The 212,108-nt window shown below is 38.6% G+C and overlaps 2 protein-coding genes across 5 annotated transcripts; both read left to right on the top strand.

Annotated features, from left to right (window-relative positions):
- The first annotated feature begins 7,327 nt into the window (after positions 1 to 7,327).
- TLCD5 (TLC domain containing 5) lies at positions 7,328 to 16,656 on the top strand. Of its 3 annotated transcripts, XM_065945366.1 has the most exons (3): positions 7,328 to 7,542; positions 9,595 to 9,794; positions 11,508 to 16,656. In XM_065945366.1, exons 2-3 carry the CDS (start codon positions 9,596 to 9,598, stop codon positions 12,044 to 12,046), a joined length of 738 nt encoding a protein of 245 aa, XP_065801438.1. In that variant the 5' UTR covers positions 7,328 to 7,542; position 9,595; the 3' UTR covers positions 12,047 to 16,656. The 3 variants fall into 3 exon arrangements, with proteins under 3 accessions (XP_065801438.1, XP_065801439.1, XP_065801437.1); XM_065945367.1 differs by lacking the exon at positions 9,595 to 9,794; XM_065945365.1 differs by lacking the exon at positions 7,328 to 7,542 and having other exon boundaries at positions 9,530 to 9,794.
- Positions 16,657 to 18,951: 2,295 nt separating this feature from the next.
- Positions 18,952 to 184,219, top strand: ARHGEF12 (Rho guanine nucleotide exchange factor 12). 2 transcript variants are annotated; one of them, XM_065945619.1, is made up of 41 exons: positions 18,952 to 19,118; positions 88,468 to 88,491; positions 90,115 to 90,200; positions 91,799 to 91,855; positions 115,074 to 115,172; positions 115,872 to 115,921; positions 118,289 to 118,346; positions 120,875 to 121,053; positions 122,343 to 122,420; positions 122,612 to 122,731; positions 124,239 to 124,379; positions 137,600 to 137,674; positions 139,779 to 139,871; positions 141,458 to 141,568; positions 141,849 to 141,947; positions 144,588 to 144,630; positions 144,921 to 145,026; positions 145,457 to 145,594; positions 146,245 to 146,277; positions 146,594 to 146,708; positions 147,349 to 147,454; positions 148,822 to 149,034; positions 155,100 to 155,232; positions 155,520 to 155,555; positions 155,883 to 156,037; positions 157,294 to 157,440; positions 158,716 to 158,801; positions 163,718 to 163,843; positions 165,454 to 165,568; positions 167,024 to 167,124; positions 168,976 to 169,053; positions 170,155 to 170,230; positions 170,733 to 170,900; positions 172,365 to 172,452; positions 173,079 to 173,165; positions 173,285 to 173,364; positions 173,661 to 173,894; positions 176,068 to 176,565; positions 177,743 to 178,059; positions 179,188 to 179,257; positions 180,151 to 184,219. In XM_065945619.1, the coding sequence occupies exons 1-41, from the start codon at positions 19,087 to 19,089 to the stop codon at positions 180,159 to 180,161; spliced, it is 4,662 nt and encodes a 1,553-aa protein (XP_065801691.1). In that variant the 5' UTR covers positions 18,952 to 19,086; the 3' UTR covers positions 180,162 to 184,219. The 2 variants fall into 2 exon arrangements, with proteins under 2 accessions (XP_065801691.1, XP_065801692.1); XM_065945620.1 differs by lacking the exon at positions 91,799 to 91,855.
- Positions 184,220 to 212,108: the final 27,889 nt, after the last annotated feature.

The raw sequence follows: 212,108 nt of genomic DNA, 5'->3' as shown, positions 1-212,108 counted from the left end.
TCGTGTTCTCCAAATTCCCTCCTCTTTCCTCAGTCCCCTGGGCACATTTCTCTGCCCGCAGGTGCTCTTCTCTCTGCTTTGTCTGCCCCAGAGTTCAGGAACACTTGTCTCTTCTCTCCTTTCCTGTGTTTCTCCTTCTCTCCTCCTCTCCCCTGTCTCCTGTTGCAGAAGGAGGAACACAAAAGCAAACACACAACAATTATGCTGGCAACATACCTGTATATAGCCCTTTCCTTTTTTTGAATTATGTTAATCTCTCCTTAATGTGGAATTTTCCAGCAAAATGTTTAACTCAGGTGTGAATTTTGAAGATGTCTCTGTAATATATTATCTTCTTTAACAAAAAAGAAAGAAAAAAAAATACCAAAGTGTGAACTACTGTGCTAGCTTCCACAGGAGTTCTCATGCGGGCTGGGAATCATTGCTGATTTTTGCAGGAACATTCTTTCTCCAGTCTCTTTCTTTGTGGGCCAGTGTGTAGACCTGTAACATGAAGCCACTGTAGAAATGGTTGTTTTTTTTTTTTTTTTTTAAGACTTCGTATCCAAGAAAATGTTGAGATTCAAAGGAATCTCTCTGTTCCTAAATAAATTTGTATAGTGATATATACAGTATTCCACTATTAGTAAGAAGCTACTACTACTAAGTCGCTTCAGTCGTGTCCGACTCTGTGCAACCCCATAGATGGCAGCCCACCAGGGTCCTCTGTCCCTGGGATTCTCCAGGCAAGAACACTGGAGTGGGTTGCCATTTCCTTCCGCGATGCATGCTAAGTCACTTCAGTCATGTTCGACTCTGTGCGACCCTATGGACAACAGCCCACCAGGCTCCTCTGTCCAGGGGATTCTCTAGGCAAGAATACTGGAGTGTGTTGCCATTTCCTTCTCCAATTGGTAAGAAGTTTAGATTATTCTGTGTCTTTTGTTGTGGGGGAATGTGAATGCAAATAATGAAACAGGATGGATAAAGTGTTTCAAATTGGTGGATTAAGTTTATTACTTCCCCAACTGATGCTGAAGATGACATACATTAATACAGGGCTCTGGATAGTTCAGAGATTCTACTCTTTTTGACTGAACAACCTTGAGGAAAGTGTAGGTAAGAGATTGGCTTCCTCATTTTGTAAGTGGGAGAATGGTAAACGTGTAAGGTCAAGTTGTTTGGAGACTTATGAGGTGAAGTCTGGGGTTTATAGCTCATATCTCAGAAATTCAAAAGGTCATGAAAGTGATAGATATTTGAGACAAGGGATGATTCAAAAGTCAAGTATATTTGGCTTTTGAATGCACTGTGACTTTCGATGAAGCAGTTGAGAGGCAAGGAAGCTATGCTTGTGGTCTTTCGTGGGTTAATAAAAATTTAAATAGTTACCATTTTTGAGGCAAACATTGACCTGTAAGAAAAGGAGACCCTTCAAAAATGTAATGACTGAAGGGAAGAAACGAAAATTAGCATTAAACATTTGTTGCAAGTAATAATATCCAAAGGGGAAATCTATATGCAAATAACCACAAATTAACTGGGTTTTTTTGGAAACTGAGGTTTTTTTGGATGGGGTTTATATTAAAAGTAATATTTCATATGGTGAAGTGGGAGAAAGCCTATTGGTAGTGGTTACTTTGTCAAGAAAAGATCTAGTTGAAAGGAGCTAGGTATGCACCAAGGAGACAAGAGGAACCTGCAGCAATAATTTAATTGGATAAACTACTCTGCCACTCATAGGCCCATCTGTGCATACACACGTGTGTGTGCACTGTTCTTTGTATACTTGTGGGTGCCAGAGTAGACACTTTCCTACAGCAGTACTGGCTACTTTGATACCTTGTTCAGGTGAGTGCTGAAAGTTGATGACCTGCACTGTCCATGAGCCTGGTGTTCACTCATTTGACCCTTTAAAAAATATTTTATTTTTTCAGAGCAGTTTTAGGTTTACAGCAAAATTAAGAGGAAGCTACAGAGATTTCTTGTACACCTCTTGCCCCCATATATTCATAGCTTTCCCCATTATCAATGTCATTCACGAGAAAGTAATTTTTTTTTTTTTTTTTTTTACCAAGAATGAATCTACACTGACGCATCACAATCACCCAAAGTCCAGCATTAAACAGTTGTTAGCTTACCTTGGAGTTCTCTCTAGATGTCATACCTGCTCTAGGTTTGGAAAAAAGTACAATGATCCGTATCCATCATTATAATATCATACAGAGTATTTTTCACTACCCTAACAACCCTCTGTGCTCTACCTATTCATCTCTCCCTGACACACCCTTACAGTCTTTTTACTGTCGCAATAATTTTGCCTTTTTCAGAATGTCACATGGTTGGAATCAAAGTATATAGCCTTTCCAGATAGGCTTATTTCAATTAGTAATATGCATTTAAGTTTCTTTGATGTCTTTTCATGAGCTTGCTAGCTCATTTCTTTTTAATGCTGAATAATATCCTAATGTCTGGATGTACCACAGTTTATTTATTCATTTACCTACCGAAGGACATCTTGGTTGCTTCCAAATTTTGGCAATTATGAATAAAGCTGCTATAAATATCTGTGAACGGGTTTTTGTGTAGTCATAAATTTTCAGTTCATTTAGGCAAATACCAAGGAGTGTGACTGCCAGATTGTGAGTACATTTAGTTTTGTAAGAAACCACCAAACTGTCTTCCCAAGTGGCTATACCACTTTGCATCCTCACCAGCAATGTTATTAGAGTTCTTGTTGCTCTGCATCCTTGCTAGTCTTTGTTGTCAGTGTTTGGGATTTTGGTCATTTTAATAGGAATACAGTGGTATCTGATTGTTGTTTTAATTTGCATATCCCTGATGATATGATGTGGAACAACTTTTCATCTGTGTATCTTCTCTGGGGAGATGTCTATTAAGATCTTTTGCCCATTTTTAAATCAAGTTGTCTGATTTTTTACTGTTGAGTTTTAACAGTTCTTTGTATATTTTGGATAACAGTCCTTTATCAGATGTGTCTTTTGCAAATATTTTCCCCAAGTCTGTGATTTCTCTTCTCATTCTCTTGATATTGTCTTTTGCAGAACAGAAATCTTTCATTTTAGTGAAGTCCAGCTTGTTAATTATTTCTTTCATGGTCTGTCTCTGGTGGTGTGTCTAAAAAGGCAACACCATACCCAGTATCATTTAGGTTTCCTCCCTATGCTATCTTCTAAAAGTGGTTCCCAACCTTTTCAGAACCAGGAACCAGTTTCATGGAAGACAATTTTTCCATGGACCAAGGGGGAGCAAATGGTATGATTACCATCATGGTACATCAGGATGATTTAAGCACATTATGTTTATTGCGCAGTTTACTTCTGTTATTATTATCACATCAGCTCCACCTCAGATCATCAGGCATTAGATCCTGGAGGCTGGGGACCTCTGTTCCAGGAGTTTTATAGCTTTGTGTTTTACATTTAGGCCTGTGATCATTTTGAGTTAAGTTTTGTGATGGTGTAAGGTCTGAGTCTAGGTTCATTTTTTCACATGTGGGTGTCCAGTTGTCCCAGCTCCATCTGTTGAAGACACTATCTTTATCCTATTGTATTGCTTTTGCATCTTTGTCAAAAATCAGTTGACTATATTTATGGGGGTCTATTTCTGGGCTATTTGTCCAGAAATTGTTGCTGCTGCTTTTTGAACTATCAAACTTTGACCATGGTTTTTATAAAAGAAATAAACAGAATTGTAGTCTACCCGCTCAGCCTCCAGTAGCTTCCATTAACTGTTGCCTTGGAATGTTGCTGAACAGACTCAAGCCTAAAAGGGGGTACCAATTCACTTTTCATGTCTGCAAGATCCTGTAAAACTCATCATTCCAGTCAAGTTTAACTGAAGCCTGGTTAGCTTCGTCAGCATCTAATTAGGCACAAGAGAATCAAAGGACAACAACCAGTCATTGTCTAGGAGGAAAGAAAGGGAAAAAGAATTGTTGCTGCTGCTTTTTGAACTATCAAACTTTGATCTTTTAGTCAACTCAAGACTGATGGGCTCAGCTGTGGGCTCCTAATACTAAGAGCTTTTGGTCCAACTGTGAGGATGAGTTTAGCTGCAAACTCAAATTAAGAATCCTGTCCTGGAGTTCAACCCAGTGTTCTGTGACAACCTAGAGTGGAGGGGAGGGGAGAGAGATGGGAGACGGTTCAGGAGGGAGGGGATATATGTAGCTGAGTACTGTTGATGTGTGGCAGAGGCTAACACAATATTGAAGAGCAATTGTCCTCCAACAGTTGTATTTTGTCCTATACCTCTCAATTTTGTACAATTATAATCTTTTATAATTAAAAAAATAATAATAATAGATAAACTAAAAAAAAAAAGAGTCCTGTTCTGAGCCCGCAGATTGCCGGTTCAGTGCCCCTCCCCCCTGTGCACTCTGCTTCCCCTGGCTACGTTCATGGTCTGTGTTTGCTGACTCTTCTGTTTTCCTGATAGACTGTGGGGAGCTCCTTGTAGCTGTCTGTCTTTTTCTCTGTATCCTCATGACTAGTACTGTGACAAGGACACAATAGGCAATTCAGGTTTTCAAAACTTGAATTCTTTCTTTTAACCTCTAAACAACTTCTAATAGGAGCTGTGAATGAAGAATACATTGTACCAACTTGTAGGAGACTCTAGAGAAGCAGCCTACCTTTGTGGTTAAGAGTATGACCTCCAATGCCATATTCCTGGGTTTATTACCCAAATCTGCCTCCTACTAATCATGTTACTTTGGGCAATTTCCTTTAGTGCTCTGTGACTCAGTTTATCACCTGTAAGATGGGGATAACAACAATATCCATCTCCAAGAGTTGTTGTGAGAATTAATGACTTAATATGTATATATATGTAAAGTGCCTGGAACAATGCTTGATACATTAATAAGTGTTATCTGTTATTATAGTGATTATTATGATTATGATTGTTATTGTTAGTAAAATAAATTGATGGAGAGCTTCCTATTCCCTGAACAGGCTAGAACTTTCCTGGGGAACACCATGGTTGACAAGCCTGTGATTTGGTGGAACAAGGATTGTGGCCAAGATACATGAATTAATAAAATTTAATCCCAGGCAATGGAGTTTGAACCTGGAATCCCAGTCACCCCAGGATAAAGGTCCAATATAGGCTCAAGTGGAAGAACTAGCACTTTCCCTTAGGCCCTCAGCCATTAGACTCCTGAAGTCTTTAATTCATATTCTGTTCTTTCCTGGGAAATGGTGGCAGCAAGAAGATAATTCCAGATTCAGATACTGGAAGAACTGTAAGAAAAACAAGTGGGGAAAAGTTGAGATATGCATACAATCTATTCATTTAGTGAAATGGATCTCTCCTTGTTTTCTTTCTTCAACCTATTATTATTACTTATCTGGTCTATTCCAATTTACTTGTGACAGGTTGTCTTCTCCAATTCATTTTATACTGATTTTCATTGAGTATCTGTATAGTAGTGATCCTCAACTTTGCTTACACAATTTAATTATCCAGGAAACTTAAAAAAAAAATTGACACACACAGATTCTGATTTACTTTGCCTGGGATGTGGCCCAGGGAAATGGGACTTTCAAAAACTCCTCAAGTGAGTCTGTTGTACTGTCATGGTTGAGATCTGCTGCCTGAATGTGCTACAGATTGCTGGGGACTTTGTTAAAAATGCAGATTTGATTCAGTAGATCCAGGGTTAGGGTCTGAGAATTTGTGTTTTTAACAAACTCTCAGGTAATACAGATTGGAGTAGCAAGGACTTGAGAACATGATAAAATTATTCACTTGCCCAAAATCATCATAGGTTTCCTGTTATCTGCATAATATAATGCCTCAGCCTGGCATCCTAGGCTAGTATCGGTAATGAAAGGTCGTTGGGGGAGGAGCCAAGAGGGCGGAGGAATAGGATGGGGAGACCCCTTTCTCCCCTACAAATTCATCAAAAGAACATTTGAACGCTGAGCAAACTTTACAAAACAACTTCTGACCGCTAGCAGTAATGAAAGGTCCTCTAACATCAGTGCCTCCCAAATATGACTAATCATCTGAATGATCTATGAGCAGGTTTTAATAAATATAGATTCCTGAACCTCATGCTAAGCCTATTAAAAGCACTGCCTTCAAGCAGCCTGAACAAAGGGTATTTTGAAAACACTTCCCAAGTGATCTAGAGGGGCATTCAGATTTAGGAGCTCCAGTATGCTTCCAATATACATTTGCAGGCTCACTTCCCATTCATTCAAGCAGCAAGCATTTATTGCACCTGCCTTTGTACCAGGTAGGGGTATCAGGGAAACAAAGATGAAAAGAGTGTGATCCTGATTCTTAAGGGGCTGGCAAAACAAATGACCCAAACTATTTACTATTCCCCAAACATGGCCTAAAGACTCACACTTCTGCTCAAGGTCTTCTCTTCTTAAGAATACCTGGGCCCCTCAGCATCCAATCATTGCCTGTCTTGATCAACCAAACCAGATGCCCTTTTTAAAAAATTAATTAATGAATTTGGCTGCACTGGGTCTTAGTTGCAACAGTCGGGATCCTTAGTTGTGGCATGTGGGATCTAGTTCCCTGACCAAGGATTGAACCAAGGCCCCCTGCATTGAGAGCATGGAGTCTTAACCACTGGAGTCTTCACCACTGGACCAATAGGGAAGCCCCTTAGATGTCCTGTTTATCCCATTTGCATCGCCACACTTTCATTTAACTATCTCTTCAAATTCACTTTCCTTAGTATCAAAACAGATTCAGAGAGGAGAGAGGATTAACCCAAAGTGAGGTAACAACAACAATAATTAACATTTATATAACAACTTCCATGTGCCAGGCATTCTGTAAGCACTTGACACATGTCAAGTGTGTAAAATTCTTGCAATAACCCAATGAGACATCTATTATTATTACTACCCCCATTCTGTGGATGAGAAAACAGAGGCACAGAAAAGTTAAGTAACTTGTTCAAAGATACAGTCAGTAACCAAGCCGGATTTACTCTTAAAGCCTTATTCTCTACTGCCAAGGTGAGAGGGCTGACCCGAGAAGGAATAGATAACTTCTGAGTTTCAGGCCTGAGCACTTTCCTGGAAATCAGTTATTTGTGTGCCTGTTTAACTTAAACACAAAAGTGAAATCTCCCACAAATCCTAGTAGGGGTGTAAGCACTTAGAAGGCGCTTTCCAACTGGTTATGGGATGAACCGTCACGTCGCGGGGGCAGGGGATGGGTGAGTGTGCTAACAAACACGACAAACCAACAAGTAAGCAAGGACAACAGTCTGCAGGTCTCACGTCACTATTAGGTCATTATCACCCCTCACACCCCCGCCCCTCGCCTCCCCAGGCCTGCGTGACGAAGAGGGGATCCTCCCGGCCGCTTTCTGCACAGTCCCGGGTCCAGCTCTGGCTGTGCGCTCCGTCCTCCCAGCCAGCAGGTGCCCCCAGACCCCCGGCTCCTCTTCTGCCGCTATCAGAGCCTCGTCCTCCCTTCCCTCTTTCTGCTGCTTCCTGCTCCCGGGGATCCCGGTCCTGAGCTCTGGGGCCGAGGCGCCCGAGGCTTTCCGGGGCGCTGGACCAGGTAACTGCGCGGCGCGAACCGCCCGGCTCCCGCGGCCGGCTTGGGCTCCGGACGTGGGGGGCCTGGCTTCTCCGGCCCGCTTAGGCGGGGCGAGGGTGGGAGAAGGAAGCCGGCAGATGGCCTGGCCTGGCCTCTGAGGGGAGAGGGCCTCCTTCTGCCTTTGGGCGCCGATGGGATACCGGCGTAACGGTCCGGCTGGCTCAGGTGCGCCGCAGCCGGGCGTGGCCGCCGCCTAGGTAGGCACATCCCGCGGAGATGCGCTCGCAGTGCCTGCCAGGCGCCGAGGTTGCCGCTGGCCCCAGCCACGCCTGCTCCGAGGCCCAGAGCCAGGTGGGCCCGCCCAGCGCTCCTCCTCCCGAATCTGGCCCTGGACAGGGAGGAGCGAGGACTGGAGCCTTGGGATCCTGAGCTGAAACGGCCATCGGCCATCTAAATACCCTGCCATCCTTTACCCCAAGAGTGAAAAGCCCAAACGCGGAGATGGAGTGACATTCCCAAGGTCACAGCGTTGAATCTGCCATTTCCGGGTGTCTGTTCTTTTATTTGTTTGTAAATGGGCTACTGTTCCCTCTGTTCTGCCAGGGAATTAGGATTCAGGGAAGAAGACTCTAAAAATACTAATCGGCATAACCAAAAGAGCTGATCCGTATTACTCTGGCTGGTGACCTGGCCTTTAAAAGGAAGTGAGAGAGGACGGTTCTTTTCACTCTGGGTCCTTTGTACTTCTGGCTCTTGCTCAGAAAATTGGCCTGGAAGTTTTACGAAATTCTCAAAACTCCTTGTCAGAACTGGGCTGGATTATAGAGTTTTATCGGTCATTTCCCCCTCTACTTTCTCTTTAACTGAAGCTCGAGAGGTGAAAGTAATTGGTCCACACACTGATAGCTATTTAGGGGCAGAAATAGAATTGGAACTCAGGTCAATAGTTGACACCTGCTGTTTTCTTGAGTGAAAATCTGGTTTCAGATGAAAGCTGTACTGCACTTGACCTTCATAAAGCCCTCTTGGGATAGCATTCTCGGGAGTGGCTTGTGTACTGATGTCTGTTGGTCCACAGATACTATTTCACTTGTCAGAATAGGGTTAAGCAGTGAGTGTAGCCATGCAGAAAATTCCTGCTGAGATGAGACCGATATCTGAAATGTTTTTTTTTTTTTAACTTTTTTATTTGTACTTTCAGTAGAGGGATTAATGAATATTAATAAGGACATCTTGGTTATTTTCAGATTTTCGTCCTGTCTGACTCTGTTGACTCCATTATTCTCATTTCTGTCCTGGTATATTTATCACCAGTAAAAATGTCAAAGTGTAGCTTTCTAACTTTGTTTCATTTTTAACTAAATAATTTCCTTAAAGATATTTTTATATATTAACAAAAACTCCCCACTTGTACCTCAAAATCCTGCTTCCCTCTTGGTCAGTTATTGAGTTGAATTATAAAACAGAATAGAACTAGCTTCTTTTTTTTCCCTTCCAAAATATCTCGGTCTTTGTTTAGTTCCATCTTCAGGTTTACCTCATTTTGATTTTGATTGGTAAACCCATAATTCAAACCCAAACTTCAGTTGAGTTTAGTATCAGTTTAAAACCACATTAAACTCTCATGTGTCATATGACTTCTAGCAGAGACCACAAGTGGTGGAGGTGTTTTTTCATGAGAGCTTCTTAGTGGGATTTTTGAAATATGAACACATCTGATACATGTATTATATTACTTGTGTCTTGTAGTCCAAGGTCACTTATCACTGGGAGGTTATTAACATTTATTCATCATTACAACACGTTATATTAGACTGTCTGCTAACTCAGAATGCAGTTCCTGCTTTTCAGTTTACAGTTTTGACCAGTTATCTCTAAGGAACACACAATCAGAATTACAGCCACACTTCGGTGGAAGATTCTTGGCAATGTAGATAAGGAAAAAGTATTTCTGTGAAGGCAATATTTTTGCACTGTCTTACAGCAGAAATGAAGACAGATACTCACTATGACCCAATGCTGTTTTCTCAGGGTGCGTTCTTTGTTTTTCCGGTTTTGGTCTCTTCATTGTAGGATGGCCTTAGCTCTGTGTCTGCAGGCCCTGTGCAGCCTGGGGGGCTGGCTCTCGCTCTACGGTTCTTTCTGTCGCCTGAATAAGCACCGAAGCTATGAGTGGAACTGCCGGCTGGTTACGTTCACCCATGGAATCCTCTCGATAGGTCTTTCAGCTTATATTGGCTTCATTGATGGCCCTTGGCCTTTTACCCACCCAGGTATGTGGGAGACGTTAGAGAATTTTCCCTTAGGAATTTATGATTTGGAGGTAGTCTTAGAAGGATGGGAGTTTTCCACAGAATTTGGATAATACTGAAGAATATTGAAGAATAATTACTATTATAATGTGGTGTGGGAGTCTTCATTCATCTTCATTGTTAGTTCTGCTATTGTATGCATCACCTTTTCTTTCTGCTTTTCATACCTCTATTTTTAAAACAATTTTAATTGCTTTTTACAATTTAATTGATCAAAATGTATAAATTATAAAAGCAATATTAACATTTTCTACTACCACCCCCAGACAGACAATAATGGACTGTATAATACATACTTTTTGGTAACCTGCAACTTTTACTTGATTGTATATTCAAAGGACATCATCTTTCCATGTCTGTGTGTATAGATCTTTCTTATCCTTTTCAGTTGTTATATAATATTGTATTGTATGCATTTGCTATCCTTTATTTAACCAATGCCTCATTATTAGGGGTAGCTGTATTAATTTTTAAGCTGCCAGATGTGTTCCTAAGTGTTCCTTAGAATACAAAACCTGTATCCCCTTGAATTAGTTTGCTGGGGTTTATTACAGACTGGGTAGCTTAAATGACAAAGATTGATTTTCTCACAATTCTGGAGGCTAGAAGTCCAAGATCAAGTTGGTGCGTTTGATTTCTTCTAAGGCTTCCCCTCCTTTGCGTGCAGATAGCTGCCTGCTTGCTGTCTTCACGTGGTCTTTTGTGTCAAGTGTCCTCGTTTTATAAGAACACCACCCTAATGACTCTATTTTAATTTAATTACCTCTTCAAAGGTCCTATCTCCAAATATAGTCATATTTTGAGGTTCTGAGGTTCAGCCCTTCAACATATGAATTTTGTGGGGACATAGTTCAATCTGTAAGTTCCCTGGAATGTGTTTTTTTTAAAAATTCCTTAGATTCTTTTTCTAATTTCTTTATATTCCCATATTGAGTTTCTGAATTTCCTCCCCAAACTATCAAACTGATCGGAAGCAATGCTTAAGCTTTATGTTTTACATGAAGGTTCTTAATAGATTCAAACATGTCATGTCCTTGCACCCTATGTTCTTGCATATGGGAACATACTAACTTTGGGGGTTCTCTCCAGAGTCCACTTTCAAAACAAGTTAGGGCCACCAGTGTCCAATAATCTAACCCATTAAGCTAAGAAATTAATCTGACACTTGAGACAGAGTAACATTTCCATTATGGTTTATTATAGGATATTGAATATTGTCCCTTTGCTATATAGTAGGATCTTGTTTTTTGTCCATTCCATATATGATAGTTAGCATTTGCTAGTGGGATAGAATAACTGAGTCTGGAAGCAGACTTTTAGCTGGTTAAAAAAAAAAGAAAGAGACTGTGTAGGATTTTAATTGAAAGAACAAAATAACTCGATTTTATGCTGCTACACAGAGAAGATGCTGGATCATTGCTGGTGTTCGAGTCACTCACTGAGATCTGATGCATCAGAATAGCATGTCCTGGGGCCTATAACATTGATTTGATAGAGACCAAAGTTTTAGATTTTAGTCTTTTTTATTTTTTGGTTGTCTCTAAAAAGCATGTGCCTGCCATTGCTTTTGTTTTCAGTGATTCCAAAAGGTTTGAGAAAGAGCAACACAGGATCCCTGTGGAAGTCAGCACAATTCCTAGCCACTCAATTTGCTTCTGTCTTGATTTATTTCAGGCTCACCCAATACACCTCTCCAAGTGCACGTTCTGTGTCTCACCTTGGGCTACTTCATCTTCGACTTGGGCTGGTGCATCTACTTCCGGTCTGAGGGGCCTCTGATGCTGGCTCACCACACACTGAGTATCTTGGGCATCGTCGGGGCCCTGGTGCTTGGAGAGTCAGGCACAGAGGTCAATGCAGTCCTCTTCGGAAGCGAGATTACCAACCCCCTGCTACAGATGCGCTGGTTTCTTCGTGAAACAGGCCATTACCATAGTTTCACTGGAGACGTGGTGGATTTCCTCTTTGTGGCCCTGTTCACTGGAGTGAGGATTGGCGTAGGAGCTTGCCTCCTCTTCTGTGAAATGGTGTCACCCACGCCCAAGTGGTTTGTGAAGGTCGGGGGAGTAGCGATGTATGTGGTGTCTTGGTGTTTCATGTTTAGCATCTGGCGCTTTGCATGGAGGAAAAGCATCAAGAAGTACCACACCTGGAGAAGCAGGTGGAGTGAGGAGTGGCAGCTCAGACTTAATGGACATCTCAAGACACACTAGCCAAGGCTTGCTCTGGACAATGGATTAGGTTTAGTCAGCCACGCGAACCAGGTTGGATATATGGCTGTTACAGAATCATGCTTGTTACAAACTTAGATCACAAAAAAAGGGCTAAATTTATTGATTGGTTTGAAAGTCAGTCTTGGAGCAGAACACATTCCAGTATTAAAACGCTAACTTCTGCAGCAGCAGAGCTGTGGAAAGTGAGACTACCAGCAGTAGTTGCGAGTAAGTCAGAGCTGTGAGATGAGTGTGCTGCATTCCTTGTAGGTTGTGGTGACCCTGGTTCTTCTGTCCCTGGGAGGCTTGATGACCAGACAGCTTAGAAAGGAACTCAAAAAACATTAGTGCAATTTCTTCCTATTCCTTTGAATAAACAAATGTTATTCCTGGTTTCTGTGTAGCAGCTTAAAGAAATGCACCCCATTTACTATAAAGTGAGGGACTTTCAGGAAGTAACTTGGATCAGGAAATTGAGAGCAGGATGGGGGGTGAAGCCATGACGGTGGTGGGGGGCTACTTCCTGAGCCTCCCTATGCCATATACTTGGTATATACCATAGAGGACTCCCTGTACTTGGGGGTCCCCAAGTACATACCTTTAGGCATGGCGCTTCACTAGGAAGACTCACAGGACACAGCACTTTGTTGTCCTTAGAGCTTTGATTTATTACAGCAAAAGGATACAATGAAAAATCAGCCAAAGGAAAAGGCACCTGGAGCAGAGGACAGGGGAAACCAGCCCCAAGCTTCCAGAGCCCTCTCCTCAGTGGGATCATGCAGGATGTGCTAGTTCCTCTAGCAATGATCTGTTTAAAGTATGTATGAAATGTCTAGAAGAAAGCTTGTTGGAGACTCGGTATCTGAGGTTTCAACTGGGGGCTGGTGCCACAGGCAGTCTTTCCATGGTGTGCAAAAGTCAGCCTTTTCCTGACTCCCAGAAGGAAAGGAGGTTTTTGCCATGAACCACATTGTTTGTGCAGTTCAGAGTCAGTGAGCCAGTCTCATCAGTTCACGTGGGAACCTTCCTGACGAAATCTAAGTCCCCGGATGCTGGCCAAGGGCCAACCTTGCAGACAGCCCTTTCCAGACCTGCTCTATTAACTCTTTTCTGCACAAAAGCCATAGAGCTAGAGCTTCGGATGAGAGATGAATGAGGTGAGGGCAGATTTACCGAGTCCTGTTGTACGGGTTCTGCCCCACCAGGAAAACTATGCCAGTTCTCAGGGCTTTTGTGCATTAATCTCCTAGGCATGAGAGGCTGTGACTGAATTCCGTAGGGATTTACCATGTAGATTCCACTGGGCTTGAGATGCCAGTTCAGGTTTCAGCTCTGCTATACATACTGCAAACCAGAACCAAAGACCACATGTCCTGGCCTCAGGGTGATGAGGCTGGTTTTTTTTTTTTCCATTTCAGATACATTCCCTGTTCATCTTGTTACTACTTTTTCTTTGGAAAAGGTGCCACTCTCTCTGGACAGTATATTATGAAAAAGCCAATGTTAGAAGGAAAAAAATATTTCTTAGTCAATAGTCTCTCATCTTACCTAGGAAAAGCAAGAATACAAGTGTAGTAAAAGGGCTTAGGAAGTGAGAATTCTTAGGTTTTTTGAAGTAATTTGTCTACTCACCTGCCAGATCCTTTGGGGCAAGTCACTTGTTTACTCTTTGCCTCTGTTTGAACCCTACTGTCAGTAAACGAAATACCCCATTGCATATTTCATAGAGACATTAGGTGGCTCTTCATTAATGAAGGTCTTTAATGCAGGGCTTTTATGAGAAAAAATGAAAGTTTTATTTGTTTGTTTGTTTTTTATTTATTCAGCCAGTTGTGTTGTTGAGACCATGTAGTGGTGACCACGTAGCTTAGCTGATGAGCAAGGGTCTGGGGCTGTTGAAGTCAGGGCTGGAGGTCAGTAGGAAGTGTCAGCCCATTCGATGGTCACTGGTAATCCTAGCCTAATGAGTGGTTCTTGAAAATGGACATCATTGTCCAGGCATGAGTGGTTGGAACCGAATGAGGTCATCATTGCTCTGGGAAAAAACAGCTTTAAAGGCATGTTAACTATGGGTCTTTTAAAATGACTGTCATTTGGTTAAGGAGATTTGCTGGACATGAGACTAATCTGACAGTAGCATCCCCAACTCCTTTTTTTCTATGACCCATATCCCTGAAATGCTGGTTAGCTTCTTTCCAATAAGATTGTGGTCAAAGTAGGATGTTAGGGAATGCTGATTTTAGCAAAAGCCTAGTTTAAAAAGTGTGGCTTGGCACCAAAAAAAAAAAAAAAAAAAAAAGGAAGAAAAAAGTCGTCTCTTGAATTTTGGCATAGTTCAACCTGTCCCATACCAGACGAATGAATAGACTTAATCTGGTACCAATTCTTTTCTCCATATGCATCAGAAGCGAAAGCGAAGGGATTGCAGACCTTGCTCTTTTAGGGGAATGTACTTAGATTTCTTGAATTTCAAGAAGCCTAACTAATGATAAGGGAAGGAGAATCCCTCATTTCAGCTTTTTCTTTTTGTTGTAGCTGATAACTCCAAAGGTGACTTGCTGAGACAAAACTGTGAAATGAAGGTGACTCAGCAGTTAAGATGCTGAGTTTGTCCATGACAGGTACCGAAGGGCTAATTAACATGTGGTGTGGTCAGACACATGAAGTACTCATTTGCATTCAGATTACTATGTAATAATTATTAACACTGCTCAAGAAGAATTTATATTTCAATAAGATTTATACTAAATTTTATAAAAATAAACAACTTTTTATCAACAGGGTCTGGCTTTATGTCTTTCTTGTGGTTCTGCCAAGAAGCTTAAAAAAAAGAAAGCTTCAGCCTGCAGAAAGGTTGAACCATATTTATACTTACCGGTAAAATACTTCTTAGCTGCTCTTATCCACCATTCTTAATATTGTTTATTTTTGAGGCAACAATCTACATACAGAAAGCAGTTTGCCGAAAGGAGGAGGAATAACTTAATTTCTTACTTTGCCACCTGTTTTAGTTGTTGTTCAATCACTCAGTCGTGTCTGACTCTTTGCAACCCCATGAACTGCAGTTATGCCAGGCTTCCCTGTTCTTCACCATCTCCCGGAGCTCGCTCAAACTCATGTCCATTGAGTCGGTGATACCATCCAACCATCTTGTCCTCTATTGACCCCTTCTCCTCCTGCCTTCAATCTTCAAAAGCATCAGTGTCTTTTCCAATGAGTCAGTTCTTCAAAGCAGGGGACCAAAGGATTGGAGCTTCAGCTTCAGCATCAATCCTTCCAATGAACATTCAGGGTTGATTTCCTTTATGATTGACTGGTTTGATCTCCTTGCAGTCCAAGGGACTCTCAAGAGTCTTCTCCAATACCACAGTTCAAAAGCATCAAATCTTTGGTGCTTAGCCTTCTTTATGTTCAGTCTATTTGAGTAGTTGCCTTGAAAATGATGATGTCCAGTTGGGTCCATGAAGACAGGGCCTTCTGCTCTCTTCAGACTCTGCTTCCAAAGACTGGAGCAGTGTTAGACACATAGTAGGTGCTCCTTCTGTGCTCAGTCATGTCTGAGTCTTTGCAGCCCCAGGGATTGTAGGCCACCACACTCCTCTGTCCACTGGATCACCCAGGTAAGAACACTGGAGTGGAGTGCCATTTCCTCCTCTAGGGGGATCTTCCCAACCCAGGGATCAAACCCAAGTTTCTTACATCTCCTGCATTGGCAGGCGGTACTTTACCACTAGAGCCACTTGGGAAGCCAGGTGCTCAATAAGCAGCTTGAAAGAATGGATGAGGGCCTGGATAACCCCCCATTGGAAAACCTCAAAGAGCATGCATAGTGGATAGGTGTCATCAATGTCATTTTTCTAGGTAAAGGACTAATGTCCCTGGGGAGTGTGTTCTGCCTAAATTGGTGTGACTATTGTGAAGGTATTCTATACACAGACTCTAGAACAGTCTAGAGCTACCAACATCTGTAAAGAGACTTTCGGGGACTTTTTCTTTCTTTCTTTCTTTTTTACCATGAGAGCTTTGTGCGTGAGTATAGAGATTTTCATTATTAAAAAAAAAAATAGCTCTGGAGTGAATAACAACTGGCTTAATTAAATCCTTTGCTTACCATCTTCTGAAGCTTTCCCACAGCAAATGGCCTCTTTGCTCACAGCTAGAACTTTGGTCTGTTTAAGTTTGGAAAGATCTTGAAAGCAGCCTGCCAAGAGGTTTTGTATGCAAGGAAGAGAAGGTGAATTAGGAAACTTTCCCAGTTTGTTTTATTCCTGAAGCTTGTGGAGTGAGGCATTCTTGAAGGGAAGAAGGAAACTCATTTTTAAAATGCATGATTTGATGAGTCATTGGGTCCAATTAATTTGATACCCATGCGGTGAAATTGTTGGAATAGGGCAAAAAAGATATTGTAGTACGTCTGAAAGTTTGTGGATAAGGTTTGAATTTTGGTCGTTGTATACAGACTGATGAAGCTCTTTCCAGTTATCTATGGAAAATTCGCAATTTAATTGAGTTTTCAGGACGGAATGATCATGCTAGGGTACACCAGCAGGTGGCAATGTGTCCTGGTCTGATCAATAGGAAAGTGGCTTGGAACCCTATTCTGCTTCCATTCTTTCCCAAAATAAACATTACAAAATTAGTTGGCTGTGCCCTGGACTTTAAAAAAAAAAAAAAAATCGAGCAATAAAGAGTCATCTTTGGCCTCTGTTTATCTTTATCTTTTTTTTTTTTTTTTTTAACCCAGTTCTAACGTCAGCCTTAGCTCATGCATCTATTCAGGGATAATGATCCTTTCATGCACTGTTGCGGACTGACTTTGAGAAACAGCATTGTTAATAGGTAATTGTTTCCTTTCTCCACATTCACTGTTTTTAGATTTGCTTTGCCACTTGATTTCCACAAAAAGGTTAAAGACCCGTATCCACCAATACAGGTTTGAACCCGAAAGTCTGAAAATGGTTGTATGAAGAGACAGCCACTTCAGATGTTTGCAGGCGGAATGGAAGAAATATATTGTACATGGTACTTGAATCGCTACAATCCTGAGTTACGCAACCATAAAACTGGATGGGTGTCTAAACCTACTACCCAGTAGGAAAAAAAAAACATATATATATTTGGGAACTCTTCAAAGAGAACTGTAATGTAACAGGATAAATAAACTGCCACCCCCCGGCCCCCGCTCCCATTTCTTTCCATAGCAAGCTTGTTAAGCCGCTGTGGAAAGCACCATGCTTGCTCAATTTGGCAAATAACACATTTCACTTTGCCAAGGCAGAAGCAGCCTAAAAGCAACATTATACGAAGAAATCCTGGCTCCAATTCCCAAACTCTGTCTCCCCATTCCTATACACTTCCATCCTCCAACCCTCCGCTGGCAGCCAAGACTTTTTTGCGTGGCAGCCCCTGCCCTGGGCCGAGGCCAGCAGGTGCCCCAGGTGAGCGGCCAAGGCCAAAACCTCTCTCTGCTGGGATCTGATTCACGAGAGAGCAGCGGGGTCCGGGCAGCCAGACCTGAGTTTGCTTCCATTCGCCAAAAACAGTCTGTGTGTGTTATCAGAAAAGGAGAACAAGTATGCTCCCTTAAGGAATACAAGTTTCTAGGACAAGGTGGTGAGTAATTCCCAAAGAGCCTCTCTCATCCTCAACTCCTCGGGACTGGGGGCGTGCTCTCTGGGGGAAAGCCGAGTTAGTGCGAGCTAGACCCCAAAGTAGCAACCTCCGGCATTCGTGGGTTCTCTGGGACAACCTTAGGTTGGCGCGTGGGACTCTCAGGGTCGCACGGTGCCCACCTCTTTATGCCCCCACAGAACTACTTTTCCGCTCCCCCCCCCCCCCGCCCCAGACGACTCAGGCGGAGGCGTCCGCGCGGGGGCGGCGCGCACCCGCGGTGGGTGAGCGGAGGGGGCGAGTGAGCCGAGGCGGCGCGCGGGGTGGCGAGCGCTGGGGGCGGGGGCCGCCCCGTGCGCCGCGGAAGGATCCCGGGTGAGGCGGCTTCCCGAAGTCAGAAGGGAGGAGGCCAAAAAAAGTCGGCGGGGGAGGGGAAGGGCGAGCGCTCGCGCTGGATGCGGCTGGGGCCGGGAAGGCAGAACCGGAACCGGAACCCGAGCGCGCGCCTGCGGTTGTCGCGCGGCGCCCCCCCCCACACCGCCGGCGGCCTCCTCCGCCCGCCGCGCGCGCTCCCGCGGAGAGCCTCAGGACCGGGCGACCCGGCCCTGCGTTCCGAGTCGCCGCGGTCGCCCCCGGCCTGCCGGGCCGGTGCTTCCAGGCCGGGTCGGACGGCAACCTCCCGCCCCTCGCGGGAACCACCGCCTACCGGCGCGTCGGGGAGGAGCCACCGCCGCCGCCGCCTTCGCCGACCGCGGAAGAGCCCGGGCCTCCGAGGGATGGGGAGCAGCCCGCGGGGCTGAGAGACCAGGTTCCTGTCACCTCCGGCTGCGGGACCTCCTCCCCCGGCGCTCGTGCTCGTCCCGGCGCCCGGAGCTTGGTGGGGGGCGGCGAGGACGACGAGAGGGGTCCCCCGGCCCGGGGCCATGGAGCCGCGCGCGGCTGACGCGGGGCGGCCCGAGACGCGGCCGAGACCGCGGCTACGAGCGGCCGGCTGCCCCAGATAGAAAGCAGAAGCCAGCGGCCCCTGGCTCGGCGGCGGGGATTTGCAGGCCCCCGAGACCCCGACGAGGAGCCCATCCTGCCCCAGACCCGGAGGGACTCCTGAGGTCCCTTCCCTGCGCGGCTCGCCGACTTCTCTCCGTGACGAAGTTTTCTCCGGCGCTTTCCCAAGGATCGCTTCCTAGCTTTAGAGCTCGCTTTCTGGCGGACTTGCTCGGTTTGTTTTGGGAGATAACTTGCTTCGCTCCTACCCACATCCCCTTTCCTTGACCCCTGCCAGTCGGACCTTCTAGATGACTGAATGGAGTTTTGAGTTGGACTCTGGTGTCCCCTACGGAGTCGGGCCTGATCCCGGAGCGCTGGGGGTGGGGTGGAGGTGTTACAGTAAAATGCAAGTTGGATAAAAGGAGGACCTCTCGCCAAGGGCCCCAATGAGTGGCACACAGTCTACTATCACCGACAGGTTGGTATGAAGGCCCCCCCCCCGCGCGCTTAGCCTCCCTGGATGGCGCCCCACCTAGCTGGAGAGTCAGGATTGCCTATTGCCTTTGCCCGGTGAAGTTGACAGGCATCCGACGGAGGGTTGTTTCCGAGCTCTGCAGTTAGTCTGGGGTGGCTGCCAAGTTACTCGGTTGATTGAATTTGGAAATGTATTTTTTTTTTTTTTTTCTGGAAAGGAACTTTTCCAGAGTGTTGGAGGAGGAGTAGGTAAAGCCACGATTGTGTTTTTCTGTCCGTAGTGGGCATTAGGATTCAGTACTGATCTTGGAAGCAGAGGAAGGTCATTTTGGGTGAAGGTCAGCGCCGGAGGTCTGCTGGGGTATTGGTCCCTCATAAGTTTAACTCCTGTCCTCTAGTTCCCTAGACTCTGTTGGATTTTAGGACTTTCTGTTTGTGAACTTCATTCTGAGACTACCGCATGATGATTTATGAAATTGAAATCCTTGAAACATTGACGTGAACAGTGTTTATTGCCTAATAGTTTTCCAGAATGTTGGAATTACCAGTAAGTCCCAGTCTGCTGGTGGGGACAATATCAAGGAACTAAGCGAACAAACAAAAAACGGCAGGGGAACATCATGGGGCTTGATTTTAATTATTGCACTTTTAGGATTTCATTTTCCAGAAACGTTTGCATTTAAGGGGTGTAGTGCCTAAGCGAATTATGTAGTAGAATCTGGCAGGTGGATTTGTTGAGTTGGGTCAGTCTTTTCCTGTACTTACCTATGTTTCTTGATGAATTGAGCTAGACCATTTGTGTTTTAAGTGAGCCTCCTTACTCTTTAGAGTTATTCTTTGCAATATTTAAGTGATAAAAGCATATTCGTTACTACATGGTATTTTTCAGTGTAACTAACTTTGTATTCAAGTCCCAAGTTTCAGTTGTGGTTTTTTTTTTTTTTTTTTTTTGGTCAGCCTTCAAACCATTACATCATTAAAAAGAAAAAAAAAAAGAAAGATTAACTGAAGCTAGGGAGCAAAGAAAGCATTTTGAGAAGTGCTTCTGCAAAAAGTAGTTGACTTCCCTAATAAGAGTTTCACCCAATTGTAAGACTCATTTGTTGATTTTAAAAGGGCCAAATTCCATTATCTTACCCTAACAGCTACTCCAGAAACAGAATTTCCTGTTCCTGTTGATGCTTCCCAGTATCACGTGAATGTTCACCTAAAAGATTCTATTAAATATTTAAACTACTTATTATTTGTTTGTGTATTTTTTTTAATACATTTAATTTTCAACTTCTCCGAGAATACACTTAACATTACTAACAATGCTTATTTTGATTTTTTCTGGTTATTCCCATTCCTTTTCCTTTCAGGGTGTTTTGCCTCTGAGAAGCCACTTTCATGGGTGTGTGGGTAATTGTTTTCCTGGTTCTCTCAATTCTTGCCTTCTCTGTTGACCCTGGAGACAAGTCTTATTAGGAACTAATAGGTTGGTAGTTTTCATTGCAATAATAAGGGTGTTTAATTCTGTAGAAACAGAACCTTGGATCACCAGCTCATTCCACATGAAAATCACCTAAAGGCCCCTAAGTAATGATATTTCCTTCTTTGCTTCTCAGAGATTTCCATCATGTTGAAAAGAAAACCTTGGAATTTGTGTTGCTTTTTATAACTTAGATGAGATATGTAAGCATGCGGTTAATGCCTGTTTTTTTGCCAGGCACTGTGCTGGGCACGAAGGATTAAAAGATGAATATTCTAAGATGAATCTACAAATTGGTTTGGGTTTAGTATCTACTTGAATTAGTTCAGCTACTGCCTAATTTCACGTACCTTTTAAAAGACGAAAGACTTTAAAAGCCACTTAATGTGCCTTGGTGAGACAATCATGGATTCATATTTCTTAGGAATTTACTACATTTCTTTTTTTCACCACAAGATTTATTCTTATGTGACCATTACTTTTTCTTTGAACATATCTTGCCCCATAAATCTCAAGCATCCATTGACTCTTAGAGTTGTCTCTGACTTGAATATATGTCGGGGTGAAATCTGGAAGTACTGGTTGAGTGTTACTTCTGTGCCAGGCTGCCTTAATGAAGTTATGAGTATAGAACAGTTCCCATCTTCTCAGCCTACCTACCTCAGCCTCTTTTCTCATGGTCTAACTGCAGTGCACTCTAGGTACATTTTGCTGATTCTAGAGCTGTTGGCAAATTAACAGTGCCTTTTTAAAGATCCTTTCAAGTTTGAAGTACTGTATGTGGTGTGGCTTTGTTTTGTAGAGTGTGCAGCCCCACCAGGCCAGCTGTGTGAGTTAAGAGTTCTTTCATTGTGGTGTTTCTGACTACAGAGTCTGTCTGTCCTCAGTTGAAATCAGACTAGCTGGTTTTGGGCGTTGTTCTGTTTTGCAGTTTGTGGCAGGCGACACATGGCTGAACAAGATAAGAAGGGTTTTATTCTTGTGTTAGGGACGTGCTGGGGCTGGGATGGAATTCAGCTATGTTTGGGCTCTGAATGGTCACTTTGGAGACTCAGAATTCTGTTTTATCCTGTTATTATTTTGCAGTTAAATTAACACATTCGTTTACTCCCCTTTTCCCCTTTTCATTCTCTACTCTTCAGGCACTCCAGCCCCCTTTTTAAAAGTGTAGTTATCAACTTAAAACTCAAACTATATGTTCATGGTAGCTATTGTTTTTATGTAGTATATTTGAATTGTTAAAAAAATCTAAACAACTTATGAATACCATTCAGTGTCTTGCTTTGTAACTTCTATGAGACCTGAAGATTATATTTTTCAGCTTTCAGAACCAGCACTTGAAAAGTGGTAGAAATATCTGATTGCTGTTCTCCAGTTTACATTGATTACTGCCCTTAGTCCCAAAATAATCCTAATTGTTTCTAATCCTCCTGGATGCTTGTCCTCTCTCTAAGAGTTTAGGGGTCCCGTGGCAATTGGAATTTCTTTTGAGAGATAAGAGAAGAGAATGCTTTTTCAGTGGACTGAGTAAATTGTTTCAGGCTGTATTCTAGAAGAGTGAATTTTCAGGGACAATACAGGTAGGATTTTGCTATAAAGGTCTTTGTTGAAAAGAACCTGTGTCCTGTCTAGGACTCGTAGATTTTGTTGGTTTTGATTTATAGATAAAAGGTTTTTAATCTATTGATTTTTTTTTTAAAGCACTGTAAGTTCAACTTTAAGCTTGTTTAACTGTTGCAAGTCTTTTTATTCTTTTTATTTTTATTTTTTTAAAGAAGCAGCTTTTTAAAGTGAGTCTGGAAACCAGAGGCATTTTATGCATTTATCCAGTAATTAATGTTTTCATTCATGATACTTTTTCTGCCAACAGTGCCATATAATAATGCTTTTGATTAAAATACAAAACAAATTCTGTATGTGCGCCGTTTTCAAGGCTGCCTGAGTCATCTGCAAGGTGAAATTATTTGTAGCATTCATTTGTAAAATCAGTCATTTGATAAATACTGAATTGAAAGTGGGGCCAGGATCACAGTGCTAGCTTTGTATTCACTTTAATGTTGTCTTTTCTTCTAGTTTTTCAGTTTAAAATCCTGATTCAGACAGGTATGCAGTAGTACATTCACTTGTACAGTTTTACATGAGTCAACATGTACAGTCCAAAGTAAATTTTTTTTTAAAGTACAGAGCTATAGTCTTCTAGATTAACAGCACATTTATAAGATGTTCACGTATATTTAGTGAGATGATGAGAGAAGCTTTATTTGAATCATAATAAAAATATGTTAACCTGGTAAATACCACTTAATACACTGGTGATTTCATGAATTGAGTATGAATTGCCTGCCTAACTGATACGGATTGTAGAAGCAGCAGGATATTTTAATGGTTTTCCAGTGGTAATTGGAGAAGTGCTTTTACATCATGGTTGTCTAACAAAGTTACTAGAAATGCCGCTTATCATTTAATTGCTTATCTCCTAGGGATTGACCATGCCACGTTTTCAGAAACAGGGAGCATAATTAACTTCGTTAAGTTTCATCCATTAAAACATGGTATTGAAGATGTTTTAAACTTCATTGGAGGGCATGGTCTTTTTCCTTTCAGTAGTTAAGAATCTTCAAAATAATGGCATTTGAACTGAAAATTTAAAATCAGCAAAATTATAAATGTTGTTTCTTCTTGAAGAAAATACCCTGATATATGTAATGATATCCTGTAGCAATGTACCTCTTTAACATTTACAGTGTCTTCAATTCAATGTGAGGCAGATCGTCATTTACACTTAAGGCAACTCATAGCATTTAAGATTATAAAACTGGAAAGGATAGAGTCAAGATATGACCTAGATTTTCTGGCTTTCAAGTCCTTCAGATTTCACTCTAAATTATTGTCTTTCCGTGTATATTTTTTCTGTCCTGCTTCCCTTGTAACTTTCCAAGCTAAGTCAGGGTTGAATTTTTCTCTCACCGGATGCTTTCTAGTACCTTATCCATTCTAATTTTAAGTATCTCTAGAGGATAAAGCTCTCGTCACTTCCTCAGGAGACTGAACAACAATCTGATAGATCTTCTAGTCAGGAAGTTTTTCCTGATCTTTAGCACAGACTTTTCTTTTAAGTTGTCCTGTTACTTGTATACACTTGCTGTACTAGGCTAAATAATAATCTCCTCCCATTTTATGTTTATGTGACTGTAAATGGTTCAGACAGTTGTCCACCACCCTTTCCTTCCCCCCACCCTTATTCTTTGCTGAGCCAAGTTGTATATTCTGTTGATTTGTGTCTAAAAGTCAGTCTGTTCCTCTTAATATTTTATTAGCTTTTCCTCAGTTGCTCATCTATAGTGCAAAATGGTTTTTTTCTTTCAGTGCTGTCCTACTACAAAATGATATTCTATATTTTATCTTTATCCATATTCTAGAACAAGTTCCAGTTTGGTTTTACCATAATACAGGGGTCTTCTGTTTTCTCTAGGCATAGCCCAAAATTATGAGTAAAGGAATTCTTAAGACCATTTTGACTCAGTTTTATTTTAGATAGTTTTTAGAATGGATATGGGAGATGTCATCATCAAAAAAACAAACATATATACAAACAACATAATTAGCAAATCAGCTAATTAAACAATTGCTCATGTTATAAAAGCCTTGTTTACAAAGTGATTGTTTCAAATAGGAGCGGGCCCTAATGTAAGTTACAAGTATTATCAATTATGTGACAAAAATGTAGCAAACAAATGATAAGCCATCCCTGGTTGAAAGTTAATCAAAAATGAGGATGAAACATCTCTGAATTTAATAAAGAGATGTGGTTGTAGCTTTAAAGTAAGATATCACTATGTGGTGAGATATATCTGTAAGTAGTTATTCTTTTTTCTTCTCCTTGTTTTTTACAGTGGTTTTTCAGTCTAACCTTAAAATTGTGTGTCATTTTTCCGTTTTGGTTTTGTGTGTGTGTGTGCTTGTGTTATTTAACTTTATTTTTTCCTGTTATTTCCACTTATTAGTGAAAAGAAATAGATTTGCAATGATAAGCATGTTTTTCCAATAAGACATACTGTTATTAATATTGAAATATTGTTTTACTTTCTTACCAGTGTATTTACAAGAATTATTACTAATGATAAGAAACAGAAGGAAAAAGTGGATATTTAAATTATTATATATAAGATAGAGCTCTTGAATGTTGTATTAGTAGACCTTTATTGTTGATACTTAAAGTTATTTTAAATAGATGTCTTTACTCTTTTGTGTTTAGGTAGGGATTTTGTTACCTCAAATGTCAGAATTTTGGAAACAGATGAGATTTAGGGTATTTTACTTTCTCTACTTGGAATATCTAGAGTACCAAGATAGCCACAAAAGAAAGAAGTTTGTAAGAGTTTCTAACTCCAAGACAAACCTGTGAAGCTAGTACCTAGAATAATTCTCAGCTTTTTTATTTTGCAGAGATAATATGTGATGGTGTCACAGGTCAGAGACTTTGCCTACGTCTTGTAAACATACGATACTTTCAGTAAAAGGAGAAATATACTGTTTTCCTTACTAAATTAACATGCACCAGTGCAGCTGACAGTTTAGATTCATAGCAAAACAGGATCTCTTACTAATTGAAATGCTGAATCCTAGTTTTTTAGGTCATAGTCACATGATAGACCTGGGTGGCTTCCCAGTGTTGAGAGATAAGCAAATCTAAAGGCCAGTAAAAAATTAGATTTCCTGTCGTGGGACTGTGAAAGACAATTCATGAAGAAATTGGGAATATATGAGAAAATCTGGTTTAGTTAATATTTACTCTTATCCACTTGTCACACTGTTTTTTCTTTTGATGCCTATTATAGGCATTTAAAGATAACTGTTCTGAGACTCAGTTTTGGTTAAATATTACATTTAAATGCTGATGTTAGGTTGATACACTCGAGCTTAAGGAGGATTTCATGTCTTCTGTGGATTCAGAAAAATCTAGATATTTGTGGTGTTGAAAAAATCAGCATCTGAATAAATTATATGTGAAGTTGATTATGTAATGTAGAAGGTGACTGTATCTCGTCCAGAAGAGTAACAAGTCCCCCAAGTACACTTATACACTGAAATACATATAAGATACCTTGTGAAGGTGCTTGGACATAGCCTTCCCTAGATTTTAGATGGGTTATCTGCCCGTGTTCCGACACAAGCTGATATGTTGTGGTTGCCCTGTACAGTCTTTGTGGTTTACTCAGAGGAAGTGGTTCTTGTGGGTGAAGGTCTGATCTTTTTAGAGATTGTTGGTGGCATATGCACTGTCAGCTTATTTCCTGTCTTACGGCTGTTTTGGCAATACCTCCTCAGGGCAAGTACTGCTAAAGGAACATTTAAATGTTTTGTAGTGGCAGAATAGATGGTTATAATGTTGTATGATACCTACCTCCCAAGGTGATATGAGGGTTAAATTAATGTTTGTAAAGTGCTTTGAGATCCTGAGATGAAGAGTGCAGACATATCCCTAATCATATTTGCAGGTATTGCTCAAGTTTAAGTAAAAATATATTCACATAGTGAAGTGTTACTTTATTGGCCTTGAGATTTCTGTAACCATTCAGGTGTATCTCAAGAGTTGTGGTTGGAATGTTTTTCTCCTAACGCTTAAAAATATATTTACTCTGTATGGGTTAACTTAGAGGAGTAGATAGATACCTTGTCTATAGTTAAGGCTTGTCTATGGTTAAGGCTTATTCACCAAGTTTAATGCCTAGAGTGCACTTCTTCACCAGTTTAATTGGCATACTGAAATAATGTAATTGAGAGAATTTCCTTTGCGATGGGTAGGTGTGCTACCCATGTACAAAACCCTGTGTTTGCTTTACTGAAATATTAAGATGAGCAAACTGAGAGAATTGCATGTACTTACACTCCTAATTTTTTTTAAATTTTGTTTTCACATATCATCTTTGCCACTTTAAAGAATTAACACTGTCTTATTGAAAGAGGCTTTCTTTAAAGCTAAATTGCAACCAGTTTTCAGATTCCTTAAGGATAGGAGGGTAGTTCCTACTCATTTTTAATTAGTTACTATCTGCTTCATTATATTTTTATTCACTTCTAATACTAAAAAGCAGAGGGAAGAAAAAAATAGCCCAAATTTTCCAGTTACCCAAATGATGTTGTTAAACACACTCACGAAAATTCAAATGATAGATACTATGATATAATAGTATATAAAGTCTCCCTCTGCTCCTAACTGAATCCCTGCACGTGCTCTGGTTCTCAGACTCTCTCCTCAGAGGTGACTGTAGTTAAGTTTGTGTGTGCCTACCTTCCTTTGCAGTCTCATAAATACACCACTCATCATTTTAATATTCTTGGTACCTAACTTGTAGTAAATGAATCTGTCAGCTTTTGCTGGGTTGTATTGCCATAGCAACACCAGCAAATATCTGTGGCTTACAACACTAGTTAATTTCTTGCTTACACTGCATCTTGTCAGCTGCAGATTGATTTCAGCATTTTTGGAACACTGTCTGAAGGAGCATCCCCCCAGCAGCCCCCGTAATATGCCATTACTGTGGCAGAGGGAAAGAACAGGAAAACTGATGGAAATGTACAGTGACTTCAAAAACTTCTGCTCCGTCGAGGTGTACATCATATCACTCACATCACATCACTCACATGTCATTGGTCAAAGCAGTAATTTGGTCACACTCATTGTCATTGGGCCAGAGATGTGTACTACTCCCACAGGTGGCATCACACGTCAGGTGATAATAGGTAGGTCTGTATAATCTTAAGGAAAGAAAGGGCAAAGCAGTAAGACAGTCTGTCATCAGAGGTGATCGATAAATTCTTGTTAAGTGGGTTGTTTGGAATCTGTTAAAGTTTTTATTTTTATGGACTGTTTCAAACATATACAGAAGTACAGAGAATAATATCATAAACTTCCGTATTCCCTTTGTTAGCATCAAAAACTTTCTGTGCATGGACAGTCTTGGTTCATCTCTTTCCTTTCCCTGCTTCTCCACTGGATTATTTTGAAGTAGTTGCTAGATATCATAATTTCAACCATAAATATTTCACTGAGTATCTCTGAAAGATAATCTGAAGGTGTTAACTTCTTTTAGTAAATTCTTACTGTCTGTTAGTAGTTGGAGATAATGATGCTGTGGACTGACAGGTGTCAAGTAGGAGAGGATGTTCATGGAGTTGTGTCTAGAATTTGACAGCCAGAAAGTTGTTTTGATTTCATTTTGAGTATTTCTGGAGGAGGCTTACAGCAGAATGTCATCTGTTTTTCCAGTACCTCCTTTCCTCCTCTGTGTGTGTGTGTGTGTGTGTGTGTGTGTGTAAGTGTGAAGCAGGTAATTAACCTCTGGAAAAAAATAACATTGCAACAGATTTGATTTGCAGGAGGTTTCATTTCACACTGAGCCTCTGTTGGAATGACGCCAACTGAAAGGAATCCCAGCCCTTAATGGCTCTAAGTCTTCTGGGAGTTCCCAGTTGCTGATGTTATATACTCTGGAGAAGAACATCAGAATCATTTCTAAAAATTCTGTATTCACCTATACTCTGTGCTGTGCAGAAAAAGGTTCTGTCACATCTCTAAGGAAATAGTCCTAAAACGATATAAAAAGAAGAAAGTGAATCTGTCTAATTTTAGTTTAGAAATAATTTAACTCACTCTCAGCTGCTCAGGTTAGTTCATCTGAGGGCCTTTTTAAAGCCTACATTTTGACTCATAACTTCACAGATTTTACTAGCATATACTGTGAGACAGTGAGTTTACTTATCATTTCTATGGTTATGGGAGTAATAGACATTATATTACGGATCTAGAATAGTCAGTTTCACAGGACATACTTGGGAGAGAGGGGTTTTATGTAATAGTGGGAAGCAAGCTAAACAGATATAATCCCTTCAGTTTGTAAGTTGGCAGATGACAATGAGTTGATCAAAGAGGATTTATACAGGCTAGTGAATAAATTATTGTATATAACATGATGAAAATAGTTTATTTTAGGATAGGACTATCTATGTTTTCTTATCTGATGTTTTTCACTGTTCATGGAAACTTAGTTAAAATGGTCTTTCTAGGTGTCCAAGTAGTTTTAGTTTTCTTTTATTAAGTTATATTGTTAATCTCATTTCAGAATCCATGTAGTGACTGAAGCAGAAACTTGATTATCATCGATTTGTACATAAAATTTTTATTTAATTTTGAATTTTTCTTGGCATTGGATTGATTCTGGCTTTGGTTGCTTGGGGCAGTACAGTCTGTTTTTAATAAATAAACAGTTTTTTCCCCATGGAGAATTAACTCTTTGACCTGCCTTTTGTTCATGTTATATTTCTATTGTATCATGTTAGAAAAGTATTCATTTTTAAAGATAATAATTTGTTGGTCCCTTTGTCAGAATAATGTACTTCCACTTTGGTTGCATTTTAGTTGCATTTGTTTTTTGTGCAATTTGGGGGAAGGTTTGCGGTTTCTTGTTACTTAAGTATTTGTGTTTCTAGTGTATTTATCCAGAAGTCCTACATGGTCAGAATTGTTGAGACAGCGTTTGAAGGTAAACTGGGTGTATTAGTAAATAGATGTGAATAGTTTAAAAAAAAAAAGAGAGAGAAGGTTCTTACCATGCAGTTATTACATAACAGGATACAAGGTATAATTTGTTTCCAAAAAAGGAATTAAGTAAAATATGGATAAATATTAGTAATTATATTAATTTTGACTGCCCTGGCAGAATTTTTTTGAGACTGTTCTCTTTTTAGAGGTTAAAAGTAGCTTTTAAAGGAAAGATATTTTAGCTCTTAATTATATATGTATATATATATTCTAATTTTAATTTTGTGCAGCCTTTGTAAGAAAGGAGTAGTAAAAGGGAGCTAAATGAAGATAATGTAGAGAAAAGAGCCTGGGTTTTGGTGTCAAGACTTGTTCTGCTTACATGCTGGGAAACTAGGCAAATCTACATCTCTGAGGAACAGTTTAGTTTTCTCATCTATAAAAATTGGAGTAATATCACTTACCTTTAATGTTGGCATGAAGATTAAATGAAAATGTATTTAAGTACATAAAGGAGGTCAGAAGTTTTTAATAGGAACTTATTGTTTAACCTTAAGAAATTGAGTTTTCTTACAACTTTGATCTACACATTTTAAATAATTTCGAATTCATATGTATTTGCTGCTTCTACTGCTTTGACAGTGTTTTTTCCTTGCTGTGATAATATTCCCTTTCCATTAATTTCAAATTATAGGATGTTTTTAGATTTAAGGTGCATTTAGAGGTGAGGAACAGCCCAAAGAGATAGTTATTTCAACTCAGACTGTGAAACAGTAACATCTCTAGCTATAGAGTCAATAAGATTTTTTTAGGATTGACTGTCAACTTTTAAATCTGCCTTTGATCACTTAGATTTGTCCAGTTCTGTCTTGACAGCATCAGTTAATTTGTTTCTTCTTTGTGTTCAATAAATATTGAATGCCAGCTCTATGTTGTCATTATGTTGTCAAGTTATTTTGCACTCTTGCTGTCTGCTGATTTGTATTTAAAGAATTAAGAAATTTCCCTGTGATATTCACTGATTAGTGCTAAGGATTGAGATGAGAAGTCATATGTACTTTAGGGGTGGTTCTAGTGGTAAAGAACCCCCCTGCCAATGCAGGAGATGTAAGAGATGCATGTTTGATCCCAGGATCAGGAAGATCCCCTGGAGGAGGGCATAGCAACCTACTCCAGTATTCTTGCCTGGAGAATCCCAGGCAGTTTACAGTCCATCTAATACAAGTTTTATGGGATTTGGTTTGTTGTGTGTGTGTGTTACAGGCGCACAAAACAGTAAGATATTACTCAAAAAATTGTTATACTGAGTATGTAAGAGGAGGAAAAGTTAACAAATGAATGACTTTAATAGTGATTGGGACTTTGTGAAACATAAATGATGTAAACAAATTGAGTTTAAGTTTATTCTTAGCAAGAATCTATCTTTGGTTAAGTGGTAATGGAGATTATATTTTCTTTTTAGAGATTTCTTCTTGTAGTAGTAATCTCTTCTATATTATTTAGTTTATAGTTTCTACCACTTAAAGAAATATCATCCCTTTTATCCTAGCTGTAGATTCATATTCTGTGCCATAAAACATTGTTACTATTTAGTCTTCATTTCCTCTCTGTGAATGATTTTTTTGTCACTAAAATTCTGTGGCATGAATCCTTTTAGTCTTAACCTCCCTTTGTGCCAAAACATTGGAAAAGAAAACTTGCCTAAGAGATGGTTCAGTGTGTTATTTTTTAACCTCTTTTAAGCTATGAATTGTTTTCCTGCGTTTTCTTAGTAACCCTGGAGAATCGAGACCAGATAGGCAGATAGCTGGTTTAAAAAGGAAGCCCACAAACCAAATCTTTATTGAATACTGTTTCTTTGTAGAGAAAGGATGGAGAATTCTAATTTGAGAGTTTTACTAGGTTTAAAGCTTACAGAGAGGCTGCCTGCAAAAAAGCAATGCCCTTTGAAGCGTTCGTATGGACATGGAGACTGTATAGCCCTTAGGGAGATCTAGACATCCGCTCTGCCAAGTGCTGGGAAGCGGCTTTTTCCCATGCTTGCAGCATCCCTGTGGGGTAAAGTTCTGTTAATTTTGCATAAATATTTACCATGTCTCATTTTAGCTAGCATTGCTTCCTTACACTGGTAGTAATAAGGAAATCTTTGCTTACCCAGCTTGAAAAGTTTGTTATAGATATGACTTGTCTGGAGAATGTTGTTGTTATCTTTGAGGGCTGATGAAGTTAAAAGTCAGGTTGGAAAAAATAATGGGGTAAATTACAAATTCACAATCCATAAATAATCTATTTATTATAGAAATATTTGCCCATGTTTATTGTCCTATATTTAAAAATGAGAAGGTTATTATCATACAAACAGCATGATTAACTTCAGCTTTGTCCCATCTAACAAGTCAAGATCATTGTCGCATTCATATATTTTGTCAGTGTGATACTTGAATAATTTAGTCTCATTTACTACACTTTTACAGTTATTTCCTCATTTAGTTGTAAAAGCTTCAATTTGTTAAGTAGGTTCTTTGTAGGCATTGTATTTAATACATAAAACAGCACTATCAGGCAGATGTTGTTCCTGTTTTACAGATGAGAGAAAGCTTAGATTCAGAGACATTTGTTGACTAGCCTATTATTTTCCAGCTTATACATTCTTGGGACCAGGTTTAAAATCCAGGTCTTCTGACTCCTGGTTCATTGTATTTGCTACTGCACATAATTATGGGTAACTATCTTTTCTGTGAAGGTAGAGTCCAAACACAACTACAAAGTATGAAATTCAAATGAGAAGGTTCAGTCAAAGAAGGTTATTTATTTATTCTCTTTATCTTTTAACGTGGACTTCCCTGGTGGAGGGGTAAAGAATCTGCCTGCCAATGCAGGAGACACAGGAGACTTGGATTTGATTCCTGGGTTGGGAAGATCCTCTGGAGAAGGAAATGGGAACCCATTTAAGTATTCTTGCCTAGGAAATCCCATGAACAGAGAATCCTGGTGGTCTATAGTCCATGGGGTCACAAAGAGTTGGCCACGACTTGAGCGGCTAAACACTGCCATCTTTTAATGTAAACTATAGTAGCAATTTTTAAATTGTGTTCCAGGGAACATCCAGAACACTTTAACAAGAATGTAATTTTTTGTTTTGCATGATTTTTTTAGGAGCCCCACATTGTCTCAGGTACTCAAGGCAAAAAAGGTAGAATGTAAAATGGAATTAATGTGTAATCCCCCCAAATTTTATTATCTGAAAGAGGTCCAACTTACTAGTTTAAAAATGGTCTAATCTGTTTTATTTTTTAAGTCAAAAATAGTTCAGTATTTGCAGTTTCATGTGATTTACCCTAGAAATTATCTATATGACTGCATCTTAGTTCTTGTCACTGCTCGGAAGGATTCCGCTGCCAAATTTTTGTGCTTTTCTCCTTCTTACCTTCTACCTCTCAGTCTCTCCCATTCCTTTCTGTATGCATTCTTTGCCTTCATTGTCATTACCAGGCTTTTGATCTCTCCCATCTGCTCCCATCTACAACTTCTGCTCTCCTTCAACGTTTTAGCTTCCTCAGCCTTTTATTTATTTCTGGTTGAGTCCTTTTGCCATTCTCTGTCATTTTCTGACCACATAGTAGATACCTAAGAGACTTCCTGGATTACTTAACGTATTTTCTTTAGAGTAGCCTAGCAGAAGTGATTTCAAAGGTGGTAGCTTTTATTTTGATCTGTCTCACCTTTCCTTTACCCACCCTGGAGGTGGTAACTCATTAGTCTCTCCATCCAAAATACACTTATTGATGAAAAATCATATAGTAGGAACTGTAACATTTTATACATAATAGTTTACTTATTCTTTACTGTGAAGTATAATGGGTTTTATTAAATAATCTTCATTTTGTAGGTGAAGAAACAGAAACTCAGAAAGTTTTCAGTAGCATACCTACTAAGTGGCACAACTGGAATTTTGGTCTTGAGTTTGTCTAACTTCCCAACCTACAGTGTTAACACTATGCTGCCCTGCCAGATAGAATCAGCATTGAATCGGGTACTTATTCTGCCCTTTAGAAGGTTCTAGTCTGGTAGAAGGAGATAGACATGTAGGCAGTGAGATTCAAGAAAAATCAGTACTTTCTGGATAGATCAGAAACAGAAGGTAAATACTTCCATTGAATCCTTAAAGATGGGTTGTAGTTATCAGAGAGGTGAGAAATAGAAGATCATTTCAGGTAGAAGCGGTGATTAGGAACAAAGGTTAAATAGCTCATCTTTTCTAGGAACTACATGTGTGTAGTTCATTGTGACAAGAGCATGAAGGTTGACTGTGGGCACAACATTTGGTAAAGTTGCAGTGATAGGAGGCGTCAAATTATTTTTATACCATTCTGAGTTTGGATTTGTCTGTTGGGTTGTAGGAAGCCACTGGAGGTCTTTAATTGCATGAGTAATATGATCAGTAGTTATGGTATAGAAAGATCATTTGGGTTGCATTGTAAAGGTTTGATTAGTCTTGAGAAATTTTAGGGGCAGAGATAACCAAGAAGGATACATTTTTTCAATAATGAAGAATGAAGTACTAAACTTGTAACAATACATTTAAAAGTGAAGAGACAAATAGAACTATTAAGAAGATGTTAAGTGTAAGAAAGGTGGTTGGTGAAAGTGAGGGCCTTTCTGGCTTGGGTTTTAGTGGATGTTGGGTATTCCATTCACCAAGATACAGAATATAAAAGGGAGAAGGCATGGTTTTTTTGGTTTGTTTTTTTGTGTGTGTGTGTGGTTGACTGATAAGATGAGAGATGGAGAGAGAACAGAGATAGTAAGGGACAGATTTAATTTACGGTTAGATTCATCTAATGCTGCATAATATATTATCCCCAAACAATAAATAAACTTGCACTATGACATGGTAGTCACAAGGCCCTTGTGGCTATTTAAATTAGTTGAAATTAGATTAAAATTGATAATTTAGGTCTTCAGTCACACTAACCACTTTCAAGTATACACTAGCCATGTGTAGCCAATAGCTGCTGTTTTGGACATTGGACATAGACCGTTTTAATCATTGCAAAAAGTTCCCTTGGATACTGCTGCTGAACGTTTGTTATCTCACCGTTTCCTATGATAAGGAACATGGGGGCAGCCTAGCTGGGTGGTTCTGGTTCAGGGTCTCTAATGAAGTTGAAGTTCAGATGTCTGTTATGGAAGCAGAGGCTTGCTTGGCTCGTCTGAGGGCTTGGTTGGAGCTGGTGGATGGACTTCCAAGGTGATTCACTCACATGCTGGCTGAGTGCTGGTTGTTGGTAGGAGGCCTCAGTTGCTCACCAGGAAGACCTCTCATGGGAACATTTGAGGCAACTGACTTTATCTAGATCAAGTGATCATAGAGAACAAGATGGAAGCCATAATGAGTTTTATGAGCTAAGCTCAGTAGTCACAATCTGTCTTTTTTGAAATGTTCTCTCAGATCAGCTGAGAGATCAGCTGTATTCAGTGTGGGAGGGAACTATACAGGGCACAAATTCCAGGAGACAAAATTCACTGGGGGTTATTTTAGATGCTGCCCAGCATAGGTACCTATGAAGCCTACAGGTGCAGACATCTAATAGGCGACTAAATGCGAAGGCGTGAGAGCATAGCTACTGCTATTGTGTTTGTGATGGTGGTTGAAGCACTTGAGTAGGTGAGTTCAATATGAATGAGATTGTGCCAAAAGGATGGCCTAAATAGCTTCTTGGGTCACATGTCTGGGGTAGTTGAGAAGGGCTCTGAAAGGCTACTGAGAATCAAAACTGCAGAGAATCAAAGGAATGGTTACAGAGGAGTAGGAGTATCAGGAGGGTATTTTATAAAGGAGCTGTCATGAAGGGATGAAAGTTGAAAGTAAAGTGTAATTAACATTGCTAAATGATACAAACTAGTCAAGTAGTAGTCATTCTTTCAAAAATTATTTATTAAATATTCTGGGAACCAGAGAAAGATATAGATGAATAAGATAAAATCTGTAATGATGCAGTCTGAGGAGATATGGTTATGGAGAATATTTTGGAGGAAGATAAAACCTTAGTGTAGAACCTCTTTAAAAGGTAAGGAGTTGAGTTGGGTGTTAGATGTGTGTGCGGGTGCATGTGGTATGGTCTGTGAAGGTGGCAGTGGTGATAATATGGATAGTAGAATAGACATTTTAGGCAAAAAGGATGGCTTATGTGCAGGATATTCCTAGAATATGAAGTTCGTAATGAGGAAAAGTGGTGAGAAAAGAGACTATAAGGATAATTAGAATGGTCTTGAATGCGTGGGAAGGAACTTGCCTTTATCTTGTAGGCTGTGGCTTCCCATACTTTAAATTATGGCTTAGATAGTATCCAAATAATTTAATTCCTCATGTATCAGTTACTTAATCTTCAGTAATATTGCCTTTTAAATTGAAAATCCATTTCCAAAGGAAGCTTTACTTCATTATTATAAATAGAAAATCAGTATTTCTTGCCACATAGAGAAGACACAACTGTAGACCAATTGCAAGCTATTATTAGATTTAAAAAAATAAAAAATGAAATACAGCAGTGTATCCTTTATTTACAGAAATGTCTGCCTGAAAAATCAGTTCTTCAGTGAGAGACTGTTTTTAGTCAGCAGGAAAGGGAGACTTCTTTGGAAATCACCTGGTATAATGCAGATGATATTTAAGGTTATTGGGATGTTTTCATTTTTAAGTTTTGATATTGACAAGCACCAAGAATCCTAACTCTCAAGTGTCCGTGGTTAAAAAGATCAGAAAATAGTTAATGATCAACTTTGTTTTACATTTAAATACTATTAAAAATTAGGCCCTTTATTCAAAGAAACTATCTAATCTTCAGAATCTGTTCTTCCAAATGTGTCAAGCTATTAGTTGATGTTGATGAAGTAGAAAAGGAGTTCTTTTTCGTCTACTCTTTGCTGTCATCCAGTTTGGGAAAATTATTGTGAAAAATTATCAGATCTTCCATGCATCTTTTATAATATTCAGAGTACTTTCAGTGGTTTTTCAGAGGAAACCTTAAGTGGTCTTTTCAGAGAGGAACAAGAATCCAACTCACTTATGTATCTCATAGTTCTAGTTTTTTACTTAATGTTGTTCACTTTGTTTTGCACGTGGAATGCTTACATTGTCAGGATAAATATAAGTTGCTCACATGAGCAGATATGTTTATCAAGATGTGCCTATTTGTAAAACTTGTTGCATTCATACATGGTATCTCAAAAACTGAAGATTTCTTCCAGAAATATTTGAAATTCTTCCTACAACTCAAATGGATATGCAAAGACTTTTCCATTATTTCTGCCAAACTCTGTAGTGTAGTTCCAGTTTTGAGGTTAAGTTGGGGATACTTTTAGAAGATTTTTAATGAATATTTTTGAGCTGTAATGGCTGACAAAAAGCATGAAAATAATAGTGTTAGAGATGCTGCAAAAGTGCTGAGAAAGAGTAACATTCTTGATGTTACGATAAAATTTGGAATGTCTCAAGGTGGCTGATTACATTGAAGGAACTGTTGGAGGGAACATGTGGTAAAGATGAGTGGTCATTTAGGAATTCACAAAGTCCTATAATCAAGGGAAGCTAACATTATCCAATTTTGAACGATGTGACCAATATATTTAAGAAGAGAGGGTAGAAGCAGCAGTTGAAATCTCTTAGTTAACCTCAATTTAATGGACGTACTCCATTTCCCCCATGGAGCATGACTTCTACCCACAGTCGGATAAAATGCTTACATCTACAGGCTACTCTGTAGTATGTCTGAATACTTGTAGGTGAGCTGTGTAATCCCAGCCTGTTGTACTAGTATTGGAATTAGATAGTTAAATATTATGAAAACCGATGAAATATGAGCATAAGAGGAAAGTTATTTCTATGAAAACTGAGTTGTATGTACTTTGGAAATACAAGTAGAGACTTGTCACTAAGGAAATTTCTGTCAAATTAGAGATGAAAAAGCCACTATTAGTTATTTGGGGGAAAAAGAGTCCAGGGATTATCCTTAGTTTGTTTGTCCACTGTAAAGAAACTGAAACAGGAAATGAACATAGCAGATCTGTTATAGCATAATTTATAAAAGGATAATAAGGCAGCCCAACACACCCTTACTCAAAGAAAAAGTCTTGAGCCTATATTTAAAAATTGGCAAATAAGTATACACCTAAATATTTTAAATTGAAGTTTAAGGTGTGTATGATTGGTTTTTTTTAAACAGTTCTTTGCTCTTTCCCATTAAATGACCAATCACTGGTACCAGTTAACTTGAGTAGGACAGTTTTTTCTGGCTAAAGGCATGTCATAACTTGAGATTTGAAATGCTTTTTTTCCCAAGGCTTATATAACGATTGTGTTGGTGGTGGTGGTTTAGTTGCTAAGTTGTGTCTGGTTCTTAAGACCCCGTGGACTATAGCCCGCCAGGCTCCTCTGTCATGAGACTTCCCAGGTAGGAATACTGGAGTGAGTTGCCATTGCCTCCTCCAGTAATGATCATGTTACTGGTATACTAATGGTTAGTGTTTCTATTTCCAAGAGTGCTTTACTTGCATTTAAAAAATAGCAGTTTGTATATTTTATCTACTCTTGCTTTCTATTTTTGTCAAATAATTGCTGTTGTTTAGTCATTAAGTCCTGTCCAACTCCTTGCAACCCCATGTACTATAGCCTAGCAGGCTCCTCTGTCCAGGAGATTTCCCAGACAAGAAATCTTATTTCCTTCTCCAGGGGATCTTCTCCACCCAGGGATTGAACCTGCGTCTCCTGCATTGGCAGGTGGACTCTTGACCACCGAGCCACCTGTGAAGCCCTGTCAAATGATACTGGTTTTTAAATTTATAGCAGTGAAATAGTTTTGTTTTTAAATGAAAATCATATTACTTAAAGAAAAACACTAATAATACTGAATTCAGGAGTTCTGTGACTATGGCAGGTCCTTAAGGCAGAATTTAAGTATGGAAAACAGTAGCCCCCAGGTTAAAGGCAAGTTCCTCAACATTCATTTAAGACCACTCACTGCTTGGCATTTGTCTGACTTCTCCATCCTCTTGTCTTTGCACTCTCTGTTGCCACAGATGTCATGTTGATCAGCATAGAGACTGCCTCTTCTCAAGGACTAAGCCCAAACTGGGCCCAGAAGGTAGTTAGAAGAGAGGGAATTTGATAGCTCTGAGGGCTGTGCTTTGGAAGAAGGAATCATGGAATTGATTTTTGCAGCTTTACTGAACTTGTCTGTCTAACTCACTTTTGTGTTCCCAGTACCTGCAAGATAGTGAAGTAAATATTTTAATTGATAAATAAATGAACAGATAAACCCAAATAAGAGTTATAGTGTTATAGCATAAGGCATAATCTTGGATACAGAGCAGAAACCTTCTGAGACTGTGCCTTGCTGTGTTGGGTACTTCATCTTTATTTAAAAATTTTTTCTTTTCCCTTTTAAAATTGTAATTTAAAAGAATACTGAATGCAAGGGAGGATTGTGATAAGGCAGTGTTTTTTGTACTCTTCAGTTGAGGCTATAAGTTGGTTTAAACTTTATAGAAAATAATTTTACAGTATAACTCAAAAGCCTAAGAAATATCTAAACCTTTTGATCTGGTAGTGCCAGTTTTGGCATATATCTCAAGACATAAAGAAAGTAAAAATGTAGTTATCAGTTTTTATACAAAGATGTCAACCACACCATTATTTGTAGTAGGGGCAGAGAGGAACCAGTCTTAAGTTTGGTGCCTCTGACGAGTGATGGCAAGGAGCTCCCAGGAGACTGGTGTTAATAAATCACCTTAGGACATTTGTAAAGATTTATGTAAGCACTGAAGACATTTTCAGGTAAAACTTAATAGAGTGTCCATGGTGTTATGTGAAAAATAGGAGATAAAACTGTAAATATAATGCCAGTTATTTTTTTTTAAACGTGCTTAAAAAAAAAAAGCTTCAAGGTCATGTGCTAATTTTTTAAAATTTTCTGAGTTGTGAGATTGTGCATGGTGGTTTTACTTTTTGTGCATGGTGGTTTTACTTTTTACCTGTATTTTCCTGGCTTTCAACCGTGAATATATATTGCTTTTGTAATGAGAGATACTTTGTTTTTAAGTGAAAACTTTACTTAGTTTCATTTACTTGATTGATTTTTATTTCAGTGAAAAACTTTGGTAGTAATTTGATAGACAATCAGAGGTAATTCTTGAGACCAGGAGTGCAGGTGGGAGGCTATAATGGAAGATAAGAGAAGTTCCTGCCCCAGGGGCGGGGTGATGGAACTGAAGAGGACAGTAGTGACAGTGAATGAGATAGAGGAACAAAGAAAAATGAGTCCAGGATGACTCCCAAATTGCTGGATGTTTAAATGAATTGCAAGTTTGGCTCTTTAAAAAAAAAGGTATTCTTATTTAGGGAATGTTTAAATTTAATGAGGTTATTAACAGCTTCAGTTTCCTTTCTCCATATGCTTCAATTCTTTAGATTTTATATGTTGTTGAAGATCTTATTTCTGACTTGTTACAGTTAAGAAGAACAAATAGATGACATGACTATGAAGATAATGTGTTTCTGACATCTGTCACCCGGTAGATTGCCAGTTAGTGAACCTGGTTATCTTGAGAAGTATTAGCTGACTTGCTCACCAGTTTATGTGCACCACCCTGGAAGTTATAATCTTAGTGGAAAATGGCATGTTCTAAGTAGAGAAGGATAATTTTTAGGTAAAATTGTAGATGGAAATTGCATGTACCCTGGGTAGCGCCCCCAACAGCAAAAAAAAAAAAAAAAAAAAAAAAAACCACGCAGGAAAAAAAATCCTGCCAACTATTTCTCCATTGCAAGACTCTGGAGAAAGGTCATAAACACTACCATATGTCCATATGTCACATAGCTAACCAATAGGAGTTTGCTGCGTGGTGACTCAGGGAACTCAGACCAGGGGTCTGTGTCAGCCTGCAGGGGTGGGAGGCGGAGGGAGGTTAAACGCGAGGGAGCGCAGGTCCGCCTGTGGCTGACTCGTGTTGGTGTATGGCAGAGGCCAGCCCAATATTGTGGAGCAGTTTTCCTTCAATTAAAAATAACTAAGTTTGGAGGAAAAAAAACCAAAATGATACCAAAGGTAGCTTTTTTTGGTGAACTGAAGTTAAATTTAAATGTATTCACTTGGGGGGTCTTACATTAAAATTTTAAAAAATTTTTTTATGATGCCCTGGGTGATAATACAGTGAGTGCTCTGTTCTTGCATTTCAAATATAAGGTTCCTTATTTTTCCACAAAAGGATTGACTGATCTCTTTCTTTTTTCTGGTTGTGAGCAGCAGGTAAATTAATGTGACCATAGTGTGACCCCAACTTCCTGTCTCCAGTTTCCTAATTCTGAACTTAGCCATCTTTCCTTCTTCAAGGTCACTTGATATTGTGTATGCTATAGATGAATAGAAATAAGTCAGAAAGAAAAAATTTTCGTCTAGACAACCCTGTGGCAAAGGAGAGTTGGAACGCTTAATTGCTGTCCAGCAGTTTTACTGGATCTGATTCTTTTGGTGATTACACAAATAGAGATCACACAGTATGGGAAGGAAAAAGTAGCTGACTGATCTCTAATTCTGCTACTCACATCTCAGAACTGTTGTGATACGTGAATAATTTGGAAACATTTCCTGTACTTTTGAGGAAAAACATGTTAATGGGATTTCTCCCAAGGGTTATAGAATAGCACACACACAAAAAATCATTAGTTTCTGTTACTTAGATGCTTCTAATAACTTTTTTAAATCTTGGAGTTTTTAAAATTTGGGGTTTTTAAATTAATAAGGTTTTTAATTTAAAAAGTTGGAGTACCTTTTTAATGATAAAATGATAAGACCCAAAGATTTCTTTGTGGAATAGAGAAGAAAACTTATGTAGAATTTGAGGTAGTGTTCTTATATTTGAATAGCATTTAAAAATTTTTTAGATTTTTTTGGCCACGCCATGTGGCTTGTAGGATCTTAGTTCCCCAACAAGGAATTGAACCCATGATCCCTGAAGTGGAAGCTGGGAGTCCTAACCACTGGACCACAAGGGAATTCCCCTTGAATAGCATTTTTTTTTTTTTTTAAATTAAAGGGAATCAGCTTTTGTTTATTAGTTGGGCTATACACTTACCCCATTTAATCCTCACAACATTCCTGTAAAGCTAGTACTTAGTTTAATCATTTGTGAGGAAATTGAGGGTCAGTGAAATTTAGTAAGCTTCTCAGGGTCACACAAAGCATGGAGTAGTTGTGCCAGGTTATGACTTCATTCTGAATAATCCTCAAACCCATGTTTTTTCATGTATTTCCCCCTTTTGAATATTTTAAATAAACTTACTTAGATATTTTAAATAAATATCTCCTCCTTAAGTTATTTTTATTTGCCAACATGTATGATACAGATCATTGTTTCTTAGCTGCTGAAAAAGCAGAATTGTTTTATCCTTGGTGTCTAGCTATCTTCATGATAGCAGCATGATCTTATATAGTGACTAGTGACTATTGTAGTGTACACACAAACCTTTTGTTTTTAATTAAAAACTGATAATAAATTTCAGAGATAAAGGAGAACTAATTCAAAATGAGTGCTTACTGATAAGTTTGAGAGTTGTAAGTCTGTAAACTGGTGGTAAAAGCTATTTAAGCATTACAGTTATCATCTTATGGAGATTAATTGGAATTACTCAGTTTTAACAAAAGCATTGTTCTGGAGATAATAAGAGAATGTTTCATTCTTTAAACAAATTCTAAATTTAAAAAATTAAAAAAAAAAAGCTGTGGTTTCTCTGTTAATAAGTAGAAGTCTCAATTAGCCATAACATCTAATTTTAAACATTTTCTTTTCCCTTCATTGTAAAATACTGCAAACATAAGACAAAATAAAGAAGATAATATAGTGAACATCCAGGTACCTACTATGTAGCATCATCATTTTGGGAGGAAGAGGAAGAAATAAAAAATCACATAAAGTTAAAACTCTCCTGCATACTTTTCCCTGATCTGCTCTTTCTCTCCACTAACACTCTGATATATTTAGTGTTTATTGCTCTCATGCATGTTTTTATACTATTGCTACATATTTCCTCAAACATTACAGAGAGTTTTCAGGGAGGCAGATTTTTTAACTTTATAAAAAATTGAATTCATGTTGTATATATTTTGCAGCTGTGTTTTTTTTTTATGAAGTCCAATTTAATTTTTTCTTGTGTTGCATATACTTCTGGTGTTATATCTAAGAAGGCTTTGCCTAACCCAAATACCAAAAATTTATTCATACTTAATTTCTTTAATGATATTTTCACTATTTTAAAATTATTTTTTAGTTTTTTTTCCCTTAACTTTTTAACTGAAGGATAATTGCTTTACAGAATTTTATGGTTTTCTGTCATACATCAACAAGAGTCAGCCACAGGGGACAGCCATGACCCCTCCCTCCCATCTCCCTCCCCATCCCACCCTCAGCCTGTCACAGAGCTCCTGTTTGAGTTGCCTGAGTCATGCAGCAAATTCCCATTGGCTATCTACTTTACATATGGTATTGTAAATTTCTATGCAACTGGTTTTTAATAACATATGAATATAGTATGAGGTAAAGAGTGAGTTTTATTTTCCTTGGAGATTGCCTGCAATCTTGCCATTTGTTGTATAGTTTATTTTTTCACCATTGATTTTTGTGCCATCCTTGCTGTAGATCATGTTTCCATCTTTTGTGATTTTTGCTTCTGATCTTTATGTTCCGTTTTGTCAGTTTAACTTTTTCTGTGCCAATACCAAACTGTTAAAATTAAGTTGTATAAGCAGAGTAAGTCTCCTTACTCAGTTTTTCTTTTCCAGAATTTTCTCTTTTTTTTGGTCTTTATTTTTAAAATTTATTTATTTATTTTACTTTACAACATTGTATTGGTTTTGCCATACATTGACTTGAATCTGCCATTTCATTGTTAGTCTCATCCTTTTCTTTTCTGTATGAATTTTGGGGTCAGCTTATTAGATTCTATAAAAGCCCTTTTGGGTTTTTTATTGTACTTGCATTGAAGGTTTTATTAGTTGGGGGAAAATGGACAGCCTTGTGATACTGTCTTATGCATGAGCATGGTGTTTCTTTAGAAATTTCAGGCCTTCTGTTCCTCAATAATAATTAGTAATTTTATCCATAGAAATCTTAAAGCATTTTCTGTTAATTTTATTTCTATATACTTCATGATTTCACTGCTGTTTTGAATGTTGATCTCTCCTTCCTTCCTCTCTCCTTCCCTTTCCTTCCTTCCCTTTTCTCTCCTCCATTTCTATCTCCGTATCTCTGTAGTAGCCTCCCTACTGTATCATTTAATATTTTAATATTTACGTTGTCTTGGCCAAAAGTTCTGTTAACGGTAGTGCAGTATAGAGGAAAGCATATGGAGGTCAGAATTGCTAGAAATGAATCCTAGCCTTGTACCTCGAGGATAATATGATAATTAAGTCAACTTTTTTGGTTTGTTTTTTGAGACTAACTCTCCTAATCTACGGAGAAGGCAGTGGCACCCCACTCCAGTACTCTTGCCTGGAAAATCCCATGGACGGAGGAGCCTGGTGGGCTGCAGTCCATGGGGTTGCTAAGAGTCAGACACGGCTGAGCGACTTCACTTTCACTTTTCACTTTCATGCATTGGAGAAGGAAATGGCAACCCACTCCAGTGTTCTTGCCTGGAGAATCCCAGGGATGGGGGAGCCTGGTGGGCTGCCGTCTATGGGGTCGCACAGAATCAGATAGGACTGAAGCGACTTAGCAGGAGCAGCTCCTAATCTACATAGGGAGAATAATGCTTTCATGTTATGTATATCACAAGATCAAATTAGATTTGAATTTTTCCAATTAAAAAAATGCACAAAATTGTTATTTTGAGGTAGAGGGAGATATTTATTAGAATCAATAATATTAAAGAAGAACGTTTGAATACATATGCTGTGCTTAGTTGCCATGCCCTCCTCATACATATACTTATATTGACTTAAAAATTATTTGTAATGTTTATACCCCACTTGCTCAAAAGGATGTGAAGTGATTTGTAATAAAGAACACACACATATACATACATCCCAACAATACATTAAAATAGAAATTTAAAATCAAGTTATCACAATGAAGTAAATGCAAATATGATAATTATGGTTGATACAACCATTGTGATTAATGCTGTATGCTTTTGGGATACTGTGGGGAAAAGATAAATATGATTTGATTGTTAGTGGGTGTATTTCCTCTTTTGTAACAAAGAAGGCAGATTTTTATTATTTGCCATTAAATTCATAAAAAATATTAGTCACATGGGTTTTGTGACAGTACTGCTTCTACTATAAGTTAAAAGCAATTTTTAAAATGTCTTCTTTAGTCACCTTAAATAAAAAAAATTAGGAGATCACGTAAAGCTTAATTCACTGAAACTGATTCTTTGAGTTTACTAAGCTACTGTCACTTAGATATTCTGTAATCTAATTTATAAGGCACTAACTTGGATTATAAACTAGAGAAGTGGTTCTCTGTATAAACATTTTTAAGCGTTTCCTTCATACTTTTGAACATTGGAAATTTTGGTAACACCCTTAAAACCATTAAAATTTTCAAGAGAACACTAGATAATTAATGGTAACTACAAGGTAACTCCTACTACAGTAAAAAATACCTTGTAAATTTCAAAAGAATCCACAGCTGTCTCATTATTTAGTCACCATTAACACTGCAATCTAGGTTTCAGTAGAACTACTTATTGTTCTAATAATGTTTTCTATGCTCATGAAGCAAAGTTCTTATATGTTCTAACTGATGCACTGTCTTTAACATTGACTTGATATTATTTAATGCCCCTGAATTACAGTTATTTGTACTTTACTGCACTCCGTGTTATGTGTTGGACTAGTACAGAGTTCTTTCTAGCAAACCTTTCTCCCAGTGAGTTATTAATCAGTTTGCTTTGCAGGGTTGGATCTGCTCTGAAACATACCTTGATCTTCTCTAGGCAAGTGCCGTGGAGTTAACTCCTAGGATTTGAAAGACTTTTTTTTATAGAAAATTGAAGTTTGTTTTTTAGGGATATGACAGGTGCTCATTTTTCTGGGTTTTTCCTATACAGTGTTTTCCAACTTTTTGTAATAATAGAAGTAAGCAGGATTTGCAATCAGGTGTGATTTCAAATTCTGTCTACCATTTGAGTGACCTTGAGAAAATTACTTGGCCTCCCTAACTTAGCTTTTGTTTCTTTATATGTGATATCTACCATAATATCTAATACTTTAAGGGATTTTTGAACAATAAGTTTTTTCAAAATTTTCAACTGTAGTCTGATAATTTGTTGTTTAAGGCCAATTTAGCTTATATACCTACTTCTAGAATTAAAAACAAATGCAGACACACAAAAAAAGCTATCCAGGATGAGTCTACTCTCAAACATAATTTTAGAAGTAGATTTTTAAAAAAGTATATGTGAAATATATGCTTGCATAATTTTACTATGTAAAATTTAAGGCATACATTAAAATTAGAATAGCACAGCGAACCTCCATATACATGCTACCAGCTTCAATTAAGAAAGTATAATAAAGTAACAAGTTCCCTCCCTTCTCTCTTGCTTAATCTGATTTACCAAGGTAGCCACCAAGAAGTTTCCTCACACAATGAAATTATTTTATAACTTGAAATTTTAATTTAGAAATATGCTTAAAATATGTTTTATTACCATGTGATTGCCTATGTCTGTAGCTGTACTATATTCTGTTGTATAGCTGTCTAATAATTTACTTAACTAGTAGAATGATGGTGTGTGGTATGATGTTAGATGACTTTTTTCCTTTGTTTTTTTTCCCCATCCTTTTCTGTGAACAACTAGTTTTTGATAATGATGGGAAAAAACTTATTTTGAAAGCAAAATTAAAATATGAGAAGTGTGTTTTGATGGCTGCCCATAGTTAAATGTCTCCCCTCTGTTGTGCTTCCTTTAAATGCAGTCTGGTGACTCGTGTTAATCAGCCCGTTTCTGCACAGTGCCTCCCGTGTCCTCCTGTGCTCATTTCAGAGTGCACCCGTTGTGCAGTGCTTCTGGATAGGCTTCCTCTCATAAACACGAATTGCATAGTTAAAGCTTTTTTTCTTTTTCCATGGCTCTGTAAGGGTTCAAGTTAGGCATTGCATGGATGTGTTATTTTCTGGAGGAGGAGAAACATTCACTCCTTTTGATTTAATTACTTTTTAAGAGTAGGGAGGTACTTCTGGAGATTAAGTTGGATTATTGTTATAGCTGAGTGAGTGTGTGTATGAAAATTATGATAGTTGATAAAAACAGCTTCACTGAGATATTGAACGTCTCTAGCTGATTTTTCTGCTCAACTCCACCCAGAAGTTTACAAAGCTAAAAATCAATTTCTTCAATTGTTTCTTTTTTATTAGAATTGAAGTTGATTTATAGTTGATTTACAGTGTTATATTAGTTTCTGGTGTACAGAAAAGTGATTCAGTTTTATACACACACACACACACACACACACGTGTGTGTGTGTGTATATTCTTTTTCATGTTCTTTTCCATTATGGCTTATAGGATATTGAATATACTTTCTTGTGTTTTACAGTAAGATCTTGTTGTTTATTATATATTTAAGTTTGTATCTGCTAATCCTAAACTCCTCTGATTTATCCCTCTGTCATCCCCTTTCCCCACTGGTAACTGTGTTTGTTTTCTATGTCTGTGAGTCTGTTTCTGTAAGTAAGTTCATTTGTATCACATTTTAAATTCCACATATAAGTGATACCATGTAGTTTATATCTCTCTCTGTCCAATTTCACTTAGTATGGTAATTTCTGCTACTATCCATGTTGTTGCAAATGGCATTATTTCATTCTTGTTTATGGCTAAGTATTGTTCTGTTGTGTGTGTATACACCACATGTTCTTTGTCCACTGCCTGTTGACAGACTTTTATTTCAGGTGGTCTCCACGTCTCGGCGGTTGTGAGTAGTGCTGCTCTGAACATAAGGGTGCATGTGTCTTTCTGAATTATACTTTCCTTCAAATATATGCCCAGGAGAGGGATTGCTGGGGCATATGGAAACTCCACGTTTATTCTTTTTTGAAGAACCTCCATACTGTTTTCCATAGTGACTACACCAATTTATATTCTTACCAACAGTGTAGGAGAGTTTCCTTTTCTCTACACCCTCTCCAGCATTTGTTATTTGTAGATGTTTTAATGATGGTCATTCTGACTGGTGGGCTTCCCTGTTGGTTCAGTGGTAAAGAATCCACCTCCCAGGGCAGGAGCTGTGAGTTCAACCCCTGGGTTGGGAAGATCCCCTGGAGAAGGAAATGGCAATGCACTCCAGTATTCTTGCCTGGGAAATCCTATGAACACAAGAGCCTGGCAGGCTATAATCCATGGGGTGCAGAAGAATCAGATATGACTTAGTAACTAAACAACGCAACAACATTTCTGCCTCATGTGAGCTGGCACCTCATTGTAGTTTTGATTTACATTTCTCTAATAATTAGCAGGGTTTAAGTATCTTTTCATGTGCCTGTTGACCATCCGGATGTCTTCTTTGAAGAAATGTCTTTTTGAGTCTTCTGCCCATTTTTTGATTGTTTTGTTGTTGTTATTGAGTTGTATGAGCTGTTTATATATTTTGGAAACTAATTCCTTGTTGGTTGTATCATTTGCAGATATTTTCTTCCAGGCCGTAGGTTGTCTTTCCACTTTGTTATGGGTTCCTTTGCTGTACAAAAACTTGTAAGCTTGATTAGGTCCCATTTGTTTGTTTTTGCTTATACTTCTATTGCCTTGTGAAACTGACCTAAATATGTTTTATCTATTTAAATCTCTATTTTATTTATTTCTTTTCTGATCTTTAGTATTCCTTTCTTCTGCTGACTTTAGGTTTTGTTTTGTTCTTCTTTTTCTGATTCTTTTAGGGGATGGGTTAGATTGATTGAGTTTTTTTCTTATTTTTTGAGGAAGGCCTATATTACTATGAACTTCCCTCTATGAATTGCTTTTGGTGCATCCCATAGATTTTGTATAGTTGTATTTTCATTGTCATTTGTCTCAGTATTTTTAAATTTCCTCTTTGATTTCATTGTTGACCTTTTGATTTTTTAGTAGCATATTGTTTAGTCTTCATGTAATCTTTTTCTTTTCCCCTTGTTTCTCTTTCTGTTGTTGATTTCTAGTTTCATGCTGTTGTCATCAGAAAAAAAATGTTTGAAATAATTTCTATCCTCTTAAATTTGTTGAGGCTTATTTTGTGTCCTGTTATGTGGGCAATCCTAGAGAATGTTCCATGTGTACTTGAAAGGAATGTATATTCTGCTTTTTTTCCTTTGATGTAATGCCCTGAAAATAGCAAGTAGTCTAACTTTTGTATTGTTTAGTATCTCTGTTGCTTTATTGACTTTCTGTCTAGAAGGAAGATCTATCTATTGATGTGAATGAGGTGGTAAAATTTCTTACTATAGTATTCACATCAGTTTCTCCCTTTATGTCTATTAGTACTTGTTTTATGTGTTTAGGTCCTCCTAAATAGATATGTGTTTATTGCCATTTTAAACCTTGTTTTCCAGTTGATTTTGCTTTTATTCTTTGTTCCTTTCTCTTTTGTTTTCCCTTTTGTGGTTTGATGATTTTCTTTTGTACTATGCTTTTGTTCTTTTCGATTTTTTTAATCTATTGTGTGTTATTGATTTATGGTTACCCTGTTTTTGAATTAAGTTTCTTAATTCAGTAGTGTAACATTACAACATTGCAGAAATTATCTTTAGATATGCAGAATTAACCTTGTGAATTTTGTTATAACAATCTCAGTCCTCATAGTTACAGACTTAGAAAAAAATTTTTTTAAGCAAATTTCTCTTTGGATAGTGAAGAATTTCTGTGACGGTTTTAGCAAAGAATATGTTTTGATGAATAACTGATTACATTGAATTATGTAGATTAGCAATTTAAATTACCAACATAGCTCTAATAAGTTAAATCTATGATACTGAATACAGATATGTCAGACTTTGAAGTTTCAAAAATGTTGAAATTCACTCTCAATTTTGAGGAGCACACTAAACCCAACCATATCTTTTTCTGACTTGTAAAAGAAATGAAACGCATTGGTATTTCACTCCAGTTTGCAAATGAGGATTAAAAACGAGAAGTTAAATGACTAAGAGAGAAGACTTAATTTAAACTCAAATACGCATGCTCAGAATGACTCTCCATTTCTGCCCTTCTTCCTTCCATAGTTAGCCACTATATTTCTCAGATTTTAAGCAAAATTAGTCTTCTCATCATGGAAACTGTTAACATTCATTAACAAGTAGTTTTACTTTGAAATCTGATCAGCAAACACTGAAGAGTGAGTTGTTGCTATACTCCATGGGAGTCTTGAGGTTGACGTCAAAACACCAGTACAGCTGTATAAGCAGTGGGGAGAGTATTTTTAACATCCTTATTAGATCATCTTTTGACCTTTCTTTTTGTTCTTTCTCTTCTTCCATTAAATAGTTTTTAAAAAGAGGCTTTATAATGTTATTTTCTACCAAAGCTGTAGTGATGTTCTTTAAATTATTAGCACCTGTACCATCCTTCTCTTGATTCCCTTCTACTTTTATCTTTCCCTTCTTTTCATGTAGTGTTCTAAGTTCTTCTGATGAAATGGACATTTTTATTTAGTAATAGAAAAATGGTGAAGGGAGAGTTTTTTTTCAGAGTATTTTTTAGAACAGGGGTTAGATTTATAGAAAAATTGAAAGCTAGTACAGAGAAGACTATATACCCCATACTTGACCTCAGATTCCCATTTTATTAACACATTACATTAGACACATTATGTTAGCATTGTACATTTGTTAAAATTAATCAGTTTTAATACATTGCTTGTGCTCAGTAGCATCTGACTTTTTTCGGCCCTCTGAACCATAGCCCCCAGGCTTGTCTGTCCATCAGATTTTTCAGGCAAGAATACTGGAGTGGGTTGCCCTTTCCTCTTCCAGGGAATCTTCCTGACCCAGGGCTTGAACCTACATCTCCAGTCCTGCATTGCAGGCAGTTTCTTTACCTTCTGAGCCATTTAATATATTGTAGTGTTAGTCACTCAGTCATGTTGGACTCTTTGCAACTACATGGACTGTAGCCTGTCAAGCTCCTCTGTCCATGGGATTTCCCAAGCTAGAATACTGGAGTGGGTTGCCATTTCCTTCTCCAGGGGATCTTCCCAACCCAGAGATTGAACCTGGGTCTCCTGCATTGCAGGCAGATTTTTTACTGCCTGATCCACCTGGGAAGCCACATTTAATACATTATTATTACCTAAAGTTGAAAGTTTATTTTGATTGCCTTGGTTTTTAACATGTTCCCCCTTTTTTGATCCAGGATCACACCCAAGATACCATATTACATTTAGTTTTCCTGTCTCCTTGGGCTCCTCTTGACTGTGACAGTTTCTAAGATTGTGACAGTTTCTTAGGCTTACCTTGTTTTTGATGTTCTTGATAGTTTTGAGGAATACTGGTCAAGTATTTTGTAATATGCCCCTACATAGGAATTTGTCTGTTGTTTTTGACACAGACTGTAGTTATAGGTTGTTTCGAGGAGGGATCACAGAGATATAGTGCCATTTTCAACGCATCATATCAAGGGTATATACCATCAACATAATTTATGACTGTTGACAATGACCTTGATCACCAGACTGAAGTAGCGTGTCAGGTTTCTCCATTATAGAGTGTTGGAGTGTTCTAGTAAGAATATCCTATTTAGGGGAATTGCTCTGGTAATTACTTGGGCTTTAGGTATTAGAGTAAGTCATTATATTGATACAGTGCTCACTGAAATGTTAAATATTTTTACAAATATGTTCTGAGTTCAAAAATTAAATGTTTGAATGTTCAATCTTCCAAGTTTTATTTTTAAAATAATAGATTTTTCTATGACATTCTTAAGATTTATGTTTAAAGTAACAATTAAGGTTTTAATATTTCATGTAGGAATTTAGAGAAGTAATCAGCTATTTAAATTCTGGACTTTTTTTCCTTATAAAAAATGAAATTACTTTGAAATACAATTTAAACATAATAAAGTTCACTCATTTTAAGCATGTATTTAGATGAGCTTTGACAGGTGTGTATAATTTTTAACTAACACTATTACTAAGATACTGAACATTTCTGTCACCGTTAAAAGTTCTCTCTTGCATTTTTTCATTTATTCCTCTGAAACTTGATCTGCTTTCTGTCTCAAGAGTTTTGTCTTTACTAGAATTTCATGTAAATGAAGTCAAACAATGTATAACCTTTTTGTGTCTGTCTTCTGTAATTTTTTTTTAATTCATTCAAGTTGTTACATATAGTAGTAGTTTGCTTCTTTTTCATGCTTATAGTATTCCATGTGTGAATAGTTTTTTTATCCATGTACTTGCTGATGGACATTTGGATCATTCCCAGTTCTGGCTATTTCAGATAATTCTGAACCTTTGCATATGAGTTTTTATGTGGTACACATTTTCATTTCTTTGTGGTGAAATCCCTGAATTAGGATTACTAAGTTGTTTGATAAGTGTATGTTTAACTTTACAAGAAACTGACAAACTCTTTTCCAGACTGACTAGCATTTCACATTCTTGTGAGCAAGGTAGCAGAGTTTCACATTTTCCATATTCTTATCAATATTTGGTATTGTCAGTGTTTTTGGTCATTTTTGTAGGTGTGAAAGTCCATTTCATTGTATTTTTAATTTATATTTCTCTTAAGATTAATGATGTTGAGGACTTTACATGTGCTTTTTGCCATATGTTTTCTTTTGTGATATGTATCTGTTCAAAATCTTTAAAAAGTGGCTTATCTTATTGAGATATGAGATACGAGCCTGTTATCAAGTCTGTTTTAGATAAAATTTTGTCCTGGTTTGTGTCTTGTCATTTTATTTCCTTAACAGTGTCTTTCAAATAACAAAAGTTTTTAATTTTGATGAAATTCAGTTTATCAACTCTTTATGTTTTGCCTTGTGGTTCCTATCTGAAAAATCTTGACTTAACCCAAGATCACAATAATTTTCTCCTGATTTTTTCTTGAAGTTTCATAGTTTAACTCTTATGTTTAGGCTTATGGTACTTAACAAAGTAAACATTTGTATATGGTGTGAAGTAAGGATTGAAGGGTGTGTGTGTGTTTGTGTGTGTTGGCATATATTCCATTGCTATTTGTAGAAAGGACTCTTCTCTCCTTATAGAACTGCCTTGGCATCTTTGTTAAAAACTTAAGCACCATCTTCATCGGATCTGTTTATGCTCTCTGTTATATTCTTTTGTCAGTATGCCTATCCTCATGTCTTGATTGTTTTAACTTGATCTTAAATCTTGAAATAAGATAATATAAGTCTTCCAACTTTGTTGTCTTCCTAAAAATTTGTTTGGCTCTTCTAGGTCCTTTGTATTGTCATATGAAATTTAGAATCTGTAAAGCCAGTTTCTATTTTTAAAAAAGGTGCTGTGATTTGGGATAAGAGTGCTGAACCTAGTTAAGATTGGGGAGAAACAGTATTTTAACAGTACAAGTTTTCTGATTCATGAACATATTCTCACTCTCCATTTATTGAAGTCTTTAATTTCTCTCAAAAGATTCTACAGTTTTCAGTGTACAAGTTTTGCACATAGTTTAGCTTCATCTCTATATATTTCATGTACTTTGAGCTTAAGTGGTATTTAAAAGTTAATTTTTGATTTGTCACTAGTAATTATAAATATAGTTGCTTTTGTATCAATTTAGTTCAGTTGCTCAGTCATGTCTGACTCTTTGCGACCCCATGGACTGCAGCACGCCAGGCTTCCCTGTCCATCACCAGCTCCCTGAGCTTACTCAGACTCATGTGCATCGGGTCAGTGATGCCTTCCAACCATCTCATCCTCTGTCGTCCCCTTCTCCTCCTGCCTTCAATCTTTCCCAGCATCAGGGTCTTTTCCAAGAGTCAGTTGTTCGCATCAAGTGGCCAGAGTGTTGGAGTTTCAGCTTCAGCATCAGTCCTTCCAGTGAATATTCAAGACTGATTTCCTGTAGGATAGACTGGTTGGATCTCCTTACAGTCCAAGAGTCTTCTCCAGCACCACAGTTCAAAAGCATCCATTCTTCAGTGCTCAGCTTTCTTTATAGTTCAACTCTCACATTCATACCTGACTACTGGAAAAACCATAGCTTTGACTAGACAGACCTTTTGTTGGCAAAATAATGTCTCTGCTTTTTAATATGTTGTCTAGGTTGGTCATAACTTTTCTTCCAAGGTGTAAGTGTCTTTTAATTTCATGGCTGCACTTAACCACCTGCAGTGATTTTGGAGCTCAAAAAAATAAAGTCTGTCACTGTTTTCACTGTTCCCCCATCTATTTGCTGTGAAGTGATGGGACCAGATGTCATGATCTTAGTTTTGTGAATGTTGAGTTTTACACCAACTTTTTCACTTTCCTCTTTCAGTTCCATCAACAGGCTTTTTAGTATTTTGATCTGTATACTATTTTCTTGCTAGACTTAGTTGTACTAGTTTTTAAAAATAAATTCCTTTAGAGTTTTATGTCAGTGGTCATCTTTCATTAAAGAAATCGAACTTCTTTCTTTTCAGTCTGTGAGCCTTTTATATATTTATTTTTATTGTGTTACTTCTTTGACTAATCAGAGTAGAAGTTGTGAGAGTAGACATGTAGACATCCTTGCCATGTTTTTTTATCTTAGGGAGAAGGCATTCAGTCTGTCAAGTATGAAATTGTGTATTTGTTTTTTATAGATATCCATTATCAGTTTAGGTATCTTAGTTTGCAAAAAATTTTTTATCATTGATGAGTATTGGATTTTGTAAAGTGTAGTTTCTATGTTTATTGAGATGATCACATGGTTATTTATTTATTTTTTACTCTGGTGAATTACACTGAATTTTGGATGTTGGGTGGACCTTGCATTCCTGTGATAAAACCCATTTCATCATTCTGTATTATTTGTATTTATGTATGGTTTGCTGATATTTTTTTAATTTATTTTTTAATTGAAGGATAATTGCTTTACAGAATTTTGTTGTTTTTTGTCAAACCTCAACATGAATCAGCCATAGGTATACATATCTCCCCTCCCTTTTGAACCTTCCTCCCATCTCCCTCTCCTTCCCACCCCTCTAGGTTGGTACAGAACTCCTGTTTGAGCTTTCTGAGACATAACAACAAATTCCTGTTGGCGGTCTGTTTTACATATGGCAGTGTAAGTTTCCATGTTATTCTCTCCATACATCTCACCTTCTCCTCCCCTCTCCCCATGTCCAAAGTCTGTTCTCTATGTCTGTTTCTCCATGGTACCCTGCAAGTAAATTCTTCAGTACCATTTTTCTAGTTTCTGTATATATGCATTAGTATATGATCTTTCTCATTCTGACTTACTTCAATCTGTATAATAGGCTCTAGGTTCATCCACCTCATTAGAACTGACTCAAATGTGTTCCTTTTTATGGCTGAGTAATATTCCATTATGTATATGTACCATATACATATCCTTTATCCATTCATCTGTCAGTGAACATCTAGATTGTTTCCATGTTTTAGCTATTGTTAATAGTACTGCAGTGAACAATGGGATACATGTGTCTTTTTCAATTTTTGTTTCCTCAGGATATATGCTTGGAGTGGAATTGCTGGGTCATGTGACGGTTTTATTCCTAGTTTTTTAAGGAATCTCCATACCGTCTTCCAAAGTGGCTGTATCAGTTTACATTCCCACCAACAGTGCAAGAGTTCCCTTTTTTCCACACCCTCTCCAGCATTTATTGTTTGTAGACTTTTGGTGATGACCCTTCTGACTGGTATGAGGTGATATCTCATTGTAGTTTTGATTGGCATTTCTCTAATAATGAGCACTGTCGAGCATCTTTTCATGTGTTTGTTAGCCATTTGCTAATATTTTGGTGAAAATTTTTACATCTGTGTTCATAAAGGATATTGATTTTTCATTTTCTTGTAATGTCATTGCCTTGTTTTGATGTCAGGGTAATGTTGGGCTTAGAAAATGAATTGGGAATTATCATCTGTTTTCAGAAAGAGTGGGTGTAGGATTTTACCTCTTTATTTATGTGGGTGTGATAAGTCACCAGTGAGGTCATCTAAGCCTAAAATATTCTTTGTGGGAATATTTTAAACCAACAGTTGAAGTCACTACCTTAGAGTGCTTACTGTTCTGACTTCTAGCATCATAGACTAACTATTCAATAACCTCTTTATTTTGGAATAAATTGAGATTTAAGGAAAAGTTTTGGAAAGTATAGAGAGTTCCCATATACCTCATACCTAGTTTTCCTCATTGTTAACATCTGTGATACATTTGCCAGAACAAAGAAACTGACGTTGATATTAACTAAACTAACTGCAGACTTTATTTGGCTCTCACCAGATTTTCCATTAATGGTCTCAGACTGTTCCAGGATACCACATTGCATTTAGTTTTCTTGTTTCCCCAGTCTCTTCTGGTTTGTGACAGTTCCTCAGGTTTACCTTGTTTTTCATGACCTTAACAGCCTTGAGAAGTGCTGGCTGGGTATGTTTTAGAATACTTTTCAGCCTGGGTGTGCTGCTGCTGTGTCCCATTAGGGTTTTGCATTTGTGGAAAGAATACCCAGAGGCCAAGTCCTCTTTTCACTTCATCTTATAAGGGTATGTGATGTCTACATGACATTCATGTAGCATCACTGATGGGATTGATCTGGACCACTTGGCTAAGATAGTGTTTGCCAGGTTTCTCCACTCTGTAAAGTTACTCTTTTCTCTTTCCATATACTATTTTGAAGCAAGTCATTTGTCTCAGTCCACACTTGAGAGAGAAGTATCTATAGCTTTGATTTGGAATTCTTCTGTAAGGAAAATTGACTTTAATCCAGTACCACAGGGTTCACTCTATTTTTCCTTACTGTCTGACAATGAGAAACCTGGCTCTGACCATCCATTATCCATTTACTTATTTGTTCAACTCCAGTTTACATGAAAAGATATTTCAGAACTGTTAGTCCATATACCCAGGAGAAACAGATGTTCCATTTAGAGTACAGTGTTTCCAGTCAAAACATTGTTTTCCAAAGTTGGTTAGGTCAGCTTTTCCTGCCCCATCCTTTTGGTGCAGGTATGTCATAATTTGTAATGCAGTTAAGACTCATTTGTCACAGTCCACATTTCATCTTGGAATCATCCAACGGTCTGATTGATGGTTTTTGTTGTTGCATGGTCAGCATTAAGTGAAGTTCATTCTCCCTAATGTGCAGTTCTGTGGGTTTTGACAGAAGAGTTGAGTCATGTATCCACCACCCTAGTATTACACAGAACAGATCCTGTATTCTTTAAGTGTTCGCTTGCGTGTCCCCTTTGTAGTCAGCCACTTTCCCCTCCCCTAATCCATAGTAACTGTTACTGTGTTTTTTGTCTTACCTATTTTTAATTTTTGCATTTTCCAAAGTTTCATGTGAATGGAGTGGTATTAAAATCTTTAGATTTTTCATCTAACTTCTTGAATAGTTCTTGATTTCCTCCCTGTAGCTCAGATGATAAAGAATCTGCCTGCAATGTGGGAGACCTGGGTTCGATCCCTGGGTTGGGAAGATCCCCTGGAGAAGGGAATGGCAACCCACTCCAGTTTTCTTGCCTTGAGAATTCCATGGACAGAGGAGCCTGGTGGGCTACAGTCCATGGGATTGCAGAGAGTTGGACACAACTGAACGACTAATACTCATACTTCTTGAACGTAGAACATTAAGATTTAGCCATAGTTTTGTGAATTAATAGTTTATTCTTTTAAAATTATTAAACAGTATTCCATTGTATGGATGAATCATAGTTTATTTAATCTTTCCCCCATGCAGGTTATCCTGATTACTTCTACTTTTCAGCAATTATGAGTAAAGCTGCTATAAAAAATCCATGGACAGGTTTTTTAATGAACATAAATTTTCACATCATCTAGGTAAACACCTATGAGTGTGATCTCTGGATTATATGGTTGTATGGTAAATCATATCACTACTTCACTATTAAGTTCTTAGAAACAATAAATTTAATAAATCTGTCATTTAATATTGTACACAGAGTATTAAGATCGGTCTTTAGAAAGTCTGTAAAATCTACTCATTTATCCAGCCTTTGGTTCTTCTTTATTTTTTAGAAGTTACATTTGCCAAGGTGTGCTTTCTTAGAAGATGATTCTTTATAGATAACTAATTGTGGTTCTGAGGGTCTGTAAATTTGTCCATAAATTCACAGAACTCTGGTCTATAATTTATGTGAATGAACTGATTACTGGGTATTAACTTGTAATTAGATATATCCAAATGTTTTGCAGAATGTGTTTTATGAAACAAAGAGTATGTTTTTTATTCATTACTAATGTATTGATCCCAGAAATTATGTTTGTATAGATTGTCAAATTGGGTTGCTATTTCAGAAAATGAAGTGAAAGTCGCTTAGTCGTGTCCAACTCTTTGCGACCCCATGGACTATACAGTCCATGGAATTCTCCAGGCCAGAATACTGGAGTGGGTAGCTTTTCCCTTCTCCAGGGAATCTTCCCAACTCAGGAATCAGACTCAGGTCTCTTTCATTACAGGCAGATTCTTTACCAGCTGAGCCACAAGGGAAGCTCACAGAAAAGGAAATTAGAGGGTAATAAGTCGTCTTAGTGTGGCAATGTATTTGTTAGGGAGCAGTGTTGGGGAAAAATTAGTTGCAGCAAAATTACACAGGTTCTAGGGATTAGATTGAATGAGTGTGTCTCTTGTCCCTCCCTGCTTCTAGTGTAAGTGACAGGGATGCTAGTTAACAGAGTGCCAGACATTACAGTGCCTGGGGCATATTTAGAGACCAGGGAACGTTTACAATAATCAAACACAAACAGACAAAGTAGCATGAAGAAATTTCGGTCCTTTCAGCCTTGTTCACAAACTTAATTAGGCTTATTGGGTCAGAAAATATTTTTCCTCCCATTTTTATTTGTTCCTCTTTCACCCTGCCACCCCCACCCCCGACCTCCTGTTCCAGATTACCTTTGAAGGGGATCACACTATCAACAAAAAGAGAGGTTTCTTGTTTAATCCTAACTTATTTGGTTTATTTAGTTTTCAGGAAAGGAGCAGTGTCAAAAGAACATTTTAAGATATACGAGGACCTCCATTTTTGATAGAGACTCCATATGTTCTTCTAAAAATCATATGTTATTCAGGAAATTCTGAAGAAAATTAATTTTTTTGTGGCTCTAAAATTGGATCTTTTACAAGTATTTTTATTTTATGGGAGCTGCTTGGCCTACCCCCTTCACATATTGCCAACTATATCTTTGCTTTTTTTTTTTTATCATTTATGTAATTTTACAGTGTAATATTTCAGAGCTGTATGTGGATGCTATTCTTTGCATTTCCATGAGCAGCACAGTATTGGGCTTCAGTTGATGATGGTGGATGATTGGGGGTGGAGAAGAGGTGGAGTTTCTTCATACCATCCCTCTTGTGGTCAGTAAAATCATCCGACAAATGCCTTCCCAAGGATGTCGAGTATATATAAAGGAGAAGCCTAGGAATGCCAAGGGAGTGGTGTTTCACTGAAGATTCTGTTCTCTTCTGCTCCATGGAAACGAGCCTTTTGAGCTTTCGCTTGTCTGCTGATGTGTCTGGTGATCCAGGTAATCTATTGCAGTCTTTGTTTTCTCCGCAGTGTGTGAAATGTAGCAAAATGGTAGAAAACTAGCTTTAGTGAAAGGGATGTACTTATAACAGGAATAAAATTAGAAAGGAAAAGGACATATTACATTGTTCATTACTCTTTAAATAGCCTTGAAGGTTTTTTCATGTTTTAAAAAGACTAATTTGATCTAAAGGAAGAAAATTCCTCATTTTAAAAACCTGTACTTTAATTGCTTAGCTTGAGAACAAAGGTTTTAGCATCCAGCATTGCAGGGATATTTTTATTCAGAAGGAGAGGAAGCAGCATCCTTCTGTTACCTTTTTAGAACTGAATTGACAAAACTCTTCTTGAATCTTAGCTAGGGACTCTGATTTATTATTCTGTAAACTATGATTTAATTATCTGAAGCTTCAGGTTGGTTGTTTCCCTTTGATACCTAAGAGATCTTGGAAGGAGTATGAGGGGAGGCAGGAATTAAATCTATAGTGGGGGAGGGGAGTGTTTTTACAGAGTAATCTTCATGATTGTTTTTCCATTTGAAGCTAAATTGAAATATACAGTCATTTGGAAACGGTGATATCCATGACACCAAACACTCTTATCTGTTTGAATGATTTTATCCTTTGTTCAGTTTTGTGGTATTTTTTGCTTTTGTCAGCTAAAATGTTGGTTATAAATATGAAGCAGCAGCCAGATTACATGTGATGGCATTGGAATTGCAATTCTGATTTTTTTTTTTTGCATTCATTTCTGTGAATACATGAACATGGGCATGCATGTGAAAAGCAAAAGTGCTATAAAATGCTGCAGGCATTTTTGTTTTCTCCTGAAGGTGTTTTTCATGGTGGAAGTTGTTTTGTTGTAAACAGAAAGACCCAATTTATGATACTAAGACGTGTTTAGTACTATAGACATCTCTGTTTAGAAAAGAAAGACCAAAAGCATTTTTAAGCATAGTCTGAAGCTTTCAGTTAATTTGATTATCTTCCTCATAATGGTATGAGTTATCATACTATTTGCCACATTTTGAAAGTTGCTTGATTCCTCAGAATACTGACAAATTAATAAATGCTTATTGAGTGTTTGCATAATTTTCAGTACTTTAAATGTAAACATGATTTATAGTATAGTAGAGGGTATAAAAAACCTATGCATATGATGTAGTATTTTTGTGTGTGTGCCTGTGTGTGCTGGAACACACCTATTGGTTATATACTTATATGGGCTTTCTGGGTGGCGCTAGTGGTAAAGAACCCACCTGCCCATGAAGGAGACACAGAGATGCAGGTTCCATCCCTGGGTCAGGAAGGTCTCCTGGAGGAGGGCATGCAATCTGCTCCAGTATTCTTGCCTGGAAAATCCTGAGGCCAGAGGAGCCTGGCAGACTAGAGTTCATAGGGTCGCAAAGAGTTGGACACAACTGAGGCAACTTAGCACATGTATACATATATACTGACACATGGGTATTTTATATAAGCTATTACATTTAAGGTCTTCCCAGGTGGCTCAGTGGTAAAGAACCCACCTGCCAATGCAGCAGACGCAGGAGACTTGTTTTCCATCCCTGGAGGAGGAAATGGCAACCCACTCCAGTATTCTTGCCTGGAAAATCTTAATGGTCAAAGGAGCCTGACAGGCTACAGTCCATGGAGTCACAAAAGAGTCTAACATCATTGAGCAACTGAGCACTCATGAGCACTCGCTGCATTTAATCCTAAAAAAAGTAGCACTATCCTCCTTCATGGATGAGGGAATTTATATTTTCAGAGGTTAAGTAATTCATCATAAGTAACAAACAATAAAGTGATGAAGCCCAGGTCAAGCTCAAAAACTCTTTCCATGGTTTTCATGTGAGTGGATTAAAACATTATATCACAAATATTTGACATCATGAAGGGTGATGCCAGTAGAGTGAACAGGAGATAGGGATCCTAATCTCTATCAGGAATTGAGTAATTGGATAAAAAATTTAGCATCATATTTGTAAAGAGATAAGGTTGGACTAGGTCATTTAAACTTCAGTTCTAACATTATATGATTGTATTCCATGTAAGAGATTTTCATATGTGGTTTATGGAAACAAATAGCGTTACTTTCAAGTTTTTATTGTAAATATATATGTTTCCATTCCTGGTCCTTTATAACCTGCTTTACTTTTTCTCCAGAGGATAGCTGTAATGCATATCACCTTCTAATATATTACAGTATACTTCTTTTTTTATTAAGTCATTGTTTATTGTTTCCCTCTTCTGTTTCTGCCAAATACAATGCAAGGACCTAGATCACTGCCTGACTATTGTAAATTCATTTATTGAATGAATGAATGAATGGTACACTTTTGTAGTACATAGATAAGATATATAAGTAACTAAATAGTTTTTAATATCAGCAGATTCCCTTGTGGTTAATATTATTCATTTTACTATTATAATGACCCTGTAAGGAACTAATTAGTATGAGAATTTTGAAAAAAAGAAAAACCTGTAGCAATTGAGTTTAGGCAAGTAAACTTACATATGCTGGAATTTCCCCATGCAAAATTATTGATAGTATAGAACTTCATAATCGTAGTTTTACCTAGTATTCTATTTTAAAATGCTCAAGTATTATTAGAAATTTTCATATACACAGAGAAAAACACAGTAGCAAAGTTCCTTTTTGGTTTATTTGTTAATTTATGTATACTTTCAAATGTTACTAATTTTGTAATGGGTAGAAAATATTCAGACCACTGAGTCTTTTACTTCAAAAATGTTTCATGAAGTATGATGTTATATTTACTCCTTGTTTTGGTTCGTTTGAATGTTAGGCTTTCTGAGATTTCAGTAGCTTTATTGAGGTAAAATTGATGTGTAATAAACTGTATATGATTAAAGTATAAAATTGATAGGTTTTGATATATATATATACACAACTGGAAACTGTCCACCACAGTCACAGTAATATACATATCCATCATCTCATGTTTCTTTGCAGCTTTTGTAATTTTTCCCTCCTAGCCCTGCCCACACATCAGGTACCCACTGATGGTATCATTATAGATTAGTTTGTATTTTCTTGCTTTTTGTCATTTAGATTAGCTTGCGTTTTCTTGAATTTTATATAACTGAAATTTTACAGTGTGTGATTTTTTTCTTGTTTTTCTTGCATTCTGCATAATTGCTTTAAAATTTGTCCATGTATATCAATAGTTCATACCATTTTATTCCTGAATAATATTCCAGTGTATGGCTATACCATAGTTTGTTTATCCATTTATCTGTTGATGGACATTTGGGTTATTTTCAAGTTTGGGACCATTAAGAATAGATTTGCTTTGGACATATAAGTCTCTGTATGGACATATATTTTCATTTCACCTATGAGTTATGAGGTAAGAGTGTAGTATTCACCTCTTTCAGAAACTGCTGAACTGTTTTCTAAAGTGATTTCATTGTATTACATTCCTACCAGCAAAGTTCTAGTTGCTCTAAAGCCTCACCAATACCTGGTACTATTAGTCTTTTTAATTTCAGCCATTTTAGTGGTGTGTAATGGTGTCATTGTGGTTTTTATTTGTATTTCATCTCATGATCAGTGATGTTGAGCATCTTTTTATGTTATTTACCATCCATGTGTCTTCTTTCATGGATTATCCAGTCAAATCTTGTTTTTAATTATGTTCTCTTTTAATACTGAGTTGTAAGAGTCCCTTATTATATATGATTTGGGAACATTTTGTCCCAGTCTGTGACTTGTCTTCATTTGCTCAGTTTTCTCTCTCTTTCTAAAAAGCTTAATTGAGATGTAGTTCACATTTCAAAGATCAGAAGTTTTTTATCCTTGAATCTCAGTCTGTCAGTATTTTCTTTTATGGGTTGTGCTTTTGGTATAGCTAAGAAATATTTGTGGCTCAGCTGGTAAAGAATCTGCCTGCAGTGTGGGAAACCTGGATTCTATTGCTGGGTTGGGAAGATCCCTTGGAGAAGTACCCACTCTGGTATTCTGGCCTGGAGAATGCCATGGACTGTATAGTCTATGGGGTCGCAAAGAGTCAGACACGACTAAGTGACTTTCACCTCACTTCAAAGGAGGTAAATCCTTCTGCCAAGAAATATTTCCCTAACCAGTATTTTTCTGGAGTTTGATTTTAGAAGTTTTATAGTTTTTAGTTTTAGGTCTGTGGTACATTTTGAACAATTTTAAAATATGGCTTGAGTATATATTTTGGCATATGAATATCCAAATATTCCAGCACCATTTCTTTAAAAAAAAGTGCTTTTCCTCCACTGAATTCCCTTTGAACCTTTGTTGGAAGTCAGTTGACCACATATATGTGGGCTAAGTCACTTCAGTCATGTCCGACTCCTTGCGATCCCAGCCCGCCCGGCTCCTCTGTCCATGGGATTCTCCAAGCAAGAATATTCGAGTGGGTTGCTATGCCCTCCTCCAGGGGATCTTCCCGACCCAGGGATCAAACCTGAGTCTCTTAACATCTGCTTTAGTTGGCGGGTTCTTTACTGCTAGTGCCACCTGGGAGTCTGTCCTGTTCTGTCAGTGTCTTTGTCTGTCTTGACCCCAGTATCATGCTGTCTTCACTACTATAGCTCTATAGTAAGTCTTGAAACCAAGTAGAGTAATCCTTTAATTATGTTCTTCTTTATCAGAGTTGTTGGCCTGTCTAGAGTCTTTGCATTTCTGTATGAACATGAGAATCAGTTTGTTGATTACTGAAAAAAAAGTGTGTTGGGAATTTAATTGGTATTATGTTGAATCTGTAGATTTTGTTGAATCTGTAGATTTTTGTTGAATCAGTGTTGCTAAAATGACATCTTAACAATATTGAGTTTTCCAGTCCATGAATACAACATATCACTCTATTTCGGTCTTACTTTTTCTCAGCCATATTTTTCTAGTTTTCCATTTGCAGGTCTTATATATCTTTTGTCAGAGAGACAAAGGTGGTGCTAGTGGTAAAGAAAATGCCTGCCAGTGCAGGAGGTGCAAGAGATGCAGGTTCAATCCCTGGGTCATGACGATCCCCTAGAAGAGGAAGTGGCAACCCACTCCAGTATTCTTGCCTGGAAAATCTCATGGACAGGGGAGCCTGCCGGGTTATAGTCCATGGGGTCACAAAGAGTTGGACATGACTAAGCGCACAGCACACATACCCTATGTATTTAATATTTTGATGCTATCATAAATGGTATTGTCTTTTCAATATTAATTTCCGTTGTTAGTACAATTTACAGTTATACAATTAATTATTGATTTTGAATTCTATAGCCTTGCTAAGCTTATTATTTAGTTCTGGTAGCTTTTTTGTTGATTTCACAGTTTTCTGTATTGATCATCATATAGTGTGAATAAAGACAGTTTTACTTCTTGCTTTCCAACCTGGATACTTTTATTTATTCTTGGTGTACTACACTGGCTAGAATAGTACAGTGTTGAGTAAAAGTGATTAGAGGAAACATCCCTGTCCTGTTCCTAATCTTAGGGGGAATGTTTTCCTTTTTTCACCTTAAGCATGATGTTAGCTGTAGGATATTTTATAGATGCCATTTATCAGGTTAGACTTTCAATGAATGTGAGAAATGAAATTGATAACACTTGCACAAATAAAACTTTTTTTTTTAAGTAGCAGAGGTCACATTTTTTAAGAAGAAAGGATTTTGGAGTATTTTTCAATACTATAGGCTTTTAAGCAGGTGAATTCTATCACTGCCAATATTCTGGCATTGCAAGGGACATCATAGCTAGACAGTTTTAGTATTTTTTCTGCTATGTAATTGTGACATAAATTTGAATTTAAAAATATTAGAATGTGTCCTTTAAAATTATTTTTTCACAAGTTTATGGATTTTTTGATTCCATAAAAATCAATAGTCATGACTAAAATCATATTAATGTAACAGTATATTTTGATTTAGATTTCTCTAACCACTTAGGTCCGTCTAGTCAAGGCTGTGGTTTTTCCAGTGGTCATGTATGGATGTGAGAGTTGGACTGTGAAGAAAGCTGAGCATCAAAAAATTGATGCTTTTGAACTGTGGTGTTGGAGAAGACTCTTGAGAGTCCCTTGGACTGCAAGGAGATCCAACCAGTCCATCCTAAAGGAGATCAGTCCTGGGTGTTCATTGGAAGAGCTGATGATGAAGCTGAAACTCCAATACTTTGGCCACCTCATGTGAAGAGTTGACTTATTGGAAAAGACCCTGATGCTGGGAGGGATTGGGGGCAGGAGGAGAAGGGGTCGAAAAAGGATGAGATGGCTGGATGGCATCACCGACTCGATGGACATGAGTTGAGTGAACTCTGGGAGTTGGTGATGGACAGGGCGGCCTGGCGTGCTGCGATTCATGGGGTCGCAGAGTCGGACACGACTGAGCAACTGAACTGAACTGAACCACTTTTACATTTTACAGATGATAAGTTAATTTCTTGGGCAGTCTCATCTACTTCCATGATATCTGCTCTCATGCTGATGTCATCCTGATCTGGAATTGCCAGATCAGTCTCCTGTCTGAACACCAGTCCTGTGTAAGACACGTATCCCCTATGATGTCCTGCAGATACCTTGGCTAACATAAAACTGCTTATTTCCCAAACCTGCTCTTGAATTTCTCTCCATTGTGAGTGCCACAATTAAATGTTTTATCTAAGCCAGACTCCTTGGAGTTCCTTTCCCTCCTTTTTCCCTAAATTTGCTGAAACTTCCATGCTTATTTACATAGTATTATTTTTGGTGTTTAGCCCCTATTCTTCATTGCCTTTGTTATTGCACTCTTCATCATTTTTTAATCTAGAAATACTGTTATTTTCTAATTAGTTTTCCAGCCCCCAGTTTCATATCTTTCCTGCCCATTCATCGTGTTATTTGCAAGGGAGTATTTCTAAAGTACATAATGGATCATGTTACTGCCTGGCTTATAGTCTATTAGTGTACCTGCATTGTCTTCAGCAGTGGTTCTTTGGAGGAAGAATGTTGCAGACCTCTTTTGAAACCCTCTCCAGAGAGTCTCATAGTCTAAAATACTCAATACCTATAGAAGGTGAAACCGAAGTTTAAATTCCTTTGTATGATATATAGACCCCCTTTGATCTGGCTACTGTTTGTCTCTCCGGACATCTTTACTCTCTTCCCACCTAACCCCCATGCTTCAGTCATACTGAGCTACTTGAATTTTCTCCAAACACATCAGCATATGCTTTTTACCTTGCTTAGAATTTCTCTTCTTGATTCTTTGGTTGAATTAATAATTCATTCAGCAAATATTTACTGAACATTTTGGGGACCTAACCAGGTACTGGATTTACTCTGTACTTATGGAGCTGTCTAATTATATAGAATAACATTGAACAGGAAATAAATAATTTTAGAATGTGGTAAACTATTAAAAAAGAGAGAACAAGGTTAATTATGGAGACAGTATAACAGGAGGAGCTTAACTTAAATTGGAAACTGAGGTCAGGAAAGGCCTTTCTGAGGTAGCAACCTTTAAGCAGATGCCTGAAGTATACTCAGGAGTTGGGTGGGTAGGGAGAGTGACTCAGAGCAGAATGCAAGATAGTCCTTTTGGTAGGAAGCATGCATATGAAGCAACAAAGGTAGGCCACTGTGACTGGAGCATAGGGAATGAGCAGGAGAGGGTGGTAAAGTTGAGATTAGAAAGGTAACAAGAGCTATGTTTTATATTTAGGCCTTGCATATCATGTTTGGTGTTTGGATTTTTTTCCCCCCTAGATGCAGTGGGAAAGAGTTTAAGCAAGGGAGGAACATGCTAAGATTTGTGTTTTGAAATTATATGGCTGCTGTTTGGGAAAATGAAGGATGTGCGCAGGAGTAGAAGTGGCAAGGCCACTAGTGCAATAGTCTAGGTTTGAGATGAGATGGCTAAGCAATGGTGAAGGTCAGAAATAGACAAATGGGAGATAATGTATCAAAGGTGAGATCACTGGAATGTGATGATGAATGTTAACTCCTTGAAGATAGTGACGTTTATTTTGTGTCTTCAGTCTCTAGAGCAGTGCCTGATACACGGGTAGTGCTCAATAAATATCATTGGATTAAAAAAATATATATATATCATTGGATGGATAGAGAGTTGGTGTATTGGATGTTGGGCCCTGGGGAAGAAGGTTGTCGTTAACAACTTCTATATCTGACTGAATCAGCTAGGTGGATGGTGGTCTATTTATTGAGATGGAGAAGCAGGTTTTGAGAGGCAGAGTAAGAATTCAGTTTTAGATTTATTGAATTTGAGGTGCCAGAGGGATATCTAAACGGACATGTCCAGATGGCAGTTGGTTAGGGCCCAGAAGGTAGAGGAAGTCCATCTGACAGTGCCTGCTGTCTTTCATTAAACAGTTATTTATTGAGCACCTACTCTGTGCCTAGTACTGTCCCGAGATACAGAGGTGAACCAGAGATCCTTACATCATAGAATTTATATTCTTGCAAGTTAGGGGTGAGGTGGGTGATAGATCAACAAATAAATGCTTTAAAAAAATGAGTACTGTGTTCCAAAGTACATGAGAGTGTGAGATGAAGACATTCCCCATTGAGGAAACTCATCTATTGGATAGCTGTGGGGTGGCCTTTGTTACAGGTATGTACTAATTTCTGCATTTTAATTCATTTGGTGCTTACCCTCAATTCTTCTACGTTGCCATCTGCATTCCTGAGTTCTTTCTTTCTTTATTTTTTATTGGATGGATTTTTGCTTTAATTAGTGTTTCCCCCCTCCTCCCAAGAAGAGCTGATAGGTGCTTTATTGCCTTATTTCTCTAAAGATTTATTTCTATTTCCAGTATGTATAATAACTTTTAAAGGAAGCTTAGACATTGTATACTTTCTCTTCTTACAATGGAGTCATAGCTTCTAGCATAGGGAGTCTTATTGTGGAGAAATCTTGAGGCTAATAACTTGATCTTTCCCATTTATACATAACTTAATTTTTTTTTTTTTTGTCTAGGTGCTTGTGTAGCTCTTTATTTAAAAATCTTAAATTTTCATAACTGCCGCCAGAACATAGCAGAGAACTCTGTGACTTGAAGAACTTGGCTGTGAGCCACATAACCTTCTGAACACTAACAGAAAAAGAAGAGTAGGTAACAGGAAAATGGAATAGTTAATAACAGCTAACATTTACTGTGCATGTAACATATGCCAGTAATTGCTGCAACAAAAGAAGCTAAGTCACAGAAAGATTAAGGAACTTGGTTAAGATTAGATAGTAAGCAGAGAAGCTGAGTTGCAAACCCAGTTGCAGTATATGTGTTAGGGTCCTTTATTTTAATTTATGTCTGTTTTTATAGTGTGCATTGTATCCTTCCATCTTCAGATTAAAATTATTCTGTATTTTTCAGAATTTTAAAATATGTATTTTTGAATATTCTTTTTATACCTGTAAAGCATAGTAGTTAAGAACAAGGCTCTAGAACAGTCAGGTCTGGGTTTGCAACTGTGATCCCTAAGTTTAGGGAGATCTGTTTCCTGTTCAGGTCTACTAAAGACCTTCTTGGTGTGGATCAAGAATTTAATAGATATGGCAAGTATGTTTTGTAGTTAGTGGTTTAAGGTTATACTCATGTACTCTTTCATGGAGAAGATGAATATTTGTCCCCTCTTATTTTTGCTTTTAGTGTTGAGGAAGCCTAGTGCAGTAAAAGTGCTTTTCTTTTCCATCTTTACCTGGAGTTTAATGCATGTTTATTGAAGGAATGAGAGGTTTCTGAGAACATTGCCATGAAGAAACATGTTTAGGTGGAAACAGATTTTTCTTTAGATGAAACTCTGGCAAATTGCCATCTTGGCAAGTAGATATTAACGAATTCTCAACCAGACTTTGAGATTAGGGGACACAGATTCTGTATGATTGGGAATTCTTTTGTAAGCAGTTTATATTAGCTTATCTTTGCCTAAAAGGAATAAATGGTATAAATACCTTTCTAGCTAAATATTTTGTAGTTATACCAGATCTAGTTTTCTGCTCACTAATGTGAAAACTTTTAGTTAACTGTAAAAACAAACAAACAAACAAAACCTGTACAAAAGGAAGATAATGTTTTGTTGGAAGATAGTAATCTAGAGGTTGAGAGCAGGGGCTGTAGTGAGACTATGAGGGTTTTCAGTCAGAAGTCCTCCATCTACTAGTTATATGACTCGTATAAGTTATTTAGCTTCTTTGAGTCTCACATTTTTCTACTATAAAATGAAGCTAAAAATAATATTTATCTTTTGAATCTTTGTTAGAATACAATTCACTAATATATATGTATAAAATGCTTAATGCAGAGATTGGCGCATGGTGAGTACTCAAGTAAAACTACTACTCAAGTAAGTTTTAGCTAATGTTATCATGATTTCAATTGTTAATGATTATTCTTATCATGCATAATGGAGGGCATATATTTGGAGCAGTCTGCCTAGCATAGTTTTCAACTGTCAAGTGAACCTGAAGGTATTGAGTGTTCCTCAACTAATAAATATTTTTTAGGGAATCTGGCCTCAGGAAATACAGACCAGCTTACTTTGTTGTTCTTTACCTCTTTAATTTATGCTTGTTTCCAGCCAGTTTATCTCCTCTTTAACATACAACTTCTGCACAACAATTTTTCTCATTCAGAAATTTTTGTTCTGATGTTGAGCCTGTTTAGATTTGGGTTTGAGCACTGATGTAAAACTAAACTGGATTCCCTCCGTTCACTCTCCTTCACCCCCCCAGGGTAGAATTTTTTTCAGGAACTGAAATAGCTTTATCTAGCAGGGTCTTCCTGCCATTAGCAGTGAAACAGTACAAAGGCCACATTGAGCATAACTGCTGGGGAAACCCTTTTTCCTTCTCTGGCCTGTAAATGCTGTTCTGTCTCTGTGAAAAGCCCTGACATCAGCTCTTGGAAAAATCCAAATACTTGTGTTAGAACAGGGCTGAAACACTTGCCTGAGCAAAGACTAAATGACTGAACTCTGGTTATAAGTTTACCAGATGCCTCTCAGTCATGCTATGCTTTAAAAAAAATTTTTAAATTAAATCTGTGAGTTTCAGATATTATCTAGAGAATTTAGGATAGAAAGGACAATGTAATAGGTATCTCTGTTTCTTTACTAGTTTCTTCATTTTATTCTTTTTCCTAAATAAAATTTAATTTCAAGATAATATAGAATTCATGCTTGGTGGGAGAGACTATATCAACATTATAAGCTTTGTGTAGTATTCTCCATATATTAAGTGCTTCCTAAGTATTGATATTTGGGGCAAAATGCACTGTTATATAAAATAGACTGAACTTAACTTTCTTGTGTGTGTTAGTTGCTCAGTCATGTCTGACTCTTTGTGATCCCATGGTCTGTCCATGGAATTCTCTAGGCAAGAATGCTGGAGTGGGTTGCCATACCTTTCTCCAGGGAATCTTCCCAACCCAGAGACTGAACCCGGGTCTCCTGCATTGCAGGCAGATTCTTTACCATCTGCACTACTAGGCAAGTAACTGTTTTAGTATTCAAATACATGGAATGTGAAAGTTCATTCATCAGAAGACTCCTTTAAAACAAATTAGGTGATGACTCAAAAACGTATAGTGGTTTTCCATTGTACTTTGAGTAAAATCTAAATTTGTTGATATGGCTCGCATTCTTACATTATCTGGTTCCTGTCTACATCCGTTGGTCTCTTGTAAGTACTGCTCTCTTGGCTGTTCTCTATGCTCAAGCAACAGTGAACCTCACATTAAAAACACTGAACTTCTTCTCCCTTGTGACCTTCGTACTGATTGTTCCCTTTTCCCATAACCCTCTGGCTCCAGATTTTCTCATAGTAGCTTCTTTACCTCATTTACATCTCAACTCAACTGCCTTAGATGTCTTCTTTGAGTAAACCAACTTAACCCATTTAGTCCCAGTTACATCTCTTTTATTTTTCTCATAGCACTTAACACTGTCTGAAATTATTTGGTACCGTTATCTGTTTGAACTGTTGTATTCCTGTAGAATGTAAGCTTCTTGAGAGCAGAGGCCTTATCTGTTCACTGATGTAGCCTCCAGTGTCTAGAACAGTGTGTGGCACAGTTTGCTATTCATGTAACTTAGTATGCATTTGGCTGCCCAAAACAGGAAACTAAGTCAAACCGACTTAAGGTGTAAAGACAGTAAAGAGATTTCCTGGCTCACACAAAAAGTCTGTTGGTAGGGTTGAGGGATTTTTGACTTAGTAGCTTAACTCTGTGAGTGGCCTGGGTTCTTTCTGTTTTTCCTCTTTTGCTCTCATTGTCATCTTCATCTTAAACTAGTTGTTAAGATTGGATGCTAACTAGCTGTCAGGGCTGCTTGCTCCCTCATTCACCTCTAGTGGAAGAGGAGAAATTTCATGTGTTTCAAGAGTAAGAGATGCATCCAGCAAACTTTTTTTTCTATTCTTCAGTCTTTTTCTGAATTAATCACATACCCAAGAATGGAATTACCATTAGGCCAAGAAGGCTCATTTCTTTTGCTGTAGATGGAGTCATTTTTCTCTGAGCCAGCTGTGCTCTGGGGAAAGTGATAGATAAAATAGTAGTAAAATAAAATGGTGGTTTCTGGATTGGGAATCACTTATATCCTCTATAATCCTACATAAAAAATTTTAAATGAATAAATGCCTTTAGTAAACATGTATTGTCAAGTATATGCTCAGCACTCTACTAGTTAATTGAAATACAAAGTCAGATAGAACATGTTCTTTACCTTTAGATAATTTAAGGTTTAGTGAGTAAGTCAGACAAGTTAACAGAATATTAAAATTGTTTTAAGAATCAGTCAGCTGCAACACTGACTATAGCTAACACTGCTATATAACATAGGAAGTTGTTAAGAGTGTAAATTCTAAAGAGTTCTCATCACAAAGAGAAAATTCTTTTTCCTTTTTTCTTCTTTCCTTTTTATTGTATCTCTATGAGAAGATGTATGTTAGCTGAACCTGTTGTGATCGTTTCACACTGTGTGCACATTAAGTCATCATACTGTGCACCTTAAACTTACACAGTGATGTGTGTCTTTTATTTTTCCATGAAACTGGAAAAAAAACAATCGATTAATTGATTAAAATACTTTAATCCAAAAGAAAGTGGAAAAAGCGGACACAAAGAACAAATGAGACAAGTGAAAAGCAAATAGCAATGATGATAGACTTAAACTTATCCATGTCAGTAATCACATTAAAGGAAAATGGCCTAGACACCCCAATTAAAAGGCCAAAATTATCAGATTGGATAAAACAGCAAAGCCCAACTATATGCTGCCTATAAGAAAAATACTTTAATAAATACACAAAATTTAAAAGTAAAAGGATGGGGAGGGGAGTTCAGAATGGGGAACACATGTACACCCATGGCCTGATTCATGTCAATGTATGGCAAAAACCACTACAATATTGTAAAGTAATTAGCCTCCAATTGAAATAATTTTTTTTTTACGTAAAAGGATAGGAAAAGATATACTGTGCTAACAGCAATCAAAATAAAGTTAGTGTGAATATGTTAATAGCAGACAAAGTAGATTTCAAGCAAAAATATTGTTAGGAATAAAGAAAGTCACTTCATAATGATAAAGTAGTCAATAAAAAAGAAAACAGCAGCTCTAAACTTCTGTGCATCGAATAACAGAGCTTTAAAATTCATGAAACAAAACTGACATATAAAAATGACAAATAGACAAGTCCACAATCAATAGCAGTGACTTCAGTATCTCTCAATAATTGAGAGCAGTAGACTGAAAGTCAACAAGGATATGAAACACGCAACACTGTTGACCAATTGATCTGATTGCATTTATAGACATTCTAGCCAACAGCATGATATGCTTTTATTCTCTGCAGTTGCACCATGGAACATTCACCAAGATAGACCATATTCTGGACCACAAGATAAGTTTGCATAAATTAAAAAGATTTAGTTACATTAAAGTACGTTCTCTGACCACAGTGAAATTGTTGGACATCAATAAAAGATGTATGGAAAGTCTTCAAATACTTGGAAATTAAACAGAAGAATTCTGAATAACCCATGAGTCAAAGAAGAAATCAGAAGGGAAATGGGAAATTATTTTGTGCTGAATGAAAATGAAAGCACAGCATACCAGAATTTGTGGAATGCCACTAAAGCGTTACTTAAAAAATTACATTATTAGAATTTAAGAACTATCAGAAGGACTTCGTTGGTGGTACAGTGGTTAAGAATCCACCTTCAATGCAGGGGATGCAGGTTCAATCTCTGGTTGGGCAATTAAGATCCCACATGCTGCGGAGCAACTAAGCCCACGTGCCGCAGCTAGAGAGCTCATGTGCCGCAACTGCTGAAGTCCTCTGAGGACCACAACAAAAGACCCCCCTTGACCCAACAAGGACCCTGGGTGTTGCAACGAAGACTCATTGCAGCCAAATAAATTATTTTTTTTAAAAAGCCACCTATTAGGAAAGAGGAAAGGGCTAAAGTCAATGAGCTTTCAACTTCAATTTTAACAAACTAGGAAAATAAGAGGAAATTTAAATCAAGCAGAAGGGAAAAAATAATAAAGATCAAAGTGGGAGTCAATGAAGTAGAAAAAAATAGAGAAAATCAGTGAAAGCAAAAACTGATTCTTAAGTCAGTAAAGTTGTTAAATCACTAATCAGGAATGAAGATGAGAAGACCTGACTTTGGGAATGAGAGAGGAGATATCAGTACAGATCTATTAAATATTAATTACATAATAAGGGAATATTATGAATACCATGCCAGTAAGTTTACAATTTAGGTAAATTGTGGTTTGGAATGTTATAAATCTCAGCAATATAATTATATACATAAACATGTAAGTATATATACCTATGTATTATATAATATATAAATAACATATAAAACACATATGTGAACATATAAAAGACATGTATCTGTGTGTATATACATACATATATGAACTCACACACATACATAGATGGGAGTTGGATTTTTCACTGTCAGGGAAGTTAAGCAAAGGGGAAAGGTGAACCCTTTGGTACCAGATTAGAATCAGAGACATTAGTGTGAACTCATCTTTAGCTTAATAAATATACAGGTGGATAAATACAAAAACCATTATAGATGTGTGTATATGTATACATGAATTTCTTAGCTTTGTCTGCTAATAGGGCCAAGAACTATTGACACCCCAGTAGCAGCAAGCACATTTAGATCCCAGATCTTGGTTTCTAATTACCAGTCCCATAAAAGGCTCCTTAGAGAAATGATTGATTCTGGGGCTGGAGTAGGCAAGATATAAGATGAGCCTAGAGCACTTTGTAGTGCCAGAAAAAAGGAAGTGCTGAAAAAAGGAAAACAGTGGGGAACACAGATGCCAACCTGAAAAAACTCTCAATGGCTTAAGCTGGAATCCTTTTTTTGAGCAATAAAATAATGTTGTGTTGATTAGAACTCAGAAGTATAAAATAAATATGCATGAATTCATGCTGATAGAAATGATTGCATAAATTAAGTATAGGAGAAGATACAAATTTTCCTTATGGGAAGAGTTCCAAATGGTATACATGAATTCTGTCTCCTTCAGGAGATGGAGCTTAATCTTCCCAACCCCCAGTAGGGGATTGGATTTAGTGACTTGCTTCTAAAGAAGAGAATATTGAAAGGGGAAAAAAAGAAACTATAGGGCAAAATCTGACAAATGCTGTCTTATCCCAATGACCAAGTAATGACTAGTAATATTACTAGTGATGTCAAGTTGATATTATCCTCTGATATGGGCTTCCCTGGTGGCTTAGACAGTAAAGAACCCATCTGCAATGCTGGAGATCCAGGTTCAATCCCTGGATCAGAAGATCACCTGGAAAAGGGAATAGCTACCTATTCCAATATTCTTGCTTGGAGAAGCCCATGGACGGAGGAACCTGGCAGGCTACAGTCCATGGGGTTGCAAAGAGTCTGACACGACTGAGCAGCTAGCACTTTGACTTTTCATCCTCTGATACATGACAAGAAAGGCATTTCACCTCTGTGGTACAACTGATTTTCAACAAAAGTATAAAGGCAATTCATTAGAAAAAGGGTGGTCTTTCCAACAAATGGTGCTGGAACATTGGGATATCGCTATGCAAAGAAATAAATTTCTGTCCATACTCCTGCCTTGTTCAAAAATTATTGTAAAATATGTCATAGACCTAAAAGTGAAATTGAACATCATTAAACTTTCAGGAGAAAATGTAGGAGAAGAATGTAGGACTTTGTTATTATGTTAGGGAAAGCTTTCTTAGATATGACACCAAGAATGTGTGATCACATTCACAAGCAGTAGGAGTTAGAACATCAGTGTATCTTTGTGGAGGACACAATTTAACCCACAACAACTGTCATGGTTCCCAGTTTAAGGAATGTTTTCATGTTTAATGCAGGAGAACTGAGAATTTCTGTGTGTACTAAGTACAATTCCCGTACTGTGTATATAATTAAAGCATCTTCCATATCTTTGCTTACTTTTCTTTCAAATGTAATGATGGTATTATAATTAATAAATACAGAATTATTTGAAAATATGAGTTTGGTGTAACTTTTTGGCGTTTATTCACTTTGTGGATAATATACCTCTAACTTCTGTTAGGTCTTCCCTGGTGGCTCAGAGGTTAAAGCATCCGCCTGCAATGCAGGAGACCCGGGTTCAATCCCTGGGTCAGGAAGATCCCCTGGAGAAGGAAATGGCATATGTATATCTCTGCTTCATCCATTTTTACTTTTAACAGTTTTTTTAACGGTCTCTTTCACCTATTTTGAGCCACACTTTGGCACTTGGACTCCAAAGTAATGTTACCTTGGACCTTTGTCTTACAAAGTCTGTTCCTAAAACAGCTCCTTCAGCTTCTTGCTTCTGTGTGTTTCCATAAAGGTTAGAAATTATTTCACAGGATTGAGCTAGGAGACCGCTGTGTCTTCTGTGTTCTATTTACCTTGTACACACCAAAACTCCTCTTGACTTCCAGCCAAACTCCCATGTGGATTCCTTACTATAGATAACTTCATCTTAAGGAAGAAATCAACAGGGAGTGCATACCTTGAGTTACAAGGATATTTTGTTACAACATTGTTTATTATACTGTAAAACTGGAGCTAGCCTAAATATTTACAAAAGGGAATGGTTAAGTTAATTAAATAGCTTAATTAACTATCACAAAGCACATTGCAGTTATCAAGAATGATCTGGAGCCCTGTTTTTCAAATCTTTATCTCACTTGTAAGTTCAGTATATAAAATAAATAGAAGTTAAATAACTCTGATGTATGGGAAACTCAGAGTCTTCATCTACCCATTTTTGTCCCCTGAGAGTCCTAGAATTTTATGCAGCACAGTTTAAAACCATTGCTTTGGTTAAAAAAATAGTAATGATGTAAATTATGTTGATGTTTTATTAAGTTAAAAAAATGACCAAATAATATGTCTGGTATGCTTTAAGTTTTATAAAAAGAATTTTTATACACTGTGTTTATGCTGTGTACAAATACAGTAGTCTATACCTTGAGAAAAGATAGGGGACGTACTCATAAAAATTCTAGGTATTGAGATTATGGGAGAATTTTTGGTTTCTATTTTGTCTTTTTAAATTGTGTACATGTGTTTCTTTGAGAGTAAAAGATATTTTTTTCATATTAAGAAATAGAGAATCATTGCTTAATAGGAAGCTTTACATTTTGGGAAAATAATCTAATTCCTCAACTCTTTGTGAGAGAGGAATTATCTTGAGAATGTTATAAAATACTCTTAGTAGCATAGATTTATTTAGAAATTATTAGCGTCATTAGTCTTAGGTGTTAAGTTTGTTAGAATAAGTCACATTTTTATCATACAGGGCAGAAAACAGAACTGAATGTCAGTGGATTCAAAATGAACTGAACTTTATAAAGCACTGGTTCTCAATTCTGAGATAATGTAAGAAGGTCAAAACAATTGAAATACTCTTTCCCTCCACCTTTTCAGATTAAGCATTATGGAGCCATTGTTAATGCGTATACCTCTGCTCTAGTTCCTTGGTTTTAGGTCAAGAAAAACTTTTGTAGAAGAAAGGGGGAAAGGGCATGCATATATCTAATTTTGTCAACTTTGCTCCACAAAATTGGAGGGTTTTTTTTTTTTTTTGGCAGTAGTTTGAAAGTTTGGAGTATTCAGGTTTGGCAGCAGAAAGTGTGGTTTTATGATAAACTTAAATGGATAGCTAAGAGAAATTGAGTTGTTATTATTTGATTGCAAAACCAAAGCATTTGAAGAGAAATCTCCCTAGTTTTAAAACCAAAATTTTCATCAGAGCATTATTATATGCATATCCAGTAAAAATATTTTCAATGAGAATTAATTTCTTCAGAAGAAAATAAAACATTTTTATGGATGTGGAAGGTATGTTATATAGAAAATTTAATTGTAATGAAACTGGGTGTCCATCAGTTTGTTTTGTAGTCTTATCTTTACCGATATCTTATATTCATATAGCTTCTAAATTTTCATTTAGAAAATTTATGGAATAAATTTATGGAAATATCTCACCAGCTAAGGAATATGACTTAAATATAAGGATAGGTAATCAAAATCCTTACCCATAATGCATTATTTACATAAATTTTAAAAATTGTAAGTGGAAAACAGAATATGCTCAATCCTTACTCCCTTAAAGTTCTTCCGAGAAAGTGTATAAGGTTTTAATTTCCTCAAAAGAAATAGACTTGTGTTGGTTTAGATCAAGGAAATTGTGAACATTTTTATCATATGTGGGAACTAAATATATAATTTTCTTATTCCTTGTATTTTCTTGTCCTGTGATTTTGGGGCATTACTTGGTTAAATATAGCTATGGCAGTGATTAGGCTTCTCGTAGTCAAGGAATGAGTACATACTATGTGCCAACACCTAAAGGTAGGCAGAGATCAAGAATAATATTCTGTGGTTTGGGAGTTAATGTAGCTCTGGTGGTCTTTCCTTCACCAAGATTTTAGAAATAAAAGAAATCCTATTACTGTCCTTGTGTTGATACTTGATAAATATTTAAGAACACTTAAGAGAAATCCATTATAATTTGTTTTCTTGTTTAATTGGTAGTCCTTGCTATATACAATGCTATTTTTAAGTGATATATAATAATTTAATTTTTTTATATAATAGAAAATAATTTAATTTTTTATGTAATAGAAAAAATGTTGACATACTATTTTATATTTTATTATATTGTTAAAGTATCTCAATGGCACCTCAGTGCAAAAGGTAAAAAGCTAACAACTAAGGATTTCTACTTTTCCAGAAGCACAATTGTATCTTTTGCCAAATTTGAAGAAAGAAGCTTCTTCCTACAAATTTTGCATAATTGTCACTGCAGCTTACAAAATTTGAGCATTTAATATTAGTACATGTTGATGTAAATACTTGTTGGGAAACATGCCCATCCCAGGTTAGGAGGCCTTTCTCTCTCTCTCTTTTCTATTGTCACAAACAAATCCTGAAAGAGGGAATTGTGAAACAAGGTTAAGATTTAAATTCCTATCTATAATATAAGGGGGAAAATTGGAAGCAGTGTCAGATTTTATTTTCTTGGGCTTCAAAATCACTGTGGACGGTGACTGCAGCTGTGAAATTAAAAGATGCTTGCTCCTTGGGAGGAAAGCTATGACAAACCTAGACAGCATATTAAAGAACAGAGACATCACTTTGCTGACAAAGGTCCATATAGTCAAAGCTATGGCTTTCCCAGTAGTCATGTGTGAATGTGAGAGTTGGACCATAAAGAAGGCTGAGTGCCAAAGAATTGATGCTTTTGAATTGTGGTGCTGGAGAAGACTTTTGAGAGTCCCTTGGACAGCAAGGAGATCAAACCAGTCAGTCCTAAAGGAAATCAACCCTGAATATTCATTGAAAGAACTGATGCTGAGGCTGAAGCTCCAATACTTTGACCACTTGATATAAAGAGCCAACTCATTGGAAAAGACCTTGATGCTGGGAAAGATTGAAGGCAGGAGAAGGGGCCGACAGAGGATGAGATGATTAGATAGCATCACCAACTCAATCAATGGACATGAGTTTGGGCAAACTCCAGAAGATAGCAAAGGACAGAGTAGCCTGGCATGCTGCAGTCCATGGGGTTGCACAGAGTCAGGCATGACAACTTTGCAATTGACCCACAGCAACCCTGTCTAAAGAAAATCATGCATTGACCCTTTAAGTCCTGAGATTATTCTTTAGAGTTCAGTTTCTTGCTGATTTTTGTTTGATGTGTTTGATGTTTTGATTGGTGTTGAATGGTATGAGAATACTTAAGTAGTTTGAAGGTCTCAGACTTTTTTCAGATGGGTTTTTTTTTTTAACTTTTTTTTTCTTTGAGTAATTTGAAGTCTTAAAAAGACACTGTAAGTTAGTAGTGATACTCATGAACTCAAAGGAAATTTAGTTAGAAGCCTTACAGGAAATACTCACAAAAGTGATAATGTTCCAGATTATCAATAAAGAGATGAAAGTTTAATAAGCTGTTATTTTCTCTTATGACTTACTTTTCCCAGTTCAGAAACAACCAATATGAAATGTATAATATCTCTGACAGAGAATTAAAATAATTTAGAATTTACTATTTGATTTGTCAAAGTATGTCCACAAAAACAAGAGACATTTACTTAGCATCTGTCTTGTGTTTGAAATTCTTCAGTAAAAGTGGCAGTATACTAAGCTATGTTTAAAAAGTTTTTTAACTTTTGAGATCTTGCATTACATTCTAGTGAATCATTTTTGGATCTACACCGAGCTGAGCTCCTTGTTCCTTGTCATTCTGTGGTTTGTATTGCAGGGTCCAGAAGTTTGAAACTAATAACACCATGAAAAATTCTCCATGAGTCATCCTGTCAGCTGTAGCTTCTGCTTTTGAGTCTTTCTGATAGAACTAATTATTGTTTTATTGCCAGCTCTGCTAAACTTTTCATGCTTTGTATGTGTATGCTAACAAAAAAGCACAGTGGTAGATAATGTTCAGACTCTTTTTTTTGTCTAGATCCAAAGTTTTTAGTTCTTTCAGCAACTCTAAGCGTGACCAGTTATAAATTATAGGTGGCAAAAGGATTTATGACTGGTGTTTTGGTTTTTTCTTTTTTTTTGGTGGGAGGGAAGTGGTGGTGGTTGTTCACTGCTTTTGGTTCTGTGTATGTTGCTGTCCAGAGATGTAAAGATTCAGTTAACAGTCAGCTGAAGTCAGTACTGTGTTCTGAGTCGCATACTTTTAGGTACTGTGTATTGTAGGCAAACATCCTTATAGATGTCTTCATTTATTATCTTGTGAAAAATATATAATAACTTGAGCTGACTTGTTCATATTCATGTTAGAGTACTTTTAAAATTAAGTGCTTTGCTTCAGGTTATTTAGTTTTTAGAAATAGATAAATGAAAAACCCAATTTACATCCAGGACACAGACTACTTTAATCATTCTTGATATTTTAAAGGAGATGAGGAAATGTTGGACTTTTTACTAAATGGCAAGTAAAGTCAACATAATTTCACTTTGTTTAAAAAAATCACTGATTTTACTTGCCAGAATTAAAAATTTTGGTTATAATCTGATTTTTTTTCTTACCCTGTAGCAACTTAGGAAATTTGGTAACTTGAGTATTGTCATTAATTTTATATAGTATGACTTGGCAAGTTAAGTTTATAGTTTCATCATAGGCTTTGAACTATGCATTTCTATGGATTTTACTGAGCTAAAAAGCTATCTGAATAATGTTAGTCTTTATTTTTCTTTTCTATTGAATTTGAAGTCATGCCACTAAAATTCAGAATTGATATTTGTTCTTCCTGATTGTTGTTCAGTTGCTCGGTCGTGTCCAACTCTTTGCAACTCCATGGACTGCAGCTCACAAAGCTTCCCTGTCCTTCACCATCTCATGTTCAAGCTCATGTCCATTGAGTCTGTGATGCTAGCCAACCATCTCATCCTCTGTTGTCCCGTTCTCCTCCTGCCTTCAATCATTCCCAGCATCCATTGGGTCCAATCCAAAGAGTCTTTTCCAATGAGTCGGCTCTTTGCACCAGTCGCCAAAGTATTAGAGCTTCAGCTTCCACATCAGTCCTTCCAGTGCATATTCAGGGTTGATTTCCTTTAGAATTGACTGGTTTGATCTCCTTGCTGTCCAAGGGACTCTCAGAAGTCTTCTTCAGCACCAAGTTTGAAGGCATCAGTTTTGCAGTGCTCAGCCTTTTTTATTCTCCAGCTCTCATATCCATACATGACTATTGGAAAAATGATAGCTTCGTCTATGCGGATGTTTGTAGGTAAAGTAATGTCTGCATTTTAATATGCTGCCTAGGTTTGTCATTGCTTTTCTTCCAAGCAGCAAGTGTCTTTTAATTTCACAGCTGCAGTCACCATCCACAGTGATTTTGGAGCCCAAGAAAATAAAGTCTGTCGCTGTTTCCATTATTTCCCCATTTGTTTGCCATGAAATGATGGGACCAGATACTGAGATCTTAGTTTTTTGAATATTGAATTTTAAGCCAACTTTCTCATTCTCATCCTTCACCTTCGTCAAGAGGCTCTTTAGTTCCTTTTCACTTTCTGCCATTAGGGTGGTATCATTTGCATATCTGAGGTTATTGATATTTCTCCCCGCAGTCTTGATTCCAGGTTGTGATTCATCCACCCCAACATTTCGGGTGGTGTACTCTGCATATTTCCCAGTGGCTCAGACGGTAAAGGATCCTCCTGCAATTCAGGAGACCTGAGTTTGATCCCTGGGTCAGGGAGATCCCCTGGAGAAGGAAATGGTAACCCACTCCAGTATTCTTGCCTGGAACAATCCCATGGATGGAGGAGCCTAACGGGCTACAGTCCATGGGGTTTCAAAGAGTTGGACATGACTGAGCGGCTAATATACTTCTGCATATAACTTAAGTATAAGTTAAATAAGGTTGACAATATACAGCCTTGACATACTCCTTGCCCAATTTTGAACCAGTCCATTGTTCCATGTCCAGATCTAACTGCTGCTTCTTGACCTGCATACAGGTTTTGCAGAACACAGGTAAGATGGTCTGGTATTCTTATCTCTTTAAGGATTTTCTATAGTTTGCTGTGATCTACACAGTCACTTTGCCAACAAAGGTCTGTCTAGTCAGGGCTGTGGTTTTTCCAGTAGTCATGTATGGATGTGAGAGTTGAACGGTGAAGAAAGCTGAGTGCCGAAAAATTGATGCTTTTGAACTGTGATGTTGAAGAAGACTTGAGAGTCCATTGGATTTCAAGAATATCCAACCAGTCCATCCTAAAGGAGATCAGTCCTGGGTGTTCATTGGAAGGACTGATGCTAAAGCTGAAACTCAAATACTTTGGCCACCTCATGCAAAGAGTTGACTCATTGGAAAAGACCCTAATGCTGGAATGATTGGAGGCAGGAGGAGAAGGGGACAACAGAGGATGAGATGGTTGGATGGCATCACCAACTCAATGGACATGAGTTTGAGTAAACTCTGGGAGTTGGTGATGGACAGGGAGGCCTGGCGTGCTGCGATTCATGGGGTCGCAAAGAGTCAGACACGACTAAGTGACTGAACTGAATTGAACTGAACTGAACACAGTCAAAGGCTTTAACATAGTCAATGAAGCAGAAGTAGATGTTTTTCTGAAATACTCTAGCTTTTTCTATGATCTAATGGATGTTGACAATTTGATCTCTGGTTCCTCTGCCTTTTCTAAATTCAGCTTTTATTTTTGCAAGTTCTTGATTCACAGACTGTTGAAGTCCAGCTTGAAGGGTTTTGAGCATTACTTTGCTAGCATTTGAAATGAGTGCAATTGTATGGTAGTTTGAACATTCTTTGGCATTGCCCTTCTTGCGATTGGAATGAAAACTGACATTTTTGCAGTCCTGTGGCCACTGCTGAGGTTTTCCTAATTTGCTGGCATATTGAGTGCAGCACTTTCACAGCATCGTCTTTTAGGGTTTGAAATAGCTCAGCTGGAATTCCATCACCTCCGCTAGCTTTGTTCATAGTGATGTTTCCTAAAGCCCACTTGACTCCACACTCCAGAGTAGCTGGTTCTAGGTGAGTGATCATACCATCATGGTTATCCGAGTCATTAAGATCTTTTTTGTATAGTTGTTCTGTGTATTATTGCCACCTCTTCTTAATATCTTCTGCTCTGTCAAGTCCATACCATTTCTGTCCTTTATTGTACCTATCTTTGCATGAAATGTTCCCTTGGTATCTCTAATTTTCTATAAGGGATCCCTAGTCTTTGCCATTCTGTTGTTTTCCTCTATTTTGTTACATTGTTCACTCAAAAAGGCTTTCTTATCTCTCCTTGCTCTTCTCTGGAACTGTGCATTCAGATGGTATATCTTTCCTTTTCTCCTTTACCTTTCTCTTCTCTTCTCTTCTTAGCTATTTGTAAGGCCTCCTCAGACCGCCATGTTGCCTTTTTGCATTTCCTTTTCTTGGTGATGGTTTTGATCACTGCCTCCTGTACAGTGTTACAAACATCTGTCCATATTTCTTCAGGGACTCTGTCTATCAGATCTATTGCATTGAATCTATTTGTTACCACCACTGTATAATCATAAGGGACTTGATTTTGGTCATACCTGAATGACACTTAATAATGTCACTAGTTCTTCCTAATAGCTACTAGTAATTAAATGCTTAGTATGCGCAAGGCAGTGCTTCTTATTTAATGCTTCTCATTTTATGCTTTACTTCTCAAAACAAAGTGGTGAGTTTGGTATTAGTATTATCACTGTTCTACAAATGATTCTTAGCGAGGTTAAGCAACTTGCCCAAGTTCAAATACCTTTTCATTGTAAAACCAAAATGCGAACCTTGTGTTTTTTCTGAGGAGTCCTTGAACCTAAGGCGTTGAGATCACATGTAATTCTCATTGACTGTACTGTAACAACACTTTGGCCACCTGATGCGAAGAGCCGACTCATTGGAAAAGACCCAGATGCTGGGAAAGATTGAGGGCAGGAGGAGAAGGGGGCAACAGAGGATGAGATGGTTAAGAAACATCACTGACTCAATGGACATGAGTCTGAGCAAGCTCCGGGAGATAGTGAAGGACAAGGAAACCTGGCATGCTGCAGTCCATGGGGTTGCCAAGAGTTGGACCTAACTTAGAGACCGAACAACAACAGTACTGTAGCAATGCTGGGATAGTCTGTTTTTTGCACTGATGTTTATTATCATTTTATGAGGAGTTGAGCCTAAGAATTACCTTAATTGTTAACCTGTTTTGCAGAATTCTTTGTCTAGTAACTGTACTCACTGAAGTGATTTTTCTCCTGCATTTTAATATGACTAAAACAGGATGTATGTTACAATGAAATTTTTGAGAATTCTAAATTTAGTAGATAACATTGTTTGAATGCTAATAAAAGCTTGACCACTCTCCAATGTAGGTGAAATTTCCTTAACTTCCTCCCCTTCATTTCGGTCATCCACTATTAAGAACCATCCAGACTCTCAAATTCCTCATCATAACTAAACCCAAGGGATAAAAATCTAATATCTTGGAGGAAACAGAATAGGAATTAAGGTTTGCCTGGGATATCCCCATTTCTTCTTTCAGAATGCTTCTCATTGGAGTGGTATCCAAAGGCTAGCTTTTTTCTCACCAAAATCAATAAAAGGAAAATATGATTTCTAGTAGGCTATTTATTATAAACAAATATGTTGTGACACATCACTTAGGCACTTCTTTGCAGTTTTTTTAATCCAGAAGAAATTCTGTGTAATGGTCTTAAAGCTTTTAGGTTTTAAAATCTCTTTTTAAAAAAATTTATTTATTTTTGTCTGCACTGGGCCTTCGTTGATGCATGGGCTTTTCTCTAGTTGTGGAGAGCAGGGACTACTCTTTGTTGAGGTGCACGGGTTCTCATCACAGTGGCTTCTCCTGTTGCAGATGACGGGCTCAATAGTTGTGGCACATGGGCTGAGTTGCTCCACAGCATGTGGGATCTTCTCAGACCAGGAATTGAACCCATGTCCTCTGTCTGCACTGGCAGGCGGATTCTTTACCACTGAGCCACCAGGGAAGCCCTGAGTTTCTAAATCTTAAAAATAGTTATGATATCATGTATGTGTATATATGTATCATAGAATCATTAAACCTGGCTAAGAAATGAAAGTATTATTCCAATATATATATTAATTGCAGGTTAGGGTTGTTTAATTACCAAATCACATTTCCCTTTACACTATATAACATACTGGGAGAAGTGTGAAAATAAAAAATTGGGGGGCGCCTCTGTATATTGTAACCTAATGATTTAATACTAGAGCTCAGAACTAACAAAGAAAAGGCATCCTGAGTCAAGTGAGTCAATGTGTTGTGACATTTAAGGCCCTTGGTTAGGATTTTTGGCATGCAGCTGTGCTTAGTATGCTTAGACGACAGAGGATGAGATAGTTAGATGGCATCACCAACTCAGTGGACATGAGTTTGAGCAAACTCCAGGAGATGATGAAGGACAGGGAAGCCTGGTGTGCTGCAGTCCATGCGTGCATGCATGCTAAATCACTTCAGTCGTGTCCACCTCTTTGCGACTCCATCAACTGTAGCCCTCCAGATGTCCACGAGATTTTTCAGGCAAGAATACTGGAGCGAATTGCCATGCCCTTCTCCAGGGGATCTTCCCGACCTGGAAATCAAACTCGTGTCTGCCTGTGTCTCCTACATTGCAGGCGGATTCTTTTTCCACTGAGTCACCTGGGAAGTGCAGTCTCTGGGGTTGCAAAACGTCGGACACAACTTAGGGACTGAACAACAACCAAGGCCCCTTTATCCCAGTGGCTCAAACTCCTGGTAACCCTTTTGTTTATCTATTATGGTTCTTCATATTGGCATTTTGACTTTGTCATATATCTAGCAAAATACATATACACATATATAAATACACACAAACATATTCATTGTTGGCTAAATGTCCAAGTCATCAACAGGATATTTTCAAAATCCAGACACATTTGATTAACTAGCCACATCTAATGTTATGTCAGCATTCAGACACAGCTGTTTCTACTTAAATATCTAACCAGAGGGGATTTTCACAATTTTATGATTGGACTACACAATGGACAGGGACTTGGAAATATGGGATTTTTGTACACCAGAACTGTTTTATCAGTCTAGTGTTGGATTACTATGTTGCTTAGAATATGGCCATTTCTCAGCCTTTAGTCTACCTTTCTGTAGCATTTAGTAGTAGTATCTCTTCTTTGTTGGTCCCTAGGACAGCCCTTTCTCTATTGTGATTTATCTTCTTTATCTCCTTCATCAGTTCTCACATCCTTTCTCAGTTGTTCAGAAACGAGGTTTCTTTTCCCCAGGATTTGATCCTTGGTGTTTTCTCTTTATGTGCTGTTTTAAATTCAGTGACCATCAGTAGGTTGGTGACACAAATCTACAACTCTAGCCCCAAGTTTTTCTTTGGGGTTCTAGCTTTCTGCTTCTAGCTGTCTCATTACATCTCCATGTGAATATCCAGGAGGCGGTAGTGATTTTACAAAACTGTGGGATTCTGTTGGTGATGTTCTTAGCTGGAGCTGACGGAAGAAGGCCCTTGACTTTGTTACTTACGTGCATATGCAACATCACATGCATATGTGCATGTATGTTTGTTTGTTTCACCACATATTTTAAAGTGGAATTTGGTGATTAGAGAAAAAGTATTGTGATGTAAAGATTTTTTTTTGAGAAATTTCTTTGTATTTGGGGACTGTGATAAGTCAGTTGCAATAAGGAAGTTATACTGTGAGGTAGCCCTTCTTACTTCATTTTTGTCCTCTTTCCTTTCCTTTCCATTCCCTTGTAAGAGAAAATAGCTCAGGAAACTGGTTTACAATCAGTAGTCTGGGAACTTCCGGTTTCTTTACCAGAATCTCCCTGGATGATGCAGTTTCTGACGCAGGCAGCATTGTTCTGGGATAGGAGTTTTTAATATAATGGTTGTCAGGCCAAGTGGCTAAGGTTGCTAACTGCAGGTATTATCCTTTGCAGAAATTCAGTTGGGAATTCTTTACTGCCAACTTTTATGTTCATCTTTTTTTTTTTAATTAATTTATTTTAATTGGAGGATAATTACTTTACAATATTGTGATGGCTTTTTTGATTCTTTAAATTTAAATCCCATTCCATCCCACCTCCTCCAGCAGGTAAGGATGGACTACTTAGGAACTCTTATTTCTGAAGATTTTATAATCTTTTTTTGTAATCAATATATTCTTTAGAGCAGTGTCCTCTCTCTTAGTCCTGAACCTCTATTTCTTGTCATGCCTACCTGGGTTGTAAGTTAATATTCTGTCACTTATTAGGGAAGTTTTTAGATTCTCTTTTTCTTTGGATCAATTTTAATTTATATGGGAATTAAAGGGAATTATAATTAAAGTTATATTTAGACTAAGTTTTCTTTTTAAGCTAAACTACCTCCATGACAAATAAAATAGTCAAGTATCATTGTTTTATGTTTATTTCTTCCTTCCCTTACTAATGTGCTTCCCTGGTGGCTCAGTGGTAAAGAATCTGCCTGCAATGCAGGAGACACGGGTTCTATCCCTGGGTGGGGAAGATCCCCTGGAGAAGGAAATGGCAACCCGTTCCAGTATTCTTGCCTGGGAAATCCCATTGATAGAGGAGCCTGGTGGGCTACAGCGCATGGAGTCACAAAAAGAGTCGGACACAACTTAGCCACGAAACAACAACCCGTACTAATAGTCTTTTTAAAAAATTACTGGTATTCTTAATAAACCCTGTTCTTATTACCTAGACTAAATATTCTTTACATGAAATATTATTGGTTGAAATAATTATAGAAATGACAGAAATGAGAAGAAGAATGGAAGTTTGAGAACATTCTTTTAGACTTAGGTTAGTGTTTATGTATAGTGTCAAATTCTTATCAGGAAGCCTCCAGAAATATTCTTTTAAAAAGACAACCAGGAGGAAAGGCTGTAGTTCTCTTTGCTTACAGAACTGAAAAAAGTGTTAAAGTACCCTTTGTCTTCTACTTTTGGAACTTGTTTTTAGTAACTGATAGTACTTCAGTGGTAGTTTTTTCTAGATTTCTGTTGTTACAGAAATAATTGAATGGGAAATATTTATGTTAAACATAAATAATTGAAGATCTTGATTTGATCATGATCAAAGGTTAGACACAGACCAATAGAGCAGTAATCAGCACCCAGGTATTTTGGATGGGGAAAGGTGAAGAAGGAACTTTCTTGCTAGGAAAAGTATATATAATATTTATATTATAATATTTATAATGGTGACATTTTTCTAGCTTCCATTTTTTAAGTCTGTAAAATAGAAATAATATCTTCATAGATATTTTTAGATTTAAAAAATAATATATGTGAACAGTTTAGAATAGTACTTAGCGTCTACTAAGCCCTCAATAAATGTAGCTATTGCTATTATTATTTGGATTTTTAAAAAGAGAACCCATACTCAGGGACAGCTGATGGTAAATGCACCTGCAATTTAAGATTTAACAAAGTAGTTAAGACATTAAAAAATGTATCCAGTTCCACTTGTTTCTTGAATCTTGCCTTGGAAAAGTTAGTACAAGATTTAAATCACTTATTGGTTTTATAGAATGAATAAACTTAATCTTAAAAGTGAAATAACTACATCTGTTCTTTTTGTTTTTTTCTTTGTTTCAGGTTTCCCCTCAAAAAACCTATAAGGTAAGTTCAGTTGCACTTCATATGTTTAGGTTCAGTGTTACTTAGAAATGTTCCTTTGAAATTATGGTGCATTTTCGTGGTTTTAGAAAATGTGGATTTAAGTAGTTTAAAATTTCAGAATGTTTTACAAGTTTGAAATATAACAGGTGTTGCATATTTTTTCTGGAAGATGGCATTATTTTGATAACATTTCTAATGTTTTTAATATAAGCATTTTAAAAGTTTGTTCAAATCAATACTTAAGGTCACTCCTTATGAAGAGATTTAATTTCGAAATCTTTTGTGAGTGTTTTAAGTTGTGAGTAGCTTGGGGAGTGTAAATGGATTGCCAGTTTTGATGTGTTTTATAACTTGGTTGACTGTAACTGCCTTTAGTTAATGAACTTTGGCAAACTGAATCAGTTAGTTACCCTAAGAAAGTAAAGGAAAAAATCCAAAATGTCCAAATATTTCTGTGTTTGTATCTATATCTTCATATTTATTCATTTTCTGGGATTAAATGCCTCTTCCTGAGTACTTGTTCTTCAGCATCTATTTTCTCTCTGGTCTTAATTGTCATAAATATTATTTAAAATGTAGGTAGTGTGTCATTCCTAATTATTATGATACTTTTATCATTTTTTAGTGATGGCATAGTCCAAGATACCAGTGCTCATCTTGACATTTCAGTTAATTAGTAATGTGTGTGTTACAGTAGTGGTCTTATTTGCTGCCCAGTCATTATCTGATCAAGTGTAATATGGTAGGGCATAGGAAAAACAATAATTCTAATTTCATTTGGGACTTGCAAAAAATATGTCTGTGGCACCAACTGTAGGCAGGCTTTAAAAGAACCTTGCCTAAGATTTTTTTTTTTTAAACTGTTCTCATCCATGCTGTATTTACACAGATTTTTGAACCTGACCATAGTAAACACAGGGTTGGGACTGTGTTTAATTACTTTTCAGTACTGTTTTATTTTCTGTTACATTTGAATAATAGTGATCAGCCTGTGAAAACCACTAAGAGGTTTTAAGCAGTTATTTCTCAGAATAAAATACACTTGATTACTAAATGCTGTGCTGTGCTTAGTCACACAGTCGTGTCCAGCTCTTTGTGACCCCGTGAACTGTTGCTTGCCAGGCTCCTCTGTCCATGGGGTTCTCCAGGCGAGATTACTAGAGTGGGTTGCCATGCCTTCCTCCAGGGGATCTTCCCAACCCAGGGATCGAACCTAGGTCTCGCACATTGCAGGCAGATTCTTTACTGATTGAGCCACCAGGCAAGCTCAAGAATAGTGGAATGGGTAGCCTGTCCCTTCTCCAGGGAATCTCCCCTACCCAGGAGTCGAACTGGGGTCTCCTGCATTGCAGGCGGATTCTTCACCAGCTGAGCTACCAGGGAAGCCCTTATTGGTAAATACTGCTCAGTATTTTAAAGCACTTTTTGTAACCAGCTAAATAGACTCTGTATTAAACATAGCATTTTAAAACGCCTTGAAAAATATGAATTAGGTTTATGAGACTATGTCAGGTAAACTCATTTATTGGTTTCTCTTTGTAAGACACACTTGGGGTTTTTTAATTGTTTTTGTTACAGTGATTTTTTTTGTAGTAAATATTTAATTGCTTTTATTTAACTTAGGCATGGAAGTATTTTGAACCGAGAGTCGCCAACAGATAAGAAGCAGAAAGTTGAGCGCAGTACATCACATGATTTTGACCCCACAGGTAACACACTTTGTTCTGCCAAAGAATACTGAGACTGGTGAAGTTTCGAATAATACACCTTAAGCTACATAACTGCCTGAGACACCCAGGAATAGCTGTTTGATCTGTTTAAGACTCTCCTTCCTCTTCAACTACATGATGTGAAACCTTTGCACTCAGAAGGAATACAGGCATTTTTAACTTTCAACACTATGGATTCTACTATGAAATCATCATTGCAGACTGTTATATTTTAAAATAATAATGATAATAGAGATAGTTATATCATAATTGGAAATTTTGGTCAGACCAAGGACTTAGTAGCAAGGTATGAACAGTAGTATGTTTATAAAACCAAAACTGTAATCAAGGCTATAACAACTACATATTCTGTAGTCAATTAAAAATTCAGATGTGATCACAGTAAATTGGAGAATTAGATAAAATAATTCAAAGTTAATGATTGTCTCACTTTAGAGTAAATAGATGAATAGAAATCCCTTTTTCTTCAAAAAGTGTTCTAAACTCAGAGCTAGCTGTCTTTCAACTTCAGTAGTATTGATATTTCCTAGAATTTTCATGCTAGTATACTTCTGACTATTTATAGTCTTAATTTTGTATATAGGTTGAACCCCTCTTGTAATATATAGGCTTTGGTTTCCCCTTGTAAACTCACTCAGTATTTAATATATAAAAATTACTTGATAAATATGCTTTTGTCATTTGAAACTTATTCTTTGTGCATATACTGTTTTATTCACTTAGTCGTTCGTATGACAAAAGATGAAGTAAGTAAATACTAAGGTCTCAGATACATAAATATAATGTATCTATTTTTAGGTATTTTCATTTAGAAATAACATTTTTATAGAGTGGTTTTTTTTTTTTGTATCCAAGATGTTACATAGTTTAGTATAAACCACTAGTGCACTTTGAAAAATATAAATATTACCTAGTAAGGAAAGAATGGGAAGTGAACAGCTACTGAACCTTGGGTGGTAGGTTAAAAATGAAATCCCAGTCATCAGTTTAGGAGGCTTTGGTGGTGGGAGTATGTAATATATAACTTCTGGATCTCCATTAAGAAATAATTCTTTGTTTCTGACACCTAATTTTGCTGTCATAGGACTCCAAGGCTTTCATTTATTGATTAGTTTTGTCTTGATAACTAGGGCCACAGAGTTTCCGTCCTATACTCATCGAAGCCGTTAAAGTCTTGTTAGGTTGACTTACTCTGTATTGTTCATCTGTGATGTGCCTCTCTCCAAAGACAGATTGGCAAAGTGGTACCCAGTGTTCCACAATGAGATCACTACAGCTTTTAGTGCTTTTGTCATCTCTACAATTGTCAGATGATATATTTTGTAGAATTCTCATGTGTTGTTTTGTTTGAACATATTTTTATTGCACTGTCTTTTCTTCAACAAATCTAAAATGTCATTACCTGTGCTGTTCGTGACTATTCTAAGGGCTGTCACCTGTGATGTTCATACTTTGTGTTTGCACGATTTAACTTGATCATGATTCATTCTTTTTTTTTTTTCCCCCATGAATTTTCCCCCTTACATTTGGTCTCCATATTTTCTATATCTCTCTCCTTTTCTCCCGCTCTTGTGCAGATAGCTCCTCCAAGAAGACAAAGTCTAGTTCAGAGGAGAGTAGATCCGAGATATATGGTAAGCTAATGTAGCCAATTCAGCCTTGCACCTTTGGAGCTTGCTTCATGCTGTTTCATTTTTTTTTTTTTTTAACTGCAGTCTTCTTGTGTCTGCTCTGCATGGCATGATCTCCTGCAGGGAAAGGGAGCCTGGGGTTTTAATGTGGCTGTGATGTGGAAGCTTAAGATGGCTAGAAACTAACATTATAGAGGAAGAACAGGTACATATTCTCTTTCATCTTATGTTAGGAAGGTGATCTCTTAAGATGTTTGGGTCGAGTTTCTCCAAATAACATGGATGAGCTTTGAATTTTTGACATTTTCTCCCCATGTCCCATTTGCAGAGTTTGAATCGTGTAGAATTTCGTCATTCCTACCAGTCTTTTCCTCTCAGTTTAGTCCCAGTGTAGTTTAGATGTGTTAGCAGCTCTTCAGAATTTTTATTTTATTTTTTATTGTTTCTTTTTAATTGCCTCATCATTTGGAAGTGCTGTTCTTGTATAATTTATCTGCAACAGCAGAAATAACTTAAATGTTTTATTTTTGTAGATGAAGATTTTCTCTGCCTTTCATAAGTTTCCGCAAAACTTATTCTGAATGAGAAAATTTCAAAATGGCACCTCTAAAAAATAATCTCCACAAAGAGCAGGTTAAACCTGAATGGTCAAGTCTTACAGCAGATGATTGAAACACTAATATTTCCAGGCTGTGTTCTGTCTTCCAAAGATAACATAAACCCTGTTTGTGTAGTTCAGACATATTTTTCCTTTTCCTTTGCATAGTTTTACCTGCCCTCTTTTCTTGTTTTGGCATCTAATTAGTGTTTTGAGAAAAGTGAATAAGAGAAGCACTGCCTGGAACGTAGACTTTTAAAATAATCTCTGAAAGACTAATAAGTTTTTCTTTTTTAAGAAGATTCCAAATTTGGCCTCAAAGAAAAACCAGGTCTTCTTCGGTAGAGCCAAAATCTATCAAGTAGAAGTTTCTCCAGGTGCAGCTGTTTCCTAGCTTGATTAATACATGAAAGGAAAAAATATGTAAAAATGCCCCCTTTCTCTTTTAAGACACTTGAACACATACTATCAGATACTGTTTAGTATTATGAGGTCTGTGTTTGGTTATAAATCAGTTAATGCTTCTGTGTTAGATACATACTGTAGTTCTTTGCTTGGGTTTATGTGACCAGTACTTTTTCTGTGACGTTTAAACCTTTTACAGTAGTTCAACAGGAAATGTGTACCATGCCATATGGCATGTTTTTTTCTTCCTTCCAAAGTATTTGGCTCCTCATAATTTCTTGAGACTCTGCCTTTCTGTTCTATATAAAGAGCCGCCTATGGTTTATTCTCTCCTTAGGAATGTGAACACTCTCTTTATAGCACCATTCTTTTCCAGTAACCTTTGCAGTGTTGTAATTTCATCTCCCCCTCATTTTCCTAGATCTGTGGTATGTATGTTGTTTGCTTTGGATGGTACTAACAATTTAGGAATCCATGACTATAAATAGTATACTAATATTTTTCTTACCAGCGATAGGAATACTAACACTAGTTCAGACATGCCATTGACTTGGTAGTGATAGAAACATTTTAAGTGGTAATGGGGAAGTAAGGTGTGGCTTCTTTGTGTTTGTTTCTTGAGAACCCTTGAAATACCTTTTTTGGAAGGAACTAAGCCATGAGTTCTCAAAAAGCATTTTCAAGAGGGATGCCTTGATCAGAACAGAGTTAGCATGCTAACTTAAATCTCGTTGACATTACAAATATTTTATCACCAGTGTGAATAGACTTCTTCAGACTGTGTGCAGTTAGCATGGGTGAAAAGGAGTCTCTGGAGAGTTTTGGAAAGTTTAGAAATACTGGAGTATGACTTGAGTAGAATCATAGCAACTGATGACATTACTTTAGTGTAGGATCTCTTAAGCAAGGAGATCCAACCAGTCCATCCTAAAGGAAATCAGTCCTGAATATTCATTGGAAGGACTAATGCTGAAACTGAATCTTCAATACTTTGGCCACTTGATACAAAGAACTGACTCGTTTGAAAAGGCCCTGATGCTGGGAAAGATTGAAGGTAGAAGGAGAAAGGGACGACAGAGGATGAGATGGTTGGATGGCATCACTGATACAATGGACATGAGTTTGAATAAACTCAGGGAGTTGGTGATGGACAGGGAGCCCTGACGTGCTGCACTCCATGGGGTCGCAAAGAGTCAGACACGACTGAGCGACTGAACTGAACTGAGGATCTCTTAACGAGCCCACTTTTAACTTTTGAGATTATCTTCTCTTGGGTAAAATTTGTTAGCTGGATACTTCACACAGATACTCGTCATTCACTTACAAATTATTTATTTTAAATTTTCCTAGCCATTTTTAGAGCCATTTTGTGAGATGGATTTACTTTGCTCATTTTAAGAGGAAATCAAATGTTTGTTTTGTATTCACTTCTTTGTTAAGCTTCCTCCCAGTACAGTAGGTCAATATTTGTTCCTTTTCCCCTTATTTTCCTCTCAGAACATTTTGGAGTCTTTTGACCATATACAGATATATTTTCTGATCTGCAGTTTTAATGATATTTAATTTTATGTTTTCCTTACTGTAATGGAGAAATTTTGTGTTGTTTGAGGAGTGTGAGAGATTTAGCAAGGGAATTTTGAGTTAGACTACAACTACTCCCTAATTTCTATCTTGGTGTCCTAGAAAGATCCCAGCTGATGGTATTATGTATAAGAAAATAAGCTATGTCTTTTTGAATCTGTGTTAGTCCGCTGGGACTTCTGTAGCAAAATACTAGAGACTTGACTTAAACAAGAGTTTTATTTTCTCAGTTTTGGAGACTAAAAATGTGAGATGCGGCTGCCAGCATTAGTCAGGTCCTGGTGAGAGCTCTTCTGGTTTAAAGATGGTCACCATCTTGCTTCGTGCTTGAGTGGTGTTTTCCTTGGTGCAAGCATGTATAGAAGGGGAAAGAGAGAACAAGCTCTTTGGTATCTCATAAGAATACTAATCCCAGCATGAGAGCCTCACTCTTAATGATCTTACTTAACCCTAATTCCTCATCAAAGGACTCATTCATCTCCAGATACTATCATGTTGAGGGTTAGGACTCAGCATATGAATTTTGTGGGCGTGACACAAACATTTACTTCATAACAGAAGCAAATAGTTACTACTTAAAATATCCTGATTTAGATATTTAGAGTGCATTTTTTTAAATTCATATTTTTTTTCCTGAATTCTCATATCTGTAAAATGAGAAGTTCTTGGTTTGATTTTTACTCCCACCAAGTTATCATTCTCTCTGTTTTTTCTTCAACTTTGCAAAGAGCTTTCTACAACATGAACGTCTGTGTCCTCGTAAGTCACTCACTTCCTAACTTAAGAGCTAACTGCTGAACACATACTCTCTGGGAGGTGAATCAAAATAATCTAACTTGAAAATTTATAAACTTCTTCTCAATTATCACCTTCCCTGTGAGACATTAGGCAGTGATGATACCCTATCTTTGGTGTATATAATATTACATCTACCCTTTTCTTTTCTCTTTATATTGGTTTTGTCTTTTCTGTATTTATTTTTCCTTCTTCTAAATTTAAGCATAACCCAAGTTAGTCACTGATCTTTTTCTGTTTCCAGTCTCATATTTGTAACAGTTCACTGCATACTCCATTCTATCCTTCAAATCCAAATGACCAATCTGGGATTTATCAGTGTTAACTATGACTGAAAATTGATTTCCATTTCTTTTAGTGGCACAGTCATTTTTAAATTTACTTTTGACTTCTTCCTTTCTCTTGCCCTCTATTGTCAACTGTTTGCCACGTTTCATTGGTTCTACCATCACATTATTTTTCACCTCTTACTCCATGGTTTCATCTTTGCAGCTTTGTTCAGTTTTTCATTGTTATTAGACTTTTCTAATAGACTCATAAGTTTCTTTCATGTTGATTTCACATTGATTCACTTCCTTTTTATTTTTCTATATTCAATCAGATTGGTATCACTGAAGTAAGGATTTAGTCATTCGCTTTTTAGGAAAATACAAGTAGTTATTAAGATATGCCATGATTTATTTCCAACTCATCATTCTCCATTAATCTACTACTTTTCACCTAAAGGAACCAGAATGTCCCCCAAATTTTCATTTCTTCATATATGACTTGGTACTTTTTCTTGGCTCATGCCATCCCCATTGTTTTGAATGGTTTATCCCCTATAACTCCTTGTTGGAACCCTCCCCTCCCTTCATGGCCTGTGTTCAAATACTACCTCTTCCATATGGCTTTCCTAAGTTTACTAAGTTTTTAAACAACTGCTTTTGTTGTCTGACATCCTGTTAACTTCCTGCTTTATATCAAGTTGTTCATATTTATATTCATCTTTGCATCTTCCATAATGCTTGACACACTGGAGTCACTCATTGAATGAATGGTTGTTGAGATTGGTATGCATTGTTTTAGTAAAGAGGATTAATGGAATAAAAGTATTGGTTCATTTTAATTGAATTCTTCCTTTCTCTGAAAAATTTTAAGGTAGAAGAAAATGTAACTTTGAAAAGAGACTTACTGTTGGTTATAATTTAAAGGAAAGAAATTGGCATATTTGGAACTTAAGGCCCTTGTTGCTGGCAGCATTGTGCATTTAGAATCAAGAAACTTCTTAATCAAAGGATTATCTAAGGTCTAACTCATAAAACATGTATGTCTGGCAGCAGTTTAAAAATGAGCTGTTTTTATGGGGTTGCACATGGTCTTTCTCCACACCCTTCCCTGAAGCTAATTCTTAAGAGGTGAGACTTAGAGAAGTTTGGTCATGTAAAAAAATCAAAGGTGAAGAAAGACTAATGTGCTTTCCCTGAAGTAAATGCAGTTTGAAAGGTTTAGCATGTTGCTTTGCATATTTAACACTACATCTTCATTAATTTTCTATTTGGCAATATAGTTGCTGCATTTTTCAAGGAATGTATTGTAGTGAAACCTCAGAGTACTTTTTCACCTTTTTTAGAATACCTGAAAAACTTCTTCCCTTCCCCACGATAACACATTATAAAGACAATTTTTTTTCACTTTCGGTCCTTGGTATTTCACTTTTGAGTAAGAAACACGTTTTTTATGTTGGTTTCAAATGTTGCATTGGAAAGGAGGATTAAGGAAGTGGAGTAAAAGGATGTGAAGTTCACCTACCCCTAAAAACACATGAGAAATACATTTACATGTGGAAAAATTCTCACTGAAAACAAACTGGAAACTGGCAGAAAAACTATACAACCAAGGCTGCAAGAAAAATTCTCACATAATTGGGTAGGATGGGAAGAAACACACTGGGCTGAGACCTCTGCCCCTAGAAAGGACCTAAGGAGAAGAGGGAAATAGTGTGGGTGGACACTCACCCTGGGAAGTAAGCAGGTGGAGCCACAGCCTGGGAATCACAGTTCTGGGGTCCTCTGTAGAGGAGACAAGCCCGCTTGGCTGCTTGGTGAACCAGTGGGGCAAAGAGAAAGACTGGAAAAGCCTGGACTCCACTGTGAGGAGTACGTGGGTACTGGCTTGCCAGTAAGAAACACGCGTAAAAAGAAACAGAGGCAGTTCAAGCCTGACTACCAGGGATCCTGCTCCAGCATCCTGGGAGTGGAGCCCGCCCCTGACAAGGCAGCAGTGCCTACCTCTGAGCAGAGAGGATATCCCACCTTAAGTCCTGCGATGGCCAGGACCAACATCAACCACCAGCACCAGTGTGCACACCCCCTGTCAAGGTGATCATGGCTAGCACATCCTGAGGAAAAATGTGTCTGGCATCTACATTAAGTTCACGGTTCACACCAGAGACTGTAGGCATAAACAGTCTACACTGGGATGCTGCTATGTAAAAACATCCCTCAAGACCACAGTGGATAACTTTCACCTAAATTCAGAGACAGAGTTAAGTAAAATGGTAAGGCAAAGGAACTACCCTCAAAAGAGCAAGGAACTACCCTGAAATAATAAATAATGAAACAGAGGTGATCAGTCTACCAGTTAATGAATTAAAAAAATTTGTAATAAAAATGCTAACTGAACTAAGAAAGAGATTGCGCTAAGCACAGATAATTTCTAGAGCCAATAAAGATCCAATAAAAAATAGATAATTCAGATTTCCACTTGGAACTCTGATCTGATGTGTCTACTGTAAGGCCTCCACATGTGATTCCCTATGAGCAAGTGAAACCAGACAAAGCATGAAGGAAAAAAGAACGCAGGCACAAGTCATCCCTAAAAAGAAATCAACACAAACCACTCAACGAGCCTTTCCCTCCAAGGACAAAAACCAAAAGGAAGAAGGAATACAACCCTAAAGCCTGACCTCAAGTGGAGCAAGTTAGAAAAAATGATGAAAAGACAGAAATACAGCACAAATGAAGGAACAAGGTAGAAGCTCAAAGACCAAATAAACGAAGAGGAAATAAGCAGTCTACCTGAAAGAGAATTCAGAATAATGATAGTAAAGATGCTCTGAAGACTTGAAAATAACATGGAGAAAATGCAAGAAACGTTTGACACCGTTAATACAATCACCAAGGACATATGTAACGATAACCCTATATGCAAAACAGAAAAAGACACAGATGTACAGAACAGACTTTGGGACTCTGGGGGAGAAGGCGAGGGTGGAATGTTGGTGGAATAGCATTGAAACAAGTATACTATCAAGGGTGAAACAGATCTCCAGCCCAGGTTGGGTGCATGAGACAAGTGCTCAGGGTTGGTGCACTGGGAAGACCCAGAGGGATGGGATGGGGAGGGAGGTGGGAGGGGGGATCGGGATGGGGAATACATGTAGATCCATGGCTGATTCATGTCAATGTGTGGCAAAAACCGCTACAATATTGTAAAGTAATTAGCCTCCAACTAATAAAAATAAATGAAAAAAAAAAAGAAGCAAACAGAGGTGAGTAACACAATTACTGAAATGAAAAATACTCTAGAAGGAACCAATAGAGTAACTGAGGCAGAGGAATGGATAAGTGAGCTGCAAGATAGAATGGTGGAAATAACTGCTGAAGAGCCAAATAGATGGAAAAGAATGAAAAGAATTGAGGATAGTCTCAGAGACCTTTGGGAAAATATTAAACGCACCAGCATTCAAGTTACGGGGGTCCCAGAGGAAGATGAAAAAAAGAAAGGCACTGAGAAAATTTTTGAAGAATTAGATCAAGTCCAAGAAGCACAGAGAGCCCCTTACAGGAGAAACCCAAAGAGAAACACATTGAGACACATATTAATCAAGCTAACAGAGATTAAGCACAAAGAAAGAATATTAAAAGCAACAAGTAACATACAAGGGAAAACCCATGTATTTAACAGCAGATCTTTTAGCAGAAACCCTGCAGGATAGAAGGGAATGGCAAAAAAAAAAAAAGAAGGGAATGGCAAGATATATTTAAAGTACTGAAAGGGAAAAATCTACAACCAAGATTACTATACTTGGCAAAGATCTCATTCAAAATGGATGGAGAAATCAAAAGTTTTACAGACAAGCAGAGGTTAAGAGAATTTAGCACCACCAAACTAGTCTTGCAACAAATACTGAAGGGACTTATATAGCCAGTAAACACACAAGAACGTAAACACCTACAGAAACAAACCCAAAACAATCAAGAAAATGCCAGTAGGAATATAATCACCTTAATCACTAATCACCTTAAATGTAAACGGATTAATGCACCAACCAAAAGATACAGACTGACTGAATGGATACAAAAATAAGACCCATATATATGCTGCCTACAAGAGACCCACTTCAGACTAGAGACACATACAGACTGAAAGCAAAAGGATGGAAAAAGATATTCCATGTGAATGGAAACCAAAAGAAATGCAAAGTGGCAATCCTTATTTCAGACAAAATAGACTTTAAAGAATATTATAAGAGACAAAGAAGGATACTACATAATGATCAAGGGATTAATCCAAGAAAAAGACATAACAATTGTAAATATTTATGCACCCAACATAGGAGCATGTCGATACATACGGCAAACACTTAACAGGCATAAGAAGGGAAATTGACAATAATAGTAGGGGACTTTGACACCCCACTTACACCAATGGACAGATCATCAAGACAGAGAATCAATAAGGAAACACAAACCTTAAATGAAGCATTAGACCAAATGGACCTAATTGATATCTTCAGGACTTTGCATCCAAATGCAGAAGAATACACTTTTTTCTCAAGTGCATATGAGACATTCTCCAGGATAGACCACATCTTGGGTCACAGTTCAAGCCTCAGTAAATTTAAGAAAATTGAAATCATATCAGGTATCTTCTCTGACCACAGCACTGTGAGACTAGATATTAACTACAGGAAAACAAAAGCAAAAAACAGAAACTCATGGAGATTAAACAATACATTATTAAATAACAAAGAGGTTACTGAAGAAATAAGGGAAATCAAAAGATTCCTAGAAACAAATGACAATGAAGACACAGCGACCCAAAACCTATGGGCTCAGCAAAAGCAGTTCTAAGAGGGAAGTTCATAGCAACACAACCATACCTTAGGAAACAAGAAAACATCAAAGAGACAACCTAATTCTACATCTAAAGCAGCTAAAAAAAGGACAACAGAAAAAAGCCCCAAAGTCAGCAGAAGGAAAGAAATCCTAAATATCAGAGCAGAAATAAATGAAAAAGAAATGAAACGTTACCAGAGATCAACAAAACTAAAACCTGGTTCTTTGAGAAGATGAACAAAATTGACAAACCATTAGCCAGACACATCAAGAAAAAAAGGGAGAAAAGTCAGATCAACAGAATTAGAAATGAAAAACAAGTTAAAACAGACATCACAGAAACACAAAGGATCATAAGAGAATATTGTGAGCAACTATATGCTAATAAAATGGACAACCTAGAGGAAATGGACAGATTCTTAGAAAAGTTCAATCTCCCAAGACTGAACCAGGAAGAAATAGAAATTATGAACAACCCAATTGCAAACACTGAAATTGAAACTGTGATCAAAAAACTCCCCAAAAAACAAAACCCTGGGGCCAGATGGCTTCACAGGGGAATTCTATCAAACATTTAGAGAAGAACTAATGCCTATTTTTCTGAAACTCTTTCAAAAATTGCAGATGAAAGAACACTTCCAAACTCTTTCTGCGAGGCCACAATAACCCTAATACCAAAACCAGGCAAAGTAAAAGATGCTCAGTCGTGTCTGACTCTTTGTGACCCCGTGGACCCCATGGACAGTCCATGGAATTCTCCAGGCCAGAATACTGGAGTTGGTAGTTGTTTCCTTCTCCAAGTCTCCCACTTTACAGGTGGATTCTTTTATCAGCTAAGCCACCAGAGAAACCCCCAAACCAGGCAAAGACAACACAAAAAAAGTAAATTACAGGCCAATATCACTGATGAACATAGATGCAAAAATCCTCAACAAAATTCTAGCAAACAGAATTCAGCCACACATTAAAAAGCTCATACACCATCATCAAGTCAGATTTATTCCAGGGAGGCAAGTATTTTTCAGTACGTGCAAATCAATCAATGTGATATACCATATACACCTTAACAAATTGAAAGATAAAAACCATATGATTATCTCAATAGATGCAGAAAAAGAAAAGCCTTTGACAAAATTCAGCACCCATTTATGATAAAAACACTTCAAAAAATGGACATGGAAGGAAGCTACCTCAACATAGTAATGACCCCCCCCCAAAAAAAAGACATAGTAAAGACCATATATGATAAGCCCACAGCAAACATTATTCTCAGTGGTGAGAAACTAAAAGCATTCCTGCTAAGATAGGAACAAGACAATGGTGTCCACTTTCACCACTATTATTCTATATAGTTTTGGAAGTCCTAGCTACCGCAATTAGAGAAAAAAAAAAGAAAAGTAATCCAGATTGGAAATAAAGAAGTAAAACTCTCACTGTTTGCAGATGACATGATACTATACATAGAAAACCCTAAAGAAACTATCAGAAAATTACTAGAGCTAATCAGTGAATTCAGCAAAGTCACAGGATACAAGGTCAATACACAGAAATCACTTGCATTCCTACAGACTAACAATGAAAAATCAGAAAGAGAAATTAAGGAATCAATCCCATTCACCATTGCAACAAAAAGAATAAAATATCTAGGAATAAACCTACCTAAGAAGACAAAAGATCTGTATATGGAAAATTAAAAGACACTGATGAAAGAAATCAAAGATGATGTTAACAGAGAGATATTCCATGTAGGTAGGAAGAATCAGTATTGTGAAAATGACTGTACTACCTAATGGAATCTACAGATTGAGTGCAATCCCTATCAGACTACCAGTGGCATTTTTCATAGAATTTGAACAAAAAATTTCACAATTCGTATGGAAACTTAAAAGACCCCGAATAGCCAAAGCAGTCTTGAGAAAGAAGAATGGAGCTGGAGGAATCAACCTTTCTGACTTCAAACTATACTACAAAGCTACAGTCATCAAGACAGTATAGTACTGGCACAAAAACAGAAACATAGACCAGTGGAACAAGATAGAGAGTTAAAACCATGCACCTATGGGTACCTTATTTTTGACAAAGGAAGCAAGAATATACAGTGGGGCAAAGATAGCCTCTTCAATAGGTGGTGCTGGGAAAACCAGACAGTTCAGTTCAGTTCAGTTCAGTTGCTCAGTCATGTCTAACTCTTCGGGACCCCATGAACTGCAGCACCCCAGGCCTCCCTGTCCATCACCAACTCCTAGAGTACCCAAACTCATGTCCATTTGCCCTCAATCTTTCCCAGCATCAGGGTCTTTTCAAGTGAGTCAGCTCTTCGCATCAGGTGGCCAAAGTTTTGGAGTTTCAACTTCAACATCAGTCCTTCCAATGAACACCCAGGACTAATTTCCTTTAGGATGGGCTGGTTGGATCTCCTTGCAGTCTAAGGGACTCTCAAGAGTCTTCTCCAACACCACAGTTCAAAAGCATCAATTCTTTGGCGTTCAGCTTTCCTTATAGTCCAACTCTTGCATCCGTACATGACTACTGGAAAAACCATAGCCTTGACTAGACAGACTTTTGTTGACAAAGTAATGTCTCTGCTTTTTAATATGCTATCTAGGTTGGTCATAACGTTGCTTCCAAGGAGTAAGCGTCTTTTAATCTCATGGCTACAATCATCACCATCTGCAGTTATTTTGGAGCCCCCAAAAAGAAAGTCAGCCACTGTTTCCACTGGTTCCCCATCTATTTGCCATGAAGTGATGGGACCGGATGCCATGATCTTAAGTTTCCTGAATCTTGAGCTTTAAGCCAACTGTTTCACTCTCCTCTTTCACTTTCATCAAGAGGCTCTTTAGTTCTTCTGCACTTTCTGCCATAAGGGTGGTGTCATCTGCATATCTGAGGGTATTGATATGTTTCCTGGCAATCTTGATTCCAGTGCTTCCTCCATCGCAGTGTTTCTCATAATGTACTCATATGTACTCTCATATGTACATAATTATATGTACATAATGCATATAAGTTAAATAAGCAAGGTGACAATATACAGCCTTGACGTACTCCTTTTCCGATTTGGAACCAGTCTGTTGTTCCATGTCCAGTTCTAACTGTTGCTTCCTGACCTGCATACAGGTTTTTCAAGAGGCAGATCAGGTGGTCTGGTATTCCCATCTCCTTCATTACCCTGATAAAAAAACCAAAGACAGTATATAAAAAATTACATACCAACATCTTTGATGAATATAGATGTAAAATAAATGAATGTAAATACAAAATATTTAAACAAAGCTTAAACAATACACAAGCAGGATCATATATTATGATCTAGGTGTATTTATTCTAGGGTCACAGGAATGGTTCAGTGTACACAAATCCATGTGATACACCACATTAACAAAAGGAGAGACAAAATCACATGATCGTCTCAATAGATGCAGAAAAACATTTGCCAAAAGCAACATCCATTCATGATAAAAAACTCCTATCAAAGTGAGTATAGTGGGAATATGTCTCAACATAGTAAAGGCCACTTAAGAGAAACACACAATAAAATTCAATGGTGAGAAATTGAAAGCCTTCCTGCTAAATTCAAAAACAAGGCAAGGATGCTCACTCTCACTGTTTCTGTTTAACATGCTATTGGAAGTCCCAGCTACAGCAGTCTGACAAAAAATTTTTTAAAAAAGAAAAGATATATAAATTAGTAGGGAAGAGGTGAAACTGTCACCCTTTGCATATGGCATGATACTTTATATAGAGAACCCTAAATTCTCCACTTAAATGCTGCTAAAACCAATCAATGAACTGAGGAAGATTGCAGGGTACAAGATTAATATACTGAAATCTGTTGCATTTCTACTATACATTAATAATGAAGTATCAGAAAGAGAAAGTAAAAAATACAGTTCCATTTAAGATCACATCAAAACAATAAAATAAATAGGAATAAACCTAAGCAAGGAAGTGAAAGACCTGTATTCTAAAAAACTGTAAAACAGTGATGAAGAAAATTCAAGTTGATTGAAAGAAGTAGAAAGATATTCCAGGCTCTTAGATTGGAAGAATTAATATTATTAAAATAGCCATACTACTCAAAGCAATCTACAGATTTAAGTGCAGTCAGAATACACAAGACATTTTCTGCAGAACTAGAACAAGTAATCCTAAAATTTATATGAAATTACCAGTGACCTCAAATTGCCAAACCAATTCTGAGACAAAAGAACAAACTGGAGGCATAATCCTCCCAGACTTCAAACTACAAGGCTATAGTAATCAAGACAGCATAATATTGGCACAAAAACAAATGCATAGATCAATGGCACAGAATAGAGAGCCCAGAAATAAATCTACACAACTACAGTCAATTAATCTGTAACAAAGTGGGCAAGATAAATAATGGAGAAAAGATAATCTCTTCAAGTGATGCTGGGAAAGCTGGATGACCATATGTAAAACAATGAAACTATAACATTCCTTCATACCATACACAAAAATAAATTTAAAATGGTTTAAAGACCTAAATGTAAGACCCCAAACCATAAAATCTCTAGAAGAGAGCATTGAATACTCTTTGACATAAATTGTAGCAAAATTTTCTTGGATAAGTCTCCTAAGGCAAAAGAAATAAGAGCAGAAATAAACAAATGAGACCTAAAGAAACTCAAAAGCTTTTGCACAGCTAAGGAAAACACCAACAAAACAAAAAGACAACCTGTGGAATGGGAAAAAATATTTGCAAATGATGTGACAACAAGGGGTTAATATCCAAAATATACAAAGAACTCATTACAGTTTAATATCAAGGAAAAAAGAATCCAGTCAAAAAATGTGCAGAAGACTTGAATAGTCATTTTTCAAAGAAAATATGTAGATGGCTAACAGGCATGTGAAACAGTGCTCATCACTGCTAATTATTAAGAAATGCTAATCAAAACCACAATGAGGTATTACCTCATACCTGTCAGAATGAGGACCATTAAAAAGTCTATAAATAACAGATGTTAGAGAAGATGTGGAGAAACGGGAACCCTTGTACACCATTGGACGAAATGTAAATTGGTACAGGCACTGTGGAAGACAGTTTGAGTTCCTTAAAAAACTAGAAGTAGAACTACCATATGATTCAACAGTTCCACTCCTGGGTATATAGCTGGAAAAACAAAAATGCTAATTGGAAAAGACAATGCACCACAGTGTTCATAGCAGCACTGTTTATAATAGCCCAGATGTGGAGCCAACTCAAGTGCTTGCCAACAAATGATTGGATTAAAAAGATGTACCAATACAGGAACTACATTCAGTATCTTGTAATAACCTATAATGGAAAATAATATGAAAAAATAAATATGTATGTAACTGAATCACTTAGTTGTACACCTGAAACTAACACAATATTGTGAACCAACTTTTATAAATAATGCTTGTGCTCAGCTGCTAAGCCATGTCTGACTCTTTGGGACCCCCATGGACTATATATAGCCCACCGGGCCCTGTCGTTGGGGTTTCTCAGGCAAGAATACTGGAGTCAGTTGCCATTCCCTTCTCCAGGGAATCTTCCCAACCCAGGGAACCTCCATTGTCAGGCAGGTTCTTTACCACTGAGCCATCAACTATATTTCAGTTTTTAAAAAAGAATATCTTAAGTATGTATACAAAGAGGGACATCATAACACACATCAAGGAATATTACTCAGCCATAAAAAATGAAATAATGCCATTTGTAGTCACATAGACCTAGAGAGCATTATGCCTAGTGAAATAAGACAAAGACCATATGATATAACTTATATGTGGAATCTAAAAACAATACAGATGAATGTATATGTGAAACAGAATCACAGATACAGAAAACAAGCTTTTGGTTACCAAAGGAGAGAGGGAAGGGAGGAAGTACAGATTTGAGGTATGGAATTAATACATACAAAGTACTATATATAAAATAGATAAACAAGGATATACTGTATAGCATAGGGAAGTATACTGAGTATCTTGTAATAACCTGTAATGGAATATAATCTGCAAAAACACTGTTTAACTATGCTGTATGCCTGAAATTAACAGAATTTGTAAATTAATGGTACTTCAGTAAAAAAACATTTTAAAAAAGCCACAATATTTTAACAGGAAAACATGTCTTTTGTTTATAAAGGGGAAAAATTTAGGAAAGGATAATATTTACATAAATTTGATAGACTGTCTACTTTTACTTCACTGATAATATGAAGCATGACATTTAATATCAGCTTCCACATGAAGTACCATATTCCTTTAAAAGACCAGAAATAAGGAAACACTTATTTGTAACTAGAGTTATTTTAGGGTAGATAGAGAATCAAGTTAGTTAGAATTTAGACAGGGCAGAAGGTTGGTGTCTGTATAGAAGTATTTCCTCACTTCACATAGTTTTCAGGGATATGATTTTACTTTTTCTTGAAAAATGACTTGAGTATGATATATTTATAAAATAAGTTCAAATTAGTAAATATTCATTGAGCACTGATTATATGCCAGGTACTATGATAAGGGATAGATTAAAAGGTAATAGGAGACTGTACCTGCTTTCTAGAAGTTCACAGTCTGGTACAGAAGAAATCCTTTTTTGTAAGTATGATAATAGAGATGTGCATTTGATTACCAGCACTCCATATGCAATTATAAATAGTTATGCGAAAAAAAATCTTCATATAGCACTAAGGACAGTGAGAGTAAAGAAATATTCCTGTGACTAAATCTCAAATTTTTTTTTCTTTTTTCTTTTTATTTATTTATTTTTCCATTTATTTTTTTTAGTTGGAGGCTAATTACTTTACAATATTGTAATGGTTTTTGCTATACATCATTACCTTACTTGTTGAACACTCTCTCTGCCTGTCTTCATACAAAGTACTTGGTTACGGTTCACATTAAAGTCACTTTGTGACCTTATAAAAATTTGTATTCAGAGATAAACACATTTGTATGGTGAGTATAATTAATAATGTTTATACCAGAGAATAAGGGAATTAGACAAATAAACCAGCAAACAGCAAACAAACCACGGACAATATGTGTTTGTAAGAACCAGAAAAAGTTAACATGGTCAAAGGTTTTTTTTTAAAGTTAAGAAAATTTGGGAATAGACATTCTGTAATTAGGAGTCCATTTTTTAAATCTCGCCCTTCTTTAATAACATATTGGGCCTGTTATTTGATTATATTGTTAGACATTGCCATTGCTGCCCTATTCGTTTCTTCATTATCCTTCCCCACCAAGATTTTAAGTTCTTTGAGAGCAAAGACTCCTAGTAGTTTTGTATTGCTCATAACACCTACTGATTACAGTGCTAAATAACTAGTAGATGCTTAACACAAATTTGCCCAAAAAAGTAAATGCTTTTTGTCAAAAAGGACATTTCAAAAATACGACAAGTTAGTACTGGTGATGTCAATCAGTACTGTGGTTTCCTATTTTGTAAGAGTGGTGAATTTGTGAATTCAAATCCTTTTTAGTACTTAGTGGAATTTATCCTCTGTGTGGGTTGAATCACCTTCTAGTCTACAATAAGTAGAACATTTCAATAATTTGAATTCCATAGATCCTGAATTGGCTATGTATGTGTGTTTTCTTTTTGCTTTGGTGGCCTAGTAATTCTTAGATGTTCAGGTGTGTCAGACTCTCAGACTGGTAGATGAACTTAATAATAAGTGTACAGTATAATGGTGTTAAGGAGAAGAAAGAGATGAATATGATGTGCATATTGCTTTTTCTCCTTTGTCCTTTATCTGTTCCTTTTAATGTAGAATCAAAGGGGAAATCAAAGTTATCACACTGAACAATTTTGAATTGGAGAATACAGGTTTTCAGTATTCTGAAGTAACCGTAATATATTTTTTCAATACTTAGCAGTCTATTAGGACCCTAAATATATTTGCTAAAATTAACTGTGTATTAGTATTTTTTTTTAAATCTCTGATCACCTCCCTTCCTAAGTTTCCATCCATCTCTAGACTCCTGTTGAAGAAGGAAATGGCAACCCACTCCAGTATTCTTGCCTAGAGAATCCTATGGACAGAGGAGCCTGGTGGGCTGCTGTCCATAGGGTCGCACAGAGTCGGACACAACTGAACCGACTTAGCAGCAGCAACAGCTAGACTCCTGTGTGCTTCTGATATTCATTAATTCATTAGCAATTTAAAAAATTTCCTTTTATTCCAGAACATACACCAGGTCCTGAGATGAGTTTGTAAACAAGGTAGCGCCCCTGAATTCTTAACACTATATAATCTAATGAGAGGATAAATGCAAATCACTTGTGACTGGTAAAGATGCTCCAAGAGTAAACAGAGGGTGCAGTGGTAGGTAGAATGGGGCCCCTAACCCAGTCTTGATATTTAGGAAAAATTTTATGAGAGAAGATGATTTGTTTCTTGAGGACTTCTTACTGTCTCTCATCTTCTAAAGGTATTACAAGAAGCTCTGTAAAATCTCCATATTCCCTAACCAATCTCAAAGTAATTTGCTGGTCTATTAAAACAAAATTCAGACAAAGACATAAATGAGGATTGACTCTCCTAAGTATTATTTACATTAATAATATGAGTTCGTTGACACAAAAGTATTTTTAAATGATTTTTAATTGATGGCATAGATAAATAATATTTTTCTGAGCAGGAAAATCCAAGGGCAGCTCACCCCTAATCATAATAAAGTAATAACTCACATTTATGAGCCCTTAGTATTTTAAGCTAGAGACTTTAGTTTCATTATATTCAAGTGAAATACACAAATATAGCAAACTCTTAACCTCCATTACTCCTCTCATTGTGTACAAGCACTCAATTCTTTACAGGAATCTGAAAGAGAGTCTGCTTAAGAAGATCAGTGGCTTAGCAAGCAAACATCAATATTAGAATCCTCTAACTCAACTGATTTTCAGCCCTTTGGAAGTGAGATGAGATAACTGGAGGGGATAGTTATAGTATGAAAAAATACATATTCAGTGTTGCAACTGTCTTGACTTCAGATATTCAAAAATTCAAAATATCTAATTTATTTTGATATTTCAAATGACTGTAAAGAAGCTCATTAGATACTTTATGTTTCTAAAGCTGGGTTTGCATTTTTAAAATTTCCTGTAAAACAGCATTCTCTGATACTTATATTTATTGTATTGTGTATTAGAAATTATAAGAAAGAATGTCTTTTCCCCTGATTTTATGTATTCATACTCATTCTATTTAGAATTTTTCCTAATTACTTGAAGGAAGCAACATTAAACAAAAGAAAAATGGTTAAATTCTGATGGGTTATCTTTCCTCTGCCCACATTAGTTTCCTATTTTGGAAGAGTGGTGAATTTATGAATTCAAATATTGTTTAGTACTTGGTAGACTCTAGAATTGAGGTCTCATTTTTTTTAAAGTTGAAAGTTAACTTCTTTGAGATCCAATTTACATAAAGTACAATGCATTCATATTAAGTATACAATTCAGTAAGTCTTGACAGATAAATATTCATACAACCATTACCTTAATTAAGATATACAACATTTCCATCAACCCAAAAAGTTGTTTCATATATCTCATTGCAGTCATTCTTACCTCTCCATCCCATTTTGTCCCTAGGCAACCACTAATCTACTTTTTGTTACTATAGTTGACTTCTTTGCTTGTTCTACATTGGAATCATGTAATATTTATAGTCTTTTGTATCTTCCTTTTTTGCTTAACGTGATGTTTTTGTGATCCATATTTATTGCATGTGTGAGTAGTTCCTTCCTTTTTTTCCTAAGTAGTATTTTATTGTAATGGATATATGGCTTTTTTTTTTTTTAATCTATTTTTCTGTTAATGGACAGTTGACAGAATTCCCTTCTCTGCTGGAGAAGGGAATGGTAAACCACTTCAGTATTCTTGCCTTGAGAACCCCATGAACAGTATGAAAAGGCAAAAAGATAGGACACTGAAAGATGAACTCCCCAGGTCGGTAGGTGCCCAATATGCTACTGGAAATCAGTGGAGAAATAACTCCAGAAAGAATGAAGGGATGGAGCCAAAGCAAAAACAACACCCAGTTGTGGATGTGACTGGTGATAGAAGGAAGGTCTGATGCTGTAAAGAGCAGTATCACATAGGAACCTGGAATGTTAGGTCCATGAATCAAGGCAAATTGGAAGTGGTCAAACAGGAAGAGTGAACGTCGACATTCTAGGAATCAGCAAACTAAGATGGACTGGAATGGGTGAATTTAACTCAGATGACCATTATATCTACTACTGTGGGCAGGAATCCCTTAGAAGAAATGGAGTAGCCATCATAGTCAACAAAAGAGTCTGAAATGCAATACTTGGATGCAGTCTCAAAAATGACAGAATGATCTCTGTTCGTTTCCAAGGCAAACCATTCAATATCACAGTAATCCAAGTCTATGCCCCGACCAGTAACACTGAAGAAGCTGAAGTTGAATGGACCTATGAAGACTTACAAGGCATTCTAGAACTAACACCCAAAAAGATGTCCTTTTCATTATAGTGGACTGGAATACAAAAGTAGGAAGTCAAGAAACACCTGGAGTAACAGGCAAATTTGGCCTTGGAGTACAGAATGAAGCAGGACAAAGGTTAATACATTTCTGCCAAGAGAACACAGTGGTCATAGCAAACACCCTCTTCCAACAACATAAGAGAAGACTCTACACATGGACATCACCAGATGGTCAACACCAAAATCAGATTGACTATATTCTTTTCAGCCAAAGATGGAGAAGCTCTATACAGTCAGCAAAAACAAGACCGGGAGCTGACTGTGGCTCAGATCATGAACTGCTTATTGCCAAATTCAGACTTAAGTGGAAGAAAGTGGGAAAAACCACTAGACCATTCAGGTATGACCTAAATCAAATCCCTTATGACTATACAGTGGAAGTGAGAAGTAGATTTAAGGGACTAAATCTGATAGACAGGGTGCCTGTTGAACTATGGACAGAGGTTTGTGACATTGTATAGGAGACAGGAATCAAGACCATCCTCAAGAAAAAGAAATGCATAAAAGCAAAATGGCTGTCTGAGGAGGCCTTACAAATAACTGTGAGAAGAAGAGAAGTGAAAAGCAAAGGAGAAAAGGAAAGATATTCCCATTTGAATGCATAGTTCCAAAGAATAGCAAGGAGAGATAAGTAAGCCTTCCTCAGTGATCAGTGCAAAGAAATAGAGGAAAACAGTAGAATGGGAAAGACTAGAGATCTCTTCAAGAAAGTTAGAGACACCAAGGGAGATATCTTCATGCAAAGATGGGCTCAATAAAGGACAGACATAGTATGGACCTAACAGAAGTAGAAGATATTAAGAAGAGATGGCAAGAATACAAAGAAGAACTGTACCAAAAAGATCCTCACAACCCAGATAATATTATGGTGTGATAACTCACACTCACCTAGAGCCAGACATCCTGGAATGTGAAGTCAAGTGGGCCTTAGGAAGCATCACTACGAACAAAGCTAGTGGAGGTGATGGAATTCCAGTTGAACTATTGGCAAATCCTAAAAGATGATGCTGTGAAAGTGCTGCACTCGATATGTCAGCAAATTTGGAAAACTCAGCAGTGGCTACAGTATTGGAAAATGTCAGTTTTCATTCCAATCCCAAAGAAAGGCAATGCCAAAGAATGTTCAAACTACCACACAATTGCACTCATCCCACACTCTAGTAAAGTAATGCTCAAAATTCTCCAAGCCAGGCTTTAGCAATATGTGAACCGTGAACTTCCAGATGTTCGAGCTGGTTTTAGAAAAGTCAGAGGAACCAGAAATCAAATTGCCAACATCCACTGGATCATCGAAAAAACGAGAGTTCCAGAGAAACATCTATTTCTGCTTTATTGACTATGCCAAAGTCTTTGACTGTGTGGATCACAACAAACTGTGGAAAATTTTGAAAGAGATGGGAATACCAGATCACCTGACCTGCCTCTTGAGAAACCTATATGCAGGTCAGGAGGCACCACTTAGAACTGGACATTGAACAACAGACTGTTCCAAATAGGAAAAGGAGTACGTCAAGGCTGTATATTGTCACCCTGCTTATTTAACTTACATGCAGAGTACATCATGAGAAACACTGGGCTGGAGGAAGCACAAGCTGGAATCAAGATTGCCAGGAGAATAATCAATACCCTCAGATATGCAGATGACACCATCCTTATGGTAGAAAGTGCAGAAGAACTAAAGAGCCTCTTGATGAAAGTGAAAGAGGAGAGTGAAAAAGTTGGCTTAAAGCTCAAGGTTCAGGAAACTAAGATCATGGCATCCGGTCCCATCACTTCATGGCAAATAGATGGGGAACCAGTGGAAACAGTGGCTGACTTTATTTTGGGGGGCTCCAAATCACTGCAGATGGTTATTGCAGCCATGAAATTAAAAGACGCTTACTCCTTGGAAGCAACGTTATGACCAACCTAGATAGCATATTAAAAAGCAGAGACATCACTTTGCCAACAAAGGTCTGTCTAGTCAAGGCTATGGTTTTTCCAGTGGTCATGTATGGATGCAAGAGTTGGACTATAAAGAAAGGTGAGTGCCGAAGAATTGATGCTTTTGCACTGTGGTGTTGGAGAAGACTCGTGAGAGTCCCTTAGACTGCAAGGAGATCCAACCAGTCCATCCTAAAGGAGATCAGTCCTGGGTGTTCATTGGAAGGACTGATGTTGAAGCTGAAACTCCAAACCTTTGGCCACCTGATGCGAAGAGCTGACTCATTTGAAAAGACCCTGATGCTGGGAAAGATTGAGGGCAGGAGGAGAAGGGGACGACAGAGGATGAGATGGTTGGATGGCATCACTGACTCAATGGCCATAGGCTTAGGTGGACTCTGGGAGTTGGTGATGGACAGGGAGGCCTGAGGTACTGCGGTTCACGGGGTCGCAAAGAGTTGGACACAACTGAGAACTGAACTGAACTAGTATGTGGTGGTGTCTCATTGTGTTTTAACTTGCATTTTCCTGAAGGCAGCAGATATTGAGTACCTTTTCATGTGCTTATTGGCCACCAGTGCATCTTTGTGTGTGATGTGTTTATTCAAATCTTTTGTCCCTTTCAAATACGTCTTCCATTACTGGATTGTAGAGTTACTTTTTAAAAAAATAAGAATCTGGGTACAAGTGCTTTATCAGTAATTTGTATTACAAATGTTTTCTCCCAGTCTGTGGCTTGCCTTTTCATTTTCTTATTAGTGTCTTTAGGACAGCAATTATTTAAAATTTTGAATCCAATTCGCTGGGTTTTTACTTTATGATTGGTGCATTTTGCATCCTGAAAGATCTCTCTGCCTGTCCTAAGGTCTTGAAGATTTGTTCCTATGTGTTCTTATGAAAAGTTTTAGCTTTTATCTTAAGGTTCATGGTTTGTTGTAAGTTAATAAATTAAGGTTCAAGTTTCCTCTTTTCCATTCAGGGATGCAGTTATTCTAGTTTGTCATCTGTAGTAGGCTCCTGTGTGCTGTCTTAGTCACTCAGTTGTGTCCGACTCTGCAACCCCATGGACTGTAGCCCGCCAGGCTCCTCTATCCAAGGGGATTCTCCAGGCAGGAACATTGGAGTGGATTGCCACGCCCTCCTCCAGGGGATCTTCCCAACCCAGGGATCGAACCCAGCGCTTCCTCATCGCAGGAACTTTCTTTACCATCTGAGCCACCAGGGAAGCTGGTACTTCTGTCATTTCATTAATAGCAAGAAATATGCATGTATACTCATTAACGTGCAGCCTTCAGCACTTTCTTTGTTTTGTACATCACACTCATTTAAAAGATCATGCCTCTTTGTATAAAAATCTTAATTTTGAAGGAGTTTTTATTTGCCAATCATCATTATACATGTGTTATTTCTATATATTGTTTTTATACATTCGTTTTTGGTGAAGCATTTAGATACTGTAAAGCTGGAAGTATATATGATAGCTTTGGCTAACACAGAGTTCGGGATCTCCCAGTCTTGCTCTCTGATAAAAACAGCCCTGGGCATTAACCAGGGTTCTGGTTTATCCCTGTTCTTTGGTTGTGGTCTTCTTTCTCTCACCTTACGTTGACAATTTTTGTTTGCTGTTTAAGTGGAAGGAAAACAAATTCTCTGTAGCAATCAGGTAAGTATATGAAGGAAATTAAAGAGCTGGTGAAGTTCACAAGTTCTTTTATCTTTTCTACTGTCTTTTCTTTTTATTATTTCTGTACGCCAAAGTGTTTCTTTGCTTTGGACTTTTCAGAAGAGCCACAGGTGCTCTCTCAGCATTCCTTTCTTTTTAATAGTCTGCTTTTCTCAATATGTTTTTTTGAGAGTAATAGTGAACTTCTCTAGAGTTTACCATGGGCTGCTCCTAGCCTAATGTCCCAGAATGTTCGATTGTCTTGGGTGTAAATACCATTTAGAGCACTTAAAAACACAAGGAAGTGGGGGTAGAATTTTATATTACAAATAAATTGCATAGACTTGAATGGGCTTCCATCTGTCTTCTCTCTAATACTTTACCTTTTCCAGTTCGCCTTAGCTATTTTTAATCCTGGAGCAATTCTACCCTACCTTTCCTTTGAGAAACCAATATATATGGCCCTGTGATATTCTTGTGTGTGTTTTGCTTATGGGGTTAGTGCTCTTTATTTTTCACATGGGTTTCATGTGCTGCCTTCTGTTTCTCCAGGTGGAACACAGTTCGTTACTACTGACATGATTATTGAATTTTTTTCCTCTGTTTTCTCCTTCCTTCTCTCTTTACCCGTGGTTCTTATGCAGGTCTTGTTCAGCGCTGTGTGATCATTCAGAAGGATGACAATGGATTTGGGCTGACGGTCAGTGGAGACAATCCAGTGTTCGTACAGTCTGTCAAAGAAGGCAAGGCATTTTTAAAAAACAGTCTTGTCACTGGGAGCACGCAGAGTAAGAACAGAAAAGCTTAAAAAATGTCTATTGCTTAGAGTAAAATAATCACGTACATCATAGGTCATATGGCCTTACTGTACTAGATTTGTCTTTAGTGTTAGTTATAGGCATGAATTTATCCCAGTTGATTTCCTTTTGTATTTTATGGAAAGAAAAAAGTTCTTATATGTTTTAGAAAAATCACATGACTCTTTACTCATGATACTTTAAGCATCATCACTTATGGAAGTTTGTGTTAATTTTTTTTCTTCATGGTACCAGAGATATTTAGGTAGTGATAGATTAAAGAAATGGTTGTACACTCAAAAATATCCATCTTTTCCCCTCAAATGACTATAATATCTTATACTACTGCAATATTACTATATATTGAATACTTCCTTTATGTTAGTTGCTGTAATTTGAGGGGGGGTACTTTGGTACTTTTTAATATCCATTTTACAGGGGATATTGAGGCTTAGAGTGGGGGAAAAGAAAAACATAAAATGTGACCATGATCACCCAGCTAGTGAGTGACAGAAGCAGGATTTGGACCTTGTCTGTCTGACCTTACAATCCATGTTTTTAACCATTTTGTTCCATGCTTCTCTTTTGAGAAGATTGTCAGTGAATGTAAATGAATTGCATTTTAAGAATTAATTTCTATTATAGATGGAGCAGCCATGCGGGCTGGAGTACAGACAGGTGATCGAATCATCAAGGTAAGGAAAAGACTTAGGAGATTTGTGGTAGAAATATAAAGCAGCATATACTAGCCATATTTTAATTTTTTAGCTTGAATTTTTATTAAAAGCTACATGTTATAGGTGATGGATTTATTGACGATAAAAATTTATTTCATTTATCTTAATATTAATGCTACCCTTTACTGAAAAGCATAATAAAAGTTTTGAATAAATAGAGTCATGTGTGTCCTTGTCAGGAGAGTAAATCACTGTTGTAAAGATCTTATTTCTCCAAATTAATCTCTTAGCAAGAAATTCTCATTATAATTTTTTAATTAATTTGGGAGGTGTGCCATTCCTTGTCAAACTTCCAAATGATTATTTCTTCTAAAGAAATTTTGCAAAGGTATTATGGGAAGAGGTAAATGGGAGGTGAGATGGTGTAGATTAATTCGAAGCAAGTGACTGTAGTATAAATATGGATCTATCTGTGGAACACAATAGAGAGTCCAGAAACAGGCCTTGAGTTTTGATCAGTAGAGTAAGTATGAATTAGTCACTGATTATTAGGCAACTGACTAATGTGATTACTTAAAATCAAATTACCATACAGGAAAAGACACCATGAACATATTTGCAAAGAACTATCTGGAAATAAATATTTGAAACATATTATAGAATCTACTATACTATAAAGAACACTTTAAAATTACTAACAAGAGAATAAATAGTCTAATAGAAAGATGGGCAAAGAATTTTATCAGGCAATTCCCCAGAGTAATTGAAAAAGATAATATATCAATGGGATATGTCCAATCTCACTGATAGCAAAGAGATAGAAATTAAATGATAGGTTAAAATGTATTTGCTTGTCAGAAATTTTAAAAACTGCTAATACACATTTGATATAGTTTGGGACTGGTACCATGGCTACTCTTATAAATTAGGTGAAACCTATTTGGATGGAAATTGGTGAATGTGTATCAAAAGTTACATATTTTTAGAAAGTATATAAACTTGGACCACAGTTTTACTTTTAGGAACTTATCTAAGGAAATGGTGTTCAAATGTGAAATGATATGTATATAGGAAAATTTACTTAAGCTTTATCATGTTGAAAACTTGTAAGCAATCTAAATATGCATAAACTGAGGGCCAGAGAAATAAATTGAAGAAGGAAATGGCAACCCACTCCAGTATTCTTGCCTGAAGAATCCCAGGGATGGAGGATCCCGATGGGCTGCCATCTATGGGGTCGCACAGAGTTGGACACGACAGAAGCAACTTAGCAGCAGCAGAGAAATAAATTGCGTTACATCACCAGCTCTTAAAAAGAATAGATTAGGTCTATTTGTACCTATATTGAAAGGCATCCATAATACAATAAAACAGTATTTTTTTATTTGCAGAAAAAGACAGTTATAATGTGTGTGTATGCTTGTCTATCTGGTGTGTGTATATTAGAATAGCATCTCAAAGATTAAGCATCATGCTTAATCATGATTGCCTCTGGTGGGCCTGACAAGTGTACTTTTGCTTCAATTTTATACCCTGATAAATTTGAACTTGTAAAAATTAGTATTACTTACCTCAGAAAAAATAATGTTAATATTAGATCCATGTTTGATATTTTTACCTTAATTTCTCTGGTTTAATGGAAATTATGGAGAACACTTCCTACATTTAGCCTGTCTGAAAATTTAATTTTCTCTGTGAAGATTAGGTCATGATTAGAAAATGAAAAGTAAATTAAATATTATTGTAGAATATTGGTTTTTCATCTTTTGAAAAATATATTATGCTTTTGGAAAACCAATGAATTTGCAATTAAAAGCATAGATAGCTTTTCTATTTGCAAGGGTTCTTCACTGTGAAGGATTTGTGTATCTGTTGCATAGTATACTTTATCATTTTTCATGGCGAATAAGTTATAATGTCCTTAAAATCAAGGCCTTTTTTGGTGCTCAAGTTCATTTTATTGCTGAGTGTACCTTATAGAAGGCTTCCCAGGTGGTGCTAGTGGTAAAGATACTTCCTGCCAGTGCAGAGACATAAGAGACAGGGGCTTGATCCCTGGGTCAGGAAGATCCCCTGGAGGAGGGCATGGCAACCCACTCCAGTATTATTGCCTGAAGAATCCCGTGGACAGAGTAGTCTGGCAGACTGCAGTCCATAGGGTCACATGGAGTCAGATAGGACTGAAGTGACTTTGCATGCATGCACGCCATATACCTTGTAGAATAGTGGTAGAAGTGAATACTGAACCAGATATATACACGTTTTAATATAGCCCTGTTTACTATATTATAATTGGTTGTATTGTGTATAACAATTACTAAAATCAGTTTATCCATTGTATCAACTAGAATGTATCTGACACACACTATTTTCATTTTTTTATAGGTGAATGGAACACTGGTGACTCATTCAAACCATTTGGAAGTGGTGAAGCTAATCAAATGTAGGTGAATGTTTTTCACAGTTTTGTTTCTGAAACCCTTAAAGCAAAGATCAGCAAACATTCTCTGCAACAGGCCAGATAGTAAATTTTTTAGGCTTTGTGGGCCAGATAGTTTGCCACTTGACTCTCATTATAGTGTAAAAGCAGGCATAGACAATACATCAGTGAATGGACGTGGCTGTGTTTCAGTAAAACTTTATTTGCCAGAATAATCTGTGGGTTGAATTTAGTCCCTTGGATGGAGTTTACTGACCCCTATGTTAAAGTCTGAGGTGAAAATTCTTAACTTACTAATAACCATCTTTAGTCCCTGGTGGCTCAGAGAGAAAAGAATCCACCTGCAATACAGGAGACCCAGGTCTGGTCCCTCAGTTGGAAAGCTGTCCTAGAGAAGGAAATAGCTACCCACTCCAGTCTTCTTGCTTGGAGAGTTGCTGTGGACAGAGGAGCCTGGCGGGCTGCAGAGTCCATGGGGTCACAGAGTCGGACATGACTGAGTGACTAACACTTTCACTTTTTTTCACTTCATCTTTAGTCCGCTTCACATATATGGTTGATTATAATGTCCTTGTCATTCTTGGTTATGTTGAAAACATTTGAAAGAAATGGATGAGTTGATCTGAAAGAGAATAGGTTAAAAAATCAGACACAATGGCTGGATGAACTGAAATGGAACTTCAAGTAACATAATCATATTCCCTCAGATAAGTAAATGATTAAATAATCCAGGGGAGTGATCTTCTCTTGGAAATCCCCAGGGTTAAGAATTTATAATCTTTTGTATCAGACTATTCCACAGGATAGTAGACTGTAGTTAAGAGATAGGTGTTTATGGCCAAGCAGAAACACTACTTCTTTATTTAATATTACTTCTTTTCAGTAAGTGGACCTCTTTAAAATAAATTGAATAAACTGGAATCTTTCTTGGCCTTATTGCTGCTTAGATAAAGTAACCTGAGAACTCCTTTACCTTTTCATCAGAGTACTAGTGCTGTAAATCTGTCGTTTTGTTCTTAGTGTTTAACTTTAGTACATTTTAAAAAGAAATGGGAAGATCAGAATTAGATCCTCATTCTTGAATAAATGTGGTTACTTAGTTAATGAGACTGTGACTTTTTTTTATGTACAGTATAAATATGCACTAAATAAATATATTTATTTAGTGCATATTTGTTTATAGTATTTAGTACATATTTATGTACTAAATAAAGATGTACATAAATATAAATTTACTATATTGTAAATTTTTATGTACTATATAAATAGGTTTATGATAATAAATATATGCCTTGTAACTGTGTTCCAATATCAATTTTACTTAAATCTTCAGACTATAGCAGTAGATTACTTATCCAATAACAAGAGCCTAGCTGAAAACTCAAAATAAGCATAAAACAGTCTTAAGTATTGAGAACAGATATAAATTTGAAATGCCTAATCCCTGTGTACTATACTTATAGTAGAGTTCCCTCATGTCCTACTCTTCAATCCAGATTCTGGACATGATAAAAGTGATTTCAAGTCAAACCAGTTTAAAAATATCTAAAGAAGGAAAGGGAAGAATCAGGGCGCTTTGAAAGACAAACATGGATAAGTCAATAAGATACATCAGATGACTTTGTGACAGTCATAGAGTGTTTTTGATTGAAAAACTTTAAAAGGGTATATGCCTAAAGTCTCACCAATATCACAGCATTAATGATTAAGTGTAAAAAAAAACCAAGTTTTTAGAGCCTGAAACACTGAAATAATTGCCATTGAGTTTCTTGGAAGAGTAAGTGAAAAGAAACACTATGAAATACAATTTAAAGTATAAGAGAAACATTTTGTCATTAAAGATCAGTTATCTAGAAAAGTTATTTATTTGGAAAGTGTTATTTTTGATTCTAGATAAAGAATGAATATCTGTTGTTGAGTCTCTGGTTATAGGTAACTTTGCTTTCTATAATTTTTTCCCCTGTAAAATACCTACTCAATTTGTCTTTTCCTCCAAATTTTAAAAATTGAAACTTACTACTTATTTGTTGTGGCTTTTTTTCCTCTTTTTTTTGTGTGATTTTTTTTTGGTCACACTCATTTTTTAAAGTTAATTTAAAGTGGCATCATTACAGAGTTAGTTAAAGCCTTGCCTAATTAGTATCATCTTAATATGGTGATTTTTTAAATTTCCATTTGAGAAATGGAATATAGCCATTAGTAGGTGGTTGATAATAAGTCATTCATATCTAAATTTTAAAAATTATTGTGGTTATAAATCTTACTTGCTTTTAAGTAATATCGGATCTTACGAGTAATAATTTGTTATCTAAAAATGGCATTGTTCTTTTAGATTTGTAGGGGAGTCATAAAAGCAAAATGACAGATTGGATTCTTTTTCTGTGGAGAAATGATTGGCCAGCAGATGGTGAAGCTTTCTCACATAACTAGATCTTTTAGGACTATCAGAGATTGTGTAGTGAAACGGCATAAAGTTTTTCTAACAATGTTACTCTCCTTTCCTCCCCTTTCTGCCACCTCTCTCCCCGAAGCCGGTTCCTATGTAGCTCTCACTGTTCAGGGACGCCCCCCTGGGTCGCCCCAGATTCCTCTTGCTGATTCTGAAGTAGAACCGTCAGTCGTTGGACATATGTCTCCCATCATGACATCCCCTCATTCACCTGGAGCATCTGGGAATATGGAGAGAATTACTAGTCCTGTGCTCATGGGGGTAAGAGTGGGAAAATGTCTCTGTAAATGTCCAGTTATATAATGAATAATGCCTTTGCTTTATGTTAAGAGTTTCAAAGTGTTGACTTGATAAAATTTAAGATTGTAGAAAATAATTTGCTGCTGATAAAAAATTATATAATGATTGAAATGATTGCACAATATTGGGATGGCAGATTTACTTCAAATATTTAACACTTACATCTACAAAATAGGGTACCTCCCACAAAAATATAATTAAAATATCTGTGGTCAAGGTCCTTTGTCTTCTTAGAATATATACTCTAAGAGGAAAGGGGTTTTTTTGTTTTTTGTGTTTCCCCAAAGTCTGAATACTGCTTGGCATATAGTGCTAGATACTTAATAAACCTTTGTTGTTTGAGATTGAATCAAGGGTATGCAGGTAATTATACTACAAAGGCAAAATGTTGACATTGTTAGAAGGAAAATATTAAGTTCTGTGAGGTCTCAAAGGAGGGAGAAAGCACATCCAGTTGTAACAAGGAAGGACTTTATGGAAAGTTGTCATTTGAAATGAGCTTTGAAGAACAGTTAACATTCCAAGTGGTGGCAGCGGAGGTCAGGGGGAGGAAGGCAACCCAGGTAGAGAGTAGGATAAACAAAGGTAAAGAGCCAAGAAGGCATCAAGTATTGGGGAGAAATAGCCAGGATTTTTGTTTGGCTGGTGCCTATTAAAGATTTATATGATAGGAGATGAGCTTGGAAAAGTAAGACCATTGATTTTGAAGAGTCTCAACAATGAAGCTAATTTACATGTAACTGGATCATTAAGTATATATTAGATTTTTTGAGTGATGTGATTATGGCAAGATTTTAGGACGACTAATTTGATAAAATATCATAGGGTTATAAAACTGGGAGAAATGGCAGGAGATGAATTAGGGAGTGGTCTTAATACTTCAGGTTGGAAGTACTAGGAATTTGAGCCATGCCAAGGGGGTTGATAGTAAAGATGCAAAGGAAGGCAAAGTATAAGATACTATTCTTATACTTAAGTCAACTTCATTTCTCCAACTGATATTAGCATTTTAGTGTTTTTTATCAAAAGTGAGATAGAAAGGTTGAAATTTCCCTACAACCTTTTATCTTCAGTGACAAGCCTGAAAGCTTGGCGTCATAACCACCGGAAACAAAGAAAATCCTGATAGGTATTGAAAACTGGAGCTGAAATGTAACACTGTATGACTCATTTTCAATACATATTTTAGCTTCACTTTCCTTGTGTTGGTTTTTAATTTTTTTGTTTGTTTGTTTGTTTTCTTTTTCTAGGAAGAAAACAATGTGGTTCATAACCAGAAAGTAGAAATTCTGAGAAAAATGTTACAGAAAGAACAGGAACGGCTTCAGGTACTAAGTTAGAAATGGGGCTATTTACAGGCCAGTAAAAACATCAGTGGGCATAGTTCAGTTGGTACTTACCATAATCAGACACTATTGGTAGTCAGTGCCATCAGCTATTTTAATGATTAAGAATGGACTTTTTATATATTTTCTTGACATAAGTAGTTAATTCTTGAAATATTTTTATAACTTTTCAGCTATTGCAGGAAGACTACAACCGAACACCTGCTCAGAGATTGCTAAAAGAGATCCAAGAGGCCAAGAAACACATTCCTCAGCTGCAAGAGCAGTTATCCAAAGCCACAGGCTCTGCTCAGGTAACATCATTATTAAAAGTGCTGCGCACCATTTTGCAGGAGAATTTTCTTCTGGGAATGTGTCAGACTGTATTACAGTTGCCCTTTTTAAAAGTTATTTTTTTCTAGTATAGGCCAACAGGATGTCCTGTGTCGGATGTTACAGAAATAATGGTCAACTAAAAGAAATGTGAAAAAAAAGAAAAGAAATGTGGACTTCTGATTGTTTGGTCATGATATCATGCTTCTTTGTTCCACAGTAATTTTAGAATGAATTGAGTGTTTTTGCTTTGACGCGACAAATTACTGAAATGTGTTTAGATACGTGTATTTCCAGTTTTGAGATTTATTCTGCCATTTGAAAACAGACCGGCAATTATATTTTAAGTAGGGATATGTAATTTTTCTTACTTAATCTGCAAAACAACCCTCTGAGATTAAATATTACTGTTGTTTCTCCCCATTTTACATAAACACTTAAAGAAACTCGGATAAGTTAAATAACTTGTCTATGGTTGTGTAGCTAAATGGAACATGGAACTGGAATTTAAACTCATTCTGATGAATTTAAAGCACATTCTTGTTCTTAATGACTATATTTTCATTTTAATTTAAAAATAGATTTGCTATATAGGTGGAAGTTATGAAGATGATAATCTCATTAGAAGAATAACTCAGCATTATATGTCAACCAGATTTATATTCTGTAATGTTTAGATTTGGTATATGGAGAAATGAGTAAAAGCTGCTTATTTGTTATTCTTCATGAGTTAGGTCTGTAGGTTCACACGGAAATCATCTATCCTAATCTGCTCATTTTAAAGTATTAAAAAAATCATGCCATAGTTGAGAAAACCAGGGCCTAAATTGGTTAAATGACTCACACAAGATCACACATTTTTAAGGCCTCTTGACTTCCGGGTTCAGTGTACATTTCATTACACATTTTTTGCTTGTTTCTTTTAGTCCCATTAGCTATATGAAGTTTTGAGTATTCTGCCTTAGTAATAATTGACAGTTTTATGTTGTTGTTATTACTGAGCAAAGACAGCAGTCTTACTCTGTTCCAAGAGTAAAACTGTGATTCCTAATTTAAAAGCTTATAATAATTTGCAGTATAGCTTTGCGTCCCAGAATTGGCAATTTATTGAAGTTGTAAAGTGTTAGAAGGCAATTAAGCACAAATTATAGTGTCATAATCTTTACTAACAGTCAGGGAATATAAATTATGTAAGTTAAACTATTTTATCTTTTTGCTTTTATTTGAAAGTTTGAATATTTATTCTATTTATTGAAATATCACTTTCCCTGTCTTCAAGGTCATGCCATTTTAGAACCACAGAATTAGTAGTTATTTATGCCTTTGACTTTTAGAACTTGTAGAGCATTCTTGATCACATCAAACTGGCCAACTTTTTACAGTCTCCATTGAGGTTGCAGTGTGACTCTGTTTCTTTATGCGGTCAGTAATGAAAGGGTTTTTTTTTTGTTGTTTGTTTTTAATGTATGTGTGCCTGATGTGTTTTAGGATGCAACTGTAGTTACGTCCTCCAAGCCATTAGGTGACGGGCTAGCAGTCGGTGAAGGAGAAGCAGACCCTGGTGATGGACTCGGCAGACTTGACTGCGGCAGCGGAGATACTTCTCGGCCCAGTAGTGACAGTGCCGATGTAAGTGTTCTACGCTTTCATTTTGTTGTATTTTTCTCTACAGCCCCACTTCCAGATTTGATTGTAAGTTATAGGAACTACAGGCATTCTTATTACTTTCTTTTCATCGCCATCATCTTTTTAATTAATTAATTTATTTTAATTGGAGGCTAATTACTTTACAATATTGTAGTGGTTTTTGCCATATACTGACATGAATCAGCCATGGGTGTACAATGTATCCCCCATCCTGAACCCCCCTCCCACCTCCCTCCCTATACCATCCCTCAGGGTCCCCATCATCTTTAATATAGCAATTTGATGAGCAGAAATTCTGGACCCTGTTGTATATGAGCTTTTAATTCCAGAGTTCACTTTTTCCCTTGGACACCATTGCCAAATGTTTCTTTTAAGGAGATGGAATTTCCCAGCAGGCATCTTGTTTGTGGGTAGAGAAGTTAATAATGCCGGTGCTTTCTTACTAAACCGAGAGGCCAACTGTTGATATCTTTAAGAGCATGTTAATATTCCATTTGTGGTCAGAGTGACTCAGTCTTGAATCATGGGGCACTTTGCCATTTCAAAGAGGAAAAGCCTTAGTCCTCTTAGACTTCAGTTAATAGCCCATGTTTAGTAATGCTTTCTTTATTAACCCAAAAATTGCCAGATGAACATGGATAGTTGTTAAGATGATAAAATATTTTAAGCTGAATATGATGTAGCATCACAGTTATATGAATACTTAAAAGCTAAGTTCAGTGTTATATACTCAGCAATACATTGTAAGTAGTATGCAGTAATAGGAATAATTACTTCAAAATAGATCACCCTTCTTAAAAGTGATGAAAAAAATAATCTGTTGTAAGTCAGTGTTTTTTTCAATGTGGGTCATAAAATCAGTTTAGTGGGTTGGGGCCAGCATTTTTAAAAAAAAGAATAGAATAGGAAATAAGAGTGCTTTGCATGTAGAGGAGGTAAGTGTTACTTTTTGTGACTTTTGTTGTATATACACATACACATATTGTGTGCATTTGTACACATGTATAGCTCTGTGTGTGTGTGTGTGTGAGTGTATACACGTTGGTTAATGTAAAATTTCTCTTACTGGAGGTTGTAAAAAAAAAAAAAATTGAAAGCCACCGGTCTAAGCCACAGTCATTCAGGGTATCTTGATCCTTAGCCCCAGTGACTCAGTTCCTTGTGCAAGGAAAATTTGAGGATATTTTTATTTTGAAATATATTAATAGGAGTTTTATGATTAGGTAGGCTAATTGTCTTGATGAAAGATTTCAGTTTTGCCTCAAGAAAAGAATTACAGTAGCTTACATTTATTGAGCATATGTATTAATACCATCAGCTATAATAGGTGTTATACATTTTTTATCTTAGTTAATTCTCAGAACAGCCTAATGAAGTAGTACTATTGTTATTACTTAAACAAAAGAAAAAACTGAGTCCAAAGCGAGTTAGCTAACTTGCCAGACTCAGCTAGTAAGTGATTGCCTCTACCTAATTTCAAAATACCAGCGCTCAAAGGCTCCAAGGTCTGAAAATGCATAACATTTTGGGAGAGCAGTGAAAATTTTACAGGTGTATTAAGATTATATTAATAGATAAAATGGCTGGAGTTGATCTTACAAGCAAAGTCGAGTTCAAGTTATAACTTGTTCTAGCAGTTCTGCTTCTGGGAATCCTCAGATTTCTTCTCTTTGATTTAGTGCTGCATCTCCTCTCTGTTTTCATGGCTTATCCTCCCATTAGATGTTTCTAGTAGGAGATGTTTCTAAGTTTAGATGTTTCTAAACTTGCTCTCAAGTTTCTTGAGAGCAACGCACCCATCATATTTGACTTTATATCTACAAAGACAGTGAGATTGTAGGAATTCAGAACAAGTGATGCAAATGAAAATTTTGAATTTTATCTTATTTACAGAAATGTTAACCATAAAATCTGTGGCTTAGAAATATCACTTTATGAAATACAGAGTGAATTGGCAAGTGTAGAAACAGACATTCCAGTGAATTCAGACAGTTCGACATGTGTTTGGTGTTTAATAGGTCTTTGAACAAGAGTGAATGAGTAGAGTGTGGGCTGTATCTTGCATGCAGAAGAGAGGCACAGCCAGAAACATGTCAGTGTCAAAAATGAAGTAAATAGACAGGGAGATCAGTAAGAAAAGAAGACTGCTTGGCTTAAGAGGAACTTGACAAATGTGTGTTAAATGGCTGATAAATTGTCACCATTTATTGAATACCTAGTTTATGATAGTAGTTGTACCTAATGCTTTGCAGTTACTCTTTTTAACTCTCATAGTAATCTTAAAGAAGCAAATGTCACCATTCCATAGATGAGGCAGTTGAGGTCAAATAAGTGGATGATGTAGAAATCCACGTGAGAGACAGTACAGTGAAGACTAGGTATTCACTGAATACATAACAAACTCATGTCATGCCTGCAGGTGTCTTTTTGAAGCTAGAGATTTGCTGCTTTTATCTTATGGATTTCAATGTTTGTTTCAGTTGTACTGTATTGAGATTGTAGGAACCAATTATTGCCTTACGTTTTTTCCATTTTCTGCTCCTTTTTATAAAATAATCTCTTTACGGTATTTGTGATATCATTAGCATTGTGAAATTCCCTACTCTTGCTCACCTCAGAGAAGGCTTTAAAGAATGCTCACATGCCCATGGATGTACTTCTCATGGGAGAAGCTCAGTTCAGTTCAGTCGCGCAGTCGACTGACTGACTCTTTGTGACCCCGTGGACTGCAGCACGTCAGGCTCGCCTGTCCATCACTGACTCCCAGAGTTTGCTCAGACTCCTGTCCATCAAGTTGGTGATGTCATCCAACCATCTCATCCTCTATCATCCCCTTATCCTCCTGCCTTCGATCTTTCCCAACATCAGGTCCTTTTCTAATGAGTCAGTTCTTCACATCAGGTGGCCAAAGTATTGGAGCTTCAGCTTCAGCATCAGTCCTTCCAGTGAATATTCAGGACTGATTTCCTTTGATCACAAGTTTTCATCTAAAAACTTAGAGCATTTGCCTCTTTGATTTTCATTTTGCAGCTGACGTTTAATTTAAAAATTACTTTGAGGAATTTCTCTGGTAATCCAGTGGCTAAGAATCCATCTTCCAATGCAAGGGACACAGGTTTCATCCCTGGTCCAGGAACTAAGATCCCACATGCTGCAAGGCAATTAAACCCATGTGCCTCAACTACTGAGCCCATACTCTAGAGCACTCGTGCCACAGCTACTGAGCCCCCACACTACAACTGCTGAAGCCTGTGTGCCTAGAACCCATGCTTCACAAGAGAAGCCACTGCAATGAGAAGCCTGTTCACCTCAGTTAGAGAGAAGCCCCCACACACAACTAGAGAAAGCCCATGAGCAGCAACAAAGACCTAGTGCAGCCAAAAGTAAATAAATAATTTTAAAAATAAGTTATTTTGAAAAATTCCTAACTTACTCAAAAACAGACTGAGATAATAAACTCCTGCATGTACCTAATCACCCAGCTCAGAGTCATCAATAAGTGCTTAAACTTATATTTGTCTGTATTCCTACATTCCTTGTACTCTCCAGATCCTGGATATTTTAAAGTAAATCTAAGATATTATTTCATTAACATGCATCTTTGGAAGGAAAAAAAGACTTAAAAAGTTAGAGCCATAGAAGCATTATCAGATCTTCATTAATATCTTCTTAATATGCAATGTGATTAGCCTAATAGTCTTATAATAATCTTTTTACAGTAGGTTTATTTGAGTCAGGATCCAGTCAACAGCTTCAGTCTTTGGTTGATAAGTCTCTTAATTTATGATAGTTCCCTCCTCTTTTTTTCTTCTTACTGTTTTTTTTTTGTTAAGCTGGTTCATATGTCCAATAGAACTACCCACATTCTAATTGTATTTTCATGGAGAGGTGTTAAGCATGTTCCTCTGGTATGTATTTCCTGAAAATTGATAGTAAGATATAGAGTCTTGAAAAGATTAAGGATTGAGGGTTGTTGTTTGGCAAGAACAATTCATGGGTGGTACTGTGTATATCCTGTTACATCACATTAGGAGGAGAATGTCTAGTTGTCTTTTTATAATTGTTAAGTTTGTATAAGGTATGCAGATTCTGTCAGCATAATTCCTTCCTTATAAATTTCTCCACTAAGTTTTTATCTAATGTTTTTACTTCCATTGATAGCAAAAATGCCTGCATCTATTATTTTTTTTTTTTTTTTTTTTTTTTTTTTTTTTTTTTAATATTATTTTATTAGTTGGAGGCCAATCACTTTACAACATTTCAGTGGGTTTTGTCATACATTGACATGAATCAGCCATATAGTTACATGTATTCCCCATCCCGATCCCCCCTCCCACCTCCCTCCCCACCCGACTCCTCAGGGTCCTCCCAGTGCACCAGGCCCGAGCACCTGACTCATGTATCCCACCTGGGCTGGTGGTCCGTTTCACCATAGATAATATACATGCTGTTCTTTCAAAACATCCCACCCTCACGTTCTCCCCCAGAGTTCAAAAGTCTGTTCTGTATTTCTGTGTCTCTTTTTCTGTTTTGCATATAGGGTTATCGCCACCATCTATCTAAATTCCGTATATATGTGTTAGTATACTGTAATGTTCTTTATCTTTCTGACTTACTTCACTCTGTATAATGGGCTCCAGTTTCATCCATCTCATTAGAACTGATTCAAATGAATTCTTTTTAACGGCTGAGTAATATTCCATGGTGTATATGTACCACAGCTTCCTTATCCATTCATCTGCTGATGGGCATCTAGGTTGCTTCCATGTCCTGGCTATTATAAACAGTGCTGCGATGAACATTGGGGTGCACGTGTCTCTTTCAGATCTGGTTTCCTCAGTGTGTATGCCCAGAAGTGGTATTGCTGGGTCATATGGCAGTTCTATTTCCAGTTTTTTAAGAAATCTCCACACTGTTTTCCATAGTGGCTGTACTAGTTTGCATTCCCACCAACAGTGTAAGAGGGTTCCCTTTTCTCCACACCCTCTCCAGCATTTATTGCTTGTAGACTTTTGGATAGCAGCCATCCTGACTGGCGTGTAATGGTACCTCATTGTGGTTTTGATTTGCATTTCTCTGATGATGAGTGATGTTGAGCATCTTTTCATGTGTTTGTTAGCCATCTGTATGTCTTCTTTGGAGAAATGTCTGTTTAGTTCTTTGGCCCATTTTTTGATTGGGTCGTTTATTTTTCTGGAATTGAGCTTCAGGAGTTGCTTGTATATTTTTGAGATTAATCCTTTGTCTGTTTCCTCATTTGTTATTATTTTCTCCCAATCTGAGGGCTGTCTTTTCACCTTACTTATAGTTTCCTTTGTTGTGCAAAAGCTTTTAATTTTCATTAAGTCCCATTTGTTTATTTTTGCTTTTATTTCCAATATTCTGGGAGGTGGGTCATAGAAGATCTTGCTGTGATTTATGTCGGAGAGTGTTTTGCCTATGTTCTCCTCTAGGAGTTTTATAGTTTCTGGTCTTACATTTAGATCTTTAATCCATTTTGAGTTTATTTTTGTGTATGGTGTTAGGAAGTGTTCTAGTTTCATTCTTTTACAAGTGGTTAACCAGTTTTCCCAGCACCACTTGTTAAAGAGATTGTCTTTTTTCCATTGTATATCCTTGCCTCCTTTGTCAAAGATAAGCTGTCCATAGGTTCGTGGATTTATCTCTGGGCTTTCTATTCTGTTCCATTGATCTATATTTCTGTCTTTGTGCCAGTACCATACTGTCTTGATGACTGTGGCTTTGTAGTAGAGTCTGAAGTCAGGCAGGTTGATTCCTCCAGTTCCATTCTTCTTTCTCAAGATTACTTTGGCTATTCGAGGTTTTTTGTATTTCCATACAAATTGTGAAATTATTTGTTCTAATTCTGTGAAAAATACCGTTGGTAGCTTGATAGGGATTGCATTGAATCTATAGATTGCTTTGGGTAGAATAGCCATTTTGACAATATTGATTCTTCCAATCCATGAACACGGTATGTTTCTCCAACTGTTTGTGTCCTCTTTGATTTCTTTCATCAGTGTTTTATAGTTTTCTATGTATAGGTCTTTTGTTTCTTTAGGTAGATATACTCCTAAGTATTTTATTCTTTTTGTTGCAATGGTGAATGGTATTGTTTCCTTAATTTCTCTTTCTGTTTTTTCATTGTTAGTGTATAGGAATGCAAGGGATTTCTGTGTGTTAATTTTATATCCTGCAACTTTACTATATTCATTAATTAGCTCTAGTAATTTTCTGGTAGAGTCTTTAGGGTTTTCTATGTAGAGGATCATGTCATCTGCAAACAGCGAGAGTTTCACTTCTTCTTTTCCTATCTGGATTCCTTTTATGTCTTTTTCTGCTCTGATTGCTGTGGCCAAAACTTCCAACACTATGTTGAATAGTAGTGGTGAGAGTGGGCATCCTTGTCTTGTTCCTGATTTCAGAGGAAATGCTTTCAATTTTTCACCATTGAGGGTGATGCTTGCTGTGGGTTTGTCATATATAGCTTTTATTATGTTGAGGTATGTTCCTTCTATTCCTGCTTTCTGGAGAGTTTTAATCATAAATGAGTGTTGAATTTTGTCAAAGGCTTTCTCTGCATCTATTGAGATAATCATATGGTTTTTATCTTTCAATTTGTTAATGTGGTGTATTACGTTGATCGATTTGCGGATATTAAAGAATCCTTGCATTCCTGGGATAAAGCCCACTTGGTCATGGTGTATGATTTTTTTAATATGTTGTTGGATTCTGTTTGCTAGAATTTTGTTAAGGATTTTTGCATCTATGTTCATCAGTGATATTGGCCTGTAGTTTTCTTTTTTTGTGGCATCTTTGTCTGGTTTTGGAATTAGGGTGATGGTGGCCTCATAGAATGAGTTTGGAAGTTTACCTTCTTCTGCAATTTTCTGGAAGAGTTTGAGTAAGATAGGTGTTAGCTCTTCTCTAAATTTTTGGTAGAATTCAGCTGTGAAGCCATCTGGTCCTGGGCTTTTGTTTGCTGGAAGATTTCTGATTACAGTTTCGATTTCCTTGCTTGTGATGGCTCTGTTAAGATCTTCTATTTCTTCCTGGTTCAGTTTTGGAAAGTTATACTTTTCTAAGAATTTGTCCATTTCATCCAAGTTGTCCATTTTATTGGCATAGAGCTGCTGGTAGTAGTCTCTTATGATCCTTTGTATTTCAGTGTTGTCTGTTGTGATCTCACCCTTTTCATTTCTTATTTTGTTAATTTGGTTCTTCTCTCTTTGTTTCTTAATGAGTCTTGCTAATGGTTTGTCAATTTTGTTTATTTTTTCAAAAAACCAGCTTTTAGCTTTGTTGATTTTTGCTATGGTCTCTTTAGTTTCTTTTGCATTTATTTCTGCCCTAATTTTTAAGATTTCTTTCCTTCTGCTAACCCTGGGGTTCTTCATTTCTTCCTTCTCTAATTGTTTTAGGTGTAGAGTTAGGTTATTTATTTGGCTTTTTTCTTGTTTCTTGATGTGTGCCTGTAATGCTATGAACCTTCCCCTTAGCACTGCTTTTACAGTGTCCCATAGGTTTTGGGTTGTTGTGTTTTCATTTTCATTTATTTCTATGCACATTTTGATTTCTTTTTTGATTTCTTCTATGATTTGTTGGTTATTCAGAAGCGTGTTATTTAGCCTCCATATGTTGGAATTTTTAACAATTTTTTTCCTGTAATTGAGATCTAATCTTACTGCACTGTGGTCAGAAAAGATGACTGGAATGATTTCAATTTTTTTGAATTTTCCAAGACCAGATTTATGGCCCAGGATGTGATCTATTCTGGAGAAGGTTCCGTGTGCACTTGAGAAAAAGGTGAAGTTGATTGTTTTGGGGTGAAATGTCCTATAGATATCAATTAGGTCTAGCTGGTCCATTGTATCATTTAAGGTTTGTGTTTCCTTGTTGATTTTCTGTTTAGTTGATCTATCCATGGTTGTGAGTGGGGTATTAAAGTCTCCCACTATTATTGTGTTACTATTAATTTCCTCTTTCATACTCGTTAGTGTTTGCCGTACATATTGCGGTGCTCCTATGTTGGGTGCATATATATTTATAATTGTTATATCTTCTTCTTGGATTGATCCTTTGATCATTATGTAGTGACCTTCTTTGTCTCTTTTCACATCCTTTATTTGAAAGTCTATTTTATCTGATATGAGTATTGCGACTCCTGCTTTCTTTTGGTCTCCGTTTGCGTGAAATATTTTTTTCCAGCCCTTCACTTTGAGTCTGTATGTGTCCCTTGTTTTGAGGTGGGTCTCTTGTAGACAGCATATATAGGGGTCTTGTTTTTGTATCCATTCAGCCAATCTTTGTCTTTTGGTTGGGGCATTCAACCCATTTACATTTAAGGTAATTATTGATAGGTGTGGTCCCGTTGTCATTTACTTTGTTGTTTTGGGTTCACGTTTATACAACCTTTCTGCATTTCCTGTCTAGAGAAGATCCTTTAGCATTTGTTGAAGAGCTGGTTTGGTGGTGCTGAATTCTCTCAGCTTTTGCTTGTCTGTAAAGCTTTTGAATTCTCCTTCATATCTGAATGAGATCCTTGCTGGGTACAGTAATCTAGGTTGTAGGTTATTCTCTTTCATTACTTTCAGTATGTCCTGCCATTCCCTTCTGGCCTGGAGGGTTTCTATTGATAGATCAGCTGTTATCCTTATAGGAATCCCTTTGTGTGTTATTTGTTGTTTCTCCCTTGCTGCTTTTAGTATTTGTTCTTTGTGTTTGATCTTTGTTAATTTGATTAATATGTGTCTTGGGGTGTTTCGCCTTGGGTTTATCCTGTTTGGGACTCTCTGGGTTTCTTGGACTTGGGTGGCTATTTCCTTCCCCATTTTAGGGAAGTTTTCAGCTATTATCTCCTCGAGTATTTTCTCATGGCCTTTCTTTTTGTCTTCTTCTTCTGGAACTCCTATGATTCGAATGTTGGGGCGTTTCACATTGTCCCAGAGGTCCCTGAGGTTGTCCTCATTTCTTTTGATCCTTTTTTCTTTTTTCCTCTCTGCTTCATTTATTTCCACCATTTTATCTTCTACCTCACTTATTCTATCTTCTGTCTCCGTTATTCTACTCTTGGTTCCCTCCAGAGTGTTTTTGATCTCATTCATTGCATTATTCATTTTCAATTGACTCTTTTTTATTTCTTCTAGATCTTTATTAAACATTTCTTGCATCTTTTCAATCTTTGTCTCCAGGCTATTTATCTGTACCTCCATTTTGCTTTCAAGATTTTGGATCATTTTTATTATCATTATTCTAAATTCTTTTTCAGGTAGATTCCCTATCTCCTCCTCTTTTGTTTGACTTGGTGGGCCCTTTTCATGTTCCTTTACCTGTTGGGTATTTCTCTGCCTTTTCATCTTGTTTAGATTGCTGTGTCTGGAGTGGGCTTTCTGTATTCTGGAGGTCTGTGGTTCCTTTTTATTGTGGAGGTTTTACCCAGTGGGTGGGGTTAGACGATTGGCTTGTCAAGGTTTCCTGATTAGCGAAGCTTGCGTCAGTGTTCTGGTGTGCGGATCTTGATTTCTTCTCTTTGGATAGCAATGGAGTGCCCAGTAATGAGTTTTGAGATGGGTCTATGTGTTAGGTGTGACCTTGGGCAGTCTGTATGTTGACGTTCAGGGCAATGTTCCTGCGTTGCTGGAGAATTTGCGTGGTATGTCGTGCTCTAGAACTTATTGGCTCTTGGGTGGTGGTTGGTTTCGTTGCAGGTATGGAGGCTTTTGTAGGGTCACTTATTACTTAAAGATTCATGTAGTCAGGAGTTTTCTGGTGTTCTCAGGTTTTGGGCTTAAGTCTCCTGCTTCTGGATTTCAGTTTTATTCTTCCTATAGTCTCAGGACTTCTCCAACTATACAGCACTGATAATAAAACTTCTATGTTAATGGTGGAAAGTTTCTCCCCCGTTAGGGATACCCAGAGAGGTTCACCGAGTTACATGGAGAAGAGGAGAGGGAGGAGGGAGATAGAGATGGGCAGGAGGAGAAAGAGGGGGACTCAAGAGGAGAGAGACAGATCTACGAAGTTGTCTGATCCCAGAGTGTTCTCCGTAGCCCAGACACCCACAAAGATTCACAGAATTGGATTGGGAAGAGAAGGGGGAAGGAGGAAATAGAGGTGTTCTGAGGTAGAAAACAGAGTCAAGATTGGGAGAGAATAATCAACACACTCGTGAATAAAAATGGGAGCTGAATATTGGATTCTTAAATGTTCACAATTTATATCATATACTGAAAAACAAAAATTAAAAATCTAGAGTAGAGGTTAGACTCTTAAAAATACTATATTAAAAACAAAAACCAAAACACACAAAAGAAATTTTAGAAATATATATGAAGTTTGGTATAAAAATAGGGCTTCTCTTCTTTTTTTTTTTTTTTTTTTTTTTTCTTCCCTTTCTCTTTCTTCTGTAAGGTTATAGTGGATTGAAAATGAAAATTAAGGCGTAGTAAAAGGAGTGCTAGAGGGCTTTAAAAGAAATAAGAGAAAAAGAAAAAGAAAATAGAAGAGAAGAAAAAAGAAAAGAAAAAAAGAAGAAAAAAAAAAAAAAAAGAAAAAAGAATGAGAAAAAAAATTGTTTTGCGTAATTAAAAAAAATCGTAAAAATCTATGAAAATGAAAGTTAAGGAGTAATGGGGGAGTAATAAGGAATTTTTAAAGGAAAATAAAAGAGAACCAAGAAAAAAGAAAGAAAAAAAATTTTTTTTTTCCTTACTTAAAAAAAAAAAAAAAAAAAAAAAAAGAAAAAGAAAAAATATATCTAGGAGTTTCCCTGGAGCTGTTGCGGTCAGTGTGGGTTCGGCTCAGCTTCAGATAGCTCCTCGTTCCAGCTTACACTTCTCGATATCTACAGGCCCTTCCGGTGTAGTCAGTCCGTGGTTTCTTCAGGGATTTTAATCTGTTACACCGGTCCCTTTGTTTATTTGGGTTCTGTTGCCGGTCTCTCTTCCGCGCCTAATTTCCGCCCTGACACACGGGGCGGAGGTGGATTCTTATTCAGGTAGCTAGTTCCGTCGCGCTGCGGCGAGGGGCTGTGCGGGGAGGGACCGGCGCTCCCGGGAGAGGCTTGCGCTCTTTTCTCGATCTGCGCTGCTCAGGCTCCGGGCTGCTCCGTCTGAAGCGCGCGCCACGCTGCGCGCGGCTCCAGCCCTCGGGCGATTCACAAAAGCGCGGCACACAAAGCCGGCCCGCGCTCCGTCCCCACGCCGCCCGAGCGGCCCAGGCAGCCAGGCGCTTGACGGGCGCTCTCTCCCCGGGTGCGGCGCGTCCTCTGCCCCGCGCGGTCCCAGTCTCAGTCCCCGCCGGCGCCAGTCGGGAGCGCGCGCCCTCTGCCCTCCGTGTCCCCAGCCGCAGTTCCCGCCCGCGCCGGTCAGGCGCCCGCGCCCTCCGTCTCGCCGCGACCCTCCCGGCGGGCTTCGGCCGCCCAGAATCTCGGTCCCTTTGTTCTGCGAACGGCCGGCAGTGTGTTCGGGCCGGTTAATTTTCTGTCTCTTTTGCTGTCCCACAGTTCAAGTTGGCAACTCACAAAAGCTCCCTCTGATTGTCCTCAGGGTGCTCAGGCCCGGATCCAGCCCCAAGTAATGCCGCCCGCCCCTCTCCGTTCCGTCCCCACTTGCTGGTGGCGGATGCGGGCGTCTGGGGTACTTTTCTGCTGGGAGTTGCTTTTAGGCTCTTAATCTGTGGGTTTTATTTATTGTATCCCTCCCATTCAGATTCAAACTCTTGAGATTCCAACACTTCCCCCAGGCCCGCCAGAGCGAGGGTTTCCCGGTGTCTGGGAACGTCCTCTATTAAGTCCCTTCCCGGGACGGATCTCCGTCCTTAGCTCTTTTGTTTCGCTTTTTATCTTTTATATTTTGTCCTACCTCCTTTCGAAGACAATGGGCTGCTTTTCTGGGCGCCTGATGACCTCAGCTAGCGATCAGAAGTTGTTTTGTGAAGTTTGCTCTGCGTTCAGTTATTTTTTTGATGAATTTCTAGGAGAGAAAGTGGTCTCTCCGTCCTACTCCTCCGCCATCTTGGCTCCTCCCCCTGCATCTATTATTTAATAAGGGATTTCAAAATGATATAATTTTGTCATTCTTCCTGTATTCATTAGATGAAATTATTTTATAAAGAATTTTTCCTTCTAGCTTTTAAGTTACTGTAAAGTATAGCTTATACAGGAAATTCAGGGTAAATATTTGATTATTTTCCCTTACGTATCTGTTTTCAGAAGAGTTGGTGCCCTGACATAATCCGAAGGTCACTAAATGTGGGGATGTTTGCACACATGTGTGTAGATGTGTAATATTTTGAATTCATAGATTTTTGACCTGTTTCTTATTGCATTTCAGTCCATTACAATCATTTTTCTTTGTGATACTTATTAAATTGTTCCTTTTGAGGGGACTAGTGTGCTCCTTCTCAAGTTGTTTTCTGTGTTCCTTTGACATGACTCCCCAGTAACATAGGTTTCTTTCTTTTTGGTGTGATAAGATTATTCTAGCTTGATCTGTCCTACCTCTTAACCCAGAGTCATCCATTTCTCCCAGGTGGGGCTTATATTTGAAATTACTGTTCTATCTTATATACATTATATATACAGATAGCATATATCTTCTATATAGGCATTCACACAAAAATTTCTTGCATCTCATTTTCAGCTGCTCTGAAGAATGGCTCCCATTGCTTGGAGTGTTCCTTATCCTCCGGAATTGAAGCTTTGTGTATCATATAGTGTATATTTTACATTAGGTCATCCCAAACATACCATGTAAATTTTATAAGAATCCATAAATCAGTTTATATAAAGTAGTAACAGAAAAATAGAAACTCATTTTCCTTCATATAAATAGGCTAGAATGCTTTTAACTTGGATAGAAAGAATAGTTTGGGACAGAGGGATTTAGAGGAAGTAGAGTTTGATTTTGACTTAATGAGCTTGAAATATGTAATATATCTGATTAGAATTATTTGGTAGAAATTAACCCTCAAGCCTGAAGATGAAATTATTTTATCAACATAAGACTTAAAAGCCTAAGAGAATAAATGACTTGCCAAAGTCAGATAAAAAGTAGCAGACCCAAGTATTATATGAAAGATATTTAGTAGTTTCAAACACAGATGTGACATTCAGAACATTATTCTTTCACATTGCTTTTTCTTATCTCCTTTGGTGGGCCTGTTGAACACGTCATTTTTTGTTTTTTTTTTATTTTCATTAGAGTCCCAAGAGTGGCTTCAAAGAGAGGATTTATCTAGAGGAAAACCCAGAGAAAAGTGAAGCAATTCAGGACACTGTGAGTATGAAATCAATGAAATGATAGTGACTTTTCTTATACTTAAATGACAGACATAACTGATGTGTGTATGTGTGTGTGTATTTTTTTTTTAATTTGGAGAAAAAACTTAAATTTATTAAAGGAACTTAATAAAGATTGGAAAATAGAGAGCTACTCCATAGTTAGTATTATTATGTGGTTAAATTTTTTATAGTAAAATACAAATAACATAAAATATACTATTTTAACCATCTTTAAGTTCATTGTCATTAAGTTAGATTCACATCATTATGCAACTATCAGCACATCTGTCTAAAATTTTTTCACCTTCCCCAACTGAAACTTGGTGTCCACTAAACACTAACTTCCATTATTTTCTTTCTCCAGCCCTGGCAAACACCATTCTAGTTTCTATCCCTTCGACTCTGACTAGGAACTGCGTAATAAGTAGAATATATGATATTTGTCCTTTTGTGGCCAGCTTATTTCACTGAGCATCATTCTTCAAGTTTGATGAGTGATTTAGCGTGTATCAGAGTTCCCTCGCTTTTAAGGCTGAGTAATAATCTATGTATGTATTTATTTACCGCATTTGGTTTGTCCATGCCTTCATCAGTGAAAACTTGGGTTGATTCCACCTCTGGCTGTCAGGAATAATGCTACTCTGAACATGCATGTATAAATACCCGTTTAAGTTCTTCCTTCAGTTCTTTTGAGTATATAATCAGAAATGGAGTTGCTAGATCTTGTAAATCCCTAACTGATTATTTTTAGCATTTTGATTTTATTTTTTAAAATTAGGACTTGTAAGTTTTATAGTAAAATATTTAATAGCATATTATGATTTGTCTATTGTTAGCAACATAAGGACTATTGAAAAATCAGAAACCTCAAGTCTGCTGTAAAATGAAAAATTGTCTCACTAATACTCTATAAAGAAATAAAATTTCTGCTTCACCTGATTTTTTAAAAAATATTATTAAAGCCTTGTGGTTTAAAAAGCAAGACTACAGAAAGGCAGAATCAAGTTTAGGCAATGCAAATACTTAAGAGTTGCAACACACTTAAGGAAGAAAAACTGCAGCTATGTGTTTATTAGTCACTTAATTTCTAGCTTGTGGGTCCATGTACGTAGTTTCAGCTGTAACTGCTGTGCCGATAACTCCCACGTCACCATAGCCTCACTCTCTTTGCTCAACCCCAGATCCTACAGCACTCAACTGCTGTCAGGTTTGAGCCAAACTCATTTTTTCTTCATATTTGTTCCAAATTTACTATTTCTCTTAGTACTATATGGTCTTTCATTTCTGTATTTGTGGTATGCAGATATCCCATACTTTTTGCATTATGCACTACTAATGTTCCAACATTCCCCTTTTCATGCTAAATCCAAATTTTTAAGTGAACTGACACATGGATGATCTATTGCATAGGAGTGAGGGCTGCCAGCCTACAATTTATTTTTACAATCTTGTTACCATCGTTTCTATAGCAGTGTTTGTGTGATTACTTGAACATTTTATTGCATTATGCCAATGATTTTCAACCAGGAATGATTTTGTCCCTCAGGGCTCATTTGGCAAGGTCTGGACACATTTTTGATTGTCATGACTGGGAGGCTGCTCCTGGCATCTAGTGGGTGGGCAGTGGCCAAGTATGCTGCTCCTTATTCTACAGTGCATAGGACAGCCCCCACAACAAAGAATCGTCTGGCCCAAAATGTCAACAGTACCATTTTTCCTTTGTCCTGTTGCCTTCATTCACTGTTAAAAATTGTAGCTGTTTGTGTAAGCCAGCTTAATTTCTTTCTGTAACAAGGTCCAGATATATATGAAACAATAAGTGAAGCCTAAAGAGAGGGATTAGAACCAGATAAGCAAAGGTGTATTAAGCAGAGGATGTTTATTATCTCTAGGGGAAATGTTTTCTCCCCCTCCCCCTGACCAAGAAACAATCAATACTGGAAAATTTGAGAACCACTTTGAAAATAAAGTACCTAAAGAAAAGGAAAAGAAATACAGTCAGTTTAGTGAACCACGTCTTTTTGATAGTTTGGCTTTATTCCATCTCTGAAATTGACCACCAGGCAATTTTTCCGTTCCTTCTCTATGAATGTTTCCAGGACACTCAGTCACTTGTTGGGAGTCCCTCTACCCGTGTGGCACCTCATATTATTGGAGCAGAGGATGATGACTTTGGTAGTGAACATGAACAGGTGATGACTTTTTCTTTGTAAAAAACAAATGATTAATTTTCTAAAATGTTTGATTTATTGCGAAAATGAACAGTTTCTGGAGATTGAAATTATAAGGATTTGAAGCTCAAGTCTTAGAACTAAGATTAATTGGTTAATTGTTTGGGTTAATTGCTTATTTTAGCTTTGACCAATAGAAATGGCCTTGCTCTTGAAGCTGATAAGAAGTCATTGATTTTTACCTAAGTATTTTATCTTGGGAGAAGGGGGATGTTCTTATAATTTTTTTTTTAATTTTCAAATTCTGGTTGTTTATTGATGGTATATAGGAATGTGATTGGCTTTATTCTTGTCCTTTTTAGTAAGCTCACGTGATCTTTTAGTAAACTCACTACTTCAAAAAGGTTTTTAAAATAACTTTTTAAGATTTTTCTATGTAAATAACTGTAACAGTTTTTATTTTCTTGTTTCCCAGCATTTATCTTTTATTTCTTGTTATTACCTTTATTGCGCTAGTTAGGATTTCCAGTCTGAGGCTGAATCACTGTGGTGAGACAGGGCATCCTGGCCTTATTCTCAATCTTAGGAAGAATGCATTCAGTCATTTATTATTAATATGATGTTAGCCATAGGTTTTTGTAGATGCTTTTTTTTTAATTGAGGAAGTTTCCTTCTATTTTTAGTTTGATAGGAGTTTTATCATGAATAGATGTTGAATTTTGTTGAATGACTGAGATCATCATATGTTGTTATTAAATTTACATTACATTAATGTAATTTACGTGTAACTAAATATAATGGTAAATTACATTAATTGATGTTATTAGCATTTGAAAACAGCTATTCCTGTTTCATTCCTGGGAGAAACCCCAGTTAGTCATAATATATTTTCCTTTTTCCAATATTGTTGGATTCAGTCCTATTATTTTGCTGAGAATTTTTGTGTGTGTGTTTATAGGGAATAGTAGTCTGTAGTTTTCTTTTTTTGTAATATCTTTGGTTTTGATAGTTGGTTGATGCTGAGCTCTTAGAATGAGTTGAGAAGTCTTAGTCCTCTTATATTTTCTGAAAGAGATTGTGCAGAATGGGTGTTACTTGTTTAGATTAACTTACATGATTCTAGGTTAAGGTCAATTCTTGCTGCTTTCTGTGTTCATTGCAGTTTGGAAACATACAAGTATTCTAGGAGTTGTCTTATTTAAAATCGCACAACTCCATTTCCTGCCACCGTCTCTATGATTAGCCTAAAAGGAAGACACCTATTTTGTTATTAGGCAAAAAGCCTCCCTTTACATTTTTAGAAGTGTTATTAACCTGTTTTTTTTCTGTACTGATTTGTAGACCTGTGAGCTCTTTGATAATTATATTCTGGGCTTAACATTCTCTCAGGATGGTCTTTCTTCCAACCTGTTTCCAAGAGAAACTTTTCAGAGGAATAGATTCCATAGCCCATGTTGCTTATAATAAATTCTTGTGAAGTTTTTTTAAACCTTAAAGTTTTTAGGATAGGTCAAAGTGAAATTGGGATAGTCATATTTAACTGAGCTGACATTACATTTTGCATTTATGTGTTGGTGTTACTGATGTATATTTATTTCTTTTTCTAGATCAATGGGCAGTGCAGCTGTTTTCAGAGCATTGAACTGCTAAAATCTCGCCCGGCTCACTTGGCTGTTTTCTTACACCATGTAGTTTCCCAGTTTGACCCTGCAACATTGGTAATATATTTTATGATTTAGCCAGTTTAGAGTTCTTAATTGATTCAAATGCCATGAAACTTCTCAGTTTTAGCAAGATGGGTAGATAGATTTCTGTCACTTTTCTAAATTAATTATGAAAGATGATTAAAATGTTACTAATTTAATTTTTAAAGATTTGGTTATATGGTAATCACTGCATTGTTCATGGTGATCTACTTGTTTCAGACGTTTATACTCAGTGAGGATCTAGCAGATGACATTTTTCATTATTTTTTCCCCATTTCTTTCTCCACTACAGCTCTGTTATCTCTATTCAGACCTATATAAACAGACCAATTCCAAGGAGACCCGTCGTGTCTTCCTTGAGTTTCATCAGTTCTTCCTGGATCGATCTGCCGTAAGTTACCAAGTTAATATTACAATCTTTGCTTCCGTACACTGAATTATTGGCCTCCTAACTTCCAATCTTCCCTCCCGTGTTTTTGGACTTTATTGGGCTTTCTGATGTCTATATTATCTCAATTATTGATTACTCATGACTTATTTTTTATCATTTCTAAGTTAGTTATAGGCATATAAATTCTCACAATAGGTTTTAAGGGATATAAACATATATATATGTTTATATGTATGCATATTTAGGATAAGGGAATGAAAAAGAGAATACAGTATATATGTGTATATATAAATATATATTAAGATCCAAAGGTTAGTACTTGTATAATTGGACTCTGGTTGGCCTCTTTGAAGTTTGGAGGCCCAAGTTTAACTGAAAGGGATGGAAAAGATCTTACTCATATAAATGATGGTACATAATAGTAAGTGTTTTATTTTACCAATAGAAATCTTAATAAGGTTTTTAAACTAATGTGTTTTATTATTAGCCTTGCTCTAGGGTAAATAACAGCCCTTAATACGTCTCTGATAATCATGCTGCATGTCTCAAGTCCTTTCATATTTGCAGTTCTTTTAGTTGACTATTTCACACCTTCTCTCTTTTAAACTCTCCATTAATTCCTCTCTTGTTCTTTTCTCAACTGATGACCTTGCTGTTTTTTTGAGAAATTTAAAGCATACAGAAGATAACTTCTACCAGAGGTATCACCCTACCTCTGTCATATAGTACGCTCAACCCTCTCTCCTGATGATATGTAGGAATTGTTCTGCTTTTAGTTCAAGACCACCTCTTCCCCTATTTATCCAAATTGTGTTTTCTTATACCTACTCAAAGATTCTATTCTAGCAAACGTACCCCTTCTCTCCTGCATCATCAGTTCTTTTGTTTTCTACTGAATTAGTCCTATTAGTATGCAGATATGATTATTTCTCCCATCTTAAACAGACTCACATAGAAACATTTTGGCTCCCCCTCTTCCTCCAGCACTTGCCCTATATTCTTTGTATTTTATTACAAAGCTGCCTCTACACCTACACATGGCTGAATACCGTTACCTTCTCAGTGAGGCCTTCTCTGACCAATTTACTTAAAATTTCATCCCCCTTGCTTTCTGTCACCTTTCCTGTGTTATTTTTGTCCATAGAATTTATATCTTTTTCTTTATTTTATCTGTCTATATTCCTGCTCTTCTGCCCTGATTGTAAGCTCCATTAGGGCAGATAATCTTTTGTTCTGTTTGTTCACTGCTGTTTCCCCAAAACTGAATAGATCCTGACAGTGATCACTCAGATAGTTGCTGAATGGATTAGTTAGGATTCTGATTATAATGCCATTGTTTAAAATATTACACATTATATCTATTAAGATGATTTTCTTCCATGAAGAAATGACAGTATACTGAAGTTTATATGAACTTGATGTTTCTTTAGAGCATTCCATGCTAAGGCACAGAATGTACCTTTAAACCAGGTGATGTCTTATATTTTGCTGCTCTTGGTCTATATAAGCTTATTAACATGAAAGTGTAAGAACCCTGCTAGATTAATTTGCTAGTTATTCTTTTATGCCACAGGTGATATTATTTCATATAAATACCCACATACAGAAATGAACATATATATACTTTTTTGCATTTGTGCTAGAAGTACTTCTGGAAAGTTGGCTTGAGCTACTTTATGGCAACTTCAAATAAAGAGAAAACTTTGAAATCCATTTCTACTGCTCTTCAAATAAATATTAGAGCTTTCTTAATTTTTAGCAGTAACTTATTTTCAGATGTAAAACTTCAGATCTTACATTAATTTTTTTTTTTTAATTATGGAAGGATATGACTTAAGTGGGTGTATAATACAGAGTAAATTTGAAGAACATAATATATTTTCTCCAAATGCAAAATAATTTTTTCTGAGACATTTCCCAAATTAACAGGAGAAAATTATCTGGTAATGGGATCACAAACTGCAGTTATCATGTGAAAAAAGCATAGCTAAGAAGAAGTAAATTATGACACAGTCATCTTATTTCAGTAGTAAAAACTGCAGATGTAAGAACTAGAGATTTAAGACTCCAGAGTTTCAACACTGATATCCAACACTTTCTCGTTGGGAGTATGACTTCTTGTGAGGGTTCTTTAGCTTTATATACCAATATGATTGGGAATATCATGGTCTTCATTGTGAGTGTCTCAAATACAGTGAATAAAGTTGTTATACATGAGTAAGTTTTTCATATGGTAATCTACATATAGTTTAGGTTTTTACCTATATTGATTCAAACAGTGTGTGACTGATTATCTTAACCAGTGATTTTCGAAAGCCCAAACCAATATTTGTTCATTCTAGAAAGCCAAAGCCAACAGGAATAAGTAAGGCACAAAAGCATTCAGTCATCTAGTAAAACGGATTGTAGGTATTTCCTTTATAACATGATCCTCCAGAAAGGGGCTTATTTTCAAGTTCAAACCATAGAATATTCCAAAGCTGGGAAATTTAGATGAGTGGTACCCCAAAAATGAGCTTATACATGAATATGCTTATAAATATAGGTATTCACATTTTTTCTCTATTTCATGTGAGTACTTATATGCATCCTGAAAGACTCTTGGTGCTATTTCACTTTTTGTCTGCATTTTTGTTTTAGCACCTGAAAGTTTCTGTTCCTGATGAAATATCCATAGATCTAGGTAAGTCTGGAGCACCAGTGTGCTAGAGGATCACATCTCTGTAGATAGGTAGCTCGTCACCTCTCTAGAGGTTTTATCTGTTACACCGTGACTAGTAGGTCATATGAATCACAACAGTAAAAGAATCTATAATACATTTAAGAGTAAATGAAATGTGAATTTTGAGATAAAATACTTAAAATATATTGAGTATCTCTTTATCTTACTTCAAGTTAAGTTTACACCAAATAGTGCCAGTTACAATGCACAGAATGTGCACAGAAATCAGGTGATTTCTTGTATTTATTCAGAAAAAAGAAGACCAGAGCTTATTCCTGAGGATCTACATCGCCACTATATCCAAACTATGCAAGAAAGAGTCCACCCAGAAGTTCAGAGGCACTTGGAGGATTTTCGGTAAGCCTCGTGGTCTACAGAAGCTGATATGGTCGTCCTGAATTAATCTTCTTTTTAGGTAGGAAAAGGTTATACATTCCTTGGCATAACATATGGTCTCTATCACTGTTACTAAAACCTAATGAACTTCTGGCGTCAAAAGGTTGGAATGGTACTGAGAATGCATGGTCCCCTTTCCTTATGGGTGGCAAGAATTGAGCTTAGTACCTATCTGTGCCAAATGTGTCCTTCAAGATGTGTCTTCTGTTGAGTGACTTCCTCTAGAATTTTCTTCCTGCAGTGTCCCAGGTGACATGGGCCCCCAAATAGAAAACCATGACATTTTACCGGTTGCTAGAAATTCATAACTATGGAAACTCCGATGAAGCATATCCAGGGGGAGATAGTTTTTCTGTAGGCTACCTCAGGAAGTTTCTTCTATTCCCTTTAGGCAGAAGCGCAGCATGGGGCTGACCTTGGCTGAAAGCGAACTGACGAAACTTGATGTGGAGCGAGACAAGGACCGGTTAACTTTGGAGAAGGAACGGGCATGTGCAGAACAGATTGTTGCCAAAATTGAAGAAGTGTTGTAAGTAATAGAAATACACGTAGAAACGCCCTCTCTACTGAGATGATAATTATGTGTAAAGTACATTTTGAACAAATTTAGAAGGGATGTCAGGTTGTCTGTGTAGAGCTGTTTACCTTGTGATAATACTTGAGAAGCTGGTATCTTAAATTTATGCTGATATTGTAGATGATGTTCTTGTATTTCTTTTTCTGGGTATTGCTAAAATGAGTAACTGTAGAATTTCTAACTGATCAAAAACAGGTTGAATACTTACATTGGCTTTAATTCACAGGCTTTGAAAATATTTCTTGCTATTTTTATAGCATTTATAGCAAGTTGATGACGAAAAAGTGATCCTTTAGGGATCACAATTTTTCTGATATATCATTCCAGGTGACAGAGACTTAGAGTGGGTCCCAAAGCGTTTACTGTGCCTCAGGGGCTTCCCTGGTGGCTCAGATGGTAAAGAATCTGCCTGCAATGGGGAAGACCTAGGTTTGATCCCTGGGTTGGGAAGATCCCCTGGAGAAGGGAATGGCTATTCACTGCAGTATTCTCGCCTGGAGAACTCCATGGACTTGACTCTGTTTTGTTGATCAGTTATCTGAGTTTAGTAACAACTCTTTTATTAAACTGTAATATTTCATTTTAAATGCTTTTATTTTTAGGATGACTGCTCAGGCTGTAGAAGAAGAAAAGAGGTAATGTAACTATTTTTTCCTTGAATTTTAAGGATCAAAAAAAAAAAAGAAACTGTCTTTTCTCCTGTCCTAAATTAAGATTTATTTATTTTAACCTAAAAATATAGACTGTCTCTGGTGGCTTGTATTTTATGTGACTAATATTCTAGTATCTTGAGTAGAATCTTTACTGGTCACAGTGAGTAGATAGCTCTTTATTTTTCACTTGATGAATTCTAAGACTTTCAGCATGGAGGTTTTGGAAGTCATTTGGTGTCTTTATTTACCCACTGTCCCTTCCCATAAGTCTTATTTTACTTAATCCTTTCTCCCTCAGTTCAACAATGCAATATGTTATTCTCATGTACATGAAACATTTGGGAGTAAAAGTGAAAGAACCTCGAAATTTGGAGCACAAGCGGGGTCGGATTGGATTCCTTCCAAAAATCAAGGTAAAACTGGAATAATAATAGTGTGTTCAGGTCACCATGCTTCTTACTCTGACTGCAGGGCTTTCCTTCTTCTTAGTGTTTACTTTTTCAGCAAATTAGTGTGAAGCATGCCAGCAGGAATAAGATACAGTCCCTGTTCTCAAGAAACTCAAAATCCAGTGAGAAATCCAGATGTTCAAACTAATTGTTAGATGATATGAAAAGTGAAAACAGGAGTTTACACAGAGAGCTATCTTCAGCTTAGTTTTGACCCCATGCTTTTCTTTTATGGTTCCTCTCAATGTTTGTAATTATTTATGTTGTTAGATTGTAAAGCTGGATGAAGATAAGGACGTCCTTCATTGTACCCCATCTTTTAGCATAGTGCCTTCAGACATTAGCTTAGCAAATATTATCCAAGAGATGAATAAATTACTTAAAACAAGCTCCCAGTAAATGTGTTATAAAAATACTTTTTACTTTCCAAAATTGTCAGCTCTGAAGGGTTTGAAAAGGCATCTTGATTTTGATGTGTACATAGTGGTGTGTGCCAGCCTCCAAAGACACTGTGTGTTTCTTTCATTTACATGTAGCCAGTTTCTTTCAACTTGACCATCAGAATTGTGCATCTCTTATCTCTTTGATTGTACCTTGATTCTAGCAAAGTATGAAGAAAGATAGGGAAGGCGAAGAAAAAGGGAAGCGAAGAGGATTCACCAGCATCTTGGGACCCCCTAGGAGACCAAGCCGCCATGACAACAGTGCAAGTATGTTGAAGTTTGAAATGCTGCATTCCCACCATTCCATGCCGTCTTTATATCAGAGGCTCTTTTAGCTAGATTGGGTTGCTGAAGAAAGATGTTCTAGAAATGTTTCCACTGAACCTCCATTGTTTCTATTTAGTGTCATTTCTAACTGAACCCCCGGTGTTCAGTTAGACTTGACAGTTGTCATAAGTGTTTAATGGCATTAGAACCATCCCATCAGCTGTTTATAACATAATTTACTTACCTGTTCTGATTTTGTTTGCATTCACTTTCTGATTGTTAAATTTACAAAACAAAATGTACATGAACTTCACCATCATACTTTGTCTTTTTATACATATATGACTCATTTTCTCCATACTTAAACTATTGTCCATCTCTTCATTGTGCTTTCTTTCCTGATGTCCCTCCACCCTCAGGCCTAACGGAGAGTTGCTCTCCTAGAGAGGGCTACAGGAGAAGTAGAGGCAGTGCTATGGGGAGAGAAATTAGGTCCTATAGTGGTCCTCACATTGGGCAGTACCACATTTGAAAATTCTGGCACAGTTGGAACTGGGGACGGGTGTTGTGATCCAGCACACCTGAGTGTCCCACCCTGTGAAGAATCCTCATTCAAATGTCATGATGCCCCTTGTTGAGAAACACTGAGAAGATGAAGGAAATCTTTAGAGAAGAGGTTGAGGAGAATGGAAAATTTAACAGATGGTAACCATGAGTTCCAAGGGATTCAGAAGAAGAATTGTAGGAGTTAGGGAAGGAACAATTTTAGGTTTAGAGATGTATAGAGCTATGTGAAGATGTGCACGGCTATGGGGTGCTTCTCATGGTGACTGATGTGAACACTGGTAACAGGCAGGATGGGAATTATTCTGCATGGTCTCTGAGGCGTGTCACGATGAAGAAATTGTGAGTGTTAGGGAGGAGTGGGGTAGGGGCTTGCTAAGAGCTCACAGAGCCAGCGGGCTTCCTCTTCACCCTGACAGGAATACAGCTTTGTGTGTGTCCATCGCTGTCTGTCGGTATCCACTCTCCCCCACCCAGTGCTGGTCTTCTCAGCTCCTTTTCTCAGGACCCTTCGTCCTCTGCCTCTTCTCTCCCCCTCGGCTTCTACCATCTCCCACCCTTTTCTCCTCCTCTTTCACTCTCCCTTGCCTTTCTCTCTCTCTCCACTCCCCCACCTCCATCCTCTTTCTTTCTTCCTACTTTTTTTCTACCTTCTTTCCTATCTTTCTGTCTATCTGTCTCTTCCTCACTCTGTGTAATTCATGTTATATGTTTCTAGGGCCCACCATGTTCTTTCTAAATTCTTTTCATCTTATTTAAAGCTGTTTTGCCACATGATTTATTAACTATTGCTTTCTGTTCAGTTGGCAGAGCCATGGAACTACAGAAGCAGCGCCACCCTAAGCACTTGTCCACACCCTCATCCGTGAGTCCTGAACCCCAGGACTCTGCGAAGTTGCGCCAAAGTGGATTAGCAAGCGAAGGAGCAGACATTGGATACCTGCCAGCCAATTCCATATCCTCCATGGTTTCAGGGGCCACTCTTTCCCAGGAAGGAGGGAAAGAGAATGATATGGGTGAGCTAATGCTGTCATTCAACTTAGCTAAGCATCAGAATTTTAAAACAACTATACTAAGAAATAGAGGGGCAGATTATTTAAATCAAGATTGAGTCACAGTTTAAAGATTGTAGTGTTCTATAAGCAGTGACAACTCTACTCTGAGTGGTAATTTTGAGTTATTATCCATTCAGAGAATATTTATGGAGCTTTCTGTCAGGCATTATCTCTATGGCCAATGTTAGCATGCAATAATTATACACAGATTTTTGCCCCATGCAGCTTAGCCTTCTGGAGAAGTGGTCGTAAATATCATAAATAAAATATTCAAGTTGTGGGGAGTGTTGAGAGAACTGGTCAGAAGTTAGAAGCATATACAGTGGGTCCTTGTTGTTGTTTCTCTATTCTACATATGGTAGTATGTATATCAGTAAAAATTATTCTGTATTTAAAAATGTTATCAATATAAAATGATAGAATAAAAACAACAAAAAATAAGAAAAGTAAAAGTAAGTTAGAGGCAGATATGTTTATGTGCGGTGCATCTAAAGAAGACTTTTAAAAAATCTGAGATACTGGGGTTTTTTTTTTAATGCTGATGGGAAGCCAGTTGAGAGAAAGAGGTTAAAAATGTGGGAAATGGACTATATAGCCAATAGAAAAAAGTTTTGAGAAGGAGAGAAGCAATGGTATGCAGAGTATATGTGAAGGGCAAGGTTATTAGCTGAGAGTGAGGATTTAGTGAGAAGGGCAAGAGGATTTGAAGAGTAAAGAAAGATAGGAAGTAATTGTAGGTAATTAAGGAAAGAGCTTATTACCATATTTCTTCATACTTGTTATAATCGGTTTCTTAAGCAAGTGAGCTGGGAGAATTAGGTCCTTGTGTTTGGAGAAGGAAATACCCGTTTGTATTGGTGATTTTGGAAGCGGTTCAGTTTCTGGTATGACAAAACCAAGGGTAGATCCGTGGGAGTGGTCACTGAGGTGGCAGAGAGGGGGTTCCTAGTGATGGAGCAGGTGAGGCCCCAAGGAGCCAAAGGCTTAGATACGTTATAGACATGGATTTTGTGGTGGCCTCGTTTGATAATAGCATGGTGAGCCAGCAGCCAAAGGTTCAGTGTTGCTAGATGGCTCTTGGTAATGACCACATGACATTATTCAGAGAGTGAGCACCTCAGTGGAGCAAGGAATTTTTATAAGAAAGTAGGATAATAGTCTAAAAGTAGTCCTTAGGAAAAAGAAGAGTCTCTGTCTCATCACCCTGCAGTACATAGTCTATGACAGAAACATCAGTCTCTATCTGAGGGACCTGTAGCAGAAGACAAAGAAGTAGCCGTGACGTTTGTAGAAAAGCCTGGAGGTTCAGTCTTACGTGGAATTCTGAAGATATTGGATTGAGTAATGCCTTATTTCATGGCTGTCGTGTCTCACTGAAATAAAAGAACAGTAGGTAATGAAGAAACAAAAAGCGTACAGAGGAGAAGCCGAGGAAGAGAAGATATTCTTATTCATAAGAGATTTCCACAAATTGGGTCACAAGTGGTTTGATTGATGAAAGGACATAAAGGAAGTAGGAGCCCATAGCTTGTGTAAGGAGTCCAAGGTGGGACCCATTGGAACTCAAAAGAGACATTGGGCTTAAGAGTTGTCATATGAATTACAGAGTGCATGAGGAAGAGGTAAAACTGAAAATGATGAATTCACAGAAGATCTATAATCAAAACAGTTCTGTCAGCAACTTTTGATTCTTACATTACAGAATACAAGCAGTCATTCCTATATCAAAAGAAAATGAATGTGTTCTTTGTTACATAAGTTGAAATCAGACTGATTATATCCTTTATAGCTGGAGATGGAGAAGGTTATACAGTCTGCAAAAACAAGACCTGAAGCTGACTGTGGCTCAGATCATGAGCTTCTCATTGCAAAATTCAGGCTTAAATTAAAGAAAGTAGGGAAAACCACTAGGTCATTCATGTATGATCTAACTCAAATCCCTTATGGTTTTACAGTGGAGGTGATGAGCAGTTCAAGGGATGAGATCTGGTAGACAGAGTGCCTGAAGAACTGGGTGGACAGAGGTTCATAACATTGTACAAGAGGTGCTGACCAAAACCATCCCAAAGAAAAAGAAATACAAGAAGGCGAAATGATTGTCTGAGGAGGCCTTACAAATAGCTGAGCTAAGAAGAGAAACGAAAGGCAAAGGAGAAAGGGAAAGATATACCCAGCTGAATGCAGAGTTCAAGAGAATAGCAAGGAGAGATAAGAAAGCCTTCTTAAATGAACAGTGCAGAGAAATAGAGGGAAAACAATAGAATGAGAAAGTCTAGAGAGCTCTTCAAGAAAATTGACGATACCAGGGGAACATTTCATGTAAAGATGGGCACAATAAAGGACAGAAGCAGCAGGGACCTAACAGAAGCAGAAACTGTTAAGAAGAGGTGGCAAGAATACACAGAAGAACTATATTAAAAAGCTATTAATGACCCAGATAACTATGATGGTGTGATCACTCACCCAGAGCCAGACATCCTGGAGTGTGAAGCCAAGTGGGCCTTAGAAAGCCTTACTATGAACAAAGCTAGTGGAGGTGATGGAATTCCAGTTGAGCTCTTTCAAATCCTAAAAGATGATGCTGTGAAAGTGCTGCCTTCAATATGCCAGCAAATTTGGAAAACTCAACAGTGGCCATGGGTCTGGAAAAAGTCAGTCTTCATTCCAATCCCAAAGAAGGGCAGTGCCAAAGGATGTTCAAACTACCATACAGTTGTGCTCATTTCATGTGATAGTAAGGTAATGCTCAAAATCCTTCAAGCTAGGCTTCAACAGTATTTGAATTAAGAACTTCCAGATATACAACCTGAATTTAGAAAAGGCAGAGGACCAGAGATCAAATTGCCAACATCCATTGGATCATAGAAAAAGCAAGGGAATTCCAAAAAAACATCTACTTTTGCTTTATTGACTATGCTAAAGCCTTTGTGTGGATCACAACAAACTGTGGAGAATTCTTACAGAGATGGGAATACCAGACCACCTTACCTGAAAAAGCTGTATGCAGGTCCAGAAGCAACAGTTAGAGCCAGACATGGAACAACAGTCTGGCTAAAAATTAGGAAAGGAGTACGTCAAGGCTGTATATTGTCATGCTGCTTATTTAACTTATATGCAGAGTACCTCCTGCAAAATGCTGAACTGGATGACTCACAAGCTAGAATCAAGATTGCAGGGAGAAATATCAACAACATCAGATATGCAGATGATAACCACCCTGATGGCAGAAAGTGAAGAGAAACTAAAGAACATCTTCATGAGGATGAAAGGAGCATGAAAAAACTGACTTAAAACTCAGCATTCAGAAAACTAAGATCATGGCATCTGGTCCCATTACTTCATGGCAAATAAATGGGGAAAAAGTGGAAACAGTGGCAGATTTTATATTCTTCGGTTCCAAAAGCACTGTGGATGGTGACTGCAGCCATGAAATGAAAAGATGCTTGCTCCTTGAAAGCAAAACTGTACCATACCTAGGCAGTGTATTAAAAAGCAGACGTCAGTTTGCCAACAAAGATCCATAGAGTTAAAGGTATGGTTTTTCCAGTAGTCATTTACGGATGTGAGAATTGGACCATAAAGAAGACTGAGTGCTGAAGAAAGACTGATGCTTTCAAACTGTGGTGCTGAAGAAGACTCTTGAGAGTCCCTTGGATGGCAAGGAGATCAAGCCAGTGAATCCTAAAGGAGATCAGTCCTGAATATTTACTGGAAGAACTGATGCTGAAGCTGAAGTTCCAATACTTGGTCACCTGACGTGAAGAGCTGACTCATTGGAAAAGACACTGATGATGGGAAAGATTGAGGGCAGGGGGAGAGGGGAGTGACAGAGGATGAGATGGTTGGATGGCATCACTGACTCAGTGGACAAGAGTTTGAGCGAACTCGGGGAGACAATGAAGGACAGAGAAGCCTGGCATGCTGCAGTCCGTGGGGTCACAAAGAGTTGGACATGACTTGGCACAAGCTGAGTGAATTGCGTAGTGCCATGGTACACAGTTGTTAAGTCCTCCGTGGTATTAGTGCCCTGAGGCTCACTTTAGGGGACCTAAAGCCTGTCAGTAGGCATGCCAGGGGCTTATGCCACTCAGAGGAGCTTCTAGCTGAAAGGACCCTACTTCTACATAGCAGAACAGGAAAGCCAAGTCGCTGCTAAGTCTTTCATTCTTACACATGAGCAGCATTACTCACTTTGGCCAGAAGCTATGAGTCAAGACCCAAGATAATACATACTGCCAAACCTATTAGGGGCATAAAGAGGAAAATACAAAAGAAACAGAAAAACTGCCACTAGCAGAAAATAATTTAGGTAATAAGAACTTATAAAAATACCTCCAAATTAGATAGTATTCTTGAAGAAATTAAAGAGGTTGTTATATCTAAAGCAAGAATAGCATGTTATCAAAAAGGAGCCAGAGACCAAGAAGTCTTAATATAACTGTTACATATAATAGCTGTTTTATTAGTTATCAACTGCTTTGTGATAAATTATCCCAAAACTTAATGGCGTAACACAAAAAAATATTTACTGCTTCACATTTTTGGTACGTGAGGAGCTCAGGATCAGCTTAGGTAGGCAGTTTTGGGTTGGAACCTCTCGTAAAGTTGTAGTCAGGATATCAGCCAACCATCTGAAAGCTTAACAGGGCCAAGAGACCTGCTTCCGTGCTGCCACAGGTGGCTGGTGGCTGGTGACAGGAAGACTTCATGATTGAAACATGAAGCAAACAGTGGCATAATCTGAAAGTGATTGATGGAGTGTATGACTTTTATAAACATTCTATTTCAAGTGACCTAGGAGTTGTGTCATTGTACCAGTAGAAAAGAAAACATAATCCTAACTTAACATGCCTCTTAACCTGGAAAGAATGTTGTATTACAATATGTGTATGGTCACAATAATGTAAGTACACTGTTGTTTTTTTTTTTCAGACTCTTAGAATCATCCTATTAGGCGAAGCATAGAATATTTTTAGTTGTGGCTACAAATCAGAATGGAAATGTAAAAAATCCTCTTAAGGATACAAGTAAAAGTGTAACTGAAAGACATGAAAGGCAAAAGGAAAGATATATAATTAAAGAGAAGGATACAGACACAAATACCTAATGTGACATAGAGGAAAGTTAAGACACTTAACGCCTTGTTGGAACAAATATATCTATATATAATTCCATCGTTTAAACTTAGGGAATAACAGATAACTAGGAATAATAATATAGATGTTAACGAGTGGGAAGAAAAAAAGGAAGGGAAGTGAAAATGGGACGAATAAGTGAGCAAACTCTTCAAAGATGAGAAATATGGAGTTATTTGGAGGTAGACCATGATGATAGCCAAAATTTGAATGAAAAAGATTGGTACTTGGAGTAAAAAAGGATATAGAGAATGTTTCTCCATATGATGTGCTCTTCCTAGTAGTTGCCATGTCTTATGTTGATTTTTTTTTTTTTTAGCATTATCTCATTTTGTTTATTTTTTTTTTCTTTTTTTTTTTATTAGTTGGAGGCTAATTACTTCACAACATTTCAGTGGGTTTTGTCATACATTGATATGAATCAGCCATAGAGTTACACATATTCCCTATCCCGATCCCCCCTCCCACCTCCATCTCCACCCGATTCCTCTGGGTCTTCCTAGTGCACCAAGCCTGAGCACTTGTCTCATGCATCCCACCTGGGCTGGTGATCTGTTTCACCATAGATAATATACATGTTGTTCTTTATGTTGGTTTTTTTAAAGCTGTGTAAAAATGACGGACAGGGAAGCCTGGCATGCTGCAGTCTTTGGGGTCACAGAGTTGGACACAACTGAGCAACTGAATTGAACTGAACTGAAAAATGATATTCCAGTTTATTTTTAGTGCATGTTAAAATTTTATGTTAGAATTTTGTTTCTAGCTAACCTGCAGTTGTTTAAATAAGAATATGACCATGGGTGAGGCTGAAGCTTTCTGGGGGACTGATTTTTTTTTTTTAATCACTGTCCTTATTAACAACATCTGAATGTCTGACTTTTGTCTTTTCAGGATCAAAACAAGCTGGAGAAACGCCAGCATCTGGAGACTCCTTGGATGGCACTCCTCGTACTCCCAACACCATCTTTGATTTCCCACCTCCTCCATTAGACCAGGTGCAGGAGGAGGAATGGGAAGTGGAAAGGTAATTCAGTGGTGTCTTAGGGGTGTTTAGGGCATTGCTTAAAAGTTCCTCACTATATAGTATGCCTATACTTAGTATTCTACATGCTTTTTGGGGGAAAGAAATACAATTTATTGGTAGTAAATATTAGATAGGTACTAAAATGTTTCTTAATTTATTTGATATTAAGTCATTGCAATATCCAGAAGAATTATGTATCAGTCACTGTGGATTTTGAATATCTTTGTCATCAATTTTTTCATCACCATTTTATTTGTATGTTGACTGTCTATTCTCCATTGTTTTAGAGTGACTGAACATGGGACACCAAAGCCCTTTCGAAAGTAAGTAATCCTAAAGTAGCTTTCAGTGGGGCATATTTTAAGAAATATATCTTTTTTCCATTAAGTCCTAGTTTTAAAGGAAAAAAAGCCCTATGCGCAAATCTATTAGATAGTATAAAAGAAATTTCTTAATAAACACAACTATTTAAAAATTTATGGAGGCGTTTATAACACATGTTAGCTATTTTGTAAAGGAGGATGATGTTCTAGGCTCTGCTAAGTAATACTTCAGAAAGCTGACTGATTGACTGTAACGTAAAGATTTGTGCTGTCTCCCATTGTCCATATGATTTCCTGAAATAGAAATCATTATTTGTTCTTCATTAGGTTTGACAGCATAGCTTTTGGAGAAAGTCAGAGTGAGGATGAACAGTTTGAAAATGACTTAGAGACGGACCCACCCAACTGGCAACAGCTCGTCAGTCGAGAAGTGTTATTGGGACTAAAGCCTTGTGAGATCAAAAGACAGGAAGTAATTAATGGTGAGCTTAATTCATTTTTGTTATTCACATATATAGAGTTTTATTAGAGTTAAACCACCCCCAAAACTTGGAGTTTGCTTCAGAGTTTATACTCACCATTTGTTTTGAACAGAAAGGAAATTAATAGATGATCCCTGAACTTTCCAACTTAAAAATGCAAGTGATTGTATGATTCTTAATGATAATTTAAAAGGAAAATGTGTTTAGCATTCAAGTTATTTAAAATTCATATCATTATAGATCTTAAACGTGAAAAATCATTGAGACAACACTAGTGCCCTCACTTTACTTTCAGGCTCAGTTATTTTTTTGTGCATAGATTATAAATTAGAAAGCCATGGCTCAGACTAACTAATTGAATTAGTCAAGATCATGCAGCTGGTAAGTGATGGGAAGAAAACTAAAATCTAGGTCTTCCTTTATCCTTGTATAATGTTGTTTATTTTACCCTAGCATATATGACACAGAAGCTGTACCTATTACTATCTTTAAGTTGTGATTTGAATAAATATACTTCCTGTCTCTAGCAACATTGAGACATGGTGAAATTAAAAAGTTTGGCCTCAGAAATAAGAGTCTGTAGGCAGGACTTCCCTGGTAGTCCAGTGGTTAAGAATCCACCTGCTAATGCAAGGGATATGAGTTCAGTCCCTGGTCCCGGAAGGTCCCACTTGCTGCGGGGCAAGGAAGCCTATGTGCCACAACCCCTGAAGCCTGTGCTCCAGAGTCTGTGCTCTGCAACAGAAGAGGCTACCACAATGAGAAGCTGATGCTTCACAACCAGAGAGTAGGCCCTGCTTGCTGCAAACCAGAGAAAGCCCACAGGCAGCAGCAGACACCCAGGGCAGCCTACTTAATTAATTAAAGAGAGGTAATGGGCAAGTTAGGTAACGTAGAATGCTATTACTTCTGAAGAGGGCTCAGTTAAAAGACTATGATATTTGGACTTATAGTTTTCCAGTATTGTAGTTGTGATTGGTTGGTGCTGGCAACCAGTGGATTTTGGAGTACATTGTTAGCTTGTAAGTACAAAATAGTTTTAAATGATACTCTTCATTTAGCAGTATTCAACTCTTAGAGCCAGTATATAGTAGAATTTCATGGAATTAAGAAGTGACTTCAGAGATACCATATCCTGTCAAAAATGTAAATAATGATTATATTACTCATTTGGTACTTAATTTCAGCCAAAGCCTATGTTTGATCTCATTCTAATAAGTAAGGTAACATTTTATGTCTCCTATTTTTCTGCTTAGAATTATTCTACACTGAAAGAGCTCATGTTCGAACATTGAAGGTTCTAGATCAAGTGTTTTATCAGCGAGTGTCCAGAGAAGGAATTTTGTCACCTTCAGAACTACGTAAAATTTTTTCAAACTTAGAAGATATTCTTCAACTTCACAGTAAGATAAATTGACTCTGATCTTTGTTCCTAACATTTCCAGTAGATAAAAGATCATTGGTATAAAAAGGCACCATAACAGTAAAAATCTTACAAATAATTGTATCCATGTTGGCATTCCTAAAATTCTATAATTATATGTGAGCATAAGATAAAAAAAAATTGGATCTTTGAATTTCTCCCCAATTCTTTACTTCTACCACATCAACTTTTTTTTATTCAGAATATTAACACAGAACTTAGGGCCTAAAGTCAATGCTTAAGACAAAAAGCATAGTTAAAATTACCCTTGGAAATTCCCGATTACTTACATTATATATGTTTTTTAAAATATATAATCTGTATAATATATGTATAAATATATTTTGTAAGTAGTGATATATAGCATATAATCCAAAACTTTTAGGAATTAAATTATTTTATGGTTTTGTTGCTTGGAATGCTTGAATGAGTACATTAAAAATCAGTGCTGCTGTCTGTCCCTGGTTGTAGTCATCTTGGGCTTTGGAGACAATAGTATCAGTTCCTCTCTTTGTAAGTCACTGTTTCTCCAGGGCCCTTACTTTTAGTCTTTCTTTCATCAAGGATGCCATCACCACCTGGCAACGACCACCCACCGAATGGTTTCCTTTTGCTCCTATGTGGGTGATCCTGAGTCTCACCAGTGTGCATGACACATTTGAGCATGATGATGTCTATTGCCTGGAAACATGTTTTGAGAGAAATAGTGGGCGGAGTCACTCGTACAGTTGAAGTTTGTTTTCTAACAAGCATGACTGGTTACAGATGGAATCTTGAGGTTAAATGTGTATTTGATGCCCCTATACTGTATATAATGTGCTAGTTTCCACATTATTTTATGCTTTGGCAACTGATTTTCATATAGAAATAAAAATATGTAGATGTATAGGAATTATGTCCAAATTTATATTTAAGGCAATTAGAAGCTATGTGGCTTAGTCGCTAAATCGTGTCTGACTTTTGCAACCCCATGGACTGTCGCCCACCAGGTTCCTCTGTCCATGGTATTTTCTAGGCAAGAATACTGGAGTGGGTTGCCATTTCCTTCTCCAGGAGATCTTTTGGACCCTGGAATTGAACCTGGGTCTCCTGCATTGCAGGCAGATTCTTTATTGACTGAGCTATGAGGAAAAAAGCTATACTACTCTGAAAATATATATATTTTTTTAATTTAGATTCATGATGCTACTAGTATCTCAGCCTGAAATGAATGTATGCTTAATTTTTTTTCATCGTTTCCCCCCACCCCCCTTAGTTGGGTTGAATGAGCAAATGAAGGCTATTCGGAAGAGGAATGAGACCTCTGTTATTGATCAGATTGGGGAAGATTTGCTGATCTGGGTAAGGACATTGGCGATTTCATTTAAAAATTTTCATAGGCATTTGATCAGATTTAAGGTTAAACTGCTAACCTTCCCAAGTATGCAAACTCATCCTTTAATGTAAAGATAAAAAGGGTCCAAGTGTGTATTCTTAATTAGTCTAATAAGTGCCCATTCAACTGCATTCTCTTTTCTCATCAAATTAAAGATAATAGTCCTTTGTGTTTTAAAGAATGTAGAGTAAAATGGACCTTGATAAAAATAATTTAACTGATGTGGAATTTTAACTGTCTTTTGTTGTCAAAATCTCAGAAATGTACTGTAAAACACTGGACAATTATAGATCGATAGCTACCATCACAGAAGCAGAAAAGTGAAAATTACTTAACCTTATTTACAGTATAAGGAAACAGAGTTCAGAGACTATAGTAGCTGCTTGGCATTGCTTTTATCTTTCTGGCTGACTCTTTGTCAGCATATACTCACTGTTCTAGGTGCTGGGGATACAGTGGCAGTCAGAACAGATATGGCTCCTGCCCTTGTGGAACTTATAATCAGTAGGGGAAAAAGAATAGTCATTATTTAAAGTGTGATTAGTGTTACAAAAAGGGGAGAATACAGGTTATTTTGGAAATAGACAGCAGGGACACCTAAACTTGGAGCATACAGAAAATCTTGCTACAGGAAAGTGGGTTTGATCTAGATGCTTAAAAAAAGTCCTGTAGTTAAGTCTATGAGTAATAGTAAAACCTGTGACGTGGTTCCCAAAATTTTAACACTGGTTGAACAGGAACTGTTTAGATATGCCAACAGATACTTACTTCAGTATGTAGACTGCTTGAGGAAATGCCAAAAGATTTTGGTAATTTTACAGTGATAACTTTTAAAAAGATTAAAATTATTAGAGCTAATTAATGGATATATAAAGTTACAGGATATAAAATCAACACACAGAAATCTCTTGCATTCCTGTACACTAACAATGAGAAAACAGAGACATTAAGGAAACAATTCCATTCACCATTGCAACGAAAAGAATAAAATACTTAGGAATACATCTACCTAAAACAACAAAAGACCTATATATAGAAAACTATAAAAAATGGTGAAAGAAATCAAAGAGGACACAAATAGATGGAGAAATATACTGTGTTCATGGATCAGAAGAATCAATATAGTGAAAATGAGTATACTACCCAAAGCAATAGATTCAGTGCAGTCCCTAACAAGCTACCAGTGGTATTTTTCACAGAACTAGATCAAAGAATTTCACAATTTGTATGAAATACAAAAAAACCTCAAATAGCCAAAGCAATCTTGAGAAAGAAGAATGGAACTGGAAGAATCAAACTGCCTGACTTCAGGCTCTACTGCAAAGCCACAGTCATCAAGACAGTGTGGTACTGGAACAAAGACAGAAATATAGATCAGTGGAACAAAATAGAAAGCCCAGAGATAAATCCATGCACCTATGGTCACCTTATCTTCGACAAAGGAGTAAAGAATATACAGTGGAGAAAAAACAATCTCTTTAACAAGTGGTGCTGGGAAAACTGGTCAACCACTTGTTAAAAAAATGAAACTAGAACACTTTCTAACACCATACACAAAAATAAACTCAAAATGGATTAAAGATCTAAACGTAAGGCCAGAAACTACAGAACTCCTAGAGGAAAACATAGGCAAAACACTCTCCGACATAAATCACAGCAGGATCCTTTGTGACTCACCTCCCCGAATATTGGAAATAAAAGCAAAAATAAACAAATGAGACCTAATTAAACTTAAAAACTTTTGCACAACAAAGGAAACTATAAGCAAGGTGAAAAGACAGCCTTCAGAATGGGAGAAAATAATAGCAAATGAAGCAACTAACAAAGAATTAATCTCAAAAATATACAAGCAACTCCTGCAGCTCAATTCCAGAAAAATAAATGACCCAATCAAAAAATGGGCCAAGGAACTAAACAAACATTTCTCCAAAGAAGACATACAGATGGCTGAAAAGCACATGAAAAGATGCTCAACATCACTCATTATCAGAGAAATGCAAATCAAAACCACAATGAGGTACCATTTCATGCCAGTCAGAATGGCTGCTATCCAAAAGTCTACAAGCAATAAATGCTGGAGAGGGTGTGGAGAAAAGGGAACCCTCTTACACTGTTGGTGGGAATGCAAACTAGTACAGCCACTGTGGAGAACAGCGTGGAGATTCCTTAAAAAAACTGGAAATAGAACTGCCATATGACCCAGCAATCCCACTGCTGGGCATACACACTGAGGAAACCAGAATTGAAAGAAACACGTGTACCCAAATATTCATTGCAGCACTGTTTATAATAACCAGGACATGGAAGCAACCTAGATGTCCATCAGCCGACAAATGGATAAGAAAGCTGTGGTACATATACACAATGGAATATTACTTAGCCATTAAAAAGAATACATTTGAATCAGTTCTAATGAGGTGGATGAAACAGGAGCCTATCATACAGAGTGAAGTAAGCCAGAAAGAAAAACACCAATACAGTATACTAACACATACATATGGAATTTAGAAAGATGGTAATGATAACCCTGTATGCGAGACAGCAAAATAGACACAGGTGTATAGAACAGTCTTTTGGACTTTGTGGGAGAGGGCGAGGGTGGGACGGTTTGGGAGAATGGCATTGAAACATGTATATTATCATATGTGAAATGGATCGCCAGTCCAGGTTTGATGCAGGATACAGGGTGCTCAGGGCTGGTGCACTGGGATGATCCAGAGGGATGGGATGGGGAGGGAGGTGGGAGGCGGGGTTCAGGATGGGGAACACATGTACACCCGTGGCGTATTCATGTCAGTGTATGGCAAAAGCAATACAATATTGTAAAGTTATTAGCCTCCAAAAAAAATAATAATAATAATTTCAGCCAGACTAAATAAGTATTCTGTAAAAAAAAAAAATAATAAAGTGAACAAAGCAAGATTAAAAAAAAATTAAAAAGTAAAAATCTTAAAAAAAAAAAGATTAAATACTGGAAAGTTGACCAAAACAATCTTCATCTTACTCCTTTCACTGATGGTGAGATTGTGACTCAGAATCTACTAATCTATTAGTAGATCTCTTCTTAATGATCAGCCACTTGACATGTAAAACAGGATCAGGGAATCCTAATGCAGTCTCACCTTGCATTTACTGAACTTTCCAAAGCATTTTCTCCTTAGACCCATGCTGGCATTATTGTTGTTAAGGAAACTTAACTTCCTTGAAAATGCAACTTGTTCTGTGGCTACTCTGTGGTCATGTGACTCATTTTGTTTCTTGATCTTTGAGTTCTGTGGGCTTGGCAGCACGCTACCAAACTTGAAATAGAAAATTTGTAGTATGACATAGCATAGCATGAATTTTCTTCTCCATTTGGATTTAAAAGTTGTAAGTCATATGGACTTAAGATATCAATCTTGATTCTGAAGCAGTTTAATTTACATCTCCTGTAAATAATGTTTAACACCAAGTGTCAAGTGAGATTCATCATTAATAAAGTACAAAAGTACAGTTGGTCCTCTTGTAAAAGTCCTTTGGACTACGTAAATATTACATGTGAAATAAAGATACCTCTTAAAAGTGGGACAGAAAATTTATTTTAGAGCATGTAAAAAGAATTGTATTCTTGACCAATGTGTTTTGCCTAGAAGAGGTTGAGGAGAAGCAAAATGGACTAACCAATTTGGTTAGTAGCTGCTTGGTACAAATGGTTAATTTAGGGCAAAGCACTGGCCAGAAATACTAAAAGCAGAAATCGTAAATAGGTGTCTAGATTTATTTTATCTTTTAAAAATAGTTTTGTAGAGTATTTTTCCAGTATTGGCCTCATGAGATCACCTTATATGTACATTTGCTACTAGTAAAACCACTGTAAAACTGCCTGAGGCTGAGGTGTTATTTTCTTTTGTAAACCCAGCTGCTGTTAGTAATTGCCTGGTACCTAGATTGACTAACATACCAAAAATTCTGCCATTCTCATCTCTAAATATGTAGAGTGTCATATTTAAGATAAGAAGACAACATTGGAGCAACCTATTAAAACACCACTTTGTATGCTTCATAGTTGAAGAGGAAAGTGCCGAGAGTTTACCTACAAATGCCCTGTGCTGTGCTGAGTCACTCAGTCGTGTCTGACTCTGCAGCCCCATGGACTGTAGCCCAGTAGGCTCCTCTGTCCATGGGGATTCTCCAGGCCAGAACACTGGAGTGGATTGCTATTCTCTTCTTCAGGGGTGTCTTCCCAACTTAGGGGTCGAACCCGCATCTCTTAACATCTCCTGCATTGGCAGGTGGTTTCTTTACCAGTAGCACCACATGGAAAGCCAGTAAAAAGTGTAATTTTTAGTAAAAGACATTCACAGGCTCATGAATCTTCCCCAAGAGAAATTTAAGGGATAGAGCTCCACCTTCTGTGGAGGTGATTTAATTTTATTGTGACCCAGAGAAGTTACGACCTGCCCTGGATTTCATAAGTAAGAAAGTAAGCTTGAATCCCAAGGGTTTTCTTCCTACAGCAGTAGGACAGTAATTTTTGTAAAGGTGTCAGATTCTAAGAAAATCAAATTTTAATCTCAGTCTTTAAGCATTTTGTGTCTCATATTCCCCAAGTGTCAACCTTTCTGTCAGATTTAGAAGTGGGATAGACTGAAAAGGTAGTAAGTTGTGGTAAGCTATGAACAAGAAAATACTAGACTATGATCAAAAAAGGTCTGGATATATTAGAGTCAGAAGTTTTTTAGTGGAGAATACTTGATAATCCATATAAAATATGTAGATTTCTGCTATCATTTGGGGATACTTACTGGGATATTGGAAGAATTGTGGCTGTCTCTCATTTTGCCTGGCCATAAATAAGCTCAGTATCCCATTCTCTATTGTGTTCTTTGTGTTCTTGGCACAGTTCAGTGGACCCGGGGAGGAAAAGTTGAAACATGCTGCTGCTACCTTTTGCAGTAACCAACCCTTTGCCCTGGAAATGATCAAGTCTCGCCAGAAGAAGGATTCTCGATTCCAGACTTTTGTGCAGGTGAGTTGAGTGAGTCATGTAACACACACACAAAAGAAAAAAATGCAATTTTTGGGGAGGTCGATTATGGAATGAACTAAGGGAATTCTAAGACTAAAATTTTGTATAAGGGTTATATCTATGTTTACATTTTTAAAGCCATGCATTATCTCTTAAATTACTGGAGGATATAAAGGTGATACTGTAATGGTGAATTATAAATAATATATGATGGGATTAAAATATTTGACATAGAAGTTCACATTGCCTTGGAGATATTGGCAGGAAATGGCCATGCACACAATTGAAATAACATTGTCAAAACATGAGAAGGGCCTTATAGCCAGCCCAGAGAAGAGTCAGACAGCAGCCATGCTTACTGGGCTATATATTGGTGTATATAACCATCAGTAAACTAGAGCCCATGGGCCATATCCAGCCTTGTCCCTGTTTTTGTAAATAAAGTTTTATTGGAACACAGTTTATTTTGTATTGCTGTAGACAAATCACCACAAATGTTCCAACTTGATGCAGATGTATCATGTCACAGTTTTGTAGTTTAAGAGTACAAATACAGTTTATCTATGTCCTTTCTTCATGCTTTCATCAGGCTGAAATCAAGGTATCACTTGCAGCTGCATTTCTCATCTGGGACTCTTTTAAGCTCACTGGTTGTTGGCAGAATTCATTTCCTTGTAAATGTATAATCAAGAACCCTGTCTTCTTGCTGTTGTTGGCTAGCAACTGCTCTGGGCTCCTAGCAAGCGCCCAAATCTCTTTGCCACACAGCCCCTGTAGGCAGTTTATAAGATGTGTCCTTCTCTTCCAGTCCAGTAGGAACATGTCTCTCTGACAGAGCTTGCTTTTAAAGACTCCTCTGATTAAGTCAGTCTCACCTAGGACAATCTCTTTTTTGATTGACTCATAGTTAACTGATAGTCACCTAATCACAGAAGCGATAACCCATCATATTGATAGGTTCTGCCCACACTCAAGGGCAGGGAGTGGGTTATACAGGTTGTACACCATAAAATTGGAATCTTGGAGGCCGCTTTAGAACTCTACTGCACAGAGCCAAGTTCATTCCTTTAAGTATTGTCTCTGGCTGCTTTTGTGTTAAAACAGCAGATGGAATAGTTCTGAGAGAGACTGATGACATGCCAAGCCGTGTCTGGCATATTATTGAGAAGTGTGCAGACCCCTGTTACAGCTGAGCTGATATATCTATATTTATGATCTACTGTACCTACTTAGAGTGGCAGATAGCAGATAATTGATTAGATTTTGGTAGGAAAGCCAGTTGTTGGAAAATGTAACTAGATTTTCTTAGTATGTAAAGATAAAACTTCTTTCACAAGAAAGCAATTGTTAGAGATGATTATGGATATTCTCAATCCTTGCTTAAACAGATAGCACAGAGCCATTTGCTGAGTGATAAAGGCTGCGTTATATGATTAAAGGAGAAAACAGAAGTGGAGTGTGCCAGTGGCATGTCTTGGCAGGTTTTAAGTCTTGATTTAATAACCAGAACTATGATGCTGAAGACATTTGTATGATGAATATATGGTGCATGTTAGGTAATTACAGTCCTAATAAGAATTACAAATTCACTTATTTGCCTTTAATTTTAGGATGCTGAGAGTAATCCACTCTGTCGTCGTCTACAGCTAAAGGATATCATTCCCACTCAAATGCAAAGGCTTACTAAGTACCCTCTTCTCTTGGACAATATTGCCAAATACACAGGTACAGCATTCTCACTGAAATTAAAGAGCTTAAGAATAACAACAACAAAAACACATTTTGCTGAATAATCTCTCACAGCATCCTGGTGTCTGGCACTTTGAATTTCCAAGTAGTATGGCAAAATATTCTAGCAAGATTCCAGTTGTCTTCAGGCTATTTGATTTAATATGCTCCATTAGTAGCGCAAGCACAGGGTTTAAGCAATCTATGGATCATGGTTAAATCTGGCTCACACATATTTTTGTAAGTAAAGTTTTATTGGAACATAGTCACGCTCAATTGTTGAAATATTATCTCTGACTACTTTTGCTGTACAACAACAGGGTTAAATAGTTGTGACAAAGACCATTTGGCCTGTAAAATATACAGAAAAAGTAGGAAAAGTTTACCAATACTTCCTCCAGCTTGTATCATCATATTTCCTTTGGTGAAGGCCTATACCGGATTGAAGAGATATTTTATATCTATTGATATGTACTTTCATTAAGTCCAATCAGTGTATTATCATTCCAGCTCTCTTTTTTTAAACTAAGAAGTGAATCTGAGTTTCTCAGTTGAGCTTTAGGTTCTTATACTTACTTAGTTCTCAATACTTTTGTGTAATTAAATGCCCATTTCTTATGCCTGGAATTTGAAAATATTCATACACATTAATTTTTATGCTTTAATATATTTATTTGGCATAATTGAACTATTGTTTAGGGGATTATAATTTCAAATATTCTGATTTGGTATTCTTTACCAAAACATAACCTCAGCACAATCTCAATACATTTTGGTGAATTTCATCTTCTTTTAATGATAACAAGTATTGTAAATTATTTTCTTTCTTTAATCCCAAATTTAAAGAAACTTATTTTGGAGCTATTTTTAATTATTTTATCACTCACAAATATTGCTTAACTAGTCAACTGTACGTAATCTTGTAGGCTGTGCACTTTGAAATTGCAAGGAGAAAGGAGTCTCATTTATATAAGCTTACAGTGTGAATGAAACCCGCTGCTTGGGGTGGGCTTGACACTTGATATAAAGCATCCTCCTCACGTTTGATTTCTTTTTAAAAATTAGTATTTATGCTTAAAGACTGTGATAAGAAGTCTTACCTGTCCAAAGACTACCTAAATTGATATTCTGTTGTAGGTTTTTTATCCTGGTATAAAAATATTCAGGGTCTTAGTATGCTTTCATACTGTTGAAATAAAGTGGTATCTCCTTTATATATATGTGTATATGTATACACACACACACACACACACACACACACACACACACACACACACGTAGGTTTTTTATCCTGGTATAAAAATATTCAGGGTCTTAGTATGCTTTCATACTGTTGAAATAAAGTGGTATCTCCTTTATATATGTGTGTATATGTACACACACACACACACACACTTATATTCTTTTCTGATTTCCTCCATTTTACATTTTGGGTTTTTTCACTGTATTTAGAGTGGCCTCCAGAAAGGGAGAAGGTGAAGAAAGCTGCAGATCACTGTCGTCAGATCTTAAATTACGTGAACCAGGCTGTTAAGGAGGCAGAGAACAAGCAGGTAAGAAGGAAAAGGCAAGAAGACACAGGATGGCAGTGAGAATAAGAATGTTAAATTAGTGTTACCCAGAGCCTGTTCAGTAACCCTTGTAGCTGTTGTTACATAATTGAAGGGCGGAACACTGGTTACCTATTCATGTAGTAGGTGGGTCCAGATCAGTTTGTGGTAGGACGTCAGAGTTGTGTTTGGCTCTCTTGAGCATCTTCTAGCTGCTCGTTTGCTCATTCATTCAGTCTGTTGATAAAACTTTGGAAAAATAGGAACTTTCAAGTTTGTTGTTTGTAATGTAAAATGTTATTACCCCAGAGGGAAAATTAGAAATTTATATCTGAATTTAAAAAACACATATTCACATGTTCATCCTTTGATCCAGCATTCTCTTTTTAGTGATCTACCCAAGAGAAATGAAGATATATGCCCATAGACTCCTATTGGAATGTTTGTAGCATAAACCAAATGTAGTATAGTCATAAACTAAAGTAATACCAGCAATAATGGATGAATCTCACAAACATTATTCTGAGTGAAAGAAACTGGACGCAAAAGTGTACACACATATATATATTCTGTTTAGTGAATTTATAAGACCTAGCTAAACTAATTTATGGTGAAAAAAATCAGAAAAGTGGTTTGTCACTGAGGATGTAGGGTCAGATATTAGCTAGGAGGAAGTATGAGAGAGCTTTCTGAAGTGATGGCCATATTTCATATCTTGATAGTTTGATTTTGTAAGTATATGCATTGATAAAAGCTCATGGAAAGGTGCACTTAAAATGTGTACATTTCACTGTATGTAAATTTTACTTTGAAAAAAACAACTGTAAACAAATATTGAACTCCCATTAATGATATTGAACTCTTGTTAGCTCTGTTAATGATAAAATGTTTAAAATGTGCTTATAGCTTATTTTGAAATACATCCAAAATATCAAATGGATAGATGGATAGATAGAGGGATGAATAGATGGACAGATACATGACAGAACAGATATAGCAGATGTTAATTGTGGAATGTAGATGAGTATAGGGGCATTTACTGTATACATGCCGACCTTTCTATTTAGAAATATTTTATAATCTTGGGGAAAATGCATGTAACCTTTAATCCAACCATTCTTCTTTGGAAGTGGATACTAATATACACGTCCATTAGTAAGATGTAATTCAACTTTAGTTTTTTCACAAAATTGAATACCACACAGCCACTGAAAAAATGAGTCCACTCTATTTGCTAATGGAACCATCAGCAAGATATACTGATGTGATGCACACACAGGAATGTGTCTGTGACTATATTGTTATTTTTGAATAAGTGATAGACATATGAAAATATTGTTACCATATATTTCTTTTAAAAAGGGTATATCTACAGACAGCATGCACAGAGGCAAGCTAACTTATATCCATATGTGTTCTTTTTGCTTAGAATTTTCCTCATAGGCTAACCAAGAAATGGGCATTAGTGATTACTTCTTTAGAGGAAACTGGGTGTGGGGAAGGCGCGGACAAGCATAGAGGGAGACTTACTGTTTTTTGTGTGCCTTATATTACCTTCTGAATTTTGTACCATGTACATGATTTACATATTTAGAAAGTAAATACAAACTAGTTAGAGGCCAGAGAGTTTGAAAAAAGATCGGAAGAGCTAAAGAGGTGGAAGGAAAACCAGGAGAAGGTAGTATCACCAAAGCCAAAAGAAGGGAGTGTTTTAAGAAAGAGTGAGTTGTCAGTTGTGGCTAATGTTGCAGAGCGCTCAGTAAATGCAGGGGGAGTGTCCACATTCAATTAAGAAACAGGGAGGCCATTGATCTCCAAAGGAGTAACCTTAGCTCCATCCTGTCTGATTTCCAGCGCTTGGAAGATTATCAGCGTCGCCTTGATACCTCTAATCTGAAGTTGTCAGAATACCCAAATGTTGAAGAGCTCAGGGTAAGAGATGGTCTAATCATTACTTAAAAAGTAAAATGTACTCAAGACCTCACAGATGATTAACATCTCAGTGGGAACATACATCACCTAAAGGAGTTCTTATATCATAGATAGTCTATACTAAGAATTCTTTTCTTCCTTTTAAATGTCTTGGTCTGTGTGTAAAGACAGTAAAGTCTTTCATCAGAGGAATATTTTGTGTGAAACTAACTTTTTGTGACAAGAATTTGCAGGAGACTAAGGAACATTCCTTATTGTTAAATTTAATTTTATTGTACTCTATAGTTTGAGTAAGAGTAGGGCTGTTTACTGTGGGAACTTTCTAGATTTTTGAGTTAAGGAACATAATTATTTTTCTATGAAGCTCTTCCAAAGTATTAAAGTTGAAACCATTACTGGAATGAAGTCAAATATTTATGAATTCCTATCTCTAGTACATGACGTTTTTGTAGTAATTAACGTATGAGGATTTTAAGTCTTTCTTGTACTGTTTCACTGGTTCTTTTGGCAGATTTATTTGGTGACCATTAAAATATACTTTTATGTCATACATAACAGTTTATCAAAACACATGCTGATATGCTGAGCTTCCTAACTTCCAGAGACTTAAGATTTTTCTAGAGCTGCTTATACTAAAAGATGATTCTCTCAAGTTATTAATATTTAGAGCAAGCCTGAGTACTTCCTGGACTTCTGTGAATGCTGTCCTTAGAGCTTTTCTGGAACAACAGTCTAGAACTCGGAGGCTTCATGTGCATAAGCCATGATCCTAGTTAGTTATACATGGGAGAAAATAAGGAAAGGGGTTGAGACTCTAGGGACTGAATGTTTACTTCATTTTCATTAGCTAGTATCTGTTTAGAGTGAGATTGGGAAGACTTTACTCGAGCATTTTTCTACAAGATGCATTTTCCTTTTTTAGAACATTTTATGTAGCTTACTTTAACTGGATTTTTATTCTATTTTCAGTAGCTGACAGATATCAATAATAGTGAATGTAAATGATATCTTTTATATTGGGAATTTCTTGAAAGGAGACACTGTGGAATATCATATATGTACTTGGAAATAATTTGTGTATAATTCTCCTTATTTTGGCAGAATTTGGATTTAACAAAGAGGAAGATGATTCACGAAGGCCCATTGGTTTGGAAGGTGAATAGAGATAAAACTATTGGTAGGTGTACTGTCTGCCAATTTGGGGGAGAGTAGAGAAAGAAAAAGAATAGGAAAGTTTCCTTATGCCAAAGAGAAAAGATATCCACTCACATTTTTCAGTTATAGCAGTTAGCAGTGGTACTTCGTGTTATTTATACATTTACAGAAAATCTGCTTATGTTATTTTTTTACATGTGAAATGTGTTAAATATTTCTTTAGGAATGAAGCAGAAAATTTTGTCATTGTTCATTCCTGTCCCCATCTTTGTATGCTAATCAGGCTAAGCTTCTTTTTAAACTTCTCTGTCTCAAACTATCTGTGGTGAAGAACCATTGTTTTTTTATTTGTTGTGATACTTTAAAGATGAATTATTAAAAATGAAATTAAAAAAACACAATAGCAATTTTTAAAATTTACTAGATTTACCAGAAATCAGTTTTCTATGTCAAATTGTTATAAAGTTTATAAAACACGTCTCAGTTTCTGTACTAATCACCCTTTCCTACATTTTTATTTTTAGATCTATATACATTGCTGCTGGAAGATATTCTTGTATTGTTACAAAAGCAGGATGATAGACTGGTGTTAAGGTGTCACAGTAAGATTCTGGCATCTACAGCTGACAGCAAACACACGTTTAGCCCTGTCATCAAGTTGAATACGGTGTTGGTTCGACAAGTGGCAACAGGCGAGTATGTCCGCTGAATGACACTTATCTCCAGGCTCATCATGAGCTTGCATAAGACACTCAGTGTTGTCTAAGCTGCACAGCCGGCATGGAGTTCTGCTCCTTTTATATTCTTACACAGATCAAGTGAAATGCATTTACTGCCTAGAATGTGAATTATGAGTTTATATCCCAAAATTATTTAGGATGCTTAGAGTCTCTGAATAATTTTTCACATTTAAAATTTTTCTGCATATTACTCTGATCTTTATTTCATGTTCAAATCAGTGAAGATAGTGAATTGGAGCTCATGCCATTGAAAAGGCTTTCATTGGTCTTGTTAGTTTCATTAAAAACTTCAAGAGTTTATTTGGACAAAAATTTATTTGAATTGGGCCGCATCTAATATAGCAGATATACTTATTTTTTTAGATTATTTTTATTTATTTTTTTGAGAAGATAAAATATTTATTCACTTATTTTAAATTATGAAAGTATGATAACACCTTTACCAGAGACTTGGAAAATACAGAACAAAGTTACATATGGTTCCACTATATATTGTGATTATTTTTTTAAGTAGGTAAGTTAAGAGTTTTAGTTGGAGTTTCAATACCAAACTCTCAAAAATTAATAGAATGAATAGACAGAAAAGTAGAAGGATATAGTAGACTGGAAAAGCACAATGACCCAATTCAACATAATTAAGATTTATATAATTTGCACACACCAACAGGTTAGAAATTCTGTTCAAGTTCCCATAGACTATAAACCAGGAGATACTGGAACATATCCAGGGACATATAACTGGGTATAAAATTTTATGGCCTAAAGGCATTGATCATACAGAGTCTGTTCTCTTATCATTGTGGAATTATGTTAGAAATCCGTATCAGAAGATATTTGAAAATAATGCTCATATTCTCAAGTGCACTGTGACAGTTACCAAAAGAGATATTGAACTTAGCCATTGACAGGGCTTTCCTCTTTTGATATGGTGGGGAAAAAAGCATAAACAGGAGAAGTGGGTGTGGTTTAGGTTTTTTAAAAATCAGTTTAAGTTAGAAAGTTACACATTAACAGTACTAATAATGAAGATCCCTTTTTAAAATTGTTAATTCCATGGTGGTAAGATACATTTATGACCTCTTTTCATCAACACCTACTGAATATTACCAGCTAGCCATTTAGCAAAAGAGCAGTGTGGAATAAATGGAAAAAGAATGTTTAGTTCAATAATTTAGATAATACACACTTTTTTGTTTTTAATAAATTACTGTAGAATTAGTGTTGCTCTTATAATCTTTGTTTTATTAAAGCATAATATATATATATAAATTCTTAAGTTGTATTTGATGAGTTTTTACCAAGTGAATGAGTGTCTACAGAGTGAACACGTGTTAACCTTTACTCAGATTAAGATACACATCTTTCACAGCCTCTGTGGGTCATATCAATAGAGTAAATTTGTCTTGTTTTTTTCAGATAACAAAGCTCTATTCGTCATTTCCATGTCTGATAATGGAGCGCAAATTTATGAACTGGTGGCACAGACAGTTTCTGAAAAGACTGTGTATGTACTGCACACAGCTGCCTGCTCTATTGTGTCTTACTATTCTGAATATAATATTCCACAAGCTTAACCTTGCTTTTGTAATGGGACTTTGAAAACCAAAAACTGTGGAAACAGATACTTCCTCTGTATTCTTCGAGAGGTGTTCTTTTAAGTACTTGTTCTTTTTTAGATAGCTGCTCTTACTGGGGCTTCCCAGGTGGCACTAGTGATAAAAAACCCACTTGCCAATGCAGGAGTTATGAGAGATAAAAGTTTGATCCCTGAGTCAGGAAGATCCCCTGGAGAAGGGCATGGCAGCCCACTCCAGTATTCTTGTCTCTTACTTGGAAAAGTATCTTTCCTAAGGAAAAAATTCTACAAGTGTCAAGTGAAGTTTTTTTAATGGGTTAGTATATCCATAATATTGTTAGGTTTTTCTTTAAGGTGTAGAGTTTTTATAATCTCTACTTAATAGTATGTCTCCAAAATAAAGAAACCCTCTGGCAGAAATAGGGATTTTTGTTTGTTGGTTTGGTTTGGTTTCTGGTATAGTTGGTTGTTTTTATTTCTGCTGTCTGAGTATATTTAAAGTGTGTTTCATTTTCCTTTCCCTTCCGTATTTTGTGCTCTTTTCAAATGTGCAGCTGGCAGGACCTAATATGTCGGATGGCCGCATCCGTGAAGGAGCAGTCCACAAAGCCGATCCCACTGCCACAGCCACCACCGTGCGAGTGAGTGTGCCTCTGCTTCTAAGTGGCATCAGAAAAAGGATGAATGATTCTTTACATTTTGTTGCAATGATCTTTAGGCACCTTGTGAAGCTAAAAGATTATTTTTTTTTCTTCTGTAGAGGAGACAACGATGAAGAAGAACCTCCAAAATTAAAAGTGGAACATCATGACATTTCAGTCACTGGTCTGCAGAGTCCAGGTAAACTGTTTTGCAAAGTTAACCTGGAAGAAAGTAGTCTGCATGTTAGTTAATAAAATGTGAAGAGACTCTTAACTGTTTTGGTTTATGCAGGTTCTGGCATCCACTGTTCCCTTTAACAGACTTTGCTCACGTGCCTTCTGCGTGCCATCATGATGCCACACCAAGTGCATACATTTTACTTTGTGGACAATCTCTGTAGCTTACGTGGTTATTTTTTTCCAAATATTGTTCTGGGTGCTTCACATTAAAAGTTTTGTTAAGATATATTCTACTTTCTCTGTTCCATCGAACAGACAGAGATTTGGGATTAGAGTCTCCTTTAATGTCATCAAAACCTCAGTCTCATTCACTGGGTACCTCTGGGAAGTCGGAGGTAGATGACCTCTTTGTGGCTGAGAGACAGTTTGCAAAGGAGCAGCATGCAGACGGGACACTGAAGGAAGTCGGAGTGAATTATCAAATCACAATCCCAGATCCACACTTGCCTGTCTCAGAAGAACGGTGGGCACTGGATGCACTAAGGAATTGTAAGTTCTATTCATGCATTAACACAGATACACTTATTAAGCACCAGAGTTCTATAATGTACTCTGCAACCATTTAGGAAGAGTCAGGAAAGTATAAACTATGAATTTTCCCTTCAAGAATTTTACAGTCTAATTTGGAAGATGACAGAAAACTTTCCCTATCTTCTTTAGTAGATAAGCTTTATAGGTATGTCAAAATTGATCTGGTTTGAGTGACCAGAGAAAGGGAGGCATTAGAAAACAAGAGAGCTGTGACTACTGCCTTGAAGATGGGTAAGACTCAAAATGGTATTTATTAATAGGAGGATAAATAGAAGTCATTCAGATAAGAAGAATGGTAGGACCAAAAACAAAAAGGCTAAACCTCTGAGGGTGTTCAGAGAGCAGTGAGTAGGGCAGCTGGCCTCTGTGGGAGACCACATAAGCTAAAGGAGTTGTGCGACAAGGTTAGAAAGCTGGAGGACACTTTGTGGAGCCCAGCTGTTGTGGACCCTGAAGACTAGATTGAAGGGTGGCACCCCACAGAGTTCTGAGGACTATTTCAAACTACAGATAATCTTATGTTTTTCTTGTGGATACTGTAGTATTATTCACCACAGCCCATTCTTCACACACACACACACACACACACACGCACACACACAGGTGCACGACTGGGTGGTCCTTGCCACTCTGTTAGCTACCCACCCCCCTCCCTTCCAACCTGGTTGAGAACCCCTGCTACAGACAGGAGTGCATCACATGTCTCAGGTGTACTGGAGGAAGGGAAAAGGCTGGCTGCAGAGAAAGAACCACTTGAAGTTTTTAAGCTGGAGTGTATGTATTAGTAATGAAAAACAATACTCTGGCTGAGAGCTGCGAAACGATTTGAATGTAAAGAGGATTGGCTTGGTCTGGGCTTGAGGCCAAATGGGTTTGGACTAGAATGGTGTTAGAAATAAAAATGAAGTGAGGAACCAACAAATACTTAAAACAATTGACTTCTTTGGATGTGAGGACAAAGGAAAGGGAATATTTAAAGATAATTTCAGTTATCTTGTCAAATAAAAATTAGAAGGACTGCCATTGCCCACTGATACACTTTCTTTTCTGTTTCTTTCCTTTGCAATAGATTGTGGGCTCAATTTTAAACATGTTGCGATGTAGGTAAAGAATGGCAAGCCATTTAAGAGGAAGGATGAGCAGGAGATTGGAATTTTAAGACTGAAACTTTGGAGGAGGTTAGGGAGAGGTGACTCTGAGTGTCAAAGCCATATGAATTCATAGCATCTCTCAGGGAGTGACTGCAGAGAGACAGAGGGTCAAAGACCCAAACCCATGTGGAGACTTTATTTAAAGGGAAGACAGAAATTAAGGCAGTTGAAAGTACGGAATTGGTCAAGTCATTTAAGACCTACTTTATTCTAGACTCATTGAGTTAACAGTGATAATGATTTCTGATGGTTTCACTAACATTGTTCCACTGACCCTCTCATTGAGTGGCCTCAGAGCATGCACTGGCCCATTTAAAATTAAATTGGTTCTGTTTTCAGCAACCTAAGGAAGCTGTGTTACTAGTGAGGTCATTTTTAAAAACTAATAAATATTTCCTTATCCTTTGAAATTATGCATGGTACCAAACATTGGAATTAAATTTACAGGCCAGCTTTGTTTTCTTCGTCACCATTTAAGGAGATTCTTTGGGTTATTATAGATGATAAAGTAAATGTTCTGTCTCTAATAAAATTAGAAAAAGTAATGCCTATGTAGATAGTGTCTGCTTCTGGAAAAAGCAGAACTTTCAGATTCTTTTGTTTAGATTGATACAGCTTTTCTACATCCTTTTAAGAAGTACCTTGGGGGCATTATTCCAGTTATATGGAAGAAAACGTGGAGGCAGGCATGGTATTGGTTATTTAACAGTTTTAAATAGGAGAATAATAGGAAAATCTCCATTGAGAATTCTTCAGGTTTTTTTTTTTTGTCTAGTTTAATGTTAAATTTTCTCTAGATGGTGTTTTATTTCATTTTTCAAACCAAACAAAAGATGATTGTATGAAGTTAATGTTTTTAACTGTATGCTAGTGAAAAAAAGTACTGGCTTTAAGAGAGAAATTATAATTCCTCTAATTTAATTCTGTCTGTCTGAGGTTATGTGAATGCATGTGTTCTCCCCACTTCCTAAATCTTCTAGTGGGTTTGTTGAAGCAGCTGCTGGTACACCAGCTGGGCTTGACTGAGAAGAGCACTCAGGAAGACTGGCCACATTTTCCAAGATGCAGGACAGCCTCTCTGGGGGTGCAGGCAGACAGTGGAACCCAGAACCCTGAAAATATTAAGGCCTGTCATCCTGTTGAAGCACAGATGCCCTTTAGAACTGGAACTGGTGACATTTCAACTTGTTACAGTCCACGGACTTCAACTGAATCTTCTGCTCCACGGGATTCAGTGGCACTGAATTCAGTGGCACGGGATTCAGCACTGGCATTCCAAGAGAGCCAGGCAAGTGACATTTTAGTAATGGACCACATGATTATGACCCCAGAGATGCCTCCCTCAGAGCCAGAAGGGGGTCTTGATGAGAGTGGAGAGCACTTTTTTGATGCCCGTGAAGCACATAGTGATGATAATCCATCAGAAGGTGATGGAGCAGTTAAAAAGGAAGAGAAGGATGTTAATTTGCGCATCTCAGGCAAGTTCCTTTCACATTTAAACTTTGATTTCGATCGTCGTTATTTGTCCTATGTGCTGAAATTGATGTTGCTTGGATATCCAAGCATTACCTCATGTGTGTGTCTGTGTATAGTGTCTGTTCTTTCATGCAGTAAATACTGTCTCTACTCTATGCTGGACCCTACCCTAGGTCCTGGGAGATGTAACAGTGAATAAAACACAGAAAAATCCACTCTTCTTATGAAGCTTCACCACCATTTGGGGAAAGAGTAACAGTAAATAAGTTACCAAATAAATAGATGTCAAATAGTAAGGATGATACAGAAAACTAAGTCAGACTGAGGGGCGCAGACAGTAATGAGGATGGATAGGGTGGTCGGGGAAGAAGGCCTCTCGTGAGGTAGCACTTGAGCAGAGACCCAGGGGAAGGGAAGGAAGACGCTGTGTGGGTGTCCATAGGTAGAGTGTTCCAGCAAGGGAGGTGAGCACACAGTCTGCGAGGCCAGAGCAGGCATTCTGTGGTTAAAGAGCACAGGCTGTGGGAGAAAATGGTGGGAAATGAGGCCAGCTGGGTATTTGAGGGCAAGTGGTCATAAGATCATATAGGGACTAGATAGTTCTCAGCTTTTAACTTGTAAAATGCTAGAAAACATGAGGTTATCCCGGAATTACTAGGAATGTTTGCTAAGTTTAGCTTTAACCTGAAGTAAGAAAATTCTGATGTCCTGGAAACGTAACTTGGAAATTTGGGACTTAATGGCTTTTCCTCCTCTTTAACAGCTTTTAAGCTATTTCAGATGTTAAAGAATCCTCTGGCAATGCAGGAGGCCCCAGTTTAAATTCCTGGGTCAGAAAGATCCGCTAGAAGAGGGAGAGGCTACCCACTCCAGTATTCTTGGGCTTCCCTGGTGGCTCAGCTGGTAAAGAATTTGCCTGCAATTTGGGCCACCTAGGTTTGATCCCTGGGTTTGGAAGAGTCCCTGAAGAAGGAAAAGGCTACCCACTCCAGTATTCTGACCTGGAGAATTCTATGGACTGTATAGTTCATGGGGTTGCAATGAGTCAGACACGACTGAGTGACTTTAACTTTCACTTTTCAACAGCTTTTAAAGGTGTCAGCACATCACCCCACATCTGTTTTTCAGTGTGTTGGAGGTGGTACTAACCTCTTCAACCTGTCCTGTCTCTGTCCGTAGGAACCTATCTGATTCTTGATGGCTATGACCCAGTGCAGGAGAGCTCCACAGACGACGAGGTTGCTTCCTCGTTCCCTCTTCAGCCCGGAGCAGGCATCCCCTCTCTGGACTCTGGACACCAGCAGCAGCCTTCTCCCCAGAATGCTCATTCTGACGGGGCTGTTTCACCATTCACCCCAGAATTCCTGGTCCAGCAGCGCTGGGGAGCTATGGAGGATTCCCGTTTTGAGATCCAGAGTCCCTCTGCTTGTGCCGATTCACACAGCCAGATCATGGAGTACATTCATAAAATAGAGGCTGACCTTGAACACTTAAAGGTACCTTGGACTTCATCCTTAGGAGTCGGATATAAGAAACATTTAACAGAGAGAAAGTGTAGAATGATCAACACGCTGATGTCAGTAACCTCGCTGAGGGTCTAGATTTGTATGTTTTCTCTGACCATTGTCTGTGAGTAGACCTGGATGAAAAACTAAGGTCAGCATTGTTTTATCTGGTTACACATCACAAGAACAGAAAAAGTTGTACACTATAAGCTGTGTGTGTGTATGGCTTTCAAAGTTTAAGGACCTAAATACATTTGGGATGATTGGCTCACCTCCATGAGAAAATGTGAGCAGTAAGCTGAGATAGGTGGGGTTTGTGTAATTAGGAATCTAGGCTGGGAAATGCCTTAACTTGCCATCACCTATTAATTATCTGTGAATTGTAGGGTGATGTTGATAGTTTCCCAGATGCTGTGACAGAGAGAAATTGTCTCCAGTGGCTCCAGTGGTAATCTAAAGACCTGCCTATGAGTAGGAGTTCTGTAAATGGGCAATTGAAGATGTCACTGTGTGACCCATCACTGCAGAACTGACCCATGTGGTCATTTCTGACAACAGGACTCTTAAGTTTGCCATCCGTAGGCTCAGGTACCAGAGCCCAGATGTTTTGTCATGACATTACTTAGTAGAGGTTTTGGGGTCAGAGTTCAAAGTGTTCCTAAAGTCTTCTAGCTAAAGATTGGTCTCCCTTAGTTTTTCTTTCATCTTCATGTGATAGGTTTTCCTTTCTTTGTAGCATTACATGTAGGGATGTCCTGTGGCTGGTAAGATTCTAAGAGGCCATGGAGGGCACATTGGCTCTGACTTAGTTCATGCCACATATGGGATCATTTTCAGGGTGACTCCAGGACAGGAGGGAATAATCACCTCTAGTGGTTGCCCTCTCCTCTACTTTCTTCTACATGGGAACATTTTAAGTTATTCACTCAAGGGAGAAACAGGTAAAAGGAAACGAAATTTACTTTTTTTTTTTTCCTATTAACAAAAATTTTAATGATGTTAATGTTAAATTTGACAGCTTATACCTATAATATACAAAAGCCTTCTTTCCTATTTTCAAAACAAGGTTTTTTTTTTTAATGATGTTTGAATGAAAAACCTGTGGGTTTTATTTTACAGAAGGTGGAAGAAAGTTACACCATTCTTTGCCAAAGGCTGGCTGGATCAGCCCTCACAGACAAGCACTCAGGTGTGTGAACGCTGTGGGTTTCTGACTCAAGAATCATCCTGCCTGAACAGTACATTGAATGAAATGATTTATTATTCTTTAAAGCGAAAACCTTGTGAGATTCTGTTTCATCTCTCTTCTTAAAAAAAAGATCCTTGTTTCCGAACATCATGTGTCAAGCAGAGGCCACTATCTGCTGACTCGGCTCTTCCTCTCAAAGAGGAGCTGCAGTTGTCAGTCCCCACGCCACCCGAGTTCTGTCTTTCTTCCCATTTGCAAAAGCAAAAGGCAGAGCTGCGTGGGCCAGGTAAACGAGGCTCCGTGCAGTGGAGGCAGGCCCTCCCTGGGTCCTGCTGTGCTTTCCTGTCTCCCAGGGACCACAGGTGGTTCCGTGTTCAGTGCCGCAGTCTCTACTCATTTGCCTTCATTCTTTTGAATGAGGCTATTCCTATCCAGAAACAAAGATGTTAACAAGGTGCACAGGTTTCAGATGTACTCTCTGTGTTAATTTTATTTTTATTTATTTTTTTATATTCATGTATGCATTTTTGGCTGCGCTGGGTCTTCATTGCTGTGAGGGCTTTTCTGTAGTTGTGGCAAGCAGAGGCTACTCTCTAGTTGCAATGTGCGGGCTTCTCATTGTGGTGCCTTCTCTAGTTGCAGAGCATGGCTGCTAAGGTGCGTGGGCTCCATAGATGCCGCTCGCGGGCCTAGAGCAGGCTCAGTAGCTGTGGTGCACAGGCTTGGTTGCTCCTCTGCGTGTGGGATCTTCCCAGATCAGGGATTGAACCCGAGTCTCCTGCATTGGCAGGCGAATTCTTTACCACTGAGCCACCAGGAGAGGCCCTCTCTGTTTTAATTTGAACTCATTATTTTTCCTTAATTTGACCTCTACACCTCTTTGTTCTTCCCAGATAAAAGTTAGAGCCACGTGTCCTGGAGGCGACTGCAGGTTGTTGGATTTGAGCACCAGCCTTGTCTCACCATGTCCTGGCTCCAGTGTGGACACCGAGAGAGTGTGTGACGTGTGACAGAGGACCTGCCTGCAAACAGCCTGGGGGAGCCATGCCCCCCGGGGCCCAGAGCAGGACTGGGTCTTCACAGCCTGGCAGCTGCACAAGCCTGTCCGCAGGGGGGACATCCTGCTCTCACCCTGCTCTCCTCACTCTCAGAAATCCGTTTTGATTCAGAACAAAAACCAAATGTATAGAGCTTTGGGTGTAGAATATGAAATTTTGCTTAGACTTAAGAAAAAGAGAAAATCAGATGTATTTATTTGACTTCATTCCGTATTTGAAAGCACATTTTAATTTTTATTTTGCCATGTTTTGTTTTAATTGAGTAGTGAGAGTTTTAGCCCTTTATATTTAGTACACCCAAGGATCGACTGCTCCTGAAGCAGAGTTCAGGATGGGGTAACAGGAGGTGGCTGGAGGGGTGAAGAGGGGGAGGGAGTGGGCAGGGGAGGGAGGAGCATGAGGTCTGCACCGAATGATGTCCCGTGCCCTCTGCTGTCCCGTAGGCTGCTCGTCTGAGTGTCCCCTCAAAAGCGTACTCAAAAGTCCTCTGCCGCGCCTCCTCCGAGCAGAGGACTTGAGCTTTGTGCTCCCAGGTGGGGGCTTCCTCCCACCCGAGGCCAGCGCCTCTTCTCTGAGGCTGGGATCCACTCCCAATGAACAGGAATCCTCAACGTACTAAAGAGCAGGCACTTGAAAATGGGTGTGTTTTCTTCTATCGTCTCCTTTTCTGTTGAGGGTTGGGATGTGGGAGGGAGAGGAGAGCAAATTTTATTTTCTTGACTATAAATTTGTTATCCTTGGTATTGTTTCATTTTTATAATTATACATTAAGACCTTGGCACTTGTGTAAAATAATCCCTGCCAACTGAGCAGGAAGCGAAAACAAACAGATGCTTCAGGTGGTGGCAGGGGTGGGGGCTGCTGAGGAAGGGTGGGACGGAGCGGGTGAGAGTGTGGGAAGGTTATGTAACTGAATCACTACTGAGTTGAACAATGGCTTTCATGAGCCACGGGTACTGCTGATTATAAGGCCAGTAAAATTTTAGTACCTGGAGGTTTGACTCTGATTTTTGCACTGATGGTGCCAAAGGGCTCTTGGAGTTTGAAAAGAGAGCCAAGGGTGGAGTGGAGAAGGATGCGGTGGAGAAGGCAGAGCTGCTCCAGCCAGCTCCAGAAGCACATCCTCTGACTTCACTGCTGGAGCTTTTTCCACACTGGTGCGTGACTGACCTTAAAAATTGCAGACCAGAACATACACTGGATACTGCAGGCAAGGCGTTGGGAACTGCCTGCTCTAGAATGAATAGTAGCCCTGGCAGCACCCTCCAGAGGATAAATGTTTCAGAACTGTAACTTGAGAACTCCCTTCAGTTCTGTTGGCTTTCTGTGGTTTTCTTTGTGCATCAGGTATATATTAATATGTTTTGAAGTATTTTTGCCAATCAAAAACTAAATCATTTGTCGAATATTAAAATTCTGTTAATACACAAAGAGTTGATCCACTGCTCATGTCTTTCAGTAGTACCCTCTGAACTCTGTGGGTAGTTAGGATGTAATTTTACTCTCCCCTGCCATCCCCCCACCATCTGCCCAAATATATATATATACATATATAATATATATATATAAATTTTCCCCCATCACAAGTGGTAAGGATTCCCAACTGCGTTTATAAACACCACTACAACTTAGCAAAGCTCATGTATGTCCAGATTCTTGTTTCTGTCTTTCCAAATGTGATCTGTGTTTTTAAATAGACCAACTTGGATTGTTGGACCTCACCTATAAATTAGAATTTTATTTTGATTTATAGCCCAAGTATAGATTAAATCAAAATGGGATTAAAAATTTTAGAAGCAGAAGCTAATATATAAGTAAAGCTTGGGACTTGAACTTTCTGTATCTCATAAGAGAAACAAGTAGAAACCAAATGGTTACATTGTGCTGCTGGAAATAATGTAGTCACTCCCAACTAAAAGGGTTACCTGTAGTTACTTGACACTAATACCATCAGTGGGCAGTTAATCAGAAGAAAGGTAAATACAAGTAGAACTTTCATCTTAACTTCAGATAGTACAGAGTCATTGGATAATTCCCTAGCACACATTTATTTAAGAAGATTTGTATGTTAGCAGAGTTTTAGTTTCTCTTCTGGTTCAGCCAACCCCTTGTCCTTAGCAACTATTTGCTTTTCTTTTCCCTGAAGTTTAACCTCTCCTTGGAACAAAAACAGGGCTAACTGGAAAAATATTTTGAACGTTGCTCTAATACCTCCAAATAAATTCATATCTAGATCTTCAAATGAAGCCCCCACATGAAATCTAATTCTGAAAAGATTCCATGATTTTTTGAGTTTTCTTTTTTATCTCACCAGCCTCATATCCTCATATCTTCCTCCTCCTCCTCATCCTGGTCTCCCATGCTCTCCCCCCCCCCCCCCCCGCTTTTGTCCATTATAATCACATCCATCCTCCTTTGATACTATACCTGCCTTTCAGAACAATGGAATTAGGTAATCTCTGTTTTGGGGTGAGACTGATGACCGTCAAAGCCGTTTTCTCGAAGTTGGAATCAACTTGCATGTAGAAAGACCCAAGGGCGGTGGACAGAGCTCCCTTCCCAGAGCAGGAGAGCTGGTTTTAGCTATTGTGGTGACCTGCCGTGACCCTGTGCTCCTTCCAGTGGCCCTAACAGCTCCCTTGCTATTAAGTGGCAGATGACATTTGAGGTGTCTCTTTCCTTTTCAGAGAACACGAGTTCAGCAAGGCAAATCAATAAACCCCAAAGTGCTATAATTTAAAATGATCACTGCCCTAGAAGCCATATATTTCGTGTACTTTAAAACCCAGCTATGAATAACTTGGACTGCCAGGACCTGAACTGTAACTATTTATTATAATATGCTACAAAAAAGGTGCTTTTTTGCTTTCTTTTCCCTGAAACAACTTTGATCGACTGTTAGAAATGATGAGTCCCTCTCAAAAATTTTTTTGTTAATTTGTCCTTGGAGAAGGGTGGGGAGCTAGTGTGATAGTAGAGGAGAAAAGTCCACTGTTTCCTTATTTTTGAAGCTAAAGAAAATAATTATGCCTCCTGTGAGTTGTCTTTTACTCACATACTTTTCTCTTTCTTTATGATATCATTAAATTCAGTGTATTATGTGGAGCTTCTGTTTTTCAAACTGGAAGCTATCTTCTTTGAAGGTGATATATGATATTATTTTGAGCTACAAGAGCTTTGGTCAGTCTTTCCTTTCCTATATGTCACAGGGGGCAAGGTTCAAAACTGTGTACAGAGGACCTTAAGATAGAAAATTAGCAGGACCTTCCAGTCATCTTTCTGCTGGCTAACTTTATTCCCTAGAATTACAATTCCTGTTTTGTAAATCATGTTTTTTTTCCCTCTGACTCCTCCACCACTTTTCAAAGTGATCTTTTCAAATTATTCTTCCCTCAAGAAAAGAGTCCCTTTGCCTTGTTCTTCTCCACTGGTACTGATGGTTTTGAAAATAAACTGGTAGGAAAAAAAAGTGTACCTCCTAGAAGGAAGCCCTGTCGGCCGTTTCCAGGTGCCAATGGCTAAGCAGATGTACTGCAAACATAACTGTAATTTGTGCACACTGTGGGTTATTCTTAATCAGCCTCTTCCTACTAGAACATTTTATTTTCCTTGTTCACCATACAATCATGTACTCTTTAACAGAAATTACTTTTAAAGAAATCTGGAACTATCTTAAAAAAACTTTATTAATAATCATGTATTTTTACTGATCACATTTTGAAATGCCTAAAAGACTTTATTGTTCTAATTATCCAGATGTACCTTTGTAAAATAGCTCTTTTATGAATTAGCTGATAAGGCTGTATGTTTCTGGAACAAAATATTGGTCATCTAAAAACTCTGTTTTCTGGGGTCTGGGAAAATAGAAAAATGAGAATTCAAATATTAAATATGCTTAAAGGAACCAAGTATGTGACTTTTTATTTACATTCCTGTTGATTTGTCTTATTCGAGTTATCTTAGAGAAGTTTTGGCACCAAGGAGGCCATAATTAATCTCACTGGCGGTGACTGTCAAACATCTTCCTGCTGGTCAGAGCATCTTTACTAGTGAGACCAGCCATTTGATCTCCGTAACATGTAAACTTCCATGGGGACACTCACAGCTGGAATTGTCCCAGAATCTGGGACAGCGTTGTTTGTTTGTTTTTAAACAGTTTTATTGGGATATAATTCACTTACTGTACAATTTACTCATTTGAAATGTACAATGATTTGGGGCCTGTTACATTATTATTTTTTAATGGTGGTGAAATATATATAACATAAAAACTTTAAATGTACATTAGAAGGGTAAATGGAGCAGCTTTTATGGCTTACTTAAAGGTAACTTTGGTTTAATCCTACCCTACATGAAGTAAGACATCTTTATTACCATTCTTATCCCTGCTGTTGGACTTCCTAAACTACCAACCATTTCTATGTTTTTATGGATCCCATTTCAACTCTTCCATTTCAAAACCTTAAGTTTTAGACTTTGGGGTATGTTGGTTTTGACATAGAGGTGTAATTTGATTTATTCTTGAGATATTTTAGTTTCCAGTCATTTAGCATGTGTTTGATAGATCTAATAAGCATAATAATGAAAAAAATGCTTCAGTGGAGTTCGTGGTGGCCTAGTGGTTAGGATTCTGGCTTTCGCTGCAGTGGCCTGGGTTCTGGTTCAGTACCTGATTGGGAAGCTGATTGTGCAAGTTGTGTGATGCCGCCAAAAAATAAATAAAAATGCTTAGTGTTTTGTAGATCCTTTACTTAAACCTTAAAAAAAAAATTAAGTCAGATGTACTTTGCAGAAATTAACCTGTCTGTACTCTTGGCTCTGTTTATAAACATAACTGACAGAAGAAATGAATACCCATACCTTCTTACAGCAATGGAGAAGGTCAAACTCTTGTCTTTGCCTGTGAGCATTTACTTCCACTTTTTGGCTGGTTCACCAAAGTTTTAAGGCCAACTTGAAGGATAAGAGGATCTGTCCTCTTAAAAAATTTACTTTTCAATTAAAACTATATCTTCCTACTTCGACGAAAGTCATGAAACATTGCAGATAATTAGCTAGATGTAGGTGTTTTCCTTTTTTTTTTTTTTTTTCTGTAATGTCAAGTATAATTCTTGAGGCTAATTAAAAACACTTCCTTGATTTTAGCTGTCAGGGAATATGATGGTTTTGCCACCTATTATTACTAGTGAGACATCATCATTCCCTGGGCATCAGCCAAGGTCTTGGTTTGAAATTTTTTAAGGTAGGTAGAGCTCTTTCTATTCCAGTGTTCCCCCCTCATTTGATTAGGGTGCTATTGGAACTATAAGGCTTCCTTTACAGAATTTTAGAGGATCCCTTTTTTTGTATATGTGACCACAAGGATGGGGCTTCCTGAATACTCAATAACAATAATTAGGGTAGATATTGGTGATCTTTTCTTCTCTCTGTATATTTTAAAATTTATTTTAATTGAAGGATATTTACAGTATTATGATGGTTTTTACCATACATCAACATTAATCAGCCATAGGCATACATGTGTCCCCTCCATACTGAACCCCCCTCACACCTCCCTCCCCACCCCATCCCTCCAGGTTGTAAGAGCACCAGCTTTGGGTGCCCTGCATCATACATCAAACTCCCACTTGGTGATCTTTTTAAAAAGTTTGGAGAAATGTCAATACAGAGAAATTTTTCTACTATCTTATTATTTTAAATATTGAAGGCAGCAGGATATAATGTGGCAGTTCGCCATCTTTTTGATCTCAGAACCACTTCCTATGCTTAAAAATTATTGAGGACCTTATGGGGGATCTTAGGTTCATGTAGATTATTATAGTTATCAATATTTACTTTATTAGAAATTAAAATGAGAAAATGTATAAGAAGTGAGAAAAGCAGTAACAATTCATTTTAAAATAATGATAAACCCATCACATGTTTTTATGAAAAATTCCTATATTTTCCACAATGAAACTGTAAGAGCATTTAATCTTTAAGATCGAAGGTAACTGAATCCTAGTATCTATGTCTCTGGGCAGTCTAGTGTAATACGTTGTTTTCGTTGAAGTAGATGAGGAAAATCAAGACTCACCCAGACATATATTTATAAAAGGGAAAAAGAATAGCTTTTTCAGATAATTGTAGATATTCTTTTTTGATAATACACTAAAATTTGATAAGTAATGATTTTTTTTAAAACAGCTGCAGTGTGGAGTCTGAAGTGCTATCAATGAAATTGTTATACTTTGTTATGCTCAAATCCATCAATCCACATAATACTTTAAATGTGTAAAGAATGGAATGGTTTCCCATGCATGATTTTGTAAAACCCTGTATTGATCATTTGGAAAATATTGATTTACCACATTATTCAGTTCTTCAAATGTTAACACATTTCTTTCTGTATGTCAAAGAATCACATTTGTTAATAACAACAACCAGTCTCATCAGGAAATTCTCAATTTCCAAAGTTTTTAATTTTTGCTTGAAAGCTCACATTTTATCACTGGCAACAAATACAGCTGTTTTCCTCCCAATATCGGGCTAACTTTTTCACTTTTGAGAAAATATCTGCCAAATACACAAATTTAAATAGCCAACCTGTCATTCTTTCAAGTTCAAATAATCGTCCTAATACTTCTCCTCCGACAGAGTCATGGTGCTTTTGTATGTGACTGCTGCTGCTGCTGCTAAGCTGCTTCAGTCATGTCCAACTCTGTGCGACCCCATAGACGGCAGCCCACCAGGCTCCCTATGCCTGCGATTCTCCAGGCAAGAACACTGGAGTGGATTGCCATTTCCTTCTCCGATACATGAAAGTGAAAAATGAAAGTGAAGTTGCTCAGTGGTTTCCTACTCTTAGTGACCCCATGGACTGCAGCCTACCAGGCTCCTCCGTCCATGGGATTTTCCAGGCAGGAGTACTGGAGTGGGGTGCCAGTGCCTTCTCCATTGTATGTGACAGAGGTGCTTTATGCGTTTTTTTCATTTTGTCACAAGAGTTTTCACAAGATGTGTACTCAAGGATTGTGGTTTCATAAAGTTAAAATTGTTAACTGCTTCATCAAGGGCTTTCCAAAGATAAAATGGCGGTGTTACTACTGTACATGAGTGGCAGTGAAGAATGCAGTGATTCTTAGTAAAATTTGGTATCGCTGCCTGGATTTACCAGCAGATTTACGCTCCATTGTTTTTGCACCATCGCTGCAAGTTTAATATAGTGAAAAGGCAAATGGTGTCTTAGTAGTTTCATGAAAACAGTTTTGATTCCCTAGACCCTGTGGAAGGGTCTTGGAAAGCCCTGGGCTTGCAGACCATGCGTGCAGAATTGTTGATGGAGTGAAAAGGGCCTGGACTTAGATGATCTGGGTTCAATGCCAGCTCTTCTCCTTACTTGCTGTGCAGTCTTAAGTAGGTTACTCTTTCAGTCTCCACTTCCTCATCTGTAAGTTGGGGTGTTTAATACTTATCCCGGGCTTCTCTTATTGCTCAAACGGTGAAGAATCTTCCTGCTTTGCAGGAGACCCAGGTAGGATCCCTGGATCAGGAAGATCCCCTGGAGAAGGGAATGGCTGCCCACTCCAGTATTCTTGCCTGGAGAATTCCATTGACAGAGCAGCCTGGCGAGCTACAGTCCGTGGGATCGCAAAGAGCCGGACACAACTGAGCGACTAACATGCAACACTTATCCTAAGAGAGTTGTAGAGGAATTGGTAAATGAGAAATTATCAAATATGTGATTGATATCTCTCCAATTTATTTTTTTCATTGTAGGACTTAGTACTTACAGCAGGAAAGGTGAAAAATGATAAATTTAGAAGATGTAAATATTTTACCAATGTAGCCATATTTCGTGTTTTATAATGGTTTTGTGTGACTAAACCCTAGGTTCTTAAGGTTTGTGGTGTGTGTGTTTGTTTCTGAAGAATTGGTTACTGACCTCTATAATAATATACTTGTTTAATTATTTTTCTAAATGTAAAGAAAGAAAAAAAAATCTGCAGTTTTAGAGAAACCTATTTATTGGAAGCCTGTATATTATGCTGTTTTGTTGCTCCTGTTATAGGGGGTGGATTGTGGTGGTAGATGTTCCACAAACTTCAGTAATCATATGGGATTAGTGGTTTTCATCTTGTCTCCTATATGCAATTCGCTAGGATTGGGGTTAGGGTTACTACTTGGGTTTATCTTCTGGTTAAAGCTAGATCTTGGTGGTTTTGAAACATGTTTATTCTCTTAAAAATGTATTAGCTGCTCTCATTCTTTTTAACTAATGAGAGACTGAGTTGTATTGTGGTTATTGAATGAGAGTCTGTGTTTTTCAGAAAACACACTGATGACCATGTCTAAAAACCATGGATGATTTTCATGTGAAAATCATGATAGTACTTTGAGATGAACTTTTCTGGAGAACCCAGATCCTGAAGCCCAGACATCATGGCCTCGAGTCCACAGTGTGGCAAGGTTTCTGAGATTTCTCTCTACCTTTCATCCTATCCATAAGGAAAGGGCCATACATAGGGCCAGGAAGCAGGACTACAGCAAACTGGAGTTCTCTCTACTCCCTGCTCTGTTAGCTGGTTGTCTAAGCTAGAATAAGTCCTTACCTTATCTGGGCCTCTGTTTTCTCAGCTTACGCTGAGCAAGTCTGTGAAATGGATTACACCGAAGCATAGAGACAGCTTACCTCTTGCTTACTAGCCATTCGCAGGGAAGCTCTATCCTTTCTCCACTGCATATGTTGCTGCAAGTCAGAGTATAATTTCAGTATCATTCACTGAAGTCTGTCCCTGGACGTTTCTTTTTCTTCTGTTCTTTGGAGTGTTTATCTTGTTATTTTGATAACTTCCTCTAGTTCAGTATTACCTATAGTCTGATGAAGTGTTATCATCATTTTTATTTTGTCCAGATCTCACTGCCAGTTTATGATAAATTTGGGGCTTTTCTCTGAAAGAAGATCTGACTCCCAGTTCAGAGGAGACTTTCTGAGTAGGCTGAGGGGAGACTGATAGATCTTATCTCCATCTCAGCTCGTGTCCTGAGCCTTGACTTATTCTGGGAGGCTCATAAAACTTACAGAATTTTTAAAAGTTGAATGCCCAAAACATGAGCTAGCTGGATTGATAATTCAGCAAGCAAATGTACTATCAGAAAAACTGGTCCAGCCAGCAAGGATGAGTCCCAGAGAATTTGGAAGCTTTCATGCAATCAAATATTTATAAACTAACAACTCCAGGACAAAACTGTTCCTATGCCATGCCACCTACTCAAAGTAAAAGACTCAAATATTCTTGGCTGGTTTTTTTTCCCTTTTAGAAATTGTGCACTTTGGGATACATTCTAATCTACTTGGCAGTCAGTGACATTTAGCTGCAATACATAGAGAGCCTGATGTTTGCTTGTGGGGGCCGGGGGAGGGGGTCAAGTATCTACATTCTAGGAGGAGTGTGTTGAAGACTCTGAATCTTCAAACATGAGTTGTGATTGATTAACTGGTAGTCCCAACTTTCTTCTTCCTCTTTAGGGAAGATCTGAGCAGGAATCTTTCTACTCTGAGCCAGCATAGCTTGGCAGCAGCAACTAAAGAGTTGATTGATTGGTGAACTTAGTCCCAGCTTTGTTTGAGAAAACAAAGACTTGGAGGAGAAGAGTGTTTGAAATGGCTTGAGGAAAAAAAAAATAAAACCTAGGCCTTAGGGGAGGGAGGCTTGGGATTAAGCTTATTTACAGTATTTGTTATGAAGGCCTGTGACTTTTTTGTGCTTTCAAAATATATATATTTTTTAACATTTATATGGCTGCATTGGGTCCTAGTTGTGGCACACAGGATATTCGCTACATCGTATGGGTCCTCCACTGTGAACATACTCTAGTTGTGGCATGTGGGCTCCAGAGCACATGGGTTCAGTTGCTCCACAGCATGTGGGATACTAGTTCCCCCACCAGGGATGGAGCCCACGTCCCCTGCATTGCAAGATGGATTCTTTTATCCCTGCACCACCAAGGAAGTCCGTCAGAATGTCTTTTTGATTTAGCCCTTGTTCTTCTCCCATTGTAGCCAGATCATTTTGCCATGTGTATGAGGGTCTAAAACTGTGAGAACTACCTTCTCATGCTCTCCCATCTGCCACACGCAGCTACCCATCTGGTTTTCCAGCAACACTACCCTCATCACAGCACTTAACCTGCCCAAGAGACTACAATGGCTTTACCATTACTGCTGTACAGAGGTTAAACTCTGCTTAGTGTCTGAGATGCTCATGATTTATCCAGCTAACCTTATTCCCCTCTGCTGCCCACAATAAACCTACTTCTCCAGGAAGGTTTGGCCTCCTCCCTGTCTTCCTCATCTGGCATCCAGGTCCTGCCTTTGCTTCATCTTCTGAAATGCACCTGGTCCTCCTCTCGGTCTGTCTGTATCTTCTGCTCCCCCTTTTCATTTCCTAAAACTGCTAGTTACTATCCCCTTCCCCCGACTCTTCCTGAGGTTGTGGTTTTTCCCTTGTATCCACCTGCCCCCCTCCCCCATTTCCAGTTAGAAGATGTGTATTTTCAAGGGCCAGAGGTACAAACGTAAGGGCTCCACCATGAGTGTGAAAGGAGTGAGTGAAAGTCACTCAGTTGTGTCCAATTCTTTGCAACCCCATGGACTACAGTCCATGGAATGCTCCAGGTCAGAGTACTGGAGTGGGTAGCCTTTCCCTTCTCCAGGGTATCTTCCCAGCCCAGGGATCAAACCCAGGTCTCCCGCATTGCAGGCGGATTCTTTACCAGCTGAGCCACAAGGGAAACCCGTGAAAGGAGTAAGTACAGTTTATTAGTACAAACTATGGGATCAGGTGAGCTTCCCAGGTAGCACTAGTGATAAAGAATCCACCTGCCAATGCAGGAGATGCAAGAGACACAAGTTTGATCCCTGGTTTGGGAAGATCCTCTGGACAGCGGAGCCTGGTGGGCTGCAGTTCACAGAGCCACAGAGGGGGGGAACGCAGTTGAGCAATTAAGCACACGCATGTGCACACAGGATCAGGTGCTGCACGCTTTATGTATGTTACCCCGAATCTTCACAGGCACCCCAAGAGCTAGGTGGGTCTCTCCTGTTTTAGTAGATAGATGAGACACCTGAAGCTAGTGATGATTGTGATGTTCCCAGAGGAACAGCCAGAATTCAAGGCAAGATCTGTCTTCCACCAAACCTTGTCTTTATCACCCCCCTGTAGAAATAACTTTTGTCCTTGAAAGTATTTACAATAAAACACTGAAAAGACAAATATATGAATATCATCTATCCTTTTATCCTTCTCCCTTACTAAATTGAGGTTACTTAAATTGGACTAAGGAGTAGAATTTTGCATGTGATTTAAGGTGTTTGATCTTGGCAGTGGTTTGGACATAGTTGAACATAAAGATGAATTCAGCAACTGAATTACACTGAGTAATAGAAAAGGGAGAGTTAGGAGTCAGAGAGACTAGAGGAAGGCTACTGCAATATTCAACAGAGACTTCAAATTGGTTAACTGACAGAATGGGGAGAAAGTGGTAAAGTTAAGGTAGAATTTACAGATGTTGGTATGTAAATTAATAAGCAACATACAGGAGAGGGAGGAGCTTTTTTTTTTTTAAAGACAGTTTTGAAAACGTATGGTTACCAAAGGGGAAAGGGAGAGGGATAAATTAGGAGGTTGGGATTAACATATACGCACTACTATATATAAAATAGGTAACCAACAATGGTAAAGAATCTGCCTGCCAATGCAGAAGACACAGCAGACATGGGTTCGATCCCTGGGTCAGGAAGATCCCCTGGAGCAGGAAATGGCAACCCACTCCAGTATTCTTGCCTGGAAAATCCCATGGACAGAGGAGCCTGGTGGGCGACAGTCCTTGGGGTCACAAAGAATCAGACACTTCTGAGCAACTGAGCATGCAACCAACAAGGACCTACTGTATAATAAAGGAAAATCTACTCGATACTTTGTAATAACCTAAAAAGGCAAAGAATCTAACTGAATCTTTGTGCTACACACCTGAAACTAACACAATATTGTAAATCAACTACGCCTCAATTTTGAAAAAAAGAAAAAAGGGACTTCTCTGGTTATCCACTGGGTTAGGACTCCACGATTCCACTGCAGGGGGTGTGGTTTCAATCCCTAGTCACAGAACTAAGATCCAGCATGCCGTGTAGTGTAGCCGAAAATAAAATTTAAAAACACACATTGAAAAAAGATTGTTTTGGGACTTCCCTGGTGGTCCAGTGGCTGATTCTCTGCTCCCAGTGCAGGGGGCCCAAGTTCGATCCCTGATCTGGGAACATGCAACTAAGACCTGGCATAGCCAAATAAACAAATAAAAGTAAATAGTTTTTTCAAAAGACTGTTTCATGGGCGTACAAGATTGGTATTGCCATTAACAGAAGTCAGGGCTCATGGAGGAGAGGTTGACTTTATGGGGATAATTTGTTTAACTTGGCTGCATTCAGTTTTAGGCAGGAATATATCAACTTGGGGATGTCCACCCAGAAGCTGCAGATACAGTCCCAGAGCTGAATTGAGTTATCCGTGTGAGTTGTCCCAGCTGGATTAAAGGCAGGAGCCTTGCATTCATAAATTCTCAGAGTTGAAAGTACTGAGTCTGTCAACTGAGGAATGTATAAACAAAATGCTGTATCCATACGATGGAATCTTCTTTAGCCACAAGAAGAAATGAAGTACTGATACATGCCACAACAGGACAGACTTGAAAACACTATGCTAAGTGAAGATATCTGTTACAAAGGACCGTATATTGTAGGATTCATTTATAAGAAATGTCTAGAATAGGGAAGTCCATAGAGATCAAAAGTAGATTACTGGTTGCCAGAGGCTGAGGGGTAGGTATAATACTAAGTGTATGAAGTGATTAAAATATTCTAGATTTCTTTGTGGTGATGAAAATGTTCTGGGAGTAAATAGTGGTGATAGTTACACACCCTGCAAATATACGAAAAATCATTGAATTGTACACTTTGATTTTTATTTTGTTAAGTTTTCTTGGAGTAGAGTTGTTTTACAATGTTGAGTTGGCTTCTGCCGTGCAGCGACGTGAATCGGCTGTGTGTGTACCCCTCCTTGTCGGACCCGCTTCCCGTCCGGGTCCCGCAGAGCCCCACGTGGGCTCCCTGTGCTGCCCGGGAGGCTCTCGTCAGTTTTCTCCGAGATGCAGAACAGCGTGTGTGTGTCCGCCCCGATCTCCCAGTTCATCCCACCCCTCTTCCTCCTCCTTGCTGTCCTTAGGTTTGTTCTCTACGTCTGTCTGTCTCTACTTCTGCTTTGCAAATGGGTTCCCCTGCACCATTTTTCTAGAGTCCACATACATGTGTTAGTATATGACATTTGCTTCTCTCTTTCTGATTTATTTCACTCTGTATTACAGTCTCTAGGTCCATCCATGTCTCTGCAAACGGCACAGTTTTATTCCTTTTTAATGGCTGAGTAATATTCCACTCTATATATGTACTACATCTTCTTTATCCATTCCTCTGTTGATGGACATTTAGATTGCTTCCATGTCCTGGCTATGAACTGTACACTTTTAAAGGGTGAATTTTATGGCATGTGAATTACATCTTTTGAAAAATGGAAGGAAAAAAGTATCCTGGAGATTATGTACTCTGTCTCCACACTGAGTGATTCAGTGTCCTCGTCCATCCTCTACTTACACTGGAGACGCTTAACCATCTCCTGTCATGGGAAACTTTCTCACAAAGTCACTCAGTCCATGTTTTTGGACTTCTAACTGCTGTATGTGACACAGTGACTAAGGAACACAGACTCTGGACATTGGACAGTCCTAGTTCTGCCACTTACTAACTTGCATGATGCTGGGTAAGTTAGTTAACTTCACTAAGGCTCAATGTCATCATCTGCAAGATGAGGAAAATAACAGTGCCTGCCCCGCAGGGTTACACGGAAGCAATGTCACAACGCAGGGAAAGTGTAGGACACCTGCGCAGAGTCAGCGCTCGCTAACTGGTAACACTTAGCTTTTCGTTGTTTCTCACCTGCCCTTCATCACAGCACTGAACACCCACAAGAGCTCAATGACTGCACTCACAGATTTGGTGATCCCATAGCCCCAAAAGTCTGGAGCACTAGACGTCATGACACTGTGGGAATAAGCTGTGAAAATGGGTTATTGGTGGTTTTGTCTTTTAAGACTCTTGCTAGGCTCTTCTAATGCCTTTACTGTCAGTGAGTCAGTTTGCCAGGAGTTGTGTTTCTCCCTCATGAAGCTCATGCACAATGTGGTCAGAAATCTCGGGTTTGGGGATCTAAACAGCCTCTTGGTGACCCAACAAGGTGCCGGGGGAGCTTGCATTTAATTTTCCCCCCAAGAGCCAATAACACTGAGGAGCTGACAGCACTGCTCTTTAACGTAAAGCAGCCAACCCAAACCTTCCCAATATCCCTATGCTCTTTGGCAATTAAAAGACATACACAGAAAGACAGCTGGCTAAGCACGTGAAAGCAACAAGGAATTGTTTCCTGGATTCTGGTCCTAACCTCAACCTTCTTATCTTTGTTTTGGCGAAGGTTAGACAAATGCTCTGAAATGATGGGGCACCAAAAGTCGAGACAGGAGACAAGTTATGCTGGTTCCATCCTCTAGAAGATTTGGTAACCTTTTACAAGCGGTTTATTATATTACGTGTCTAGTGCGGTCCTGGTGTTAGCTGAAGCTGTCTGGGTAATCTCCTGTATTGCTTCATAAAATACTGTAATAAACCCAATAGTAGCTGCTGCAATAGCTTTGCACCAAGGGAGCATGCCTTCCCGCCTCTGATTCTCTCTGCTTCCTACTCTCCATCCCCTTTCTCATTCCCCCCACCAGGAAGCTGGAATAGCCAATCGTCAGTGTTACTTTCAGACAAATGACAGAACTCAAATCACCCCACGTGATTTTTTTTTAAGATTTCTTTAAAAAAAATTTATTGGAGTATAGTTGATTTAAATTGTGTTAATTTTTGTTGTATAGCGCAGCAAAATCAGTTATATATATATATATACATATATCCACTCTTTTTAAGATTCTTTTCTCATACAGGTCATTGCAGGGTATTACGAAGAGTTCTCCGAGCTATACAGTAGGTCCTTATTAGTTTCTATTGTACACAGAGCAGTACCCCTGCCTGTTTTTTTTTTAACTGGTTGGTTTGTTTCCAGATGTCAGGAGTGTGAAGCACTGTCCCAATCAATGTTTTAACCTTCTTGTTGATATGTATTCAGCTCTGTTGAATATCCTCTATTAAACTGAACTCCATGGATGGGAGAGTAAATTTGAATCTTTCTCTGTTCTCTGGAGACAGCATAATATTTCCTATTATCTGAGGTTATTGTTTTGCTGGGATATTAATGAGCAGTCCCCCTGCTGGAGTTATCACTGCTTCTTCCTGCCTTCAGCCCCCAAACAAACAGTTTTGAATTAACATGGAAGCCAAGCTTAATTTCTTGACTCATCTCCTCTGATTTTAAATCTTTATCCGTTTCATGCCGTTGTGGATGATTTGACGCTCCCATCTGTCCATTTCCTCTGACCCTGGTACTGATGATGTGATTAAGCCCTCTCCTCTGTTGCTTTTCATTTACTTCTCAATTATTTCTGATCATGTGTGCTGTATTTTCTTTATTTGGATCCAAGGTATAATTAGGAAAGAGAGCTGAACGGAAGATGCCTGTTTTTTTCTTTCTCTCACTGTGGCAATGGGTGAAAAACACTGTCCAGCACGTCCGGTCCAATGCCAACTGCTGTGTCTTTAGTAGCACTCGAGGGATGTGTGCAAGTCCAGATGTGTGATGGCTGCTTGTTTACCTTACTCGGTGCTTAACGAGATGTTCAGATACTGTTCCTTTGAAGCACTGCATCTATTTTTATTATCTAACATTTATTAAATGTCAACCATATGGTCTGTTAAACACAAAGAAGAGCATAGTTTTCTCTGGATGAGGAGTCTAGAGTGCATGTGAGTTTAGTTTTAGCCCTAACGGCCAAAATATTAAAAAAAAAATTAGTGGGCAATGTATGTCATCCTAGGGGAGGTTTTCCAAGTATTTCCCATTAAATTAATAAGCATTAGCCCCTGCCCCCCTGGGGATGACATATAGAAATCAAGGCATGAAATAAGGAAGAAAAATAAAATACACTGGGAACTTGCTTTAAAAGTAAAATCAGTTTAAAAGAAATACTTGACTTTTGGTCTTATTTCAAGTGATGGGTTGCTTTTTCCAGCTATTTTGGTTTCACCTGTGTTTTTCATTCCACAAAGAATGTTTTGATCTTTTCATCTGGCCCAAGGCAAAATTGGTGGCTTGGCGCCATTAACAAGGAAAAAGCCTGGAACTTGAAGAAGCAGGAGGTTGGATTGTAGCTCTCTTTTTTTTTTTTTTTTTTTTTTTTTTTAATATTATTTTATTAGTTGGAGGCCAATCACTTTACAACATTTCAGTGGGTTTTGTCATACATTGACATGAATCAGCCATATAGTTACATGTATTCCCCATCCCGATCCCCCCTCCCACCTCCCTCCCCACCCGACTCCTCAGGGTCCTCCCAGTGCACCAGGCCCGAGCACCTGACTCATGTATCCCACCTGGGCTGGTGGTCCGTTTCACCATAGATAATATACATGCTGTTCTTTCAAAACATCCCACCCTCACGTTCTCCCCCAGAGTTCAAAAGTCTGTTCTGTATTTCTGTGTCTCTTTTTCTGTTTTGCATATAGGGTTATCGCCACCATCTATCTCTTAACCAAGAAGTGGCTCAGCTTTGTCCGTTACACTCTGTATACCCCAGGTCCAGGTGTATTACACGATGAGGGCAGTATGGAGTTAAAATAAAACCAGAGTATGAAGGAAATTTTTCTGGTTTAAAATCAGCAAATACAACTTGGGGGCTCATGATTTACTACCAAGCAGGTTCCTTTCCTATCTTTGAAATGAAGCTAAGGTCATCACAGGGCTGAGAGGAGGAACCCATGTCACAGTGGCGATGGAAACAACTTGTAAACAGTAAAGGGCTGCACAAACGTTAGTTGTTATGAAGAGTGATGGTGAGGGGGCCTAGGTACATACATGATGACAGAATTGAAAAGTATTTAACCTCAGAACTCTGTCTATTTGTATATGTTTCTGTGCAAGAAATGTATCCAAACACATTTACTCTTGCACTTAGATTTATTTTGCTTTTAATGAGGAAGGTGCCAGGGTAGCAGGGTTGAGCGAAGGACCGAAATGAGTGGGTTGACCCTCTAGACTCAGGGCTGAGGGAGCTCCTGGAAGGTTGGACTTGTGTGTCCCCAGCCTCTGGGATGGGCCTGGCACCTAGTAATCACTGAGCAATCGTCCACCAAACCCAGCTGAAGATTGAAAACACATCCTCAGCAGTCATGTTACTTAATAAATTTTATTCTGCCTGCCCCATCTACTGCTTTATCCAACAATACCATAAACCAGATCCTTATAGCACTGTGGAAAAGTAAAAATCTTATCCTTGGGAGTTGGGAGAGGGAAGACTTGCTCTCTGCTTTGGTTATTGAATGTCTGAGCATTTCTGTGTAAGCATTTTTCCTTGGGCCTACTTGGATTGTTTGTTTGTTTGTTTTCTGTCAATTTATTTTCTCAATTCCTCTTTCCCTATCAAAATTTTTTAATTAATTAATTAATTAGGCTGCATGGGTCTTAGTTGTTGCATCGTGCAGGCTCTCCCACTGGGGCGCACAGACTCTCTTGTGGCACACCAGCTAAATTGTTCCGTGGCATATGGGGTCTTAGTTCCCCAACCAGAGATCAAACCTGAGTCCCCTGCCTTGCAGGGCAGATCCTTAACCAGTGGACCACCAGGGAAGTCTCATTCCCATCAAAATTTTAAGTCAACTATATCACCTCTACAGTGGGCCTAATTAACTAGTATTTGAAAAGCAGTGCAGCCATCAGACTGGGGAAGGGTGACTTGGCGTCAATTTGTATTCGGTAGAACAAGGGATTAGTGTGTGTGCTGAGCTTCACCCAAGTGCTTCATGCTTGAAAATGCATGAAGAAAACCATCCTTCCTCTAGCAGGAGCTAGTCTGGCTAGGAGGCTTAAAAGCAGTTGATGTATTGAGATACTTTTTCACTTTCACTCCACACACAGCTTGCATTCCTGAACGTGCAGGCCTGTGTGTGTATAAGAAGTCATTTAAAAACCAAGCACGGTGTTCATCTATTCAGATTGGTCTTATTTTAGAACCACCTTCTTTTCATGTAAATAGATTCCCTTTTCTTAACAAGGCCATTAGTGCTATTTACCTAGTAACACTTGAGTGTGTCAATAATATTACTTTTGTCAAGAGAGCATTTAAGTAATTACAGCATTTTCTAGTATTAAGTGTCTTCACTGCGTTGAAAGAAAAGTGCCCATGCATCTAAAGAGAAAGGCCCAAATACATGTGGCGTGCTTCTACTTCCAACAATAAGTGTTACATGTCTTCAAAGATTGAAATTTCCTTTTAGCCTTGGGCCAAGGAGACAGACTGAGAACCGAGAATTTAGAGATGGAAGGTAGCTCATTCAAACTTCTAATCCAACGCTGGAATACCTTCTATGCAACCCTGGCAGATGGCCATCCATCTGCTTGTATACTTCCAGTGCTGGGGAGCTCATTATCGCCTGAGTCAACTCATAAATTCTTTCTTGTTTGAGCTAACATCAGCCCATAACTTCTATCCATTGGTCCTGGTTATGGAGCAACAAAGGAAAGCTCTTAAGTATTTGAAGACAGCTGCCACAGCTTCCTTTAGTCTTTTCAAATTAAGATAACTAGAGTCTTCTAAATTAAGACTTTTTTCTGAAATGTGGAAGAACAATAATGAAATGATTGTTATATCGTGCAATACCCATCACAATACTTTGGTTGTAATTGCAGCTAGCAGGTAGGCATCTCTTCTGGTATTTCAAACTTGGGCTGAGCGTACCCTGCAGTACAGTTTCTGAATGTAACCCATGCCTCGTTTAGCTAGGAACAGTAAGAAATCTCTCCCCGGTGAATAGAAAACCTGCTATCTTCTTCCTGTTGCTATTCGGAATTCCTTAAGAGAGCACAAGCTCCGAAAAATTGCTCTGAGATAAAAATTGAAGGTTTTCCTTTAGAAGGGAAAATTAAATGCATCCAAATATAAACTTTTTGAAAGTAGAAACTCTGTTCAATTTTTCTTTCTGTCCCCTATAGTACATAATATCCTACCTGGCAGAAAGAAGCTGCTGGATGAATTGTTCTGTTGAGCTGAAAAAAGAAAACTGCTCAATCTTATGTTGAAATATGTATATATTAGGGATACACACACACACATATATATACTATATATGAAATACATATATATTCATATAGTACAGAGAGACATATACACACACACATCTTTTTTTTCTACCTTCAAATACCTTTATAATATCCTGAAGTCATTTTATAATAATTCATAGGAAGACTTAATGCCACTGTTCAGACAAAACTGTTCTCTGGATAAACTATAAATCCCAAATACCTGGGGGAATATGAAAAGTGTCATCTTAGTTTTACATCCCGAGGCTGCTGCATGGAGAAGCCAGAGCTCTTTTTCACCTACTTTCCATTGCTAAAGTGATTCTGCTTTGCTCCTGGGTAGAATATGCCACCCCACTCCTCATCTTCCTGCCTCTTCCTCCCGTTCAATTGTTTTGCTTCTTCAGCTGCCCTAGGTACTGGAGACTGAGAAGGAAAACAATGAGATGGTGAACAAAAATGCAACAACTGCTTTAGACCTTGCTGAAGAGTTTACCCAATTTGACCTAAATATTTATTATCTTCTCACCTTTGACCAGCATCCTTCATGACTTCTGACCTTTGACCAGCATCCTTCATGCAGCAAGCTTCTTTCCTGATGCCTGAAGTCCCAAGTCTTTTTAATTTTTTCTTTTCCTTTTAAATTGCTGATTTATGTAAATGGTTGCACTGGGTGTTAGTTGCGGTATGTGGAATCTTCAGTCTCCGTTGAGGCATGCGGGGTCTTTAGTTGCTGCACGTGAGATCTTTAGTTGGGGGATGTGAACTGTTAGTTGCTGCATGTGGGATCTAGTTCCCTGACCGGGGATAGAACCTGGGCCCCCTACGCTGGGAGAAGGGAGTCTTAGCTGCTGGACCACCAGGGGAGTCCCCGGCAGTACTGAGTTTTAACCTATCTTTGCTACTTCCTCGCTGGGTGATTTCTATCTATCACATGGCATGAGAGAAGCTGGGAGTCATGAGGAAAGGTGGACGTGAAAATCCATCCCAAGCAAAATGCTGCTTTTAGACGTGAGTATAGTAGTCTTACTACCTTGGGACTGGTTATGAGGTTTTACTTGTGCAGAAGATTGCGGGTCCGCCTTTCCCAGCAAGCTGCAGCCTCCAACTACAGCACAGATCTGCAGAAGGCCCAGGCTGAGAATTCCGGGTGTGGACACAAGCCAGTGTGTGCTGGGGGGGCCCTCAGTCTCACCTCTGGAGTTGCCATAAGTCTGCTGCAGTCTGCTCCCTACCCCCATCCAGTCGGCCAACCCAGCCCACGGCCATGTAACTAAGTCAACTCTATGTGAAAAATCATACAGAAAATGCCTGATGATAGAACGGACCACAACTACTGGAAGGAGAACCTTCTCCCTCTACCAGATCTTTTACTTGACTATGAACTGCCTCAGGTCCAGCCCTGGATGCTCTTTTGTCTTATTTCCTGTTTTATCTCCAGTCTCTATGCATAATAGGCACCAATGGTTTTTTAAAGAACTAATTGTCACCAGCTTATCTCCTCTGCTAGGTGGTAAATGGAAGCTAAGACACATGGTGGGATGTATTAGGGTCTCCCATTAGGAAGAGAGCATGGCTCAGGATGAGAGGCACGTTGTATTCTGTTTAGGGATGACCCAAGTTTTCATTTTAATTTCAATGTGACTGGTATTCTTTAGGTCTAGACTTAAAAAATGGAGATAAGAGGTATTGGGGGAAGGGAGATGCATGATCATGTAGTTGTCAAGAGAAGGGGGTACTTTCTTTTAAAAAAAAAAAAAAAGATTTTATTTGTTTTCCTCCATATTACAACATGCTTAGGTTTATTTATTTATGTATGTATTTGGCTGAGCTGGGTCTTAGTTTCGGCATGCGGGATCTTTAATTGTGGCATGAAGGATCTAGTTCCCTGACCACTAATTGAACCTGGGCCCCCTGCATTGGAAGCACGGAGTCTTAGCCATTGGACCACCAGGGAAGTCCCGAGGAGGGGAGGTGGATTTTTAGCATTAGATGTAGTCTTTGCAGCCAGCTAGGCTGAACAACATGCAGCAAGGAGGCCAGGAGGCTGTGTACATCTAAACACACGTGTGTGTATATTTGTTCTCTGCCAACACTTGGCCATAATGTTATCAGGTGAAAGCATTGCTTGTTGCATCCATCAAGGCATGAGTAAAAATATCTACGTCAAGTCCAAGAACAGTTCTCTTTCTAATTTCAGTTTTGCTCTTAAACTGGTCCTGTTAGATCATCCTTTAGGATGATCACCCTTTATCCCCAAATAGGTGGCAAGAAGGACACAGAGGGTGATTTTCATTTAATCCAGAGTTCGAGTGCAGTACTCTGGTGGGATGGCTGCATTTTACTACTGTGTGGTAAGAAGGCTATTCAATCAGGCTGTTGCTTCCTTCAACTTCATTTCCCCAAATGTGAACCCCTAATTTAGATTAGGTTTATAAAAGTTTCAACTTAGCAGGGACCAAGGCTTCATATTGCCAGTTAGGTTGTTTTATCTGACTCATTTGGTCTGACCACAGAAGGCAATTTGATTGGCCCGAACTGCAGACCCACTAACCCTTACTCCATGTCTGTGCATTCATTGAACACATTTACTCACATCTCCCATCCCAGGCATTGTGCTGTTAAGACAGCACGATTTTACCATGAACTTGTGATGAGCTTTCAAAGGATCTTAGAAAAGAGATGGCAGGTAAACTTAAGATCAAATATTCTTTGTGGATATACCTGAAGCAAATACAAAGAAGGAAGAAGCTAAAAATAAATCCAGGAGATGAAATTCATAGTCTCTTAGTGAAAGCAGACATGAAACAAGTGAGTAGCCATAAGCTCCAATAAGTGCAGGCGAAGTCCAGAAAAGGGAGTAATTAATTCTTTGAGAAGGGACCAGACTGCAGGTCAGGAAAAACTTCTAGTAGCAAGTGAATCCTGAACTGAATTTGGAAAGGTAAATATGAACTTGCCTGGCTGTGTGTGGGGGTTGGGGGGAGGGAATGTGGGAATGGGCTTTGGGCAAAAGTCAGTGTATTAAAGGCAAAGAGGCACAGCATAGGAGGACCAAGGACTTCCCTGGTGGTCAAGTGGCTAGGACTCTGTGCTCTCAATGCAAGGGGTCCAGGCCGATCCCTGGTTGAGGAACTGGATTGTGATGCAATTAAGACCCGGTGAAGCCTAATAAACATATAAAATTTTTTTTTTTTTTTGAAAAAATGAGAGGACCAGAGAACGAACTACAAGCATTTGGTATTGATGAAGTATGAGAAAGGCAGTGGTGGAAACTGGGCAGGACAGAAGTGAGCTGAGAGCTTATGTATTGTGCCAAGAAGTTTGGGACTCAGTTTTACCTTAGAGGCCATCTAGAGTCACGAAAGGATTTTAAGCTAGGGATGAAGTAGCTTAAATGACAGCCATTTGTGGATGTGTTGGAGGGAGCCAGGGAGGTCAGTTAGAAGACTGTTGCAATCGTTTCTAAGAGACAGTGACAGAAGATGGCAGATACCCCTAAGTGACAGGTCATGCAGTCACTGCCTGAGTTGGCCCCACTTATGCAATGGGTTCATTATGAACTTGGGATGAACCTTCAAAGGGATCTTTGGAAAAGACAAGTTAGTAAATTTAAGATCAGGAATTCTTTTTGGATATACCTGAGGCAAATATAAAGAAAGAAGGTGCTAACATAAATCTAGGAGAAAAAATTCCTTTCCATGGGCTCCAGTCACCAAAGTACTTGAATCCACTGGGTTTAACCATGAGGCCCTAGCGCACGGAACCCTGTCTGTCTAGCACAGCCCAGCAGCTGGCTATGTGGGATGCTTCAGATGAGAGGTTCCAGGGGATGGACCACAACTTCCAACCCTTCTCCTATCTCATTCAAAGCTGCAGCCTTGGAGATAGTTCAGTTGAGCCGGCCTCATTCCCCTCTGACATAGCCCTGCTGTGGGATCCAAGATTATCTGAACCAGCCTCTCCACCCCATTCCCACACACGGTCAGGCCTGGGAAGTTAACTTGCCTGGAATTAAACTTTGATTGACAAGTGACGCTGATTTTCAGGAGTAAAGAAAGTGGACAGGATCTTCCCTGGTGGTCCAGTGGTTAGGACTCCACGCTTCCACTTCAGGAAGCCTGGGTTCAATCCCTGGTCAAGGAACTAGGATTCTGCATACTGCTGCAAAAAGAAAGAGGACAGCAAGCAGTGATCACTCAGAACTCTGAGGTTAGAAGCAGAAGGAAGAGACAGCAGGTGGGGGGGCGGACAGCCAGGGTGGGGCTGTAGGCAGGCTTCTCTGGCATTGCTGTTCACCTTCTGACTGCTAGCAGGCCTTGTGCTTTAGGAGGCAGAGGCCTTAAGGAAGGGAAAGAAGGCAGAATCATCCTTGCAGAAAGGGGAGAAACTGGGGTCCTCATTAGACCACAGTCAAGGCTACCTCCAGACCCATCAGCAATTCCATTGCTCTTACCAACAACTTCTCCCCGTCCCCGCCACCAGTTATCAGGAGACCAAGGAATAAGATGAGACGTTTCACACAGATGGTACTTCTCTTCCCAAACACTTAAGCTTCTATGGTCTTGCTCATCTTACATCTCTCCAAGAAAAGGCCCAGGATCCAAGCTCGGCCTTTCAGAGTTTGAAGTCACTTTAGAGAGTATTCAGTCCGCTTCCCTCATGTCTAGGGATGTAAACACTGAAGGGCAGGGGTGTGAAGTCGTCTGCCGGCGGTGGATCCCAGGAATGCCCCTCGCACCTCCAGTGTGCTGTCTGCTTGGTCCATGAGGCCATGTGTCCACTTGGCAAATGAGGCCCTGAGTGAGAAGACGGAGCTGGAATTAGATGGTTCCGTGTGGCCTATTCACCCCCGGGTGTGGCCGGTTTACTGGGGGGATCTTAAGCTTTAGCTTAAGGAAACCCCTCGTTTCCTTATATAAAATGGGATCAGGGTCATCTTCACACATACCTTGCAGAGTTGATGCAAAGGTTTCTGAAAACCACCAGGTGTAGGTGCTGTCATGCGGCACCCAGTAGCAGGACTGGTGTTTTCCCTGTGAGCATTCGCCATGCCCAGCTAGCGGAGGTGGGCATGGGAAGCCAGCACTCTTGTGACCCATGTTCCTCCCCGCAGCCCTGGGTAGCCAAGAAGTGGTAAGAGTGGGGTGGTGAGCCTGGGGAACGCAGCATCATCATCCAGGTTTCAGCTTTTTATGCCCAAGACCCAACCCAGGACGTCTGGGAACAAACCCTTCTCTGAGGACTGACTACCTTGTGGGTGGGCAGAGAGTTGAGTGTGGGCGGCTCAGGCCGTTGATGATGGGAAGACTCTGGGATCAGTGCCTTGTTTGTCCCAGATAGAGATCATGTGGGTGGGAAAGGAGGAAGTCCCCCTCTGAGGAGGTCACATGTCCTCGGACCTCCCTCCTCAGGATCCCCGATTCCCCAGCTCCTCCGGAGGACAGCGGTGATGTAGTACAATGAGCTATGGCGGCATGTCAGAGAGCTTGATTGCCCCAGGTCCTGACGCTCACTACCTCGTTTACCTGGAGCCCAGGGCTCCTGTGCTGGTCCCTCTCCAAGCTCGGGATCCTCATCCGTGGCATGAGGATGACGGCTCCTCCAAAGATGTTTGTATTCATAAAATAGTGCCCTGGAACTACTAAGTGCAAGCCGTTTCTCTCCAGCCTCCTGGAACAAACTGTTCTTTCTCTCCAGCCTAGCCAGCACCGAGGCCACAGTCTCCAGAAACCAGACGCTCTTTCCTCGCGCTGTTCCCCCAGAGTCCCACCAGGAGGCGCCCTTTGCCCGCCGAAGCGGGCCGGGCTCGAACTCCTCCGGGCCGGGGTGGGCACCCCTTTGCGCAGGGCGGTGCTGGGTGCGGGTTGCGCCCGGGGTCCCCCGGAGGTCGATCCAGCGCAGCGCCCGCACCGCGTCCTGCGGCCGCTTAGTCGCGCGCGCCCCCCGCGACCCTGCCGGTAGCTGCGGCGCCGGCCCCGCGCCTCTCGTTCGGCCTGGGCCCCCGGGGCGGCGGCAAGTTTGCTCTCGGTCGCTCGGGCCCCTCGCCACCGCTCTCCTCCGGCGCCTGCGCCCCGAGCGCGCCGGGAGAGAGGGCTACGAGCGCTGGCGGGCGGTTCGGCGCTCGGGCCCCGAAGGGGCGCCCCCCCGGCCAGCGTGCGCGGGCCGCCGTAGTTCCCGCGCTGCCCGCCGGGCGGCGCCGCGCGCCTCGGCCGCGCTCCTCCCGCGCTGCCCGCTCCTCGCTCGCTCGCAGCCGGACACAGACTCTGCCTTCAGCTGCCGGCGGATCGCTCTGGAGCCGCCGCGGCGGCTGCGGAAGAAGGGGGAAAAAAAAGGAAAACAACAGCCCGGCGGCCGGCGGAGCAGCGCCCGGCCCCAGCTCAGCCCCCGGAGTGCGGAGCCGCCCAGGTAAGGGCAGGGCCCGCCGCGGCGCCCCCGGCCCGCACCTGCGCTGCCCCCGCGCCCCCCGCGTCCCATCCGCGCGGAGCCCCGCGCGCGCCCCCTCCCGCGCCCGGATTCCCTACTTCTGACGTCTCTGCCTCTCCTGCCCTCCGGGGCCGCGGCCCCGCACCCCGCCCCCGCCCCCACCCCCTTCCCTGCGCCCTTCCCTCCGTCTCCCGCCTTCAGCCAGCCTGTCCCCTGCACTCCGGTCTCTGCGTCTCCCGATCGGGCTCCGAACCCCCATCGCTCTGCGCCCGTAGTTCCTCCGGTCTCCATCCCCATCTCCCTCCCTCCGCATCCCTTCCCCGGGCTCGCCGTCTTCCGGGTCTGGTCCTCCCTCTGCCCCTGTGCAACTCCCAGCCCTGCCTCTGCCCCCTGCAGGGATGACGACCCCTTCCCCACCCCGGCGCTTCTCCCCCGCACCTCGTCACCCTCCGCTTCTCTGGTCGTCTCGGTCCCCGGCTACAGTGCCCCATCCCAGCCCGGAGCCCACGAAGCCCCCTCCTCCAGTCCTCGCTGCCATCTGCCTCGACTGCCCCCGGCCTCTGCCCTGGACTCTGGCCACCACCACACACCCTCCCCCACCCCGCCCCCCAATCCTTCGCGCCGTCTCGCTTCGGGGGGAATAGCGTCGTATCAGAAACGACCCTCTTTCCCCTGGACGACTGAGGTTCCCACCCATCCCACCCTAGTTCACCCGAGTGGGAAGTGAGGGAGAAACTCCTGAGACCTGCATTTGGGCGTGTGATGGGGGAGGGGGCTGGGCCGAGCGGGGGGAGGGGAGCTGACAGCGAGCTCCTCTCCGGTGAGGACTGGCGAGCGGTGCGCGGCTCGGACCTGGCCAGGGGAGAGGGCCAGCTTGCGACAGCTGGGACCGGGGTTTCTAGGCTCCGGGAGCACCTGTGTCTCTCTCGCTGGCTCCCTTGAGCTGAGGAAAGTGATGGGGGAGGAGTTGGAGCCCAGGGAGAGTTGGCGAGGGCCTTGGGGCTGGGGAGGCCGGCGGCCGGGGAGGACCTGGGCCCTCTGGGCCGCCGGGCTGGCAGTGGCCGGGCAATGCGGCCGGCGTCTCCCCCACCGGACCTCGGGCCGCACAGCTCTTGGCACCTCTGCTTCATGCTGCCATCTTCCTCCTGGTGCTGTTGTCTGGTGATGCCACGAGGTGCCACCTCCCTGCCTCCCTCCAGTGGCTCTCCTGGGCATGTTCTCCCAAGGGCCTGGGCTGTCTGGAAAGCAGAGGGACCCCTGGGCTTGGCTGGGCCCCCTGAGCCAGGCAGTGGACGCCAGTCGGGACCAGACTGAGACGTCCCAGGACTGGCCAAGTGCCCGGAGCCTTGCCAGGGACGACGAGAACTGCCTTCATCTAAGCTTCCTGTGGGTCACCTGGGTGACTGGGGTGCTTCCAGGAGCACCTGCCAAGGGTGGGTGTGGTACCCCCTAGGAGAGAGGCTGTCTGGGTTGACAGTGGGCTGCGGGAGAGAGGACTCTGGTCCTGTTTGCTCGCCCAGTGTCTGTGCTTGCGTGATGGGCGCGGGCTGGGGCGAAGTTCGCTGTGCTCTGGTCCCACTCGGGAAGGAACCCCGGGAACTCCGCTGGGCATCGCCAGGCTCTATTTGCTGAAGCTGCAGCTCATGCCTCTTCATTAATCAGGTTTATTATTTTCCTCACTGGCTGGATGTGTTCCTCAAGGTCACGACCCTTTGGAGAGTTAATCTAATATGCACACATTACAGTGTCTGGGTTTGTTTAATTTTCCGTATTTTGTTCATTTCTCGTGGAGCGGGCCGTCCACGGAGCTGCGGCCCGGGCTTGCCCATCAGCCTCCTGCCTGCCTCACCAGCTCCATCCCCATCCTCCTCTGGACCTGTCTGCTGAGACCAAAGAAGAATTTGGCTCCTGGAGTTCTTGGGAGAGCCTGGTGGAGGAGGGCAGGGGTTAGGGGAGGAGGGTTGAGAAGAGGTTCTGATTTTCTGTGTTTCCCCATCCCCCTCCCCCCACCTCCCTAGGCATCTTGATCATTGGCTAGCATTTCCTCCCCCCCCCCCCCCCACCAAAGTTCTTCCTAGAGACTGCCTCTGCTGCTTGGTCTGGCTTCCCAGTGTGGTTTTCCCTGCAGATGGAGAGGGAACTTTGCTTGGTGGCAGAGAAGCAGAGACTCTGAGGAGAAGGTCCCGGCTCCTGGAGCACAGGACCTCCTGGACAATGGGCCTCAGCTGTGCCCGGCCTGAGTCTCAGCCCGACTGAGATGCAAGAAAGGAAGGAAGAGGGCAGGACGCCCTGTCCTGGGAGACGAGGAAAAACTGCTCAGAAAAAAACCAAGAGGAACATCGAATATGAAGCTGGTGGCTGTGCAGCTGATGCGGGTGGGCAACAGGCAGAGAATAGGTGTGGGAAGAAAGCATCTCTTGTTGCTTCTGCATAGTGCGAGTCCCTTATGTGGTGATTGTGTTCCGCAGTTTTCCAAATGCTTTTTAGAAAAATTACTTTACTCAATCTGAACCAGACAAGCGTTTTGTCTATACCACTGCTCTTCGGGGAGGTGTTATTGATCCCCTGAAAACTGAGGCTCGAAGAGGTTAAATGACTTGTCGGAGGCTCTGCAGCCACACCCGAAGCCTCCGGACTCCCAGCCCAGGGCTCTTGTGCCATTGTACACGTGCTCCATCGCTTCAGCCACATCCGACTCTTTGCGACCGTATGGGCTGTAGCCTGCCTCTCTCCTCTGTTCGTGGAAATTCTCAGGCAAGAATCCTGGAGTGGGTTGCCGTGAGACCTTCTCAACCCAGGGATCAAACCTGAGTCCGTTTTGTCTTCTAGTATTGGTAGGTGGGTTCTTTACCACTGGCGCCACCTGGGAAGCTACTTGTTGCTTTTTAAGGTCTTGCTGCTGTTCGGCCCTCCCTCTCCACGTCCCAGGCCTCAGCCCTCACATTCGCCAGTGTCAGCTCAGCACCTCTCCTTGCTGCGGGCGCTGGCTCCCCACCCCTACCCCGGTCTGCGGTCTGGCTGGTCCTTGGTTCTGCGTTCTCCCTGCCCCTAGACTGGCTGCACTGGCGCCCTGGCTGCCCTCCCACCCCCACCCCAGCCCATGGCTTCCTGTGGACCCCCCTCCTGCAGAGTTCCCGGTTCTCCCAGGCACACAGCCTGGTGGCCTTGCGCTGCTCAGCTACCCCATCACACCCTTCTGCACCTTGTCGCTTGAGCCTTGGTTCTTTGGGACACTGCTGGTGCCCAGCCTGACCTTTTTCCCCAGGTACTATCCCATGTGGGGCTTCAGTGGCCCAGCCTTGGATTTTGCTAACATAGCCTCCTCCCTGGAAAGGCTGCTCCCTGGCCTCCACGTCTGCCTTCCTGTAAAGGATGGTGTTTGGAACACGTGACCGGGTCTCCAGAGCATCAGTGGTTCCCTCTGGTTCCTGGATGGAGTTCCCAGGCTGTGGCCTAGAGTCTATGGCATCAACATGCTGGTCCCAACTCTGCCTGTGGACCTGACCCTCTGCCGTCTCTCTGCCCACCCTCACCCCAGGCACTCTATGCCTTGCCTTATCCTTTCTTCCTCCTCTCTGCCCACCCACACCTTTCCCAGCCTCCAGGGTGCCTCTGGAGCCATACGAGGTATAGCCTGGGCAGGAATCCCCTGCCCCCACCCTGGCCTTCCATCCCCAAAGTGTGACAGCTTCAGCGGCTCATGTCGGGCAGACGTGGGGTTCGTATCCTGGTGTCACTCCCTGGGTGTGAACAAATTGCTTAACCTCTCTGAGCCTCACTTGCCTCACCTGTAAAATGGGAACAGTCTCTTCTGCCTGAAAGGCTTGTTGTTGGCATGAATGTGAGCAGAAGGGACTGTGGTTTGTCAGCCCAGGGGGTGCCCGGGGCGTGTCCCCACGTGGCCCCTCCCACACAGCCTCTGTGGTTTAGCTCCCAGCGCCTGCCTGCTCTATGTAACTGCCTGTCCCTGCTTGTCTTCCATCTGGATGGCTGGTCCCCTAAGGAACAAGGCCTTGGGTGCCTTGGCACATCCTCAACTCCAAAGGAGCAAGCTCTGTCCTTCGACATCCCAGAAATTGGCCCCTGCCCCTAGTAGGAATGTGAGAAATAGTTGTTACTTGATTATAATATATGGTTACATAAAATAGAGTATGCCTTACCTGTAGCAAATCCAATAGGAAAAAAACATTTTAAGCCACAGTACCAGCTGAGAGAAATGGTGGGAAGGAAGTAGAGGCTCAATTTAATGTGGGCTCATTTCTCTCGGTCACCCCGGAGACCCCGTGAATTAGACCTGATCATCTCTTACAGATGAGGAAGGGGACCCTTAGGAGGGATGTAGTCCATGGCTCAGACAAGGGAGCTCCAGAACCCCGCTTCCTTCAGGCCAGAAAAGGGGAGGAAGAGGCTCTTTATGAAAAGATATATCACAGGTTTCCTTTAAACAACTGAGCATGCATCTCTGTCACCTCTGTGCAGCCCAGCAGTTATTGGGGGTTACCAGCACCTTGGGGAGGTGGGACCCCTTCCAGCATGGTTATGAGCAGGTGGAGAGCACAGGCGGGCACCTGGCATGGTTGGTGTGGTTGGCACGTGCGGCGTGGGCATGAACCTGCAGTGGCCGCCGGCTGGGCCAGGGGTTCACACGGGGCTGGAGCTCAGGGATGCCGAGTGGGGACGGGGGTGCCCTGGGGCCTGGGTGATGGGCAGACAGGACAGGTGAGGCTGGGTCCTCTCGGCAGGGAGGAAGGGGTGCAGAACTAACTGGAGTCTGCAAAGCCCGGAGAGCCAAAAAGAAAAGGTTCAGCATTCTCTGGCAGAACTGACTGGTGCCTAGAGGGGGTGAGGGACCGGGATGAGGGTGACAGCAGAAAGGGGGTGCACTGGAGTGACATTTCCAAGGAGCGGCAGACGTGCTGACAGCTTGGGCATGCAGATGAGGGAGCAGGAAGTGTCGGAGGGAACTTCGAGTTTTCCAGCCTGGGTTTTCTTTCAGGAACAAGGGAGCCAGGAGGGGAGGCGGGTCTGAAGGAGGCTGGGGAGTGTGTACCCGGACGTGCTGGGAGGAGAGCGATGGGGCGTTTAGGGGTCCCCCCTGGGTGGCTCTGGGGTCCTAGCTTGCAGCCGAGCAGTCTTTTGCAAAGACGCATGCCTTGGGGCATCTGCCGCCCTGGGGGCTGCTTCTAGGCATTTCTGATGCCTGAATTTCACCCCCCAGCCTGCTGGGCGCCCTCACGGTCCTCCCCTCCTGAAAGTGGGACCCTTGTGCCCAGCACCCCCTCTGCCTGTCACCTCCAGGGGAACATGCCTCGCACAGAGCAGCTCTGAAATAAATATTAATATTTGTCTTATTTAAGTGGCCTCAGCTCATGTTTAACAAATGTCTGTCACGGAGATTTGTTCGTGGACTATGGTAGGTGAGGAGGGCAGAGGAAGGCTGGGTGGGCCTTCAGCCTCCGGGAGCTGGGGCTCCTGCACCATACGGGGCCTCGATCTCTGTCTCTTTCCACCCCTCCATGGCCCCCTACTCGGTCCTGGGCCTGCCTTTTCCCAGGATGCGGGGGCCCGAGTTGTGGGGCATGGAACAGGGGTCTAGAGGACAGTAGGCCACCCTTTGTTACTCCAGGTTTGACACTGGCCTGCCCCTCACCTGGAGGGGTCCTTCTTCCCCCCGCCTGCCTTCTCCTGCTTTTCTCAGGGAGCAGTTTGCTCAGAGGAAGCAGGGGAAACCAGGTGGCAGTGGATTTTCTGCCAGGGTGTACTGGGGGTATTTTGGCCATGGAAAGGCTGGGCGTGCCCAGTCTGGTGGGGACATCTTTGTGGGGTTGGCGGGTGGCGCATATGCTGTAGACCCGTGGGAGAGAGCCAGCTTGGAAATGGGAAAACCAGGCTACTGACTGCCTCAGTTTCCTCTCTGTAATCTGGGCCATATGATAAGCTCCAGCTCCCGATTCAGTGAGATAATTACGTGGAGTCTCCTTGCAGGAGGGTGTCGAGAAGGGTGTGACCCCCTCGGGACAGAAGAATGATTGTGAAGTAAACACATATTTAGAG

This window comes from Muntiacus reevesi, chromosome 9 (genome assembly GCF_963930625.1).
Source record: "Muntiacus reevesi chromosome 9, mMunRee1.1, whole genome shotgun sequence".
Taxonomy (NCBI): Eukaryota; Metazoa; Chordata; class Mammalia; order Artiodactyla; family Cervidae; genus Muntiacus; species Muntiacus reevesi.
Note: the sequence above shows the minus strand (reverse complement) of the source record. Positions and strands in the feature narration are given on the sequence as shown.

What these genes read in the sequence shown, in the direction of transcription:
- TLCD5 (XM_065945365.1), top strand. Translation starts at nt 9,530, where the DNA reads ATGACCCAATGCTGTTTTCTCAGGGTGCGTTCTTTGTTTTTCCGGTTT. An exon ending in TTGGCCTTTTACCCACCCAG is followed by an intron (nt 9,795 to 11,507) that starts GTATGTGGGAGA and finishes GATTTATTTCAG; the next exon opens with GCTCACCCAATACACCTCTC.
- ARHGEF12 (XM_065945619.1), top strand. Translation starts at nt 19,087, where the DNA reads ATGAGTGGCACACAGTCTACTATCACCGACAG. An exon ending in AAGCCACAGGCTCTGCTCAG is followed by an intron (nt 122,732 to 124,238) that starts GTAACATCATTA and finishes GATGTGTTTTAG; the next exon opens with GATGCAACTGTAGTTACGTC. An exon ending in CAATATTGCCAAATACACAG is followed by an intron (nt 165,569 to 167,023) that starts GTACAGCATTCT and finishes CACTGTATTTAG; the next exon opens with AGTGGCCTCCAGAAAGGGAG.